Source organism: Eulemur rufifrons, chromosome 2 (genome assembly GCF_041146395.1).
Source record: "Eulemur rufifrons isolate Redbay chromosome 2, OSU_ERuf_1, whole genome shotgun sequence".
In the NCBI taxonomy this organism is placed as follows: domain Eukaryota; kingdom Metazoa; phylum Chordata; class Mammalia; order Primates; family Lemuridae; genus Eulemur; species Eulemur rufifrons.
The window spans coordinates 11,343,731-11,584,083 of NC_090984.1; the positions used below are offsets into that span (position 1 = coordinate 11,343,731).

General features: G+C 52.5%; 9 protein-coding genes, 1 non-coding gene and 1 pseudogene across 26 annotated transcripts; 8 read left to right on the top strand and 3 right to left on the bottom strand.

Moving 5' to 3' along the window:
* The first annotated feature begins 4,412 nt into the window (after positions 1–4,412).
* On the top strand, positions 4,413–31,199 carry SLC44A2 (solute carrier family 44 member 2 (CTL2 blood group)). Of its 4 annotated transcripts, XM_069495700.1 has the most exons (23): positions 18,022–18,058; positions 18,581–18,629; positions 21,134–21,207; positions 21,321–21,405; positions 22,005–22,089; positions 22,190–22,300; positions 22,390–22,450; positions 22,543–22,666; positions 22,776–22,859; positions 22,948–23,060; positions 25,001–25,132; positions 25,218–25,317; positions 25,403–25,495; positions 25,664–25,748; positions 26,232–26,494; positions 26,571–26,665; positions 27,293–27,396; positions 27,502–27,575; positions 27,664–27,734; positions 27,847–27,935; positions 29,064–29,148; positions 29,978–30,125; positions 30,450–31,199. In XM_069495700.1, the coding sequence occupies exons 1-22, from the start codon at positions 18,022–18,024 to the stop codon at positions 30,082–30,084; spliced, it is 2,121 nt and encodes a 706-aa protein (XP_069351801.1). In that variant the 3' UTR covers positions 30,085–30,125; positions 30,450–31,199. The 4 variants fall into 4 exon arrangements, with proteins under 4 accessions (XP_069351783.1, XP_069351801.1, XP_069351791.1 ...); XM_069495682.1 differs by lacking the exons at positions 18,022–18,058; positions 29,978–30,125; positions 30,450–31,199 and adding exons at positions 4,413–4,477; positions 29,595–29,961; XM_069495690.1 differs by lacking the exon at positions 30,450–31,199 and having other exon boundaries at positions 29,978–30,445.
* LOC138381073 (U6 spliceosomal RNA) lies at positions 14,653–14,757 on the top strand. Its single transcript, XR_011233019.1, has one exon. It is a non-coding gene; the product is annotated as a U6 spliceosomal RNA (small nuclear RNA).
* Positions 31,200–37,628: 6,429 nt separating the features above from the next.
* Positions 37,629–66,074, top strand: ILF3 (interleukin enhancer binding factor 3). 5 transcript variants are annotated; one of them, XM_069478293.1, is made up of 20 exons: positions 37,629–37,759; positions 50,638–50,730; positions 51,101–51,330; positions 51,484–51,661; positions 53,940–54,087; positions 55,406–55,497; positions 55,887–55,982; positions 56,612–56,723; positions 57,154–57,251; positions 57,813–57,924; positions 58,010–58,120; positions 58,467–58,666; positions 59,069–59,236; positions 59,549–59,686; positions 59,829–60,005; positions 60,106–60,259; positions 60,434–60,487; positions 63,812–64,177; positions 64,943–65,071; positions 65,608–66,074. In XM_069478293.1, the coding sequence occupies exons 2-20, from the start codon at positions 50,728–50,730 to the stop codon at positions 65,742–65,744; spliced, it is 2,703 nt and encodes a 900-aa protein (XP_069334394.1). In that variant the 5' UTR covers positions 37,629–37,759; positions 50,638–50,727; the 3' UTR covers positions 65,745–66,074. The 5 variants fall into 5 exon arrangements, with proteins under 5 accessions (XP_069334394.1, XP_069334409.1, XP_069334417.1 ...); XM_069478308.1 differs by having other exon boundaries at positions 59,561–59,686; XM_069478302.1 differs by lacking the exon at positions 37,629–37,759 and adding an exon at positions 41,169–41,189.
* Positions 66,075–74,827: 8,753 nt separating this feature from the next.
* Positions 74,828–80,373, top strand: QTRT1 (queuine tRNA-ribosyltransferase catalytic subunit 1). Its single transcript, XM_069495712.1, has 10 exons — positions 74,828–75,092; positions 75,333–75,401; positions 75,500–75,638; positions 78,141–78,219; positions 78,293–78,408; positions 79,220–79,358; positions 79,565–79,640; positions 79,764–79,873; positions 79,971–80,058; positions 80,137–80,373. The coding sequence occupies exons 1-10, from the start codon at positions 74,850–74,852 to the stop codon at positions 80,287–80,289; spliced, it is 1,212 nt and encodes a 403-aa protein (XP_069351813.1). The 5' UTR covers positions 74,828–74,849; the 3' UTR covers positions 80,290–80,373.
* A 2,878-nt stretch (positions 80,374–83,251) lies between these two features.
* Positions 83,252–159,812, top strand: DNM2 (dynamin 2). Of its 9 annotated transcripts, none has more exons than XM_069478348.1 (21): positions 83,252–83,582; positions 110,080–110,153; positions 118,258–118,407; positions 119,203–119,406; positions 121,789–121,887; positions 125,340–125,500; positions 128,841–128,983; positions 132,624–132,759; positions 134,532–134,599; positions 136,529–136,667; positions 137,453–137,539; positions 139,370–139,440; positions 142,701–142,752; positions 143,669–143,680; positions 147,277–147,390; positions 152,517–152,626; positions 153,847–153,958; positions 154,494–154,658; positions 156,751–156,983; positions 157,665–157,916; positions 158,495–159,405. In XM_069478348.1, the coding sequence occupies exons 1-21, from the start codon at positions 83,422–83,424 to the stop codon at positions 158,562–158,564; spliced, it is 2,613 nt and encodes an 870-aa protein (XP_069334449.1). In that variant the 5' UTR covers positions 83,252–83,421; the 3' UTR covers positions 158,565–159,405. The 9 variants fall into 9 exon arrangements, with proteins under 9 accessions (XP_069334449.1, XP_069334464.1, XP_069334488.1 ...); XM_069478363.1 differs by having other exon boundaries at positions 158,498–159,405; XM_069478398.1 differs by lacking the exons at positions 136,529–136,667; positions 158,495–159,405 and adding exons at positions 135,229–135,367; positions 159,710–159,812 and having other exon boundaries at positions 83,253–83,582.
* LOC138381101 (U6 spliceosomal RNA) lies at positions 98,625–98,680 on the bottom strand (annotated as a pseudogene).
* Positions 159,813–160,539: 727 nt separating the features above from the next.
* TMED1 (transmembrane p24 trafficking protein 1) lies at positions 160,540–162,699 on the bottom strand. The gene is made up of 4 exons (XM_069478411.1): positions 162,517–162,699; positions 161,749–161,846; positions 161,418–161,601; positions 160,540–160,758 (listed from the first exon to the last, which is right to left on the bottom strand). The coding sequence occupies exons 1-4, from the start codon at positions 162,697–162,699 to the stop codon at positions 160,540–160,542; spliced, it is 684 nt and encodes a 227-aa protein (XP_069334512.1).
* An 8,426-nt stretch (positions 162,700–171,125) lies between these two features.
* C2H19orf38 (chromosome 2 C19orf38 homolog) lies at positions 171,126–181,547 on the top strand. Its single transcript, XM_069495725.1, has 7 exons — positions 171,126–171,156; positions 172,605–172,913; positions 175,050–175,142; positions 175,830–175,857; positions 176,635–176,678; positions 177,954–177,988; positions 181,397–181,547. The coding sequence occupies exons 1-7, from the start codon at positions 171,126–171,128 to the stop codon at positions 181,541–181,543; spliced, it is 687 nt and encodes a 228-aa protein (XP_069351826.1). The 3' UTR covers positions 181,544–181,547.
* A 1,865-nt stretch (positions 181,548–183,412) lies between these two features.
* On the top strand, positions 183,413–222,176 carry CARM1 (coactivator associated arginine methyltransferase 1). 2 transcript variants are annotated; one of them, XM_069478425.1, is made up of 16 exons: positions 183,413–183,653; positions 206,097–206,222; positions 208,350–208,456; positions 209,380–209,484; positions 212,120–212,230; positions 213,027–213,204; positions 215,075–215,165; positions 215,367–215,448; positions 220,004–220,089; positions 220,256–220,345; positions 220,789–220,926; positions 221,006–221,095; positions 221,198–221,310; positions 221,456–221,533; positions 221,774–221,842; positions 222,025–222,176. In XM_069478425.1, the coding sequence occupies exons 1-16, from the start codon at positions 183,431–183,433 to the stop codon at positions 222,162–222,164; spliced, it is 1,827 nt and encodes a 608-aa protein (XP_069334526.1). In that variant the 5' UTR covers positions 183,413–183,430; the 3' UTR covers positions 222,165–222,176. The 2 variants fall into 2 exon arrangements, with proteins under 2 accessions (XP_069334526.1, XP_069334536.1); XM_069478435.1 differs by lacking the exon at positions 221,774–221,842.
* A 189-nt stretch (positions 222,177–222,365) lies between these two features.
* Positions 222,366–227,414, bottom strand: YIPF2 (Yip1 domain family member 2). The gene is made up of 9 exons (XM_069478446.1): positions 227,034–227,414; positions 226,472–226,632; positions 226,297–226,380; positions 225,638–225,725; positions 224,478–224,594; positions 224,232–224,398; positions 223,961–224,143; positions 223,731–223,865; positions 222,366–223,633 (listed from the first exon to the last, which is right to left on the bottom strand). The coding sequence occupies exons 1-8, from the start codon at positions 227,062–227,064 to the stop codon at positions 223,749–223,751; spliced, it is 948 nt and encodes a 315-aa protein (XP_069334547.1). The 5' UTR covers positions 227,065–227,414; the 3' UTR covers positions 222,366–223,633; positions 223,731–223,748.
* Positions 227,415–227,434: 20 nt separating this feature from the next.
* Positions 227,435–229,582, top strand: TIMM29 (translocase of inner mitochondrial membrane 29). The gene is made up of 2 exons (XM_069478459.1): positions 227,435–227,540; positions 227,617–229,582. The coding sequence occupies exons 1-2, from the start codon at positions 227,447–227,449 to the stop codon at positions 228,303–228,305; spliced, it is 783 nt and encodes a 260-aa protein (XP_069334560.1). The 5' UTR covers positions 227,435–227,446; the 3' UTR covers positions 228,306–229,582.
* The last annotated feature ends 10,771 nt before the right edge of the window (positions 229,583–240,353 follow it).

Genomic DNA, 240,353 nt, shown 5'->3' on the forward strand with positions numbered 1-240,353 from the left:
CAGTGTCTAACGCCTCTAACCCCAGCACTTTCGGAGGCCAAGGTGGGAGGATCACTTGAGGCCAGGAGTTTGAGACCAGCTGAGCAATATAGCAAGACCTCATTTCTATGAACCATAAAAAAATTAGGTGGGCTTGGTGGTGTGATCCTGTAGTCCCAGCTACACAGGAGGCTGAGGTGGGAGGATCCCTTAAGCCCAGGAGTTTGAGGCTGCAGTGAGCTATGATTGCGACACTGTGCTCCAGCCTGGGTGACAGAACAAGATGTTGTCTCTTAAAAAACAAAAAACCCTGTCAGAGAAAGCTATTTTCTTCACTTATCAGTTAGGTAAACTGAGGCTCAGAGAGGGTATGTGACTTGCACAAAGGCATCCAGCTAAAAGTAGTGGCAAAGCTGGAATTCAAGCCCTGCAAAGCCCAAGATTTTATGCTGCCTCTGACTAAAGGAGGGGGAGGTCCCCTGTGCTCTTTCCAGCCCCCTGCTTAGAAAGTGACACCAGGGAGATGCAGACCCTGCCAGGCATCGCTGACCCTCGTGAGAACCCCTCTGAGATGTTTTCAGGCAGAAAATAGAATCCAAAAGCCTGGGCCTGGTGCCCTGGAATCTGAAACTCAAGGCCTGTTTAGCTGAAAAATTCATGAGCCCAAAAGCTTCAGTGGAGTCAGAGAACAGTGCAGCTCTGTGTGTCCTGGCTCTGCCCAGGCTGCCCCGCCTCGGCTGCAACCTCCCCCTGTCTCCCAGAGGCGGTGGCCTTGTCCCAGTTCCCTCTAGATTCCTGCAGCCTCCCCCCAGCCTCCACCAGGGACACTGCTTTTAGGCCCCACCTTCATTTTATTCATTCATGCATTCATTTATAGAGACAGGGTCTTGCTCTGTCATCCAGGCTAGAGTGCAGTGGCACAATCAGAGCTCACTGGAGCCTCAAACCCCTGGCCTCATGCGATCCTCCCACCTCAGCCTCCCAAAGTGCTGGGATTACAGATGTGAGCCACCGGGCCTGGCTAAGCCCCGTCTACAATCCCTTGTCCACACCATGAAAGGGATCTCCCTAAAACGCCAGGTGCTGTGGCTCTCATGCATTCTCACATCCCCCATGGCTCTACTACCCTCAACCCCCCGCCACACACAGAGTCAGACACTTGCTGACCTCTGCCACAGGGTGCCACTTGAACCTGCTGCCCCAGACACACCGACTTCCCTAATTTTAGTTCCTCTGTCTCTATCTCTTTTCTGACACCTGATCTCTCTCCTTGCAGAATGCCTGACCCCTTCTGCTCTGTCCGCCTCCTTCTCACTCGGCTCTCAGAGTCCTCTCCTGGAGGCCTGCTCTGACTGCCCACACTCCCACCCTCTGTCCATGGCAGACCCCTCCTCTAGGTTTTCCTGATGCCTGTGCTTCGCTGTCACAGCTATGTTGCACCACATTTTTAAAATCCATTTAAGATTTTTAATTGTGATAAAAATATATAACATAAAATTTTTCATCTTAACCATTTCATTATTTTTTTGAGACAGGTTCTCACTCTGTTGCCAAGACTGGAGTGCAGTGATGCGATTGTAGTTCACTGAAGCCTTGAACTCCCGGGCTCAAGTGATCCTCCCACCTCTGGCCTCCCAATGTGCTGGGATTATAGGCCTGAGCCACCGTGCCTGGCCCACCTTAACCGTTTTAATGCACAGCTCAGTGGCATTAGTACATTCACACTGTTGTGCAACAATCACCACCTTGTGTCTACAGAACATTTTCATCTTCCCAAACTGAAACTTTGTCCCCATTAAACACCAGCTACCCATCCCCCTGCCCAGCCCCTGGTAACCTCCATTTTACTTTCTGTCTCTATGGATTTGATGACTCTAGGGACCTCATATAAGTGGGTCTGTACAGTATTTGACCTTTAGTGACAGGCTTATTTAAATCTATTTTTTGAAATAGAATTTTAATTGCCCAAGAAACACATGAATACTTTCACTTAGAGAGAGAGAGAGAACATTGCAGATCAGACAAATGTCCCTTTGACACCCACTCCCCATTCCCCAATCCTGGTCCCTCTAATAACCACTCTACTTGCATGTTAGATCTTTCTCTGCTCAGTTACATGCAAATGTATGTGTGTGAATGTGTGTGTGATGTCATATCTCTCTCTTTCTGTTTTTTTCCAATGCCATATGAAACTAAACAAATAAATACAACTTGCTTTTCTTTTTTCTTTTTTTAAGAGACAGGGTCTTACTCTGTTGCCCAGGCTGGAGTACAGTGGTGCAATCATAGCTCACCACATCTGGCTATTTTTTTTTTTTTTTTATAGATGGGATCTTGCTATGTTGCCCAGGCTGGTCTCAAACTCCTGCCCCCAAGCGATCCTCCCACCTTAGGCTCCCAAAGAGCTGGGATTACAGGTGTGAACCACTATGCCAGGCCTATGCTTGCTATTTTTACTCACAAATATAACAAGCAAACCTAGTTGGGCCACCCTGGAAGGGGTATGGCTAGGGGGCTGGAATGTATGTGTGGGCTGTGAAGTCAGACTTCCTGGGTTCAAGTCCTTGCACAACCCCATACTTACTGTGTGACGATGGGTAAATTGCTTAATCTCTCTGTGTCACTTTCTCCAACTGGACAATTGATATAAAGATTTAATATAAAGTACTTAATACCTTGCCAGATACTGACTAAGCTCACTATAAACATTCACTCTTGTTAGAACCTGCAGGGCCACCTCCTTCTTTTTTAAACTATTTAAAAAATTCCATTTAAAAATGTAACATAAGCCAGGTTCGGTGGCTCATGCCTGTAATCCTAGCATTGTGGGAGGCCGAGGGAGGAGAATTGCTTGAGGTAAGGAATTTGAGACCAGCCTGAGCAAGAGTAAGAACTCGTCTCTACTAAAAATAGAAAAAATTAGCCGGGCATGGTGGCACACACCTGTAGTTCCAGCTACTCAGGAGGCTGAGGCAGGAGGATCCCTTGAGCCCAGGAGTTTGAGGTTGCAGTGAGCTAGGCTGATGCCATGGCACTCTATCCTGGGCAACAGAGTGATACTTTGTCTCAAAAAATTTAAAAAAAAAAGTAAAATAAAAACACGTAACATATATTTTAAAAAGTCAGAAGTCAAGTATTCACAAGCTAAACCAAACTGTGTAACCACAAACTTGTTTCCTGTTCCCCAGAAGCCACACCTGTGGTCCTGGCAGTTACTACTGTTCGTAAAGGCAGCCACTTATCTGTGTTCTGTTACCCTGGGTTGATTGGTTATTCTTGTCCTAAAACTTTATAAAACAGCATCTGGCCTCTTTCACTCAACATAATGGTTTTGGGGGGAGATTCATCCATATGATTGAGCATTTCAATAGTTCATTCCCCACTGCCAAAGAAAATTCAATGGTTTGCTTAATCGCCTGTTGATGGGCATTTGGGTTGCTTGCAGCTTTGGCCATTATGAATAAAACTACTGTAAAGTTGCTATGAACATTCATGTAAGAGTCTCTATGGAATGTTTCCTTTTCTTTGCTTATGCCTTTCTTGGGTAAATACCTAGGAGTGGAATTCTAGGTCATTAACTATACAAGAGACTGCCTGACCTTTTGCCAAATGGTTTTGCTATTTTACATTCCCAAACGCAGTGTAAGAGAGCCCCACTTGTGCCAGATCCTCGCCAACACTTAGTATGGTCAGTCTTTTTAATTTTAGCTATTTGGGTGGGTGTGCAGTGGTATCTCATGGAAGTTTTAATTTGCCTTTCCCTGATGACTGCATGCTTTTTACCCGCTGCATGGTAAATTCCCTCCTGTGACCGTATCCTCGGGTTGTATCCACTCCCCTGTTGACGGACGCATATGTCGTCACCCATTTTCCACAATAACTATCAAGGCAGCAGGTAACATCCCTTGGTGCGTACACACCATGCACCCACACCTTCGATGGCTTCTCTAGGGTCAATGCCAGAGAGGATTTAATTGCACAGGGTGAACATGGTTTGGTTTTACTCTTTCTGCCACAGAACATTCTGCCCTGAAGCATTTGCTCACTCCATTTAATGTCACCAAACGATAAAATTCTTGCCAGTCTGGTGAATGGAAAACAGCATCTTTTTGTCTGTTCCGTGGCACACGGTCGGTGCTCAGTATTTATTTGATGAACGAATGGATGGATGGATGAATGAGTGAATGACAAGCAGCTCTTTCCTAGCCAGCAGCGCACACCAAGAGGGTCTACTGAGGGCCAAGACTGGAAACAAAGGTAGGGGCCCCACCCCTACCCGGGCCAGGCCCCGCCCCTAGCCCAGCCCCCGGCCCGCTCGGGGCTCCCATTGGTGGCGACGCGTGTGGGCGGGCCCGGAGGGCGGGGCGGGGCCGCGGCCCGGGGCGGGGCGCTGCAGCCCGCCGAGCCTCCCGCCCGCCCGGGCTGGGGTCGCGCTGGCTCGGACTCCCCTCCCCGCCTGCCGCGGCCATGGAGGACGAGCGGAAGGACGGAGCCTACGGTAGGAGCCGCCTCCCGCCCGGGGCCGCCTCTGCTGAGTTGGGGGGCGAAGGCGAATGGCGAGCGCGGGGGACATCTGCGCCCTTATGCACCCGCGCTGCCGCGAGGCCCCTCCGCCCTCCAGCCCTCGCACCCCGCGCTGCGCGAACCGCACGCCCTCTGCTCCAGCCAGGTCGCCCCGCGTCCCCTCCGGGGAGCTCCAGCTCCCCCTCTGGCTGATGGGCCGGGGCGCATGGCGCATGCTCCGCCTGGGGAGGTCCCGTTATCTGGGCGGCTCGGATGGCGGGCGGGGGAGGGGAGGTGCGGCGACAGGCGTTTGGAAAAGGGACAGGGCCCCGACCTCTCCAAATCCCCCTCTTCTTCCAAACCCTTTTATGCACTTCTTCCTCCTGCGCTCATGCCCCCTGTCTCCCCTAGAAGTAGCCGTTCCGGGCTTTGGGCCAGATGGGGAAACTGAGGCAAGCCTGGGTAGACCGAATTCCTGGGTGGGAGCCCACCGGGTCTGGGCGGCTGCCTGGAAAGGGCGGAAACAAGGGCGTCTCTGGTCAGGGGACAGGAAGGAAGCCGGAAACAATTGAGAAACTTTCCCCACCCTGTGCAAGGGGCTTGGGGGCACCAGTCTCCCATTTCGCAGGGTCCCGGACACTGGGACCCCCATCCCATCCCGCGAACCTGCGAGGGCGGCCTTAGCCGCGTGGCCTACGATGTGGCCCTCTCCTGGGTTCTCACGGTGGGGGCACGCTGGGGTCCTTTCTCTTTATTTTGGGTGACCAGGACCCAACTTGGCCCAAGCCCCATGTGGCACTGCCCTGGGGCTAAGGGGCTTTGTCACTCCCGCCTTGTGTGACAGGCACTTCCTGGAAACTGTGAGACCTAAGGGCCTTGGGGAGGGGGCGGAAACTGCTCGCAGATAATCAAAACAAGCAGGCCAGAGCTACACCCGCCTCCCTCCAGGGACCTCGGCCTCAGGGGACTGCAGGGAGAGATAGGTGGAGGAGGCAGGGACTGTCCCTGCCCAGCCCAGCCAAGAGGGAGGCATTGGGACCTGGCCACTGCCCAGCTACCCCTCTCCCTGCTTCAAAATGCCAGCCCAGACCTCTAGAGGGGCTCTTTTGGTCTTGGTTTTGGCTCAAGCTCCAGCCCCTGGGGCTGCTGTGCCATGTGTCCCTTGGGTGTGACTGGCTGTCTCTGACCTGTGAATCTCAGCCAGGAGTCCTGGCCAGGCCCTGCCTGCCTGTGGCATCTTTGGTCTCCCTGAGATCCAGCTGGGGTGAAGGTGGGAGGCAGAGTGGACAATGATTTTATTCACCCAGCCTTGAGTTTGGCCAAAGGATGGGACTTGGCCGTGGGTGGGACTAAGCTAACCCTCTCGGGCCCAGCCAGGCCCACACAGGAGACAAGGGACCTCCGCCTGACAGATCTGGTGCTGGGCTCTGGAGCACATTCAATCAACAGGTATTTACCGAGCACTATACAGCCAGGGGTTGAGACGCTGGCGACATAGCAGCAAGCAAAGGAGAAAAAAAAATCTGTGACCGCAGGGAGGGGACAAGGGACTACATATGTAATTTTAGGTTGTTTTAAGTTGTGAAGCAAAAAAACAAGACACTGTCGCTGTGTGTGGAAGAAGCATCAGGGATTATTTTAGGTTACTAAGAGCTGGAGGTTGAGCCAGCCGTGGGAAGATTTGGGGGAAGTGTGTTCCCCACAGAAAGGACAGCAAACAAACCACAGAGTTCTTTAATTAGTTTTCGCTGTGAGGGCAGAGGGGGCCACCTGGCATGACTGCTCTTAGTAGGGATCTTGTTTAACTTGTAGGTGATTCACTCTCACTAGAACCGAAATCCTGGGGGCTTTGGGCTGCCCCCTGCAATCCCTGCCAGATAAGGGGAGCATTCCTGTAGGAATGCGTGCAAGAGTGGCTCGTGTACCCTTCCCTCCTGCCCCAATGGCTTTGTGTCAGTTATTGTGAATTCAAGGGGTGACATCAGACAGACCCAGGCTCAAATCCTGGCTGTGACACTTACGAGCTGTGTGGCCTTGAGTGAGTCAGTGACCTCTCTGAAACTACACATCCTTGTCTGTAGGGTTGGGTGGAGCACAGTCCCAGATGGGAAGTGTTTTGCATGGTTCCTGGCAAGCTCTACGCACTCAGGAGACCTCTGAGGCTGGTTACACTGGGGGACATGGATTTCCCATGAGCTGGAGGAGAAGTAGTCTTCTCTGACAGACATAGACTTGGGCTGGACCAGGCAGGACAGGAAGCTTCTTCCTCGTCACAGATCATATCTAGAGGAAGAAAGGCAGTAGCTCCAAAGGAAATGGGGAAATGGCTCTGGGCCCCTGCGGATGTCAGCAATGGGCATTGCCAGCCTTCCCACCCACATTTGGCAAGAGCAGTGCAGAAAAGGATTCTACAACCTAAAACAGTAGACTCTGACCAGGGAGGGAAAAAATTGGGGAAAAAAGTAGTGGTGCTTGTTAAAAAAGCAGGGTCTCGGCCAGGCGTGGTGGCTCACGCCTGTAATCCTAGCACTCTGGGAGGCCGAGGTGGGCGGATCGTTTGAGCTCAGGAGTTCGAGACCAGCCTGAGCAAGAGCGAGACCCCATCTCTACTAAAAATAGAAAGAAATTATATGGACAGCTAAAATATATATATAGAAAAAATTAGCCGGGCATGGTGGTGCATGCCTGTAGTCCCAGCTACTTGGGAGGCTGAGACAGGAGGATCACTTGAGCTCAGGAGTTTGAGGTTGCTGTGAGCTAGGCTGACGCCACGGCACTCACTGTAGCCTGGGCAACAGAGTGAGACTCTGTCTCAAAAAAAAAAAAAAAAAGCAGGGTCTCTGGCCCCATTCACTAGAATCTATTTAAGCCTGCAGTGGGACCCTGGAATCTGGTTTTTTTTTTTTTCTTTTGGGGGGGGTACAGAGCCAGACTGTGTCACTCAGGCTACAGTGCAGTGGCATTATTGTAGCTCACTGCAACCTCAAACTCCTGGACTCAAGCAATCCTCCTGCCTCAGCCTCCCAAGTAGCTGGGACTACAGGCGTGCATCACCACACCTGGCTAATTTTTACTATTTTTAGTAGAGGTGGGTCTCGCTCTTGCTCAGACTGGTCTCGAACTCCTGAGCTCAAGCAATCCGGCTGCCTCGGCCTCCCAGAGTGCCAGGATTACAGGCTTGAGCCACCACGCCCCATCAACTTTTTTTTTTTTTTTTGAAGCAGGAAATACATACATAAAAAGGCACAAATCCTAAAAGTATGAGGCTAAACGAGTTTTCACAAGGCGAACACCTCAGATAACCAGCACCCAGATGAGAAAAAAAGAATATTATCAGTAGCCTCTCATGCTCAAGGAGCGCCTAGAAGTATTATTGTTATTTTATTAGTATATAAATTTTTAATTGAGGTGTAATTTACATACCAAAAAACCACACAGATTTTAGGAACACAGTTAGATGAGTTTTGTCAGATATATAGACCCATGAGAACACTAACCCCCCAAAAAAGATATAGAACCACAATCCACAAACTACAGTCCACAGGTGGCATGTGCCCTGTGGCTTGTTTTTGTTTGTTTGTTTCTTAATTTTTTTTATTGTGGTAAAAAGCACTTGACATAAAATTGACCATCTTAACTATTTTTATTTTATTTTATTTTATTATTATTTTTTTAGAGACAAGGTCTCGCTCTGTCTTCCAGGCTGGAGTGCAGTGGTGTGATAATAGCTCACTGTAGCCTTGAACTCCTGGCCTCAAATCATCCTCTCACCTCAGCCTCCTCCTGAGTAGCTGGGACTACAGGTTCGCACCACCATGCTTGACGGATTTTTAATTTTTTTTTTAAAGATGGAGTTTCACTATGTTGCCCAGGCTGATCTTGAACTCCTGGGCTCAAGAGATCCTCCAGTCTTAGCCTCCCCAGTAGCTGGGACTACAGGCACGTGCCAACTCACCCAGCTTCATCTTAACTATTTTTAAATATATAGTTCTATAATGTTACTTAAATTTAGATTGTTGTGTGGTGGCCTGTTTTTGTAACTGGGCTAAGAATGGCTCTTATATTTTTAAATGGTTGTAAAAAAAAGAAAGAAAAAAAAAAAAGAAAAAGAATACACGACAGATGATATGTGAACAGCAAAGCTGAAAATCTTTAATATCTGGCTCTTTATAGAAAAAAACTCACAGAACCCCAGTAGAGAATTTTCCCCGGAGACTTCTCTTGTGCTTTTTCCCAGGCAACCCCTAAAGAGAGTGGTATTTCTCTTTATTTATTTATTTTTACTTTTTAGAGACAGAGTCTCACGATGTTGCCCAGGCTGGTTGAACTCTTGGGCCCAAGCGATCCTCCTGCCTCAGCTTCTATAGTAGCTGGGACTATAGGGACGTGCCACCACACCCAGCCTCAGAGCATTATTTTTAAGTATGATTTTAAACTCTTATACAGCTCTCTCGCTTTCTCTCTCTCTCTCCCCCGTCTCTCTCTTTGCAAAAAAAAAGTAATTAAAAAAAATCTTATATAATAAAATTAATAGATTTTCCCTATTGGGGCAGGGAGACTAAAAACTAACAATGGGTCCTTAATCACATGGAAGATTTTAGCTTTCCATGTAAAAGAACCTTCTACAAACCCTTAGCCAGTTGTCCTTGCCCCAGAGGTAATGCAGCCAAGAAGTCTCCTTCCAGACCTTAGACTACTAATTTCTGAGTTTATGTGTGGCACCAGTATCTTTTTAAAGCTCCTCTGGCTGGCTTAATGAAAACAATAGTACTGTTCCCACAGTGGAATACTATGTATCCCTGTAAAAAGATAAAATAGGTCCAACGGTGCTGGTGGGAAACAATGTTCAATTATTACCTTAGTCTGTGAAATTGCAAAGTCGGAAACACTGTGTAACAAAACAGGGTTAAGGGATAAGTAGTTACAAATTTGCTTGAGTAAGTGTATTGCAGACAGTGTCTGGAAGGAGAAAACAGAAACGGAAACAGGAACTGCCCCCAGAGACAGGAAGTGGGGGTCTCTAGGCCAGGGGTGAGAGGCGAGAGTGATTTGTCTTAGTCTAAACGATTATTCAGGCTGGGCACAGTGGCTCACACCTGTAATCCCAGCATTTTGGGAGGCTTGAACCGGGAGGATCACTTGAGGCCAGAAATTCAAGACCACCCTGGGCAACATAGCTTATATTTTTAGACCCCATCTCTAAAAAAATAAAAAAGTTAGCTGGGCATGATGGTGCACACCTGTAGTCCCAGCTACTTGGGAGGCTGAGGCAGGAGGATTACTAGAGGCCAGGAGTTCGAGGCTACAGTGAGCTGCACTGCACTCCAGCCTGGGCAACAGAGCATGACCCACTCCCAAAAGAAAAAGAAATGTCACCTAGGAGCTCTAGTAAAAAATTAAAGCAGGGAAGGAATGCGTGGGAGTGATCTACAGGGCCTGGATGTGTTTTTTTTTGTTTTTTTTTTTAATGGGCACTTAAGCAACAAGGGGATCAGATAAGGCTATCCTGCGAAGTGACCAGGGAAGGAAGGAAGGGAGCTGTGCGGAGTATTTCAGGGAGGGGCTGTGTGCAAAGGCCCTGGGGCAGGAATGTGTGTGATCTGGTTGAGCAGCAAGGAGGCCCCTGTGGCTGCAGAAGGTGAGGGCAGCATGGGAGTGGGTAGAGTGTGCAGGGCCTTATGTGCCACAGAGAGGACTTGGCTTTTGTTCTGAGAGAGATGCGAGCCACTGAGGTTTCTGAGCACAGGGGGAATGTGACCTGACTCAGGTGTTCACCAGCTCCCTCTGGCCTCTATGGGGTCCAATGGCAGAAGCCAGGAGACCAGGACAGAGGCAATAGCACTAGTCCAGGGGCATGAATCGCCTGGTACCAAAATGCTAAATAAACGCACATGTCTACACAAAAGCTGCCCATGGCTTAGCTGGGCGTGGTGGCGCATGCCTGTAGTCCCAGCTACTGGGGAGGCTGAGGCAGGAGGATTGCTTGAGCCCAGGAGTTGGAGGTTGCTGTGAGCTAGGCGAACACCACAGCACTCTAGCCCAGGCAACAGAGTGAGACTCTGTCTCAAAAAAAAAAAAAAAAAAGAAAAGAAAAGAAAAGAAAAAAAGCACGTATGTGGGCAGCTGGAATACTCATTCCCCAGGCACAGACTTCTGCAGAGGTGGAGGGCAGCCAGGCCTGGCTGCGCGGGTGAGGCCTTGGGCCACTGCAGCCCCTGGGGACTTGGCCAGTGTCCGGAAGCTGTGGGGGCTGGGTGGCATTTGACGTCCTGGCACTAGCATTGTGACTGGGCAGCCTGTGGTGGCTCCCTTATCTCCCACGCCCACTGCGGCTGGGTGTGCCAGCCATCATGGCCAGCAAGGCCAGGACCCACGGGCCACACTCCCCAGCCCCCAGCCCCCTGATTGGACCTCATCTAACAGCCCAATTCCCCACCATCGCTGCATCCTTAGCCCTGCCTCTGCCAGTATCTGCCAAAGAAAACGCCTGTGTTGGCTCCAGAAGGGCATTGGTTGGTTTGCAGCACTGTTCCTGTCCAGCCGTGTACCCTGAGCAAGCAGCCTCAGTTTGCCCCTCTGCCAAATGAGATCACACTAACAGTTAGCGTGTGTCGAAGCTAACCAGAGCCATGCTAAGTGGTTTTTGCACATCGAGTCGTAGAAAACACCTACAAAGGAAATGCAAATATTAGTTTCATTCTATAGACAGGAAAATAGCAGCTGAGAGAGGGAAAAGCTTTGTCCAACATCACCCAAGAAGAACATGAGCCCCCTCCTTGGTGTGAGTCCCCCACTTCCAAGCTGTGGCTCTGTTGGTACAATTACATTCCCTCTCTGTGCCTCAGTTTCCCCAATATTGTGGGGGAATAAATGACATGACTTTTCATTCCTCCCCCACTCTGCCATTGCAGCCTCAAAGCAGCCACCAACAATGTGAAAATGAGCAGGCCATGTGCCAATAAAACTTTATTCGTGGACACTGACATTCGTATCGCACATCATTTTCAACATCACAGAGTATTCTTCTTCTTTGGATATTTTTCAACCGTTTAAAAACGGAAACACCATTCTTAGCTCTGAGCCATCCAAAAACAGGTGGTGGCCTGGATGTGCGCCAGGGGTGGTGGTTTGTCAACCCTTGGTGAGGACAGTTAAGATGCTGTGGTTGGCAGAATAATGTCACTCCCCCCCAAAAATATCCATGTCATCATTCCTGAGACTTGGGAATATGTTAGCTTACAATGGCAGAAATGGGACTTTGCCGATGTGAATATGTTAAGAATTTTGAGATGGGAGATTATTCTGGGTAAAAATGGAAGTCAGGGGAGGGGAGTCAGAGAAGGACATGGAACAATGGAAGCAGGGGTGGGCTTGATGTGATTGCTGGCTCTAAAGTTGGAAGAAGTGGCTACAAGCCAGGGAATGCGGGTGGCCTCCAGAAACTGAAATAGACAAGGAAACAGATTCTCCTGTAGAAATTTCCAGAAGGAACACAGCCCTGCCAGCACCTCGTCTATAGCCTAGTGAGATGCATTTTGGACTTCTGACCTCTAGAACTGTAAGATAATGAATTTGTGTTGTTTTAAGCCACCAAGTCATTGGTATTTTGTTACATCAGCCACAGGAAACTTACACAGTTGCCCCTTGAACGATGTGGGCCTTAGCAGCGCCAACCGTCCACAAAGTTGAAAATCCACTTTTTTTTTGGAGACAGAGTCTCCCTCTGTTGCCCTGGCTGGAGTGCAGTGGTGTCATCATAGCTCACTGCAGCCTCCAACTCCTGGGCTCAAACGATCCTCCTGCCTCAGCCTCCCTAGTAGTGCCCGACCACACCTGGCTAATTTTTTTTTTTTTTTTTTTTCTGTTTTTAGTTGCCTGGCTAATTTCTTTCTATTTTTAGTAGAGACGAGGTCTTGCTCTTGCTCAGACTGGTCTTGAACTCCTGAGCTCAAGTGATCCTCCTGCCTCGGCCTCTTAGAGCGCTGGGATTACAGGCGTGAGCCACCGCGCCTGGCCCACATATAACTTTTGACTCCCCCAGAACTTAACTACTAATAGCCTACTGTTGACCAAAGGCTTACAGATAACATAAAGTCGATTAACACATTAATTTGTATATTATGTGCTGTATTCTTACGGTAAACTAGATGAAAGAAAATGATATAAGAAAGTCATAAGGAAGAGAAAATACATTTATTATTCATTAAGTGGAAGTAGATCATCATAAAGGTCTTCATCCTGGCTGGGCGCTGTTCCTGTAATCCCAGCACTCTGGGAGGCTGAGGCAAGAGGACAGATTGAAGGCAGGAACTCAAGACTCAGCCTGGGAAACATAGCAACACTCTGTCTCTACAAAAAATTTAAAACTTAGTTGGGTGTGTTGGCGTGAGCCTGTAGTCCCAGCTACTCGGGAGGCTGAGGCAGGAGGATTGGTTGAGCCCAGGAGTTGGAGGTTGCTGTGAGCTAGGCTGACGCCATGGCACTCTAGCCCGGGCAACAGAGTGAGACTGTCTCAAAAAATAATAATAAAAAAAAAACAGTTTACTACTGTTTATTGACCCTTTGACATGTGCTGGGTACATGTGTCTTTTTTTTCCTTTCTTTTTTAAGAGATAAGGTCTTGCTCTGTCACCATGCCCGGCTAATATTTTCTATATATATTTTTAGTTATCCAGCTAATTTCTTTCTATTTTTAGTAGAGACGGGGTCTCGCTCTTGCTCAGGCTGGTCTTGAACTCCTGAGCTCAAACAATCCGCCTGTGTTGGCCTCCCAAAGTGCTAGGGTTACAGGTGTGTCACCATGCTTGGCCTCAACTGTTCATATTGTTATCTTGCAACACTGTTGCAAAGATTCAGCAAGGTCCCCTTCTGCAGGGCTTAGATCTGGCTTAATTATCAGAAACCATTAGTAGTTGCTGTTCCCCTCCCTGCATCCCCACCCAGCTAATGTTAATGAGAACTAATGGAACCCATCAGATGATAATACCAATGTTCCTGCTTCCCTGAGAGCCCACAAGGCCAGGCCTTGAGCCAAACCTATGCCCAGCGCCCCTCTCTCTCTGCACTTTTAATTCCATCTCACCTAGGGGTAACTCAAGTTCACACAGCAAGATCATGGCCCAGGTGTCCCACTTATGACACCAAACCTGCAGGCTCAGCAATCGTTTCCTGAGACAGCCGAGACTTCCCCATGTGCCCTCCGCTCTCCAGCCTGGCCCTGGCATGCTGCTCAAACACTGTCAGTGGCTCCCACGTACCCATTAAACCTGTTTTGGAGATGGTGGTCTATCCTGGGTGACTGGCAAACTTTTTCTCCTCTCTGAGCCTCAGTTTCCTGTGCTGTACAATGGGTTAATGACACAGCCTCCAGGACGGTATAGAGGGTTCGAAAGGTGGTGAGTTCTTTTCACTCACCACTCGCTGTTTTTACATAGCTACTCCCACTCTGCCAGTCTCGCTGCTGTGCCAGCTGATTCCAGAAACTTCCAGTACTCTTTTAACTCTCCACCCACTCGCCTTACTGGTCTCAACACCTATCAGATGGCAGAAATATTCTCCTGCATTTTCCCCTCATACTTTTTTTTAATTTTTTGAGACAGAATCTTGGTCTGTCACCCCGACTAGAGTACACTGCAGCCTTGAACTCCTGGGCTCAAGTGATCCTCTTGCTTCAGCCTCCTGAGTAGCTGGGACTACAGACATGCATCACCACGCCCGGCTTCTTCCCCTCATACTTGTAATAGTTTTCAGTTGTTGTATATCTGCATGATTAATACATATGGAATTTATTTTGCTATCGGTTGTGGGGGTTAAGTTTGTTTTCTTAGAAATGCACAGTTAGGGCTACTGAATGAAGGGTCTATCCTTTCCCGGCAGACTGAAAATTCCACATTTATCAGGTATTAAATTCTTTTAAGTATAAAACTCATAAATTAATTTTTAAAGATGTGCACATGGAAAACTCTACACTACATTTTTATTTTCAGTGTTTCCTCTGTATATGCAGATTATGTATCATGGTTATTCATTCAACAAACACTTACTGAGTCCCTCTTTTGTGCTTGGCACTAGGCCGGGCGCTGGGGACACAGGCATGGATGGACAATTAGCAACCGATATGTAAATGTATAACATGTCAGATGGTGATAAGAAACAAAATTTAAGGCCAGGGCTCGCTTCAGCCACACATGGGCTAAAATTGGAACAAAAAAGAGGAGATTAGCACGGCCCCTGTGCAAGGATGATGTGAAAATTCATGAAGGGTTCCATATTAAAATAAAAAGAGTTTTTTTAAATTAAGGCCAGGTGCATTGGCTCACACCTGTATTCCCAGGACTTTTGGAGGCCAAGCTGGGAGGATCAATTGAGGCCATGAGTTCAAAACAGGCCTGGGCAACATAGTAAGACCCCTGTCTCTACAAAAAGTTAAAAAAAAAAAATTTTTTTTTAAAAAGGAACAAAATTTAAAAGGTAATAGGGAGGCCAGGTACGGTGGCTCTGGGAGGCTGAGGTGGGAGGATTGCTTGAGGTCAGTAGTTCGAGACCAGCCTGAGCAAGATTGAGACCCTCCATCTCTACCAAAAATAGAAAAAATTAGCCAGACATGGTGGTGCAAGCCTGTAGTCCCAGCTACTTAGGAGGCTGAGGCAGGAGGATTGCTTGAACCCAGGAGTTTGAGGCTGCAGTGAGCTGTGATGATACCACTGCACTCTACTTGAGACGACAGAGCGAGACTGTCTCAAAATAAATACATAATTAAAAGGTAACGGGGAGCCAGGCACAGTGATGCATGCCTGTACCACTACATTCCTGTAGCCCCAGCTACTCAGGAGGATTTTTGAGCCCAGGAGTTGAGTCCAGACTGGACAAAATAGCAAGACCCTGTCCCCCCCCCCCCCCCGCAAAATAATAAAGTAATGGGATAAAGAGGAAAGGGGTGCTATTTTAGATAAGGTGGTCAGAGAAAGCCTCTCTGAGGAAGTGATATTTCAGGAGAGGCCTGAAGGAGCTGGGCCTACATGAATGTCTGAGAGAAGAGCTTTCTAAGCAGAACAGCTAGTGTAAAGGCCCTGTGGTGGGATGGTGCCTGGTGAGTTTGTGGTAGCCAGGAGGCCAGTGAGGCTGGAACAGAACAAGCCCAGGGGAGACAAGGAGAAGGTGAGGGCTGGGAGGTGACAGGGCAGATTACGCAGGGCCTTGTGGGCCATAGTGAAGAGTTGGGCTTTTTCCTGCAGTGAGATGGGAGCCATGGAGGAATGTGGGCAGATGAAGGACTTGCCCTCACTGAGGTTTGCACAGGCGCCTCTGGCTGCCATGGGGAGGAAAGCCTGCACTGGTCCAGACAGATGATGGGGCTATGTGACAAGGGTGGGGGCTGGGCAGGGGGGTGAGAAGAGGTGGATTCTGGGTAGATCAAAGGCACAGCAGATGGGAAGCAGAGAGGCATCCCAGGTTCCTGGCCTGAGCATCTTGGAGGACAGAGCTGTTGTTACTGAATCATGGGGACATTTGGGAGCTTGGATGTGGCCATTCTGAGTATGAGGTGGCACACAGGATGGGGGGAGGGAAGTGTCACACGGGTGTGGGTGTGCAGCTCAGGGGCACGGCCCTTGTGAGAGTGGTCAGTGTAGAGCTGGCTGGTGAAGTCCTGAGTGTACACAAGTGTCCCCGGGGGACCCCGTGTAGGCGGGAAGAGAAGTGGCTCATGGCCTGGGCCCAGACCCACACTCTCTGTCCACTGCTTGGACTGGGTCAGGTGGAACCAGCCGGCCTTTGGGCTGGCAGGAACAGCAGGAACCACAGGGCTTCTTTGGGAGTCGTGGTCACCCAAGGGCGTAGCTTGGAGCCTCAGGCCTCGCCTGTTTGCTGAAGTCTGTGGCCCAGGTGGGGCCCTCTCAGCTGGAGAGGGCCAGCTGGGGGAGAGGGATTTTCTCTAGGGACAAGCTGAATTAGTGACCAGAACCCCGCCTGGGGAGTGCCGGACTCTGAGGCAGCAGGTACAATTATTGAACTCCATCTGTGTGTGACCACACTGATTGTATAACCCCCACGATGGCTGCATACCCGCCCCCCACACTAACTGTGTACTGCCCTGTTAGCCATATAGCCGGCTGTGCTGTAAGGTATACATCTGGCCTCAAAGTGGAGAGATGCAGTAAGAGCAGGCATAGTTTGCAAGGGAGTATACAGTTGGCATGTGGGCGGATGGTTATTGTGGGGGTGTACAGTAGGCATGGGGGGAGTACAGCCAGCCGCGTGTACCATGTGGTTGTATACCCCCATGCGATACCTCCACAGTGGCTGTACACTCACACCAGCTGTATACCTTCACCCCAACTAGACACACCCACACAGATTAAACACTCCTATGGTAACTGTATACCGCCCTGTTGACTGTGCCTCCACAATGACTGTATGCCCCATACTGGCAGCACCCACACACCTACCATGCACCCCCACATCGATTGAACACCCCGACACTAACTATACACTACATCCACTGCCAACTGTAAGCTGCAGTGCTAACTGTATACTCCCTGGTATTCCACGTTAGATCTTTGAGGACCAGTTTTGCTTTTATACCTTAGCCCCATTTCCCAGTTGGAGAAACTGAGGCTCAGGAGAGAGACGGCATTGGGGAGTGTCCTCCGATTCAGAGGGGACAGAAGGAACATTTGAATCCAGGGCCCCTTAGGAGGATGTGGGCTCCTCCAGGGCAGGGATTGAGTGAGTTTCTCACTGTACCTGGGACCCAACCCCAGACCTGCACCCGCTGTGAGCTAAATAAATGCAAATACATTGTTCTACAAAACAATGACTTCAGGATTAAAGAGATTGAGAGAAAGTACCGGGGACAGCAGCTCTGGTGTGGGCGTGGGAGGGCCACAAAGGGACCAGATAGGGACAGTTCCAGGCAGGGGGGCTGCCAGCCCCATTTTTTTAAGTTTTCAAGAGAGTGAAGATGTGGATTTTTTGATGGACTCTCTCACTGTTGAACTGTTGGCAATTATTATTATTTTTTTTAAATGCGACAGACCAAAATAAAACACCTCCATGGCTCTGGCTTGGGCTTGGGAGTTTTCAGCCCAAATATTAAACGGTTGGTTGTGTTCCTCCTTCTGCTGGGTTTTGTTTTCTTTTTCCCTGTGCCTCAGTTTCCCCACCTGCAGAATGGGGCTCTAGAGGCGTCCTTTCAGGGTTCGGAGGTGTTCCAGGCAGTGCTGCCTGCGCCGGGTGGGTGGCCCGGGTCACAGCGGGAAGCCGCTGGTGGGTTCCCGGGGAGGAGGCGGGGCGGGCTAAATCGGGGTGGCCCTTGAGCGGCGGGAGCAGCTGCCGCCCCGCCCGGCGCCCTCCCCTGTCCCTCGGTGCTGGGCTACGGCCCAGCTCCCCAGCTCGGGCCGGTCTGACCGGTTTGGGCCGCCCCGCCTGGCTCTGCGCTGGGAGGAGCCGTCGCCAGCCCGGCGGTCCGTGGATCCCTCGGGGACGCCGGCGCGTCCAGAGCCGGGGACCAGATCCGGGACCGAGAGGGCGCCCGCGGGGATGGGGGCCGAGCGGCAGCATTACTACGGGAAGCTCGGTAGGTAGGACGGCCCGGGGCCGGCCACGCGCGAGGACCTGGGGCGCAGGGAACTGGGACAAGTGGGTGCTCTGCCCTGGACCCCCCACCGCCACCTGCCAGCCCCTTCACCACAGATCTCCCCCGGAACCGCCTCCGAGACCCCCCCTTCTCACTCCCTCACCTGAAGGATCTGCCCTGTCTCCCCTGCCCGGCACTCCCGGGGGACCCCTCTGCCCCGTATCCCCAGGCCCCACCGGGAACCTTCCCCCTCCTCTGCCTGGATTCCCGGTGGCCGCCATTCCCGCCCTCTTCCCAGCGGGTGGCGGCCAGGTAACAAGTCTGTTCCCAATTAATGACTTCTCTCTCTTGCCTGTCCCAGCCTGCACCAGCTGGGGGCTTGAGTGTGGTCGCCTGGGGGTGGGTGACACCAAATCTGCAGGGTGTCAGAATTTTACTCTCCTCAAGGCAAAGACACCCCTAGGGGTTTCTGAGAAAGAGGGTTCAGCTTTTCTGCCCAACTTAAATCTTACCGACTTTCAGGAACGCCACAGAAGTATGACCCCACCTTCAAAGGACCCATTTACAACAGGTAAGGGCTCAGGGTGGTTTTCTTGGTGGGGAGAGGAGAGGGTCTCCCAGCTAATACTGCCCCAACCCCTGTTTCTTCACACACACATCCATGTGTCCTCTGACGACTGTTCATAAACATTTGCAACTTGACAATTAAAAAATCCAAAAACTAATTTCCTTAATATACCTAGAGTTCTTACAAATGAGTTTTTTGTGCGTTTTTTTTTTTTTTTTTTTTTTTGAGACAGAGTCTCGCTTTGTTGCCTAGGCTAGAGTGAGTGCCGTGGCGTCAGCCTAGCTCACAGCAACCTCAAACTCCTGGGCTTAAGCGATCCTACTGCCTCAGCCTCCCGAGTAGCCAGGACTACAGGCATGTGCCACCATGCCCGGCTAATTTTTTCTATATATATTTTTAGTTGGCCAGATAATTTCCTTCTATTTTTAGTAGAGACGGGGTCTCGCTCTTGCTCAGGCTGGTCTCGAACTCCTGACCTCGAGCGATCCACCCGCCTCGACCTCCTAGAGTGCTAGGATTACAGGTGTGAGCCACCGGGCCTGGCCCAAATGAGCTTTTAAAACAGGCAGAAGACTGGAACAGATCTTTATAGAACAAGAAATTCTGCAGACAATGAGCTTATGAAAAGATGGTCAACCTTTATAAAAAGTAAAGGAATGTAATTTAAAACAATAGTCAAATAGAATGTCCGCATCGAAGCTTAGCAAAGATTTTAAAAGATATATTCTGCTCTGAAACTAATCTTTTGAGGGAAGAATTTGGAAATATAAAATTTATTTAATGTGCATCTATTTGTTCCAAAAATTTCAATTCTAGGGAAAAATTATTCCCAATAAACCTTGTACACCTGGACAAAAATGTATGCTATTGCTGCCATTTTTAAAAATGGCAAAAAATTTGGGACAGTAGCTGACACCTGTAATCTCAGCATTTTGGGAGGCTGAGGCAGGAGGATCGCTTGAGGCCAGGAGTTTGAGACCAGCCTGGGCAACATAGAAAGACCCTGTCTCTACAAAAAAATAAAACAAAAAATAAATTCAAATGGCAAAACCCAACAATCTGAATCACTATCCATTGGACATATTACATAGCACTCTTGGAGGCCAAGGCAAGAGAATCGCTTGAGGTCAGGAGTTTGAAACCAGCCTGAGCAAAAGGAAGACCCTATCGCTACTAAATAGAAAAATTAGCCGGGCATCGTGGTGTACACCTGTAGTCCCAGCTACTTGGGAGGCTGAGGCAGGAGGATCGCTTGAGCCCAGGAGTCTGAGGTTGCTGTGAGCTAGGCTGATGCCATGGCACTCTAGCCCAGGCAACACAGTAAGCCTCTGTCTCAAAGAAAAAAAAAAAAGGAAGAAACAGCACAATGGGTGTATCATAACAATTGAATTAACTAAAGAAAATTCTTTTGGAAAACATTTGTACCTAATAAAGAACACAAGAAAATTATTAACAGTGGTCATTTATGGAAAGAGTAATTAAGGAGAGGGACTTATTTCTTTATTGTATACACACCTGCATGGTTTTCATTTTTGCCATGTTCATATTTAATCTTGTGATAAGAAAAATAGTTCGAATTTTTTTTAAATGTTGATACATTGTTGGGTGTGGTGGTACGTGCCTGTAGTCCCAGCTACTTGGGAGGCTGCGGCAGGAGGATTGCTTGAGCCCAGGAGTTCGATGTTCAGTGAGCTGTGATTGCACCACTGCACTCCAGCCTGGGTGACAGAGCAAGACCCTGTCTCTTAAAAAAAAAGCAAAAAAAAAGAAAAAAAAAAGCCAGCCATGCTGACTCATGCCTGTAATCTCAGCAATTTGGGAAGTAGGATTGCTTGAGGCCAAGAGTTCGAGACCAGCTTGAGCAACATATTGAGACACCTGTCTCTGCAAAAAATAAAGAAAACTTAGCCAGTCATGGTGGTGGCGCCTGTAGTCCCAGCTGCTTGGGAAGCTGAGGCAGGAGGATCACTGATGCCCAGGAGTTGGAGGCTGCAGCGAGCTATGATTGCATCACTGCACTCCAGCCTGGGTGACAGAGCAAGACCCTGCCTCTAAAAAAAGGAAAAAACCTAGCACTCTGGGAGGCCGAGGCAGGAGGATTGCTCGAGGTCAGCCTGAGCAAGAGCGAGACCCCGTCTCTACTAAAAATAGAAAGAAATGATTTGGACAGCTAAAAATATATATAGAAAAAAACTAGCCAGGCATGGTGGCACATGCCTGCAGTCCCAGCTACTCTGGAGGCTGAGGCAGAAGGATTGCTTGAGCCCAGGAGTTTGAGGTTGCTGTGAGCTAGGCTGACTCGACGGCACTGTAGCCCAGGCAACAGAGGGAGACTCTGCCTCAAAAAAAATAAAATAAAATAAAAAAATAAAAAAAGGAAAAACCCAAACTACTCAGGAAAATGTGTGCACATAACTCAAGGATGCAAGTATGTTTGGAAGGCAGGATGAGCTGTGACACCCACGTCAACAAGGCTGTCACCCTGATGCTGCCTCTCTGCTCCCCAGGGGCTGCACGGACGTCATCTGCTGTGTGTTTCTCCTCCTTGCCATTGTGGGCTATGTGGCTGTGGGCATCATAGGTGAGTAGGCCTTGGGGTTCCAGGGTAGGAGGTGGCAGCCACGGCCTTTGTGGCTGGGGTGGGGCTGGTGCTGAGGAGTGTCAGTGCCTGAGCACCTCTGGGTCCCTCCACAGCCTGGACCCACGGGGACCCTCGGAAAGTGATCTACCCCACTGATAGTCGAGGCGAGTTCTGCGGGCAGAAGGGCACGAAAAATGCGTGAGTCCAACTCCTTGGGGCCCTGGTGGGGCTGAGGAAGGTTCTAGGTTTTCCCCATCCCCATCCATCCAAGATCCAATCAACAAGTAGTTATAAACTTCCCACCACCCGCCAGCCACTCTTCTAGGCCTTGGGGACACAGCACGAAATGAGACATTAAGCATCCTGTCCTCTGGCAGCTCCCATTTTAAGGAAGACACACATAGGAGAGAGATCTGATGTCAGGTGGTAATGAGTAGATTGAGTTTTATCTGCGTGGTGTCACTGCCTGGCTGTGTGACATAGGGCAAGTGTCTCAATCTCTCTGGGCCTCATTTTTCCTCCCCTCTAAAATGAGGATCGCCTGGCACAGTGGTTCACACCTATAATGCCAGCACTTTGGGAGGCTGAGGTGGGAGGATCACTTGGAGCCAGGAGTTCAAGACCAGCCTGGGAAACACAGGGAGACCCCATCTCTACAAAATCATTAAAAATTAAAAAATTTATATGGAGTGGCTGATGCTACAGTTGTTATTATGGTTGTGTTGTTTTCATTAAGATATTTTATATAGGGTGGTTAAGCAGTCCTGACAATTTCCGTCTTCCTTTTCCAACCCCAGGAACAAACCCTACCTGTTTTATTTCAACATTGTGAAGTGTGCCAGCCCCCTGGTCCTGCTGGAATTCCAGTGTCCCACCCCACAGGTAACGTGTCCCCCTCTTGTCTTTGTGTGTCTTTCCCTCTGTGAGTGCGGGGTGGGACATCTGTCCTGACCCACCCATTCCCTTCCTTCCGCCCTCCCAGATCTGCGTGGAGAAATGCCCCAACCGCTACCTCACCTACCTGAATGCTCGCAACTCCCGGGACTTTGAGTACTATAAGCAGTTCTGTGTTCCTGGCTTCCAGAACAATAAGGTGAGCCGTAGGCTGCCCTGGGAGCCCAGGCAGGGATCATGGGTGGGTGCTGGCCAGGGCAACTCACCTCTCTCCCTCTCTCTCGGCAGGGTGTGGCGGAGGTGCTTCGCGATGGTGACTGCCCCGCTGTCCTCATCCCCAGCAAACCCTGTGAGTCGGGGGTTTCATGAAGCTCGGGTATGGGGACAAGGGAGGGTCTGCAGGGGCTCAGCCTGACTGATACGATTCCCTGCTCTATGCAGTGGCCCGGCGATGCTTCCCGGCCATCCACGCCCACAAGGGCATCCTTATGGTGGGCAACGAGACGACATATGAGGATGGGCACGGCTCTCGGAAGAATGTCACAGAGCTGGTGGAGGGGGCTAAGTAAGGATCTCGGGCCTATCCCACCACTTTCCCGGGTGGGCCAGGGCATCCCCGAAGCTGGTCTGATCAGGGAGGGGGTCTGACCTGGGCCTTGTCCCCCATCCCCCAGGAAAGCTAATGGGGTCCTGGAGGCGCGACAGCTGGCCATGCGGATATTTGAAGATTACACCGTCTCTTGGTACTGGATTGTCATGTAAGTGGGAAGGAAGGGGGCTCTCCCCTGGCTGTTCCCTCTGAAGCTGGTGGGGTAGAGTCTGCCCCACGCCTGTTTTGTCCCCCAGAGGCCTGGTCATCGCCATGGTGATGAGCCTCCTGTTCATCATCCTGCTCCGCTTCCTGGCTGGCATTATGGTCTGGGTGATGATCGTCATGGTGATTCTGGTGCTGGGCTACGGTGAGTCCCCACCTCCCTGTGACCTCCTCTTCCCAGGGTCAGCAAACTGCCCAGCCCTTCTAGAATTTTTTCCTAAGCCATCAGATATTTTCCATCTTCTCCTTGGCGTATTTGTGAAGATGTTTGGCTCAGTGTTTATTAGATCAGCAGCTTGGAAACAGCTTCAGTGCTCATCAGTGGGGGATGGGTTAAGTCAGGCTCTCTGGAACTCTCTACATCAGGACCTAGATCTGTATGTTATTGACAGCAAAAGGCAGTCTCAGGAAGGCTACTTAGGCCCAGTGTGGTGGCTAACGCCTGTAATCCCAGCACTTTGGGAGGCCAAGGCGAGAGGATTGCCTGGGGCCAGGAGTTTGAGACCAGCTTGGGCAACATAGCAAGACCCCGTCTCTACAAAAAAAAAAGGTTAGCTTTGCATGGTGGCACGTGCCTGTAGTCCCAGCTACTTAGGAGGCTGAGGCAGGAGGATCGCTTGAACCCAGGAGTTTGAGGCTGCAGTGAGCTATGATTATACTACTGCATTCTATTTAGACTAAGACTCTGTCTCTCAAAAAAAAAAAAACAAAAAAGAAAAAAAGAAGTCTACTTAGCACAGTGGTTAAGGATGCACACTCTGGCACCAGAATGCCAGGGGTTTAAGTCCTGGCTCTGCCAATTTCTTGCTTTGACACCTTAGGCAAATGACGCAATCTCACTGTGCCTCAGTTTCTTCCTCTATAAATGGTGATAATTATTATTTGCAAGTTGGCAAGCTTAATGACAACAAGATAGTGTGAGGATAAAATCAGGGTAGGGGCCTGTTTAGCTTAGGCCTATAGAATTCAGAGGCACAAAGCTCAAAAAACAGTGCTTCCTGTCTTGATCATTCATTTAAACTTTCCAAGAAGGGAAATACTTGGCAAACTAATCTGAGGACGCAAGTATCAAAATATTTATGTAAATAGCGGTTTCTAACTGGGTGCTGGCATTTAGGTGACTTGATTATTTTTTTTACTTTATATTTTCCAGTTTTATTTTACAAGCTAAGATGAATGCTAAAAGTCTCTAAGGCTATTCCACTGCATGTTCACACCCAGGCTGCCCCTGTGAATCCTCCTTGCAGGGTGGAAGGGAGCCTTCAGACCACAGGGCCTCCTGACACCTACTCATTCATTCATTCATCAAACATGTTTGAGAGCCATCTGGGTTCTGGGCAGTTTTCCAGGCCCTGGGCTTATAGCAATAAACAAAACAAGATAGATCCTTGCTCCTGTGAGCTTTTATTCCTGGGAGCGTTAGGAAATTAGTAAGAAACAAATAAACCATGAAAACCTCTAGGATGTCAAAACAAGAAAGGGAGATAAGTTGGAGCATGGTGCGATACAATTCTAAGTGGGAGGAAGGGGTTCTGGAAGGTCTCATGAGATGACAATGACCTGAGGATGTGAGGGGATCCAGCCATGGGGAGAGAATCTACCAGGCAGCAGGAACTGCAAGTACAAGGCCCTGTAGGATCACACAAGGGCAGCCCCTGTTTTTCTTTTTCTTTCTTTATTTTTTTTTGGAGATAGGGTCTTGCCATGTTGCCCAGGCTGGAGTGCAGTGGTGTGATCATAGCTCACTATAGCCTCAAACTCCTGGGCTCAAGCGATCCTCCTACCTCAGCCTCTGTAGTAGCTGGGACTACAGGTGCACACCACCATGCCTGGTTTTTTTTTTTTTCTTTAATTTTTTGTAGAGACAGGAGTCTTGCTATGTTGCCCAGGCTGGTCTCAAACTCCTGGCCTCATGAGATCCTCCTGCTTTGGCCTCCCAAAGTGCTGGGATTACTTACAGGCATGAGCTGCCATGCCCTGCCCAGCCTCACCCTTGGTTTTTCCTTCTGTTATCTGTGGGCAGTTGTACCTGCTTCGCAAGGTCAGGGGAGGCGTTGGTGGGCTAAGCTGTGGTTCCCTGTGCAGGAATATTTCACTGCTACATGGAGTACTCCCGACTGCGCGGTGAGGCCGGCTCTGACGTCTCCCTAGTGGACCTTGGCTTTCAGACAGATCTCCGGGTATACCTGCACTTACGGCAGACCTGGATGGCCTTCAGTGAGTCACAGCCCCCCAGCCCTGCCCCCCATGAGGCCTTGGAGGGAGCAGGGAGCCCAGGCAGCTCACCCTCTGCCCTTTTCAGTGATCATTCTGAGTATCCTCGAAGTTATTATCGTCTTGCTGCTCATCTTTCTCCGGAAGAGAATTCTCATCGCTATTGCACTTATCAAAGAAGCCAGCAGGTCGGGGCTGGGGGACGAGGGGGCCAGGCTGGGGTCATCCTAGGGCTGTTTGGGCCCTGATGCCTATGTCTCTTCTCCTCCCTAGGGCTGTGGGATATGTCATGTGTTCCATGTTGTACCCACTGGTCACCTTCTTCCTGCTGTGCCTCTGCATTGCATACTGGGCCTGCACTGCTGTGTATCCACCGCTAGCCTGCAGTTTCTGACCCCAGGGATGGCTAAAGGCCAGACTTGCCCAGAAGTGTCCTCCAGCTTGGGGCAGGGCTAGAACCCAGTGGGGGAATGGATCCTTTGGAGTCTCTGGGGTCCCCAACGCCAGACCTTGGGTTCCTTAACAAGCCTCCAGCTTCCTGTCCACTTCCAACGAAGCGGTCTATAAGATCTTTGATGATGTCGCCTGCCCACTTACTGGGAAAACCTGTAACCCAGAGGTGGGTGTCCCCCAGGGTGGGGAGGGCAGGTATTTGCCCCAGCAGGCCCCAGATGATTTGAAACCTCTCATCCCCACTTGGAGATCATTCAGCAAACACTGGCCACCTGCTGTGTGCCCTATGCTGGGTGTGGGGGCTACAGTGGGGAAGAGACCCCATCACTGTATCCCGCAATTTCCCAGGGCTTCCTCTTTTCAACTTGACCTGTCTCCCACCCTGGGTGCTGAACCACGCATCTCCCTACACAGTGACTTCATTTCCTGCTTCCATACCCTTTTCCTGACTTCCCTGATGGCTGGTTCTTGTTTCCAGAACCCCTTCCTTTTCATAAGCCCTTATCCTGAACTCCCAATTCCTTCGTTTAACTGATGCCCTGAGTCCTGTCTACCCCATGGTCCACGAACCCGGGACCTGGTGCTCAGAGGCCACTCTGAACTCCTGGTCCCTGTGTTTTGACTCTGTTCTATGTCCCTCCTGTCACAGACCTTCCCCTCCGCCAATGAATCCCGCCTGTGCCCCAATGCCCGCTGCCAGTTCGCCTTCTATGGCGGCGAGTCTGGCTACCACCGGGCGCTGCTGGGCTTGCAGATCTTCAATGCCTTCATGTTCTTCTGGCTGGCCAACTTTGTGCTGGCGCTGGGCCAGGTCACGCTGGCCGGGGCCTTCGCCTCCTACTACTGGGCCCTACGCAAGCCAGACGACCTGCCCGCCTTCCCACTCTTCTCTGCCTTTGGCCGGGCGCTCAGGTGAGCTGCGGTTGGGGGCGGGATGGGCAACGAAGGAGTGCTGGCCCGACCACTGACCACCCCCTTCGGCCTCTAGGTACCACACAGGCTCCCTGGCATTCGGCGCCCTCATCCTGGCCATCGTGCAGATCATCCGAGTGATTCTCGAATACCTGGATCAGCGCCTAAAAGGTACGGCCCTCCCACGGCTGGCATTGGCTCTCGCTGGGGCGCGGGGCTGAGTGGCAAACCGGGATTGGTTCTTGCTTGGGGTGGGTGGGGCCAAGATGGTGAGGCGGTGATTGGTTCCTGCATGGGGGAAGGGGTGGAGCTGAGGGGCTTGTGATTGCAGTGATTAGTTGCTGTGATGCGGAAGCAGCTGAGAGAGCCCACTAGGTGGAAGTCTTACTGTGGAGGGGGCGTGTCAAGACGCCTGGCCTGCCATTGGTTCCTGCTAGAGAGAGCTGGGCTGGGGTTTGTTGGCGCTGAAGAGGGCGGGAATAAGACTGGTATCTCTTTTCTCTGGGGCGCGGCTGTGGGGCTGTGATTGGTTGTACTTTGGGGGTGGGGCTAAGGAAGTGACAAGTATTGGCTTCTGCCTGGGAGGCGGGGCCGTGGCTGTCCTGATTGGTTCCTGTCGTGGGGGTGGGGCTGAGTCCCGGGCCGGGTTGGTTCCTACTTGGAGGCAGGACAGAGAACCCCAAGGGTCCTGGTTCAAGTCTCCTCTCCCTTGTCTGTTTGGGGACATGGGCTATGGGGGTCCCTATGAATCTAAGCCGGGTCTCCCCTCACCTCTGCATCCCTTCCTTTCTCTTCCAGCTGCGGAGAACAAGTTTGCTAAGTTTCTCATGACCTGTCTCAAATGCTGCTTCTGGTGCTTGGAGAAATTCATCAAATTCCTTAACAGGAATGCATACATCATGGTGAGTGGGCCCGGGACCCCAAACCAACCCACCAGCTCCTGCTGGGTGGGAAAAGCCCCCATCTCCACCCAGGGGGCCTGATCCCTCCCTCCTGCCCCCTTCCAGATTGCCATCTATGGCACCAACTTCTGCACCTCGGCCAGGAACGCCTTCTTCCTGCTCATGAGAAATATTATCAGGTTAGGGAAGACACCGTCCTCCCACCGCCTTCCTCCTCCCCTAGTCCCTGATCCAGCATTCACACCTGCCCCTTACCGTCCCCTGCAGAGTGGCCGTCCTGGACAAAGTTACCGACTTCCTCTTCCTGTTGGGCAAACTTCTGATCGTGGGTAGTGTGGGTGAGTGGCGCCCACCCAGCCTGTTGGGGCTCTGCGATGAGTGTCATTTTCTTGGGGGGCTGTTTCCTTTGGCCAGAAACCTCCACCATCTCTGTTTCCTCCTCCTTTCCAGGGATCCTGGCTTTCTTCTTCTTCACACACCGTATCAGAATTGTGCAGGATACAGCACCTCCTCTCAATTACTACTGGGTCCCTATACTGGTATGGACCTCTGGGGACAGACAGGGGTCTGGGGAGAAGGAGGTGTTGGGACTTGGTTGGTCTTCTTTGACTGGACAGCTGTGGATGTGGGTCAGAGGGGGATTGCTTATTTATTCAGTCCACAAACATTTATTGAGCACCTACTGTGTTCCGGGCACTGAAGTGGGGGGCTTCCCTCTAGAAGTTTTTAGGGGTAAACAAATATTCATCAGTGATGATATTGGTGAATGTATGGTTTCAAACTGGGACATGCTGCTGGTTTATCCATACCATACAGGGAACTGTCAGAGCCTGTGTTGGAGGATCTGGGGGGGTCCAGGTGGCATCACCATGCAAGTGATATTGGGTCTGAGACCTGAAGATATAAGCAATATCCAGGCAGAGGGAACAGATAGTACAGCAGCCCTGAGGTGGGACCGTGCCAGGAACAGTAAGGACACCAGTGGAGCTGATGTGGAGGTTAAGGTTAAGGAGGTAACAGGACTGTGGAAGGGTTGGGTCTTCATCCCAAGGGCAGGGCTTGAAGCCCCGTGACCTAGTTTCTTATCTTAGTTCCTTAGCTTCTCTATTTGTTAGTTCTAAGATGAGTAACTTTGGGCAAGTTATTTAATCTCTCTAATAGTCAACAAATGTTTATCAAGCAGCTACCATGGCTCTGGGAGTCTCCAAATTGCTAGGGATATAGCCGTAAATGGGACAGACACAGTCTAGAGGGGTGTGGGCATTAAACCTATAAAGCCCTAAACATACATGATGTTGCTGCTAGATGAAGGCCTTAGGAGGGGTGTGCAGTGCTAGGAGGACACAAAATAGGGTCTAGATGTCATAGGTGGCTTCCTGGAGGAGGTGGGACCTGAGGACTTGCTGTTTGAGCAGAAGGACAGTGAGGTGTAAACCAGACTTGAGTCGGGATAGCAGTGCGGGCAAAGGCCCTGGGGTTGAAGAAAGCAAGGGGTGTTGTGTGGATGGCAGGACCCTGCCAGCAGTAGTGAGGAGTTAGGATATGGTTATTCCAAAGCAGGCTTCTCAGCAGGGGAGGGACATAATCCCAGTGTGGAAGGGACATAGTGGGTGGGGGCTGCTCTGGGCAGGAACTAAGGCAGGAACAGTGCATCTCCTCTCTCCCAGACGGTGATCGTTGGCTCCTACCTGATTGCCCATGGCTTCTTCAGCGTCTACGGCATGTGTGTGGACACGTTGTTCCTCTGCTTCTGTGAGTGACCCCTCACCCCAACCCTTGCCGGGCCCTGAGTCCCTTCTCCCCACTGGGCATAACATCTCCCGACAACGGGGCCACACGGTTACCTGCCCAGTGCCTCCAGCTTCCCTGGGGACTCGCTGTCCCTTGTCCTAGGGCCCCAGCATGCCTTCTTAGCTTCCCCGCTGTGCTCAGAGCAGCTCCACCCTCTCGTCCACCGCCCTGGCTACAGCTGGAACACTCTGCCCTTAGGCCCTCGGCTTCGGAGTTTCTGGCTTTGTTGGGAGGATCTGTGGCTGCCACTAACTCTGGTCTCTCGTCTGTTTTTTTTGTTTTGTTTCTTCTTTTCTCTTCCTCTCCTCCATGCCTGCTGGCTTCCCTGTTCCTCCCCTGCCTCCTTCTTCCCCTCCCTTCCTGACCACCCCCCATTTTCCCCCTGCCGGTTCCTGGGGGGAGCCCAGGTGAGGACCTGGAAAGGAATGACGGCTCTCAGGAGCGACCCTACTTCATGTCGCCCGAGCTGAGAGACATCCTGTTGAAGGGGAGTGCGGAGGAGGGGAAACGGGAGGAAGTCGAGGAGTAGACAGCAAGGGGGGCCGGCTTGGGGGCCAGGTGTCCTCCCGTAGACTGGGGGTGCATGCAGGGGGGCCTTCCTTGCCTGGGAGTGTGGGGCTCATGTGTGTCCCTCGGAGCCCGCTACAGTCCGGCCCTCTCTGGTCCTAGTGTGTCTTGCTTCCTAACCCTCTGAGGCTTCTCTGTGGCCCTCGTTCACCCACCCCGTCTCTGGAGGCCCCTGCCCGGGGGCTCCCCTCACGCCTCCCACTCTGGGGCCCTCTCTCCGCAGTGGAGGATCTGGAGAGGAACGATGGCTCGGCTGAACGGCCTTACTTCATGTCTTCCACTCTCAAGAAGCTCTTGAACAAGACCAACAAGAAGCTTGCAGAGTCCTAAAGGCCCCGCCGTCCCCCACGTCTTGGGGAGCCTCACACCAGGTGCTCTGCAGCTGGGTCAGTCCCCGCAGTCCCTGGGGCTTACCTGAAGTCCTGTCACTGCCGCTCTGCCCCCTTCCTCATTAACCAGTTACCACAAGTTTCTGGGGACCTGGAGGATTTGGGGCACCTCCTCCCTATCTGTGCCAAGGGGCACTCAGAGTTTTCACGGTGGCCACCCCAAGACCGCAAAGTGAGTCTCTCTGGCCCCTCCCTGGCTTGGAGAGAGAGAAATCCGGTGGGGTCTCCATGTCTGGGTGGCGATGTGGCCCAACCTTCGCAAGCTCCCTTATGTTCCCTGTCCCTCTCTTAACGACGACGGGACAGACAACAGGAAGGACGGTGTTTGTGTCTGAGTGAACTCCAGCTCCAAACCCTCCCGGTTACTGCTGCCTGCTCCTGCCAGGACAGAACCCCTCCTCCGTGGCTGAACAGTTGACTCAAGGGCCGCCAGAAGCATTTCTTTCTTCTTCTTCGTATTTTTTTTTAACCTGGACGTGCATTAAAGGGTCTATTAGCTTTTTTTCCATCTGTCTCAACAGCTGAGATGGGGCTGCCAAGGAGTGCCTTCCTTTGTCCCCTCCCCGCCCCAGGCGTGGCTGGGGTGGGAGTGTGTGTGCCCAGGTGGCGGTGGCTCTTGGCGGGGCGGTGGGGTGTTGATGGGAGGAGAGGGAGGGAGGGAGACTGTCGGGGAGCAGGCCTGGGTGGCCAGGTCAGAGCCAGCTGGAGGACATTGCTAATAAGCCAGCGCTTAATGGAAACCGCCTGGCTGCCTTGCGGGGTTGAACTGAATTTCTCCCCCTTCCTCCACCAGTTATTGACTCAGCTCTCTTTGTAAGAGAGGAAAGAAACTGAATCCACCTGAGGGATGATTTCATGGGGAGCGGTGGGGGGGGCAAACCAGGCCCCTCTACCCACATACCTCACCTTGAGCACCCTTTTGCCAAACTTGTGGAACTCAGGGGACCTGGTTTCCCAGTTCCCCCTTTGCCATATTCCAATCCCCCCTCACCCCCGACTTCACGTCTCTGTTCATTAGCACTGTCCCAGGATCCCGGAGAGGGAGAACCCCCCAGTCTGGGGTCTCTCGTGTCCTGTGCCTGCGCCAGGCCTGCCTGCCATCCTGTCCACACACCCCTGCGTGTAACTGCATTCCAACCACGAATAAAGTGCCTATTGTACAGGTCCAGGCCTGCCGTGTTTGTAGGGGGGAGTGGGCGGCTGGTAGGGGGCACCCCAGCTTCCAGTGTCCTGGGAGTCTCTGAGCTGGGGCAATTCTCCCAAGGGAAGAAGGAGGGGGCAGGAAACCCGTGGTCTGCTGGCTGCTGTCTCCATCTGAATTCTAGCATTCAGGCAGCTCGTGTTTCTCCTGAAGATTACTGGTGAACAAATGCCCCTGATGCCTGGAGTCCAGAAGGCAGTGGTGGCCTGCCCACTTCCTTGGTCACACCCCAAGCATCTGAGGCCCCACTGTCTAGCCCAGCAGCTTGGGGGCTGCCCCCTGGTGCCAGCTGTCTGTAACTACCTCTCCCTCCCCTCCCCTCAGAATTTTTTCTTTTTTTTTCTGAGACAGAGTCTCACTTTGTTGCCCAGGCTAGAGTGAGTGCTGTGGCGTCAGCCTAGCTCACAGCAACCTCAAACTCCTGGGCTCAAGCGATCCTTCTGTCTCAGCCTCCCGAGTAGCTGGGACTACAGGCATGCGCCACTATGCCCGGCTAATTTTTCTATATATATATATTTTTAGTTGTCCGTATAATTTCTTTCTATTTTTAGTAGAGACAGGGTCTCGCTCTTGCTCAGGCTGGTCTCGAACTCCTGACCTTGAGCGATCCACCCGCCTCGGCCTCCCAGAGTGCTAGGATTACAGGCGTGAGCCACCACGCCCGGCCTAGAATTTTTTCTTAAATAGCAACCATTTTTTGGCCAGGGCAATGGCTCACGGCAATAGCTCACGCCTGTAAGCACAACACTTTGAGAGGCAGAGAAGGAAAAAACCGCTTGAGGCCAGGAGTTTGAGACCAACCTGGGCAACATAGTGAGACCCCCACCACTACAAAAAAAATTTTTTAATTAGCCAGGCATGGTGGCATGCACCTGTAGTCCCAGCTGCTCGGGGGAGGCTGAGGCAGGAGGATCTCTTGAGCTCAGAAGTCGGAGGCTGCAGTGGGCTATGAATGCAGCACTGCACTCCAGCCTGGGTGAGACTATGTTTCAAAAAGAAAAAAAAAAAAACTGCCACCATTTCTTGAGTATTTTGTTGCACACAATACCCAACTTCTGTTGACTCTCCTTGTTTTACCAAGGATGAAATGAAGGAGGGGAGGTTTGGTGACATGTCTAAAGGGGCCCAGAAAGCATTTGGACTCAGGCCTCCTCAGCCTCTACCCTGTACTGGTACTGACTGCTTTTTCGATGTTCTTGTTCCTCTGGGTCCTTCGAGTCTGGTGTTTTCCTTAACCCCAGCTTCTGTTAACCCCACCCACCTCCAAAATAGCTCCTAAACCCAGCCACTTCTCTCCACGTTTTCAGTTCCCAGTCCCCATTGTCACTCAGCTGGACCAGTGCAGTCCTGCCACCCTGCTCTTGTCTCCCTCCAGACACACACTGTTCCCCCCACAAGGGCAGGAAGGCACCTGTGAACACTTGTGTGTGAGGACATGACACTTTCTCTGCTCAAGAACCCTCCATGGTTCCCACCTTACTAAGGGCAAAAGCCAAAGTCCTCCTGCAGAACGGGCACAGTGGCTAACGCCTGTAATCCTAGCACTTTGGGAGGCCAAGGCAGGCAGATCGTTTAAGCTCAGGAGTTCGAAACCAGCCTGAGCAAGAGAGAGACCCCATCTCTACTAAAAAATTAAAAAAGAAATTAGCTGGACAACTAAAAATATATAGAAAAAATTAGCGGGGCATGGTGGCACATGCCTGTAGTCCCAGCTACTTGGGAGGCTGAGGCAGGAGGATCGCTTGAGCCCAGGAGTTTGAGGTTGCTGTGAGCTAGGCTGACGCCACGGCACTCTAGCCAGGGTGACAGAGTGGGACTCTGCCTCAAAAAAAAAAAATAAAATAAAAACAAAGTCCTCCTGCAGCCCACCAGCACCCATCTTCCCCATTACGTCCCGACCCTCATCTCTTCCCTCTGTCCCCCTTACACACTCCACTCGCTCCAGCCACCCAGACCCCAGGACTTGTGCCTGAAATACTCTCCACTTGCCTCTTTGTGAGGCTAGCTTCTCACCCTTCCTCTCTCAGCTTGGGGATCACCTCCTCCATCCAGGAAGCCCTCCCTGCTCATCTAAAGTAGCCTCCCTAGGTGACCACTGTCACCCTGTTTATTTTCTTCCTAGCACTTGCCACAGTCTGTAATTATAAAATGGCTGGGCGCGGTGGCTTACGCCAGTCATCCCAGCACTCTGGGAGGCTGAGGCAGGAGGATCACTTGAGGTCAGGGGTTTGAGGTTGCAGTGAGCTATGATGACGCCACTGCACTCTACCCGGGGCGACAGAGCAAAACTCTGTCTCAAAAAAACAAGGTGTTCAGATTTTGGATATGACTTGAAGATGGAGCCGACGCAATTGATTCCGTGCAGAATGTGAGAGGAACCAAAGACCCCAGGGAATGTGCCACGCAAGGGAGCAATGTCAATGTCCTGCAGAGGGCGCCCATCGCCTGATCCTGCCCTGAGCAATGGAGCCGGAGTTAAGCCTTGGAGTCGTCCTGCACCAGTAAGTCATTCAGGAAAGGCTGCCACCCAGAAACATAAACTAATGGGCACTTCTGATTCTCTGAGTGCGTAGGCAAAGTTGCACTGCCAACGTGGCCCAGCGCCCAAGGAAAGTCCACTGTAGAAGAGTTGCAGGTACTCACTGTTGGCAGCAAAAGCACAAAAAGCCCTGGCAAGGGTGCAAAGAAACAGTAAAAAAAGATCCACAGGGATCTTGGCAGACAAGGTCCACTCCATGTAGGTTTATTTTGGACCTGCTGAATAAATCTCCCAGTGAAATTATCAAATAGATGGCTTGGATGTCCATGTTTGCACTTCGGGGGAGAATTCCAGGTTGGATGCATACAATCAGGATTGTTCAGCTTTTAAAAAATTTCTTTTGTAGAGACAGGCTCTTGCTCTGTCACCCAGGCTAGAGTGCAGTGGCATCATCATAGCTCACTGCAGCCTGAAACTTCCAGACTCCAGTGATCCTCCTGGTTTAGCCTCCCCAGTAGCTGGAACTACAGGCACACACCACCACACCCCGCTGATTTTAAAATTTTTAAATATCTCACTTTATTGCTCAGGCTGGTTTTGAACTCCTGGCCTGAAGTAATCCTCCCACCTCGGCCTCCCAATGTTCTGGGATTACAGGAACAACTGCGTCCCACCTGTATTTAATTTTTTTTTAAAAAAATGATGACTTAAGGGAAAAGGGGAATTCCCTTTTGGCTCAGCTATCCGTGACATTGTACTGACTCCAGAAGAGTGGGTGGCGGATGTGGCAGATGCCTGATTTACTCCACTTTGATCACTCTAAACCAAGGACTGTTTATGTAATGAATACTCAGGCATGAACAAGAACTGTGTTCCCTGGTGCCAGAGTTGACCCTCTAGCCAGAGAGACAAAAAATAAACAACTAAACATATAATATGGGGGGCGCGGTGGCTCACACCTGTAATCCTAGCACTCTGGGAGGCCGAGGCGAGTGGATCGTTCGAGCTGAAGAGTTTGAGACCAGCCTGAGCAAGAGTGAGACTCTGTCTGTACTAAAAAAATAGAAATTATCTGGACAACGAAAAATATATAGAAAAAATTAGCTGGGCATAATGGTGCATGCCTGTAGTCTCAGCTACTCGGGAGGCTGAGGGAGGATTGCTTGAGCCCAGGAGTTTGAGGTCACTGTGAGCTAGGCTGACGCCACGGCACTCTAGCCCAGGCAACAGAGTGAGACTCTGTCTCAAAAAACAAACAAACAAAAAACATATAATAGGACTGGGCACAGTGTTTCACGCCTATAATCCCAGCACTTTGGGAGGCTGAGGTGGGAGGATCACTTGGCCAGTTCAGGACCAGTCTGGGCAACGTAGCAAGACCCCATCTCTATAAAAAATAAAATAAATTAGCCAAGTGTGGTGATGCACACCTGTAATCCCAGCTACTAAGGAGGCTGAGGCAGGATCCCATGAGCCAGGAGTTCGAGGCTGCAGTGAGCTATGACTGTGCCACTGCACTCCAGCCTGGACAACAGAATGAGACTCTGCTTCATAAATAAATAAATAAATAAACAGTGGTGATAAACACTTTCAAGAAAAACAAAGCAGGGTAATCATCATAACCATGACTGTTTCTCAAGCTCTTACCCCATGCTGGGCACTCAAGCAACTCTCTAAATCAGTCCTGGGCTTCCTCCATGGAGGAGATTTTGGTTTGATCCAAATCCTGTGCTTGTCATCATGCTCCTACCTGCCCTTTATTGTGTTTGGGGCCACTTTGACTGGAAATGCCACAACCTTGGGCCCTCTTGAGAAGGGCCTCTGGACTTGGAGAGGGAAAACTAGAAAGTATCCTTGTTTTTTGCCACTTGGTAGCGCTGTTAGCTTAGGCAACTCACTGAGCCACTGAGCCTGTTCCCTCTTGGGTCAAATAGACATCGTTGGTCTCTGTGTTAGGGCTTCCAATAAGGTTAGTACGTTTAAAGCCTGTGTAGGCTCTGTTATCACCAACCACTACCATCACAATGACTCTGAACAGTCTAAACTTACTGTAATGGGTTTTGTCTCCATACATGCCCATTCATTTCACCACAGTTTTCTTCAATCTCAAGCTCTATTTGTGAGACAGTTCTCTGAGCCACAGAAAGTGAAAAATAAAACAAACACCAAAGCCAGATGCAGAATAAAACACCTATTTATGTGAAAAACAGCAATAAATACAATTCTGCATCTCCATAACACAAAAAGACTTTACCTTGGCTGCCAAGAGGGAGGGCAACTGGGTGTCTGAAAGAAGGAGATTGATTTTATTCTCTCATATTCTTTTGTACATTTGACACTTCATATGGCGTGAAAATATTACCTATTAAAAATCCTAAGTAAAATGTAAATAAAACAGAAGAGCAGTAGGTGCAGCACGCACCTATTTCTGTAATCATATTTTACACCTTACCTTCTTTATAACAGCTATCAGTTTGGGCGCATTTGTTCTACAAAAAGAATTGTGCCAAGTGCTTTATAAAAAGAATAAATCATCGCTATTTCGTAGACAGGGAAACGGAGGCTCAGGGAGGTGCATTGCCATTGGTCACACAGGACTCAAACCCAGGCAGGCACTGGATCCTGTATCCTTTTATGTGCTGCACCATCCCTACGTTTTGCAAGGAAGACCCATTATTAAACTGTAAGTCTTGAACGTCTCCTCCCCATTTTCAACAACTCCTTGCTCCTCTTGCTCCAAATCCCTGCAACGCGGGCATCTGTCAACCTGTCTGGCAACTATGCCCGTTGAGCACCAACCTGACCCTGGAAGAGAGCGGGACTTAGCTTAAGCACAGACTGTATATCGGGGACCTCTCAAGGTGCCTGGGAGGATTCAACACTACGCTCGTAAGAAGGAACTCGGCCACCGGTGCCTTTACTTGTGACCTCCGGAGCTGTTTGTGGCCGAGCGCCGTAAGTCGCAGCACCGGCTCTCCCACGAGCCCTCTGGTGAGATCTCTTTCTTGCCTGGCTTTCAAGTTTATCTATCTGTTAAACGGGAGAAATGGCTGGAGGATCCCCACCAGGTTGGCGCTACACCAAGTAAGGTCTGCAGGACCAAAGAACGGGAGCGCTCGCTGGAGCGAGTCCCAGGCTCGACGGGCAGCAACAAGGAGCAGGGACTCGCTCCTCCTCGAACACACCTCTAGCCTTCTTCACCTCTCACGGGAGACACGAGCACTGTGCTCCCCTCCGCTGGAGGCCGAAGGTCCCAGATCGCGCTCGGGTCCCTAAAAAACACTCACGCGCCAGCCTCTCAGAGTACTTCCGCCCAAGCACTCAAAGCGACAGGCGTAAGATGGCTGTGGCGCATGCGTGCACTCTCCCAGCCTCAGGGAGGCCCCGCCCCTCACCTTTGCCCTGCGTCACGTGGTAAGCACGGTTCAAAAACCGCCATTGCCAAACCAGCGCGGCGACCTCATCACGTGATGCAGACCTACCTATACGGCAAAGGGGAAGGCGCAAAAGCCCTCGTCACATGGAGCAGGAGGACTCGGAATTGGCTACTGTCACATAATGGAGCTAAGCTATCGAAAGAGAAGAGACCAGCGCCACGTGACCAGCCCACGCAACGCCCACGCGCCTGTTCACGTGACCACGACCCACCTCCTTATCTCTTTTCACCCCGCCCTCCCACTCCGGCTGGGTCTGCGTCGAGCCGCAACGCGGCGGCAAGGGGGCGGGGCTCCGGCCGGTCACGTGCCGCCGCACCTCCTCGCGCGCGCCCGCCTGCCCGCTCGCTCGCCCCCGGCCCCGGCTCCTCCTCCTCCTCTTCTCGCCATTGCAGTTGGACTCAGCAGCCCGGCGCGTACCGCGTGGCTTTTGGGGGGAGACACCCCGGCGGGCTGTGGCAGGAGGGCGGCGGCGGCGGTCGGGGAAGGGGACGCCGACAAGGTAAGCGTCAATGTGGCGGCCGGGCCCGCTCCCGCCTCTGCCCCTCCCCCCGCCCTCCTTCTCAGCTCGGTCTCAGCTGAGGGGTCGTGGTGACGAGGCTGAAGGCGCCCCGCGCCCTCCGCCTCCGCCCGGTCCTCCCGCCCCTGCGCCTGCTTCATTGCTGTCTCGCCGGCTTCGCTCCCGCCCTCGGCCGTTACTCTCCCCCATTGTGCCGAGGAAACAAAATGGCGGCGGCGAGGGCCCAGTGCGCGCGCATCCGCTCCCCCTTTCGCGGCCCCTCGGCCCGCTGCGGCGCCACGCGCGGGGGGTGAGCGCGCACCGGGCCCCCGGCCGCCGCCTCCCCCGGGCCCGGCTTTGTCTGTTCCGGCGCCAGGGCTACGCGCGCACGTGCCTGGAGCACACACCCCCTCGGGCCCCGAACATCCTGGCGGGGGCTTCCCCCTCCTCTTTGTCTCGGTCCCGGTCCCGCCCCGGGTTCCAGGAGGGTCCCACGTTCCCGAGGCGGGAAACGTCGCCTCCTTTGTCCTCACAGTGCGCGGAGAGGCGGACCCCCTCCTTGGAAACCCTTTGCCCACGCGGATTGCAGGGGAAGCCTTTGTGGGTTCGCCAGGTTCCCAAATGTCTGGTCAGCCAGGCCTCCCTCAGAGCAGGATTCAAACTTGGGAGGGTTTAAGGTTTCTTTTTCTTTAGTTCAGGTGTTTTCATTGATGTTGAGTGTTTTTCAGATTGCTTAAGATTTGTATCTTTCCCCCAAACGGTGATCTAAAGGGATGCGATGTTTGGGTGCACTGTAATAGGCCAAGATTGCTACCCAAACGTGGGTGCTTAAAATCTCTTTCTATCTTTATTTTCTCAAGTAGTTGAGTGACTGGGATTCTTGTTGTCTACTCATGGGGTTCTGCCCCAGTAAATCCTATGCCTGGATGAATTATTTGGGGTGTACAGTGGTCTGCATGCTGTCCCTCAGCTCAGTGTCCAAACGGGGGGAGAGTAAGTGATCTCTTACAAATATTTACAAAATTTTAATTTGCCGCATGATGGATCAGCGAGGAAGCATCGATTTTGGTGTTAAATCTTCCTTTTCTGGACTTTGGTATTTCAGTCATTCTGAATCTGCCTTTATGGTTGTTGAAGATTCTACTGTTTAAAACATGAGTGGTGTGATGGCATATTTGGGGTCCACGGGAGAACACGAAGTGCCTTCCAAAGTTAGGATTCAAATTTAGAACTTTAAGCTCTCTTTTCCTCAGGTATTTGGGAATCTCCAAGGATTGCTCACAGTGCTGCCACTATGCTTTGTGTGTGATGCTTTGTGTGTGGTCTCGTGGGATGTAGCTACTGCATCCGCTCAGACTGTGAATGAAGTGTGGGAACCAGGGCCTCATTCACAGCTGGAAAGGAGGGAGAAAGGCCCCAGGACACTGGGAGGTGCTACCGTCCCTATCCAGTAGTGGTGGGGTCTTTGCCCTAGAGCTATCTCTTGCCTATATGGGTAGCTCTTGGTCCTAGGATTTGTGAATGGAATCTGTACAGGCCCTGGTTCTGCCTGGGGTATTCTTTAGGTCAGGTTGGTGGCTGGCCATGACTGCCACGCTTGGTCCTGCCAGCACTGGGCACTGATTTATCAGTCTCCCTATCTTCCTGGAGCTTGGACAGCCTCTTTCTGTAGCTGAGAGGTGCCCAATTGTTTGCAGGTTTTTTTTGTTTGTTTGTTTGTTTTTCCTTATAGAACTTGTCTAATGCCTGCAGGCAAAATTTCCTTTAGCTTCTTTTAGTATTCTTGATAATTTTAGAGGCCCGTATTCCTGAGTGAGAAATCTAAAGCTGTTATTTTTCTCAAGTTCTTACTGTCAAATGCCACATTGACAGCAGCTGCTAATTTTGATCACACAAATACCGTGCTCCCTGGTTAAGGCCTACAGGTAGGGAGAGGTGGAGCCATTGATGGGGAAAAGGCCTTCTATAAGACAGCCTCTTATGTGTTTTTAGGCTTTAACAAGATGTGGGGTTAGAAGTGTTCTTACTTTTGAAAAGGGCTTTAGAAATTTTCTTTAGGCTGGAGCAGCTCCCTCTTACCTCTTTCACGATTCTTCCCAGTTTCTTATGATCACCTTTCATGGCCCCAGAGACGTGATAACTTTCCTCATTTATACCTCTTGGATTTGCCATCCTGCTACATTTTTGTCGGCAAGTTAATTGACTTTGTGCAGTTTTGAAAGATGTGTAAATGTTACCATTTAGTGTTAGCATGTCTGGCCCAAGAAATTGTGACCTACTTGAACCTTTGCAGGAAATGGGATTTTGTAGGTTCTGTTTATCAGATATATTATATATATATTATATATATATAATATATATATTATATATATATATTTTTTCTCCTTAGCAGAGTCCTAGGAGAGGAAGATATGATTTGTTTCCACTGGAAGGGTTTGGAGTTATCGGTAACTAGTGGTTTGACTGGAATCTATACACAGTGAATTAGTGAAGAGGGTTGGGGCCATGAAGGATTGAAGTGGACTTCAGTTTCCTGCTACAGCATTTGGCAGTTTTATCTGAAACATGTAGGTGATCTCCCTGCGTTATTATATAGGGCAAGTTGGTGCTGAAAAGATAGTGAGAGCAGGATATCCAGGTGTGTGTTAAGGAGCTTCATCAGTGTACTGATTTATTTATTTGTTTATTTTTTTGAGGCAGTCTTGGTCTGTTGCTCCAGGTAAAGTGTAGTGGTGTCATCATAACTCACTGCAGCCTTGAACTCCTGCACACAAGTGATCCTCCTGCATAAGCCTCCCAAGTAGCTGGGAACTACAGGTGCACGCCACCACACCTGGCTAATTTTTCCTTTTTTTTTTTTTTTTTTTTTGTAGAGACGGGGTCTGTCTCTTGACTCAGGCTGGTCTCAAACTCCTGGCCTCAAGCTACCCTCCTGCCTCGGCCTCCCAGAGTGCTAGGATTACAGGAGTGAGCCAACTCGCCCAGCCTGATTTTGAAAAACTTTTAATGATATTTATGATCTGTTAAATCCCTGTGAGATTTTTTTCCAAGACAACACTTCACAGGTGATCCCCTTATAAATAGCAATTGGAAATTCGGATGCTTAACATCTGCTATTTTAAGATGTCTTGTGAAAGCCATGTCCAGTTGAAATTTAATTAAAAGTGTAGCTACTAGTTTTAAAAGGAAAATGTGTTAACTAAGGACCATTTTTTGTGGATCATATATGATCACCAAGGAACATATAGTCACAAAATCAAATGTGTATCCTTTTACTAAAGTGTGTAAATAATTTGCTTCAAATTATTTTTATAATCTTAGGTGATTAGTGAGAAGTGGTTCTACTGGCAATTTGAAGTCCATGATAGTTTTTCTTCAACATGCCAGACAGCTGTCCTTATTTTCATTAAGATTGGAGTTTAAGCTCTCAAGGGTAAAGTCTTATTTGGAGATAAATCAATCTTCCAGGCCACTTGCTTTTAAAGTACTTTCTCTTATGATTGGGAGTGATTTTAAAGAATGAAATGTTGCAGGTTAGGTTTGCTTCTCAGTGGTACATGTAGATTTTTTGCAGGTTAATAATTGCTGTGTGTTCATAATTAAGGGGAGAAAACCCCCCAAATATCACCAATATGGAAATAAGCAGCCCAGCCCCATGCCTCATAGCTTAATAAATATTTGTCCCGTGGGTGACCTGTGCAGAATCCTTTCAGGAAGGAGTAACGGCAGGCCAGCAAGCATGGAGGTCTGTGGGCTGCCTGGTGGGAGCTCACTGGTTACCACTGCTTTGCAGTGTGTGTGCAAACTGACAGAAGAGAAGGGAGGAATTGAATCACTTCTAAAGTTGATTGAGTTTGTTTTTTAAAACGCAAGGCTTCAACTCTGAAAAACAGTTTTGGCAGTTTCTTACAAAACTAAACTGGCAGCTATCATATGGCCCAGCAATTATATTCTTGAGTGTTTATCCCAAAGAAATGACAATTTATGATTACACAAAAACCTACCTACAAATGTTCATAGCATCTTTATTGGTTAGAGTCAAGGACTAGAAACAACCTAGATGTCCTTCAGCCAGTGAATGGCTAGTTAACTGTGGTACATCCGTCCTCGAGAATACTACTTAGCAATAAAAAAGAACCATCTAATGGTGTACACGCATCTTGGATGAAACTTGAGGCCATTGTGCTGAGTGAAACAGACCAAATCTGGAAGGTTACATACTCTGCAATTTCATTTCTAGGGCATTCTGGAAATGACAAAATGGTAGAAATGGTGAATGGATTAGCAGGAGCCAGGGATTAGGGATGGGGGAGGTTAGAAGGTGGATGTGACTCCGCAAGGGCAGCAGGGAGGATCCTTGTGCCTTGGCAGTGCTCTGTGCTGTCAGTGTTCTGGTTAGGATTTTGTGCTACAGTTTTGCAAAATGTTACCATTGGGAGAAGCTGGGTAGAGAGAGGATCTGTTATTTTTTACAGCTACATGTGAAACTGTAATTATTTCAGAGTAAAAATGTTTGACTTAAAAAAGGTACCGTTTACTACTGTAATAATTCACATGTCTGTTACTGTATAACATACTTTGAGAGAGATGTTCTTTTTTTTTTTTTTAAACTAGGAAAAACTGCTGATTGAAGTAAACACATTAAATTGCACACGAGGTTTTGGGAAGGGTTGCCTCTGTCTCCAGCCAGGTGTGGGAACGTTTCCTAGGCTTGCTCCTCTCGCACCCCCGCCTCCCTTGCTGCCAGAAGAGCATGCTGGAAAGGTTTGCTAATTCCCACCTGGAGTCATGTTTAACATTTTTCTGTGATACTGTGTCCTCTTATAGGCAGATATTAAAGTGTTTCTGTTGGTTCATCCAAGAGCACTAAACCTTTTTTTTTTTTTTTTTAAGACGAAGTCTCACTATGTTGCCCAGGCTGGTCTTGAACTCCTGGGCTCAAGCGAACCTCCCTCCTTAGCCTCCTGAGTAGCAGCTTAATTAATCTTTTTAATACATTTCATTTGTAGTGTTAGTCCTTAAACTTTTCCCACATTGTCATTTACGATCCTTCCTATCTGCAACTGTGAGGCAAGTGGAATTTTCATTTTTGACCCACCTCCGAAAAGGTAAGTGGTTTGCTGGAAGTCCCACAGCTACCAGGCTGGAGGGGCCAGGAACAAACCCCAGCCTCCAGGCTTCTGTCTCTTGGACTAGCTGGCACTTCACAGTACGAGTGGGCCTGGCACATCCTGGGTCTCCAGAAACATTTTGGGGAGCAACCTGTATTTGCCAACTTATTTTATGAAGGAAAATATCTTTTTAATAAGTTATTATATACCATCTCCATTTTTCTTAACAAGAAAGGTGGTTTTAACACCAAAAATACACTTAGAAGTAGTATAAATAAAAATGGAAGACTCAATAAAGATTGAAAATATTTGTTAAAATCTTTATTCCTAACTTCGACATCTCTCTTTGGGCCTGTAAAGACATTGTCGCAGACCAAACAGAATTGCACTTGACTTTGCTTTTGGGTTGGGGCTTTAAATTTCTAGAGTGGTAGTGATAACTAGATTTTATTTTATTTTACTTTACTATGTATGTATTTATTTCGAGATAGGGTCTCAATCTGCCACCCAGGCTAGAGTGTAGGAGTGTGATCATGGCTCACTGCGGCCTTGAACTCCTGGGCTCAAGCGAGCCTTTGGCCTCAGCCTCCTGAGTACCTGGGACTACAGGTTCTCGCCACCATGCCTGACTAATTTTTGTTATTTTTTGTAGAGACAGAGTCTCACTATTGCCCAGGCTGATCTCAAACTCCTGACCTCAGGCAATCCTCCTGCCTTGGCCTCCCAGAGCTAGGATTACAGGCATGTGTCACCACTCACCACACACATCCCATAACCAGATTTTAGATTGGTATCACCTGGCTAGGTTGCTGTGTAAAAATTATTTTTGATGTGTTCTTTATCATGTGGCTATGTAAAAGTTTAAGGAGTCACCAAGAGATTAGTATGTGTGCATTGTTTCAATTTACAGCCCAGGATAGGCAGGCTCCAGAGGTCGGGAAACCAGGAGCTGGGTTGAGTCTGTGTAAAGTGCACAGCCTAATTGGGTCTCTAAGATAAGCACCCACTTCAGGACCATTCCCCAGAGTCGATCGGAAGGAGGGCTGTAAGATTTTATGAAATACCCTGGAAGAGAGGTGGGGTCATACCTTTTAGGGTGTTGCCACTATGTGAATGTTTGTTGATCCATGCATGCTGAACTTGGGCATGTTTCTTTTCCAACAGCAGTGCCATTAACCCTCATACTGTAATTAGTAAGAGGTCAGAAAGATGGCCATCGCACCACAAGCATAATGTTTTGTGGTTAAGGTTCTATGAGTGTGCCTGCTGTGGGTGGGCTGGTTTCAGGAACAAAAGAAAGAAACCTGATCCCTGCATGTTAGAACATCCCAAACCACACAGAGGTCATGTTTAAAATCCTGATACTTTACTTACCACTTGTTCCTGCGTTGGGTTTCTTTTCAGAGAAACAAGCTTTGCTGGTGCGCAGGTTTGAATCATAACCGGGCTGCAGGAGCAGCTTTGTTCAGCATTACAGCTTTCGTTTAAAGTTAGATTGGTAGGGGCAGTGGAGTGTTGAGTGTAGGTGGGTGCTGCAGGCTTCTTGCCAGCAGTGTTCCTCACTGAAAATCCTCTCAGAAAGGTTTCTGCTCGCTCTGAAAATGCCTGCATCAGTCAGTGAGATGAATTCTCTGAGGCTTGGTTGGATGACAGATCTGGGCTCACATAGACAAATGAGGTCAGTTTTCTTGCCCTCCAAAGGAGTGATAATTCCAAAACATTTGTTTTAGTCAAGATAATTAGTACTCTTACTTGCTCTGTCCACTTGAATCAGGAGGCATTGCCATTGTGCCTGGTCTAAGGAAGAGGGCCCAGGGATGAGTGGAAACACCACACAGGCCAAGTGTGGTGGTCAGAGCCAGGCAGGTTCCAGCGAGGTCCTTCAGGGATCCCTTTGTGGGCCCGCCTCTCAGAGCAGAGGAAGATGAAGTGAGCACGCCCACTGTAGCAAAAGGATGCCTACGTTTCTTGTTTTTACCAGTGAAGACAGCAGATGGACCACCTACATACAGGACTTTTATGTGAAGACAGGTGTATTGGGGGTGTGTGCATGTCCTGGAGGCATTTTGGACATGGTGATTTTTAGAGGCAGGGTCTCCCTCCATCACCCAGGTAGGAGTATGGTGACAAGATCATAGTTCACTGCAACCTTGAACTCCTGGGCTCAAGTGATCCTCTTGCCTCAGCCTCCTGAGTAGCTGGGACTACAGGTGTGAGCTGCTGTGTGTGGCTAGGGGCGATATTTTTTAAAATTTATTTTAATTTTTATCTTTTAAATTGATAAAAATGATTTATATTTAGGTGTACAACATGTTTTGATATGTGTGCATTGTGGACTGACTAAATCCAGCCATGTGGCCTTCTTTTCTGTGTGCATTTCCTTGGTATAACTTTGCCCATCCTTCCATTTTTAACTGTTGAGAATCTTTGTTTTAGATGTGTCTCTTGCGTACAACATATTGTTGGTTTTATTTGTGATAGCTTCTAAAAGTTTTTTCCCCTTAATAGGTGACTAAAATCCATTTACATTTATTGGTATGACATTTGGTCTCAGTTCTGCTGTATTATTTTATGCTTTGTTTAGTATGTTTATATTCCACATTGTGTCGAATCTGTTATTGAAAACTCGGCACTTGTCCACGAGGCTGAATCAGAAGAATGAGGCCAAATGTTTTGGGGAGGAGGAAAGACATTTACTTTGCCAGCAAAGGGGAAAAAGGGCAGACCTTCTCCTAGGGGCGATATTTTGACCCAGTGATATCTTGTTGCCTGGAGGTTGAAGGGTGGTTTTCTACTTCTGACCCCCTCTAATCTGTCAGTTGGTGTTTTTAATTAGAAATTCTCAGCATTCACTGGGGGTGAACTTCAGTCCTTTAACAATTTTCAGAGTGTGAAGTTGGGATATAAACATTTCTAATGTGACAAATCAGGTTTTTTTTTTTTTTTGGAAGTATCTATGGACTTATGAATTTGTGTAAATTTAATATGCTGCATCAATTTTAGTTATATTTTTGTAACATCTTATGAAAGTATTCAAATGTTCAAAAAAGGTGCCACAATTTTACAGTGAATACCTATCTGTAAACACAGCCTAAGAGTGTGATGTTGACATTTGACTATACTTGTGTTTCATACATTTCTCCATCCACCTCTTGTTCTGTTCCATTCTTCTGTCATTTTATTTTTTTATTTTTTTGGCATTTTTTTTTATTTCAGCATATTATGGGGGTACAAAAGTTTATGTCACGTATATTGCTCTTGCCCCCCCCTCCGAATCAGCTAATCAGCTTCAAGCGTGTCCATTCCCTAGACAGTGCACATTGCACTCATTATGTATTGTCACTTTATGACACATTTCAAACTAAGTAGCAGAAAGTTGCTGCAGTATTCCCTCTATATAAGTAGACTTACGTATTTATAGTTTTTTTTTTTTCTTTTGAAACAATGTACAGATCTTGAGTATATTTTTCAGAGAGTTTTTTGTTTGTTTGTTTGTTTTTGAGACAGGGTCTCACTCACTCTGTTGCCCTGAGTAGAGTACAGGCTTCATTATAGCTCACTGCAACTTCAAACTCTTGAGCTCAAGTGATCCTCCTGCCTCAGTAGCTGGGACTACAGGCACAGGCCACCATGCCTGGCTAATTTTTTGTATTTTTGGTAGAGACGGGGTCTTGCTCTTGCTCAGGCTGTTCTCGAATTCCTGACCTCAAGTGATCCTCCCCCTGGCCTCCCTGAGTGCTAGGATTACAGGTGTGAGCCACCATGCCTGTTCAGTAAGGTTTTTTTTGTTTGTTTGTTTTTGTTTTTGTTTTTGAGACAGATTTTCACTCTGTTGCCTGGGCTAGAGTGCCATGGCGTCAGCCTAGCTCACAGCAACCTTAAACTCCTGGGCTGAAGCAATCCTACTGCCTCAGCCTCCCAAGTAGCTGGGACTACAGGCATGTGCCACCATGCCCGGCTAATTTTTTCTTTTTTGAGACAGAGTCTCACTCTGTTGCCCGGGCTAGAGTGAGTGCCGTGGCGTCAGCCTAGCTCACAGCAACCTCAAACTCCTGAGCTCAAGGGATCCTCCTGTCTCAGCCTCCCGAGTAGCTGGGACTACAGGCATGCACCACCATGCCCGGCTAATTTTTTTTCCTATATATATTTTTAGCTGTCCATATAATTTCTTTCTATTTTTAGTAGAGATGGGGTCTCGCTCTTGCTGAGGCTGGTCTCGAACTCCTAAGCTCAAACGATCCGCCCACCTCGGCCTCCCAGAGTGCTAGGATTACAGGCGTGAGCCACTGCGCCCGGCCTAATTTTTTCTATATATTTTTAGTTGTGTGGTTAATTTCTATTTTTTTTAATAGAGACGGGGGTCTTGCTCTTGCTCAGGCTGGTCTTGAACTCCTGACCTCGAGTGATCCTCCCACCTCGGCCTCCCAGAGTGCTAAGATTATAGGCATGAGCCACCGCGCCTGGCCTGTTCAGTAAATTTTGACCAGTGCATATACCCAAACCCTACTAAGAGGTACACTGTGACCATCACCCCAGAAAGCTCCCATGGGCTCCTTCTCACATGATCTCTGCTACCATCCCCCAAAGGCAATCACTGTTGGCATTTTTTTTCCATTTTTGATTAGTTTTGCCTGTTCTAGAACTTTATATAGGTGGAAGCATTATTCTTTTTTTGGTTGTCCCAAAGGTAGCCAGTGGGAGCCCACACAAGTGAGTTCTCATGTCCTCTGGACAAGCTGGTGTCAGTCTCTAGCCCTTCTTTGCTTTCTTATGCCACAGTAGGACCCTAGCACACCTGGTATCTATCTATCTTTTCTTTCTTTCTTTTTTTTTGGAGACAGAGTCTCGCTCTGTTGCCCGGGCTAGAGTGCTGTGGCATCAATTTAGCTCACAGCAACCTCAAACTCCTGGGCTTAAGCAATCCTTCTGCGTTAGCCTCCCAAGTAGCTGGTATTACAGGCATGCACCACCATGCCCGGCTAATTTTTTCTATATATTTTTGGTTGTCCAGATAAGTTCTTTCTATTTTTAGTAGAGATGAGGGGGGTTCTCACTCTTGTTCACGCTGGCCTCAAACTCCTGACCTTGAGCCATCCTCCCGCCTCGGCCTCCCAGAGTGCTAGGGTTACACTGGTATATTTCTTGTCATAAGCGAGGAATAAACCACTTTTCCAAGGAGCTCCTTCCTTCCCCCTCCCCCCATATAAAAAGGGGTTTACTTTTGTTAGAATCATGTAGTGACTGAACAGACATAAACCGGCCTGGGCTTCAGCTCCTTTTTAACAGGTTTTAGACAATATTCATCTTAGAAAACCCTTAATGAAAAGGTCTTAGCCACCTGGAACCTTGGTTTAGTGTCCCTACATTTGGTATTTGTAGTGGATGTCGAATTTGAGAGGTGGTAAGTGTAGACTGAGGCCTGGGCTCCTGACACCATGTCGGACTTGCAGGGAAGGAAGAGTTTTTCTCCTTCAGGGTGTGCTAAATGGTTAGCTCTGGGGGAGTGGGAGACTTGGCTGAGTTGTGTATCGTCGTACCAGCATCGAGCCCAGCACCTGGCACGGGAGAGGTACATGCTAAATACTTGTTGAATAAATAAATAGGGTTTTAAACATCAGCCCACATGATCAGATTGGTGAGATTCCAGCACAGACGTGGCCAGCAGTGGTGGCTGTGTGGCACAGGATGCATGAGGACAGTCAGCTGTAGCTGACTCCTCACCATTTAGCTCCAGAGCTATTTCATGTCACAGAAAACAGGCTGTGATTATTTTTTTTTTTCAGCTTTGGTTTAATTTTTACATTATTTGCCATGACTGTACTTTTGTAAAAGTGCTTAAGTTTACTATGGATTTCAGAAAAATAGAACTTTTCAGACATGTACGAATGAATCCATCACCAGCTTCAACCGCTGTCGCCCTTCCCGGAGCATTTTAGAGCAAATACCAGGAATATCATTTCAGCCATAAATTTGTCTTAAATATGTATGGAACAGATTAAGATATTCTTTTCAAACACAACCACAGTATCATTCTCTTCACTGAGTGAATGATAGTTCCTTCCCTTCCCTCATAAGGCTGCGTTTTGGCATGTGGATGACTCACTCAGCCTGTACAGCAGCCTGGGGGTGTGTGTCCTGTCGGCAGTAGAAGCTGCTACCATTTTTGAGCATCTGTGGGATTTGTGCTCATTTAATTTTCACAGTCTCCCTGCAGAAGGTATAGGGGCCACTTCCATTTCGCAGGTATAAGTAGGAAGCTCCATGGAGACTTTTCAAGGCCACGTGGCTAGTGGCTGCGTCGGCAGTGTTTCAGGCCTAGGTCTGTTTAGAAGCTTCCACTTGGTGAGGCCCAGGGATTGGTCATCCACCCCTCCGATCCCGTGCCCCTTCACGTCCCTCTGTCGTCCCCACCCCCATCACGGGGCCTTTGACTGTGCTATGTCTTACTGCCTGGCTCTGCAAGGGCATCACCTACCATTCAGCCCTGGGATTTTAAAGTTTTAATCTTTGGAACCTGGCCGGGCGCGGTGGCTCACGCCTGTAATCCTAGCACTCTGGGAGGCCGAGGCGGGTGGATCACTCGAGGTCAGGAGTTCGAGACCAGCCTGAGCAAGAGAGAGACCCCCGTCTCTACTAAAAATAGAAAGAAATTATATGGACAACTAAAATATATATATACAAAAAATTAGCCGGGCATGGTGGCGCATGCCTGTAGTCCCAGCTACTCGGGAGGCTGAGGCAGGAGGATCGCTTGAGCCCAGGAGTTTGAGGTTGCTGTGAGCTAGGCTGAAGCCACGGCACTCACTCTAGCCCGGGCAACAGAGTGAGACTCTGTCTCAAAAAAAAAAAAAAATAAAAATAATCTTTGGAACCTTTAAATTTGCAATTGGAATTGCTAAGTAGTGCTGAAGCATTGTGGGAAAATTCTTGTTTTGCCTAATCCTGTCAATTTATCCTCGAAGCTTGTACCTTTTCAGGCTTGAGCCTGCTGTGCTGGCTGGTGACTAGTTTAGATGGCAGGGTAGATTCATCTGTTGCATATTACGCTGATGGGAGTTTTTTTGTTGTTTACTCATTTGGAAGATTTCAGTATGGACCAGACTGTTGGCACTGAGTGGGAATTGAGTAGGTTGTAGTCGGCATGTTATTTAGAGATCAAAATGGTAATTACAGCTCCGTTTGTCCTGAAGCCTTCTGTTGTGCACTTTAGTTGTCTCCGCCTCTACAAAGCTGGACCCAGTGTGGTTGTCGTCGTCTGCTTGACATTTCAGATACTCACTCTGCAGAAGGCTCTCGCCTTCCTGTGTTCCAGAGGCTTTTGGGTCCTCCCTTGTGCCTGACTCCCGTCTCCATTACCCCTGAGGACCGGAGCTCCTTCTTTCTCGCTTCCTTCCCCACACACCAAGATTTTGATGAACGTTTTCTACCTGTAGCTTTTTTTGGAGGCTTGTTAATATTTTTATGTTCTATATTTATAAAAATTGGAACACTTTATGTCAAGAAACAATGAAGGAAGATAGAAAAGAAAGACCATCTGAAGGAGTGGGGGTCTGATGGCAGACCTGGCTTCTAGAAACCAGCTGTTTTCATTTTAAGGGCATTTTATAATTAGCAGTTTAATGCCTTGGCCTAGCAGTGGTTACTTGGAAATGAAGATGTGTCGTGCTGTGTTAACAGGCGCCTTCGTGAGGCAGCTGCGCATCGTTCTTGCTGCTGAAATTAGTCCATTTCTGAATTATTTGGAACTAAAAAGATTTTCTGATCTTATAGATAGTTGAAGTATTGATAACACCAAGGAAATCTGTCACAGTTTGAAAAGATAAAGTTTGATTTCCAGACACTACAGAAAAAGGAGTAAAAATGGTAAGTTTTTTTTTTAATCACCAGATACTGTTCTTAATTCATGTATAAAGATGTTTGTAGCATTTCCCCCGAAGCGTTGGATTCTGTTACCATTTTCATTAGACTTTCTGAGTTACAAAGTAATAGAATATGTGTGGTATCAGCACAATCCAGATTGTGTGGAAACAGAGAAAATAAGTGCCCCATTGCTCCCTGTGCCCAGTGAATAGCAGTTAAGCTGGCTTGTCCTTGTCAGTCCTTCAGTTGTGTTTGTACAGTCTTATTTTTATGTGAAACATACAGCATAATTCTGAGTTACTACAGCTTACAAGCTCAGTGCTGGGCTGCCTGTCTCTTTACATCATTTTTAACTTGGTTTTCACACTTCCAGCGTCCGATGCGAATTTTTGTGAATGATGATCGCCACGTGATGGCAAAGCATTCTTCCGTTTATCCAACGCAAGAGGAACTGGAGGCAGTCCAGAACATGGTGTCGCACACTGAGCGGGCGCTCAAAGCTGTGTCCGACTGGATAGATGAGCAGGAAAAAGGCAGTGGCGAGCACGCCGAGTCTGACAGCATGGACGTGCCCCCAGAGGATGAGAGCAAAGAAGGGGCTGGGTAAGTGTGAGGTTTTTGCGGTGGTAGTTTCTGTCTAGGGAGGCTAGCCAGTGCCAGGTCAGCATCTGTCTAAGAAACTCCAGCCTCTCACGAGCCTCTGGGTTCTGGCCAGAACGAATTCCTCTCTGAGCCATGCTGTGGTCTGTCCCTCAGGGAACAGAAGACGGAGCACATGACGAGAACCCTGCGGGGCGTGATGCGGGTGGGCCTTGTGGCAAAGGGTCTTCTGCTCAAGGGGGACTTGGATCTGGAGCTGGTACTGCTGTGTAAGGAGAAGCCCACGACTGCCCTCTTGGACAAGGTGGCTGACAACCTGGCCATCCAGCTCGCTGTAAGTGTGACCGCTGCCCGCTGCCAATGGTGGGGCGGGGGTCTGGTGGGGGTGGGGTGTGCTTGTCAAGGACGTGGGGCAGAGGAAGAGATGCCCAATTTATGCCGTGCACTAGGAAATACACACCAAACTCCCACTTGCACTCGTGTGCTCATACCTTCTTGTAGGTAACAGGCAGGATACCACAGAGCTGCTGAGGTTCTGTGGAAAGTGGCTGACACACTACGGTGGCACCCAATGCTCTGCCAACCAGTAAGGGTCCCAGTGCCTACTGTGCACCAGGGTGCAGGAGGCCAAGGTCATCATTGGGTGTGAACTTTATATCCAAACTCTGTTGGATGGATGATTTAGGTAGATAATACAGTCATTAACTTTTTCTCCCTGATCAGACCTGGTTAAAAACAAAATCCGTTTTTAATAACCCATTATGTCCAGATGTTGTGGCTCACACCTGTAATCCTAGCATTTTGGGAGGCTGAGGGGGGAGGATTGGTTGAGCCCAGGAGTTCGAGGCTGCAATGAGCTATGATGACACCACTGTACTCCAGCCTGGATGACAGACCAAGGCCATATCTTTTAAAAGAATAAATAAGTAAATATATAAAAACCCACTTATTTGTTTTATAACAAAAGGAATGCACAAATAGTGGGTTCTGACATTTATTGAACGTTTACTATGCCAGCCAGCCCCTAGGCCAGACAGGCTCTTTACCTGTGTTATGTCTTACTTACCTAAGTAGTACCGAGGTGTGACTGAGGTGCAGGGCAGCTGGGTGATCGACCCTGGGACCCCCAGCTCTGGGGCATTGGGAGGTGTCAACCTCTGCTAGGTGTTGCCTCCTTAGAATGCAGTCACCTGGATTTAACTACAGGATAAACAAAAGAAGAAAGTAAGATGACCCTTGAATCGCATTCTTTAGAAAGAAAAACCTGATTCATATGTAAGCAGGGATTTGGTCGTGTGTGACTGACAATTTTGAGGTTCAGGACAAAGATCAGAAAGTGAAGCTAATGTACGTTAGCTACTTATAAGGAGCTATTTAAGGTGAAGCCCTAAAATTTTCTTTTTACCAATAATTATTAAATTAATTTATTCTTATCTGTAACAAGTATATTAAGTGAAGCAAATTGGTGTGAATGTTTCTCAAGGAAAAACAACTTGTGTAAAGAATCATTCCTTAAAGATAAAAAGAATGGGCATACAATTTTCTATTAATGGTTTGTAACGTGTGATTTTTTTTTTTTTTACACCCCCCCGCATGGGACATTAGGCAGTGTCTGGAAACAATGGGGGGCAAGCGCTATTACTAGTACCTAGTGGGTGGGGGCCAGGGGTGCTGCTAAACACCCTGTAGTCGAGTACAGTGGTTTGAGTTGTAGTCACAACTACTCGGGAGGCCAAGTGGGGAGGATCTCTTGAAAAATTCAGGGCTGTAGTTCATTATGATGGCACCTATGAATAGCCACTGCACTACAGCCTGGGCAACATAGTGAGACCCCATCTCCAACAAAACCCAAAACACCCTGTAATGCACAGAGCAGCCCCTACCCACCCCAAACTGAAAATTATCCAACCCAGGAGATCACTTGTGCTGAGGTTAAAAAATTCTAACTTAGACTTTCCAATACATTTGTCCTCCCCTCCATGATTTTTGTTTCCTTTAACAAAAATAATAAAGCTTGGATTTTGTTTGTCAAGTCACACTGTTGTGGGCCTCCTTGTAGACATGCATTTGCAGCAAGTGTATGCTCTATATGCATCACAGGACACAGACTTTTTTGCTGCACACGGTTTTCATTCCACACTGTCTGGCTACTCATACTGGCATGGAAATAGCAGTGGCTGGTTGCCCACTCTGCAGTGGACACTGCTTCCTGTGCAGTGTCCATCAAAGCTTTTCGAAGCTTGTGGCGTAGGTCATGCTGTTAAGTACATTTTACAAATTAGAAACCTCCGTCTTAATGAGATTGATTTATCCAGAGTTATCTACTAAGTGGCAAAAGGACGAATTCCTCTTGGATCCTAAACTCTTCCCCATTATATCTTAAAGCTCCCGTGGAAATCACTTTTCACTGCAGTTAGTCATCCCCTCTCTGGAATACCCAGAACACGGCCCACAACCTGGCCAGCTAGAGGGAGATCATGATGGCCCAAAGGAAAGCAGTCCTGGGACATGACACCCAAGAAATTAGCCTTTCTGCCGCAGGATCTGGTGGACCAGATAGAATTGTTGATTGTCTTAAGATAATGTTTTGAAAGTTCCATTTTCTTTTTTAGGCTGTAACAGAAGACAAGTACGAAATACTGCAATCTGTCGATGATGCTGCCATTGTGATAAAAAACACAAAAGAGCCTCCGTTATCTCTGACCATCCACCTGACATCCCCTGTTGTCAGAGAAGAAATGGAAAAAGTATTAGCTGGAGGTAGGGAGGCCGAGACAGGCCCGCAGGACTTCGAAAAGGTGGTGTTCCCTCACTATTCAAATGTGCTATTCAGTTTTAGACTGCTTTGGTAAAAGGCTATTGGTGTAGATTTGATCACCTTTACTCTGAGATGACATCTCCCGTTGGCTTTGATTGAGTACTTGGGAGTTTGACAAAACGGTCGCACTAAAAGTGAGTAGCACTTTTCACAGGGGATTGCACCATTTTTATCTTAATCCTTGAATGTTCTCAAACATAAGTGTGAAACTTGTTTTTCTGTTGAGCCATTCTCTGGCCTTGCAAAAGTGTGTCCCTGGCAATTTTATGGTTTTTAAATGACGACAACCAGACGGTTTCTGCATGAGCATCACGTTGGAGTTGTACAAACAGCTTGTGCTGCAGCAAAACTGAGGGCCTCGTTTTTCTTCTTCCATTGGCGCTTTTAATCAGCTAGAGTGACAGAAACACGAAGAGCTGTTACAGAGTTTTGGATAAAGTTTTAAAAATTGTATGAGTTTTTTCCAAACCACATCTTTGGACCTAAGACGCTGATAATGCGTTCACCATTCATAGTCCACCCAGGGCCCCTCATGTGCCTCTTCCCAGGCCTTATCCAAATCCCTGATGTGCAGATAGCGGAGAAGATGAGCGCTCCAGTTGGGCTGCAGCAGAGGCTGGCATAGCGCCCTTGTTGCTGTTCTGTTCATTACCTTCAGTTCTGACTCATCTGATTCCGACTACCAAAGCCCTTCTAGTTTATCAATTTAGGGACGCTGGACCTTTGACCAACAGGACTCTCTCTGTCACGGGCTGGGGCTAGGGCAGTCCTACCTAGTGGGCGGAGGTGGTCCCCTTTGCCGCAGATGCCTCGGGATGGCTGTTGTGGGAAGCAGAGAGGGAGTTCATTTCCACTCCCCCGCCTTTTTTTTTATTTTTTCCTATCAAAAATTTTAGAATAGCTAATTTATTGGGAGAACATGGGGAGGAGGCTCGGGAACAGTCTATTAGAAGATAGGATCCACCTATCTTTCCCCCTCCCCCATGAGATTATCCCGTTCAGAGTAACTTCCCACTTTTTTTTCTTTTTTTTTTGTTTTGTTTTGTTTTGTTTTTTTCTGGAGGGGCCTCCGATTTTTGTGATTTCCTCTCAGGGCAGAGTTCAGTGCACTCTAGTTTCTCCTTCCCTGGCCAAGGGCGGAGATGAATTCAGCTTCTGGGAAACTCAGCTGCCCTTTAGGTCGCTGCCACATCCCCTTTCCACCTGACAGAAACCCCTTGGTCAAACTGTGCCTTGTCTTCTTATTCCATCCATGAATAGAAACGCTATCAGTCAACGATCCCCCGGACGTTCTGGACAGGCAGAAATGCCTTGCTGCCTTGGCGTCCCTCCGACACGCCAAGTGGTTCCAGGTTTGCATTTTGTTCTTCTATTTGTCTTTTGGTAGAGCATTCCTAAGTTTTAACTTGGCTAACTTTTACCATAACGATTCTTAAACCTTGACGGTAGCCGTGCTGAACTTAGCGCCTGCAGACACGCAGCTGCTAAAGGAGCGCACATCCACAAATTGACACCCCCAAAGGAGGCTGTGACTGAGTCGGTGGGCTGCTGCTGCTGCTTTGTGTTAAGAGTAACATTCTTCTTGTATATGCAGTGGAACCGCTGCTGGCCACACACTTGGTGGTCATGAACATTGACCGCTTACCCTTGGCAAAGCAGCACCGTAAGACTTGTGTTTTTCATGTTGGCCTGTGTTCGGGAAGTTGCCTTAGCCTAAAGAGCCTGTGCTTTCCTCTCCTAGGCCAGAGCCAACGGGCTGAAGTCATGTGTCATTGTCATCCGGGTCCTGAGGGACCTGTGCACCCGTGTGCCCACCTGGGGTCCCCTCCGAGGCTGGGTAAGCCACCTTGTCACTATGGCCACCAAGGGGTGGTGGGTGCAAGGACCCTCTCTCATATGCCAGGAACACTTGCTGGTGACTAGACAGGAGTGGCCCTTTGAGGTGTGGCCAACATGTTCCCTTCAGAGCTGCTCGTCAAGCAGCAGCTGCTGCGTTCCACACCTTGGGTGGGGTATGGGGTATCAGGGTGAGACGGGCCCCGAGTGGAGGACATGCAAGCAGTGATACCTTCCACGAAGAAGCGTTTGTGAATGCTGTCAGACAGGGGTGGCAACCTAGGGCCTGTGGGCAAGTTCTGATGAGCTGCCGATTTTGTTCCAGTGTACAGTTATTAATGGTTTTGTATTTCTGAACATTTACATTTTAAATATAAATACCTATATCACAGCCTCAGCTTTGCCTCTGGGCCCACACAGCCTAAAAGATTTCATGTCTGGCCCTTTAAGACAAGGTTGGCTGGCCGTTGCCCCAGGTGCCCTGGCTTTGGCTTAGCCCCTAGGCTTTGACTTTGCCAAGACTGGATGATTGTGACTCCCGGGCATCCTGCTACACACACACTGACAGCTCCCCAGCATCGGCTGACCCTGTCTTGCAGACTGTGGCTCACTGTCCTCTTTCTCTTCCAGCCTCTCGAGCTCCTGTGTGAGAAATCCATCGGCACAGCCAACAGACCCATGGGGGCCGGTGAGGCCCTGCGGAGAGTGCTGGAGTGCCTGGCGTCGGGCATCGTGATGCCAGGTTGGGGCCTTGTGCTTTGCAAGTGTCAGGGCAAGGACAGGGATCAAGGCCCCGAGGCCACTTCTTCGCTTGTCCAGTGACTGGGTTAGGGCAGCAGCAGCTCTGTGTCCACCCCCTGTAGGGCTGAAGCATGTGACTACCCTCTTGCACCATCATATCCAGCCCTGTGCCGGGTCCGCAGCCGTGATTCGGAGGGCGGATCCGGGGGCAGTGGTGACCCACTCCCACGTGACTTTCTTGCTCTGAGACACATGTGGATTATTTCTGTCAAGGGCTGGACGCCGAGTGGGTCACCGAGCTCGGCGTGTTTTCCAGAGCTGGGTGTGGATGGGGCGTGGGGGGTAACGCACCTGGTTCCCTCAGCCAGCACAACTCTTCCGAGATGCTAAAAGATAATCCTCTGCATATCTTCCTTGTTTCCTGCCTTCAGATGGTTCTGGCATTTATGACCCTTGTGAAAAAGAAGCCACTGATGCTATTGGGCATCTAGACAGACAGCAACGGGAAGATATCACACAGAGTGCGCAGGTATAGTCATCGCCATTGCCAACGTGAGCCCTTACCCAGTCTGTACTCACTGGCTTCCAGTTCCATTACTGGGTATTCTCAGAGCAGCCCCTGGACTTGCAGGCTCAGGTTGGGGATTGAGGTGAAGGGATCGTGTTTGATACAGGGTGCCCCAATCTGGGCTTCTTCTTTCCCCTGGCGCCATGTGTGGTTGTCGTCTGCCCCTTTGGCCTGCTCGAGTGCTGTTTTCAGACACCGAGTTCAGCGGGGAGATGTGTTTGTTGTGTGGACTGCTTTGGGGGTCCTCCCCCTGCAGGCCCACCACGTGGCTCCGTGTGGCAACCAGTCCCCAGGTTGGGGTCTCCTGTATTCCTCTCAAAGGGGGGTGGTCACAGGCTGGCCTTCCCCTACAGCAAGGCTGGACCCGAGCAGCCAGGCCCTCCCCTGGCTGTTGGGAGACCCCTTGCTGTTGTAGGGGAGACCGTTAGTAGCTCCTGCCCCTCCTCAGAAGGCATTAGTGAGCACACGGACTTGGCCTTGAGCGCAGGGCAGCTGAGTCAGACTCCTTTTCCCCTCCTCCAGCACGCACTGCGACTCGCTGCGTTCGGCCAGCTCCACAAAGTCCTGGGTATGGACCCTCTGCCTTCCAAGATGCCCAAGAAACCAAAGAATGAAAACCCAGTGGACTACACTGGTAAGCCCGTGGCGGCGTGCAGTGGCTGGGGCGCTCCGCAGGGTGGCTGCCTGCATCCTCAGCGCCTCTGCCTGCTCTCCCGCAGTTCAAATCCCCCCCAGCACCACCTACGCCATCACACCCATGAAACGCCCGATGGAGGAGGACGGGGAGGAGAAGTCTCCCAGCAAGAAGAAGAAGAAGATTCAAAAGAAAGGTATGGACATTTGTCAGCACTACTTCCTTCACCCCCAGCCTGGCTCCCAGTGAGGTTCATCCTAAAGTGGTGCAGTGCCTGCTTTGGCTTTATTTTTCTTGGACTCAATTTTTAAGTCTGTTCAGCAATGATTACATATAACATGGGTGCTTAACACGAGTAGAATGGTGGTACTTCAGCTGGTAGTCACAGAGACACTCAGGCCAGGCCTTGGTGCACATGGCCATGTAGCTCCCTACGTCATGCCACAGAGGCAGTCACCTAGTGTTCAGAATTGACTAAAGTGTTCTCAGGCAGAGACCTGCTGAAGTGCTTATCCAGAACCATCTTGCTGTTCTCTCTTCAGAGGAGAAGGCAGAGCCTCCCCAAGCTATGAATGCCCTGATGAGGCTGAATCAACTGAAGCCGGGCCTGCAGTACAAACTGGTCTCACAGACCGGGCCTGTCCATGCCCCCATCTTCACCATGTCAGTGGAGGTCGATGGCAATTCATTCGAGGCCTCTGGGCCCTCGAAAAAGACCGCCAAGCTGCACGTGGCCGTTAAGGTAAGTGTGGCAGTGTCACTGTCCTCTGAACCTCAGAAGCATCGTCTATTATCTTGGGCTTCTTCTGAGCTATCGCCCCTCAGGGAAGCCCTCAGTGTGGAGACCATGCATCTTGGCAGGGTGGGGCAGATCCTGAAAACACAAGTCGTTAGCCGCGTGGCCGTCTGCCAAGTCACATATAATAAGAAAAATGCCTTCCTCACTGGGGCTGACGAGTAGAGGTTGTCCAGTCAGGGCCTCCTGGGGAGCTAAGGGAATGACTGTCCTCCAGGTGGCTGGATTTCCACCCTGGGAGCTGGTGGTTTAGATATGCCGGGAGGCCCGTTTGAGGGGGAGAAGCCACACAGGTGACTCCATGCTGAGCCCTCCCTCACCGGAGCCTGGGGGGCCCTGTGTCAGCAGGTGTTACAGGACATGGGCTTGCCGACGGGTGCGGAGGGCAGAGACTCAAGCAAGGGGGAGGACTCGGCAGAGGAGATGGAGGCGAAGCCGGCCGTGGTGGCCCCCACCCCTGTGGTGGAAGCTGTGTCAACCCCCAGCGCTGCCTTTCCTTCGGATGCTACTGCCGAGGTGAGCCCGTGGTGGTCACTGGGAACAACTGCTAAGTCAGGGCCGGCAGGCCTGTGCCCGCAAGCAAGGCAGTCACTGGGCCTTTGGTTTTTCACACACAAGTGGACCTTCCCTGCCAGGACCCTGCACAGGGAGCTGGGGGTTGCCCCGAGCCGTGGCAGAGGGTCTTGCTGCTATCTGCAGAGTGAAGAGGGTCGCACTTCTGGGAGGCTCACACACCAGTCGGCAGCGACTCTGGCGAGGGCTGGCTAGGGACACAGGGTTGGAAAGCTCTAGCTGAGGTAGCTGGTTTTCTTTGCCGTTTCCCCTGAGAACGTGAAACAGCAGGGGCCGATCCTGACAAAGCATGGCAAGAACCCGGTCATGGAGCTGAACGAGAAGCGGCGAGGCCTCAAGTATGAGCTCATCTCTGAGACCGGGGGCAGCCACGACAAACGCTTCGTCATGGAGGTGAGTGCTGTGCCCAGCCCTGAGCTTGCTGGGAGGGGCAGTCCGTGTGGGGGCTGGGAGCTCTGGAGAGGGGCTCTGACTTGGGATCCCGGCCGGGAGGAGAGGTGCTTAGTCATCCCTGACACACATCTGTCCTTTCCAGGTGGAGGTGGATGGACAGAAGTTCCAAGGTACTGGTTCCAACAAAAAGGTGGCAAAGGCATACGCTGCCCTCGCGGCACTAGAAAAGCTTTTCCCTGACACCCCTCTCGCCCTTGATGCTAACAAAAAGAAGAGAGCCCCCGTACCTGTCAGAGGTGGACCGAAATTTGCTGCTAAGGTAACCAGCTAGTTACCCGAGAACCTTCTGAGCTTGGGCACGAGTTCTCCTGTGGTCGCAGTGTGAGTCAAACGTAATTTGTCTGCTCTCTCCCGTCCAGCCACATAACCCCGGCTTTGGCATGGGTGGCCCCATGCACAATGAAGTGCCCCCACCCCCCAACCTTCGAGGGCGGGGACGAGGAGGGAGCATCCGAGGGCGAGGCCGAGGGCGAGGATTTGGTGGCGCCAACCACGGAGGCTACATGAATGCTGGTGAGGGCCCTTGTCCTGCACTGTACCTGTGTATCCTGCTTGCATGCTCTGGGATTGTCCATGCTCCCTTGAGCCCATGGGGCCCCTGGGGTTGGGCTGAGTCTCCGGTAGGGGCAGGGCAGACCCACTGCTGACTCGCGCGGACTCCCGGTAACCCTGTCTGTCACCTTCCAGGCGCTGGGTATGGAAGCTACGGGTACGGAGGCAACTCGGCGACAGCAGGCTACAGTAAGTGTGTGTTTCTCTCTGTCTGACTTGGGAAGCAGCCGCAGCTTAGCTCCTGGGCCCAGTTAGCGCAGGGCGGCCAGCAACAGCCTGGTGGAGGCTTCAGAGTGTGTCGCGAACCTTTTTGCGGTGATTAGGTCAGAAAGTCCTCAAGCCGCCCATCCCACAAAGTGGGACTGATTCTTTAAGAGTTAGCACATGAACTCGTGTGACTGCACGGTTCCTGGAAAGTCAGAATTTTAAATTTCTCTGCTTTAAGCCATGCGAAGCACCAATCTTGTGAATACGCTTTTCGTGATAGTGCACAGCTCTTGTCTTGAGAAGGAGCCTTCATTGGGGGGTTACAGGAGCAGAGAAATCTAAAACATGAATTTCAAATGTGGCGCTCTGTGCCCTTTTTCAAAAGAATTCTAATTTCTTCTCTCTGCTCTGTCTCCCCCTTTTGTAGGTGACTTTTTCACAGACTGCTACGGCTATCATGATTTTGGGTCTTCCTAGAGCGTCTAAAAGTATTGCACACAAAATCAACTTTTTACTCCAATTTCCTCCAACTCCAAAACCCAAAGTGTCCGTGCTGTGTCCCTGTGTGTGCTTCACTGGGTTTCTCAACCGTGGCTTTTCACCGCAGCTTGTCTGAAACTCTTAGCCTGCAGAATTTAAGACAATGGCAGTTTTTATCGTGATTTGCCTTTGAACTTGGTCATATTGAAGTTCACAATAAGTGGAAAACAATTTTTTCAGAGAATGTATTTTTGTGCAGAATTGCACAGAATTCTAGAGCCAGCGTTGTTCAGCATCAAGGCAAAAGCCCACCTTTGCTTTTTATGGAAAGCATTACTTTATTTAAAAGACAGACAATGACGCATTTTAATCTACCTTTGTCTTAATTTACAGCAGGTTTTGTATGAATTTTTAACCTTTTAACAAATTCCCAAATCTGGTTGATGCCTTTGACAGTAATGAAAACGGTTTCATCATATCTGAATCCAGAGCAACTGGCTTTTTTTTTCCTTCTGAGCATGTAAATCGTAGGGATTGTGGGGAATTGTGTATTGCGCTGAGTTAACTTCTCCCGCATTTTGTAAATGCTCTGGTGGGTTCTTGTTTGGGAATGCGGTATTTTGTGGCTGGTTTAGCTAGAGAGTGAACTCTCAAAGGTATCAAAACTGTGCTTCCATAAATAAGTGCAAGAAACAGACAGGCTTAAAAGGGTAGGTAACGTGAAATTTTGCAAGTCCTAATTACAACTGCAAATGCGTGGGATTCTGGATTTTTCTTTTTTTTTTTTTTTAATGGGGCTTTAAAAATAGGGAGAGAGCCACACGTGTCCCTGCTTCTCCAGCCAGCTTTGGCTTCAGCAGGGCCTGTGCCACTGAGTGCACGGCTGCCACAGACTCCAGAGGCCTGGAAGCTTCTGCCTGTGCGCAAAGGTACACAGGGTCACCCCGGCACTTTACTGGTGCCCCTGTTTTCTGGTGGGAGCCCCCCTTGGAAACTGTGGTTTTGGCTCGGGTCAGCAGTTCTTTTTGCAGCAAAGGCTGCCTCTGTGTCGACTTGCAAGATTTGGCGTTACTCAGGCAAAAACCGGTCAAAATGGTTACTATATGATTTGTTCCCAGAGGTTTGAAACATTCAGTGAAACTTTTTAAAACTTTGATTGCATGATGTATTTTTTTTTTTTAGAAAGTTATTGTTTGAGAATAATGTCTTTTTATACCAGGAAATAGTTCTCCTGAATGACATTGAAAACTTCCCCTCCCCTTTATTTTTTTTTAATCAATACATGTTAAAGTAACAAGGCCTCGGTACTTGCGTCTTCATTCATTCCCGGCTTCAGGCGGGGCAAGGTGGTGTGCTCAGTGCAGGACACTGGGGAAGCTGGGGCTGGGGGGCTGGTGGGGGACTTTCTGAGGGGATTCTGAAGATCCTGTCCTCCCAGCCTCCTCACTGAGCCTCCACACATTTGCTTTCTCGCATTGTGGGACATGTTCTTCTCCTTGGTGTGTTGGCTTTGTGATGGGGCGGTGGGGTGGGGAGAAGGCCTGCCTGCACAACACAGTTTGCAGATCAGTTCTCTGCAAACCACTGTGCAGACAGCCCATGACACACACATCTCTAGTGGGTGGAGGCACGTGAGGACTCCCAAGATGGCCCCACCCGGCAGACGTGGGACCCTTGGTGCTCAGGCTGGGAGGGAAGGACAAGCTGAGTGGCAGTATCCCCTCGCCCTCCCACCCACTCTGGGCCTAGCTGAGCAGACACCCCAGCTGCCTGGGCCAAGGCAATCATGTGCTCAGGCCTACCTGCTTTGGGAGCCCAAGAGCCCTGCTACCCTATTGTATGCTGGGCATTGCTGTGCCAGGCTGGAGCACTGGCTGCCCCCACCACCTGGCCTCCAGCCGTGCCCGCACTCGCTGCTGTGGCACCTGGCTTGGGGTTTTCTTGTGCGGCGTTCCCTTAGCCAATGACACCTGTCACTCCATCTGAGTCCCTGGTGGAGTTGCTTATTAACCTAGTGACCAGAAGCAGGGGTCTTGCCATCACATTCTCAACTTCAGGCCTGAGAATGTGGCGGCCACACTGCACGCTTATCCGTCCAGCTGCTCAGTCCCGCCTGTGCCCAGCAGCTGTGCTGGGAATAAGGAAGGGGTCCTGGCTTGAGGCCCCACTTGGATGTCCTGATCCCAGCCTTGGCCAGTCACCCTCCCCACGAGGCTGGGGCTTGCTCTGTTCCTTCAGTCACGTGTTTGCACAGATAACACCAGAAAGTGCCCGGTAGCATTGGCAAAGTCCCTATTTCTCTTCCAAGAACCAGCTTGGACTAGTTGGTCTTCTGAGAATGCTTGACAGTCTTAGGGGCCTTGTCAGAGAGCATCTCCTGGGGTCCCCCAGGCCTGTGCCTTCGTAGCCTGTTCCCAGCACAGCGGGGAGGAAGGGGGTGGCCCACTGCTTTTCTGGGGCTTTGCTTTTTCTGTCACCGTTGGGGACATCTGGGTAGCCAGCAGCTAGCCGTGAATGTCGTCCTGCGCTCGGAGCCCATCTCATTGTAATGTTGACATCCGCTGCAAAAGCTGCTGTCGTGCACTGCTTGGCAAAGACCCATTGTTGTCATCAGCTGATGGGTGAGTGGAGCTGAAGGCTGGGCCGCCCTGAGCAGGGCTGCTGAACCACGGGGGGGCCACCGCTCCTCTCTCCTTCTTCCTCCTCGCTGCCTCTGTGCAGCAGGCTTGCGGGTCAGCCTTCAGGGCCCATGGCTGTGACCTTCCCACCTCTCCCCTCCTCCTGCCCTTCCCGATGCTACGCCTGACCCGCTGCCTCCCTGTTTAGGTCAGTTCTACAGCAACGGAGGGCATTCTGGGAATGCCGGCGGCGGTGGAGGCGGGGGCGGTGGCGGCTCTTCTGGCTACGGTTCCTACTACCAAGGTGACAACTACAACTCACCGGTGCCCCCAAAACACGCTGGGAAGAAGCAGCTGCACGGGGGCCAGCAGAAGCCCTCCTATGGCTCGGGCTACCAGTCCCACCAGGGCCAGCAGCAGTCCTACAACCAGAGCCAGTATAGCAACTACGGCCCCCCACAGGGCAAGCAGAAAGGCTATAACCACGGACAAGGCAACTACTCCTCATACTCGAATTCCTACAGCTCGCCTGGGGGCGGGGGCGGATCCGACTACAACTACGAGAGCAAATTCAGTGAGTTGTCCTCCAGCACCCCTCAGCCTGGCCAGGGTCTGGGCCCAGCGGTGCAGCCCATGGAGTGGCAGAAGTGTGGCACTGTTGGGGGACCAAGAGGCAGACAGGGTGTTGGCTGCGGGCGGGTGTTAGGAAGAGCCAGGAGGCAGGACCCCCAGCACCTTTTCCAGAGGCAAGCGTGGCTGAGGCCTCTGTGCAGAGGTGTGGGCTGGAGGCTGCGAGGTGACCTCTTGGTATCTGTTGTAGAAACAGTGTTGCACCCAGTCCCTGAAAGAGCCTGATTCGTTTTCTCCCCCTCTGCTCCCTGTCCCTCACGAGCAGAAGCAGTAGGCTGCCGCTGCAGCAGCGGCCAGCGAGGCAGATGGAGCGGCGTTCAGCAGCGGGCTGGAGGCTTCACAGAACCTCTGCTGGGGCGTGGGCGTGGGAGGGGTGCCATGTGCTTGGTGATGCTGGGTGAGAGCAGAGGCGGCTGCTGTTGGTTTTTGGCTGGCAAGCTTGGGTTGGAGGAGCAGGTGGGAAGGCAAGACAGCTGGCTTCAGAGCTCGGTGACCATCCAGGCCTATGGCAAGGTGACCTTGCAGGACTGTGGCTGGCCCCTGGCACATCTCTGTTGGGCTGATGTATGCCACCTTTGAGCAGACAGGGAAATCTGCACAGGGTCTGGGCCAAGGCCCTGCCACACCCAGGGTTGCATCATGAGGCTCCTGGCCGCCCCAGCCGTGTCTTTCCCGTGGCCCCTTAACCACCCTGTCTTCTCTCCCTCAGACTACAGTGGTAGTGGAGGCCGAAGCGGCGGGAACAGCTACGGCTCAGGCGGGGCATCCTACAACCCGGGGTCACACGGGGGCTACGGCGGAGGTTCTGGGGGCGGCTCCTCATACCAAGGCAAACAAGGTGGGCCTGGAGCTGCAGGTGGCACAGCACAGGGGTCCCATCAGATGCTGTGAGGAGGGATGTGGACCTGGTGGGAGCAGAGAGCAGCGTGGGCAGGCCATGGTGGCAGTTGCACCATGGCTTCTGCTTGGGGACCTGTGAGAACACAGGCTCAGGCACACTACCAGCTGCTCGGACTTTTCAGGGGAAGCCAGAGAGCGTGCAGTGTCCCCAGTCTTAAACATTGGCTCTTACTTGAAACGTAGATGACACTGAGGCAAACGGGGCTGTGCCATGTGGTTCGGGCCAGCAGCTTGGCACCGTCAGGTAGCCCGAAGCCACAGTTTCCCCTAGAAGCCAGGATCACAGTGGTCCCACCTCTCACAATGTTGGTGACAGACTTGATGATGTGTGACAGGCAGTTAGCAAAGTTAGAGCCTGCACGTCTGCCCACTTGTGTCCTTGCCGTCTGTGGCTCGGGTTTGGGCTGAGGTCCAGCGCTCTGGTGGCTGGGCAGGTCTGAGTCCCTCAGCTCTAACCGCCCCTCTCTCTCCTAGGAGGCTACTCATCACAGTCGAACTACAATTCCCCAGGGTCTGGCCAGAACTACAGTGGCCCTCCCAGCTCCTACCAGTCGTCACAGGGCGGCTACGGCAGAAACGCAGACCACAGCATGAACTACCAGTACAGATAAGCCCCCGAGGGGCGGAGATTTGTACCTTCTGCACTTACTCCCCATCGGAAGATCCAGTTTTATGCATCACAGTTAACATGTCAACCGGCCCCTCCAGGCCCTGCCCCCACCCCGTCCACGTTGCTGTGTTGTGAGGTGCAGCGGGTCGCCTCCGTGGCCCGTCCTGTGACCCATTATTTAGCCGTGTTTGGGACTCCGTGTCTTCAATGGTTTGTTAGTTGCCATGACAACTTTGTCTGGGTAGAGTTTTGCGTTCTGCAGTTCAGTATCCCTCTGTCTATTTACAATTGGTGTTCGTGTTAACTCAGTTTGTCTTTAAATAGTTACAGAAGGGATACGTCATCTGTTAATGCTTTTGTGAAGTGAGTTAAACGAGCTTTCTGTATTTTAATGCTTTAGTGTTTCAGTTTTATAAGTGAAGATTTTATTTTAAAAACCAGTGGGAAAGAGTGGGGGTTTTTTGTATGTCTGGGTCATTCAGGCAGTACATCTGAATTAAGATGAATGTAGACAAATAAAGAAAAAGAAAACCGCGCCTGTCTTAGGCCTGGGTGTCTGACCCACCAGCAGTGGATGGGCAGGTTCCCCCACTCTGTTCCCGCTCTCGGGAAAGCAGGGTGGGCTGGCAGGATAGTCCCCGGTCACCAGGGAGGGTCCACCTCCAGGCCTCTAGACACTTTTCCTCTGTGCTTGGCAAAGATGAGCTGCCTGGTCACCTGAGGTCTTGTGGATGCAGTGTCCCAACAGGCTCTGCACCGCCCGGCTGTCTTTGCAGTTGTGTACAGTGGCCCACGCTGGTTTTTGAGGTCCGATCACAGATCTCCGGCAAGCTTTGTTTTCTGCTCCCTGATTCTGGAGTAGTTTTAAGTGCAATTTCTCATCATCATGGAGTGAAATGTCCCTGTAGGATCCATACCTCAACCCAGTTTGACAGGGGCAGGTGCGACCTGGGTAAACCCCAGCTGCGGACCGTCTGTGCCCGGATGGAGGTGTGTGTCTGTGCTGCAGCCTTGACCCCTAGTGCTTCACCGCCCGGAGGCTCACAGAGAGGGGAGCTGAGGCTCTTTTCAGTTGCCCGAACTTACTCCAGCAGATGTCCGTAGAGCAGTGATTCTCAACCTGGATCAGTGTTGCCTCGCAGGAAAAGGTTTGCAATGTGTAGAGGACATTTGTCACCCCTAGGCAGTGCTCCTGGCATCTCGTGTGTAGAGGCTAAGGATGCTGCTAAAGATCTGCCCTGCACAGAGCAGTGCACACAACATGGCACACAGGTGGAGAAACCCTACCCTACCGCAGCCCCTTCTCCGCTCTCACCCTGCGTAGGGAGGGAGGGGGCACGCTTTATGGGGGCAGTCATAGGATTGTCTTTGCCCAGGCACTGCTTCAGCCTATCTGGGAAGAGCTTTGCATAGCAGGCCTGGGGACCTCACGTCTCTGCAGGGACACAGCACCTCTTGCCAGTTGCCCGCAATGCTCAGAAGCTGCCTCTGCACCCGCAGACCAGGCGCTGTCTTGGGCCTCAGCTGTAGCCAGCCCCTTGGCCTCCCGTGCTTGGGTAACCATGGCTGCTGGCGGAAGCGAGGACCCTGCTCACAATCAGGTGATGTGGAAGGTCAAGTGCTTTCAGAGGATAAACATCTGCCTTCTTCGAGGGTGGAAGAAAGGGCTTCTGCACTACAGAAGGAAATGCTGGAGGAATTCTTTCTGCCAGAGCAGAGGAGGTCCCAGATACCAAGTGGCCCAGCCCAGCGAGAGGTGGGAAAAAGGTGGCCCCGTGATGCAGAAATTCGAGTTGTCCTGAGCTGCCCTGGGATTTCACCAGCCCAGCAGTGGTGGAGGCATAAGAGGACAGACCTGAGGGACGGTCCTACCCTGAGTGATGGGGGAAGTATTCACGTCCCCTGTGCTCTCCCAGACGTGGCCAGGGCTAGGACAAGAAGAGATGCCTGTGAGATCATCAGACCTTGCGTTTAAGGTGCAAGGATACAATCTGCAGAGGGAACCCTGCGTCCTTCAGACACCGAGGGAAGAGAAGGGACAGACCCAGGCCCCACCTGCTACGTCCCTCTGAACTCCAGGCAAGCACCTGCGTTCTCAACACAGGTCTTTCCTTCCAGCCACTTTCCTGATCAGCTTCAACCACCATCACATTGAATCCTAACCCAGTACAGGGGAAGGGACCCTCTACCTGCTCCGAATCTGCAGCCTAGTCAGGCACCTGTCCCAAGGGGACAGCTCATGAGCATCCTTGATGCCCTAACTCCACTTGCTGGGGCCGATGGTGCCGTGATGCAGTTGGCCCGTGGCAGTGTCAGCGTCAGCCCTCGCAACCTGCCACACCAGGAAGCTTGGTTCAGAAGATGTGGCTGTCACTTTGAGTGGTGCTGAAGGCCTTCTAGGCCAGTTCTCTTCAAAACCCTGGAAGCTGACCTGGGCTAGGTCCCCCTTGGCCCAGCAACAGGTGGGCAACTGGTGGCTTATGATGAAGAGAGGCGCCTTGGCCCACGTGCTTCGGGTGGATGGTGTCCTGCATCTTTTAGCCACCAGGGGAGGACACTGGGTGCATCAGCAGGAAGGGCAGGGTGCCCAGGAAGGGCCTGGTAAGTTGATCGGGATGGGGTACTTGGTGGCTAGGCCGTGGGGTGACTGACCAGGGACTGGGTGCACAGGCCAAGAGGGCTGTGGACATGTGTGCAGGACTGGGGTGAGGGAGGGAAGGGCAGGCAGGGCCTTGTAGGGAATCTGAACATATTCCAGGGGCCAGGGGCAAGTAATGGGAATTGGTGACCTGGGACCAAGGGTGGCCTCTGAGCCAAGAGGGGCACAGATGCAGCATTTCCACTGCCCTGCATTTAGCACAGTTGCTGAGGCCTGATTGTCACTTTGGGCTGGGACCTGGTCTGACCTGGGGGTCACCCCCAGCTGCCTGATGGCCCCCTGCCCCTGGCAGAGAAACGCTGTTCTGATCACTGAGTCCCCTGATGCAGTCAGGGGCCCTGCCCTGAAGGACTACTGTGTGTTCCTGGTCCCTGCAGCACAGTGTGGGCCCCACCCTGGCCGCGCATTGCACATACCTGAGACTAATGCACGCGATGTTGGGCAGCGACACAGCAAGCCTTCCTGGAGGCCACATGCTCGCTCTAACCCATCCCAGAATAAACGACTTCTTGTGTGCATTGTTTCATTACTCGGCATGTCTTCATCGGGTGGTAATTGTGCGTCAGGTTGTGCGCTGGGTGCTGAGAATGTGAAGGTGAACTGGGTCCCTGTTCATGGGGAAGCCCTGTCCCAGTGGGGCAGGGAGTGTCAAGACTTGCATGTCTCGAGGGCGACTGTGTGAGCTGGAGCCAGGTGTGTTGGGGAGGGTGGCGGCTATGCCAGGAAAAGGTGCTAGCATGAGGGAAGTTCAGCTGGGGGTGAGATGGACCTCAACAAGCTGGAGTTGGAGTGGGGGAGGTGCAGGGGAAGCATTTTGGACAAACAAGGAAGGAGTGGTGAGATCCTGCCCAGAGGCCAGCAGGGGAATGGGAGGCATTAAATGCAGCTCCAGGCAGAGGGCTTTTGAGCCTGTATTCTGAGGGCAGCAGGGAGCCATGGAAGAATTTAGAGCTGGGAAGACCCCAGGCCAGTTTATGCTTAACAGCAGTTCTTGGGGCTGCTGGGCAGAGTAGGCGTGTTGGGGAGGTGAGAAGCGGGGGCCAGAGACCAGCAGAGAGGGCTGAAGTCTCGGACACTGGAGTTGAGGTTTCAGTGATTTTAGGCGCAGAGTCCACTGGACTAGGTAAGGAACAGCTCCAGGACTGAGAGGGTTCAAAACTGCATGGCCCATATTGAGCCCAAGAGGGACATCGCCTTGCATGGAGAGGGTCCCAGACTCAGGGGCCCTCCCCTTTGCTGTAGGAAGACCAGCAGGAATGGAGAGTCACTGTGGAGGACATCCCTGAGGTCACAAGCCCTTCTAGTAAACGCTGGCGCCTGAACTGCCCGGCTGTGGAGGCGAGAGGGGAGAGAAGACCACGGAGGGTTAGCTCCACACCAAAGTTGGACCACCTGGAGCAAATATCCTTCAGGCTCCCAGGACCCCTATGTCAAACCCTAACGCCGCTTTGTAGTGATCACAAATTCGTGTTCTGCTAGTGTGGGTCACAGGACCTGAGCACCCACTCCCTGAGCTCTCCTATTCCACGGCTTAGGGAGCTCGCCTGGACAGCCACAGAAGATCCCAGAAAAGGCAAGTTGGGGGTCTAGTAGTCCCCATTCCTGGCCCCGCACGTGGGGTAAAGCCTCTGCAGACCTTCCCAGGCGGCCCGTGCCCACCGCCTCTTCCGCGCGCAATGAACGCGTTGCCTCCGAGTAGGATTTCACAGACTCCGCTGCCAACGCGCCCGGCTCTCTGAATGCCTCCCGCTTGGTCCTTGAGCGCCATCAATAATTTTTCCTAATAGGACACTGTCGCAGGGCCTGCTCCTGCCTGGTCGCCCACTGCGTGGAGCGCGCCAAGGCTACAGGGACATCTGCCGGCCACGCCCCCAGGGCGCTGCGTCCTGGGGCTCCAGGCAGCGCTCCGGCGCTGTCCGCGGTGCTGACCCCCCCCCCCCCCCCCCCCCCCGCGCAACCTCCCACGGCTGGTCCAGGACGTCCCCAGGGGAGCAGCCCCAACACCCTCAAGTAGGTGCCACTGAGCCTCCGCTGCGCCCTACCCCCAGGGTACCTCTGGGTGAAAGGGAACCCACTTCCCTCGACATTCTGTTAAGCAAGCCCCACCCTCGCACCACATAGCTCTGCAGAACCCGAGCTTTGTGCTTCCTCACCGCAATGAGGGCTGGGAAAGTATCTGGCAATGGCAACCTCTACCGAGAGGTAGCCTTGGCCTTAACAGATATGGTATTCCGTAGACACGGGCAGGCTAGGGTGGTCAGGTGTTAGGAAGTCAAAGAAGCAGAGGCTGTATCAGTTTCAGAACAGCAAATACAGGCAACCATTAATCCCACCATCCATCCATCCAATCATGGTGAATGCGTTCTGAAGTCCAGAGGATTCCCTGCAACACACCTGAAGGTTCAGGTAATCAAGAATTGTGAACAGGTCAGAGCTCCATGAGAAGGTCACCCTGCAAAGGATAAAGATTGTCAGATCTGGTGAGATAATAAAATGCTATTTTTGGAACTTAAACCACTGAGTTGCATATTGGAGTCAACTACATTTCTGTTTTTGTAGAGATGGGGTCTCACTATGTTGCCAAGGTTGATCTCAAACTCCTGGCCTCAAGTGATCCTCCTACCTCAGCCTCCCAAAGCATTGGGATTATAGGCATGAGCCACCACATCTGGCCTATAGTTGACTCTTGAACAACATGGGTCCACATGGCTCATGCCTGTGATCCTAGCACTCTGGGAGGCCAAGGCAGGAGGATTGCTTGAGCTCAGGAGTTCGAGACCAGCCTGAGCATGAGCGAGACCCCATCTCTACTAAAAATAGAAAGGAATTAGGCAGACAGCTAAAAATAGAGAAATTTAGTCAGGCGCGGTGGTGCATGCCTGTAGTCCCAGCTACTTGGGAGACTGAGGCAGGTGGATCACTTAAGCCCAGGAGCTTGAGGTTGCTGTGAGCTAGGCTGATGCCATGGCACTCTAGCCTGGGCAACAGAGTGAGACTCTGTCTCAAAAAAAAAAAAAAAAAAAATTACAACTCAAGTGAAAGTCCACAGTGCACTCCATAGGTGATTATAGTGCACTCATATTTTGGGATAATAGGCAACTGTTGACAAAGACAAAGAGACCATGTACTGAGATGATGTTCCCCCGTGAGCCAGTTTATGCAAACCTACCCCTAAAGGCCTAGGAAGCAGAGAGGCAGAAGAAAGAGGCTGACATATGCAATTTCTCAGGAAGAAACATTTAATTGGGATTTATGAACAGAACCCATATATGTCCAGGACTTACATATTTTAGGGAAGCAATATGCAGGACAACTGAAGTCACCCCTCAAGGAAAGGCAAGAATGCTATGTGCATCTGCCTAAGGGCAGAATTTACAGTCAAGGTTCTGATCTAATGACAGGATTTATGTAACAGTAGATAAAGTAGAAATCTTAGAGACATTCCCAGAACAGGGATTGATTAGAAGTCAACATGCTGGCAGGATGCAGTGGCTCATGCCTGTAATCCCAGCACTTTGGAAGGCCAAGGAGACAGGATCACTTGAGCCCAGGAGTTTGAGACTAGCCTGGGCAATATGGTAAGACCGCTTCTCCCATCCAAGTATTAAACAGGCCTGACCCTGCTTAGCTTCTGAGATCAGACAAGATTGGGTGCATTTAGCATGGTATGACCGTAGATACCTCTTCTCTACCAAAAACTAAAAAAAAAAAAAAAAAAAATCAACATGATGGATTAGGATCAGAGATGGAGATGCTTTAGCCTCCACTCATGGGACAATCGCCAAGGTGTAGACAAAAAGCTAGGTGCAGGCCACCAGTGTAACTAGAGGCCTCCTTTTGTGTAAAAGGGCTACATATATGGTTTTAGCTTTGTATTTGCTTCTGTTTGCATGAAGAAATACTGGAAGAACACAAGACTCTAATAAAACGTGTTACAAGAAAGTCTGAGGTGGCAACTGGGTGGATGGGGTAAGAGTGAGTTTGTCTTTTACACACTTTCTGAATGTGTCACACACATTAAAATGTGAAATACTAAAAATACAGAAAAGTGCATAAAACATAAAAGTACAGCACAGTTCGGTGACAACTCTTATCACAATCCCGAAAGACAACCATTTTGTATTATTGGTCCACCTGAAAAATGTATTTAAAAAATTTGAAACAGTAAATTAAGAAGTGTTTGGCAGCTCAATCATACTGAATTTCGCTTCTTTTTCTTTTTCTTTTTTTTTTCTTGAGATAAGGGTCTTGCTCTGTCACCCGGGCTAGAGTGCAGTGGCATCATCATAGCTCACTGCAACCTCGAACTCCTGGGCTCAAGTGATCTGCCTGCCTCAACCTCCCCAAGTGCTGGGACTACAGGTGTGAGCCTCCATGTTGAATTTGACTGCCAAATCACCTAAGCTGAGTATTGAAATTTGTCAAAAAATGGTTCACACATCTGAAAAGATGCTCAACCCCAGTTGGAATCATGGCAATGCAAATTAAAAGCCCAATGAGACACCATTTCACACAGAATTGATTGGCAAAATTTAAGAGTTCTGAAAATACCAAGAGTTGGCAAAAATGTGACACAAAGGGAGCTTTTTAAAGCTGCTTTGCAGGTGTCAACTGCTGCAATCACATTGAAAAAAGGTGGCCCTTCTTTGTACAGTTGAATATGCCCCCAAAACAACAACAATTTCAATAACAAACCCCTAAACACTGAAAAGACCACAAATCCGTTAATTCATTGACTGGAGAATGTGTAAATAAGCAGTGGTTGGTCTATCCATCTATTTATTAGTCAGGGTGTCGCTCTGATGCCCAGACTGGAGTGCGGTGGCCTGATCATAGCTCACTGCAACCTCAAACTCCTGGGCTCAATGCATCACTGCCTTGACCTCCCTAGGTGCTGGGATTACAGGTGTGAGCCACCACATCCAGCCAGGAGTGTTTTCTTTTTTTTTTTAAATGAAACCTCATGTGCCACCTGAAAGGAATATTCTTGACATTAGGGGAGGGTGTCAACATTTTCTGAGGTGCAGCAACAGCAGTGAAAAATATTAGCCATACATTCGGAATTCAGAAAGGATGAATGTTGCACACAAAAACCACAACAAGTGCAAAGGCCCTGAGGTGGGCCTCCTTGAGGGGGTATTTTCCAGGTGCGGGCTCACAGTGGATGCTCCACCAGCCTGAGAAACTGGCATCGGCCGGGCGCGGTGGCTCACGCCTGTAATCCTAGCACTCTGGGAGGCCGAGGTGGGCGGATCGTTTGAGCTCAGGAGTTCGAGACCAGCCTGAGCAAGAGCGAGACCCCACCTCTACTAAAAATAGAAAGAAATTATATGGACAGCTAAAAATATATATAGAAAAAATTAGCCGGGCATGGTGGCGCATGCCTGTAGTCCCAGCTACTCGGGAGGCTGAGACAGGAGGATCGCTTGAGCTCAGGAGTTTGAGGTTGCTGTGAGCTAGGCTGACGCCACGGCACTCACTCTAGCCTGGGCAACAGAGTGAGACTCTGTCTCAAAAAAAAAAAAAAAAAAAGAAACTGGCATCATTAGATTTCTTACGGGAGAGGAAGCTTGCAGTTCCCAGATGGGCAGTCTTTGCCCAGAGTAGCCCAGTTTGAAACAGTTGTCATGCTCTGGTTTCTCTTCAGGTCGCATAAATCTTTTGCCTTTAAAAACGGTTGTTATCTGAGAGGCAACGTTCTGGGTCAATGGTTCTCTCTGCTGGCTAGGAAAGATATCATCTCCATTTCCAACGATAACGATTACTGTGTATTATATGATATTAGATATTGTTATTATATATGGAACACAAACAGCGCTCGATAAATTCGTGACCCCGCCTCCTTTACCGCTGTGTGGCATGGAGGCTGGCGCTAGGGGGGGATGTATATATAGGTGGACACTGAATAAACAGGTGAACGAATAAATGTAGCCAGGTTTTGGGTTTTAGCCTCTCCCTCTGTAAATCTGTAAATAAAAACATTCATTCTTTTATTAAATAAACTAATGTTTATTGAGCACTTGCTATCTGCTAGGTCCTGTTCTAAGCTCTTGGGACAAAGCAATGAACAAGATAAGACTAAAGCCTGTGCCAGGCACTTTGTAGAGATCACCCTTCTCGTTCAATCTTGACTAAGCGTCTTTACACGGAGATGATGCAATTCTCTACATTCTACGCAGGATAAAATTGCTGCTCAGAGAGGCTTTGATTGCACGGCACAAAGTGGCAGGAAGGGGATTTATACCAAGAATAATTTTGATTCTTCCAGCTAGCGCGCTGTGGGCCGGCGGGAAGTGGGCGCCCGGCTGCAATAACCCGGGCGGATGTCCGTTGTCATGGTTCCCTGATGCTCTCCCAGGGCTTCAGGCCCTGACGCGCGTCACGTGAGTGCGGTCAACATGGCACCGCCCTCGGGGCTCCGCAGCCCACGTGGTTCCGGCAGTCAAGATGGCGGCGACGGCTTCTCCGGCTTCCCTGGATTCGGCTCCGCGGATTATGCGGCTGGTGGCCGAGTGCAGCCGCTCCAGGGCCCGGGCGGGCGAGCTGCGGCTGCCGCACGGGCCGGTGGCCACTCCGGTGTTTATGCCAGTGGGCACGCAGGCCACCATGAAGGGCATCACGGCCGAGCAGCTGGACGCTCTGGGCTGCCGCATCTGCCTGGGCAACACCTACCATCTGGGTCTGAGGCCGGTGGGTGGGGTCTACCCGCGCGTGGTGGTGGCGGAGCGTGGGGAGCCGGGAGGCGTCCTCCAGGCCCCGGCACACCTCCAAAAGTCAATCAACAAACCATAATGCGCTCCCCTGGTGGTCCAGGTCCTATGCTAGGCGTTAGAGAGCAGCGGGGACACAAGTCGTTCAGCCCCATCCTCCAACAGGGGCCCCCCAGGGGCGTGCTCACCCCTAAACTGATATTTTCTTCCCCCAACTCAGGGCCCGGAGCTGATCCAGAAAGCCCACGGTCTCCACGGCTTCATGAATTGGCCCCATAATCTGCTGACGGTGAGGTGGGGTCAGGGCCGGGATCCGAGGACGCTTCTCTGGAGTGAGGGGTCCTGCGTCTCCACCCCGTGACAGCCCTGCGGTGGGGTTTCCCCCAGGACAGCGGCGGCTTCCAGATGGTGTCCTTGGTGTCTCTGTCCGAGGTGACAGAGGAGGGCGTCCGCTTCCGCTCCCCCTACGACGGCGATGAGACCCTTTTGAGCCCGGAGAAATCGGTGCAGATCCAGAACGCACTGGGTGAGTAGACCCGGGGAGCCGCCCCTTCTCCTGTCTATCAGGAGTGGAGGTGAGGCAGGCCCGATCGTTAGGTGGTGTGTGGTTTGGGATCAGTCACTCCTTTTCCTTAGCTTTATCTGAGCCAGCTCAGTGGGGGCTACCTGGCCCTGTGAATACTTTTAGGCCCCTCTGTAGTGAGATTCTGTGGGCTCCACGCCAGCTGGGACTGGGATTCTGGTTGTATTACATCATCCTTGGAGCCTACAGTACACACTGCAGACAGGTGTTGGTGAAAATGTCATAATTAGGCAGAAAAAAGCGCAGGTAGAAGGTATTGTATGTTTCCATTGGTATGGAAAAAAAAAAAAAAACTCAAAACACGTATATGAATTGCCTTTTTTTTTTTTTTTTTGAGACAGAGTCTCGCTCTGTTGCCCGGGCTAGAGTGCCGTGGCGTCAGCCTAGTTCACAGCAACCTCAAACTCCTGGACTTAAGCAATCCTTCTGCCTCAGCCTGCTGATGATTTGCTTTTATTTGCTTAAAACATCTCAGAAAAGAAACCTGGCCAGGTGTGGTGGCTCATGCATCCCTCTAATCCTAGCACTCTGGGAAGCCAAGGTAGGAGGATCGCTTGAGGCCAGGAGTTTGAGACCAGCCTGAGCAAGAGAGACCCAGTGTCTACAAAAAATACAAAAATTAGGCATGGTGGCATGTGCCTGTAGTCCCAGCTACTCGGGAGGCTGAGGCAAAGGGATGGCTTCAGCCCAGGAGTTTGAGGTTGCAGTGTAGCATAGAGTGTGGGTATACAGATACCTGTTTGAGTCCCTGCTTTGGATTCTTTGGGTATCTACCTAGAAATGGAATCTCTCGATCCCATAGTATATACACTTCACTTTTATTACATTCACATGTAAGAATCTTCATACTACATTGTATTTTTTTTCTAGCCCTTTTTGTTGGTAAGAAACTAAATTGGATTTTAAGAGAGTTTTTAACCATCTCAAGTTTGCTGTCAAATGAACGTGCCATAGCATATGAAAAAGCACTCCCTTTCTTTTTTTCTTTTTCTTTTTTTTTTTTTTTTTTTTTAAGACAGAGCCTCACTCTGTTGCTCGGGCTAGAGTGCCGTGGTGTCAGCCTAGCTCACAGCAACCTCAAACTCCTGGGCTCAAGCAATTCTCCTGCCTCAGCCTCCCATGTAGCTGGGACTACAGGCATGCGCCACCATGCCCGGCTAATTTTTTTTTTATATATATGTTTTTAGTTGTCCATATAATTTCTTTCTATTTTTTTTTTTATAGGGTCTTGCTCTTGTTCAGGCTGGTCTCGAACTCCTGAGCTCAAACAATCCACCCGCCTCAGCCTTCCAGAGTGCTAGGATTATAGGCGTGAGCCACCGCACCCAGCCCCCCTTTCTTTTTTTTAATGGACTTTATTTTTTTGAGCATGTTTAGGTTCACAGCAAAATTGAGTGAAAGTACAGGGAGTTCCCATATGCCCCCTGTCCCATACATACTGTCTCTTCCACTAACTTCATCGCCTGCCAGAGTGGTGCATTTATTATAATTGATGAACCTACACTCTTACATCATTATCACCCAATGTCCCTAGGTTATATTCGGGGTCACTCTTGGTTTTTTACATTCAAGGAGTCTGGACAAATGTATAATGACACAATCCACCATTGTAGTATCATATAGAGTAGCTTCGTTGCCTGAAGTTTTGTTTCTTTTAATGCAAAAACACAAAAAATGGAGAATGAATTCCCATTTCCTCTTTTTGAAATAAGGGTTTTGTGCATTTCTTGACCGATCAGTGCCAAATCATCAAATTTTCCACTATCATAAAGGGTTTTTCTCGTGTGTAGTTTGTTTGTATGAAGGCATCTGCATTTGACCCTGGATGCCTGGGGCCTTTGTGCCAAGCGCCGTTCTGGCCTGTGTGGGGCTGGTTGTGTCCTTGTGTTGTCACTTTACCTTTTTCTCAGTTCGTTGCATTTTTGGGAGCTACTAGTTCCATCTGGTCCATAGTTCACATTAGGGTCCATTGTCGGTGTCCTACATTCTATGGGTTTGGACAATTTATACAATGACGTGTATCCACTATTATAGTATCATGCAGAGGAGTAGAAATCCTGTGTTCTGTGAAAGCTTTTGATCCAGAAAAGTCTCTGGGTGTTGGAATTGTGGGAAAGGAACATTTCGTTCAGGGCTGTGCCAGGTTTATTTAAGCACAGCCCTGTTGACGATGTGTGGCTTCCTCATCTTGTGATGGGGCAGCGAGGAATCACTTTGTATATCTGGGGATTTCATTCTGTGTGACAGGACAGGATTTTGACCTGGGGGAGGGGCCAGGTCAGATACACATTTTGAACAGCTCCCTCTGGGCTGCCGTAGAAACAGATCAGTACAGCTACACGGGAGTCAGCAAGATGCTGGGCAGAAGGGCTTTTGGAGGGGTCCAACTTGTCTCCACCAAGACATGGGGGCTTCCCAGTGACAGTGCTCCTGTCTCATCCTAAGGCTCGGACATCATCATGCAGCTGGACGATGTCGTCAGCAGCACTGTGACGGGGCCACGTGTGGAGGAGGCCATGTACAGGTAGGCATGTGCGTGCGTGTGTCAGGGCAGGGTAACTTGGTCCTGCAGCCTAGTGACCAGGGCCTTCTTGCAGGTCAATCCGCTGGCTGGACCGCTGCATCGCAGCCCATCGGCGGCCGGACAAGCAGAATCTCTTCGCCATCATCCAGGGTGGACTGGACGCAGATCTCCGGGCCACCTGCCTAGAAGGTGTCCTTGTTATAATCCCAGTCTGTCCTCAAGCCTCTCCTTCCCCCCTTCCCATTCCACTGTTTTGTTTTTTTTTTTTTTTGAGACAGAGTCTCACTCTGTTGCCCGGGCTAGAGTGCCATGGCGTCAGCCTCGCTCACAACAACCTCCAACTCCTGAGCTCGAGCAATCCTCCTGCCTCAGCCTCCTGAGTAGCTGGGACTACAGGTGTGCGTCACTATGCCCGGCTAATTTTTTCTATTTTTAGTAGAGACAGAGTCTTATTTTGCTCTGGCTGGTCTGGAACTTGTGAGCTCAAGTGATCTTCCCACCTCGGCCTCCCAGAGTGCTGGGATTATAGGCGTGAAACACTGTGCCTGACCTGTAAATTTTTTTAAAACAATTTTTTGTAGAGTGCTGTTGCCCAGTCTGGTTTGAAACTCTTGGGCCCCCAAAGCATAGGCAACAGCCACTGCGCCTGGCAAGCTTCACATATTTTGTTGCAGAAATGTTACGGTATTTGATGTCCGGCTATTACTCAGTACATGGGATGTTCACTGTTCTCAGATCTGGAAAATGCTGAAACATATCTGGCTCCAAAGGTTTCTGCTGAGGGTTGAAGGAGAGGGTCTTGTATAAGGCATTCACTCAATGAATGGAAGCGGAGATCACCAGCCGGCCCCTCCTCCCAGGCGGACCATCTGCCTGTGTCTCTCTCTCTCTGTCTCTCCCTAAGGGATGGTGGAGGGTCTGGGCAGGGTCCTTCCTGGGGATGAGGACAAAGCATGTTTCCTTTTGTCTCGTCACCCCTCATCTTACTGCGTACCCTCAGAGATGACCAAGAGGGACGTGCCTGGCTTCGCCATCGGTGGCCTGAGCGGTGGGGAGAGCAAGGCCCAGTTCTGGAAAATGGTGGCTCTGAGCACCTCCCGGCTGCCTAAGGACAAGCCCCGATACCTGATGGGGGTCGGGTACGTTAAGAGGGAGACAGAGCCTTTCCTGTGGGGAGTGGATTCCTGGGGACCTCCTGCCCTGCTTAGAGAGGAGAGGAAGGAGCGCATGGCTGCCCCCTGGGGGCAGTCCTGAGGAAATGTGGTCCAGTCCAGGGGAGTTAATGTTGGGAGGGGACCTGGGAAGCTGGGGCCCAGGGCTAGAGGCTCTCTGCTCCCCTCTCCAGCTATGCCACGGATCTTGTGGTCTGCGTGGCTCTTGGATGTGACATGTTTGACTGTGTCTTCCCCACTCGGACTGCGGTGAGGCTCTGGGCAGGGGCAGAGAGGGAGATGGGGTTGGGGGGTGGGGGATGGGGGGTTAAGGTGAGGGTGGGGCTGGGGAGGGTGGAGACCTGCCTGACCCGCCTTCCCCTCCTCCCTCAGCGCTTTGGCTCCGCCCTGGTGCCCACTGGGAACCTGCAGTTGAAGAAGAAGCTGTTTGAGAAGGACTTTGGCCCCATAGACCCCGAGTGTACCTGCCCCACCTGCCGGAAGTAGGCAGGATGGCAGTGGGAGGGCTGAGGAGGGGCGAGGGTGTGGAGGGGGATAGGGTGGGCTCTGCTGAGCTGTGCCCCCCATCCTTGTCCGCAGGCATAGCCGGGCGTTCCTGCATGCACTGCTGCACAGCGACAACACAGCCGCCCTGCACCACCTCACTGTGCACAACATCGCCTATCAGGTGGGCCAGTGCTCCGGGGCAGGGAAGGGGTGGTCTCTCCCGGGGCCAGTTGCTGACGCTGACACCCCCTCCCTGCAGCTGCAGCTGATGAGCGCCATGCGCGCCAGCATTGTGGAGAAGCGTTTCCCTGAGTTCGTGCGCAGCTTCATGGGCACCATGTACGGGGACCCCACCCTCTGTCCCACCTGGGCCACCGAAGCCCTGGCTTCCGTGGGAATCACACTGGACTGACCTGGCATCGGGGAAGGGGGGAAGGGGCTGGAGCATACTGAATGGTTTTTTTTTTTTTTTTGGAAGGTTTTTTATTCTAATTTAAAGAGTGTGTCTGTGTCTTCTTGGGGAGGTGGTCTGTCTTGGTCTCCTACCTGGTCTCAGCGTTACTTCGCTTGGATATCTCCCCTTCCCACTGATAATAACAAGCAAGTATGATGGCAGCTGGGGACTAGAAACCACTGGGCACAGCCCAGCATGTAGGATTTGCCCCCAGAGTGGGAGCTGCATCCCTTTTCTGTGGCCCAGGTCCTCCTGCCACCCTGGAGGTGGCCACTGCTGTCATCCCCATTTTTGCAGGTGAAGAAACAGGCCCAGGGAGGGGAAGTAGCTTGCTCAAGGTCATTACCATTGAGGAAATGGTAGCTTGGCTTTAGTGCTTACACTCTTACCCTTGACTCTGCAGATATGTGGCCCAATCTCACTCTCAGTAAACACAGTGATGACAATAGGTGTGATCTAGCAGGTGCCCACACTATGTGGCACTGTTGTAAGTGTTGTATGTGGCTGTCATGTGTATTTAATTCTTGCAACTTCATGATGTATGTATAGTTATGTTCCCATTTTACAGAGGACAGTGAGGTTCAGAAGAATGAAGTCATTTGGTCATTATCATTGTCTTAGTCTGTTCGGGCTACTATAACAAAATACCATAAACTGGGTGGCTTATAAACAACTGTAATTGGCCTGGTGTGGTTTAATCCCAGCACTCTGGGAGACTGAGGCAGGAGGATTGCTTAAGGCTAGGAGTTCAAAACCAGCTTGGACAACATAGTGAGACCTCATCTCTACAAAAATATTAAAAAAACAATTAGCCAGGCGTGGTGGGAGGCTGAGGCAGGAGGATCGCTTGAGCCCAGGAGTTCAAGGCTGCCGTGAGCTATGATGATGCCACTGCAATACAGCCTGGGCAACAGAGCAAGGCCTCATCTCTACAAAAAGTAAAATAAAATAAGCAGAAATTTATTTCTCACAGTTTTGGAGCCTGGGAGAGTCAGATCTAAGTGCCAGCAGATTTGGTGTCTGGCTAGGACCTGCATTCTAGATGGTCATGTTTTCTCTGTAACCTCAGATTGTCGAAGGGGAAAGTGAGCTCTCTGGGGTCTCTTTTATAAGAGCCTGAATCCCATTCGTGGGAGCTCTGCTCTTACGACCTAATCACCTCCCAATTGCCCGTGCCTCCAAATAACTGTTATAGCCTAAGATGCGAGAAATGACCACCTAAAGACCGAATTGAGCCAAATTAGGAGTCTTTATTAGCTGGCCAGCGACCACCCCCTGTCCTGGGAAAGTCCAGAGACAGAGAATGGCCCCGAGCTTAAAGTGAGCAGGGGTTATATACCTTCACCACTAACAATACTAACAATACACATATGGCTAAAAAAAATGATTACAATAATTCATAAGCAAGCAAACTTACAGAAGCAGATAGCATCCATTAAATCAAGGAACATTTCCTTATGGAACATCCAAGGAACATTTTCCCAAGGAACTGCCAAGTGTAGTACAATGTAACTATATACCTAATGATTTTAAACAATCACTTACAAATTAATCACTGTATAAAATTTTTTTTAACTTTATACAACAGTGAGTCCGTACACAAGATGGCTGCACTAGCCTGCATACAAGATGGCCTCACTGTGGCTCACAGAGCTATACTGATTACTGTGCCTCATCACAATAACATCACAGTGGAAAATAGGTTTCAACATACGAGGCTTGGAAGGTCACAAGTAGTCAGACCACAGCAATCACCCAGTAAATAAACAGGCCCAGGATCTAACCCAGACAATTTTTTCTATTAATACTAGCACCTTGGGAGGCCGAGGCTGGAGGCTCTCCTGAGCTCAGGAATTCTAGATTAGCCTGGGCAATACAGTGAGGCCCTGTCTCTAGAAAAAGTATGAAAAATTAGCGGAGTGTAGTGGCGCCGGGTTGTAGTCCCACCTACTCAGGAGGCTGAGGCAGGAGGATCGAGGTTGCAGGGAGTTATGATCGCGCTCCAGCCTGGAAGACAGGGTGAAATGCTGTCTCTTAAAAAAAGAAAAAAAAAAAAAATCCATGGTGCGCTAAAGATGAAGAAGCAGCACGTGAGCAGAAAGGGTTAAGCATTTGCCAAGGCGTGGAGGCATGACTTTAGTGGCTTCTCTCCCTGGGATACACTAGCATCGCCTCACTCACTCGGCCTCTGCAAAGTGCATTGCGTCCCTGCTCCCAGAGCTGGTTTGCAGGCCGGGAGCAAAGATGGATTCTGGGACTTGTAGTTTTCTCCAGAGAACGGAAACTCAGAAGTGACAATCACCGGGTCCCACCACGAGGTGTCGCCCTTCGGAGAGTACTGTGGGTCTTTTCCTGCACTTCAGAAGACTGTCGAAGACATCCTACAATCACAAGGAAGAACGGGACTTCCTCTGATTGACAGATACAGTTCTCAATCAGAGTCAAGATTCTGATGTTAAAACCCGCCCTCTTTTGCCTTGTTGGCTGAAGGAACGAAGTGATGTTTATGTAAGCCAATGGGAAATTCTTAGGGAACTAGGTAGTGTCAAGTGACAAATCAATGTCTAAGGATTGATTCCTAACACCATTGGCCAACTTTTTCAACTGGCGGGACTTCCAGCCAATGAGACAGTCGGACTCTGCCAATGGGCGGAACCAATACGCCTTTTCCCGAAACACCGCCTACCGGCGTTAACAAATCGGTATCCGCAGCTATTGGTTCTTGCACAACAGTGACAGTTTTTTCGTCCAATGAGCCTGTAAGACGGTCCCCAGCGGGAAGGCTTACTCAGCCATAGGGCCGTGCTTGGCTTTGATTGGTTCGTATCTCTGAGGGGCTGCGCCATCGGCCAATCGGAGGCTGTGCGAGGGCTTTGGGCGCAGCCCCGGGCCCGGGGCGGGAGGTCGCTCGGGTCGGGAGTCGCCTGAGAACCGGATGAGGCGGCGACCGTGAGGCCGAGCCGGGAGCGGGCGTCGCGCCGAGGCCCGGGCGGGCGGGGAGCAACGGCCATAGACGCCGCGGGGCCGGGTCGTTGAGGGTCGGGAGCGGGCGGGGAGCGCGGGGCGCTCGGGCCGGGAGCCGCCGGCGCCATGGGCAACCGCGGGATGGAAGAGCTGATCCCGCTGGTCAATAAGCTGCAGGACGCCTTCAGCTCCATCGGCCAGAGCTGCCACCTGGACCTGCCGCAGATCGCCGTGGTGGGCGGCCAGAGCGCCGGCAAGAGTTCGGTGCTGGAGAACTTCGTGGGCCGGTGAGCGAGCGCGCCGGGGACTGCGGGCGGGAGGGCGGCGGCCTAGGGCGCGGAGGGCCGACCGGGAATGGCGCGCCCTGCGCCGCCGGCGTAACTGCGGCGCTTGCGTGCCCGCGACGGGTTCGGGGACAGGGAGGCGGGTCTTGTGGATCGCCCCGGCCGGAGGTCTCCCTGCAGGGGCTGGAGAGCCGGCCCAGACCCCAGGCACGGTCTCAGGGGCCGGGGGCCGTGAGACAAGAGGTGCAGTGGACCCTTGCCGTCTGTCTGGTCCCAGCTTTTGTGTGTCAACTGTGCCATCTGGTCGCCTGTGGGTCAGGAGTAGATTCACCTTCTCCTCTGTCTGGCTGGCTGTTGGGGTGAAACCTGCTACCTAGGTATCTATCGGGACGACCCCTGCCGTCTGGCTGGCTGTTCATTTATCTGGAGCAGCCTCCGCCGTCTGGTTGGCTGTGTCCGTGTGCTGGGCAGGTACCCCCCATCCCCCTACCACCATTTGGCTGTCCATCTGTCCAGTCCCACCTGGCGGCCCCTTGCTGTCTGGCTAGCTGTCTAGGGTGACCTCTGCTGTTTGGCCGCCCATCCGTGCCTCTCACAGACTTCAGCACTTAGCAGTATCACTGTGGGGTGGCCCCAACTGGCCTCCACTGTCTGAGTGGTTGGCTGGCTGGCTGGGCCCTAGGGGACCCTGTTGTCCCGTCTCGCAGACTGAGTCTTCAGCTTGGTCCGTGGTGAATGCTGGTTCCTTTCTTCCAAGTGAATCCTTCTGTCTCTCTGTCTGTCTGTCCCACCTGGTGTCTGTCCATCTCCTAGTCTGCCCGTCACTGCCTTTGTCTGGCCTAACCCTTCTGGCAGGGAGTGGGGAGAAGGGAGCGGAAGGATAAAGCTTGAACCTCTCCTTTCCCTCTCAGTTGGAAGTAGAACCCTGGGGAGAACTTTCTCTAGGATTCTTTCTTGGCCCACGTCGGGGTGCTCCAGGGAACACAGGGGCCAGCCCCCCAGCTACAGCCTGCAAATCACAGGCTTCCTTGCAGTCTGGGAAGGGACTTCTCACCCGATCAGGCCTCAGTGGCAAGAGCTGGGATGTAGTCTTCCCTGGGCAGCCCTGAGAAGCCTCAGTGTGCCCATCTGTCCAGTGGGCAAATTCCACTCTCCTGGCTGTTTCCAGGATACAGGAAGCAATTGAATGAGAACTGTCTTCCCCCTTCCCCTCCCCCATCTCTTCCGTTCCAGGAAGTACTCCATTTGTGAAGGTGTGGCTGCCAGATGATAACCTCCTCCTCCTCCTTGTCATCATTGTTATTGTTATTATTGCTGGTATCAGTGCTAAGGGTTAATGTTGGTCCAGCTGGCCCCAGACTGAGTTCTTTCTTGGTTGGGCATCTTGAATCCCACAGTGAACGAGTAGGGTAGAGGTTCTGTTATCATCCTTATCTTGGAGAAGAGCCGGAAGGAAGGCTGCGAAAGGACTCTCTGTTCAACCAAGGCCACCAGGCTGGCGCATGGCAGAGCCCGGCTGGGTGCCCAGCCCTGCCCTTGTCGTCCAGAGCTCTGGGGTTTTGCTCCCAGGGGCATGAATTTCCTTGTTAGCTGCTTTGTCGCTGTCATATCGCTCTCCGTCTGCTGTGGCTGAAATGTGTAGACTTGGGGTCGGCCAGGGCTGCCTGTCTCAGGCTCGGCTGGGAGCCCCTCTGAGTGGCAGTCTTCCTTCCTGCCCAGCCTTCTGGTGGGGGCATCTGCAATGCTTGGTTTTATTTGCCTTGTGATCTTGCACAGATTGTTTGGCCTCTCCAAGCCTCAGTTAACCCCTCCTAAAAATGGGGCAATGATCCCTCAACAAGATTGTTGCAAGGATCCAGTGACATGGTGCCACTGAAATGCTTGCTTAGCACAGTGCCTGGCATGAGTACTTTCACTTACGCGTGATGAGGGTGGCATTGCTATGATCCCCGTTTTACAGACTGGGAAACCAAGGCTCAGAGAGCTGAACACAGCACTCTTGGCAATTAGGAATTGGGGGCCCTGGGTTGGGGACACAGGTCTCCCTCCCGTCCCCACCTCTCCTCATTCCCTCTGCCCATCGCTTTTCCCTCCTGCCCACCCTGGCATCTAGCGGCTGCCAGCTACTACTGAGCTGGCTCCTGTGGCAACCTTATAGAAATTGCTTGTTAAAAGCATTAATTCAATGCCTCACTTGGAATTGCTCTCCCTACTTCCTTGTAAATTTGGCCAAACTGAGCCAAATGTTTCCTCCCTGGCGCTGGAGATGTGTACCGTGAGCATCTTGGCTGACTGCCAGGTGTGAATGGGAGAGTGTGTCAGGGGCCTGTGGCCAGGCCAGGCACCTGGGGTGTCTGCACAGGCCGCTTCATGTCGTTGTCATGCCCCCTCCTTGTGGATTTTCTAAGACTATGTTCCGAATGGGAATGGCCCAGTTAGCTCAGCCCTGTACAGTTGAGAGAGTGTGTGTGTGTGTGTGTGTGTGTCTTTGTGTGTTGGGGAAGTTTGCAGATTGCTGGCCCCTGGGGGCTGCCTGCTTGCTGGGTCTTTTGTTTCACCTGCATGACATTTAGAAACTTGTTTTTAATGAGCTGCCAATGTTTAAAAATTAGATTTCACATCAAAATCCAGATTTCCGCAGTGCTAGAATGCACCCAGATGTTTAGAGTTTAGTGGTAGAGCACACAGACTCTGAGCCCAAGGCCTGGCTCCACCGTGGTTGACTATGTGACTTTGGCTCTCTGGGCCTCAGATTCCTTTTCTGTAAGATGGGGGTGATCACTGGACACCGCACCCCCACCCCCCCATGGGGGAGTGGATGATTGAATGTGTGCTGGGTGCATGGGTCCTGCACCGGTGACAACTGCTGTTAGAAGCATCATCTGGCCTTGCTGGGCCTCCATCCTTCGTGGCACCAACTGCTTGGATTTCAGAAGCAGCAGCCACTGTTCCGGCAGACTAGGAGTGGCCGCTTGAGCTGCCACAGTTGCCACCACTCCCTGGCACCCACCCAGGCCCAGCTGACATTTGCTTCATACCCCCAGAAACCTTTGAGTTTTAGGTCCCTGGTTTATCTGCCCTGTCCCAGCAGATAGACTTGGAGCCCTAAGAAGGGCATGGTTCCCCCTTGACACTTGTCATTCAACCTTAGGAGCTGGCAGGAGCTGGCAGGAGGGAGGAGCTTGGGAGGGGCTTGGGAATTCCCTGCCCACCCATCCAGAGAAGAGCAGGAAGAGGCTGGGGCCCCCAGCTCACATTGCACATGCTGGCCTGAGTCCTTGAGGTTCCCCTCTTTGAGGTTCAATTTCCTCAGCTAGGAAACCTGGCTGTCAGCACAGCAGATAGGATCTCTTTCACCTCATAGGACTGATAAAGTCACCTGGCGCCTTGTCATTGCATGCTTATGAGACCCTGGGCCAAGGACTTCATCCCTCCTGTTCAAAATGGGAATTATACTAGCACTTCTTTCTTAGGATTGAGTAGGGATTCAGTGAGATCATGTGGAGTGCTGGGAATGGTGTGAAGCACAGAAAAAGCACTCAAAACATCAGGTATTGTTCATTGAAAACTGTTTTCTGAGAACTTTTCTTTGAGCACTTTTCCCGTGTGCCTAGGGACATAGCCCTGAGCAAGTTACCAAAACCCCTGCCCTGAGGGAGCTGGCCTTTTGGCAGGGGCAGATAAAGGAGAAACATGGCAGAAGGTGACAAGTGTGATGGAAAAAAGGGTTAAAGGAATATGATAAAGGAGAGCTCTTCCTGGGGAAAACGACATTTTGTTTGTGGGGTGTTTTTTTTTTTTTTTTTTTTGAGACAGGGTCTTGCTCTGTTTCCCTGGGCTAGAGTACAGTGGCGTCATCATAGCTCACTATAGCCTCAAACCCCTGGGCTCAGGTGATCCTCCTGCCTCAACCTTCTGAGTAGCTGAGACTACAAGCACGTGCCACCACGCCTGGCTAATTTTTCTATTTTTTTGTAGAAACGGGGTCTCACTCTTGCTTAACTGGGGAGATGGGGGTAATCCTCAGGGCCACTGCCTTCTCCTTGGTGGGCACCAGTCCAGTGCATGTCAGATGACTCTTGGCTCATGTCCTTGCTAGACTGAGGGTCACGTGATCTGCCCCCTGGTCTGGTTTGTCCCTTAACAGATGTTAGGAATTTAGAGCCACTTGGAAATGATGGCTTCTGTTTGCATTTGGGCATAAGCAAATTGCATCTCGGAAATGCTGTGGAAGGTTCTGCCCAGGTGGTCTGTAGTACTTGGGCCAGCCGGGACAGGAAGAATCCAGGTTCCTGGACTCCAGGAAGAGTCTAGTTCCTGGTGCTGCCACATACCAAGTGAGTGACCTCACTTCTCTGGGCCTCAGTTTCCTCCTCTGGAAATGCTATCATGATGGTCTCTACCTCCTGGGAGTGGACTAAGAATCACGTGTACAAATCCTCGTGAAAAGGGTGACTTTTGTGATTTAGATGGTTAGCTCTGTCTTCCTTTAGCCTGGATCGGAACTCTGATGATGGTTAATTTCTTTTTCCTTAAAGGAAAGGAACTCATCACTACTTTGGTCATGTAAGTGACACTTCATGTTGCGTGCACACGTAACACACACACAATCGGAGTGTGTATCAGTGCAGGCAGTATTCTAATCTGAGGATACAGCCATGATCAGGACACATACGCACATCCTGTCCCCCGGATCTTAAAAGGTTGCCTGGAGACTGTTCCTGGTTCTTTTTTTTTTTTTTTTTTTGAGACAGAGTCTCACTCTGTTGCCCAGGCTAGAGTGCCGTGGCATCAGCCTAGCTCACAGCAACCTCAAACTCCTGGGCTTAAGTGATCCTACTGCCTCAGCCTCCCGAGTAGCTGGGACTACAGGCATGCACTAGCATGCCTGGCCAATTTTTTGTATATATTTTTAGTTGGCCAGATAATTTTTTTCTATTTTTAGTAGAGATGGGGGGGTCTCACGTTTGCTCAGGCTGGTCTCGAACTCCTGACCTTGAGCAATCCTCCCACCTCGGCCTCCCAGAGTGCTAGGATTACAGGCGTGAGCCACCGCGCCCGGCCCATTTTTAAATGGGAATCATGACTGCAAACAAATAATTTGGCTATGAGAGATATTTACACCCATTTCCCGTATGGCAGTGGGAAATTGGGAGCAAAAATGTCCAACAATAGGGGATTTGGCCGGACAAACAATGCGTCCAGACAACCGACTGTGAAATAGCCACTGAGAGGGATCTAGAAGAATATTTAATGACCCAGAAAGCTGAGTAAGACCTGTTAGGTGCCAGACTGAATGGGCCATGTGATCCCATCTTCTTTTTTTTTTTTTTTTTTTAAGTTGTATTTGCTTAGTCAAAAGCCCGGAAAGATGTGCACCATCCTAACCCCACACGTGAATTGTTTCCCCACGTGATTCTTGGTTTGTTTTTGCTCATTTGGGGATTATGTATATAACCAGGAAGACAGATTTCTTCAAAGCTCAGCTCTGGACTGAATGCTTTTTCGGGGTTATTTGTCCATTGGTAATGGTTTTCGCTAGGTACACAGCACTGAAATCCCCTGGTAATAAGCTGGTTCATTTCTGGGTGAGGGCAGAGGATGGCCTTGTGGATGTTTCTAGATTCAGAGCTTTCCAAGGTAGCCTGGGAGCAAGGGGCTGGCTGCCGAATGGAACCCTGTCTCTCTCCCAGCACTTGTGTTTGGCTCAGAGCCACATCTGCCAAGCTTTCGCCCGATTTGAATGAAAACGCTGAAATTATAGGCTCCTCAACCACTGGAAAAAAAAATGAGAATGTCATCTAAACCTTAATTTCCTGGAGTTGCCAACTACATGCTGTGATTAAGCCCTTACTGTGTCAAAGCTTTGGAAAAATTCAATCCAATAATGAGACATTTATAGGGCATTAGCTACAATCTGAATACAGGAAAAAAGTGGCCCTGCCTTCTAAGCAAGATTGCACTCGAGAAGGAAGACGCCTGCTTCCGGCTGTGTTTTAGGTTTTCTCTTAATTATTGGGAGCTAAGTCCCTGCTGGGTGGTTGGGAATTTTCCCCTGTGGAGTCCCTGTTAGCTTGAACAGAGAGCTGGGTGACTATTTCCGTTTCATCTGCTACTGGTTGCTTATGACATACTGAGAGCTGATGTTGGTGGAGAATGACTCTATGCCATGCATGGGGACCTACGTGTAAAATCTGACCGCATGGTCCTAGCAGCGCTGGGGGTGAGGGCAGCTTCTGTTGTTAGCATTCCTGGTTTACAGGTGGGGAAACTGAGGCCAGAGATGGGGAGACTGGCTTGAAGTCACAGGGAGGAGTACAGGAGCTGGAGCTTGCATTGGGTCTGTGTCCTCTAGAGCTGGATATCTGGGGACAGCAGGGACGGGAAGGTGTGGGCCTGCCTGTTGGCAGTGGGGCCACCATGGCACTTATACCAAGGATGGGGCTGAGATTATGAATAGAGTGACTTCTGGCATTTGGGATGCTTTCAGGTTGTTAGTTGTGTGTTCGACTGGCGTGCCAGGTGCTGGGGACGTAGTGGGGACCGAGCTGGACAGAGAACAGGAGACCAGTTAAATGAGTAAGATTTTTTTCTGCACTGCATTGGGCAGGGAGAGGTGCTGCTGGGGGCTGCTTCAGATGGGGCTGTCGCGGTGAGTGCCCTGCAGTGGAACCTGCCCTGCGGGGAGGGAATAGCAGACACAGAGGCCCCTGCACATGCCCTGCCTGCTGGGTGCAGGAGGCACATGAGTGTCAGGACATTGCCCATCAGATGTCTGCTTTTGCTAAATTTTAATTATGCAAGTAGAGCTAGGAGACAGCATTCTAGTAAAAAAGGAACTGTTACAGGTAGGGAGGAACACATCGCCCGCTTTTTCCTCCCAGCTCCACGTGGGCTCGACATTGTCAGTTTGAGGTACACCCTGCCAGATCTCTGTCGTGCTTTTTTGTACATATGGACATGCCGCGCGTGTCGTTGCCTGTAGGGAATATTAACATATAGCACTGACCGGTACGGGTGGTTCTTTTTCGGCGTATTTTCCTTCCAAAACTGGGGTCACCCATTCATCTCATTCAGCAAATGGTTTGCCAAGCACTCAGCACGTCTTCGAGGTCTTTCGTTGTTGGTGTATTTGTTTTTTTTTTTTTTTTTTGAGACAGAGTCTCACTCTGTTGCCCAGACTAGAGTGAGTGCCGTGGCGTCAGCCTAGCTCACAGCAACCTCAAACTCCTGGGCTCAAGCGATCCTCCTGCCTCAGCCTCCCGAGTAGCTGGGACTACAGGCATGCACCACCATGCCCGGCTAATTTTTTCTATATATATTTTTAGCTGTCCATATAATTTCTTTCTATTTTTAGTAGAGGTGGGGTCTCGCTCTTGCTCAGGCTGGTCTCGAACTCCTGAGCTCAAACGATCTGCCCACCTCGGCCTCCCAGAGTGCTAGGATTACAGGCGTGAGCCACCGCGCCCGGCCTGTTGGTGTATTTGTAACTGCCGCTTGGAGCGCCCTGACTGCCCCCGGGGGGGTAAGGAATGGAGGTGAGGCGGGTGGCGTGGAGGAGTCGCTGTGCCTGTCCCAGTGATAGATTATAGCACCTTACACCTTCCTTGTGCTGTGATCCTCGCTGGGGCTTTGGCACAAGGCGCCCCACCTGCTTTGAGGCCGGTGCTTGAACCTGCTTACCGATGAGGAAACTGAGGCACAGGGCTTTCTCAAGATGCTGGGGTTTTGCGTGGTTAGACTCAAACCCAGAGCCTTGCACCTGAGACTGGCTGGCATGTACCTCACCCCTGGCTTGGTCAGAATTTCCAACCTTCTGTGTCTTTGGCAATGTCCCTGTGTGCCAGGTGCTGAGTACTGTGTATCCTCTGGGGCCGCCCCCTATATGGGCGAGGCAGCTGGGGGTCTCCAAGCCCCCTCTCTGCCCACTTCTTCACTCAGCACGTTCGTCCTCAGTGGAGAGCAACGCTGTCCTGGCAGGGGCTGAGACAGGGTTGGAGTGGGGATGTCTCAGCAAGGGAGACCACAAACTCCTGACCCCCAGAGGCGCATTCTAGTGGCAGATTGATGGGACAGTGTGCAGGGTGGACGCCCATACTGGGAGTCTTGGAGTGGGAATGGTGGTCAGGGAATAAATACTTGGAGGAGGCAGCAGTGGCCAGTCTTCCCGCTGAGGTGACAAGGATGGGCAGAAGCAGAGAGGTGACCCGCTGAGCTCCTTGTACCTTTGTGCCCATGCCAGGGGGCAGGGGGAGAGATCAGACCTGGGACTCGCCTTTGGGGGTTTGCAGCCTGCCTGCGGGTACGGGGACCCTGAAGCAGGGGCATCTTCCCTCCAGGGCGGGCTGAGGCTTGGTTGTGTTGATAGAAAGAGTGATAATTACAGGCTAAGACCCCGAGTCCGGCAGCGTGGGTGTTTCTCCGGGCTGGCTTCCCGGCCTGTAGAGACGGGCCAGCAGGGTCCGCTCCCTGGGCTGTGGCGAGTGATGCCCCGTACAGCCACCCGTGGGATGCCCTCTCTGACTCTTGCTTCCTGTCCAGGTGCCAGGTGGCCCTCGCAGGAGGGGCAGCACTGCTCTCTATGTTAAGGGAGGACTCTTGGATAAAACCTGAACCCACTCTGACCACATGCACATGGGGCTGTGGACGGGAGGCCAGCAGAGCTGTCCAGGGCCCTGGTGACACCCCCACGCCCAGACGAAGGAGGAGGCACCCTGGAGACTGCCCATGACACATTTTCCCAGTGATAAGAGCCTTTCAGGGCTGCTAGCCTGGCGGGCCAGCCGCGCGGGGAGGAACAGTCCCCAGCTGGAGTGACCCCGCCTGCCGGGTGATACGCCCTGGCACGACCAGGCCAGCCCCAGAGGAAGCCCCCAGGGGGAACTGGGACACAGTTCCATCTGTCCTGGCCACAGGGCCTCTGTCTTCTGTGCTGATAGACAGGGTCCTTCTAGGGGTTCGCATCCTCCTTGTCTAAGAGACATCCCAGCTGGCGCTGTCATCAGGAACCTACCAGCTATAAGGACAGTGCCTTTGGAAGTTGGTCTTTTCTGTCTGGTGGGGCAAGAGAGAGCCCGGGATCCATAAATCAAGATCAGGGGCTGTGACTGGAGCCACAAGCCACTGGCTCAGCTCGAGGGAGTCTTCCTGTGGTTTCCGTTGGTGCGTCGTCTTATCTTGCAACACTGAGCTCCCCGTTGTCTGGGCGGAAGCTGGTTAGACGGAAACCCAGCTTCTACAGCGTATGGCCCAGTGGCACTGCTTGGTGGCACTGCCTGGCAGAGGTTGCCAGGGAGCTCAGGGCAGGCTGCTTTCTGAGATGTGCAGGTCCCATCTGGAATATACTCCCAGCACTGGGGGAAAAATGATGTGCTGGCCTGATTTTTAAACTTTTTTTTTTTGTTTCTTGTTTTTGAGACAGAGTCTCACTCTTTTGCCCGGGCTAGAGTGCTGTGGCGTCAGCCTAGCTCACAGCAACCTCAAACTCCTGGGCTCAAGCGATCCTCCTCCCTCAGCCTCCCGAGTAGCTGGGACTACAGGCATGCGCCACCATGCCCGGCTAATTTTTTCTATATATTTTTAGTTGTCCAGATAATTTCTTTCTATTTTTAGTAGAGATGGGGTCTCACTCTTGCTCAGCCTGGTCTTGAACTCCTGACCTTGAGCAATCCTCCCGCCTCAGCCTCCCAGAGTGCTAGGATTACAGGCGTGAGCCACCACGCCCGGGCTAAACTCTTTGTCCCGGCCTAAACTCTTTGTCATTGTAAGAATTGTTCAACTGTTTACTCATTGTAAAAAAAAAAAAAAAAATTTCACTCTTTCTGGAAGTGGACAGAATAGGGCGGAGATTTGTACTGCCCTTTGCACAGAAACCACCTCTATCAGTGTGCGACTCTTGCCAGATCTTTTTTGTTTTTCTTTTTCTTTTGTTTAAGAGGTGGGGTCTCTCTATGTTGCCCAGGCTGGCCTCGAATTCCTGGCCTCAAGCAATCCTCCCACCTCTAGGGCTACAGGTGTGGGCCACCATGCCTCGCTGCAGATCTACTTTCTATGTTTCTAAGTGGGAATGCCCTCTGCCCACCCACCCAGTGCGACTCTACACTCCGGCTCTGTAGCCCAAAGTCTCATCAGAATGTGACCTCCTTGTTCCAAGTCCTGGCTATTTAGTGCCTTCAAGGGCTTTTGCCTTTTTGTTTTTGTTTTGTTTTTAATCAACTTTTTATTTTGGATTAATTTTAGATTTACAGAAAATAAATGAGCTTGAAATTTATAGAAAAGTTACAAATATAGTACAGAGACCTTCTGTTTCTCCTCCACTCAGCTTCCCCTAATTGTACATTTCTCACAATAGGAAATTAACCTTGGTATATTACCAGTGAGAAAGGCAGTCTGTTGAGATTTCTTCAGTTTTTCCTACTGTGTCCGTTTTCTGTCTCAGGATCTTCCCACATTGTCACGTCTCCTTAAATCTGGTCTGGAACAGTGCCTCACTCTTTCCTTGGTTTTTATGACCTTGATATTTCATAGAATGCCCCTCAATTTGAGCTTATGTGGTATGTTCTCATGGTTAGCCTGGGGTTGTGAGTTTTGGGGAAGAAGGCAATGTCGGTGAGGTGCCCTTCTCGTCTTCGAATCCTGTTGGAGTATATGATATCAACAAGAGTTATCGCTGATGATGTTGACCTTGGCTGTGGTGGAGTTGCCAGGTTTCTCCACTGGAAAGTTACTATTTTTCTCTTTTTCATATCCTTTGGAAGCATAGAGGGTTCCTTTTCTTTTCTTTTTTTTTAAAGACAGGCTCTCACTCTGTCTCCCAGTCTGGCATGCAGTGCGCATGATCACAGCTCACTGCAACCTCAAATTCCTGGCCTCAGCAATCCTCCCGCCTCAGCCTCCCAAAGTGCTGGGATTGCAGGCGTGAGCCACCGTGCCTGGGTACATTTTTAATTTTTTGTAGAGATGGGGTCTCGTTTTAATGTGATGGTTTCAATAGGTAATACATCCACATGACAAGATTTTAAAATGTCATAAAAGTTGGAGAAAGAAGCCTTGGCTTCATAGTTTCCCTCACTTTCTCCATGCATATTGAAGCAAAGGTGTCTTATTCTGCCCTCGCCCAGAGGGCAGAATATAACTGAATATAAATATAACTGATTTATACCCTGTTCTGCACAATGAGATTGTTATTTAACAGTATTTCTTGGAGATCTTAGTGTATCAGCACATAGAGAGCTTGCTCATTAGTTTTTTTTTGTTGTTGTAGTTCCCTGGAGGTATAATTTAGGTACAGTAAAATCACCCTTTTTAGTGTTGAGTTCTATAAGTTTTGACAAATGCAAACAGTTGTATACTCACCACTACAATGAAGATACAAAATACTTCCATCACCCCCAAAATCCCCCTCCCATACCCCTTTGAAGTTACCCCTCCTGGACTTCGGCACCTGGCAGCCACTGATCCGTTCTCCAACCTCATGGTTTCGACTTTTCCAGAATTTCACGTAAATGGACTCATACAGACTTTTGATTCCGGCTTGTTCCATTCAGCATAACACATTTGAAAATCGTCCAGTTTGTATTCATTAATAGTTCGTTCCGGCCGGGTGCGGTGGCTCACGCCTGTAATCCTAGCACTCTGGGAGGCCGAGGCAGGAGGATCGCTCGAGGCCAGGAGTTCGAGACCAGCCTGAGCAAGAGCAAGAGCGAGACCCCGTTTCTACTAAAAAAAAAAAATAGAAAGAAGTTATCTGGACAACTAAAAATATATAGAAAAAATTAGCTGGGCATGGTGGGGCATGCCTGTAGTCCCAGCTATTCAGGAGGCTGAGGCAGGAGGATTGCTTGAGCCCAGTAGTTTGAGGTTGCTGTGAGCTAGGCTGACGCCATAGCATTCTAGCCAAGGCAACAGTGAGACTCTCTCAAAAAAAAAAAAAAAAATAGTTCGTTCCATTTTATTCCCCAGGAATATTTCGTGGTGGGGCTGGACGGTGGTTTGTTGAACCATCCACTCCCTGAAGGACATGGGGTTGTCGCCAGTTTTGGACGATTGTGAATAATGCTGATATAAACATGTATGTGCAGGTTTCTGTGTGGCTCAGAAGAAATACAAGCCATTTTGATCTAACTTTTGTATAACTTGCAAGGTATAGGTTGAGGTTTTAATTTTTTTTTTTTTTTTTTTTGAGACAGAGTCTCACTCTGTTGCCCAGGCTAGAGTGCCGTGGTGTCAGCCTCGCTCACAGCGACCTCAAACTCCTGGGCTCAAGCAATCCTCCTGCCTCAGCCTCCTGAGTAGCTGGGACTGGACTACAGGCATGCACCACCATCCCTGGCTATTTTTTTCTATATATTTTTAGTTGTCCAGATAATTTCTTTCTATTTTTTTAGTAGAGACGGGGTCTCGCTGTTGCTCAGGCTGGTCTCAAACCCCTGAGCTCAAAGGATCCGCCCGCCTCGGCCTCCCAGAGTGCTAGGATTACAGGCGTGAGCCACCGCGCCTGGCTGGTTTTAATTTTTTACTGTTATTTTTTGGCATATGAAGGTCCAATTGTTTTAAATACTATTTATTGAATAGACCATCCTTTCTCTATTAAGTTGCCTTTGGCAGAAATCAATTTTATGCAGATCCATTGTAGACTCTCTGTTCTCTAAGATTCATCTGTGGGTCTTTTTGCCGAAACCACATTTATTATTGTAGCTTTATAGTAAGTCTTGAAATCAGGCCGTGTGTGTCGTCTTTGTTCTCGTTTTGCAAAATTGTTTTGGCTAGTCTAGTTCCGTCTGCTTCATGTATACATTTTAGAATGAGCTTGTTTCAGAAGCAAACAATTCTTATGAAAAGTAAAAGAATAAAAATTTAAAAAATCAGCTTGTTGATTTTTACAACAAAGATTGTTGTTGTGTCAGTACCTGGACATGTGCGTTATTAGTTTCTATAACTGTGTGTTTTTCCATCCACCGGCAGTGCCTACCTGGGCCAGCGCAGGCTCTACCTCCTTGATCTTATACCTTATACCTTCCATCTCTTCCCTAGCCCCTGGGCTGTTCTTCCTGCAGTGGACAGAGTGTGCCTGTTAAGAATATGCCCTTCCTGGCTGGGCACGGTGGCTCACGCCTATAATCCCTTGGCACTTTGGCAGGCCAAGGCAGGAGGATCACTTGAGGCCAGGAGTTCGAGACCAGCCTGGGGAATATAATGAGACCCTGTCTCTACAAAAATTAAAAAAAGATTAGCTGGGTCTAGTGGCACTGCCTGTGGTCGCAGCTACTCCAGAGGCTGAAGTGGAAAGATTGCTTGAGCCCAGGAATTTGAGGTTGCAGTGAGCTATGATTGTGCCACTGCACAGGCAACAGAGCGAGACCCTGTCTCTAAAAAAAAAAAAAAACAAAAAAAACAAAAAACTACCTCTGCCCAGAACCCTCCATGGCTCCCAGCTCATTTGGGGTAAAAGCTAAAGTCCTCACTGCAGCTCCTGGCTACTCTCAAGCAAGTCAGGCTCCGTCCCACCTCAGGGCCTTTGCACATGCTATTTCTGCCTCAGATAGCTCTATGGCTCACTTCCTCAAGCTCTGTCAGGCTCTGCTTAAGTGCTGCCTCCACAGAGGTCCTCCCTGGCCACTCTGCTAAAATGCCCTCATGCTGTTAACTCTGTCTCCATGCCCTGCTCAATTTTTCTTGGAAGCATTTGTCACTTGCATCATTGTCCTGTTTCTTTGTTTGATTTCTTGTTCATCTCCCCCTATTAGAATGAGTAAGTGGTAAGTATGGTAAGTGATTGGGAAACCCATCCTCTTTCTGCATACACTCAGTGATCTATATCTCAATCACAGAGCGGGACTCACTCAGCAAAGTCCGCTGAGCCTGCTCTGTGGCCAGGGTCCGATCTGGGCTGCTGCCACCCAGCTGGGGCTAAACAGCCCTGGTCGCCACTTTGCAGAGCTGGGCTGGTGGAGGGAGGCCCATGTTAGTCAGACACAGCACAGAAAAGTGGAAGCTCTAGCTAAGATCCAGGGTCACAGAGGGGACAAGGGACAGGAGGGCGAAATAAGAACTGGCTACACACAGTCAGAGGCTTGGAGTGTTTGTGTGTGTCGGCAGCAGCTTTTTATCTTTAAGATGGACCTGTTTCCTTGTTGGCACACGGGGAGTTCCTGTCCATTTTTTCCCCCTTACATATCTTTATTGAAATGTAATTCACACACCATCCTTTTGAAGTATACTATTCAGTGGTTTTTAGTACATTGACAGAGTTGCGCAACCATCACCACTATCTAATTTCAGAACATTTCCATTTCCCCTAATCCATGCCATATCTGTTAAGCACTCATTCCCCACCGCCAGCTGCGGGCGGCCACTCATCTCCTTCCTGTCTCTGAATTTGCCATACCTGGATGCTTCCGATAAATGGAATCATTTCTTATAAATGGAATCATGCAGTATGTGGCGTTTTGTGTCTGTTTCTTTCATCCAACATCATATTTTCAAGAGTCATCCAGGCTGTAGCATGTATCAGTGCTTCATTCCTTTTTATAGTATAAGAATTTTCCATTGTTTGGATATTTATGGCACATTTTGTATATCTGTTCATCGGCATTTGGGCTTCCATCTTTATGGCTGTTAGGAATAATGGTGCTATGGACATTTGTGTATTATAAGTCTTTGTGAGGACATATATGTTCATTTCTCCTGGGTACATGCCTATGAGCGGAATTGCTGGGTCATATGGTAGGTAACCCTTATGCCATACTGCCACTTGCCCAAAGTGGCTGCACCATTATACAGTCTCACTACCAGTGTATGACAATTCCAATTTCTCCACATCCTCACCAACACTTGTTATTATCTGTCTTTTTGAGTTTAGCCTCCGAGTAGGTGTGAAGGGGTATTTATCTTAATCTCATTGGGAGTTTTTTACATTTCCTTAATAACTAATGATAAGGTTTTCATGTACTTACTTATTGGCTGGTTGTATTTCTTCTTTGGAGAAATGTCTATTCAGATCCTTCTCCTGGTCGGTCGGTCTGCCTTTTTTTTTTTTTTTTTTTTTGCTAATCTTCTCTGTATCGTTCCAATTTTAGTATATGTGCTGCCGAAGCGAGCACTCTCCTGTTCTTAAATTGGGTTATTTGTCTTTTCATCGTTGCATTGTAAGTTAAAGACTGCTTTTTCTTTTTTTTTTTTTTTTTTTAATTTTTTAATTTTTTTTTTTGAGTCAGAGTCTCACTCTGTTGCCCAGGCTAGAGTGCCATGGCGTCAGCCTAGCTCACAGCAACCTCAAACTCCTGGGCTCAAGCGAGCCTCCTGCCTCAGCCTCTCTAGTAGCTGGGACTACAGGCATGTGCCACCATGCCCGGCTAATTTTTCTCTCTATATATTTTAGCCGTCCATATAATTTCTTTCTATTTTTAGTAGAGGCGGGGTCTCGCTCTTGCTCAGGCTGGTCTCGAACTCCTGAGCTCAAAGGATCCGCCCGCCTCGGCCCCCCAAGTGCTAGGATTATAGGCGTGAGCCACTGCGCCCGGCCTCTTTTTTTTTTTTAGACAGAGTCTCACTCTGTTGCCCAGGCTAGAGTGAGTGCCGTGGCGTCAGCCTAGCTCACAGCAACCTCAAACTCCTGGGCTCAAGCGATCCTCCTGCCTCAGCCTCCCAAGTAGCTGGGACTACAGGCATGCACCACCATGCCTGGCTAATTTTTTCTGTATATTTTTAGTTGTCCAGATAATTTCTTTCTATTTTTAGTAGAGACTGGGTCTCGCTCTTGCTCAGGCTGGTCTCGAACTCCTAACCTTGAGTGATCCTCCCGCCTTGGCCTCCGAGAATGTTAGGATTACAGGCGTGAGCCACCGTGCCCAGCCTCATTTCTTTCTTTCTTTCTTTCTTTCTTTCTTTTTTTTTTTTTTTGAGACAGAGTCTCACTCTGTTGCCCGGGCTAGAGTGAGTGCTGTGGTGTCAGCCTAGCTCACAGCAACCTCAAACTCCTGGGCTCAAGCGATCCTCCTGCCTCAGCCTCCCAAGTAGCTGGGACTACAGGCATGCGCCACTATGCCCGGCTAATTTTTCTATGTATATATTTTTAGTTGTCCATACAATTTCTTTCTATTTTTAGTAGAGACGGGGTCTCGCTCTTGCTCAGGCTGGTCTTGAACTCCTGACTTTGAGCGATCCACCCGCCTCGGCCTCCCAGAGTGCTAGGATTACAGGCGTGAGCCACCGCGCCCGGCCAAGAGCTGCGTTGGCCGGGAATCGAACCCGGGTCAACTTATTTCTTTAATAATTCTTTATTATTTTCTTCCTTCTGTTTGCTTTGAGTTTGGTTTACTCTTTCTTCAGGGTTTTCTTTTGTTTGTTTTTATTTTGCGATAGGGTCACGCTCTGTTACCTGGGTTAGAGTGTAGTGATGCCATCATAGCTCACTGCAACCTAAAGTTCCTGGGGTCAAGTGATCCTCCCGCCTTAGCCTCCCAAGTAGCTGGGACTATAGGCGTGCATGCCACTGGGCCTGGCCAATTTTATTTATTTATTTATTTATTTTTTGTAGAGATAGGGTCTCACTCTTGTTTAGGCTGGTCTGTAACTCCTGGCTTCAAGCAGTCCTCCTGCCTCAGCCTCCCAACATGCTAGGATTGAGGCCTGAGCCTCATCAGCAGGCTCATGATTGAGGATTGAGGCATGAGGCACCGCACCTGGCCTTTTTGTAGGTTCTTAAGGTGGAATATTAAGTTATTGAAGTCAGAAAATCTTTTTTAATATAGATGCTTATATTTATAAATTTCTCTCGAGGTACTGTTTTAGCTGCATCATATACATTTTGATATGTTGTGTTTTCATTGTCATTTATCTCTATTTTCTTTTTTTATATTTTTTAATTTTTTAAATTATATTTTAATAGAGATGTGGTCTCACTCTTGCTCAGGCTGGTCTCAAACTCCTGAGCTCAAGCGATCCTCCCGCCTCGGCCTCCCAGAGTGCTAGGATTACGGGTGTGAGCCACCGTGCCCCGCCAGTCTCAGTGTTTTCTAATTTCCCTTATGATTTCTTTGATTCATTGGTTATTTAGGAATATGTTAATTTGTATATATTGGTGAATTTCTCAAATTTCCTTCTGTTGTTGGTTTCTACCTTCATTCCATTGTGGTTGAAGAACATACTTTGTATGATTTCAATCCTTTTAAATTTACTGAGTCTTGTTTTATGCCTTGGCCTCAAATATGGTCTATCCTAGAGAGTTTTCTCCATGTGCAGTTGATAAGAATGTGTATTTTACTGTTGGGTGGAGTGTTCCAGACATGTTTGTCAGGTCTTGTTGGTTCATGGTGTTGTTCATGTTTTCTGTTTCTTTGTTATTTTTTGCTTGGTTGTTCCATCTATTATTGAAAGTGGGTTATGGACGTCTCCAACGCTCATAGTTGCATTGCCTATATTTCCTGAGCCTTATGCTTTTTAATGGCTGTGTAGTATTCCTTGGTCCCTCCTGATCCCACTAACCCAGTCACTCCTACATGAACTTTGAAGTTGATTCTAGTTTTTCCCCTCCTGTCAGAGCCTTGGGGGCCGACAGACTTGTGAGTCTGCTATCTGTATTCAGGGCCAATCCCCTGAAGGAGGTTGCTGCGTTGGAAAGGACACAGATTTAGAATGATGTTGCCAGGCCTCCCTGGAAAGGCTGTGCCAAGGAACAGGATCTTTGTCTGTTGTGGTCATGGGTTGACATCCTGCTCCCCTCTGTCACCTTTGTGAACCAGTCCTATGGAATGGGACCCTCCGTATGCCAGGCCCTGGGCTTCATGTGCCTCATCCTTCTAGGTCTGCTGCCAACCCAACAGGTGGGCCCTGTTGTTAGCCCCACCTTACAGGCAAAGAAACTGAGTTCTGGGTAAGTGGTGACCCTTGCCCTGGTCACACAGTGAGGCTATGGCTGAGCCATTGGGCTACAGATTCTGTACCCAAAGGTCTGCTCACCAAGTTGTCCCCGTGAGGAAGCTGAGCCTGGCCTTCCTATTTTCAAAGTTCAGGGAGCCGCCGAGCCAGCGTTGGAAGGAAGAGTTGGGGCACCGTGCAGGCATCTGGTGGCATCGCCGTCCAGGTGGACGTGCTGGCCGTGGGGCAGGAAGCACAGTGAGGGGACCGGGATGTCTGGGGCCACAGGAAGGAGCTGGGGATGGCAGGGAGTTGGCTTGTGGGCCAGTGGGAGGGGACAGGACTTTGTCCTAAGGGAGATGGAGGGCATGGGTGGGTTTTAATCACAAGCTAGGTGTGATCTGACGGAGGGAGGCACTGCCCTGGCCCAGGGGAACGTGGCTCAGGAGGTTAGGGTGGAGGAGGGGAAGGAAGCCTCTGGGTGTGTTGAAGGCATCGCTGAGAGGCGAGCTTTTGCGGATGGGACAGAGGAGACCCAAGGAAGGAAGGGAGCTGTGCATCACTGTGGTCTGGGTCGGCCTGGACGGTTCCTTGTGGCGTGGCTCCCATCACTCTGAGAGAAGGCTCTGGACCTGGGAGAGGGCTCTGGAATGGAGGGAAGGGGAACACGCCTGCTACAGGCCACTACCCACTCTCCTTGAGGGAAGGGGTCAGCACAGAGGCTGGCTCTGGAACACCAGGAGTGGGGCGGTGCCCTGCCTTCCTGTCATTCCTGCATATTTACCCTTGTTGTGTCTCCTGGGCCCTCAGGGTGGTGACAGATGCAGAGCGGGGAATCGTGTGGGGGCCACATGTCAGGGCTGCAGAGCCGGTGAGCACTTACTTCGTACCCCTACCACCTTCACTCTCGACACCCCACCCGCGCCACACCCTGTTTCACAGAGCGGGACACCTGGCCGGACGGGAGAGACTTTGCTGCCCAGGTCCCACAGATGGCCTATGGCAGGGCCAGGCAGGGGACGCGGGGTGTCACTGCAGTGTGGAGAAGTTAGGACCACTCCGAGGGCACCCCCATAGGATAGAGTCGGAAGCTCTAGGTCCCCAAATTGCAGTCATTTCCCTGTCACCATCGACAGTGTTGCGTGGCCAACAGTGACTTTGGGGCTTCTCAGCACAACTGAAACATTACAAGGTAAATATTTGCCTGTGATCAAGGTTATCAAAAAGTTGTAAAAAACTGAAATTCAAATTACGTTGGAGACTATAAAACAAAGTTTTCCGTTGCCACTCCTCATGTGACATTTACCAAGCCTGCTGTCTCTGCACAGGTAGGGAATGTGCACATGCATAATATAACCCCCAACTGGGCCGGGTGCCGCGGCTCACGCCTGTAGTCCCAGCGCTTTGGGAGGCCGAGGCGGGAGGATCCCTGAAGGCCAGGAGTTCGACACCAGCCTGGGCAACATAGCGAGACCCCGTCTCTACAAAAAACTAAAAAGTTAGCTGAACGTGGTGGCGTGCACCTGTAGTCCCAGCTACTTGGGAGGTGGAGGAGGATCGCTTGAACCCAGGAGTTTGAGGTTACAGTGAGCTATGACTATGCCACTGTACTCTAGCCTAGGTGACAGAGTGAGACCCTGTCTCCAAAAAAAAAAAAAAAACCCCAAATTGGAGGCTATCATCCTCCATGTATAATCTGGTCTGCGCATTGCACTTGGCTTTCAGTGCTACAGCCTACATTGCTTCCCAGACTCATTCCCAAGATTGATTTAGCCAATTCCCTGCGGATGGGCATTTAGGTCGCTATAGGTTTTCACTCGCTGCGGGGAGTTGGCCTTGGTTGCAAAGCCAGACAGGTGGGGAACCTGCAAATGTGGGGCATTGGCCGTGCACCAACCAGAGTGGCCCTGGGTGCTGGGGAGAGGACACTCAGCACCTCTGCCCTCAACGTGCCGGCAACGTGGGCTGCGGGTGGGAGTGAGTAGGGACAGTCAGGCCTCTGTAGAGAGGTAGCCTGTGAGCTGAGCCCTGGGTGACCAGAGGGAGCAAGGGTTGTCAAAAAGCTTGGAGATGGCCAGGCACGGTGGCTCACACCTGTAATCCTAGCACTCTGGGAGGCCGAGGTGGGTGGATTGTTTGAGCTCGGGAGTTCGAGACCAGCCTGAGCAAGAGCGAGACCCCGTCTCTACTAAAAATAGAAAGAAATTATCTGGCCAACTAAAAATATATATAGGAAAAATTAGCCGGGCATGGTGGTGCATGCCTGTAGTCTCAGCTACTCCGGAGGCTGAGGCAGGAGGATTGCTCGAGCCCAGGAGTGTGAGGTTGCTGTGAGCTAGGCTGACGCCACGGCACTCTAGCCCGGGCAACAGAGCGAGACTCTGTCTCAAAAAAAAAAAAAGAAAAGAAAAGCTTGGAGAAGAAGGTCATTTCAGGCAGGAGATTCCAGGCAGGCACAAGGGCCCTGAGGCAGGAATGTGTTTGTCCTCTTGCTGGAGGGAGGGAGGAAGGTAGGTGACAGGGCCATGAGAGCCCTGAAGTAACTTAGGAGCAGAGGAGAGCTGTGATCGTACTCACATCATACTGAGTTTTACTTTTATTGGATGGGGGAACTGCTCCTTTTGCAAATGCGTCCATTTCCCCTCTGAGACAGGTGGCATTATCTCCACTTAACTAATGAGACACAAAAAGGTGACTCCACACGCCCAGATTGTCCACAAAGGAAATGGCATATCTGGCTCATGGTCTGGAGAGTCCCAGAGCCATGGCCACGAATCGCCACAGGCCACTTCCTGCTTTTGCCACCGGCCTGACCTGTCCCTTAGATGAGACCATGGAGCAGGTGACACCAATGCTTGAGTGCCAAGGGCGGGGCTTGCTCTGGGAGTGACAGGATTCCTGGGCAGGGAGGAGCTGCTGGCCGGGGATTTCATGGAGAGTGATGCCTGGAGTGGGGCAGGGAGAGCCCAGCAGGGGCCGTGCAAGCCTCAGTCTCCTCATCTGCAAAATGGGAGACTTGGTCTTTCCTTCCACCGGCAGCGGTGGCTGTGTCTGTGTTGGGTGCTGTGGAGACAGCCACCAACATGCCGGACTTGGGCCCTTGCCCGCATGAGGCTGCTGCTGTAATGGATTGGCGAGGTGGGATGGGGACACAGCCTCAGGAAGGAATCAGTGAACTGGAAGGAGTCAGTTGTGCGTGGCATGGAGCATTGAGCGGGGTGGTGTGTGAGCTGCTTCACACTGGGATGTAGGGAGGAGGCGGTTTGCTGTGTGAAAGCCACAGGAAGAGGATGTATGGCCCGAGTTAGGGACATCCCCCTGCCCCACCACCTGCCCCTTGGCATGACTACATGGCACCTGCCTGGGGACACTGAGTGTGGGCTGGCCATCCACGCCAGGTGACCGTTGGTTATTGTTGGAGGGAGGTGAGAGGTGGGTGTGTGCATGGCTGTATGTTGAGGCTCCGGAGGTCGAGCGTGGAGCTGTACTTCTGCTCTAGCAGAACCACAAAGGGTGCCCCTGGCTGGGTTGGGGTGACAGGGGTGTCTGCCTCCGTGGTGTTCCACTCGCCTTCCCATCTCTGGCCTTGCTCCTTCCTCGCTGAGGGGCCTGGACAAGTCCTGAAACTCTGAGCCTCAGTCTACCCACCTGGAAATGAGGCTTTTGGCCCTGGCACCATCCCTTTGGAGTTGTCAGAGGATGTGCTGAGATGTCACCTAAGATGGGGTTCAAGCTAGCCTCACAGACGGCCAGTGCTCTCTGTACAGCTCCTATCAGAGCCCTGAGTGCAGGGGCTGGGCGTGGACAGGGTCCTGGAGTGTGTGGCATCTGCTGAGGGCTCTTCCTGTGGCTGGCGCCAGCAGGCTGCAAAGTCTGGCTGTGATATTTTGTGAGTCCTCCTGGCCACATTCAGGCTTTGAGAAACTGCTCTGATGAGCCCATATGGTGATGAGGAAGGGATCCCAGGCCAGGGCTCTTGCCCGGCCTCTGCCGCTGTCTCGAGGCTGCTCAAGTGAAGGGTGGCCTGGCCCCTGGGTGCCAGCTCTGGGCCACTTGCTGAGTCATCCTCTGCTGGCTTATCTGGGAAGGCCTAGGGTTGGACCTGTATCCTCCCTGCATGTAGCCGGAGCCGTCCCCACCCTTGAGGGGACTGGAAGTCACAGGACTCCTGCTGGGGCCTTGTGCTATGTTCAAAAGACAGTAAATAAACAGTCCAGGCTTCTGATCTACCCGGAAACTACCCTGCGCCTCTCCCAGCATGATGGGCTGCCGCCTCCCGGCTGCATCCCTGCCTCCCTGCCCCCTACTGCCTTCCAGGGAGAGGTGGCCTATTTTAGAGCTCAGAAGAAGAGGCTCCAATGGGGCGAAGCAACTTGAGCTAGGCCACACAGCTGGCTGGGCCCTCCACGGTGGATAGGTAGCGTCCTCCCATCCTACAGATGGCAGAGCCAGTGCCCAGAGGGGCAGAGACCTGCTCAGGGTCACATCGCCCATGGGCACAGGCTGTCTGGCCCCAGAGTCCGTGTTCCTCCTGTCTATTCAACAAGCATTTAATGAACACCTGCTCTCTACCAGGCACTGTTCTAGGAGCTAGAGATTCTGTGGTGAACTGGCCAAGTACATATGTCCTGGCCTGCCACAGGACTAGACCCCCTGCCCCCCAGGAGGCTATGTTAGTGGGCGTGGGAAAGGACGTGCATTTGGGAGGGAGGGGTGCAAGCCACAGCATCTGCCAATGGCGAGGTGGGCAGGGCCTGTGAGGAAAGGTTTCCTGGTGGACGGAACAGACCCTGCAAAGGCTTAGAGGCCAGAAGTGCCAGAGAGATCTCAGAGGAGGCTCAGGGTGCTCCCCACAGGCAGGAGTGCAGCGGGGCAGTCATAGCTCACTGTGACCTGGAATTCTGGGCTCAAGCGATCCTCCTGTCTCAGCCTCCTGAGTAGCTGGGACTACAGGCACGCAACACATGCCCGGGTAATTAAAAAAAATTTTTTTGTAGAGATGGGGTCTTGCTATATTGCCCAGGCTGGTCTTGAACAATCCTCCCACCTCAGCATCCAAGACCACAGAGGCAGGGAAGCCAGCCCAAGGTCACACAGCACGGAGGTGGCTGAGCTGGCGTCGGAAGTCAGGGCAGCCTTGGCACATCATAGCAGCAGGGAAGAGAGAGGAGGGGGGTAGGCGGCTTTCAGTACTCGCCCAAGGTAGGTGGGATCAGGGAGGAGGAAGTGGATGACTGAGGCTTGAAAGTCACTTCCAGCTAAGCGGACAGTCAGTGTTCTGGGCAGAGCTGCTTGGGAGGCGGTTTCCGGAAGAGCCCAAGAGTGTCCCTAATGCTGTGTTGCAACAGGACCTTTGGGCCAGGCCCTTCTTTCTCACTGAGCCCCTGGGAGGTTTCTGGGGGGCTGCTTTTGGGGCTGTCCAGGCCAATGTTGGGTGTTGCCCACCCTCTGCATGCAGCAGTCCAGGAGCTTCCGGGAGCACAGTCGGATGACTCCTAGGGTTCCTGGTGCTCCCAGCTTGGTGTGAGAGGCCCCCCGTGTCTGCCCAGCTCCGACCTCAGAATCTCTACAACTCTGCCTCCTTTGCCTGGGCTGTGCCCTCTCCTTGTCATTCCGGCTGGCCACTGTGGCCCCAGCCCCAGAAAGCAGGCTTCTGCGTACGCCCAGAGCTTTCTGCGTTTATCTTTGACCTCACACACGCCTCGAGTTCTTCTGATGCTCTAATTGTCCGTTGTCTGTGCTGGCTGCTGGTGGCATCGGGGCGTCACCATTGTCCTCACAGTGCCTGGCACCTCAGACAAGACGTGCCCAAAGCACAGTCACAGGACAGCACAAGCAAACACCAGTGGTTCAAAGCCCGGCCCTGGCCAGGAGGGTTGCTGGAGCTTCTGCTTCAGACGTGGCCTGGTGGTCAGGGCGCTCAGACCCCGTGGGTTTCAGTCCCTGTTCCCACTCCTCCTGGGTGCCGTGTGACCTCGGGTAGGCATCCTACCTCCGTGCCTCTGTCACATCTGTAAAGGGGAGCCAACAGACCTGTCTCGTTGGATCTTGTCATGCTTAAAGGGCTTAATCCATGGAACATTCTCAACTCCACGCCTGGCATATCGTGATTGCTCAAGAGCTATTGGCAACTTTATTTTTTAAAAATGGTATTGTAGTTTTTGGGAATCAGTAACACATGTGCATGATACAAAACTCAGATGTTCTAGAACATAAAACTCAGATGTTCTAGAACATGCAGTGACTCCCTCCCAATCTGGCCGCAGTTAGGGTCTCTATCTTGTTTCTTTTTGATTTTCTTAGTAGCAAAACACAGGCATTCTAATGTACCTTTTCTTTCTTTTCTTCTTTTTATTATTATTTTTTTAATAGTGAAACTGATCAGTACAAACCTTCTTTCCCCCTCTCTTAGTGTACCCAGAAGGAAGTTCCACATCCAGAGATGACAGGCTCTTGTGTATATGTAGCTGCACAGTGGCATGGGTGGTCCATAATTTATATTTCACTACTTCCCCCTTACTGGGCTTTAAAATTCTTTAAGATCTGAATTTTTCTTCTTATTGGGAAACTAACAAGATCGTAACCATTCCGTGGGCAAATTTTTATTATTGCCAGAGATGAGGTCTTGCTCTGTCACCCAAACTGGAATGCAATGGTGTGATCATAGCTCGCTGCAGCCTCCATCTCCTGGGCTCAAGTGATCCTCCTGCTTCAGCCTTCCCAGCTTTGACTTCAGGTGCATGCCATCAGGCTTGGCTAATTTTTAAAAATTTTTTGTAGAGATGGGGTCTTGCTATATTGCCCAGGCTGGTCTCAAACTCCTGACCTCAAGCGATCCTCCCACTTCAGCCTTCCAAGTAGCTGGGACTACAGGTGTGAGCCACCGTGCCCAGCTCTGTGGGCAAATTCTAATGGAATGTCCACTCTGTACTTTTGTATCTGAATCTTTATGAGTTTGTCCTCTTGGGCTTATTTGTATCTGTGAGATTTCTTTGAGATTTTACTTAGATACGGTAAATTGGATAAATCTTAAGTGTGTACCTTGATTTTTCTCATAAATGCTATGCCCTCGTAACCACTGGTCAGATCAATAGATAGGATGTGGTCTTTATCTCAGAAGGTTCCTTCCTGCCCCTTCCAGTTTCCCAAAAGGGAACCACTGCTCTGATTTCTATCACCAGAGACCAGTTTTGCTGGTTCAACTTCAAGTCCACCCTGTGACTCAACAAGAGAAACAAGGGCACATGTCTATGAAAGGAACGTACAGGAATATTCAGACCAGCCTCATTTATGATGGCCCCAGTGGGAAAGACCGCAGATGTCCATGGAACGGTGAATGGATGAACAGACCGTGGGCAATCCACGCAATGGGACACGATTCAACTATGAAAAGTAATGAACTTCAGACACACCCAACAGTGTGGAGGGCCCACACAGAGAGACGCTGCTTCCCCGGGACCCTCCGGGGCCCCCTTCGAGGGTTCCCAACATGGGTGGGGCTACCCTCCTGCTCAGGAGGGCAGTAATGCCAGTGACACTTGCTTGGGGACCTGTCATGCCGTCTTGCTGTGTGTGGGACACATCTGCCCAATACTTGTTTGCCCTTCCAACATCCATCTAGGTGCAAACTCTGTTTGAAATTTCCCGAGCCTAGAATCTTTTGCCATTTTATATGAAACAACAGTGTCCGTTGTGAGGCGTCAGTTGCCCTGAACATGCTGATCTTGGGTCAGTACCCAGCTAGACATGTTCATTTTCCTTTCTCGTGGTACAGGGTGGCCTGTGGTCTTCCTGCGTGGTGGAATACAGGCATATTCACTGTTCAGTCGGCGCAGGGCTACTTCCTTATGTCTTCCAGGGTGGTTGGGCCTGCGTAGTTCCATTGTGAAATGTATAGGATTTTTTTCTTCTTAGAAATGAGATTTCGCGAAGTTGACCAGGGTAGACTTGAACTCCTGGGGTCACAGAATCCTCCCACCGAAGCCTCCCTAGTAGCTGGGACTACAGGCACATGGCAGTGCACCCAGCCTCATATAGGATATTTATTTTTCCTAAGCAGCTCTATTGAGGGGTTATCTATATACTATGAAATTCACCCATTTTGAAATAAGTGAATTTTAGTATATTTACAGTAAATTTTAGAAAACATCACCATAGTCCTGTTTTAGAACATTTCAGTCACCCGAGCAAGCTCTCTGCCCTCTGTCTGCTGTCAATTCCTGTCTTCTGCGGCTGTGGATGTGTCTTTTCTGGACATGAAACACCTCACGTCATCAACTACTTTGATTTCACCTTTATATCATGCATATGACATTATATTGATCTTGTACCTGTAGGAAATGTATTTCCCTATTGAGTATGGGGGAGTTTGTCTAAGCCTTGTCAAGGAAAGTACCCCCTGGGAGTTCTGGGGTGGGGCACAGCCCACCAGAGGGAAATAGTTCCATTGGACGTGACTTTCAATCCTGACACTCCCCAACCCCCTTGGCCTCATAACCCTCCAAGAGCAGAGCGTTCCCCAGGGTTAGTGTCTTTGCTGAGGTCGCCCAAATTGCAAGACTGAGTTGCTGCACCACGTGTGGTCACACTTCCTGCCCCTCCAGCCGGACGCGTGAGTAATTTCTGTCCCTTTCCCCCCTCACAGGGACTTCCTTCCCCGTGGTTCAGGAATTGTCACCCGGCGGCCTCTCATTCTGCAGCTCATCTTCTCAAAAACAGGTACGGTGGGCGGCCCACAGCTGCAGCTGGAAACGAACGTGGACTTGGTGTCCAGGAGGAGCTGGGCTGAGGGTGGAACTTGGGTCCTGGGCTGTGGTTTGGGTTTGAATTCACTTGTTCTACGTGCGGAGGGAAGTTGAAAAACAGCTCAGTGAACACACACGCCCACGCTGCAAGCCCTCAACTGTGACCAGGGTGCCAGGCGCCATATTCATTTTCTGTATGTCATAGATAACATGTTTTTGCTGAACCTTTTCAAATTCAGTAGCAGACATGGTGACATGTCCACCCTCAGTGCTTCGGTGCACCTCCCTTTGCAATAAGGACACTACCCTATGTTGTCACAGAAACATGCCCACGAACAGGAGTCATTTCCTGCATGTTGTCCGAGTCCCGGTGTCTACTCCATGTGTCGTCACTTGTCCCCCAGAGATCTGGCTGGTTTTGTAGCTGCTCTGATCCATCCCACACTACACTCGTTTGTCATGCCACCTTCTCTTTTCATAAGAGCAACCTTGCCCCCGTCTTTTTAATCAGACATTGCTGGGAGAGACCCAGCTGACTGAATACGGAATGACGACCCCCATGTGGATTATCCCCCCCGCCCCGCCCCCGCCTCAGTTTATTTCTGTTCTTCCCACACAAGGCTGACTTGAGGCCGGTGTGTGTCCCAGATGGACATCCGCTCGGGCCTCCTTGGAAAGGGAAACTGAGGCTTAGCCAGGTCACCTGCGTTTCCAGTGGGGCCGCAGATCTGGGATCTGCACCCAGGCAGGTCTCACCTCAGTCACGCCCCGCCCAGCCTTCCCACCTCCATCCTCTGGCTCCACCTACCCCAGTGGGTGGGCGTGGCTCCAGGGAGAGACAGCAGCCTATTGGCCCAGCACCTCCTCTTTGTGAGCTCTGCCTTGTCATAGGCCAGGGGACGGGCCAGTGCGCTGCCTCTTCTGGGTTCCTGTGTCCAATCAGCTTTGCCAGGAAGGGGTGGGGCCGAACAGGGGATTTCAGAAGCTTTGGAGCTCGGCCCATGTGGGTTTCTGTTTCCCATTCAGCAGGTTGGGGAGCGGTAGTGAGAATCTACATTTTTAATGAGTTCCACTGTGATGCTGCCAAGGCTGCTGGTCCCTGGCCACCCTGGGAAAGCATGCCCTGGCAGGTGGGGGGTGGGAGCTGAGATGGCCCACCTTCCAATCCTGGCTGGTAGGAAGGGACCGCGGCTCCGGACAGTGCAGAGAATAGCACCTGCGTTGTTTGTTGCCCCGAGGACCACGTTCTGTAATACGTGGAGGGGAGGAGTGGAGAGGAGCCTGTGAAGACCCTCTGCTGGCAGGGGCACCAAGGGCAGGAACACCTGCTCAGGGCCCAAGGGTTAACGCTATTGCTTACATTCTTCTGGGCTTCCCTGACCACTTGCCTGAATGCACACAGGAGCGTCGTCTTGAAAGCCCAGCCTTAAGCCCACTTTTGAGACTTGTGTCCTTAGGTTGAGGTGTACCTTGACCAAATTCCTGTGGTTGCTGGTGGAGAAGGACCTCCGGGACCAATGCCAAGGTGGGGCACAGGAGCAGGCGTCAGAGTGGTGGGGACCACGGGAGATGGGTTGGCATCCCTGCTGGAGCTGAAGACATAATTGGATCCTGTAGGGCTGGATGGGGGTGTAGGGGGACTCCCACATGGGTGTGACCTTTCTTGTGTCTCCCAGCTCACGGCTCCCCACATCGGGTGGCTCTCAGATTGGGGAGAGACCAGCTCAGCCCCCTGGCTGCCATGTTCAGGAGGGACAGGTGGGGACAGGAACGTAGGCAGGGTGGAGGGGGCAGGGAGAGGTAGAGAGGTTGGTGTGGTACCAGGCAAGCGGTGATGGGGCCTGGCCAGGCAGTGCCAGGTGTGTGTGTGTGTGTGTGTGTGTGAGAGAGAGGGAGAGAAGGTGTGTGTGTGTGTGTGAGAGAGAGAGAGAGAGAGAGAAGGTGTGTGTGTGAGAGAGAGAGAGAAGGTGTGTGTGTGTGAGAGAGAGAGAGAGAGAGAGAGTGTGTGGCAGTCTAGAGTGACCCCCAGGCCAGGCACTAAATAGCAGAGGTATCCAGGCTGGGGCAAGTGGGTGGGAGGTGGGATGCCCTCCTAATGGGGGGGGACAATGGGCACGTTGTGGGACTCTGACTGCTGGGCTTAAGGAGCCTTGGGGGCTACACAGGACTTTGTTGCTCCTAGAGATTGAACATTTGTCAAGCTGGCTCTTGGTGACCAAACTGGAGTCAGGCTGCCACCCTTTCCTGGCCAGGGACTCAGGCAAGTGACTTCCACCTCTGTGCCTCCGTATCCTTGTCTGTAAAATGGGGGTAATAGCAGTGCCTTCCTCATGGCCGTGGCACCCCATTTGGCTGTGGCATGGCTGCCTCCTGTGGAGTCTGGAGTCCAAACACGTGGCCCCTGAGGCGAGCCCTGAGTCCTCCTTTCTGACTCCTGTGACAGCCAGCGTTACCCGGCTCCCCTTGTTCAGACTGGTCTCAGTGAACCATTACTTTTAACCAGCTTAGCTTAAAAATTACCTAAAACCGCAGCCACCAGGATGTTTGGCGGCCTCTAGGTGAACCCTGTCCTCTTTGGGAACCACCCATGAGCCTCATAAGCCCCGGGTGCTGGTCCGTGTTCTTGTGTGGAATGTGGATGAGGGGCCTCATGAGCTCCCCACCCCTGACCTTCACCTTGACTTTGGTCTGTGCTCACAGGAGCCAGAGGAGAAATGTGAGGACTTGGCTCCAAGGCTTCCTATTGGCCTCGGAATCCAGTCCAGGCTGCTTCTCGCGACTTTGTGGCCCTGGCCGGGCCCTGCTGGTCCCTGGCACCTCACATCCTCCTGGTCCCCAGCTGCAGCCGCTGTCTCCCTCCTGATGCTCTGGCCGAGCTTGTCTCTTCCCACCTCCTGGCCTTTGTGGTCACTGTGCTCCCTCCCTGGGACATCCTGGCCCAGTCTTCCTCCTCCTCCACTAGTTGACTCCCATCCCCACCCCAACCCAGTCACTCTCCGCTTTTGTCATCCCCCGTCCACACCCCCACATGTGTCACGTGACATCCTTCTGTCCTGCTCTTGCAAGTGTTTTCTTGATGTTCTCTGCCCATACAGCAGGAGGTGAGCAGTGGGGAGTGAGCAGAGCTTTGTCTGTATTTACAGCTGCTCTCCATCACTCGCATCACCGCCTGAGCGCCTGTCAGATCAGCAGAGGCATTAGATTCTCATAGGAGCATGAACCCTACTATAAACTAAACTACACATGCGAGGGATCTAATGCCTGATGACCTGAGGTGGAGCTGAGCCAGTGATGCTAGCGCTGGGGAGCGACTGCAAATACAGATTGTCATTAGCAGAGAGGTCTGACTGCACAATAAATGTCATGCGCTTGAATCATCCCGAAACCATCCCCCACCCACCTCCCCCATCTGTGGAAAAATTGTCTTCCATGAAACCGGTTCCTGGTGCCAGAAAGGTTAGGGACCCTTGCCCTATGGGCTGCCACTGTGTCCCTTCTGGCCTTGTGGGCAGGAAGTGGGCAGGGTAACTTTATCCAGTACCTTCCCCCAGCCAGCCTGGCCCTGGCGGGGCCCCTCCTGTAACCCTGGCAGACTCTGGCCATAGCCTCATGCCTGGAAGAGGAAACCAAGCTGGCGTGGATCAGGCTGGGATGCCAGCCCAGGCTGTCACCTTCCCAATGGCAATGTGGCCTGGACTGGGAGATGTACATGATTTGTCTCAGAACAGAGAGAGCTTGAGGGCCCCACACACCTAGGCAATGCTGTGTGCTGCACCCCTGCTTGATTGGCTGGAGGTTCTGAGAAACGGACCTGGTCTGATCATGTGGGACCCGGGGTCTCCCAACCGTGTCTTCATTTGTTCCTCCTGGGGACACCTGCCAGTGCCAGCACCGGGAAGACAGGTACTGTCTCCCTGCCATTGGCTGTTAGCCTGCTCATTCTGCTCTTTGCTGGGGTCAGAGTGAGAGAGGATGGGATGATCCGAGTCATTGGGGGAAACTGAGGTGCTGGGTATGGCTAAGGTGACGACCGCCTGGGCACACTCTCCTTCCTCTCTTCTCATCACCTCCCCAGCTCCGGCTGTGGTGCCAGACAGGCAGGAGGTAGGTTTTCCCGGCAGAACCCGGGCATTTCGAAATTCTTAGGAAATGCCAGCAGGCACGTGACTGGTCTGCCTTTAGGGCAGGGAGGGCCGTCTTCTGACCAAGTTGGTCTCTGTAAGCTCCTTTAGAACTGGAGGGTCGCCGGCTGGAGGTGCCCCTGGTGCCCTGACCCCAAGAAGGTGGCAGCCTGTACTTGTGACTCCCTTTTCTAAGGGTCTTGCGTGGAGGATCGGCTGTTTAGCACCATGGGGACCAGCTTGGGAGTTGGTCACAGGGGTGATAGTCTTCTAGGCTTGAGCACGTAATGGTTTGTAATACACTGTCCCATGAATTTTTACCAAGCAGCTACTATGTACCAGGTATGGGGAGAACAGTAAGTGACCCCAAGTCCCTGCTCTCTGGTGGCTCTGACTTCAGTAGAGGGAGACTGGCTTAGAGAGAGGGCAGAACCTCTCTCTAGAAAAAGCCACTAGTACAGACAGTGAGCCCACAGTTGGGATGTGGTTGAGAAGCCCTGTGGTGGGCGAGGGTGGCTGTCTCCCTCGCTTGGCAGCGCAGCTGCTGGACGAGGGCCCGGTTTATTGCTTCTTTCCTGCCGTGCATGGGGTGCTGGGCTGGGTCCCGCAGAGTCCCCAGGGCCTGATCACATGCTGGCTGAGAGCCTCCCAGAGGGGACCCAGGCTGACCCTCTTCCCAGGGAGCAGTGCAGAGTGGCGGTGGGGAGAGCTTGCTCTCTCTGCAGTGAGGGCGGGGGTATCACTGTGAGAATGCTTCAGTGTTGGCCCAGGGACCAGAGGAACTGGCTTTGTTATCTGCAAATGCTGCGGCTGAGGGTGGGTAGGGATGGAAGGGCAAAGCTTGGCAATGGGGACCAGGACAGGCAGAACCAGTGGTGGCTCAGTGGCTTGGCCTTGGCTGCTGTGGACAAGTTGACAGAGAGCTCACCCTTGAGGCTTCTGACGTATTCTTGGAGCCAGTGGATCATCAACAAAAGTCATCTCCAGCATTTGAGCACGTGTAAGGCTGAGGAGCCCCCTTACAATCTGTTTCTCACGTTTTTATTCTCCTCTCACAGACACCGAGGTGTGGAGAGGGAGCCTGGCCACTGGGCCACCCCTGTCCCCGCCATGGACTTTCTGGACCCTGAGTGTCCTCGGGGCGTGGGAAAAGGTCGCTGCTTCTGAGAGATGGCACAGGCTGAGAAGGGCAGAGTGATGTGAACTCAGAAGTTGGGGAGAAGGAAATTTTAGAGTCTGGGGCATGTGGTGAAAATTGTGGCTTTTACTCCAGTTGAGGTGGGAGCCATGGAGGGTTCCAGGTGGAGGAGGGGCAAGGTCTGGCGTTAAGCTCCGTGGAGTCTAGAAGCTTTTAAACCTCAGACTTGACTCTGGAATGCAACATTCGCTTCCAAAGTGCCCAGGAGCCCAGGGAGGAAAGGCAGGCAGTTGGGGACAGGCCTGGTTGGCTCCTGGGCTTTCTTGGGCACAGATGGGTGTGGTGCTGCTGCCCGAAGAAGCTGTGGCTTTCTAGCACCTTCTCCGGTGGGTTATGATGGAGCCCTTGGGGCCTTCTGCCTGCTCAGATGGTGGCAGTGCTGGCTTCTGCTCTTCTTGTGCCAGCATTGACTCATTAAGTCCTCATTCAGGCCCTGTTGTGATGCCTATTTTATAAATCAGTAGACTGATACCCTGGTGTGCCCTCCGACTGCAAACTGAGCTCATAACTGCCCGTGGCAAGCTGCCAGCACACACTGGGCTCTGGGGTGCTGTAGCTGGCAGGTCACGGCCCCATCGGTTTGATCGAGAGTGACCCAGCTCCAATGAGAAAGGAGGCCAAGATGCAGGCAGGGAAGGCTGCCTGGAAGAGGGAGCAGGCTGGCAGGCCCTGGAAGAGGAGGAGGAGAAGAGGCGGAAAAGGTGGAGCCAGGCTTTCCACACACTAGCTCTGTTGGGGCAGAGGTCTGCTGGGGAGGGGCCTGTGTCCCAGCCCCAGAACCCACTTCCCCCCACATTCCTTGAAGGGGGTTGGTCTCTCGTGGGGGCTGAGCCTAGGACCTAGAACTAGAAGAGAACTGAGGTTTGCTGTGGGGGGTTGGGGGCTGTTCCATTTTTAGTGGCTGCTACAGGAAGAGCAGCCGAGTGTTTCCTCTTGTCCCTGTGGAGGGCTGGAGAGTGACTGTCCTTGGGAACTGGGTCAGCTGATGGCAGGGCTAGAGTTGGCGACAGGGATCTTGGATCCTCCAGCTGGTGTCCCTATTGCCCCTGCACTGGGTGGCCCGAGCCCGTGCTGGACACAGTCCTCGGTGATCGGAGCCCACTGAGTCTTCCTGACCCTGCAGCTAAAGTTCTGTGATGTGAAGATCCTTCCTGCAGCCTCAGAAAAGCTGTCTAGCTTGAGAGCCCCTACCTGGCGCCAAAATATCTGAGTTCTGAAGCCTAGCCTCGTCACTGAACTTGAGCCATGTAACTTTGCCTCTCTGGGTCTCAGTTTCCTCACCATTGAAAGAGGGATAAGGAGAAGCCCGCCTGCTAAGGGACTTGCGGAGAACACGTGGTACTGCATGCAGGGCCTGGCCAGACTGAGCGAGGGCCAAGTGTTGGCCATGGTTTGTTAGGTTATGGTGATGGGATGGGCCACCTCCATGTGTAAGGAGGCTTCTTTCTGCCTCCTTCCACCTGTGGGTGGAGATTCTAGACCCGGCCAGGCTTTCTGCGTCTCAGGGGTCCTGACTTGCCCGTGTGGCAGCCGATGGTATGGCTGTGCTGTTCATGTCGCCAGGTCTCCTCCTGGTGGACATTGAGGCAATTTCCAGTTTTTTACGCTTTGAAGTGACACAGCAGTGCACATCTTTGCATCTCTGCATGGGCTGGTTCTCAGGCGTCTGTCAGCAGGACGAATTTCCCTCTTCTTTTAGCGTCACTGCAGGAGCTGAGATCTCTGATCCTTGAGGGCCTCTACCCCCCACCCCCAGCATTTTACTGTGAAAAACTTCAGCCATCTGAGCAAGTCGAGGCATTGTACAGGGAACGCCTATATGCCCAGGGCTTCTGTCCCACGATGAACGTGTTCTATGTTTGCTTTGCCCCGGGTCGGTGTTAGGGGACTGGGTTTCTCTAGGTTGCTGATAGAACCCACGCTGCCTCATTGGTTACTCATGCGTTTGCCGTCAGCTCAGTCTCCGTAGGCTGTCAGACACCCCCGGGTTCTTACCTCTGCTCGAGGGTCTACCCAGAAAGCATTTCACCTGCGGGGTTGTGTCTAGGTGGGGGCCCCTTGGACAGGCAGGAGGGGAGGAAGGGACTCCAGACGTCTAGACAGGCTTTGGTGAGGCCAGCGGGGTGCCCCGTTCCCTATACCTCGAGAGCACCTTGCGGAAGAAGAGCAAGTGAGTGCCGTACACATGCTCCTGGGGTCTCACCGCGCTGGAATGTGCCGGCAGCCTGTGATTCCCCCAGAACCACAGCTTTTGTCTCCTGTGACCGGGACCCACCTTGCGGGAGGTCCACATTCAACACAGGACTCGGTCGCTACATGTGAACACCCAAGCAGAAGCCTCATCAAATGTACTTGTTCTCTCTCTCGGTGAGGCAGCCCCTGTATTTCCTCTTCTATTCTGTTCATCAAAACAAAACAAAACAAAAGAATAAACATCGGTCACACCCATTGATTTTTTTTTTTCCCCCTGACTCATAATATGACATGACGTGTAATTTGCAAAATGGTGCATGAGAATGTCTGTTCCACAAGAACTGAGTCTTTTGCCAGTATGAAGTTTAGTCTCTCGGAGGCCACCCTCAAATACTTGCCATGGAAATGAATCTCTTGCTCCCCGAGTTCCTGGAGTAACTGGCTGATTTTTTTGCTTTTTCTGCTTACGAAAGTGCTTCCCCTAGAAGAAGTTCATGCACTCCCCTCCCCACACACAGCGAGACCACTTCTGTTTCTCACCGTGAGCATCTCTCTTCCCTTTTCAGAATATGCTGAGTTTTTGCACTGCAAATCCAAAAAGTTTACAGACTTTGATGAAGTCCGGCAGGAGATCGAAGCGGAGACCGACAGAGTCACGGGGACCAACAAGGGCATCTCCCCGATACCCATCAACCTGCGCGTCTACTCGCCACACGGTAGGCAGCACAGGCTAGGACCTGTCCCTGACTCCATCTGCCAGTCATGGGTAGCATCTGCCCACTCACAAACCAATATGCCACCGGTTGTTGTCCTTCACATGCACGTAGCCATCTTGATACGTATCTGTCACGTGTGATAGGTGCATAGCACCGAGAAATCTGTCTCTGCTCTAAGAAAATGCAGCATGTCGGGGAGACTATTGGGAGTGGTGAGGACTGGGGCAGATTGCAGCCATATTCCTCCTTTAGATTGATTCCAGTCTGCAAATGTCCTGATTTAAAACTGTATCACTATCCAGGCATAGTGGCTCATACCTGTAATCCCAGTGACTTGGGAGGCTGAGGCAGGAGGGTCGTGTGAGGCTAGGAGTTTGAGACCAGGCTGGACAACATAGCAAGACCCCATCTCTACTAAAAAAGTAGAAAAACTATCTGGGCATGGAGGCACAAACTTATAGTCCAAGCTACTTGGGAGGCTGAGGCAGGAGGATCACTTGAGCCCAGAAGTTGGAGGCTGCAGTGAGCCATGATGATGCCACTGCACTCCAGCCTGGGTGACAGAGTGAGACCTCATCTCTTAAAAACTATCACTGGAGTAGAGTTGGTTCAGGGTGTCTGTAAGATGGAGTCTAAGGGGGATATACCAGTAAAGGTGTGGTCCAGGCAGAGTGTCAGACCCCATGCTGATGTCTAACCCCCGAGGAACACGGGGAAGTGGCTGAATCACTACAGGGCTGTGTGTGCTTCCCCTCCCCTGGCTCTGATGACCTTTCCCTCTGGCTTCCCTCCCAGTGTTGAACTTGACCCTCATCGACCTTCCGGGCATCACCAAGGTGCCCGTGGGGGACCAGCCCCCAGACATCGAGTACCAGATCAAGGACATGATCCAGCAGTTCATCAGCCGGGAGAGCAGCCTCATCCTGGCCGTCACGCCCGCCAACATGGACTTGGCCAACTCGGACGCCCTCAAACTGGCCAAGGAGGTCGACCCACAAGGTAGCCACCGAGTCCCGGGGCAGCAGCCCCCTCTTCCTCTGAGCCCAGGACTTGCCCAGCCTCCTTGATTCCAAGTCACTGGAGTTGTCATTTGTGCCTGGGCGCTTTGGGAAAAGGCCTCCTGGGACACAGCGTTTCCTGCGGGAGCCAGCAGTGCTGGAGTATGTCCCCTGGGAGATTGTTGTGCAGCAGTTGGACAGTCCTCCTTGGACACGACAGTGCCCATGTTGCAGGTGCTAGTCTTGCGGGGGAAGAGCCCAGGCCTCCCAGAGTGCAGATCCCACCTCTAGAAGTTACTCATCCTTCCTGAGGCTTGGTGTCCCCCACCCCCGCCATATCAGAGCAGGAACATCAATCCCAACCTGTATAGCTGAGACGGGGTTGGGACGTCATCTCCATAAACCACTCGGGGCTGGGCAGGTGACATCATAGAGTGACTGGATACTGATGCACGTTCAGGGCTGTAGGGAGGACTGGGGACTGTGGTGTCCCTGGCCATGAGTGTTCAGGGTCAAACCTTCCCGATGGCCTTGTCATCAGTACATGTTCGTTAAGCACCTGCCACGTGCCAGGTTCCCTTTTGGCCTTGGGAACTCGGCAGGGGCCAAGAGCAGCCGGCTACCTTCTAGGGAGCTGAGATCCCAGGGCGGGGACAGTGCAATAAGGATACAAGCAAGTGAGAGCACGGCAGGGGGTGGTAAGTGCTGGGAAGAAAATAGAAGCCGTTGAGAGTGGCAGGGAGTGAGTGGTTGGGGACCTCTGATAGGCAAGACCAGAATGATTAAAAGAGACAAAATCCAGGAAAATGGACAGTGGGTGCTAATGGTCTGGGGGTGATTAGAGTGTGGGGTGCACAAGTCCCAGCACTGAGGCCTGAGTGGCTGCAAGGAGGGCCTGAAGGGCTGGGCCCATCGAGCTGGCGTAGCGGTTTGTAGTGGGGGGCTGGGGTGTGTTCTGAGAATGTTAGGGGTTTCTAGCCACATAGACACACATGGACATCCATTTTGTACGATGCCCTCTGACCGTCAGGGTTCCAGAGTGGTTTGGAGGGAATTGGGGACCAGCGAGGGACTGGGTCAGTTGTTGCGGGCAGACAGGCATGGTGGCTCTGGGTCAGGCCCGGGGGCAGGGGTGGGGTAGGGGATGCTCACAGCCCTATTCTGCACTACACCTCCATCTCCCCAAGGTCTTCTGGGGCGCACATTCCTGGGAGGGGCCACCCCCACCTCCAGGGCCTGCTCCAGGAGCCCACAGCCCTCCAGTCCACCCCAGCCATGTCCCCCGCAGTTGTGGCATGAAATGAGCTGTGAGTATGACGAAGACTTCAGACACTTGAGGCTTGATCAGGCAGTGACAAAATGGGAATCCGTTTGTGAACTCAATGCTGGTCTTATTCTTTAAAAACAATTTTGTTTTCTGCCTTCAAAAGTATTCATGATTATTACCCAAAAAGTATTCATGATTATTACCCAAACTTAAAAAGTTGCCGATGGAAAATATAGAACCCAAAAAGTGACAGGTCCCTCCCACTGTAGAGATATTAGTGGCCACGCTTGGTAAATGTTCTTCCATACAAACTCACAGTTTTAAAGAGTGGGGTGATCTTTCCTTATTTTACTGTTTGTGTGTGTGTATCCCTGTGTTATACCATAGTGACAATGTCAGTCATCCCCTGTGAGGCCTGTGTTGCTATCCATAGGACGGCCCATTGTTGACTTGGCCATTCCTTTGTTCTTGGCCATTTGGGTTGTTTCTGGTCTTCCATGGACAATGCTCTGGTATGATCAATCATTGCCATTAGAGTTGATGGCCCTGGGACCCCTCCCCAGTCACATCCCTCTACTACACTCTCAGTGCAGAATATGAGCTGGTGGGGGGTCCCAGGGAGGGTATGGCTGTCGCCAAGTTGGCACCCACCACTTGGAAAGAGAGTTGGTGGGGTGGTTTCCAGAGTGGGATTTTGGCCATTCTGGTGAGTGGTAGCCCTGGAAAGCCACTTCCGGTTCAAATGTTATATTGGGACTTTGCTCCAACTCAGAGTACAACATCCAAACTGACCCGGGATTCGTGTTTCCATGAGGTTGCCCCTGACAATGTCAGATGTTGCTGCTCTAATAAAAATGACGATGGTGGCCAATGTTCATTACTGAGCATTTGCCACGGGCCAAGTTCATCCTCATGGACAACCTTCTGATATCGGGGCTGTCACTGTCTTCCTTTGACATGTGGGAAATTGGGGGCCAGGCAGGTGACGTTGTGGCTTGGCCTACATTGCACGGCCTGGAAGTGGCGGGGCTGGTTGGACCCTAGGTGTCCTGGAGCCACCAGCTCGTGCTCTTTGCTCATGGTGCCCTCTGACCTCTGACCTCTGGGCTTTTTCAGGCCTGCGGACCATCGGCGTCATTACCAAGCTCGACCTGATGGACGAAGGCACTGATGCCAGGGACGTCTTAGAGAACAAGCTGCTCCCCTTGAGGAGAGGTGTGGCTTGTGTGGGGGTAACAGGGCGCTAGGGAGGCGGGAAGGACGGGCTGGGGTCCAGTGGCATGTCGTTGTCATTACTGCAACCTTGCAGATGCCAGAAGGCGAGCACTGGTGCAGTCACCATCACCTGTTTCCCAGCTGCCCAGCTGCGACTGCTTCTACTTGTCATTGTAAACCCTTCTCCCTGTTTTTCCTTTTTAACGTATGCCTCTTTTTTTTTCTGATTTTTATACATTTGTTTTGCAAGTGCACCTGCTTGTTTCCGGAACAACAGAAAACACGTGTATGGAAAGAGGAACCTAAACTCAACCCACAGCCCTGCTTCCCCCAGTAGCTGCTAGTTAATCTTTTGTGGCTGTCCTTCCAGAAAGCTCCTTGGGAGTTGTAACATTTAGTAAAATTTTAATTACTTCCTATTAGGAACATTCGCAGACTTTTCCCAAAAGGAAACAGAGTAGATCAAAGAGCCCTGGCGGACCTGGTCCCTAGCTTCAGTGGTTATTAACACGCAGCCAGTATTGAAGCCCCTGAATGTCTTTACCTGTGATTTCTTCCTGGGGGATTTTAAAGCAAACCCTAGGCATTGTATCATTTTACGCGTAATTACCTTCATCTCTTTTGACACAGTTCTCCTTCCTGTCCCCTGTGTTTTTTCTATACCATTTATGTACAAAAGAAACTGGATCTTGTCCCACTTTTGGGATTTGGCCAACTGTCATTCCCTATAAACTGGTAATTAGATCTAGACAGAGGCCTGATTAGGCTCCGGTTCAGGATTCCTCATAGGCATAACCTAAGTGTTTTTATGTAGTTTGTTTTAACAATATTTAAAATATTTAATTTTTTCAGAGCAGCAGTTTCAGGTTCATGGCCGCATTGAAAGGAAGGTTCAGGGATTTCCCATAAGCTCCCTACCCCCACGAAGGCACAGCCTCCCCCACTATCAACATCCCCCACTGGAGAATGGGACACTTTTTTATAAATCATGAGCCTATATCGACCCACTGTCATCTCCGAGAGTCCACGGATTACATCACGGTTCACTCGTGGTGTTATAAATATTTTTATTTTCAAACCATGAGATTAGCAAGCATTTATTGAGTGTCTGTTATGTACCAGGCACTGTTCTACGCTCCTGATGGGTAAGAACTCATTTCATCCTGATGACAATCCAATGAGCTGGCTCTGTTCTTATCCTCATTTTATGGATAAAGAAACTGAGGCACGAGGAAGTCAAATCTCTCAGCCCAGCTCTCAGAACTAGCAAGTGACAAAACTGGTTTGAGCCCCAGCCCTCCCGGGGCCCTGCTGCTTTGCAACTTGCTATTTCATTTCAGGTAAATATTTCCAAGGCAGGTAAATACGCTTCAAGACGACCTCATAAAGTGCCACAGAATTCCGTAGACGAGGGTGCATCGGCCGTTACTCCATCCCCATGGCTTGGATGCTAAGGCTGTGTTCTGGTTTTCACCGGGATGCAGTATTGAATATCCATCTAGGTTTTTATTTGTTTTGTTTTTAAGCCACTGCTGTCAGCTCTGGCCACCTTCATGCTGTGGCAGTGTCATTTAGGCATTTTCTTTAACTCTGGAAGTTTCCACCTCCCTGTCTGGGATTGGCAGAGGGAAAACACTCAGACCTTGGTGGCCACCTTCCTCCAGCACTGCTGAGATACTGACTGGGGACGTGACCCAGGACCACAGGGGAGCATGGTTGGGGCAAAATGCAAAAATGTATTTGGCTGCAAAGATCGAGACTGAGTGGTGCATCCGAGCCTGGCCGAGGTTCAGGGAGGATGGATTAGTGCTGAAGAGGAAGCAGACCCCGCCTGGCCCCGCACCCTCCACCAGCCCCCCTGACCCCGGGCTCCCCCAAACACTCTTGGGCCTCCACCTTACCCCCGAGGGGTCTTGGGGCCTGCGGGTGCCAGCTGGGCTGAGATCCGACAGCGTGGACCTCCTCTGCTTCCTCTCTGCTGACTCACTGGTGTCCACACTTCTCCTTCGCTGCCTTCCTTTGTGTTTGCATGAATGAAGCCTCTTCCTGTCTCTGTGTACTTGTCCCATCTTCTGACCTCAGGCCTCACAGAGTCCCTGCCCCTGCTTGCAAAGGACGCAGAACTCCTGCTTCTTCAAAGGAGCTAAACCAAGCCAGCCGCCTCTCCATGGCGCCTGCCATTTCCTCCGCACACTGTTACCCAGATGATAGCGAGTTTGGCTTCACTTCAATCTGGGGGCAGATCTTGGTTCTCCTACTGTGATCTCACTTTGGCGTGTCTTGGTGCCCTCACCTGCAAAGTGGACTTAATGACAGATCTGGAGAAGACAAAAGCAGTCGCATGTGTACCAGACCCTCAGGATAAATGGCACATGGCTCTTCCCTTTTTTCCCCGGAGAAACATGTACAGCCCCCACTGCTAAGACAATGGAGTATAAGCACACGTGTTTTCTACTGAAGGCCTTTTGCTATGTGTCTCCAATCTACCTTTCTGATGGGGGTCTTGCTACATTGCCCAGGTTGGCCTGGAACTCCTGGGCTTAAGCCATCCTTGTTCCCCAGCCTCCTGAGCCGCTGGGCCTTGAGGTGCCCGGCTCTCTGTTCTAGCTAATTGAATGCCATCTCCCTACCTTTCCCTTCTGCCAGTTTCTTTCTGTTCAAATATGGCAAATCTTTACTTCGAACTGGCGTTTTTATTTGAAAAATAGTTTTTCATGGTTTAAAAATTCAAAAACCATACTGAAAGCTGTAAGTTGACGAGACTGACTTCTGCCTCCCTCCTCTCTGTCCCTCTTCTCATATTGTCACTGTTCACTGCTGCTTGTGTTTCATTCTGGAAAACTTTAACACAAGTACAATCTTTTTTTTTTTTTTTTTTTAAATCACTCATGTTTTCTTCAAGTTCCTTTCTAATTTCATGTTTCATGTGTAAATCTACGATCCTTTGAGAATTAATTAATTTTGGTGGGCTTCCAACTTTGATTCTTTGCCAACAATATTCATTGAACCACCTTCATCTGGGTGTATTTTTGGACTTTCTATTCTGTTCCATTCATCCCTCTGGGCATGAACACCCTGATGTCCCCAGCTGTTTAAAATATACTAGCTTTATAGTAAGTTGTGACGTTTGGCAAGATCACCTGTGCCCCCTTGAGCTTGTTTTTGAGATTTTTCTCTTACCTGTGTTTGTGTCTTCGAAGCTCTGCTTGTGGACTTCATGTTCCACAAAGATCTTTCCTATCACAGGGGATGATGTGGTCTCTCCTTCCTCTGGGCACTCATGTAGCTTTTCGGGGCTGCCTTCTGCCGTGTTTGCGTCTGTTGTGTTGTTTCACAATAACGTGTTATGCCCCAATCTATGCGTGACTCGTGGGACAGGATCCATCTCTGCACCTGAACTTTACACCTGGCATTGCCCCTGCCTGACTCTCTCTCCCCCTGTGTACCTGCAGGGTACATTGGCGTGGTGAACCGCAGCCAGAAGGACATTGAGGGCAAGAAGGACATCCGTGCTGCACTGGCGGCCGAGAGGAAATTCTTCCTCTCCCACCCGGCCTACCGGCACATGGCCGACCGCATGGGCACGCCACACCTGCAGAAGACCCTCAATCAGGTATGCCAAGAGTTTGGGGCCACTGGGTGCAGTGGCACAGGCTGCGCACTCTACAACAGCTATGATCCAAACTGGCCCTGGCCTTAGACTAGAACAGCACTTCTTTTATCAAAATGGGTTTGGTCCACATTTCTGCTGTAATAAATGCATTTGATTCAGGGCCTGGTGAAGGCTGGATGTTCAGTAAGTTGATGCTGCTTTTTTTTTTTTTTTTTTGAGACAGGGTTTCACTCTGTTGTCCAGGCTAGAGTCTAGAGTGCAGTGATGCAATCATAGTTCACTGCAGCCTCAAACTCCTGGGCTCAAGCGATCCTCCTGCCTCACCTTTCTTTTTTTTTTTTTTGAGACAGAGTCTCACTCTGTTGCCCAGGCTAGAATGAGTGCCGTGGCGTCAGCCTAGCTCACAGCAACCTCAAACTCCTGAGCTCAAGCGATCCTCCTGCCTCAGCCTCCCGAGTAGCTAGGACTACAGGCATGCTGCGCCACCATGCCCGGCTAATTTTTTCTATATATGTATTTAGCTGTCTATATAATTTCTTTCTATTTTTAGTAGAGATGGGGTCTCGCTCTTGCTCAGGCTGGTCTCGAACTCCTGAGCTCAAACGATCCGCCCACCTCGGCCTCCCAGAGTGCTAGGATTACAGGCGTGAGCCACCGCGCCCGGCCCCTGCCTCACCTTTCTGAGTAGCTGGGACAACAGGCACCTGCCACCATGCCCAGCTAATCTTTTCTTTTCTTTTCTTTTCTTTTTTTTTTGAGATAGGGTGTTGCTCTGTTGCCCTGGCTAAAGTGCATTGGCTTCGTCATAGCTCACTATAACCTCAGATTCCTGGGCTCAAGTGATCCTCCTGCCTCAGCCTCCCAAGTAGCTGGTACTACAGGTGTACGCCACCACACCCAGCTAATTTTTCTATTTTTGGTAGAAACGGTGTTTCCCTATGTTGCTCAGGTTGGTCTCAAACTCCTGGCCTCAAGCAATCCTCCTACCCTGGCCTCCCAAAGTGCTAGGATTACAGGTGTGAGCCACCATGCCTGGCCAGTTTTTCCTTAGTTTCTTTAGAGACAAGCTCTTGCTGTATTGCCTAGGTTGGTCTCAAACTCCTGGCCTCATGCAATCCTCCCATCTTAGCCTCCCAGGATGCTGGGATTACAGGCACGAGCCACCCTGCCCAGCTTATTACTACGATTTCAATTGCCATTGTAATTACTTAGTCACATACCCAGAAGCTGGCACACAGTTCCTGGAGTTGGTGACCTGGGTTAAGAACATCTGGCTTGAACCAAGGCTGGCATACCAGATGGTGGCTAGGTGGGAGGACCCTGGAAGCTGACCCTGGAGGGTCCAAAGCCCAGCCCAACCTCTGAGCCTTGTCAAGCCTCTCTCTCCTTGTCCATCAATCAAGAATCGTCCCTCTCTCTCCCCCTAGGGCTGGTGCCTTCTCAGTGCCCAGCACATGCGCTGTGTCAAATACCGCAGCATCCAACACCAGCAGCGCCGGTCCTTAAGTGTTTTGCTGTTGTTGTTTTTTAACAGGTAATACGTTCATAGGGTGCATAAACAAAAACAGTATTAGGTGCACAAAGCTGTGCCCCATATCCTCGCCTTCTCCTTCCCCGCAGGCACCACTGTCCTTATGTCACCTGGGAGATATTTCTCCCTTTCTTACCATAAACGAAGACGTAGTCACGGACCCCTCCACCTCGGGCTTTTTCTGCTCAGCGATATCTCCTGAAGCTCTGTCCTCGCAGCAGAGCGTCCTTCCTCACTCTCTTCTGCAGCCGCACAGCAGTCCCTGAACACATGGGCCCCACTGGGGAGGTTTCCAGTCGTCCTAGATAATAGCATCATTTTGCGTACGTGCAGGGTTCTCTGTGGGGTCAGATCCCCACTGTGGGATCAGGTCGTGACACCCTCATAGGCAGCGCCCGTCCTTGGCCGCCATCCTGGTTTGCCCAGCCAGCGTTGCCCTTCCAGTGGGCAGTAGCAGGGGTGAGATGTTCCCCCTTGCTGCTTTCTGGCAGCTTTGGGGATGGCAGGATGGCCTCGGTGACAGTCCTAGAGTCATTCCTTCATGCACGGGCTGGGGAGACAGGAGCTCGCGGAAGGCCTATTTCTAATGGGAGGGTGGACACGAAACAGGCCACCGGCTACAACCACAGTCAGGTGTTCGCTAGAGGCGGGGACTGTGAAGACAGCTGGCGTAGAGCAGGAGCCACCCAGAGGAGGCTGCCCAGGAGAGTAAAGAGGGAAGTCAGTGTCCCCGGGAGGGGCCCCCTGGAGGGGAAGCTGGAGCTGTGGGGCAGAGGGCAGGAGGGGGAGGAAGGGAAGTAAAACTCGCCTGGCGGGGGCGGGGGCGTCCTCTGAGAGGCATCAGGCAGGCAATCCGGGTGGCATGTTGGGAACCTGGTGGGGCTCGGCCCCTTCAAATCGGGGCTTGTCCTGAGCCAGCCGTGACCCTTTCGATTCTGACATCTGCAGCTCCCACAAAGGGGGCGTCTGGGCCTTGGGGACAGGGACCCCGTATGTGCAGGACTTTGGGTGGCCCCACCAGCTCCTTGCCACCGATGTGAGGCTCCTTCAGGCCTCTTCCTAGCTCAGTGGACACGTTGTAAATGCTTTTCTTTTGTAGGACACATGGCAGCACAACTGTCTTTTTCACTTTTCAAATATCAGCTGATTTTATGCCTTTTTTCCTCATTCATTTTTTCCCCTTTGTCGAGCCCAAATCCAGTGAGTGTCCCGTTTCCTCCTTTTCCATGACGGGCACTGCCTTCCCCAGAAGTGCCAGTGTCACCACTTCCTGGGCTTTCTGCTAGTGACACTCAGGTCCTGGAGAAGTGGAGGTGTCTGTATAGCCCTCCTCCCCGCCATCTCGCTCCGTCCCTGCCCCCTGCTTCCTTCTTTCTTCTTTTTCTCCTTCTTTTGTTCTTTGTTTCCTTTTTCCTTCCCTGTTCTTTTACAACCTTCCTTATTTCCCTGCCTTCATTGTCCCACCCTCAGCAGTAATGTCTTCCCCTCTGTCCCCGTGGAGTTCTTCTCTAACCGCGTATCTTGAGGATCATTCCCTGTCCTTTTATACCAGATGCCCTGATTGCTGTGCCCAGCCCCCTCGTGCCATTTGTGGCATCTGAATCCCGAGGGCAGCGCCGCGCCACTGCCCTCTGCCTCTGCTTGCCCCGGGTTCAAGTGTATCCGTAGCTGGATGTTTCCCCCGGGGGTGTGGGGTGTGCTCGGCTCAGGCTGGCGTCATGGCGTCTGTGCTCGGCAGGGTCAGCGGGCTTGGGCTTTCGTGGCCCACTGCCCCCGTGCCCCCTCTGACCTCTGGCCTCTCTTCTGCAGCAACTGACCAACCACATCCGGGAGTCGCTGCCGGCCCTGCGCAGCAAGCTGCAGAGCCAGCTGCTGTCCCTGGAGAAGGAGGTGGAGGAGTACAAGAACTTCCGGCCTGATGACCCCACGCGCAAAACCAAAGCCCTGCTGCAGTGCGTACCCTCCGCCTCCCCCTCCCCCAGCCTGGCTCCCTGGCCACCTCCTGGCTTCCACCCAGCCACTGGGTCCCCTAGGCTGGGCGCCAGTTGCCACTCACCCATTCATTTGTTCAGCAAACATTTGTCACGAGCCTCGTGCAAACCAGGCCTTGTACTAAGCAGCAGGTCGCTGCAATGGACAGGGCCCAAACTTGCCCCAGAGTGCACAGAAAGAGGGTAGGGGACAAATGGGACAGGACATAAGTATGGAAATGTATAGTGTGTTCAGTGGCTAAATTACTAATGTGGGGAAGGGGCTTGACCGAGCTACAGTGGCAGGGTCACAGTGGCAGGGTCGGGGAGTCCTCCCTGGGGAGGTGCGAGACAGGGAGGGAGCCACGTAGAGCGGGATGAGGCCCAGCCGGGGCAAAGGCCCTGGGGCAGGACTGTGGTGCCCTAGTGGAGTGAGTGCGGGGGAGAGCTGGGGAGGTGACAGGGCAGGTTGAGCAGGGCCTTGTGGGCACAGGGAGGGTGTTGGCCTTTGCTGTGATGGAGGTGGGAGCCATGGAAGGTTCTGGGCAGAGGAAGAGGGTCCAGACTGACCCAGGTATTCAGCAGCTCCTCTGGCTGTTATGGGAGAACAGAGATGGGAGAGGTGGTAGGAGCCAGAGCCAGGGTTAGATTCTTCTGCTTGGTCCCTTGGAATCCCCACCGTGACCGTGGTGTGATCCAGCTGCCCAGCTGTGAGGTGGCGGAGCAGGTGCAGCCCTCAGTCCAAGGCCTCACTCACACCCCTCCTGGTTTCTGGCCTGCAGGGGACCCCAGGACACTAGACTGGCCAGGCCAGAGCAGGGTGCCCGGGATCCTGGGGCAGGGCAGGGCAGGGCAGATGGCAGCCTGCATGAGGTGCTTCCTACGGGTACTGCCCCCTCTGGCCATCTCAGCCCCGACACCCCCCTGCCCTCTTTGCCACGCAGCAATGCAGGCTGATGGGCTCGGGGCCGAGAATGCCTTTATGTCCCGGCGACCTCAGGTGTATTCCAGAAAGCTTGCTGTGGGGCAGATTCTGGCCCTTTGCAGGGGGATGGGTCTGGCAATTAGAAAGAAGTCTTTGCTGTGGAGGCCGAGGCCTGAGGATGAACTCAGACCTGCTGGGTGACCACAGGCAGGTGACCACACCTCTCAGCCTCACTTTCTGCACCCACGAAATGAGGGCGGCAACAGCTGTCACCTCACGTAGCCATTGGGAAAACCCAGGATAAAAGTGCTGGTCGTGAGGTCCTAGGTGGGACCAGGCCAGGGAACACCCTCCAAAAATAGTCTTTACCTCCAGGGCCTGGAACATTATGTAACCAGTGCCATGCAGGGCACTGTCTAGGTAGTTTTGACATCACAGTGGAGACAGACTGCTGTCATCTGCTGCCCCTGCTGAGGTCTGGGCCTTCTTGCTTTAGAGTTGGTTTTCTATGTTGTTGTTTTTGAGACAGTCTCGCCGTGTTGTGCAGACTAGAGTGCAGTGGCGTCATCACAGCTCACAGTAACCTCAGACTATTGGGCTCAAGCGATCCTCCTGCCTCAGCCTCCCGGAGTGCTAGGATTACAGGCGTGAGCCACCACTCCTGGCCCTAGAGTTTTGTTTTGTTTTGTTTTGTTTTATAGAGACAGGGTCGCTGTCTTGAACTCTTAGGCTCAAGCGATCCTCCCACATCAGCCTCCACAGTAGCTGGGACTGCAGACTCACACTGCTTACTATACCCAGCTGATGTTTGAAATTTTTTGTTACCTGCAAACTCCATCCTGTGAATAACACCCAGGTCGTTTAAAAGTCTCTAGCAGAATCCTTCCCTAGGCAGAGGGGATTAGTGGCATTTTTCAAACCAGCTCTTCTCTCTTGGCTTTTTGTTTTGTGCCTTGGGTCTCTCTGCTTCTAGAACTTGGAGCAGGGACCCATGTCCCCTAGGTGTGCGGTTCTGGCTCTACCCTCAATGACCACTTGTATGTAATGGCCAAGGGTCATTCATAGATTTCTTCCCTGCCCTGTGGATGAGTGTGTGAGTTTCCTGAGGCTGCCATGACAACGTTCTGCAGACTGGGTGGCTTAAACAACATCATAAATGTGTCGTCTCCCTGGTCTGGAAGCTGAGAGCCCAATGCGGAGGTGTTGGCAGGGCTGGTTCCTTCTGAGAGCTGCTGGCGGTTGGCTGGCGATCGTTGGTGTTCCCAGCCTCTGCCTTCACTGTCCCATGGTGCTCTGTCTTGGGTGTGTCCAAATTTCCCCATTTTATGAGGATGTCATTCATGTTGGGTTAAGGACCCGCCCTACTCCAGTGTGACCTCCTCTTGACTAATTACATCTACAATGACCTTGTTTCCAAGTAAGGTCACATTCTGAAGTGCTACATGCTGGGACGTCAACCTGAATTGTGGGGGACACCACTGAGCTTGTATCCATTGCCCAGATTACTCTGAGAGTGCAGCTTAGGCTGGGCCACAAGGGCCACCCTGGAGACTGGCACACGCATGTGCTTCATTTGTCATCTCAGCCTGGCGGCTGTCGGCAAGTGGCCACAGTCTCCGTCCTTGTCCGAACCACTCCTTTGTCTATCATCTGTCATTTGTTTAGTGTTGTGCCTTCTACAGCCTTGGTCCCGGTGTGGCCCACGATTCAAGGTCCTGGTTCCAGGTGCAGCATTAACATTGGCCTTGGTGCGTCTCCTGTACATGAAGAGCCGGGCTGTTCTCTGCTAAGAACTGCAGACCGGAAGCTGCAGGCCCAGCTGGGGGTGGGTCCCCTTTGCAGGAGCTCCCCGCTCTGAAAAGCGCCCTAGGATACAAAAATTCATCTGAGTTCTTTACTGTTCACAGTGATAATAAGCAATGCTGAGAGTTTTTTTTTTTTTTAAGGGCCAGGCGGGCTTCTAAGGGGCCACACGTGCTCTTATCACCTTCTGTTCATTATATGAATCCTTTTTAGTTTTTTAAAAAAGATAGGTAGATGGCTAGGAATTGGCAGCAGTTTTTCTTTTTTGTGGGTGCACAAAATAACAGTGCGTTTTAGGATCAATGACTTCTTGGAGTTGGTGAAAGCTAGAAACTTCCTTAATACTCACAGTGACACTATGAGGTTGATGCTGTTACCATCAGCCCACTTTGCAGAAGAGGAAGCTGAGGCTCAGAGGGGGCAAAGCCACCTGTCTAAGACCTCACGACCATTAGTGGTAGAATCTCAACCACAGCAGGCTGGGAGGTGGAAGGAACCTGCAGAAGCCACTGGAATTGTGTGGAGGGGCTACCTATTCACCCCACCATCCTGCCAGGTCAAGCTGAGCCTCGGGGTAGAGGTTGCTGAGCTGTGACCCTTGAACTTTGCCCTCCTTATCTGCAAAGTGGGAGCCCTCACACCTGTAATCCCAGCGCTTTGGGTGGCTGAGGTGGGAGGATCGCTTGAGCCCAGGAGTTCGAGGCTGCAATGAGCTATGATCGTGCCACTGCACTCCAGCCTGGGCAGCAGAGGGTCTGTTAAAGACCCTGTCTCTTAAAAAAAAAAAAAAAACAAACGGAAAAAAGAAAAATAAACTGTGGCTCAACTTGGAACATCACTCCAGATCTGTGTCAAAACCTCCACTTTGATGTCGGGTTTTCTTCTTCCTCGTAGGATGGTCCAGCAGTTTGGGGTGGACTTTGAGAAGAGGATTGAGGGCTCGGGAGACCAAGTGGACACACTGGAGCTCTCTGGGGGCGCCCGGATCAATCGAATCTTCCATGAGCGGTTTCCCTTTGAGCTGGTGAAGGTATCACTCCCGGGGCTGGACCCTTCCCTCTGCTCAGGCACCCTCCTGCTGGCCTCGAGCTGGGCCTCCTCTGGGGCCATGAGGTCTTGAGCCTGTGTCCTAGAGAAGGTTTCCCGTCGGCTTTCTTCCCTGAGCAGGCAGCTTAGAAGTGTTGGGCAGAACAGTGTGAAAATTCCTATTTTCTCCTCTGACAAAAACCGATACACATTCCTTACAAAATGCAAGAAAATATAGGTAAACTCACATGGGAAAATGTCCCCAGCAAGTTGTTGAAGGAAGAACAAAACGGCATATAGAGCCAGCATGTGCAGCATGAAGATGACGTAGATGTAACGTCTTTACGTTTGAAATTGTACACCTGTGTCTAGAGGTGTTTCTTTGTGTGGACAGATCTGTAAGGATATTTGCAAATGTCAGCTCGGGCTGCTGAGATTTGCGACTTGCTTTTTCCTTCTTTTTGGGGGTGGTGGTATGTGTTTTGCTTGAAGTTTTATACTATTTATAGTGAGCAAATAGCATTTTTATAAAAAACAAAGTTCTGGCTAGGTGCAGTAGCTTACGCCTGTAATCCCAGCACTTTGGGAGGATCACTTGAGGCCAGGAGTTCAAGACCCCCCTGGGCAACACAGTGAGAACTTGTCTCTGCAAAACATAAGTACAAAATTAGCCGGACTTGATGGCGTTATGCCTGGAGTCCCGGCTACTCGGAAGGCCAAGGCGGGAGGACTACTTGAGCTCAGGAATTTGAGATTACTGTGAGCTATGATCACAATACTGCACTCCAGCCTGGGAGACAGAGTGATTCCCTGTCTCAAAAACAAAACCAAACAAACAAGCAAACAAAAAAACCAATAAAGTTTCTTTTTGTAAAAGGAGCAAAACACTAATAACCCTAATACCCACAGACAAGGCCTGTTAACTCCGGAGCTTGTATTCCTTCAGAATTAGTTCCGTGCAGATGGGTACACTTGTCTACATACACAAACATACCGTGTATTGTCATTGTACTTGCGTGTACATATGTATTTTTTAAACTAAAAATTTTTGTGTCTTTGTACCCTGCTGTTTTCACAAGGTGACCATCTTTCCAAACCAGTCATATACACAGTGGATTATTAATGGCAAAACAACATCCTATTTTATGGATGTGACACCGTGCATTTAACCAGTTTCCCATTGTTGGACATTGAGTTTGTATTTACTTTTTTTTTTTTAATTTTTTTTAAGAGATGGAGGTCTCACTCTTTTGCCTAGGCTAGAATGTAGTGGCACAATCATAACTTACCACAGCCTTGAACTCCTGGCCTCAAGTGATCCTCTCACCTTGGCCTCCCAAAGCACTGGGATTACAGGTGTGAGCCACAACACCTGACCCTGTATTCACACTTTTTTTTTTTTTTTAACAGTTATGAATAGTTCTGGTCATGTAGCTAAATCTTTGTTAATTCCCCAAGATAAATTTCTAGAGCATTTAAACTACTAGGTGACAGTATAGGTGTGTTTTTTTAGGTACTTGATATGTGCTTCCAAGTAGCCCATAAGAAACTTTATAAACTCATGTTCCCACTAACATAGTGAGATTGTTCATTTCACAGCATTGTTGCTGAAACTGGATTTTAATTTTTTTTTTTTTTTTTTTTTAAATTTTGACCAGTTAAATATTCTGCCTTGTGAATACAACTACTCATTGGAAATAACATTTCCCCAAGTATACACCTGTTGTGGGGTGCCCCGGGTACCTCCTTGCAGGGGTTTTGTTTGTCTCTTCTCAGATGGAGTTCGATGAGAAGGACTTAAGGCGAGAGATCAGCTACGCCATTAAGAACATACACGGAGTCAGGCAAGTTCCACGGGGAGAGTTGCCATGTTCCCTGCCCTCCGTGGTGCCACCCTCCAGCCAGTCGGTCCCCCAAACCTCTGGGTGCCCCAATCATGAGGCCTTAGGAGGGCTTTGGGGTGGTTCTCAGTAGCTGTAAGCGCCTCCCTGTGCATCTCATAGGACACTTGATCGTGGCTGTGTTTTAGTCCTGTGGGTCTGTCACAGGTCATGGGGCTGTCCATGGCTCCCGGTTACATATGGCTGGGTTCCCACCTAGTCTTGGCAAGAACCTTAGTTTCCATGGTAAACTAAAAGCTCACTGTAGATTTGCCTAGTGTGGGGCTGGGGGCGGAGCTGAGTTAAGATCACAGACATCCAGCATTTGTCCCCATCATGGGTCACCTGTTTGCCTCGTGGTCCCCTACCTAGGCTTACAAAGGTGGAGTCACTCCAGTTGTCTGGACTTTCATCACCATGGGGTCCTCGGGTCACACTGGGGGCTCCCCGGCGGTGGACTCAGGCATCTGACCCCCAGACTTGATGTGACCTTTATTCGTTGTTGGGGACCCGGCCAGTGCCTAGGAAATTGCTGACCGTGCTTTGTTTCTCTCTGACTTATCTCCCCCGCCCCCGGGTGTGGACGGTTTCAGGACCGGGCTCTTCACCCCGGACTTGGCATTCGAGGCCATTGTGAAAAAGCAGGTCGTGAAGCTGAAAGAGCCCTGTCTGAAATGTGTCGACCTGGTTATCCAGGAGCTAATCAGTACAGTTAGGCAGTGTACCAGTAAGGTATTGCACCCTCGGCAGGGTGAGCCCTGGCCTTGCGGAAACGGGGGTACGGGGGTTTGGTATCAGGCTCCCCGTGTGGCATCGACCCCACTGGTGCTGTTTGCCCCCCAGATTGCCCCGGTGTCCGTGATCGTGGCCTCTAGCCGGAGGCTGGGGTGGGAGCATCGAAGCCTGGGCCCATCCAGGAGGTGCCAGGCCTCCAAAACTGGCCAGACTGCTGGGCAAGTCTTGCTGGGACCCTGATACCAAGCCTAGCATGTGTCTGACGGAACTGGGGCTCCACTGGGCTGTCGCTTTGCTACCTTCTGGGAAGCAGAGAGGGACCCTGCGTCATTGCTGGAGGCCGAGCTCCCTGAATCTCCCCGGCTGTCACCCCTTGTTGACAAATGCCCAGCCTCCTCCGGCTCCCCTGGAGCCAGCGACATCTCTGTTGCGCAGCGCTGGGAAAGGCCCACATGCCAACAGCATAGTGAGTGCCTGGGTGCCCAGCACGACCAAGCCGGCTGGGCTCCTAAGTGTTCCCGCCAGCTCCCTGCACCCCGTGCTGTCTCCCTGGGGCAGCCCACGCTCGGGTCCACTGAGGCACAGTGCCTCTGTGCGCTGTGGATGAGCGGCCCCTCCCCTCGGCAGGACGCCCGGGCTCCCGGGCCTGTTTCCCAGGGCAGCATGCTTGGCCGAGCGGCTGACGTGCCTCCCGGTGGGCAGCCTGTGCCTGCACAGCCAGTGTCCCCAGCGCTCTGGGTTGCCGGGGAATTTCTGCTTGAGCCCTCTGTTCTCAGTCTGGAAAAGCCCACATTTGCTGCTTAAGCTCCTTCGATTGGAAAAGGGAGGAGGGAAGAGAAACCCCGCCCGGCTGGAGACTGTCACTGCAGAGCCCGTTGTCACGGACGTGCAAATCCAAGGCCTCTGCACACCTTGGCTGTCCATAGGATGACAGCGATCCTTAGCACTTCTAGAATGAAACCCCGGCCCGAGCCCACCCCCAGCCCCCAGTCCTCTGGGATCCGAAGCAGCTTCCGGGGCAAATGCGGGCAGGTTCCTCCATGCATGGACTAACTGCTGACACTGGTTTCTTCTTTCTCTCTGTCTCCTGTCCCGTGTGTGTGGCCTGCACTGTCTCTGGGTGTCTTTCTGCCTCGTCCCGCCCTCCGCATGACCCAGGACGGGGCTCTTCACCCCCGACATGGCCTTTGAAGCCATTGTGAAAAAACAGATTGTAAAACTCAAAGAGCCAAGTTTGAAGTGTGTTGACCTCGTGGTCTCAGAACTGGCCACGGTCATTAAAAAGTGTGCCGAGAAGGTAACAGGTTTCGTTCTTATCATCTGCGCATCTGTCCCCGCCTCCCCCCCACTTTCATTCGTTCGTCTCAACCCGAGCATCTGGAAGTTCTGCCTCGGCAGGAACCCCCTCCTGTGGACCAGCCGTGGCTTGGCAGTGTCTCAGCACTGCGTCAGCGGACGGGGCACGGGGAGTTGCATTGAAAGCGTGTCCCATCTTTGCAGTTGTGGCTGTCTGCAGGGTACCTGGCCTTTGACGTTGCCAAATACCACTCCACCATCCATGAACGTGGTTTGGTCGGGTCACCGCTGTAGGGAAGGCAGGGGGCAGTGGGGATGGTAGGGGAGTGGGTGCCAAAGATGCAGCCATCGGGATTGGCTTTCCACTAGGGGGTGTCCCTCCGAGGCAGATGGCCCACCTGTCACTCCGCCGTCCTAGAACAGGAGCTGTGCGCTCACGAGCTTGGCAGAGGCCCTCAGTGTTCCCGCTGTCACCGAGCGCTGGGCGGGAGGTGCTGCCTGGAACCCTGCGTGGCAAACACGAGCCACCTGCTTTCTCTGCCACCTCCCACCTCCCAGTTGCTGGCTGGAAAAGCAGCTCTGCTCTTGCGTGGGTGCCCTGCTTTCTCTCCAGCCCATGGCGCCCCCACTGTCCTCTTGTGTCCCGGCTGCAGCTGGGAGACAGGAGCAGGGTGGGGGCTCGGTGGGTCCCCCTCCCCGCCTTCCACATACTCCACTTGTGTGCTGCATGTCGCATCCTGTGCCACGAGGACCCAGCCAACGTGGCCTCTCTGCTTGTTCCCCCAGCTCAGCTCCTACCCACGGTTGCGAGAGGAGACGGAGCGAATCGTCACCACTTACATCCGGGAACGGGAGGGAAGAACCAAGGACCAGGTATTGGCTTTTTGTCTTAATTTTCAGGTACGATTTAGATGTAGTAAATTTTGGGCATACTGTTCTATGCGTGTTGACAAACACACACAGCAACATGTAACCTACCCCTCAGTCAAGATCCAGAGTGCTTCTGTCACCCCCCAAAATTCCCATCCCTTTCCTCTTTGTCCCAAACCCCCAGGCACTGGCCACTGCTGGTCCCCTCCCTGTCCCTCCAGTTTTTCGAGTGGATTCCTATGCGTTTGGGATTCATCCACATCGTTTGTTGAGTGCATGGGTCCTTTGTTGCTTCGATTGCCGTGTAGTGTCCATGGAGTGGGTGGAGCTCGGCTTGTTTACCCACTTGCCCGTCAGAGGACATTTAGAGTGCTTTTTGTGTTTTCACATTTTCTGGCAATGCCATGCAAGCACACACAAAGGTAGTGTGGGACACACCCCCCACCAGGCTGCCCCGCCCCGCAGCATCAGGCTCACCTGCCCAGACTGTCCCCTGCTGAGCCCTGGGCCATCATTTCGCCTTCCTGCCGCCCCACACCTGTTTTGAGTCACGTCCCTGTTGTCCTCGCTGGCCTCTTTGCAACTGTTGGTTCAAATCAGACTCTAATGGAGTGTGTGTGTTGTATGTGCTCCTTACATCGTTTTGTGTAGGACGGTCCCTCTCCTGGCCATTGATGGGGACGAAACCAGCTCATTGGTCCTTCGCAGGGTTCCCCAGTTTTGATTGGCCATTTGCCCCCTCCAAGCCCCGGTCCACCTGTGCCTGTTTCCTCGTAGCTGCTGTAGCCGGGAAGCTCTATCAAAAGCTTGAAAGTGTCTGACTCACTGTGTTATTGTTAGTAAGAATGCTGCTGCCCCTTCCAAATCCATCCCAGCCCCTGACACCCGACAGTCGACACTGCTGGGTGTGATCTAAGAGTCCTGGGTTGGCGAGACTCAGGCCTTATGGAACAGTGGCTCTCTCATGGACGGAGCACTCTAGCGTTTTCCGGCAATCCCACAAGGTCCCAGTGCTTTGCACTGTTTTATGTTTGAGGACTCAGAGGCACATCAAGGGGAAGGGACTGGCCCGGGGCCAGTGGGGGCCACCTAAGCCCCTCCCCCCTGGCAGCCTGGCCCGTTCTCAATGGGAACCAGGCCAACCAGTTGTCTGGGCCTGTGGTTCCCATAGAGCAACCCCATCCTGGGCAAAATAGGACACGAAGGATTGGGGAGGGTCTCAGCAAGTGCAGCAGCGTCCTGGCAGGCGCCTTATCTGAGAGTGAATCCTTTCCAGCTCGTGTGTGTGTGTGTGTGTGTGTGTGTGTACATATGTGTACACTCGTGCATAGATGCTTGTGTGTGTTTTTTATTTTAATGTTTTCACTTGGCCAAATTAGCTTTGCAGTTTTAATGCAGGGCTTACAGCACGCCAGGTGGGGAGGGCTTTGGAAATTGTTGAACCATTTGCAGTTGGGCATCCTGTCGCCCCATCCCATGGCTCGGTAACATGAGGGCCAGAGTCACGTGGCCAGTTGGTGGCCGAGCTGAGAGTCTGGCCCTCAGTGGTCAGCCCTAGAGGCCACACCCCTGTCCACCTTGCTGGGCTCTCTGGCGCTGCTCTGTTGGCCCAGGCTGACTTGCCTGCAAGGCCCTGGCATCTGGAAGCACCCACTCCGCTCTCCCCTGCGGGTCTCCCCTGGGGTGCGCGTGGTGGGATGCGGCTCCTGTTCTGCCTGGGAAGCTGTCCGGTTCCCAGGCGCCCCCTGCTGGCCGGTGTGGGACATGCCCCAGCCCTGCTCCTTCCACCGTGCTTGGCCCCTTCCCTCAAGGGTAACCCCCACTTTCCCTCAGATTCTTCTTCTGATCGACATCGAACAGTCCTACATCAACACGAACCACGAGGACTTCATTGGATTCGCCAAGTATGTACTATTGGGGACAGTGGCTGACGGGTTGGCAGCCATTCAGAGCCAGGGAGGTGGTGCAATTGGGGTTCCCTCAGAGGGTCTCAGAGGTCCTGGGGTGAAGGTAGAGCGGCTTGACAACACCTGGAAGCTTTCCTGGGCTAATAGTGGCTCCTGTCCCAATGGTCCCCAACCAACAGCCTTCCCTTAGCCCTCCCAGCAGTCAGCGGAAGGAACAGAGGGCAGTCCTGTGGTCAGATGGCTGGAGAAAGGGCCAGGCCAGCCAGCTGCACTGCTTCCCCCTGTGCCCCGCCCCCCCGCATTTGCAGGACTTGTCAGAGCCTTCATTGACTAATGTGTCCTTTTCCCAGACTCAGCCCTTTCATAGACAGCATCTCACAGGCTCAGGGCTCCGGAGGCTGCTCTTTGGGAAGTGCCGCTTGGGGTCTTTCTGTCTTCTAGGCATATACTGTAGATTTAACACCAGAACCTTCCATGGCACCCAGATGAGAGGCCAGGGTGTGGATCTCTGCTTTCGGCAGGATGTAGATACAAATGCTGGCTGTCTCAGGTGTCACCCATCAGCCCCTGGACCCCCTCGGTGAGCTTAGGCATCACTTGGATTGTTCTCATGGCCCACGAAAGTCTTCCGGCCTGAGGCTGGTAGCATAACAGCCCCTCACTGCCACCTTCCTTGCAGTTTAGCAGGTACCGCGGTGTGCCTTGTCCTGCCAGGCCTCTGATGCAGCAGTGAGTAAGCCTAGAGCCAGGCCCCCACCCTCAGATGAAGGCCCCCGGGGGTAGGGACAGACCGGCACCCGGGCAGTTAGGACACGGCGCGCTCAGTGCTGGTGCTGGCCCTGCAGGGCACAGGGAAGCCCCAGGCGTGGCCTAGTCTGGCCTTGATGGTCCAGGCAGGCTTCCTGGAGGACGGCCTCTAGAGCCACGTCTTGGGCTGTGTAGTCACTTGGGTGGGACATTTATCGATGGGCCTGATGGAGTTGTTTGAGGGTCTGTTCTGTGCTGCACACAAAGGAGGTGAGTGGAAGAAGGAAGGAAGGAATGAGGGGGTCATCAGGAGCTCCTCCCTGAGCCCACACAAGCTGAGCTGTCCCTGCAGGAGGTGGCCTAGGGAGCCCTGCATGTGGGCTGCACCCTGCCCTGGAGGAGGCAGCCCCTCTTGCCCCTGCTCCTCCGGCCTCCAGGTGTGCGAGGGCCGCCACCGCGGGTCCCCCTCTTTGGTTGCACTGCTGTTGTCTTTTCCTCACCTTGATGTCTCTGCTTCTCACACTTCATCCACAGTTCCTTCTCACACTCTCTCCTGTTTTTCCTTTGACCACTCCACTCTTTCCTCTGGATTCCTGGGCCTTCCCACCTCCCCCAGCTGTTACTATACTGAGCAGCTGGTCACCGGGTGGGTATTGCCTGCTGTGTGCCTTTCCCCTGGTGTGTGAATGGGGACACCCTGGTTGGGTGGCCCCAGCCCTGGGTGGGACAGGGCCCACTGAGGAGCTACAGGATGCTCTCTCAGAGCCGGGTCCAGTGCTGGGCCGTTAGGCTAGGACAGCAGACAGCCAGCTGTAGCTCCTGCCCTTCGGCCTGCGGGCTGCGGAGATGGCATCGTCAAACCAAGTGTCACAAGCACAATGAGAGTAGGAAAATGGGGTTGGGGCTGAGCACAGTGACTCACACCTGTAGTCCCAGCACCTTGAGAGGCTGAAGCGGGATGATTATTTGAGGCCAGAAATTCAAGATCAGCCTGGGCAATGTAGCAAGACCCCTATTCTACAAAAAAATTAGCTGGGCATGGTTGTGTACACCCATAGTCCCAGCTACTTGGGAGGCCAGGGCAAGAGGATGACTTGGGCCCAGGAGTTTCAGATTGTAGTGAACTATGATGATGCCACTACACTCTAGCCTGGGTGACAAACTGAGACCCTGCCTCAAAAAAAAAAAAAAGGAAAAGGGAGTAGAAGAGGGGACCTAGGAGGTGGCTTGGAAAGACCTTTTCTAAGGGAGTTGTGACAGCTAGGTGACGGGCAGGGGACCCCAGAGATTTAGGAACAGGGAAGTCACACTGCAAGACAAAACAGCGTACGTAGACCAAGGCAAGGTGGAGGTGAGAGGGCAGGCAACTGGACCTTGTCACCAGGAGGGCCCCACAGGCCATGGGAAGGATTTTGGATTATTCCTGAAGGCACGTGGAAATTCCAGGCAAGGGAGAGGAGTCACCATGTGGGCTGCTGTTTGAGGGAGCTGTGTAGAGGGTGGGAGCCAGGAAGCCCTTAGGAAATAGCACATCACGGACCTCACTGTCACCCAGCCATGGCTGCCAAGGTTGGCTTAGCTTGGCCACACCTCCTTCAACTGCCATTGATCAAAGTCCTTCCTGTACTTAGAGTTGTGGGCTTCTCACTGCCCTCGAAACACTCAAAACAGGGCCCAGAGCAAAAGCCCTGTAATAAATTCACTGAATGTTAGAATAATCATTGGATAAAATTCTGCCTCCATTCTTAGTTTTGCAGATTTCACTGAACTTGAAACAGAAGCCTACTTTCTGCCTTATGCGACAGCCAACTTGAACTCTAAAGCCAAACCCCAGAAGCAGTCAGGAAAGGAATGTGACCAGGCTGATTTGCTTTTTCATATCGTTCTGAAACTTTCAGCTAAAGCAGTATGATAAGAAAAGAAAATATGGTAGATAAGTAACAGGAGATATAAATTGTTTGCAGGTGGTGATGGGGTTGTCGGAGTAGAATATAAGAGAACCAGCAAGGGGTAGATTAGGCGCCCACTTACGAAATGCAGCATGGGCTAGCCAGGAAATAGGGTGGAGAAAGAAGAAAAGAGATCTGGGACTATAGACAAATAAGGAAGCTTGCAGAAAACACGCCCAGTTGACCTTGAATGTCCTCTGGATTTGGGTCAGGAATTGTGCAAGATGAGTGGCATTTCATGGTGAACAGCTGTCACCTGGTCAGATCTCCCAGGCCAGACTGTCCTGTGGTTAGAGCCGCTTACAACCAGGTGTTGGGATCAGAGTTGGGAAAAGTTAGTGACCCCCAACCAGCCTGCTGCTCGGGTGACCCCGGAGCCACCACGGCTACCTCCCAGCCACCTGGGACTCCAGCTTCTCATATTCCCTCTTAGAGAAGCTCCAGAATTTATTGACTTCTGGAAATAACTGGCACTTTCTGGGGTGGTCTAAGATCAGAGCCTTGTTCCTCATTCCTCCTGGCGTCTCATCCACATGAACCATTCCTGTGCTTTGGTTTCAGTGCGCAGCAGAGGAGCACGCAGCTGAACAAGAAGAGGGCCATCCCCAATCAGGTAGCCACCCACTCCGCAGCACGCCACTCCACCCTGGGGAGTGGGAGGGCACTAAGGGGCGACCAAGCCCCAGCAATGGCATCTGGTCCATGGAATGCCGTGCCAGGAGCCTTAACACAAGGCCACCCACTCTCTCGACCTCTGTTGTCCACTTAGGGGTTGATGTTTCTGGAAAACGATCTAAGACCTGACACTCTGGCAGGGTCTAGGGGGCAAATTTCACCCACCCAGAAGTTCCTGTCTGATATCCAAGGCCAGGGTTAGACCTTGACCCTCAAGACAGAGGTCTCTGACCCAATCCGGCCTTCCCAGCTCGGGCCCAGGGATTGGGAGCCTGCAGGTGGGAACCGGTGGGAGGCTGCATTGTCCCCAGCAGCTCAGGGAGCCCTACACCCGGAGAAACCTTGAGCCACATGAAGGGTTTTCTACCTTGACATTTTGCCCTAGCTCGGTGCCATGTGAAATATGAATGGCTTTATAAATTGCCAGCATCGGTGTCTTTTTTTCTTTCTTTGATAAGAAAACCCATTATCTTTGCAAAATTTCCTCCGGCCTCCTCCCTTCTCCACATCGGGTGGGGGTGGGGCCCCTGCTGTTTCCCTCGCACAATTATAGAGCCCGTTGGAAGGACGAACATAACCATTGCATGAATTTTTTTTGCGCTTGCCGTAGGTAATACATATGTCGTTGCTTTTTTGTTTCGGGAAATGATAATGAATTAAATATTATTAACACCATGAATTTGATTAATAGCATGTAATTTTTTTTTCTTTTGCTGTTTTTTCCCTCTGCTGTTCTCTTCCCCCTTTTTGTGCTATTCCCGCTTTTTCTTTGTCCCCTTCATGTCCCTCTCGTCTCTTTTCCTCTGCCTGCTCTTCCTTGATTTACCCACAATCCTAACTTTGCGTTTTCAAAGGGGGAGATCTTGGTAAGTACCTGCTTAGTGTGGTAGCAAACGCTAGAGAACTTAGTAGTGATGGAGACCCCACCCACCCCATAACATGCCCTCCCTGCCTCCTGCAAAAAATAATAAAAACAACAAAAATACTAAAAATTGAGCTAACCTGGAAACCCCATGCCACAGCTGACCCTGGACTTCGTTTGCGTTGCCCTGGGTGTAAGTTTACTCACACAGACACTAACCTGACTGCCACCCTTCTCGGAGGCCCACCCCTGCAGCCAATTCCTGGCAGGTTTGCCTGATTTCCTATAGGTGAGGGATGGCAAATACTCGGTTGACACACTGCGTCTGCCTCCCCTCACCTCCCTGGCCATAGAAGATTTTGCTCAAACCCTACTGGAATTTGTTCTTGCTGCTGCCGCTCCTTCTGTCTCCCATGCAAACCCAAACATTTTCCCCTCCTGTGCCCATAACAGACATGACTAATGGATCCAGCACTCCTTCCCTTTGTACCTCTCCTACATACTGTGCCCACGGCAGACATTGCTAATCAATCCTGGCATTCTTTCCCAGTAAGCATCCATCACTCCTGTTATGTGGCAGATAGGTGTAACTGTCTGATTATAGTTTTTTTTCCCTCTGTGCCAAATGCCCTCCTGTGCCCATGGCAGGCATGACTAATCGATCAGGGGCCTCCTTTGTAGATGCTGCCGCTGTCCTCCTGCCTCCATGGCAGATGTGATATACTCACTAGTGAGACTATTCTGTTCCACTTGCTCCCTTCTCTCATCCTTTGCCTATGACAGACATTGCTAATTGATCCTAGCACCCGTTCCCACCTCGCCCAGAATTCTCAGCACAGTGCTGCAGGCAGTTCCTGCCAGTCGATTGGCGTGGCCCACCATGATCAATCGTATTTGCCACCCCTGCTGTAGGTAACACTTGTGCAGAGACCGCTCACCTCTGGGCCTGAGCCTGTTTCAGGGTACTCACGTCCAGGCAGCTGGCCTTCACCCCAGATCTTGCCCTCAGAGAGCACAGTCTGGGCCTCTAGCCCTGACGAGGCTCCCTGCTCCGGGATGTCCCCCCACTGCCAGCCACTGAGGCATTGGGTGGGCTGTGCCGCTGCCCTCTGGCAGGGATCTTCTGGTGACCCTAGGATCTTTTCAGTAGCCGGGCTGATCTTGTGCCAGAGCTCACTGTTCCCAGGTCCTGGAAGATGCAGATGGCCAAAGTAACAGCCTGGATGGGTGGGCGTGGTGGCAGAACCACTCAGTGGGCCTTGGGCCCGTGGCTCCTGCTTTCTCCACGTGTCCCTCCCCAGTCACATTTGCACTTGTACAGTGTCCTCCACCGAACAGGCCAGGCCAGGCCAGGCACCTGCTCACCTCTCACTCCGAGGGGTTCAGTCATTGTTTTCCTACAGAATGCCACACCCCCAGCCCCACAGCCCAGCCCTGCCATAAGCCTGGCTGTGACCTCTGGGTCTCCCAGCCATGGATTCCTTCCCTGCCCGGGTGACTCAGGCCGGGACCCTCACCCTGGGGGGAGCTGGCCCAGCTTGCCTGTGGTCCTCGCTGTGCCACCCCTGGCCTGCTGCCCGAGCCGCCCTCATGTGCCTGCATGCCTGTCACTGTGCACCCCAGCCCGCGGGACCCTGCCTGCCTCTTCTGTCTCCCACCCCTGCTTCCTTCTAAGCCCAGTCCCCTTGGGATGTGTCCCTTTGGCAAACATCTGTCTTTCTGATGGGGAGGCCTGGCCCCTCCCTTTTCTCTGGACTCGGTAGTGCCTGTGTCTGCCGCCCACTGCTTGCTGCTCCCCGGGGGGAATTTCGTCTCTGAGCCCTTCTGGGGAAGGGCAATCTCGGGGGCTTTGGCCAGGCCCGACCAATAGCTCATGCTCCCTGTAGCATCCCTAGCCGGGCCCCAGGCCATGTCCCCCACCATGGTCATGTACCCCAAGGCACAACCAGGGCCCATCCGCCAGCTCTGACTGCTACAAACCTTGGGTGGAGGAAAACATGCCAGGCCACGGAAGGAGCGTCGGGCACATCTGTCACCTTGGGGAGCCATGCTGGGCCTGGGAGTGGGGGTGGGGGTCACCATGTGGCGATTTCTCCTCTGTGGGAGCCCTGACAGCCTGTCCCCTGTTCTCCCTCCCCTGGTTGTCATTCAGTGACTGATCCAAGGTCCGCTAAGCATTTGCTCTGTGCCCGGCCCTGGGCTGAGACCAGGCAAGGCGACCCCCGACCCTCCCACCCTGGGTGGATGAAGGCATTCCCAGAACGCTGAGCCTTCACTGCTAACGTTGGGACACCCCGGGCAAACGGGGAAGAGCCAGTTACTCCGTTGCCAGGGAGGATGCCGTGACCTTGTTGGGGCTGCTGGCCCCTACCCCATCACCTGCCAGGCAGCCCATGGGTGGGCAGGTCCCAGAGGTCACGACCTGCCCCAGACAGCTACAGGAGTCCTGAGAGCTGTCTCATCATCCCAGGCAGGGAAAGTCTGTGCCCTTGGCTTTGACAAGGGACACCAGGTGACATCACATGCTGTCCCCAGCCTGGGCAGGGACTTCCATATGGCGCAGGGGGCTCTGTAACCACCTGTCTTTATCGGAGCCCACATGCAGCCATGTGGAGGGGTGAAGGGCAGGGGGCAGGTCAGGGCAGGCAAGGTGAAGCCCCTTGAGAGAGCACCTGCTAGGGCAGGCCCCAGACTGATCCCGGGGGCCCCGTCTCTGATGCTCCTGCTCTGCTAGCCCTTGTAGCTGTCCCCAGCCACGCGCGGCCCACCCTGTGCAGCCTGCGCGGCCCACTGGGGCTGCGGCCCTGCTTGTGTCTCCATGTGCTTCCCGCTGTCCTGGGGTTCCCAGTCCAGAGTGAGTCCCCTGTTCAGGCCTGGCTTCTGCCCCACAACTCAGATGACAGCGTGGGCACACAAGCCCCATCCACGGGGTCTCCCAGCTCAGAGCCCTGAGGTATCGGTCAGGGAGCAGTGTGGCCACCAGGCTTGACACCAGCACAGGGCATGATCTCCACCCCTGACAGTCCCTGTGGAGTCCCTTAGGAGGTCCCCTGGACTCAAACCTCTGTCCCCAGTCCCTTGGGTGGAGTTGTCCCCCACAACTGGTGAGCTGCTGAGTGCATGTGAGCCCACAGCGAGAGCAGTAGTCAAGGCTGTGCACGGTGAGGTTCTGCCCGACGGCCCCCCGAGCAGAGAGCAAGAAAGACCCTCCATGGCAGGGGTGCTTCCTCCAGCCCTGCAGCGACAGCCACCTTCAGGTGTCACATGCCACATGCCACAGCCCCAAACACAAGCCAGAGACACCTCCTCTGGACCCCATTCCACCAGGCGCCATTTTGCCTCCTTTGCTAACCTAACTCCAAGTGCAGACGGGTTGTCAGGGTGACCTGGTTCCCCGTGAGTCCCGGGCCCAGGGAGGCGGTGTCGGTTTGGTGGAAGTGCTTGGGGGACGGCGGCAGTGGCTTTCCTGGCTTCGGGCTGGAGGTGTCTGCCGGGGTCGGCTTTCCGTCTTGCTGTGTGGGCAAGGGCGCTGTCGCTGTGCTGGGGAGTGGGCCCGGGCGGCGGGGCGCTGCCGCCGCTAAGCCACACGCTCCCCCCCAGGTGATCCGCAGGGGCTGGTTGACCATCAACAACATCAGCCTGATGAAGGGCGGCTCCAAGGAGTACTGGTTCGTGCTGACGGCCGAGTCACTGTCATGGTACAAGGACGAGGAGGTGAGTGGCAGCAAGGGCGGGGAGATTGGACGCTCCTTCTGGGTGGCACTCATTCATTCACTCCATCGCTGTCCCAGCATGCCCCAGAGCTCACCATTGGGACCGTTACCGGGGCCGGAGGGTGCCCTGGTGCACCAGCCCCTGCGGGGTCAGGCGGCGTGGCAGGTGGGCTTCCAGAGGAGGGAAGGGGGGTGGCAGGTGAGGAACCTGCCCGCAGGCTGGAAACAGGCCACAGCCTCCAGGGCACCGTGAGAGCCTCACTTTCACAAGAGGGGGCACAGCCGTGGGTCAGGGGCTTCCATTCCGGGGGTGCATGGCTTCCATCGCCTATGGGACCTGCCAGGGCCTCGGTTTCCCTGTCTGTGAAGTGGGGTAGAATGGTCCCTGCCTACTCTGTGGTGCTTGGCCACAGTGAAGTTTGGAGGCCTCAAGGCTATTGAGTTGGGTCTGTCACAGAGGCCCAAAGCAAAGGGACTTTCAAGGATGGAAGTGTGTGTCTTGGTGAGCTTTGGTCACCTGTGCCACAAGTCTGTCCAGGATCCAGCCCTGCCTCCCCTGTTGCCACCTTAACACAGGGGTCTCCCTTGTGGTCCAAGATGGCTACCCCAAGCCCATCACTGCGCCGTGGCCTCTAGTGGCCCACGGAAAGGAAAGAGCCCAGGAGCTGTGAGCCCAGCTAACACTTCTCGCACTCGGTGGTTTCTAAGCACGAGAGCTGGGGCTCGATGTCTGGGATTTCACCAGGACCTTGGGCAGGTGGCCTCAACCCTTTGTGTCTTGTCATCTCCCCACCTATAAAGTGAGGACTGTGGCCTGCCCCCTTTGCCCTGCAGGAGCCAGCCAGGGAGTCCCGGTGCCCTGCCCAGGGCTCTGCCTGGCTCACTGCTTGTGTCCGGTGGTTTGTCCTGGTGGTCACCTCCATTTAGTCCCCCAGCCATGCTCTGCAGGAGGGAACTACCCCCCACCCCGCCAGTGCACCGTGGAGCCTCAGAGAGTTGCACTTTTGCCCCTGACCACACCGCGGGCTGAGATCTGGCTCCAGAGCTGTGCGTGACCTTGAGCATGTGCTGGTTGCCCCTGGATCCGCCCCACCTGCTCTCCTCTTGGGCTTTTGGGGGACGCTGTGTGCAGGCGCCCCCTGCTGGGGGCTCGCTGGCAGCCGGCCCAGCCCGACCGTGTGTACTTCACCTGGGCTTAGGGTGCGGCCTGGGAGATTGCAGGGCGAGGGCGGTCCTCGTGCTTGTGAAGCCCCTGCCCTGTGCCAGGCTGGCTGGGTGGGAGCCCACCGAGGCCACGCGTGGAGGGCACCCTCCTCCCCCTCTTCAGTAAACCCTCACACCACCCCGGGGATGGCACTGTTGTCACCTACATTTGCCAGGTGAGGAGCCTGAGGCTCTGCAGTGGCTTGTCCCCCTTTACTGAGCAGGGGAGGGTCCCCCATGGGGTGGGCGCCTGGCCTGTGAGTGTCTGCAGGCACACGCTCCCCGACCTGGGGTACCTCAGCCCCGAGACCGGACCCCTCCCCACAGCCCAGGCCTGACGTGATCCCTCTCAGAGAGGGCGTGTGGGAGGATGGGGCGTATGTGACCATCCTCCTCCGCACAAGGCCAGAGACTCAGCCCTGGGAAGTTCTTGGAGCCTTGAGAACCCTGAACTCCCAGAGGTGGGTGACTGTTTCTTAAACCCAGGGTGGTAGGATCTGCGGAGCTCCCATACAAGCATTTCTGGGGTACTTATGGAACCCTCTAGAACCCCGGGTCCAGCAAACCTAACAGGGGTGCAGTGTAGAGGGATGGAGAGACCAGGCGTGGTCTGCAGCCTCCTCCCCACCACAGGCACCTTAAGGCACCTACATGTCCGGGTCCAGTGGCTCACGCCTCAAAAGGGCTGGGGTGGGGTGGTGGCACAAGTGGCACTGTCACCCTTTCTCCCCTCTTCCCATGTCACCACCTGAAACCCGGTCTGCGCTGTGGTGTGTCTGCTGTCAGGCACGCCGAGGGCTGGTCCCCTGCCTTTCAGCTCAGGGGATGGTGGGCCTTATGGGGTCCCCTGGGTGGGAGCCGTAGAGGGGTTTCTGGGCCTGAGCCGCTGCCCGGCCACTGGCATTGCAAGTCTGGGTTTCAGAGCGCCTCTCTTAACTCGAGGACAGCCCTTGGTGTTTTCCTCATCTGGGGTCTGAAAGCACGAGCCCCGGACTCCCCGCTCAGGGCCAGGAGCGTTGGGCACAGTGTAATGGGATCAGGCGGCTGCGAAGGGGGCCCTGCATGCACCCCAGACACAAAGCCGGTCAGATCCGAGCGGCAGTGTGGGATCCAGACCCCCACTGCCCGAGTTGGGATCCCAGCAGGGATCCTTGGCGTCCCCCATGTAGCCAACACTCCCAAGGGATGGGCCACCTTCCTAAGAGACCTCGGTAAGAGGCAGGACATCAGTCTGTCTTTATTTATAAAACAAACAAGAGAAAGCATTTACAGTCATGGGGTAGGAGTAAAGGAATGATTCCCCCAGGGCCCCTAGCCCCTTGGCTGGCCTCCGGGGGGGGGGGGGGGGTCCCTGTGCTGTTTTTCGGAGCCACCCCTCCCACCGGGCCCTCTTTAGTCCAGAATCTTCTGTTCGAGTCTTCATCCCAGTGGAAAGCGGGTGCTGAAAGATGACACTCACCTCCACGTCTGCTTCGCTCTGGGGGTGGCAGAAAGCTGGGGGTTCCGGGAGGTGGCCCCCGTCACGCTGTTCGCCCGAGCCCAGCCTAACCAATGTGCAGACTACTGTACGCATTCAGCACCTCCTGAACAGGTAGTCTGAACACTGGGCTGGCGGGGCCGGCTGTCTGTCCCTGGGCCCCCCAGGGGGCCGCTGAGCCTCAGTGCCTCCCGAGCAGGCGAGGAAGCCACTACTCCTCCCATGACAATCCGCTCCGACTCCTCTGACGTGGCAAGGCTGGGGCCCGCTTGCATCTGGAGAAGGGTCTGGGTTTTCAGGAAATCCTAAAGAGAGGGGGAGGAGGCAGGAGCAAGGTTTGGGTCTGTGGCTTCAGTGTGCAGGAGAAGGTCTGGCTCTTTGGGGGTCGGGACAGGGAGGAAGGGCGGGCGTGTGTGTGTGCGTTCTGTGCATGCGTATGTGTGTGCTCGAGTGTGCGTGCCGGCCACACCAGGAAGGCAGCCACTGCATTCTGGGCGGAATCACGCTCTAAACACTTCCAGATGTGGCGTCTCGCTGGGAGCCGGGACGGACTGTGACTCAGTTCCTTGGCCTGGCTGGCTGGCTGGAAGATTCCGGCCTTATGACACCATAGGGTCAGGGCAGCAGAGGCCCGTGCGCAGGCTTCCAGGCTTTTCCCACCAAGCCCCCCGCCCCCAGCCTCTTCTAAAGCCCCCAGAACTGTTCCCTGAGAGGTTGCGGGACCCAGGCCGAGGACGATGGGTACAGCTTGTCTTTGCTGTGCTGTGAATGGGGGCAGGGCGCCCTCCCTCCATGGTGCCCCAGCTACCCTGCTTCCTCCTGGCCCAGAACCTTGTAGGCTGACCCTAGAGCCACCTGAAAGGGCAACAAAAGAAAACCCCCCGGGCCCTGTGAGCCCCATCTCTGTAGGGGCACCACGCTCGGTGCTTCTCGCGTGGCCTAGTCCACAGCTCAGTGTCCTCACTGAGGCACAGACGGGGAAACGACGGCCCAAGGGCACATGGCAGGGCAGGCGCAGAGCTGGCATCGACCTCAGCCGTGCTGAGCTCCTAACGCCACATGTGCCCAGCCTGCTGCCCGCCTCCCCTGCTGAGTCCTGAAGCTCCCAGCAGGAGCCCCTGTCCCCTTCCCCATCACTGGGGCTGCTCTTGCATTCGGAGGCAGCAGCCATGTTAGGCTTCATTCTGGGGCCCTCCCACAGGGCCATGTCCCAGGGACGGGACATGTGAGAATTCCTCCAAAGGTGCCCAGGTGGTGCAGAAGGTCCCCCCGGGTGCGGTGCAGAGAACCTGGCATCTGAAGTTCCGCTCTGTGGCCCCGGGCGGCCAGCTTCCCTCTCTGAGTGTGGTGTCCCCATAAGCAGCTTGGAGCGGGGAGGATTCTGTGAACTGAAGGCCGAACAGCGTTTGGCATCGGTCACTGGGAGCCGCCGCTGTGGATCACGTGGGCTTGGGAGGAGGGCCCTGACCCTGCACTTGGGCTTCCAGATATAGAGACCCTGGCCACTCCCCCACCCCCAGCACCCCTACCAGCAGAGGTTTATGGGGACCGCAAATGATGTCCCTGAGGGGCCCAGCTCCATATTGGGACCACAGCAGCTGCTTAGCCAACATGGGGGGGTGAGTGCCGGGCTCCAGTGCCACCCCCAGCTCCGTGACTCCCCAGCCTCTGTCCTTGGCCGAGGGGCGCACCTTCTCTGAGCTGCCTCCCTGGCAGCGATGGGGATGGCAGTGCCCGGGCCTTGGTCAGCGCTTGCTGAATGAGGCCACCCTTAGGAAGCAAGTGACACTTCTGTAGCTTTGGGCTCAGCCATCATTTTTCCAGCTTTGGAATTGTCTGAAGCAGCCAGGCTGCAAATCCCAGCCCTGCCCTCTCTGTCCCTCAGTCTCCCTCTCTGTAAAATGGGCTCGTGGTGGTAACTTAGTCATAGGCTCCTTGGGAGGACGTAAACCCTGTTGGTGGTTCCACGCACCCCATCTGGAGGGGAGGATGGTTGGGTTCTGGGCACAGTCAAAGCTGACTGACTCGAGCATCCCCTGGGAGCGTCACAGGCCAACCAAACACATGGAGTCTCTGCCCTCGAGGAGCTGCTGCGTCCGTCGGTGGCAGTTAGTCGCCTTGGTCCATGGTGTGGTGTGCTCTGCAAGGAAGCACCTGTGGGGAAGAGAATGCGGGATGGTGGCAGGGTGAGGGAGCCCTGCGGGCAGACGGGGAGCAGAGGCCCCACACCTGCAAAGACCCCGGGGTAGGAGCCCAGCTGGGACGCTCAGGGCATGGCCAGGGCGGGTAACTGGAGGGAGCGCGGTGGCAGGTGAGTTAATCTGCAGCAGCGACCATCCCAGGGAACACCAGGTCCCGGCTGCGGCCCTTGCTGCATGCTCTGGCCTGGGACATCCTGAGTTGTCACATAGACTGCCCAGGGTGACCCCTTCCCCTTCCACCCACAGGAGAAGGAGAAGAAGTACATGCTGCCTCTGGACAACCTCAAGATCCGCGACGTGGAGAAGGGCTTCATGTCCAATAAGCATGTCTACGCCATCTTCAACACGGAGCAGAGGTGAGGGCGCGCAGGGGCCCGGGGAGGGCTTGGGATGGAGACCAGTGGCCTCGTCCACAGACATTCGACAGCGTTCATTGAATACTTGCTCTCGGTCCCTGCTCTAGGGACTCAACGTTCTAGAAAGAATCGGGTAAGAAATGGAAAAGTGCCACGGATGCTCCTGATGCTGGGGCAGAGACCTTTTTGGGGAGAGATGGGAACTGAGGGAGGGTCCAAGGAAAGTGGGAGCCATGGAGCTTTCTGAACAGATGGAGGGCCCGGGGCCTGCTCAGGTGCTCACAGGCGCCCTCTGGTGGCTGTACAGGGAATAGACAGAGGCAGGAGGCAGGAGGCAGGGGACCAGGGCAGAGGCGACTGCCTGGTCCAGGCGGGGGCGGTGATGGAACAAGACCCCGGTGGGGCCAAGGATACAGGGGAGGAGATGGCAGGTTCTAGGCAACGTCAGAGCTGATCCAATCCTCTGGCGGACGCAGATGTGAGAAAGGTGAGCTGGCGCCGATCCCAAGGATTGGGGTCTGATACCCTGCGGGGACCGATCTGCTGCCATTGGCTGAGCTGGGGAAGGCACAGGCAGGTAGACCTGGGGGCAGTCAGGAATGCACATGGGGCTATGCCAAGGGAGAAGGGGCATCGGGGAGGCAGCTGGGAGGTACAATCTATTTAATGTAAATTAATTGAAATGAAATAAAATTTAAAATTCACCTCCTCCGTCTCCCTGGCCCTGTTCTTAGCACTCAGAAGCCACCTATGGCTTGGGGCTGCCGCATAAGACAACGCAGGTAGAGACCGTTTCCACCATCTCAGAAAGTTGTGGTGGGCACGCCGCTCTAGGCCTCTCTGAAAACGCCTGGATCGGAGCTCCCCAACCAGGGGTGGCTGTCGTGGGACACATGCCCATCTCGGGGGGTCGTTGGCCCCCCTTCCCACGGGAAGGACAGAACGGGCAGTTCCCAGGAAAGGACAGGAGTCACCTTAGGGCACAGATTCCACTGCACGCCGACTTTCTCTGAGCTCGGGCCCCATGCCAGGCCCTATGCCGTTTGCCGTAGGCGGCGTAACTCACAGCGACCCCTCTGCGCGGCCGAGTGAGGGTGCTGGCACACCCTGGCACCGCTGGTTAGGAGTTCGTGGGTCAAGTTTGAGTCCCTGCTCCGTCTCCTGGTGGTCAGCCATGCCCACGGGCCGGGTCAAGTGTGCGCCCCTCCCTCCTGCCGCAGGAATGTCTACAAGGACCTGCGGCAGATCGAGCTGGCCTGTGACTCCCAGGAGGACGTGGACAGCTGGAAGGCCTCATTCCTCCGAGCCGGGGTCTACCCCGAGAAGGACCAGGTGAGGAGCCACCCTGCCATGCCCGCACACCCAGGGCTGAGCAGAGCCCGTCTGGAGGGGAAGGCGCGCTGGCCCACGTGGCAGGTCACCTCCAGGCTGTATTTGCCAGGACTCTCTGAAGGCACTTAGCCAACAGCCACTTGAGTGTAAGAAGCAAAAAAGGGGACGGTTTGTCTTCAGTGCCCAGAAAGTTCTCCAACTGAAGCCAAGGACAGGGACACACAGGGACTGGGATTCCATCTGCATTGCTGTCTCTTTTCTCCTCCCGTCCTTGACATAGAGTGAACACAGCCGCCCTCAGCCCTCAACAAACATGTTGTTCCGGTCCTCGGGTGACAGGATCCAACCTGGCTTATGCCAGGGTCGCCCAAGGTCTGGGCGCCTCTGGCCAGGGCCAGGCAGGGCCACATGGTGCCAACAGGGCTGCCAGGGGCCAGCCTCAAAAAGGGTCAGATATAGGTGGGACAGGCAGGAAGCTCCCAGACTGCTTCAGGCTGCAGTCACCCCTCACCACCAACCCCCCTCCCGTTTACAGGCAGAAAACGAGGACGGGGCCCAGGAGAACACCTTCTCCATGGACCCGCAGCTGGAGCGGCAGGTGGAGACCATCCGCAACCTGGTGGACTCGTACGTGGCCATCATCAACAAGTCCATTCGCGACCTCATGCCAAAGACCATCATGCACCTCATGATCAACAACGTGAGTGTGACACCAGAAATCATCTCCGTCGGGTTGCGAACATGGCCTTGTGCTGGGCAGCCGCAACCTCCTGGTGGTCAGGGCCACAGTCCCCCTTCTCTCATGGGCGTCCCCTGCCCGCCCCCCGGTTCCTATGAGCCTCTCAGAGCTTTGGGCTCCACTTGAATGAAATGTAGCTCAGCTTCCTGGAGAGGTCGGGGGATTTTCGTGTCAGGCCTGCGACTTAGCATTGGTTTGTGTTGAGATTGTCAAAGACAGAAACCTGCATGATGTGTTCTCCTCAGTGGTGATTAGTGTTAACAGTTTCGTGGGTGTCCTGGTACATTTCCTCACCTACAGATGGGACTGGTGATATACATGGCTCTGTGGCTGTGAAATTCACAATGCATATATATGCTTTGTCCCAGCAACTTGACTTTGAGGAATTCCTCCCACAGATATGCTTGCCCACCTGCAAAATGAACTTGTACATGGTTATTCTTTTTAACAATGTTCTGTAGTAACCAAAGATTGGAAATAACTATCCATTTATTGATAATATCCACTTAATAGTCCATTATTTTAAAAAAGAAATGAGGAAATTTCCCAGGTCTCTAACTTCCATCATTAAAGAGAAAAGATGTAGAACATCACAGAATATATAGGAAGCCTCCATTTGTGTGAAAAAGGGAGGGGCAGTATATATGCTTAGAAATCTCTGGAAGTTTGTACAAGAATCTGGTCAGAGCAGTTGCTTCCCAGGATGGGAACATGGGGGCTTGGGAGGCCAGAGTGGAGGAAGATGTTTTCATTGTACTCGTTTATACCGGTAGATTATATTTTATTTTCCCATTTACTGGTTTTTTTAAAAGTTAAGTTTTTGAACAACAAATGCATTCACAGAGATGACAATTCAAAATTCATGAAATATAGTCATCTTTGCAGTTATTGAAAGTGCATTTGAAGGCCAGGAGCAGTGGCTCACGCCTATAATCCTAGCACTCTGAGATCCGAGGCGGGCAGATCATTTGAGCTCGGGAGTTCGAGACCAGCCTGAGCAAGATCGAGACCCCCGTCTCTACTAAAAATAGAAAGAAATTAGCCAGGCATGGTGATGCATGCCTGTAGTCCCAGCTACTCGGGAGGCTGAGGCAGAAGGATTGCGTGAGCTAGGCTGACACCACGGCACTCTAATCTGGGCAACAGAGTGAGACTCTATCTCAAAACAGAAAAAAAAGAAAATGCATTTGAGAAAATTCAGCATCCTTTGCTTTTTATTGAGACCAGGTTTCTCTGTTACCCAGAGTGGAGTGCAGTGGCACAATGATAGCTTACTGCAGTCTCGAACTCCTGGGCTCAATTAGCCTCTGGCCTCAGCCTCCCGAATAGCTGGGACTACAGGTGTGCGCCACCATGCCCAGCTTTGACATCCGATCTTAATAACATAATGGTAGAAGGAGTCTTCCATTACAAGATACTATAAATGTATTTACGTATTCTCATCTCAAAGCCCATCCACCTTAATGAGGAAGCAGCAGAAGCGTCCTCTTTAAAATCAAGAAGTCAGTCATTTCCACTTTTATTGGATTCTTTTAATGTTACTAGCCAACGCAATTAGACAAGCAAAATAATTTTAGAAGTATGAACATTGAAAAAGAACAAGAAAGATGATTTCTATTTTTAGAAGCTCATGTACACGTGAGCTCTTGTACCTGGAAACCCCAAGAAATGTAACTGAAACACTTCTCTGTCCCATAGGAGGATCCAAAAAGGGACAGAGTATAAAAAAATTAATGAGCAGAAACTAGTAGTGTTTGAACAAAAACTGGATAGAAAATACAATGGGAGAAATGAAAGCTTTAAGATACTAAGACTAAGTTTAATAAGAATCTGATGAGATGGGATAAGATGCGTGGGGAGAACATTTGGAAGCACCCCCGAGGACCTCAGAAGACCACTAGACGGACGGGTCACCTGCGCTATATGCGTATAGGGGAAAACACAAAGGAGGCCCCAGCGTGTGCGGTGGGTGCTTTTCCATCCAGTTGCAATGGCCTGCTGAGTTCTTGGTTGGTGTGGTGGGAGGAAGGCCTGACCCGACCCTTGCCCCCAGACGAAGGCCTTCATTCACCACGAGCTGCTGGCCTACCTGTACTCCTCGGCGGACCAGAGCAGCCTCATGGAGGAGTCGGCCGACCAGGCCCAGCGGCGGGACGACATGCTGCGCATGTACCACGCCCTCAAGGAGGCGCTCAACATCATCGGAGACATCAGCACCAGCACCGTGTCCACACCTGTGCCCCCGCCCGTTGATGACACCTGGCTGCAGAGTGCCAGCAGCCACAGGTCTGGGACACTCGGTCACCCGCATGCCGTGGAAGCTGCTGCCTGCAGGCTCCCAGCTCCCTCCGCCTGTCGGTCAGGGTCCTGGCAGGAAACAGGGCATAACCCAAGGGTGGGCAGGGTGAAGGGGACTAAGTCCCAATGGCACAGCACCCAGGCCTGGCCCCAGCGGGAGCTGCCGCCCCACTGAGGTCTGACAAGGCCAGAGACGCGGGCAGGCACCAGTCGGAGCTGGAGCTCTAGGGCAGGAAGCCACACAAAATACCCCTAACTCCCTGCTCAGAGGGTACTGCCCCCTGAGACCTCAGGGAGCCATGGAATTCCCTAGGGAGAGGGCATAGCATCTGGGCCTGGGGGGCAGCAGGTGCTGGGCCAGGAGGCATGTGGGCCCCATGGCCCCCTGAAGGCATTGGGGCTTGATTTGGAGGACAGGGCTGTGCTCTAGAAGGGTCTTCAGCTGTGACAGTAGATCAGAGGTTGCGGGCCCGAGAGGCCTCGTACGTGGGAAGTGCCTGGCCCTGTGGGGCTTGTGGGGGTGTGGGCAGGACAGCAGGGGCCCTTGGGGGCTGATGGCGAGGGAAGGCAGGCTGGGGCCAGGGCCGGGGCTGAGGTTGGGGGTGCGAGGATCTCACTGCACCCGGGGCACCCCGTCCCTCCCGGCTCACACCCTCTCTTCCCCCACAGCCCCACTCCACAGCGCCGACCCGTGTCCAGCGTGCACCCCCCGGGCCGGCCCCCAGCAGTGCGGGGCCCCACGCCAGGGCCCCCTCTGATTCCCGTACCGGTGGGGGCAGCATCCTCCTTCTCGGCACCCCCCATCCCATCCCGGCCTGGACCCCAGAGCGTGTTTGCCAACAACGACCCCTTCTCGGCCCCGCCTCAGATCCCGTCTCGGCCGGCGCGGATCCCCCCCGGGATCCCCCCCGGAGTGCCCAGGTAAGGCCGACCCCTCACTGCCTGCGCCTGGGTCTCTCCTCCAACTGGACACCCTCCTAACGGGCTCTCATGCCCAGCACAGGGATGGGGGCACCATCATCCCTGCTTTGCTAGTGGGGAAACTGAGGCCCAGAGAGGCCAAGTTGCTTGCCCAAAGCCACAGAGTGGAGGAGTCCAGGTGACTCTAGGGCTTGTCCCCTGCCTACCTGGGTAGATCACCACGCAACTGGGGACCCCTCATGCTCAGTGCCTCCCCTCCGCCCCACCCTCTTCTCCTTCCTGCCCCTGCCCTCCTCAGCTTACCCTGCGGGCAGGTTCTACTCTCAGTTCTGTAGGGAAGCTCAAGTCCAGGGAGGGCAGGGGACTGGCCCAGGGTCACATGGCAGGCGAGTGACATTTGGCAAACTCCTTCCCAACACTCTGGCAGCCTGCAAAGCATCCAGCACTGGGAGCGCCCTGGGGTGGGGGTGGGGGCGGGGGGCCGGGTCCTTGTCCTGCCCCCGCATCCTGTCCTGTGTCCTGTCCTGCTGTGGCCTCACTGCGGTCTCCCCTCCGATCTGTCTCTATTCTCTTTACAGCAGAAGACCCCCCGCTGCGCCCAGCCGGCCCACCATTATCCGCCCTGCCGAGCCATCCCTGCTCGACTAGGCCGTGCGGGGGGCGCATTCTGGGGGCCTTGCGCACCCTCAGTGCAGGAGCTTCGGTGGTCTGGGCCCTTCCGCCACCCCTAGGCCAGGACCAGGCTCCCTGCGGGCAGCCCCTGCTTCTCCCCTCACCCCGGCCCGTCCCCAGATGGACACCGCATGAGAGAAGGGGCCCTGCAGCTCCCAGTGGGGGGTGCAGGAGTGTTGCACTTTGGGGGATGGGGTCTCAGGGTCACAGAGGGGGCACCTGCAGCCTGGGCACCTCCTTGACTGGAGAGGTCTAGGCGAGGGTGGGGAGAACTCCGCCACAGCCTTCTCTGGCCGGGAAAGCCCATGTGGAGCAGGCCTTCTGGTAGCCGGGGTGCCACGGCTGTCTGTATCCCCCAGTCCCTGGCGGGGTGCAGAGCTATGTGTCCACCTCTCACCAGTGGGAGCTCCCCAGCGGCGAGCCAGGCCCGGTGGGTGCAGCGCTGCCGGCCCACCAGGCCCGAGTTGTACATAGTCCTTTCTTGGCCATATTAACCACACAGCCTGAGCCCAGCCGGCCTCGGCTGCCAGAGGTGCCTTCTCCACGCCCGGAACTCCCAGCCCGGGCCAGCCTCGCTGTCTCTGCTCTCAGCCCTCTCCTCCTCCTGGGACCCCAGGGTGGCTTGGGCTCCGGGCTGTGTGGGTTGAGGGGGGCTTTGGAGGCCTCTCAACCCCACCCAGGCCTCTCCCACGGGGTTGGCCCCGGGCGGCCTCTCTCTGAGCAGACCTCGCTCTCTCCTCGCTCGGTTTGACCACTGTAAGTGCCTGCACTCTGTATCCTATTAATAAACTAAAATAAAGGGAAGACGCTTCTGGTGGCTGCTGTGTGGGCCTTTTGTGTTGGTGTTCAGGCTGAGCGCTCAGGTGCCGCCGGCCCTTGCCGGCCTCCCACTCCTTACTGGGGGCTCTGCTCTGGCGACAGGGGCGGGTGTGACTTCTGCTGCAGGAAACCATGCGTAGACATTCCCCACTCCCCCACACTGCCACCACACTCACACAGAACTGGCTGCTGCCCGACATGCAGGGGTCCCCCTTCTCTTGCCCTCTTTGGGGGGCCCAGGCCTTGTGGCCCAGCTGGGGACACAGTTAAACTTTGCTCTCTGATTTTTCTCTTGTGCCCAGGCGACCACCTCCATCGGCTCCCGCACGACCTTTCTTCTGAGCTTCGTGGGAGACCCCACCCTCACCCCTGCCCGCCTGGCTGCCCCTGTGGTGGGGGCAGGTCTGTCCCAGCTGGTGCCCCCAAGTCCCCAATCACCAGGCTCTATGATTTTCTGTCCATAATTTATTGACTCCCGTGCCCAGGCCAGACAGCCCTTTGTTCTCTGAGTCTCCAGCTCAGGCTTTGGCCAGGCCACCCCTCAGCCCTGTCTGGGGCCCCTGCAGGGAGAAGGGGAGGGGCAGAGGGTCTTGCGGGCCCCTGCTCCTGGAGTTCTGTTACCAGACCTCACAGCCAGCTGGGCCAAGGGGCCAGGGCCCCTTCCTGTCGGATAAAGCGACTGTCCTGGCAACAGCTCCACAGCCATGTTTCCTTCCCGGTCCCTGGAAGAAGCAGCAGGCCCCCTCCCAGCACGACCTGGCTCGGGGGGCCCAGGCGGGGAAGAGCAGGGTTTGCTTCCCGGGCCTCATCCCATTCGGGGCAGCACTGACACAGGCTGGAAGACTTGGGCTAAGGCACATTTACAGTGGGGTGGGAGGACCAGAAAATCCAATGGTCGCGTTGCAACACTGCAGTGCCCCCAGCACGACTTCCAGGAAAGCAGATGCAGCTGCTGAGCTGCCCCTCCCAGAGGACCAAGGCCTGCAAGCCAGCGGTGTCCCCTGCCTGCCCAGAAGCACCAGGCTTTATCTGGGGCCTCCCCTCGCCGGAAACTAAGTTGGGGAGGGACCCCCAAGTCCACAAGCACACGCCCCACCGTCCCTTCTTTATCCCCTTCCTTCTGGGGTAGGGGCTACGTGGGCATGGGCCGCTTGTCCTGGAAGAAGCGCTTGACCGTGCAGACCTGCAGCACGGCCACCAGCAGCAAGACGGCCACGTTGATAGCCGACCAAAAGTTGACCCGTTCCAGATTGCCCTCCTGCAGGTTGCGGTCGCGTGCCTCAAAGGCCCGCAGCAGTGTCAACATCTGGATGCTGCGCTCCAGCCGGGTCCTCATGGTCTCGATGGACTCCTACGGGGCAGAGGAAGGAGCAGGGTCAGACTTCTGCCCTTTGCAAAGCAGTGACCAGTAACAGCTGGGGGGAAAGGGGTGAGCCCATGTTGGGCTGGGGGGCACAGCTGAGAACACAGCTGCCTAAGTCTGAATCCTTGCTCTTCCACTCTCTGGCTGTGTGACCGTGGGCAAGTTAATTAACCTCTCTGGGCCTCAGCTTCTTCCTTTCCTATAAACCTCAAAATACATGTGAAAATTGAATGCCTAAATAAATGTACAGAACATGTTTACTCATGGTTGAGCATAGTTGCTGAAGCTAGACTGCCTGGATTTAGATACTCCTCCACCAGTGGCTAGCTGTGTGGCCTTGGGTTGCTTAGCTGCGCTGTGCCTCAGTTTCCGCAACTGTAAAATGGGGATAATTAGAGCACAGGAGGTACTTCATGGGGTAGTTATCGAGATTTATGAGTTATTTCAGCCCTTAAAATAGGGTTTACACTTAGAAATGGGCTACGTAATGGAGCTGCTACTGTTACAATTAAGTTGGGGGCACCACGATGTAGAGGAGGCTGGGTCAGGCCAAATGGGGGGACTCCAGCTGAAGAGAGGGCAGGGGCACCCTGCTGCCTAATGCCGGAGATCTGGGAGGAGTGGCCCCCATCTCAGCCTGGGCACACCTTAATGTCCTCCATTTTGACATCCAGCATTTCCTCCGGCTCCACAGCCTCTGCCCAGCCCTCGACCTCCTCGTCATCTTGCAAGCTGTCAAAGATGAGTTCAAAGAACACCAGCTTCTCAGAGATTGTGCTGAAGGAGTTGTCAAAACATAGCTTGTAGTCTCCGGCCTCTGTGGGCTCCACCCTGGGCAGACAGACACACAGACACACAGTCATGACCCTGAGTGGCCAGCCAGCCAGACTCTGCAGGGCAGGCAGGGCGGTAACCTGAGGCTGCAGGGGAGGGCCAGGGCTGTAACCAAACCCAGGCAGGCAGCAGGACTTAACTCACGTGTGCACCCCATCAGCCTTGCGGGAATCGCTGACCAACAGCACACCCTGAGGGCTCTCCAGCGTGAAATCCACGTCCAGTCCAGCACCTCCAATCACCTGGGGAGCAGGTAAGAGTGGGTAGATGGTTAGCAGCAGGCCAAGGGCGCCTGCCCAAGAAAACCAGGGCTAGACCAACCAGACAACCATGCCGAACACCAAGGGCAGACTTGAGCACAGACACACCTACAACCCGGTCGCGACCCCACCAGTCCCTCTGGCCACAACTCTTGCCATGCCTCCGTCTTCATTAATACAGCAGCGGATTCGGGGTCAATTCTTTCATCTGGCCACGCACCCTACCAAAGTCCTTGATGGACGTTTTGTTGACCACGCCCCCTCACTTAGCCCCGCCTCCAAAAGCGATAGGGTCCTGCCCTCTTAGACTAATCCTAGTGAAATGTTTGCATTGGCCACGCCCTTGTAGCCTCCCTATCAGCACACTAGCCACGCCCACCAGCGAGAGTTCTGTCATCTGAGAGGCTCCCTCAACTTCCCGTGGGCCCCGCCCGCTCCGGCAGTCTCATTCTAGCCCCGCCTCCTTCATTACGCCCACCCATTCATCTCCCGCGTGCCGTCCCCGCCCCCTCCCTCTAGCTCTCCCGAGCTCCGCCCCCGAGCTCCCACGCACAGGCTCCTCCCCATTCCCTCTAAGACACGCCTCGCCTCGGCTGCTTGGACACGCCCCCTCTCCCTGACTCCGCTAGCTCTGCAGCCCGGGACCGTCTACCTGGTACTCGGTCTCTAGGCTTGCGTTGGCCGGCGCGGACTGGTAAAAACACTGCTTCCTCCCCGCAGGCAACAGGAACGTGAACTCGCCGTCCTGGATCGGCGGGGGTCCAGCCCCTGCCACCTCCACTGGAGGCAGTAGTAGCCACAGGGCCAGGGCTAGGGCCGCGCCGGCCGCCATCATCCGGGTCACCCTCTGGTCTGCTCACGGGTCGCGGCTCCTTTAAGGGCTGGCCCTGCCCCCTGAGCTCATTGGCAGCCTCTTCTGTCCATAGCGGAGCCAGGAGTGAAGGACCCCCTGAGAGACAAGCTGCCCGAATGAATGCCTAATGTGCCTAAAAACACTCAACTGCCTAGAAACTTTTTCTGAAAGACCTCCACCTCTAGTCTTAACCACTTGTGGGGAAAAGTGACAAAAATAAGTGCCATAATGGCGCATCTTTCTCAGGCAAAAGCCAAAACAACTAAGGTGGAGGCGGCCGGGTCCTTCCAGGGCACCTCCCTGTGGTTTTCCCAGAGTACTCCGCGCGCGACTCCAGATTGGCAGTCCAGGCTGGGTGGAGCGATCCCAAAATAGCGGCTGGACATGGCCCTGCGCACGACCCGTAGGGCTCGCCTATAAAATGCCTCAGCTGGGGCTGGGTGGAGATACTATGGGGAGTGTGTCGTGCGTGACTTCCGAGGGTGGCGTCAGATTAGACCTCCGGCCCCCCCTCATTTCCTTTGCGCCTTAGAACCATCACTTTTGTCAGTTCCCTTGTGTGTAAGTTGAGGGTCATGGAATGACCACTCTGTAGGGTGAGAATTGGAACGAAGGCTGGCCCATACTGAGCGCTTGGCTTTCCTTGCTTAGAGTCAGTAGAGGGGCTTCGTCCCACCCTGCATGCCCCAGGTCTCAAACTCGAGGGCCTGCAGGTAAACAGCGTCATTAAGTTGGCCTCGGGTAAGGAAAAACGACAGCCCGGGTGAGAAGCGGTGACTAGAGTGTGGGCCTGAGAGCCACAGCCTAGCCTTTGTCTGAGGCAGTCACCCCGCTGAGCCTCAGTTTCCTCATCCACAAACTGGGGATGATAATAGGCCTAACCCGTTGGGCTGTTGTGAGGACTAAGTGAGATAATGCTTGTTGAGTGCATGTGTCACTCCACAGGGCTTGGCACATTGCAGCCCTCAGTAAATAATAATGTTACTTGGTTCCTGATTCATTGCCCACCATTGGGCAGCGTATCGCTTAACCTATTCCCTCAGTAGGGTTTAAAGGATCTGGCGGCCACGTTCCTCTGGGAAGCAGACAGAAAAGCAAAAGCCATTGGACAAATGGACTCTACTTGGTGATCCCATCTAAACGTTTTGCAAAAATGCCTTTAGTCTTCAACGATGGACCCGGGATAGGTTGGCAGGTCGTGATAATTACTCTTCACATACAGCTGGTGGTTGTCAGCCCTTTCTTGCATTTGGAGAACTTAGGGAAGTAGCAACCGTTTGTAATGTCTGCTTGGTATTCTTCGCTCCAAGTTTTTCTACCATGAGACTCATTGCTTGGATATTTTGAAGTAGTAATGGAGAATGGGTGATTTCCCTTTTTTAATGGATTTTTTAAAATGTGATAAGATTTCGCATTGAATAAAATTAGCCATTTTAAAATTCAGTGATGTTCAGTACATTCACAATGTTGTGCAACCACTGCTTCTATCTAGTTCCAAAACATTTTCATCAGCCTGAAAAGAATCCCTGTACCAATTAAGCAGTTATTGCCCATTTCCCCCTCACCTCACCTCTGGCAACCAGCAGTCTGCTTTCTGCCTCTATAGATTTACCCACTATGGATATTTCATATAAGTGGAATCATATGATGTGTGACCATTTACATCTGACTTCTTTCACTTAGCATGTTTCTGAGGTTCCTCCATGTATCACATTTTAGTATTTAATTCCTTTTTATGGCTGAGTAGTATTCCACTGTATACACATACTACAGTTTATCCATTTTTTTTTTTTTCTTTTTGAGACACAGTCTCACTCTGTTGCCCAGGCTAGAGTGCCGTGGCATCAGCCTAGCTCACAGCAACCTCAAACTCCTGGGCTCAAGCGAACGTCCTGCCCCAGCCTCCCAAGTAGCTGGGACCACAAGCATGCATCACCACACTCAGCTAATTTTTCTATCTTTTTTAGAGACGGAGTCTTGCCATGTTGCCCAGGCTGGTCTCAAACTCCTGGCCTCAAGTGATCCTCCCACCTCAGCCTCCCAAGTAGCTGGGACCACAGGCATGTACCACCATGCCCAGATAATTTTTTTCTGTATATCCTTAGTTGTCTGACTAATTTCTATCTATTTTTAGTTGAGACTGGGTCTCGTTCTTGCTCAGGCTGGTCTCAGACTCCTGAACTCATGTGATCCTCCGGCCTCGGCCTCCCAGAGTGCTAGGATCACAGGTGTGAGCCACCTCGCCAGCCTATACATTCATTGTTGATGAACATCTAGGTGCACATGTGTGTATGTATATTTGTCTGAGTACCTGCTTTCAGTTCTTTTGGGCATCTGCCTAGGAGTGGAATTGCTGGGTCATATGGTAATTCTGTGTTCAACTTTTTGAGGAACTACAACGTGTTTTCCCCAGTGGCTACACTATTTTCCATTCCCACCAACCATGTATGAGGATTCAAATTTCTCTGCATACCAACACTTATGATTTTCTGGTTTATTTTTATTATAGACATCCTAGTGGGTATGCAGTGGTATTTCATTGTGGTTTGGATTTGCATTACCCTGCTTACTAATGATGTTGGTCATCTTTCCATGTGCTTCTTGGCCATTTGTATATCATATTTGGAGAAATATCTGTTCAAGTCTTTTGCCCAAAAAAAATGGTTTGCTTATCTTTTTGTTTTTGGATTGTAAGAATTCTTTATATCTTATGGAAAGGGAGGAAAAAGAAAAAATAAACTAAAAACCTCTCCCAGTCTTTGCAGATCTGTGCTGGCATCTTCCAGTGCTTAGCCAGAGTGTTTACAGCTCTACCTTAGCCTTCACTTCCTGCTTGTGCTCAGCCTAGTGATTGGTGAAAGCTTAGGGACTTCTCAGGTCTTTTCTGAACATGCATCCTACCCTGGGCATTGCACATTGCTTTCTGATTCTTCAGTATACATGAATGCCTTTATTACCCAAAGAAACTTTCACCACCACTTTTCCACTCAAGCTCTGGCATGTGTATTGTTTTACTCCATTGCAATCTTTTGCTCCAGGCACATGTGGGTTCTTCCTTTGCCTTGACAATGTTTTCAAGGAATGTATTCAGAGTTAAGCAAAGACAAAGACCTGAGTCAACCCTTCTGTAGCCTCTAGACATGTTAGAACAAACACAGTGCAGTCGCACTTGGCTTAACAATGAGGATGCTTTCTGAGAAATGCATCCCCAGGCAGTTTCCTTGTGCAGACATCACAAATTGCACTTACACAAACCTAGATGGCATAGCTTACTACACACCTAGGCTTTATGGGCTAGCCTGTTGCTTCTAGGCTACAAAGTTGTACTGCATGTTGCTGTACTGAATTTGTAGGCAGTTTAACACAATGGTAAGTATTTGTGTATCTAAATATTGAAACATAGGAAATGTATGGTGAAAATACAATGTTATAATCTTATGGAAACAATGGCATCGTATATGACTGAAATGTCATTATGTAGTACATGACTGGACTTTGAGAATGGAGGCTGCCTCAATGGCGATATCACCCAGAAAGCTCTTGATCTTGTCAGATCTTAGAAGCTAAGCAGGGTCAGGCCCGGCTAGTATGTGGGTGGGAGAATGGGGGCTGCTCTGTTCCCTCGGGAACCAGGACTCCATCCTGAGAACACAGGCTGCTGTCCTCAAGACTTGTGCAGTGCAGAAGGACATGGGGGCAAGGACAAGTGAAAATACCATAAAGCTCTCCTGCCATGTTCAAGTTGCCTTTTTCTTGATTCAGTGTTTGCTTGATTGGCATAAACCTTTGTTTTCCAATATCAAAGGGCAAAATGACCACGCATTTAATTAAAGATCTCAATTGGCTTTATCTGCGATTCTAGACACCGCAACGCTAAGCAGGAAGGTTGGAAAATAGCTCAGTTTCAGTTTGGTGATGTGGAACGTTGGCATGGGTGACTCCATTTTGATTTTTAGACTGGTCTGTTGAAGCCTAGTATAGAAATTTAGTCTAAAACAATGGCCTCCTATAATTTTTATTAAACACCACCAGAGTTTGGGTAAAGTTGATTCTGATAGTTTTTTTGTTTGTTTATTTATTTATTTATTTATTTTGATGTTTCTGTGAAGGAACGGGCCCTTGGAGCTACCTATTCCACCATTCTTTTTTTTTTTTTTTTTTTTTTTTTTTTTTTTTTTTTTTTTTTTTTTTTGTTGAGACAGAGTCTCACTTTGTTGCCCAGGCTAGAGTGAGTGCCGTGGCGTCAGCCTAGCTCACAGCAACCTCAAACTTCTGGGCTCAAGCGATCCTCCTGTCTCAGCCTCCCAAGTGGCTGGGACTACAGGCATGTGCCACCATGCCCGGCTAATTTTTTGTATATATATATTTTTAGTTGTCCATATAATTTCTTTCTATTTTTTTAGTAGAGACGGGGTCTCACTCTTGCTCAGGCTGGTCTCGAACTCCTGACCTCGAGCGATCCACCCGCCTCGGCCTCCCAGAGTGCTAGGATTACAGGCGTGAGCCACCGCGCCCGGCCCTATTCCACCATTCTTGCTGACCTCTGGTGACTCATGAATGGGTGATTCATGTCCTTTGAGTAAACAAACAAAAACAAAAACTCTCCTCCCCAATTATTATTCAGCAGGTATCTACTGAGCATCTGACAGTGTGAATACAACAGACACTGACCATCTGTGTCCTCATGGAGCTGATAGCCTAGCGCAGGAGCAAGACAATACACAAGTTTAGCCTTAAGGTTATTTCAGCTATTTATAGGCACCAAGAAGTCAATGCTAGGCTGGGTGTGCTGGCTGATGCCTGGAATCCCAGCACTTTGGGAGGCTGAGATGGGAGGATCGCTTGAGCCCAGGAGCTCGTGACCAGCCTGAACAACATAGCAAGACCCCTTCTCTACAAAAAAAAAAAATTAAAAATTAAAAATTAACTGGGCATGGTGGTGCACACCTGTAGTCCCAGCTACTCTGGAAACCGAAGTAGGAGTATGGCTTGAGCCCAGGAGTTTGAGGTCACAGTGAGCTATGGTGCCAGTATACTCCAGCCTGGGTGACAGAGCAAGATCCTGTCTTAAAAAAAAAGAAAGAAAGAAAAAAAAAAAAGAAAAAGAAAAAGAAGTAGTAAATGCTAGGCAGTATAGGCAGTAGATGGTAATGGGATGGCTAATTTAGCCTAGGTGGAGTCAGGGAGGGCTTCCCTGAGGAAGCAGCATTTGAGATGAGACTTGAAGTAGCAAGGAGAAGACCCTATCAGAGAAAAGCCACATGATGGTGGGGCCCTGTTCCCTTTGTGGTATTGACCTAGAATCTTAGCCTGCCTGGGTCCTTACGTTCCTGAGGAGCTCACAGTTGCCCTGAAGGTCAGTGATGCCCTGAAATTATAACAGTAGATTCTTGCAGTGTGTGCTGGGCAGTCTCTGTTCACCCCACCGGCCCCACTCTCCACCCTGCCCTGCACCCCGGGAGGCCAGTCTCTACAAACCGTGTCCACTTGGCCTTTCCCTCTTGGTCCCAGGTGAGTTTGGCCCTGGCAGATGTGAGGGCTGGAGCAGGAGGAGGATGTGGAGGTGTTGATATATGTTTCCTGGCCTCTGCCCTGTTGGTCTGCATCTCTCTACCAAAGCCTGCAACTACAGATCTCTTCAATTAGCTTCCGTGACTGCTTCCTCCCCACTAAGGTCAGGCCTGGGGTGGTAACAGCTCTCTGACCCCAGGAGGAATCGCCATTGCTGTTCACCCTACCTATGACTCTTGAGGGCGCCATCTGCTTGATACTTGACCAACTCAGGTATGTGGTTCTGTTTTGCTGAGCAAAGGGCCCAGTGAATTCAAAATTCCAAGCTGTAGATCCCTGCACCATATTAAATGGCACCAGGATTAAGTCTTTGCATACAGCCAAGGCCCTCTGTGAATACTGTTCCTTCTACGTAGATTGCCCTTCCTCTCTCTCCTTCTCAGTCTCTGGAGTCAGATGTTACCTCCTCCCAGAAGCCTTCCCTGAACTGTGGGATTAAGAGCTCCTCTTGGTGACTGCCACTGCCATAGCACTTCACCACCTGGACTCTCATTGTCTACTCGTCAGCTTTGTTCCTGAACTCTGAGCTGTGAGGGCATGAGCTGTTTGTATTCATCATGATATGCCTGGCACTCAGTACAATTCTGGGCCCTTGGCGAAACCGAGTAAACAGTTGGTGCAAAAAATGAGCCAGGAATCTCACTTAATTCAGTCTCCTACACACCCGGCAAACAGCCACAAAAATTGCCTGAGTGGATGTTTTTTGGCTTTCAGGTCAAATGATTGAGAAATCTTTATGATGTGCCAAGCCCTGGGGACATTGTAGGTGACAACACAGGCCCCATCCCTGCACTCTTGGAGGAAGAAACCTGTTTTAAGAAACCATGAAGAAGCCAGGCACAGTGGCTCACACCTATAATCCCAGCACTTTGGAAGGCTGAGGGGCTGGAGGATCACTTGAGGTCAGGAGTTCAAGACCACCCTGGGTAATAGTAAGACCCCATTTCTACAAAAAGTCTGTAAAATTAGCTGAGCGTGCTGTTGCATAACTGTAGTCCCAGCTACTCGGGAGGCTGAGGCAGGAGGATCACTTGAGCCCAGGAATTTGAGGCTGCAGTGAGCTATGATGGTGCCACTGTGAAAAGATTAATAAAAGATTAATCAAACTGATTAACCCCTAGCAAGACTAATAAGAAAAAAAGAGAACACACAAGTTACCATTGTCAAGAATGAAAGAAGGAACATCACTACAGACCCTATAGACATTAAAAGGATAATAAGGGAATATGAACAACTTTATACCAATAAATTCAACAACTTAGGTGAAATGGACAAATTCCTTGAAAATGCAAGCATGCTAATTGCAAGAAAAGAAAATTACAAGGTACTAAGGGAAAATTCAGCAAGGGGATTTCTCTATGTCTAGAGGGACCTAGAAAGGTATCCCAGAAGTTATTATTACGTTTTTTTTTTTCTTGAGACAGAGTCTTGCTCTGTTGCCCAGGCTAGAGTGCCATGGCCTCAGCCTAGCTCACAGCAACCTCAAACTCCTAGGCTCAAGCAATCCTCCTGCCTCAGCCTCCTAAGTAGCTGGGACCACAGGTGTGTGGCACCACACTGGCTAATTTTTTCTATTTTTAGTAGAGATGGGGTCTTGCTCTTGTTCAGGCTGGTCCCAAACTCCTGAGCTCAAGCGATCCTCCTGGCTCAGCCTCCCAGAGTGCTAAGATTACGGGTGTGAACCACCGTGCCTGGCCGCAGAAGTGATATGTAAGCTGAGACCTAGGACAAGTAGGATTTGAGCAGGTTGGTAGAATCTTGTCCCAGGCAAGGGAAGCAGCACGTGTAAAGTCCTGGAGGCTGGAATGAGCTTTTTGTGTCCAAAGAATAAAGTCCACTCTAATGACCCTTTTTAATGTTTGGTGACCACACACTATATCCTTCCTGGGTGTAAACCTCCAGGCCAACCTGCTTGGCTCAAACAAAAATGTTTTAGAAAGACCAAAGCAAAACTCACTGATAAGGCAGAACCCTGGAAGTTTCTGGACTATAAAGAGGAGGCAATTTATTCTGCAAACTATATCATTTTCCTCAATTCTGGAGCTAGTGTTTCCTTCACCGGGCTGATGAAGCTTTTCTTCCCTGTAGCCTCACGTTGGGAGTGCTCACAACCCACTAGGCCCTGCATTTCATACCATGAGTTCTTATTTTGATTTTTTTTCAACATAGGGTCTGGCTCTGTCGCACAGGCTGGAGTGCAGTGGCGTGAACATAGCTCACTGCAGCCTTGAACTTTTGGGCTCCATCCCATGAGTTCTTTGGATCTAATGTCCATTGCTATTAATATTGGCCCCATTCTGCAGAGCAGCAAGCTGAGGCTTCTAGAAAGAAAAGCCTTGTCTGAGGTTGCAGAGGCCAAGCCCTAACCACCGTGGCCTCCCACTGTCTGCCCTTCATTCCTTTCAGTTTGGGCACTGGTTGGGCTGTGGTTTGTGATCTGGGTGCGGGTTTCCCAGACAGCCCACTGTTGTCGCCTTTCCTCATGCCCAAGAGTTCTCTTGGGGAGATAGAAAAAACAAACAAACACCCAACTGTTTCATGCATTTTCTTCCCTCCGATTTGTAGAGGCACAGCCACGAGGTTACAGAGAGGTGCCAGGGTCTGGTGTGCGTTTGGGGAAGAGGTGGGGAGAGGAGAGAGTCCCTTTCAGTGCCCAAGTGTGTGTGTGTGTGTGTGTGTGTGTGTGTGTGTATGCAACTTCCTGCCAGTGAGGAAACTCTCCGCTCGAATCAGCTTTGGTTCTCCTTTCCCCGATCTGGCCTCACAGGAGGAGTTGGCGGGCAGCCGTGGGCCCCTCTGGCCTTAGCCAGATTTCCTGGCCAAACCCAGGAGGAGAGATGCCCTGGACTGTCTTGCTTTTTGCAGCTGGTGAGTCTGATGCCACCCCCGGCCCCTTGAGGACCCTCACCCTGCACCCCTCCAGCTCCTGCCCACCTTGCTGCCCTGGGGACAGAAACGGGTGTCTGCGGAGTCGGGGGTGCCTCCCAGGTGATGGAGGAAGCTGAACCCAGGCGGGTGGATGGATTTGACCGTGAGCCTTGGAAGCTCCCCAGGAGCATTGATTTTTCTTGTGAGGCTCCTCGTCGCCTGCCCCAAGTCAAGAATATCAGAAATATCATCACCCAGCCGTGCCCACGCCCCGTGACTCAGCCCTGCTTAGCCTCTGCAGGCTCCTACCTTGAGGGCTGGGGCAGCAGGAGGGTGTCCCTGGGGGTGGCGGCCGGACAAGGGAAGGCTTGTGTAGACCTCACCTGACCGGACGCTCTGCTCAGGAGCCTGCGGGCAGCTTGGGGGAGAGTCTGGTCCCCAGGAGGAGGTTTCTCCTGCAGGAAGCTCCCAAATCCATATTCCCCAGCACAGTCTGGGAAAGAAGAGAGCAACCCTCTGCCCTCTCCCCTCTAGCTCTCCCTCAACCCCGCTCCCCTACCTCCTGCCACTCTGGCCGCCTCCTGGCTGCTCCATGAACACCCCTGCGCCCCTCCCAACCTCTGAGCCTTTGCGCGTGCTGTTCCCTCCGGCTGGGATACTCTTTCTCAGCTCTTCGCACAGGTCCTTCTTGCTATTCAGGACTCGGCTCAGATGTCATCTCTTCAGGGAAGCCCTCTGGGGCCAACCCAGCTAACTCAGGCTTCCCGTCACCTAGAACTTCGTGACTCTGCCGGGGGCGTGGTGGCTCAAGCCTGTAATCCTAGCACTCTGGGAGGTCAAGGCGGGAGGATCGCTTGAGCTCAGGAGTTTGAGACCAGCCTGAGCAAGAGCCAGACCCTGTCCCTACTAAAAATAGAAAAATTAGCTGGCTGCGGTGGTGCGAGCCTGCAGTCCCAGCTACTCAAGAGGCTGAGGCAGGAGGATTGCTTGAGCCGGGGAGTTTGAGGTTGCTGTGAGCTGGGCTGACACCACGGCACTGTAGCCTGGGTAACAGAACGAGACTCTGTCTCAATAAAAAAAAAAAAAAAAAAAAAGAAAGAACTTCTTTTCTCCTAGAGAGAACATCATCTCCATGGGGCAGGCATGGCTGTCCATTTGTCCCCACCACTGTTATGTCCCCAGCACCTAGAACAGGGCCTGGCGCATGGTGTTGTTGATTAAAGTAATAAGACTGTAATTGTGTTGCTATTTAATAACCACTGCTATTATTATAAAATGACACAAACACAGGGACCCCTCACCACATGCCAGGCACTCAGTGCCTCAATGTTGCAGCAAGAAAAGGATCACTAGATTCCTGACGTACATAAAATCTAAGGCCCAGAGAGGGTGATCTACTTGCCCAAGGCCACACAGCCAGGCCAGCCTCCCCTTATTCTGCACCACAGGCTCCTTGGCGATCCCAGCACCGTCCATCCTGCTGGTGCCCCCACACCCGAGCAGCCAAGAGGACCCCATCTATATCTCATGCATGGCCCCCGAGAGCTTCCTGGGGGCGAATTTCACACTGTACCGAGGGGGACACGTGGTCCAGCTCCTGCAGGCCCCCGCAGACCACCGTGGGGTCACTTTCAACTTGAGCGGTGGCAGCAGCGAGGCTCCAGGGGGACCGTTCCACTGCCAGTATGGCGTGATGGGCGAGCACAGCGAGCCCCAGCTGTCGGACCTCAGCGAGCCTGTGCACATCTCCTTCCCAGGTAAGGACTGCCAGGGGCTCAGTTTTCTGATCCCGACCCTTTGCATGTGTGTCTCCTCCTTTTAGACGGAAGAGCCAGGAATAGCCAGACTTACAACCTGCCAGGACTTTCTTGCCTTTCCTTTTTCCATCCTCCCAGCCACCCCAAAAGGGTTGGTTCTCTGAATTGAAGTCAGCTCCCCTGGCTGCCTTCAGGTATAGCTGGATCCAGGTGCTCAAAGATATCAAGAATCATTGGCCACCTCTCAGCTTTGCTTCCTTGTGTGTCTTATTCTCAGGCAGGCTTCCCCCTCCTGGTGGCAAAATTAGAGCCATGATTCTTCCCATTTTGCAGATGAGGAAACTGAGGCACAAGAGATTCAGGCACTTGCCCAAGTGACTCAGCTAAAAGGTAGCCGAGCTGGGATGCCGTGGCTGCCAAAGACCAAGCATTGAACCTCAACACTATACTGCACCCTCCCCTCTCGGCCCCGTAAAATTTTTGAGCACCTACAGCCGGGTGTGGTAGCTACACCTGTAATAACAGCACTTTGGGAAGTTGAGGCAGGAGGATTGCTGGAGGCCAGGAGTTCAAGACCAGCCTGGGCAATATAGCGAGACTGTATCTATACAAAAATTTTTTAAAAATTTGCCAGGCACAGTGGGTCAGGCTTGTAATCCCAGCACTTTGGGAGGCCTAGGAGGGAGGATCGCTCAAGCCCGGGAGTTCAAGGTTACAGTGAGCTATGATAAGCCACTGCACCCCAGCCTGGGTGACAGAGTGAGACCGTGTCTCTACAAAGAAGAAGCAGCACTAAATGGGTTGAGAAGAAGCCAGCACTGTCGGTGCTGGGGCAAGAGTATTGTAGGCAGAGGAAACAGGCTGTGCAAAGGCCCTGAGGTTGGAGTGTCCCTGATGTGTCTGAGGAACACAGAGGAGCCCAGTGTGGCTCAAGTATAGGGAACAAGGAGGAAAATGGGGGGCAGACAAAAGCAGGGAGGTGACAAGGAGGATTGTGTTGGGTCTTGTGGGCTGCAGCAAGGACTTTAGCTTTTCATCTGAGTGAGACAGGAGCCCCGGGAGGGCTGATGTCTTTTTCTGGTCTTCCCAAGAGTGGAGGCTGGGCATGGGTTATAGATCAGGAAGTAGGAGCCAGAAGCCTTCAGTGGCCCTCTGTGTCACCATCAACCTTCCCAATGCAAAGAGCACCTTGTTGGCAGCTGAGGCTTGCAGGCAGTGATGACAGAACAGTTCTGTGTCCTTCCAGGCCTCGAGTTCCTCTGTCAAAGGCCCCCTTCTCTCACCTTGGCCTTGTGGTCTTGAAGTGAGGGGGTGACAACTGCCCCAAATGAATGAATGAACAAGGCCTGGCATTGTGAGAATACCAAGTGTCTGTCTTCTCCTTCCTCCTCCTGGCTTAGCTCCTGACCTCTACCCGGGTGAGGTCATCTCTCTCTGCCGGGAGGGGAAGCTGAGTCCTTTGCAGAGAAGGAAACTCTGGCACTGTCACTCCCATGCCTCTGTGGTGATCTCTGTGTGGATCTCAGTGTCCACCGTTTGGCTAGGGGTAGATGCCATCTGACCCACTGGAACCCAGACTATAAGTCACTAAAAACTTGACTCAAACTGGCTTCAGCAACAAAAAGGGATTTGTTGGTTCACTGAACTGAAGTCAGCTCACAGGCCTGACTTCAGGTATGGCTGGATCCAGGTGCTCAAAGATGCTAGGCCTTTGCCCACCTCTCAGTTCCGCATTCTTGTGTGTCTTAGGCAGGCCCTCCCCCTCGTGGTGGCAAAATTGTGCCCGGCAGCTTCAGATATGTCTCCTACCAGTTCTGCAGTGCTAGCCGAAGAACTAAACCTCTTTTCCCAGTGGTCCAGCCAAAGTCCCAGAATTAGTTTTCATTGGCTCCGCTTGGACTACATGCTCATCTCTGAACCAATTACAATAGCCAAGGGGGAGGGAATACGCTAATTGGCTGGACACAAAGTTTGCTAAATCCTTGGGGTTCAGCAATACCACACAGCAAGCCACACAGTTAGAGGTAATGGGGAAAGAGCTGCCTCCTCAAAAGAGAGAAGACAGGTGTCCCACCCTCTCCCTGTCCCCCTCAGCTCCATAATCTGCCCACTTTCTCTTTTCCCATTTTCCTCTAGTTCCCACTTGGATCCTGGTGCTGTCCCTGAGCCTGGCTGGAACCTTCTTCCTCCTTGCGGGGCTGGTGACCCTTGCCGTGGTAGTCAGGAAAGGTAACAGCACACAAAGAAAGCATGGCCCACGAGCTGCTGGTTTGTAACTTCTAGAACATGCAAATGTGCTCACACACCCATTTTTTTAGGAGCACAGAGGCAGATAGCATGGAGAGGTCTTACTCCAAAACTTAGCTGTGAAAACACCTTCCAGAAGAGACAAGAAAATTCCCTGTGAGAAAATTCTGGAGAGCAGGGAAAGTTGATACAGTCTTTATTTTTACTGTGGTAAAATATATTCTACATAGCATGAAACTGACCACTTTAACCATCTGTAAGTGCACAGCTCAGCGGCATTAAGCACATTCGCTCTGCTGTGCAACCACCGCCACCCTCTCCAGGACTTTCCCATCTTCCCAAACGGAATCTCTGTCCCCGTGAAGCACTCACTCCCCCTCCCCCTCCCCCAGCCCCTGTCAACCCCTGAAATTAATAGTTTTAAAGGAATACAATTTTACATGCTTGTACCTCATTTGAAGTTTTTACCGACACTCGTTAACTCGTGTAACTTAAAAAAGAAATGTTTGTAGTAGCCGGTGCCGAGTGGCGAATTTGCCCTGGGAGGGGAGGCTGGTTTGCAAACGTATGAGAGGGGCCTTCCGGGGCGTTCATTCTTTTGACTTTAGAAAGTGGTGGGATGCAGCCAGGACCAAAATCTAACAAGGGCTTGTTTGTTTTTTCTTGCAGTTAGAGTCAAAAATTTACAGAGGAAAAGGTGAGACCCATTCCTGGAGGCTCTCAGAGGGTGGCTGGGGGACAGAGGACACTTTCCTGGCTGGGTGGGCGCTCCACCCCCAAACAGCACCCCCTGGAGGGAGGGTCGCGTAATGGAAACAGGTGGTGCCATTTATTAAGCACCTACTGTGTGCTGGGCACTGCACTGGGACTCCCTGATGTCAGAGCTCACCTTATCCTCACAGCAGCCCTGGAAGCAGGCGCTGTGAACAGTCCCACGGTACGGATAAGGGGACTGAGGCTCAGTGCGTCACACGGGGACCAAGTGGCTGAGCCTTTCTTACATCCATTTGCCACCGGTTGCCAGAAATTGTTCCAGTCGTTCTAGATATCCACAGTGGATTTCTGGGGATCTTCCTGAGGTTGTGCCATAGCCAGTGGCCCTGGGTCCTGGGCACCAGAATGTCCCAACTGGCCCTGGCCTTAGTTTCTCTCCTCTAAGAGGCGGGGAGACACCCATTGAATCCCGGCGTCACCTGGCTGCGGGGCTCCTACAGGAGAATTTCCATCTCCTAGTCTTTTCTTCCACCTGGCCGAGGGGCTGTCACACAGTGTGACACCTCTGCAAATCTGTGTCTTTCTCTTTCTGTCGCGTTCCCTGTGGGGGCACATTTTAGGGAGGATTCATGGGTAGGTGGGTGAGGAGTGAAGGCGAAATATATTGGGTCTGGTTTGGGGTCAGGGCTTTCCAGAATAAGCCTCCTGTCTCAAGGGGCAACTCCAGCACCCTGTCACTCTCTCCTCAATCCCTTTGCAGAGATCAAGAATCCTGCTGGGCCCAGATCAACTTCGCCAACACAGGTCTGTGTCTTCCCTGGCTGCACCCGGGCAAGATCGCCACTTCACACCCTTGTCATTTGCTACTCGAACCTTTCCTGCAGCAGCTGGTTCCCCTTAGGGCAAAATACACCCTCTCTGTTACGTCCCCTGGGCTCCCACCTTCTCTCCTTGCCCCACCTCCTCCAGGAAGCCTTCCTTGACTCCCTAGACAGGGTTTGTGCTTGCTACTTCCATGCGCCAGCACCCCACCATTCTTCTCACCCCTCAGTGGAACCACAGTTAAGTATTCATTAGGTGGGGTCACCCCACAGGGGAAGGACTCTGGCGTCTGTCTCTGGCCTCCTGCCCTGGGGCTCGGGTTGCCTTCCAGACGTGTCATTCTGCCGGCTTCCACGAGGGGGCGCGCGGCAGCCAGGCCGGGATGTGCGATGCTCCGCTGCAGGGGCCCCGAGCAGGGAAGTTCTATTCTCTGTACTTCATTCGCTGTCCGAAAGCATTGAGCACCTTCTCTGTGCTAAGATCGGGGAACGGTCCGGGCACAGTGGCTCACGCCTGTAATCGCAGCATTTTGGGAGGCTGAGGCCGGAAGATAGCTTGAGCCCAGAAGTTGGAGACCAGCCTGGGCAACATAGCAAGACCTCGTCTCTTAAAAAAAAAATTACCCAGGTGTCGTGGCGCGCACCTGTAGTCCTGCTACTTGGGAGGCTGAGGCAGGAGGGTCACTTGAGCCCAGGAGTTGGAGGCTGCAGTGAGCTGTGATGACGCCACTGCACTCCAGCCTGGGCAACAGAGCAAGACCTTGTCTTAAAAAATATACACTAATAAGATCTGGGAGGGTCCCGGATGACCAAGACAGGGGCAGTCTCGTTCCAAAAACAGCCAGTGGTGCCACCAGACCATGTCTGGGACAAGGCTCGTGGTCCCCGGAAGAAGTGATGTTTAAGCAGAGCCCTGCAAGAGAAGGAATAGCTGGGTGGGTGATCTAGCAATTGGGGGGAGCCTGGCGAGGGGGAGGAGCGACAGGTGTTCCTTCTGGATAGTGAGAGTTAAGATAAGGCACCCATTATTTGCCTGAGGGCAGCGAGAGGCCCCCAAAGGGGAGGTTTGGGCGGGAGAGAGACATGGTTCCATTTGTACATGTGAACAGTTCACCCTGCAGAATGGGTTGGAAGGGAGCAGAGAGGATACTGGGAAATGGCTCCCACCCCCTTCCTCTGGGGCTGGGGGCAGGGGGTGGGGAGCAGGGAAGTTAAAACTGCTCCCCAGCCCTGCATTTTCTTTCTCTTTCTGTTTCAGACATGTCTTTTGATAACTCCCTGTTTGCTGTCTCGGTAAGTGGTTCCTTTTCCTGGAACTGGTTTCCTACTGACTGTCCTAACTGCGGAAAGGAGGGGCGGCCACGAGGCTGGATCCATGTGCTGTCGCTGAGCTTGGGGGGCTAGGAAGAAGCCCAGAGTCACTCAGCAGGGGCTCCTTAGTGAGCAGAAAGTTGGCTCTGAAAAGCCGGGGGGCAGAGGACTGAAGGTGGCAACAGGTGGACCCCCCAGGGCTGCTTGCTATCGTGGTCAGCACTGCCTTTGGGCCCAGTTAGGCCAACCCCTCTGAATGGTGACAGAGGATTCCGAGTGACCTGGTGGCCTCTTTGAGCTTACTCATGGAGCCTCATGACAATATGACGTATGCTGTGGTCCCATCCTGGTACAAAGCAGTCTAGTTTTGTGTTCAGTCTCAAGGACTTCACTTAACTGTCCCACTGTGTTTCCATCTAGGGGAGAGTCTTAACGAACCTGCCCCCTTTTTGAGGGGTATTGTCCCCCAACATGTTGGGGCAATTGAGGTGGGAGCTATGGAGGGTTCTGAGTGGAGGAGGGAGGCAACCCAATTCAGGTGTTCACTGGCGCTCTCTGGTGGCTTCTGCAAGGAGATCAGATGGGGGCCAAAGTGGTGGCTCCCCTGCGGGGCCAGGGGTGGGTGGTTTGGTCCGGTGTGTTGGCGGGTCAGGGTAGATTCAGGGAATGGGAACGCAGCACTGTTTTTGTTTCACTTTCTGTTTTTTGTTTTTTTTTTTTTTTTGAGACAGAGTCTCACTCTGTTGCCCGGACATTCAGGCTAGAGTGCCATGGTGTCAGCCTAGCTCACAGAAACCTCCCACTGTTGGGCTCAAGCAATCCTTCTGCCTCAGCCTCCCGAGTAGCTGGGACTACAGGCATGTGCCACCATGCCCGGCTAATTTTTTTTTCTATATATTTTTAGTTGTCCAGCTAATTTCTATTTTTAGTAGAGACAGTGTCTCGCTCTTGCTCAGGCTGGTCTCGAACTCCCGAGCTCAAACAATCCACCCGTCTCAGCCTCCCAGAGTGCTAGGATTACAGGCGTGAGCCACTGTGCCAGACCTGTTTTTGGATCAACGAACGGGCCAAAGGGGAAGAGGGAGGGTCGGGGGTGGGGGGTGGGGGTGGGGACAGGCTTGGAGGGACAAGAACTCAGAGACTGCCACTGCAGCTGGTGGTGCCCGAGAGCAGATGGGGACATGGGTCTGGAATTCTGGAGAGAGGTCAGTTCGGGAGATGAAGACTCAGAGCCACTGGGCTACAGATGGTGGGAAGGAAGGGGGCTTGGCACGCGCCAGTCAGACCTCAAATCCTGAGCGTGTAAGGACAACCTGGCGGGCAGGGCAAATTCTAAAAGTGTCCATGAGCATCCGCACAGTTCAGGATACCATCCCGGTGATCCCCTCTGCCCCCCTTTTAAGGCATTTTATTTGTTTGTTTTTTTACTTTTTTTTTTTCTTAAATTAGACATGGGGTCTCACTGTGTTGCCCAGGCTGGACTCAAACCCTTGGCTCAAGCGATCCCCCTGTCTTGGCCTCCCAAAGTGCTGGGATTACAGGCATGAGCCACCTCACCGGGGCTCTAGTTTATTTTATTATGGTAAAATACACATAACATAAAAATTTACTGTCTTAACCATTTGTTCTTATTACTTTGCCCAGTGAATGTCCCCATCTTAACCATTTTAAGTGTATAGTTCAGCGTCATTAAATATATTCATGTTGTTGTACAACCATCAGCACCATCCATTTCCAGAATTTTTTGTCTTCCCGAAATAGAACTCTGTACCCACTGAACACTGACTCCTCCTTCCTCCTTCCCTGACTCCTCCTTCTTCCTTCCCTCAGCCCCTGGAAACCCCCATTCTACTTTCTGTGTCTGTGGATTTGCCTGTTCCTGGACATTTCATATAAATGGAGTCACACAATATTTGTCCTTTTGTGATGGCCTATTTCACTTAGCATAGAATGTCTTTTTTTTTAATTCTATAGACTGTTCTCTAGAGCAACATAAAATATCTTCAGTGTTCGTCCATGTGGTACCATGTGTCAGAGTTTCTCTCCTTTGAAGGCGAAATGATATCTGACCATATAGACGGACCACGTTTTGTTGAGCCACTCATCTGTTGCTGTACACGGGTTGCTTCCACCTTTTGCCTATTGTGAATAGCGCTGGGGTGAACACGGGTGTGCAAATATCTGAGTCTCTGCTTTCACTTCTAGTTTCTCTCTGAAGCGTTATACAAGCTGTGCTGTTGGTTGAGACAATAACGAAGTAGCTGACATGTCTCTAGCTTTTACCATGCCCTGGCTGAGGGCCTGATGTTCAACCGTATAACACCCTATGAGGTGGGATTGATGATTTTCTTTTTGCGAACTAGGACACTAAGCATAGTAAATTGGCTTTACGAGGGTGGCTCAGCGAGGGAGAGGCAGGACTGTGAGTGGAACCCAGCCTGCTCTCCACCACCTGGCTTCAGTTCTAGCAAGCTCATCTCTCCTTGTCTCTCTGTTGCCCAGGCTAGAGTGCGGTGGCATCATCATAGCTCACTGCAACCTCAAACTCCTGGGTTCAAGTGATCCTCCTGCCTCAGCTTCCTGAGTATCTGGGGCTACAGATGCACATGCCACCACACCAGCTAATTTTTCTTATTTTTTGTAGAGATGGGATCTCGCCATGTTGCCCAGGCTGAAGTGAAGTGGCACAATCATAGCTCACTGCAGCCTCCAGCTCCTGGGCTCAAGCGATCTTCCACCTTAGCCTCAAAAGTAGCTGGGACTATATGTACGCACCACCATGCCAGGCTAATTTTTCTTATTTTTTGTAGAGATGGGGTCTCACTATGTTGCCCAGGCTGGTCTCAAACTCCTGGGCTCAAGCAATCCTCCCGTCTGGGCCTCCGAAAGTGTTGGGATTATAGGCGTCAGCCACTGCGCCTGGCCGAGGGTAGACTTTTGAAGGTGGTTTTGAGGGAGCACAGAATGGGAGGCAAGAAGCAGATAATAGTAATGGCTGTGTGCACTTAACATAGAGTTTCTGATATACCAGTTGCTTTTTCTATTTTTACTCCTTTAAGCCTCATAGCAATCCTAGTAGGTGGGTACTAAGATTATCCCTATTTTGCAGAAGGGGAAACTGAGACACAGAGGGGTTAAGTCACTCAACTGAGGTCACACTGCCTGGAAGTGATGGAACCAGGATTTTAACCCAGGCTCTCTGGTCCCCTACTCAGCAGAGAGAAGGGCAGGAGAATGGAAGGCCAGGGCAGGTGTTTGTGGGTGCGGGAGGGAGACGGGATGAGATGAGGCCTGATGGGCTAGGAGAGTCTCAGGCTCAGAAAGTGGGGACACACTACATCCTGAAACTCCAGATCACCTGGTTCTCTCTTTTTTCTTGCACGGACAAAGAAAATGACTTCAGAAGAAGACTCAGCCACCCCGGATGCTCGCTCAGGGACCACTGTCATCCCCGGAGACTCTGGAGCCCGCAAGAGGCCCACCTCCACATCATCTTCGCCTGAGCCCCCCGAGTTTAGTACTTTCCGGGCCTGCTAGTGAGGCTGAGAATTGGGGGCCCCCCTCCATCTCCTGGCCTTTCAGGGCCTGAGGTCCCTCCAGCTACTTCTGGGGGGCTCGGGCTGCTGCTCTCTCAGGGAATTGAATGAGGCGATGAACTGGACGCCTGGCCTCCAGTCTTTCGTCACAGAGGAGTGGGAGAGGGGGCATAGGCCGGCCTGGAGGCCGGACAGAAAGCAGGAAGACCCACTTTGGATTTTCAGCTCCTCAGGACGACCAGACAAGGAGATGTCAGGATCCCTTCTGGCCCCCCACTGGGGCCAGAAGATGTCCCTGCTCCCCAGCAGCACAGGATTGGGCACCTGCCTCTTCCCCACTGGGTTTTTTGAGCATAGGATACCCGGGGGTGTTTTCCGTGTGTCTGCCCTGCTGACATGCCTAAGTTATTCCTTATAACACGTACTGATATATATTCCCAAGGCCTTTATGGAGTGTAACTCTTCAAGCCTGCCACCTCTGGGGGTCCAATTGTTGCATGGCTGGGCGGTGAGGGGCGTGCATGAATTCACTGCCTTTGAGGTTCACCCCCCAACTGCAGTCAGGGAGGTGTTTGTGGAGGCCCGTGGGGTTGCGGGGAGCAGGGCAGTGCCCCGTGGGGTCTCTGCTAGGGCCCTTGCATTAGGGGTACCGGAGGTAGAATGATGGGGATGTGGGGACACAGGGACATTAAGGAGTTAGGAGTAAATGACATCCAGGGAAGAATGAGAGCTGGGGTAGGTGGAGGTGGCCGAGAGCCCCTTTGGGCCCCCCAAAAGGGATGGGGCCCTTGAACAGTAGAGGGGGGACTGGGAGGGAAGATGGTGTGTGTGTGTTGGCAAAAGGGACACGGCTTGTCTGGCACGGCTTGTCTGGACTCACTGTCCAGCCATCACTGGGGGAGGGGCGAGAAACTGGGGAAAGGGGGGGCTAAGGGAAGGGCTCAGAGGGGAGGGGTCGAGGATTTTTGTGTCCAAGGAAACAGTCAACGGTTAAGGGTGGAGAAGGGGCAGGGGGAACGGAGACGATGTGGAATAGAAGAGGGGCGGTTGACTGCTAGGGGAGGGGATTTTGAACCAGATTCAGGTTGTGCTCAGAGGTGGGGCGGGTCTCAAACAGCTTTAACAGCTGGGCGGGGCCATGGGCTGGGGGCGTAGTCTAAGCCCTGGCCACGCCCTTCTCTCAGGCCCTCCCCAGAGCCGGGCGCCGCACAAAGCGAGTCCCAGTGGGAGCGAGCAGCACAGGTATGGGGGCGTGGCCTCGCCCGGCTGGGCCCCGCCTCTAGGCCGGCCTCCTCACAAAGCCGGGCGGGGCCGGGGGCGGAGCCCGTCCTGAGGGGCGTGCCCGAGCCGCCGCAGCGGCCCGCTAGCCCGGGGACCGCTTCACAAAGCGCGGACGCTTGCGCGGGGCGGGGCCCTGGGCGTGTCCGTTCAGCCTAGCCCCGCCCCCGCCTCCCCGGGCCACCGCACCGCCTCACAAAGCGTGGCCGTTGCTGCGCCGCGGGATTGAGGGCGGGGCCCAAGCCTCCAGGGGCGTGTCCTCGCGGCCGAGCACCGCCCCCGACGCCCGCTCCCGCCCCCGCCGTTCCGGGGCGGTGGAGTCACCTCACAAAGCGGCGACCGTTCGCGCGGGGCGGGGCTGGCCTTGCCCCCGCCGCGCTCGCTCCCTCCCCTCGCCCTGGGCAGCCGGCAGGGGGCGCTGCGCCACGGGGCCGGGCCGCGGCGGCGGCGTCAAGGCGACGCGTGGCCGGCAGGCGGCGCTGCCCGGCTCGGGCTCGGCCTCGGCCTCGGCCTGCGCGGCGGCGGCGGCGGCGGCGGCGGCGGCGGCGGCGGCCTGGGCCCGGGCGCGGCGGCGGCGGCGGCAGCGGCGGGGCCTGGAGCCGGATCTAAGATGGCAGCGGCGGCGGCGGCGGCGGTAGGGCCCGGCCCGGGCGGCGCTGGGGTGACGGGGCCGGGCGGCTCGGGGCCCTGCACTGCCGTGTCCGTGTTCCCCGGCGCCCGCCTCCTCACCATCGGCGACGCGAACGGCGAGATCCAGCGGCACGCGGAGCAGCAGGCGCTGCGCCTCGAGGTGCGCGCCGGCCCGGACGCGGCGGGCATCGCCCTCTATAGCCGTGAGTGCGGGGCTGGGGGCCGGGCTAAGGGCCGCGCGGCGCGGGGAGCTGCGCACGAGGCCGGCCCCGGGCAGGGGGCCGGCGGGGGAGGGGCCCCAGCCGTGGGGGCCGGGTGTGGGGTCCCCGGGGCTGAGCCGGGGGCCCAGAGTGAGCGGTGCGAAGGATCGGTGCCAAGGGACAGAGAGGGGAGAGCGGGCGTGCGCGGTGGCCGGAGGGGAGAGGTGCCCTGAGTGAGGAGGGAAGCGGGAAATGGGGAGTGAGGGGCCTGAGATGGGGGAGGGGTGGGTGGGCAGGAAGTGGGGGGCCGAGAGTCGAAGGGGAATTCGGGCGTGGGGGCCGGTGGGAAGGAAGGAGGGCTGGGGTGCACGAGAGGTGGGAGTCTGGGGGCGGGTGTGGCCGCCTCGGTGGGGAGGAGGGGAGTGTGGGCAGCCTGTGGCCATCTCTGGGGACCCCCTGGAGGGCTAAGAACAGTTGGAAAATGATTCTTAGTTTCGAGCGCCTGGGAGGACCGGGTTCCACTCTGCTGCCGGGCTTGGTGTGCAGGACCCCCGAGTGGGAAACTTCTAGACCTGGGGATCGGGCCCCTTCGGAGATGGTGCGAGCCACAGGAGGTGCTCCCTGTGGAAACGTGGAAAGGTAGGGCCCCTTCCTGGTGCCGGGCTCCGAAGTAAGAGGTAATACAGCCGCCTCCCTCGCCACGCCACGCTCCTCCTGTCTTCGTTTTGGGCATGTGAGAAGCTAGTTACGTTTTCCAAAGCTGCTTTTCAAAACTGACATTTCAGTGGGGCGGGGGGGGGGGGGGGGGGGGCGAGGATCACAAATGTGCTTGCCAAGGCCCCCTCTGAGTCTTTGTAGTTCATCCTTTTTCTTTCTCTTGTTACTTTTTCTTTTCTTATCTGCACTCTCAGATTCCTCGTGCACATTTTGCTATTCTGTTTCATTTGGCTTTGTCTCGCAGGGTTTCGTGTGCTGATGCTCTAGGGAGCCACTCTGGAGGCCTTTGCTGGCTTTGGCCCCGTGTGAATTTTTGCCACTTTGGGAAGGGGACTGATCCAAAGGGAAGCATGGGGAGCAGTTGGTTCACATCGGGTTCTCCTGGCATCTCGACTTTGAAAACATAGACTAAAGGAATTGTGGCTGTCATCCAAGTGTGATGCATCTTTTTCCTGGGGCAGAGCTGGGGTCTTCATGGACCAGATGAGGGGACGGAAGAAGGGTATCTCAGATGGGTTTCGGAGCTCAGGGCACACTTAAGCTCAGCAGGACCCCAGATCACAAGCAAGCCCATTCATTTGGCAGGCAGAACAAAGTAGGGCATCGTTTCTCAAACTAGGGTCCCAAGGTTTATTTATCCTTAGAAGAGTTGTAGGACAATTGGTTATCTTTTTTTTTTTTTTTTTTTACGTGGGTTGGATGGAAGATTGGGTATCTTTTTTAAAAAAAAACTTTAAAAAAAAGAGTTTTAGAACAGTTGTAGATTTGTAGATTTCTAGGGAACATAGTACAGAGAGTTCTCGTATACCCCAAGCCCGGTTTCCGGTGCTCGTATCATCTTACCCCTGGAAAATGTTTACATTTTGTATTTTTGTTTTGTGGATAATCCTGAAAGCATTACTAGTTATAAAGACAACACTTTACTTCTCTTTGAAGAGGTAATTTGTAGCGCTCGCTTCGGCAGCACATATGCTAAAATTGCAACGATACAGAGAAGATTAGCAAATTTTTATTTAAAAAAAAAAAAGGTAATTTGTAACTGAAACTTTCTTAAAGAGGAGAAAGTCCACATTTCTCAAACAGAGATCCTAAGTCTCAGATGATATATATTTTCAGGGGTCTGAAATAATTTTTTTTTTGCCTTTATGCATAAGTAACATTGGCTTGGGCTTAAGAGCACGGTTTCTGGAGGTGACCAAGCTGGGTGTATTCATTCCCAGGGTTGCCAAAACATATTACCACAAACTTCATGACCTAAAACAACAGGAATGTCGTTTTATACAGTTTCTCAGTTCCAGGCCAGAAGTCTGAAATCAAGGTGTTAACAGGGCCACGCTCCCTCCGGATGTCCGAGGGGAGAATCCTTCCTTGCCTCTTGCACATTCTAGCTATTTCTTGGCTTATGGCAGCAAAGCTCCAGTCTCTGTTTCTGTGTTTCTTCTGATAAGGACACCAGACGTTGGATTTAGGGTCCACTCTATATTTAGGATGACCTCATTCTGAGATCCTTAACTGCATCTACAAAGACCCTATTTCCAAATAAGATTCCACACGCAGATTCCAGGGGTTACAATTTGGACGTATCTTTCTTGGGTCTTGTGTCCTGACAGAGTACTAGCAGGGCGCCTTTGCATCTCAGTTTCCTCATCAGTAGAACGGGGGTGATGTCAGGATCGTGTGGCATGACAGGTTTGCTCAATAAATGAACACCTCTTTGGAGGTAACACCTGCTCCCATAACGGGCTGGTGACGGCCTCAGAGTTGGCTGGGTCAGTGCTCAGGGCGAGGCAGCATTTGTCCAGGAGCGGTCCTGGACAGAGTGGGAACAGAGGACGAGTTGCTCGGAAATGTGCCGGGTGAGTGCAAAGTCCTGGGGCTGGGCTGTGAGGCTGCACAGGCCCAGATGTGAGGGCAGGGCCGGCCTGCTGGGCATGGAGTGTGGCAAATAGTCTCCTGGGAAAGGTCCGAAATGGTCCAGCCACTGGGAGGAGGAGGGGGAATGTGGCAGCTGGGTGGCAAGGGGGAGCTCCCCCTTACGACTCAGGGGTGCACCAGGCTGCTGGGGCTTCAGGCCTTCTCTTGGGATGTACTTCCTTCCCCGACTTCACCATTTTCCCACTGGGACCCTTCTGGGACCTGAACACTTTGGCCAAGAAAGGTGTCAAGAGCACCCCACCTGTCCTTCGTGAGGCTGAGTGTTTTGAGTCCCTTGTGCTTGCAGATTCCCAGGATTCGAACTGGTGGGTGGGTGGGGACATACAGAGGGCTGGCCAGGACACTCATGCAAGTCCCCCAGTGCCTCTCCTATGGGGGGCAGAGCAGAGGCATTTTTGGATGCTGGTGAGGGCCCTGAACATGGAGTCCGCCTGCTGCTGGTCACCAGCTCTGTGGCCTTGAACTAGCCATTCTACCTCTCTGAGCCTATTGCCTCACCTGTAGTGACACTTACCTACACACGGGCTCAGTTTCCTCCTCTACAATGGGAATAATGTCACTTAGGGCCCAGGAACGTGGGTGAAGTTGATTGGGCAACGTGAAGCAGCGTGTCCAGTGTGTAGCTGTCATTTGGAAAATAGTAAATATTTTTACAGGTGTTAGGGAAGCAATGTCATTGGCGTGGCATGGGGTGAGCTGGCTTTTCTAGGAGGGGACCCCTTGTGCTGTGGGTCTTCGAGCTGTCTTGTACTCCTAGAGATGGGAGAAGGACCTTGCCAGATGCGACAGGGCTGGGAGAGGAATGCAGGAAGCGGGACTTAAAACTCGGTCCTTGATGTCTATGTCTACACCCTCCAGTGGGAAAGATGACAGCTGCAAAAGGCCCTGTCTCAGTCACTGCGCAGCCAACAGTAACCCTCCCCTCCCCTTCTTGCTATTTGAAGTCACCTTGGCCCATGTCCATGGGAGTCGCCAAATGACGACTACCAGAACCGGGCCATTTTCCCTGGGCGGGGTGGGGGGACCCTTTGGCTGGGCTTCCCAGGCCTCGCTGAAGCTTTGGCATCGCCTCTGGAGTTCCCGGACACAGGCTGCTGTCCCCTTGAAAGCAGGCAGCTTCTTGGGGAAACCCGCTGTGGGGTGGCCAAGGGAAGAGAGCACAACAAACTCTCAGTTCCTCAGCCTGGTGGCATCCTTTCTGCAGATGACTGTGTTGCTTTTCTTTCTTGGTCAGCACGAGTCAATGTGGCTGTTTCTCTAGACTCTCCCACCCCATTGGCTAAGAAGAGCCGTGCAGCAGGGCGGGCTCTGTCAGGGGCTAGACTTCAGCTTGTGGGGGGCATACCAGGGGACGGAAAGCCCCGAGAAAAATCCCTTGTCCAAAGAAGGTGAAAATCAGCCTGCTGTCACAGAATTGGGGGGCTTGTGACTTCCTTCCGTCGTCACCTGGTACACCCCTGACAGCTGGCAGTGGGAGGTACAGAAGAGTTTATGTGCCCTGCCTTTGGGACATTTCCATGTCAAGCTGGAGTGACAGTTAGTGACGCCAGAAGGGCATTCGTGTTTCAGTGGTACCTGCAAGTTGCTAATGGCTGCTGTCATTTATTGACCATTTACTGTGTACCAGGCTCTGCGTAAACTTGTGTTAGAGGACTCAAATGCTTGACCTTGGGGACAGCTAGGGAAAGGACAGTGGTTTACATCAGGGCTTATGGGCCAAATGGAGCCTCCTGTTTATTTTGTTTTGTTTTGTTTTGTTTTTGAGAGACAGGGTCTCACTCTGTCAGCCCAGACTGTAGAGTACAGTGACATGATCACAGCTCACTGCAACCTCTAACTCCCAGGCTCAAGAGGTCCTCCCACCTCAGCTTCCCAAGTAGCTGGGACTACAAGCACATACCACCACGCTCAGCTAATTTTTGAAAAAAAAAATTGTAGAGATGGGGTCTCACTGTGTTCCAGGCTGGTCTTGAACTCCTGGGCTCAAGTGATCCTCCTGCCTTGGCCTCCCAAAGTGCCAGGATTATAGGTGTGAGCCAGTGCGCCGGGCCATGTGGCCTATTTTTATATAGTCAGAGCTAAGAGAGGCTTTCACATTTTTGAAGATTGATTAGGGGAAAAAAAGAAAATCCACAAAGAATATTCAACTGAGCCCACAGTGTCCTGTAAAACCTAAAATATTTACGCACTGGCTCTTGACTGAAAAAGCTTGAGGACCCCTGTTATGAATGAATGAGGCAGCAGGTGGAGGCAGCCCGTGAGAAACTTGGCTCTAGCCAACTTTAAGAGAAACCAGAATCCTTTCTTTTTTGACTGTGAAGTGTCCTGCTTGCTGAGGCCAGGAGAGTAGACTTACTGGATTGTGTGGGCTTGTTGACGAGCCAGTTGTAGCCCTTACTGTATGCCACCGCCGATCCTAAAAGCGGTCCTCCAGGATCAGAGGTACCAATCCCATTTTACTGGTGGAAAAACAGAGGCGAAAGGACTTGGCCCACCAAGTGACGTGGCCAGCTGGCAGCAGGGCTGGCTCTGGCACTCGGGGCAGCTGGACGCCTGCCTTAACTGTTTGTGTAAGTGGTTCAGTGACAGAAAGGTCATCAGCGTCCAGTTTATCTGTGTATAACAGAGACCCAAAGTAGCAGAGGCTTAAACAAGAAGGCATTTGATTTTTCATGCTCTTGTGCTAAAGTGTGGAGGCTGATGGGTGCCACAGTCTCCAGGGCTGGTGTGGAGGCTCTTGGAAGTCTTTGGACTCAGGTTTTCTGCCATTCCTAAGGTGAGGTCTTGTCTTCGTGGTTCATTTTGGCTGCTGGAGTCCAGCCATTACACCCTGGTTTCCAGACGGCAGGATTAAGGAGAAAGGGTGTAAAGATCACGGGCAACATCCGGGGTCTGCCAGGGCAGGGAGAGGGATGGGGATTCCTGCGGAGCTTGCAGACTGGAATGTAATGGAATGGTTTCACCTTAGCCTGCTCCAGAAGCAGGTCAGAGCTCAGAAGTCATGTTCTGGAACAAAAGGTGAATTCTGCCCAGGGCATCAGGGACAAGATGGCAAAGGCCAGGGATAGCGGGTGACTTGCCTACAGGGTGTGTCACAGTTCACATCGATGTAGATGCCAGTATTTTCAAAACTGGGCAATTTCACATCAAATTCTGATTTTTGTCTTTCTGAAAAATTGGAAAGGTTGGCAACCCTGGGTCTATATGCCCTGAGGCTGAGTTGGGTGGCGGTGCCACCTCCAGAGGGGGCACTCGGCCCCAGTTGCCAGAGTTACCTCCCTGCTCACTTGCACTGGTTTGTTTCTTCAAAGGGAGAAACATTTCTCTGAACCTAGGTTTGTATCAGGTGTCTGTCACCCTGAGCCCCACGCCCTCCAGGCAGCTGAGTTTGAGCCCCTTGCCTCAGATACAGACGTGGGCGGGAAGTCTGGTGACCAGTCCTGGCCCTGCCCATTCGTGCTGTGCCTGCCCCCAGCCCCTCCCCTTCCTGGTCCCACCCAGGCCCCCTGCTCCTCATCTGCAATTGAAAAATCCAGAAGTTCTGAAACCCTAACTTATTTTTGCTACTCATTTGACAGCAAAATCAGACCTGACCCAAACTCATACGTTGGCAAAATGTGACCCGACCTACCATATGGGGCTCTTACTAGTCTGTGTACCCAGTTTAGTGTGACTAGTCACCCATTTTGCTGCAAAGACCTGCTTGGTTACGGATGTTGCCGAGACTCCTGGAGTAATATACATTATCTGTACCTTGTCACCTTTATTTTTTTTATTTTTTTTTTTTTTTGAGACAGAGTCTCACTCTGTTGCCCAGGCTAGAGTGAGTGCCGTGGCGTCAGCCTAGCTCACAGCAACCTCAAACTCCTGAGCTCAAGCGATCCTCCTGTCTCAGCCTCCCGAGTAGCTGGGACTACAGGCATGCGCCACCATGCCCGGCTAATTTTTTTCTATATATATTTTTAGCTGTCCATATAATTCTTTCTATTTTTAGTAGAGATGGGGTCTCGCTCTTGCTCAGGCTGGTCTCGAACTCCTGAGCTCAAACGATCCGCCCACCTCGGCCTCCCAGAGAGCTAGGATTACAGGCGTGAGCCACCGCGCCCGGCCCCTTGTCACCTTTATAAAACTCAAAAAGCTTGTAATCCGAAACACACTGGGCCCCACGTGTTTCAGGTAAGGGACTGTGTGCCCCCTCCCAGGGTCTACACAGGGGCCCTCATGTGAGACTGTGATGGAAAGTTGCCAGCTCTGTGAGCAGCCCCTGGTCACCAAGTGCTGGCCTTCCACATAGGGGTCTAGACAAGGTGGGTGGGCAGGGACTTTGAACAGAAGCAGGAGTGTGGTGTGAACTCGCCAATGACTTTGAGATGCCAGGCTTCAGACACCTCTGACCAGCTTGGATTTAGCAGGTGGGGAGGCTCAGGAGACCTTCCCTGGCAGGTGTGGTTTCTTTCTGCAGAAACCTGCTCAGTGTCTGGTACCTGCTGGAGAACCTGGGAGGGGGTGAGTTTGCCAGGACATCCCAGGAAATAGCCACTTGCGTCAGGACAGGATGGAGTGACAGATCTTGGCCACATCCGTCTGCTCTAGGTGGAGAGTTGAGGCCAGGAGTGGCTTCCGTCATCTAAGAGAGCTAAGGATGCTTTTTTTAGAGACAGGGTTTCACTCTCTTGCGCAGACTAGAATGCAGTGGCATGGTCATAGCTCACTGTAACCTTGAACTCCTGGGTTCAAGCAATCCTCCTGCCCCAGCATTCCAGGTAGCTGGGTCTACAGGCACGCGACACCACGCCTGGGTAATTTTTAAATTTTTTGTACAGATGAGGTCTTGCTATGTTGCCCAGGCTGGTTTTGAACTTTTGGCCTCAAGTGATCCTCTCGCCTTGGCCTCCCAAATGCTGGGGGGGTTACAGGTGTGAGCCATTGCACCCGGCAGAGCTAGGATGCTTAATCTGGTGTGTGGATGGCCCCTGGGGGCTCCCAGGAACCCCTCAAAATTGAACACAGTTGTGTAAGGGTAGAGGGAGAATATTCAGTGGCTGTCACCTCTGACGAGCCTCTGAAACAGGGTTGACAGTGGCACCTTCCTGGAGGCTGTCATGGAGGGGCGAGAACACACGTAAAATGCTTTGCCCCATGTACCTGGCTCCAATAAGTGCCTGTACACTGACGACCGTGTTGCCATGTAGTCTTTGCACATTATTCTGGGCACGCGGCCTCCCCTAATTTCACTCAGCTTCTCAGAGGGATCTGTGACCATGAGAGGGTGACAGCCCCTGGACTCCCCTGACATCAGATTGGGAAGTGAATTGGCTGCCCCTAGCTGGGTGGGGGGGCTGTGACGGGGCCGGGGGAGAAGGTTTGAGGGAGGAGAGGTCAGCGCTGTCTGATGCTGCAGAGATCAGAGCAAGAGCCGAGGGCTGGTCACCGGATTTGTGAGCAGGAGGGCACAGGCAACCTCAGAGAACAGCCCCCTGGAGGGCTGGGCTGGGGAGGGGGCCCAGGCAGGTGGCAGGTCTGGGGTGGGGGTTCGGTGCGGTGGAGCTTCAGACAGAGAGGTGGGGAAGCCAGAGGTGGGGAAGCCGGCCTTTCCCAGCCCACCAAGACCCGCCCTTTCATTCATTCAGCCTGAGACACGCAGGGAGAGGGGACTCACTCTCTTCGGTGTGGTAGCTGCCATTCGTCCAGCTTTAAACAGTCAGCAAAAATTCACCTAGCGTCTGCTGTGTGCCAGTTACTGTCTTAGGAGCTGGGGCGATGGTGACACCCGAGATAAACCCAGGGTTCCATATTTGGGGGCCTGGAAACCTTGTGCGACAAGCGCTGTGTCAGCAGTGACTTAAGCTGGTTAGTTCTCAGTAGTGATCAGTGATCAGTGCCTTGGAGAAACACTGCCTGAGGGGCTCAGGATGCTTGGGGGAGGGTCTCTATTTGGGGTTGGGGGGCTGGTCAGGGAAGGCTTCCCTGCTTCCGGGGCGGGGGTGGGGGGTGGGGGAGGGCATTAAAGCCACTGAGAAGAGCACAGCAGGGCTCAAGGCTAAGCGCTGATGGGGGCCATCTGTCACATCCTGCTCCTCACCATCCGCAGGACTGTGTGCCTCAGTTTCCTTAGCTGTCAAATGGAGATCTTGACAGCGTCTACCTTAGAAGGTTGTTGGGAGTGGTGAGCTGATAGAACTAAGTGCTTAAAATAGTGCCTGGCACAGTGGGAGGGAAGACCTGCTCTGGGAGTGAACTCATGGCCAAGGACAGCCTGGGCGAGTGGGGGAGGGGCAGCCCCAGCAAGGGGCAGGGAGGGAAGTGACACCTGAGATGGGGGCATCATGGGCGAACGTCTCAGTCTCCCTGAATCCCAGCTGCCTTGTTGGTGAGGAGGGTTCATCGAGGGGCTTTGCTTATGACAGGTGGCCTTGGCCAGGGTGACGTTCGTGCCTGGACCTCAGACACAGCCCCTCACACTTCTCCACTCCTGTTACACTCCCAGTCTTGGGGAGCAGAGTGAAAGCAGATAAGAAGCCCAATCTCCCCGCTGTGGGGGAAATGGCCCTAGGAGCACCCCCAAAGAGAATGGCACCTGAGGATCTGAGGGGAGAAGGGAGAGGCTGGTGGCCTGGTGGAAAGGAGGGGGCTCCTGGGATGAGGAGGGCTGGGTGGCAGGGTCCTCAGGGGGTCTGCTGTCAGCCCTGCTGCTCTCCCGGGCCTGTCTCTCTCTGGCAGGGCCAGGCCAGGCCTGCTTGGCCTTCCTTGGCTGGCACCATCTTCCCTTCTCCCTCCTGGGCTGGGGCAGCCCTCTCTGGGTCCTGATCTGCAGCTGCTGTAGAGCCTTCCCTTGGCTTGACCTTGTGACCTTGACCAAGGGACCCTAGTTCGTCTCTCTTCAGTTTCCTTCTGTCAGTGGAGGGGGTTTTGTGGATCGGCCCACACTCAGGTAGGGGAATCACTGGTCTCCTAAACCTGCTCTGTAGCCTGGAAGAGAAGATGTGTCCCCAGGTGGCCAGGTATGGGAGCAGATCATGAAACCCCCAGAAGACAGGTAGAGCCCGGAGGGAGAGGGGCCTTGGCAATCCTGCCCTAGACCCTCCTTGTCCCCAGTGACTCAGGAGAGGAAACCCCTTCCCCTCTGTGTGGTTTATCTGTCCTAGAGGGTTCCCCTTCAGCCTCTGGAACTGCTCCGGGGACCTTGGGGACCTGCTTGGGGAAATTCAGGATTCAGTCTCAGGGATGGTGCAGGGCGGGGCTCCATCTTCCCAGAGAAACCACGGCACCTGCCCTGTCGCTGTTGGCACTGCACGTCTCTGACTTTTGATTAAAGAATCTGGAGTCCCCTATGCCTGTGGTCCCCAACGCCCAAGCCTCGGACAGGTACAGGACAGGTACAGGTCCGTGGCCTGTTAGGAACTGGGCCGCTCAGGAGGAGGTGAGCGTGGGCGAGCAAGTGAGCGAAGCTTCATCTGTATTTGCAGCCACTCCCTGTCACTGCGTAAGCTCCGCCTCCTGTCAGATCATCAGGGGCATTAGATTCTCATAGGAGCGAGAACCCCATTGTAAACTGCGCACGGAGGGATCTAGGTAGGTTGTGTGCTCCTTATGAGAATCTAATGCCTCATGAGCATTAGATGTTGCCCTGCGTGACACATAATGTGTCACACTCCATTATACTATCAAAGGTGGAGCTGAGGCGGTGATGCCAGCGCTGGGGAGCGGCTGCAAATACAGATTGTCATTAGCAGAGAGGTCTGACTGCACAATAAATGTCATGCGCTTGAATCATCCTGAAATCCTCCCCACCACCCCCATCTGTGGAAAAATTGTCTTCCATGAAACCAGTCCCTGGTGCCAAAAAGGTCGGGGACCACTGCCCTATGCCATCCCCTGCCACCTTTGGTCCCTGAAAATCAGGTACGTGAAGGAAATTGAGACCAGACCTAACTCAGGCCTGAAGGAGTTGGGTTCAGGGATTCCCTCATGTGTCCGCTGGAGAGCTCTTTATTATTTATTGAGACTGTTCTGTAGTCAACACACACAGGTGCCCAGGCCTTAGGTGTTCTGTTTGGTGCATTGGACAATTGTGCCCTGTGTCACCGCCATCCAAAGCCAGCCGCAGACCTTGTCCTGTCTGAGTTGTTTTTGTTCAGCTGGGCAGCTCCTTCTTCCCCATCTGCTGGTCCCCTGCTGCTGGGCGGGGCAGTCTTGGAAACAGGTCCAGACTGGTTTGGGGGGCTCCATCCCCCCACCATCCCCGCTGGGAGAACCCCCTTTTATTCTCGTTTTGTCTGTCTCTTTAAAGCGATTCATTACCCACAGCCTTGGCAAGAGCCGGTCGGAGCTGTTTTTCTTTAAGATCGTTGGCAGGTCTTTTCTCCCGCTAATTGTGTTCCCGAGCCGGGTTGGTGCGATCTCACTGGATGCCTTACACATGGAAGCAGGATGGTTTTATGTATAGAAACCTGCCTGGCGACTGGGCATGCCGCGCACGACTCCCAGGGAGCACCTCCCGGCCAACAGCACCGCCACCAAAAGGTCCCTGGCTCTAATGAGAAAGGGTTGCTCTTGTCATCCCCCCTCTGGGGGGCACATGTGAATAAATAATCAAAGACAGATTGGGAGGCCTCTTGCAGACCCAGGAGGGACATACTGGAGAATTTGCCACATTCTTCCTTGAGCAGGAAGGGAAGGCGAGGGCAGGCGGAGCTTCCAGATTTCTGTCCTGTGCCCTTGAGGGACCCTCATGCATCTGAGCCCTTGAGCCCCCAGCTTGGGGGTGACAGGGTGCCTGGCTCTTATACCCGTCCTCCCCGTGCCTGTCGCTGCTGCCAGACCCGACCGTAGCTAATGTTTGCTGGGTCTGAGTGAGGTGCCAGGCGGGCCCTGTTCCAAGTGCTTTGCGTTCATTGACTGGTCTAACCATCAGAACAGCCCCGAAGGTGGGCCTGGAGGCACCATCGGTAGGGAGCCATGGCACACTCCCTCATTTTGATATAAACAAGGAAACTGAGGCACGGAAAGCTTGCTGGCAGAGTCGAGACTACGAGACTACGAACCCAAGTTTCGCCCTGAGGCCCCACTCAGCCCCTTCTCCCAGCCTCAGCCTCCTCCAAAAGTGTGCGAGCTGAAAGTAGATTAAGCCCCTGGCATGGAGGAGGCGCCCACCCAAGGCTCCTCCCTCCTGCCCCTTCAGGTCCTTGTCCTGTGTCACCACATTGGCCGTAGTGGCCTCTTCCAAGGCTCACCAAAGCCAGGTCCCCCTCGTTCCTGCCTCATTGCCGGTTTCATCACAATGTTAGGCAGTGTCTGCCCACCCCTGCCTGTGCCACTGCTGGAGTCACACCTAGGGAGGCAGCTACAGGGCCTGGGGCGGGCAGTGCCTCTCCTAACCCAAGCCTCCTGCTCTCTGAGCCCCAGTGGGGCTATTTCAGAGGCCCTTCCTGCAGCTTTGGGGCCCCAAGGCCCTCTCTGAGGCGCCTGTTCCTCCTCTGAGATGATGGTCAAGCCTCTTTTCAAGATAGACCCTGGGCAGAGACACCACCTGGGCTGCGGCCCCTGGGCGGCTCCTCCCCACCCCAGCTGCAGTCTCCCCTCTGGGTATTCCCCACTGAGGCAGCCCTGGTCCTTGGCTTGAGGCCGTTTGGCTGGCCTGAGGGCAGGCCCCCAGCTCAGAGCATGGAAGGTCCCAGCCTCCCCGGGTGCCCACTGCCTGGGCTCCTCCCGCTGCTCCCTGGCACACCTCATTCCCACTTGGCCTTCAGGCCCCTGGAAGTGTCCCCTCTGCAAAGGGCCTCCCCTGCCTGCATGGTCCTTGCAGAGCGCTGCTGGCCCAGCTCCTGCTCTGTGTCACAGGTTGTGGAGTTGTCTTTTGACTAGCTGCTGGGACCCCAGGCTTAGCCACTCAGAGCATGTCATCGCCCTCCACCTTGGTTTCCCCTCTTGAAAATGGGGCTAAGGGCAACGTAGAGGATGGCTGGGAGGGAGCATTAACCGAGACTCTGCATGACAAACACTAAGGGTATCGCTGGGTGTCCCATAAATCACAGCTTCAATGTCTCAGCAGAGAAGAAAGGCCAGGCGAGCCGGCCGGGCGTGTGGAGCAGGGGCTGGTGCCCGCCTTGCCCCCTTTCCATAATTATCCTCTAAGCTCCAGCTCTCAGGGGCCGGGGAACCCCAGCTCGCATCTGCTGTCCCTTTTGTAGCTCACAAAGCCCGGGGCAGGCAGCAGCAGCTGATTAGCATGGCTGCAGGAGACATTTGCATGTAATAGCCCCCGATTCAGGCCCCAAGCGTTCTTTCCAGAAAAGCCAAGCCCTTTGCTTTGTCTGGGCCGCCTTTTCTTGGGGTCCCCTTCCGCACAGCCCACAACCGCATTCATGATCAGAGGGGGAAGCCTTCAACCTTTGTGGCCCCGCTCTCTGAGGGGAGCCCCCCAAGCCTGTGACCTCCCGAAGCTACTGGATGATTTATGAGGTTTGGGTGTCCCCAGGGCAGCGGCCTTTCTCCAGCCAGAGGTTACCCCAGAGGCCGCCCTGTTGAGCCAGCATTGAGTGGCAGTGTCCTCACATCAGAGCCTGCGGTGGGGGTTGGGTGGGGAGTGGCCTTGGCCTTCCCAAGGTACAAACAGGAAGCCTAGAGAACATCACTCTCCCCTACCCAGGTGGCCACCTCTCAAGCCTGCCCACACACCTCCCAGCGTCCTGTCACTGTGTGATTTCAGAATTGTTTTCTGCCTCCCGGAAGCCTGTATTCTCAGGGACTCCTGAAGTAGATTTAACTTTTTGACTTGGTGGGTTGCCCTGTAAATTGCCAGCCTCAGAGCCCACCGCGAGCCTTTTGGGCTGGCCGAGGTGGCTGTTTGTTCTTATGAGATATTTTCAAAGGAATAAAGGCAAATATGCCAACACCCACGCTCATGCCACCTCATTTCAAGAAAGACAACGTGGAATAAATGAAAGGCCCAACCTCCCCGATCGCCCTCCCTGGAGGCCACTGTCCGTTGACTGGTGGTCAGCCCGAAATGGCCTGAAAACCTAACCTGTAACTGGGGAGCTTAAAATGAGGAATGTTCCCAAGTAGTGCTTGAAGCCGATCTTCGAGATGGCGAGAGGAGTGTGCTCAGCCTGGGGCTGGACACCCGAGGGACTTCCTGTGGGGCTGGGTACCAGGGGTGGCCACCTGGGGGACAGGGCCTGACGCCTGGCCTGGACCCAACATGGCCTAGTGTCCAGAATTCTCTCCGGGGCTCCTTCTCTGTACTCTTTGCCTCGGGCCAGAACATGCTGGAGACAGGAGGGCTAATACCAGTGTTTTGTGCCAATGCAGTATATCCTACTGTGTGCCTCGGGGGTCTTAGGCTGGGCACAGGGCGTGTTCATCCTCCTGGCAACACTCTGAGCCATGGTTACTTTATTTTTCTAGACAATAAAGCTGACACCTAGGAATGTGAAGGTCCCTTCCTTGCAGGTGGCAGAGCCTGGGTTCAAATCTGGGAGTGACTGAGTCCAGAGCCGGGGTTCTGGTCCCTGCACCTGGCTGGGCAGGTGGCCTCCCTGGGGCAGTGGGGGGAGGGGGCAGAGGGCTTTCCCAGGTGACTGCAGTCTGGAATGCAGGCCAGGGAGCCCTGCTGCCCTGGGGCTGGCCCAGCCACCTCCCATGTTGGTCACACCCACTGGCGACTGCGGGGTGGGTGCGGGGCTTGCTCTGGGAGATCCAGGCTGCAGGAAGCAGGGCTGTCCTCCAGCGTGCAGCTTCGTCCCAGCAGGGGCTCAGGGCAGGTCCCACTGCCCTTCGCCATCCAGCAGGGTGTGAAAGGGTGCGCGTAGGGGGCCCAGACAACCTCCCACCCCACCCCCAGCCTTCAGAGACGGCCTTTTGTCTGGTTATCTTTCATGTGCAGGGTGGAAATTCGAACCACTCTGGAGGGTGTAACATGAAAAGTCAGTCTCCTCTTCTCTTCTGCTTGCGACCTTTGGTGTTTGAGGCACACACAAGCATGCATAAATCTCTCCTCGGCCCCACGGAGCGTCAGGGTATGCACATTTTCACACAAAGGAGGAGGAGGGTGCGGAGTGAAAAATATGACTCCCTTTCCAGAGGCAGTGCTGAAGTCATTTTATTGTGTTTCTAGGCAAGCCCCGGGAATGCCTGTGCACCGCCCCTCCCCCCATCTTTGCCGTGCGTGCAGAACGGAATCTATTTCTTTTAATTGGCTGCACATTCATTCATTCATTCATGCGATGGGTATTTCGGTTTTATGCTGCTTTGGAAGTGTCACCATGACATGGGCTGCCACACAGCCACCGGGGGTTCCCGGGCTCCTGGGTCTGGTGCTCTAGGGGAGGGCAGGGCTGGGCCAAAGGAGCCCAGGGTGACCTCCCAGTCCTCAGATACCCTCGGGCTGGGCAGAATGTGGTAGCAGCTGCTTCTCTGAGGACAGTGCTGGAGGATCCATTACGGCAGGAGAGGGCGGCCGGGCTAGGTTAGGATTCCTGGCTTGGGATTCTCTTCTGAGACAGGCACTGATCTGTCACTGATGATGGCAACACCGGCTGCTCCTGTTTATTAAGCACTTACTACACTTGCCACTACCTCGCATCCTCACCACCCCTTTTTACACTCATTTTATAGATGGGGCTCCTGAGGTCGGGGTGAAGGCAGACTCTGGGTCCGAGGCTCTGACCTAGCACCGATCCAGGGGAGTCCCCTGGGGCCAGCTGCCAGGCCCTCCAAGTGGGTCATGTCATTTCACCCTTTGGGATGTGTCACCATTGCCATTGGACAGATGAGAAAACTAAGGCCAGAGCTGGAGAAGGGCAAGTTCGGCCCTGAAGCCAAGTCCTCTTCGGTGCCAAAGCACGTCCTCCTTACCATTACCCTTCTTGGCTTCCCTCTGGGTGATCCCAGAGCCACTTCTCCCTCTCTTGGGCACGCAGGGGCAGAGGGGGGGCTTCTGGCGCCCACAGTTTGGAAATGAGGTCATTGCTGGGACAGTGGTGCCTGGCTCAGGTGTCAGCTCCTCCCCGATCCGTCTGGAATCTGCATCACACCCCGATGATCCGATCCGATCCCATCCCATCCGATCCATGCCCATCAGCTTCCCTGCTTCCCTTCCTTCCGGCACTTCCTACCAGCTCCTGTAATCGTGTCTCCTCGCTGCTCGGTGAGCGCTGTCTGCCTCCCACTGTCGACTCAGAGCGTGGGAAGGCAGGGCCTGGCTCTCTCGGGCACGGCCGCATCCCCTGTGCCCGCGCCTGGCACACAGCCGAGCAGGCGGAGCAGACAGGTGCCAGGCGGGTGGGCTTAGGGGAGCACCTTGATTTGTCCCACCTGCAGGTAGAGGTGGGCTGGGGGTCTCGTTTCTCCTTCTTACCTAACTCTTCTCTTCCACTGTGGAATGTTTTGCCCAGGAAGGTGAACAGCCCGTGTTTTATTTGGCAGTAGGAGGCGCTTTAATAAGAGGCCCAGCACTGGGACAAGTGTTTCTACAGCCCCTGTCCCTCCTCCCCTCCCAAGTCTGCCCAGACAAATAGCTTTAATTATCCCTCTTTTGGTGGCTGTAATAGTTTTCTTGCTGGAGAGGCAAGAGCCTGAAATGGGGCCTTTCCCCCGCTGAGCTGGGGGCAGCTTTTCCATCTTGCTCTCCACCTCCTCCCGCCCGCCATCTGCCAGAGAATGTCCCCATCGGGGGTTCTGCGGGAGGAGACAGTTTAACTCCATGGTCCTCCTGATCTTGAGAGGCCCAAGGACCCTCTGCTTCTTCCATTGCTTTCTGGAAGCAAGGGGGCAGGGAAGGAGGACCGCAGTAACAGCAAGGGGTGTGACTTCCCCAACCAAGGCCACGCTCATAGTCAGGGGCAGGCCAGCATTCGGACTGGGCATCTGGAGCTCCACACCTGCTGCTGCCTGTGCTTAGGGAAGTCGCTCAGGTCAGCACTCTGTTGGACAGGTGTTCAACAAGGAGCCTCTACATGGGGGGGCTTGTGGGGGAAGCGCTGGAAGACCTCTAGGAGGAGGTGACACAGAAGCAGGAGGGGAGGGGAGGCTGTTCCCACCTAAGGAGCTGCTGAGGCTAGAGAGAACCTGTGCTGTGGTCTTGGCGGGGAGGGAGTGGTGGAGGCCAGCAGGGCTCAGCTGGGGTGACGCAGGGGGCTGCTGCCGGACTGTGGACACTGGCGGGCACATGTGGCCCCATAGGGGGGGTTGGACTTGTCCTGGAAGGTGCTGGGAAACCATGGGGAGTGTTCAGGTGAGGGGCCACAGCAGACTGTGTCTGACACTGTGCAACTTGCAGGGGGACTGAGAGATGCCTGAGGCATGACAAGTCCCCCCGGAGCCATCTGGTCTGAGTCTGCCGAGACAGGTCTTCCCGCTCTTGCGAAGCCCTCCGGCACGCTGGGCCCTGGGTTGGACCCAGCGGTGCAGCAGTGAACTGTCCACACCCACTGCTTTCCTCGATGTTTTCTTCAACCCTGGGCCCAGGAGTCCCTGTGCCTCAGGGCCCCCCAGATTCTGCTGCCCTGGGGAGCCAGCTTGGGTTGGGCGTGCAGGGGACTGATCCCAGTCTCCTCCCCAGGCTGGGTCAAGTGCCACCTCTCAGCTCCCACAGCGCCCACCTAGGGATTCTGCCTCCTCTGGGAGGGGGAGCCTGTGGCTCCACTGCCCAATGTCCCATGAGCAAATAAGGAAGTGGGCAGCGAGCAAGCGCTTTGCAAATAAAGTTTTATTGGCACACAGCCATTGTCACTCATTTATATATTGCACGCTGCAAGGCAGGACTGAATGATTGTAGCAGCAATTGGACTGCCCACAAAGCCGAAAATATTTACTCTCTGGTAGAAAGTTACAGAGAAAGTTGGCGGAGCCGTGCTCTAGGAAGCACAGAGAAGTTGTGTGCCATGTTGGTAAGAAGCAGGGACCCTCCCTCGCTGTGTGACCTTAAGCAAGATGCTTAACCTCTCTGAGCAAACGAGGGTGATAGTGACAGTAGATGCTCCCAGGGGTGATGTGAGGAGGACATGGAGGTCCATGTAAAGCGCTGGGACAGTGTAGCCCCTAGAGAATGCTATCTCTCGTAGGTCCTGTGACATCCCAGCCCCTGCAGGGTGTGGGCAGGGAACTGGGGAAGGGGGCCTGCTTCCTGGGAAGCGAGACAGGCTGCTTCAAAAGTGTGGCAGTTTTCTTACCCCATCAGGGATCTGCCTGTGTGCCGCCCACCCTGCGGGCTTGTCCTCCCATGGCCCCATGGGCAGGACAGCCTGCAGTGTGGCAGGCAAGCCAGTGGCGCCAGGCTGTGCCCAGGGGTGGCCACTGGGTGCGCCTTGTCTTGGGAGCCTCTCTGGGCCTGTTTACAGCTCCGTTCTTTTACCGCAGCGGGAGGAAATCCCAGCTCTGGCCGGCACCTGGCACAGCTGCCTAGCCTCGGTCACAGCCCCTGCCTGCTAGCCCCTCTTCCTATCCCCCACCTCTGCAGACCGTGTGCACACAGCCCCCCAAACACACTTTCATGCGCGGCAAGAGTGGATCGGTCTCTAGGGGCCGACATGCAGGGCCTTTCTGAACCTTGGGGTCTTTGAGGTCCTGCCTCCTTCTGAGGCTCACCCACCACTGGCTGGATAAAGAGACACCTTGAGGGGGTGGTCTCTAGCCTGGGAGGCCACCGGGAGGTTTCCTATTGGGTAGGGCCACATCTGTGGGGGGCACCGAATCGCCACAGCCCAATCTAGGGCCCCGTGGGTCCCGGGCCTGAGGCTGCCTCTTGTCCTCCTGCTGGTCTGCCATCCTGGCGTCAGGAGGCAGGGTGTGCATCCTCCACCTGGCCACAGCTGATCCTGGGCCAGGTGTGCAGTTGTCCCCTGGGCCCATCCTAGTGAAGGGAAGGGGGAAGAGGGAACAGCATGTGCAAAGGCCCGGAGCCTGGTGCATTTACGGCCTGGGGGGTTGAGTGACCCTGTGGAGGGGCTGGGGAGGGTAGAGGCTTGAATGAGGGTTATAGGTCACACAGGGCCCTGGCTGCTAGTCCCAGAGCTTGGAAGCTCGGACGTCTCCTGGATCAAGGTTTTTAAAAGGCACAGAGGAACACAGTCCTGCTTGTTGTTTGTTTTTCTTTCTCTTTTTCTTTTTTTTTTTTTTTGGTTTGGTTTGTCAAATATTTCCCAGGTGTCTCCTGTGTGCCAGGGACTGGCTTGGGGGACGTAGCTGTGACTGTCAGAAAATATCAGCTCCTGTGACTATGCAGACCAGCTTGCCTTCAGCCCCAGCTGCCCTGGCCCAAGCCCAGCCCCCGCTGCATGCAGCCAGGCTTCACTTGGCCACAGGTCCCGTGGTTGCCTGTTCGGCGCCAGGTTGGAGAGGGGCGCCTGAGGCAACGGGTTGGGTTGCCAGGCTGCTTGGTAAACAGGCCCTCCCTGGGTCTGCTCACTCACACCACACACGGCTAACAGATCTCCTTTATCTCCTGGCCCAGGAGGGATGTGGGCGTGGGCACTGTGCCAAGGCTTGTGTCCTTTCCTGAATATGGGGGCACCATGTCTTGAGTCCCCTGAGGGGGCAGTGTGGCTGTGAACCTGGTATGGTAGCCTGCCAATACTCTCCTCCTCCTGGGGTCAGGAGCTTCCTCCAGGTGCTGGCCCCTCAGGAGGGCAACACCTGGCTTCTGGCATGGGAAGGAGTCTGGCTGCAACCTGGGTGTGGCTGGGGACCAGCCCCCCAAGGGCCTGGCCCAGTGAATATCTGGACTCGTTAACTGGAAACATTTTACTTTTTCTATTGAGGTAAAGCTCGAATATAAATGGAATCATATATCATGTGACCTTTTGTGTCTGACTTCTGTCACTTAGCATGGTCTTTCTGAGATTTATGCATGTCATAGCATCTATCAGTGCTTCATTACTTTTTTTTTTTTTTTTTTTTGAGACAGAGTCTCACTCTGTTGCCCAGGCTAAAGTGCTGTGGCGTCAGCCTAGCTCACAGCAGCCTCAAACTCCTGGGCTTAAGCAATCCTACTGCCTCAGCCTCCCGAGTAGCTGGGACTACAGGCATGCGCCACCATGCCCGGCTAATTTTTTCTATATATATTTTTAGTTGGCCAGATAATTTCTTTCTATTTTTAGTAGAGACGGGGTCTCGTTCTTGCTCAGGCTGGTCTCGAACTCCTGAGCTCCAGTGATCTGCCTGCCTCGGCCTCCCAGAGTGCTAGAATTACAGGTGTGAGCCACCGTGCCCGGCTTCTCTATATATTTTTATCTGTCCATATAATTTCTTTCTACTTTTAGTAGAGACGGGGTCTCATTCCGCTCAGGCTGGTCTCGAACTCCTGAGCTCAAACGATCGGCCCGGCTCGGCCTCCCAGAGTGCTAGGATTACAGGCGTCAGTCACTACGCCCGGCCTGCTTCATTACTTTTTAAGGCTGAATAGTATTTTCATTTTCCAGATATACCATATCTTGTTATCCATTTGTCAGTTGATGACATCATTTGGGTTGTGTTTTTACCCTTTGGCTATTGTGAATAAGTACTGCTATGAACATTTGCGCATAAGGATTTGAGTCTGCTTTTTTATTTATTTGTTTTTTAGAGACAGGGTCTCCCTCTGTCACCCAGGCTGGAGTGCAGTGGTGAGATCATAGCTCACTGCAGCCTCCAACTCCCAGGCTCAAACAATCTTCCTGCCTCAGCCTCCTGAGTAGTTGGGACTACAGGTGCACACCACCACACCCAGTTAATGTTGTGTGTGTGTAGAGATGGGGTCTCCCTATGTTGCCCAGGATGGTGTGAAACTCCTGGGCTCATGGGATCCTCCTGCCTCGGCATCCCAAAGTGCTGGGATTACAGGCATGCGCCACCACGCCCAGCCCCAGTTTATTTTTTTTCTTTTGTTACTCATGCTCATGTCATATTTAGGAATCCAATGCTAAATCTAAGGTCACAAAGATTTACTCCTATGATTTTTTCCTAAGAGTTTTTTAGTTTTACCTCTTATATTGAGATCATTGATCCATTTTGAGTTTTCATCTGTATATGGTGTGAGGTAGGGGTCCAACTTCATTCTTTTCCCTGTGGCTGTCCTGTTGTCCCAGTAGCATTTGTTGAAGAGACTATTCTTTCCCTGTGGAATATTCTTGGCCCCCTTGTGGGAAAGCAATTGACCATAAATGTTAAGGGTTTATTTCTGGATGCTAATTCTGTTCCATTGATCTACATGTCTGTTCTTTTGCCAGCACTACTACACTGTTTTGATTCCCGTGCCTTTGTAGTAAATTTTGAAACTGAGATGTGTGAATCCTCCAAGCTTTGTTCTTTTTCAAGATCGGGTCGGCTATTCCCAGTGATTGGGAACATTTTTTTCCGCATTTGCACTCATACTTCTTTCTGTAGTTGATTTTGTTGTTCCTCATTTGATGAGAACATTCAAAAGCAAGTGGCAGACACCACAAGAATTCACTGTAAATGTTGCTGCGTGTACCTTCTAAGAGCAAAGGCACTCTTCTACAAAACCACAATGCCATCGTCACATCCAAATAATTTAAAATTGTTGCATGAATATTCTGAACTTACATTTCCTCAGGCTGAAGTGCAGTGGTGCCATCATAGCTCACTGCAGCCTCTTAACTCCTGGGCTCAAGCGATCCTCCTGCTTCAGCCTCCCGAGTTGCTGGGATTAGGCCCACGCCATTGCGCCCAGCCTTTGTAGCTTTTCAATAACGTTTTTCACTGGGCTCCAGCCCAGGGTCCCACTTTGCGTTTGATGGCTACTTGTCTTCGGTCTTCTGCTTTCTGGAATAGTTCCCAGCAGTGTTTGTCTTTCCTGACTTTGGCTGTTTTGAGGAGAACAGGCTGGCTGCCTTGTAGACTGCTCCACAGTCTGCCATTGTCTGTTTTTGTCCCCTTATGATGAGGCTAGGGTAGGCGTCTTTGCCTAGAAACCACACAGACTCCGTGTCCGTCCCGCTGCAGCGTGGCAGGGGCACAGCGCCGCGTTAGGTGGTTCTGTTCCTGGTGACGCTCAGTTTCATCGTTTGGCCGAGGTGGCAGGGAGTGCTGCATGCTCATGGAGTGAATGCCAAGCGACAGTCACAGTGAGAGCTTGGGGATGCCATGCCTCCTGTGCACCGGCCCTGTGCTGTGTCATAACTTGCTAGAGTCCTGCTCCGCTGTCAGCCCCTTCTCCTAGTGAGAAACCCATGGCTCCAAGAGGCTGCGTGACCTACCTGTGCCACACACTGGGCAGCAGGCGCAGGTGGGGTGTGAGCCCAGGCAGGCTGGCTCTAGTGGCCACTCTCAAAGTCACTACACCACACAGACCCAAGCAGGAAAGGGCTCAGCTGAAGGGACCAGAGGTGACTTTGGCTGTGAAGGCCATGAAGGCCAGTGACACCCCCCATGTGACACAGCAGGACCTGTGAACAGTGCCCAACTCCCTCACTTGGTCCTGGGACTGGCTGCTGGGTTCCAGTGACCCTCTTGTCCCTGCTATAGGTGCCCTTTCCTCGCCTGTATAGCACTGCGCAGTGGCCCCGTCTGCCCACCTCAGCCTGTGTGGGACCAGGACGCCTTTACTGTGTCCCTGTCTCAGCCCTGCTCACCCTGTGGACACAGGCTGTGTCCCTGCTGTCTGATGGGCCACCCCCTTGTCCTCAGCATTGACTGGGAAGGCAGGGCACCCGGTGGCACTTCCAGAATGGTTTTGTGGCACTGAGGAAGAATCTGGGGCTGCCAAGGGGAGGGAGGGACGGTGGCGGGGACACGGGCTCAAAGGAAGGCAGACAGTGGGAGCCACCACTCACGTCAGCCTCTCTTCTCTGGCAGACGAGGATGTGTGTGTGTTCAAGTGCTCGGTGTCCCGAGAGACGGAGTGCAGCCGCGTGGGCAAGCAGTCCTTCATCATCACCCTGGGCTGCAACAGCGTCCTCATCCAGTTCGCCACTCCCAATGGTACGTGGCCCGCCCTCGGTCCCAGTGACACGCAGCCTGAGCCCCAGAGCCCCCGGTGGGCGGGGTTCATGGGGCCTGGCCAGATGGTGGCCCATCCATCCCGGCGAATGCTCTGCTGCCGTCAAAAATCATATTCCCGTGTGCACGTGTGTCCAGAGTCCATTCCCACGGCCTGGAAAAAACGCTATGCCCCAAACCTGCCCTCACTGGCTCCTTCAGGACCTTCAGGGCTAGGCTCTTATGCCCCCTTCTCTGAGACGCCCGTCCTGACCACCTGGGCCCGGCCTTCCCGATAGCGGCTAGCGCCTGGCCGGCTGTGGCTGCATCACGGGGTGGGGCGAGCAGGTCCCAGGGGCAGACAGAGCTTGCCCTGGGCTCTGAGAGAAGCTGCTCTGGGGGCCTAAGCAGACTTGTCTGGGGACGTGGGTGGACACATAAGATCCCCCAGGAGGGCTTCGGGGACCCAGGCAAGCGCAGCTTGGGGCTTGGGGCGGGGGTGGCAGTGGAGGCCACGAGCAATGCCCAAGGCTGGAGACTGTCTGAAGGTCCCACCCCGGGGCTTGGTCACCGGACTGCTGACACAGCCCCTACTTTCTCCGGCCGGAGCCATTTACGCCACAACCCATTTCTCTCTTTACGTACATAAATAATCCCAATTCACTGTTTAAGAAAAGAAGTTAAGGGCCAGGTGCGGTGGCTCACGCCTGTAATCCTAGCACTCTGGGAGGCCGAGGCGGGTGGATCACTCGAGGTCAGGAGTTCGAGACCAGCCTGAGCAAGAGTGAGACCCCCCCCCCTACTAAAAATAGAAAGAAATTATCTGGCCAACGAAAAATATATATAGAAAAAATTAGCCGGGCGTGGTGGCACATGCCCGTAGTCCCAGCTACTCGGGAGGCTGAGGCAGGAGGAACACTTAAGCCCAGGAGTTTGAGGTTGCTGTGAGGTAGGCTGACGCCACGGCACTCACTCTAGCCCGGGCAACAGAGCGAGACTCTGTCTCAAAAAAAAAAAAAAGAAAAAAAAAGAAAAAGAAAAAGAAAAAAAGTTAAGAACACCACCACCACCAGGAACAAGCTTGACAGTGGTATTATAAATCTCAGTAGTTTTTTCCTACTCTGTGACTATTTATATCGTAATATTTTTTGTTTCCATTCTGTCAGTTTTTTAAAATTGCACTAATATCTACATAACCAGAAGTTGACCGTTTTAACCCTTTTTAAGTGGACAGTTCAGTGGTAGTAAGTACATTCACATTGTTGTGCAACCATCACCACCATCTGCCTCCAGAACTTTCTCATTATCCTAAACCATGTATTTAGAGTTTTAAATTTTTTTAGCAAGGGAGTGTCACGGTGTTGCTTAGGCTGGTTGCAAACTCCTGGGTTCAAATGATTCTCCTGCTTCAGCCTCCCCAGGGGCTGGGACTACAGGCTCGAGCCACGGTGAATGACTAATTTTTTAAGAGATTGTCTTATAATTACTGTTGTGCTGTTTTTTCTTTTTACTAAATATGATTTAGCAGCCATGATTTTGTGTTAATAAATGTAGCTCATTAAAGGCCTGCGTAACCGCGGCTTCCTGGGGCAGGGTGGTAGTCAGTTCCCCACTGTGCTCCTCTGCGTCCACGGGCTTCATCCTGTCCCCTCTTAGTGGACATTGAGGTGTCCACTGCCATACACACATGCTGTCCTAAGCTGCTGGGCGGACCTGGGCTTACTTGCCAGTTTTGACACCCAGGCCAGGGGGCGTGTGCTCAAGAAAGCCTTGCCAAGCTGCCCTTTGTTGAGGAAACCCCAGGCCCACTCCCATCAGACACCAGCGTAATGTGCAGGGTCACCTGCCACCACCTCGTGATAGTCACCAGGGGGCAGACATGGCTGCCCTTGTCTTCTTTGAAATGTGAACATTGCATTGTTTTCTGGGAAAAGACATCACCAGCCACACACGTTCAAGGTAGAAAAGTCACATTCAAGGTAGAAAAGGCAGGGTGTGCAGCCAGACAGAAGGACAGCCGCAGCTGTCCAGAACTCACCCTCCCAGACGGCCACGTGCGCCGGCCTCCTGGGGCAGGTCACTGACACCCCCCCACCTCCCACCCCCGGTGACTTGGCTTCCCTGTTCCAGATTTTTGTTCCTTCTACAACATCTTGAAAACCTGCCGGGGCCACACCCTGGAGCGGTCCGTGTTCAGCGAGCGGACAGAGGAGTCCTCTGCGGTGCAGTACTTCCAGGTGGGTTGTGCCCACCCTCAGCCCCCGGCAGCCCCCTTCCCACCTCCCCCACCCCCCCGCAGGAGGCGGCGCAGCACAGGGCAGGCCCACCTGGGTTCCCGTCCTGGCTCTGCCCCCTACTAGCTGTGTAGCCTTGGGCAGGTTTCCTCCGCTTGCCGGGCCTCAGTTTCCTCATCTGTGAAGCGGAGATGCAGATGCCTGCTTAAGAGGGTTGCTGGAAGGAGCTGAGTGCAGGCGAAGCTCAGGGCAACAGGTGTTTTGAATGACGGTAGAGCAGTTACCAATGTCCTGAACAGTCCCCGCATGCCAGGCCCTGGTCTGAGCGCTCTCGCTTGCACAGAAGCGCTCAGACCCTCCCAACAACCCTAGGAGGTAAGTACTATTATTGTCCCCATTTTACAGATGAGAAAACTGAGGCTCAGAGAGGTTAAGTGACTTGCTCCAAGTCACACAGCTATTATGCAACAGAGCCAAGATGGGAAGCCAGGTCTGCCTGATGTCAAAGCCTGTGCCCCTGCCCAGGTGCCACGCTGCCTTCTGGTCGCCCGTTGTCTTACAGAGAGACCCCGCACCTCACCTGCCTGGCGCTCTGAGCTCTAGGGTTCTGTTCGATCTGCTCCTCTGCTTCTCTGGGGCCCCCAAGATGGGGCAGGTGGCCCCGTGCAGGAACCCCGCCTGTGGCAAATCTTGAGTTCTCCTGGGCGGCATCCAGGTCCAGGCAGCATCCAGCTGTGTCCTTCAGCCGCAGTGACTGTCCCCACTGGGGCTGCCCTCTGGCTTCCTGCTCCCTCTCCCGGAGGTGCCAGTTGGAGAGTGTGCGGCCTCCAAAGGGAGGTTTGTGCTCTGCTCTGTCACAGAGCTGCCTGGGCCTCGGCCGTCTGTCATGCCGTGTGCCCTGTGCCATTGGTGTGTCTCTGTTCCAGTTTTATGGCTACCTGTCCCAGCAGCAGAACATGATGCAGGACTACGTGCGAACAGGCACCTACCAGCGTGCGATCCTACAGAACCACACTGACTTCAAGGACAAGGTGAGTGGGTGCCTGCAACCCACTCTGGCATGTGCAGGAGTGGGGGCCTAAGGCCACTAGAGGTCCCTAGAGAGCCGGGGGAACCAGCTCCATGCCTACCTCCATGCCCTGTAGCCTCTATTTTTTTTCCTTTTTTTTTTTTAAGAGACAGGGTCTCACTCTGTCACCCAGGCTGGAGTGCAGTGGCACAATCATAGATCATTGTAGCCTTGAACTCCTGGGCTCAAGCAATGCTCCTGCGTCAGCCTCCTGAGTAGCTGGGACTACAGGTACACGTCACCACGCTCGGCTAAATTTTTTTATTTTTTGTAGAGACAAGGTCTGGCTGTGTTGCCCAGTCTGGTCTTGAACTTCTGGCCTCAAGCGATCCTCCCTCCTCAGCCTCTTCAGTAGCTGGGACTACAGGCGTGCACCACCATGCCCAACTATCTATTTTATTTTTCATTGCTTTTTGATTTTATCTTTAATTTTTTCAGATTACAAAAGTAAAAGCTACTTAATGCTTAGACTCCACACGGCATGTGCAACACAGGCATCAGAGGCCTGTCACTGCCTTCTAATACAGCCGCTGTGCCCGGCGGAAGGCCTTTCTCTGGGTTTTCCCCATGCAGACATGAGCAGCAAATTTAGAAGTTTATCACTGAGGCCTTTATTTAAAAAATGGAATTGAATTGTATTTTACATACTTTTCTGGAAAACACTTTTTTATCCCCCTAATGGCATATCTTACTATTTTTTTTCTCCCAAGCCTAATGAGACATGATTAACAAATAAAACTTTGGCTGTGTTTAAGGTGGACGACGGTGGCATTGGATGCATGTGTACATTTGTGAGATGAGTACCACAATCACGTTCACGTCCGTCACATTGTTACTTTTTCTGTGTGTGGGGAAAACACTGAAGATCTAATCTCTTAGCAAATTTCAAGTATAGTCAAGCACTGCATAACGACAGTTTGCTCAGCGATGGACCGCATATAGGACAGTGGTCCCGGGAGCTCATGATACCGTATTTTTACTGTCCCTCTTCTATGTGCAGATATGTTTGGGTACACAAATACTTCCCATCGTGTTTCAGCTGCCTACAGCGTTCAGTACGGTAACTTGCCGTACAGGTTGCAGCCTGGGTGTGCAGTCGGTTTGTGTAAGGGCACCATGACGATTGCACGGCGATGGAGTCACCTAACGATGCATGTCTCAGCACCTAGCCCCGTTGTTAAGTGACGCACGACGGTACACAGGACAGTACCATTCACTCTGGTCGCCGTGCTGGACATCAGGCCCCCAGAACATCTTGGGACCTGATCTTGGGACCTGCTGTTAGGTCGCGGTTATACTGTTATCTACCAGTCACTTCCCTGCCTCCTTTTAAAAGTTTTTTTTTTTTTTTTTTTTGAGACAGAGTCTCACTCTGTTGCCCGGGCTAGAGTGCCGTGGCGTCAGCCTAGCTCACAGCAACCTCAAACTCCTGGGCTCAAGCGATCCTACTGCCTCAGCCTCCCGAGTAGCTGGGAGTACAGGCATGCGCCACCATGCCCCGCTAATTTTTTCTATATATTTTTGGTTGTCCAACCAATTTCTTTCTATTTTTAGTAGAGACAGGGGTCTCGCTCTTGCTCAGGCTGGTTTCGAACTCCTGACCTTGAGAAATCCTCCCGCCTCAGCCTCCCAGAGTGCTAGGATTACAGGCGTGAGCCACCGCGCCCAGCCGTTTTAAAGGCTTTTTAATATTGCCAAATAATGGACACTCACGATTACACAGAGGCAGAGGGAACAGTACACAAGTAGAAATTGATTCCCTTCTTGTCCCGTTGCTCAGAGGTTTCCGTTTTGAATACAGTGGGAGCTTGTGTTTTCCTTCAACATGTCTTGGGGCTCTACGTGGGTCTGCGTGGATCTGCCTCGTCCAGTGCCTGGGTCATGCTGGGTCCCCGGGCCCCGGGAAGGGGTTGTTCTGACACGTCCGCCATCTGCTCTGGCCAGGCCAACCCCAGCTTCCTCCTGGCCGCCGGCTTGAACGTGCTGGAGTAGTGCTTGGGGCCTGGATGGGCGTGCTGCTTTGGCGAGGTCCCTTTTTGCTCCCCTAGAACAGAGATCCATTTCCTGGTTCATCCCGTGCTCTGAGGGGCACCCCAAGGCCCTCCCAACGGATGCCAGCTTCCTTACCTTGTTCACTGTCCCAGAGCGGTTCTCGTTAGAAAGCTCACGCACGTCTCCACCAGAAAACTGCCCTCGTTCCACTCACGCAGCAGCAACCCCACAAATCCGGAACGTAGAGCGTTCTCCAGCCCTGGCCTGATCTCCGCCAAGTCAGTGTCACGGGGTTTGGGTGTCCCACCCATGCCAGCCAAGGCACTGGCTACTTCTGTGGGCGGGAATCAGCGTGGATGTGGGAGATGCTGCCCCCAATGCCCCCCAGGGCCACTTTCCTCCCCAAGAGGGCCACAGATGTCCCAGAAGGATAGCTCCTCCTCCTAGAGGACTGGCCCCTGGCTTAGTTGTCTTTAGTTGTCCGTTTATTTTGACCAAGCCAGAGAGTGAAGACAGGCCTGTGTGTGACGCCTGGTGACGCACACATCCCTTATAATCACTGTCATCTCCTGGTGTCCTGCTCTTCCCTCCCCCTCCTCCCTCAGATCGTTCTGGACGTTGGCTGTGGCTCCGGGATCCTGTCATTTTTCGCTGCCCAAGCTGGAGCAAGGAAGATCTATGCGGTGGAGGCCAGCACCATGGCCCAGCATGCCGAGGTCAGCGTCCCGCTGGTTCCCTCCCAGCGTCACCGCCCCCCTCAGTGCTGTGGCCACCCCTGCCTGGGGAAGCCACCAGGAGACCCGATTCCTGGCCCGGGAGGTCTGAGGATGTCACTTCTGTGCTTTGCTCTCTCCCTTGTCCCAACAACCGAGCGGTCAGGGAGGGAGGGGCCCAAGGACCCTGAGTCCCTTCCATGACTGACTGGTCACTCTTGGGGTCAGGGCAGTTGTCATTTTCCATTTTTCCGCTTCTGGCACTAAAACCTTCATTTGCAAGGTTCAAAATGTAAAAGCTCCAAACGTGCAAACAGGAAAAATGCTCCCCTGCCCCACCTGCGGTCCCCCCAGCCCAGCCTCCCTCATGAGCTATGTCCGTAGAAGCGAGCGCCCATCTCTCCCTGCAGTGGAGGCGTGCCACCATCCTGCTCCCCTGTCCCGTGTGTGGTCCTGTCTGTAGGACAGATCCTAGCCTTGGGATCACTGGCTTGGGATGTGACTTTTGTGGCTTTGCTGGCTGTTGCAGAGTCTGCTTGTCCTCTCTCCATGGCCATCAGTAGCTGTGGGGGACCCAGGATGCCACCATGGGGCAGCCCCAAGACAGGGCTGGGCCTCTGTGAGCTCTCAGTGGGCCGTGGCTGATCCTGGCTGTGGTTGGGACGCCTGTGAAGGAGGCAGAGGGGCACTTGGTGGTGTGTGGGGACAAGGCCCTCCCTTGAGAGGAGGGTCTGGGGAGGACCCCGTGGCAGGTAGGCTCTGGGAGCCTGCATGACCCTTCCGGCCGGCCCACCCGCAGGTCTTGGTGAAGAGTAACAACCTGACCGACCGCATCGTGGTCATCCCCGGCAAGGTGGAGGAGGTCTCGCTGCCCGAGCAGGTGGACATCATCATCTCGGAGCCCATGGGCTACATGCTCTTCAACGAGCGCATGCTCGAGAGCTACCTCCACGCCAAGAAGTACCTGAAGCCCAGCGGTGAGTGTCCCTGCTGGCATGCGGGGCCAGCGGGGCTGGGTGGCTGGCAAGCTTCTTGGAGGGCAGGCTGGGGCAGCTGCCAGGCAGGGGCATCCGCCGAGAGGCCAGTGCTGCACCGCCGGCAGGCAGGGCATCCAGGTACTTTGGCCAAGCTGCCAGGCTGCTGCTTAGTCGAGCTTTTGGTGGTTCAGTTCTCTGCTTGCCTGTGTCAGTGGCCTGGGGTATGGGGTCTGGGCCTTTCTCCCATCCCCACCCCTGCCCCACTCCAGCTGGCTGTGGCTTCAGGAGCCCTGGGCCCCAAACAAGGCCAGACATCAGCTGCCCACCCGCCCGGACAGGATGTGGAGATGTGGAGGCGTTCCCCTCGGGTCCCCAGGGAGCCCCTGGGCAACATCTTGTGTCCTGGTGCCACAGGACAGCTTCTGGTTGGGCCTGGGGATTGGGACAGATTCCGAGTTCTCTGACAGGCCCTGCTCTCCTCAGAGTCTGGGAGGTGGGGTGCGTGGACGTGTGGACGTGTGTGGGGTGTAGGTGTATGTGCGCGTGCCGGGGGGCAGCTGTCTGGCGAGCCCATCTGTCACCTCCTGGCCGTGCCTCTTGGTACGAGCCTGTGGGTCACTGGGCAACTGTGTACATCTGCCTGTCTGTCACCGTGGGCCTCTGCTTGGTTCTGGGTACGTGTCTGTGTCTGAGTGTTCCTGTATGGGCAAGGACCTGGGGCACGGGAGTCCCCAGCCAGAGTAGCAGCTGTGGGGCAGAGCGTGGGAAGCTGCAGGCTGGCGGGGCCCCAGCAGGCAGCAGTTCGCTTGGTCTGTAGGGAAGTTCTCACTTGGGTCCTCTTGCCATCCCTGGATCAGAGACCTGCCTTGGGCTCAGCTTCAGGTGGTGGGCGGTGGCTACCCCTTCCCACAGCTGTGTCCTGTGTCCTGTGTGCGAATGTGGAAGGTGGGGCTTCTGTCCAGCTCTAGAAGCTCTTTTGAGGCTCAAAGGTAGCCTTTCCCCCAGCCACACACCTCTGGGCCACCAGAAGCCAGAGGTGCCTTCGGGCTGGGGACACTTTTCCATGGTGCCCCCAGGTCCTCCAGAGCATGTGGCCCAGCGTGTGGCTTCCAAGTCTGAGCTGAGTGTCTCTGCCTGCCCCCACAGACGTGCAGCCCAGCATTTCTAGCCTCTGCTACAGCCTGGAGGGGGCGAGGAGGAGGCAGAGTCCTGCTGGCACCTCAGGGCCTCCGTTCCCCAGCTTGGAAGGGTAGGGGGAGGCCCACATCTGGCGGCCAGGTGTTCCCCAAGGGCAGGCGGGGCCTTGGAGCCCTGACTCATGTCTCTGCTCATTGAGTCACAGATGTTGGACCCTGTTCCTCCTCCTCTTTCAGGCCATGTGCCCAGATCTGGGTGGCCAAGCGGTCCACCCCGTCGGCCTAGTGTCTGCCAGAGCCTGGGCAGTGCCGGTGCTGGGGATTCGGCATCCCCCACCCAGCCTATCGCCTCCACTGAAGCCCAGTCTACACCTCCCCCCATCCAGAGCAACTTTGCTTTCCCCAGCTGCGTGTGCATGGACGACAGCATCTGAGAGGCACCACTTGCTTAGCTGTGAGGCCCTGGCAGGTCCCTCTCTGCCTCGCGGGCCCAGTAATGGGACATAAAGATAAGCCCACTCACCTCCCCCGGCTCGATCGGATTCACTGAGGTGGCATAGGTTGAGTGGGCATCAGCAGATGTGGCACTCAGCACCCCTGTGTCGCATGATTGCATAAACGAACGAATGAGAGGCTGGGAAAGCCCCAGGCTGGGGTCTTGGGGCCCTCTGGAAGCTCTGCTAGGCCCTGCAGGGTGCGCTTCCTGACGCCAGTACCCCCTGCCCCCATCCCAGGAAACATGTTCCCTACCATTGGCGATGTCCACCTCGCACCCTTCACGGATGAACAGCTCTACATGGAGCAGTTCACCAAAGCCAACTTCTGGTGAGTGTGCCCTGGTGTCCTGCCTTCTTAGGCACTGTCCCTAGCTACCCAGGGAGCCTCAACTCCTCTTGTTCTCCTCATCCTTGGTAGGACCTAAAAGACTTGGGCTGCACGAGGGCCAGCTGGGAGAGAAGGCAGGGCTACCCCACCTGCCTCTCCTGCCGCTGGTGACCTTGCCGTCGGGGTGGGGGCTTCCTGCAGGTACCAGCCATCCTTCCACGGAGTGGACCTGTCAGCCCTCCGAGGTGCTGCAGTGGACGAGTATTTCCGGCAGCCTGTAGTGGTGAGTTGGACACCCAGGGCACTGTCACAGTTCTCCGTGGACATGGCTCTCCTGTCTGTGATGGGAGGGGGCGTGGCCTTCATCCTCAGGCTTTGTCTGAGCTGGGCGTGCAGCCTTGGGGCAGCCACTGCGCCACTCAGCCCTCGCTTCTGCCCTGCACAGAGCTCTGTCACAGAGAGATGTTGGGACTAGAGTGGCAGTACGTGTAGAGCACTTAGCACATAGCAAGCAGACAGTATGTGCCAGCTGTTAGTGTATGACTTGATCCTTGGTGATCTGTGTAGATCCATATTCAGATATCAAGAGTGTAAAAGAGAAACGCCTCCGTACCTCCGATCCCACCTGCACAGCTTCCCTTCCTGTAAGCAGTTTTTTGTCTTTCCAGAGGTTTCACACTTAAACGTACATATATAAATACATGTATTGTTTTAACTGTTTTTCCTCACAGAATACAGCATAATCAACATGATGTTCTGTCTTAATTTCTCTGTGGTCATGTAATGTATGATTTCATTTCTTTGAAATTTGCTGAGATGTGCTTTAAGTTCAGTATGTGGTCTCTTTTGGTTAATGTTCTATGTGTACTTGAAAAAATACATATTAATCACTTGCAGAGTGCAGTAACTAGGTCACATGTGTTAATCACATTGGTCACAGTTTTTCTTTAGTTTTTTATCTGTTTTTCCTATCTATTACTGATCATGGACTTGTTGATTTTTCCATTTTATTATGATAATTTTTGCTTTATATATTTTGACACCATGTTAAGGGCATACAGGTTTAGGTTTATTATCTCTTCCTGTTGGATTGATTCTTTTGTCATTATAAAGTGTCTCCTTTTATCTCTAGTAGTACTTCTTGCCTTAAACTCTATTTTCTTGTAGTAATCCAGCTTCACCAGCTTTCTTTTGATTAATCTTTATATAATCTATCTTTTTCTGCCTTTCTACTTCTAACTTGTTTTCCGTATTACTTAAGGTTTGTTTCTTGTAAGCAGCGTATAATTTTGTTTTTTTAAACAAGATTGAACTCTTTGTTTTTTAATTAGAATATTTAGACCATTTATATTTTATGTAATTACTGATCTGTATGGGTATAAATCTATAAATCTATCTAATCTTACTATTTTTCTACTTATCCTGTTTTTTCTTTACGTTTTCTTTGCCTTCCTGTTTAAAAATAATTTCTATTTTATTATTCTGTAACACCCCCATCCCCATGTTTTTCACTAGTTTTGGGAGACTCTTGGACAGTATCTCTTTAAACACTATCTTTGCCCACTGTTTCTCCTTCTGTAATGCCGATTACATGTACAGTGGACCTTTTCATCATGTCTCAGATAATAAGACATTGCAGTGAATGTATCATGTGATTCTTACATACTTTTCTGTCTTTTCCATCCATTTTTTTCTCATTACTTCCTTCATAATTTATACTGCTCCATTGTCCAGTTGCAGTTCTATCTCGTGTCTAGTGTGTTTTTCTAACTCTTAATTTCAGTTACTTTAATTTTTCATGTCTAGTTATTCTAGTTCTCTATGAAATTCTCCATTTTTTTAAAACCTTTTTTTTCTTTAAATATTAGTTATAACTATCTGATCACTTTCAGTGTCCGGAAAAGTGGTAGATGTGTTTCTCTTTGTTTCTAGTCTTGGTTTTGGGTCCTGGCCCTTTGGTCTTGTCTCTTGGTGTCCCTGACCATTGAATGCCAGAATGACAAATTATAGAGGGTCTGGATGCTGTTTTTCCTTCCAAGGATTTGTTTTTCCCAGGCAGTTAGCCATATGGACAGATCACCTTGGTCCCCTTAGGCATTTGAGATATTTTGAGGCTGCTTTTCGGACTCTATTTGGCTGGCCTACTTCCTGGCTTCCCTGTAGGGCAGCAGTTCGCAAACATTTTGGTCCCAGGACCCCTTTACAGTCTTAAATATTGAGGATCTTAAAGAGCTTTTGTTTACATGTATCTATTAATACATTGTCAATATCTCTTGGTATTACAGACTAAAGCCAAGAAACTTAAAAATCAACCCATTAAAAAAATAATAAACCTATTATATGTTAACATAAATAGCAATTTTTTATTTAAAAAAATATTTTCCAAAAAATTTTTTTAGTGAGAATATGGCTTTTTCTTTTATTTTTCTTTCTTACGACAGGGTCTTCCTCTGTCTCCAGGGCTAGAGTGCAGTAGTGTCATAATAGCTCACTAAAACCTCAAACTCCTGGGCTCAAGCAATCCTCCTGCCTCAGCCTCCCGAGTAGCTGGGACTACAGGTGCACACCACCACACCTGGCTAATTTTTCTATTTTTTGTAGAGACGTGGTTTTGCTCTTGCTAAGTCTCGTCTTGAACTTCTGGCCTCAAGCGATCCTCCCGCCTCAGCCTCTCAGAGTGCTAGGATCACAGGCATGAGCCACCATGCGGGCCTGAGTAGTGGCATTATTAATGGGTACATGTCTTAAATGTCTGGCTTAATAGAAGATGGCCAAATTCTGCATCTTCAAACATCTTGGTATTATTATGAAAACAGCTTTGACCTTGAGGGTGCCCTGGCGAGGGGACCACTGTTTGAGAACTGCTGCTTTAGGGCGCAGCCTTCAGTGTCTTAATGCAAGCCTGGCGGTTGGCGGGGTTCTCCTCCTAGCCTTTCCAGCACCAATATGCTGCCTGTTCCTCTCCTCGGTTTTCCAGTCTCTTAGAAGCTTCTTTCTGCTTGGTTTTTTGGCTTCCAGCCTCCTCACCCCACGCAGCTCGGGAACCGGCCACCGCTGGAAGTGTAGTTGCGTGCACACCATCCACCTCACTTTTCTGCTTTTCCCTCTGCTTTAGCATCATGGTCCCTTAAGCCCTGAGCTCCCATTTGCTTTCCCCACCCAAGGAGGCCCCTGAAAAGCCAAGGGCTGTTTTCTGCCCTGCCTAAGGGGAAAGGGCAGAGGCCAAAAAGGGCTCTTCTCAGCACATGTCCCCTTTTCTCCAAGATCTCGGCCCCCGAAGTCCTGGCTGCTCTAGTTCCTCCCCAGTGCTTCCAACAACTGGCTTATTTTTTTCCTTTGTATTTGATTCAGCTCACATAGTTCATGGCAGGCAGCACCCAGTTTTTGTTGTTTTTGTTTATTTGTTTTGTTTTGTTTTGTTTTTTTGAGACAGAGTCTCACTTTGTTGCCCAGGCTAGAGTGAGTGCCGTGGCGTCAGCCTAGCTCACAGCAACCTCAAACTCCTGAGCTCAAGGGATCCTCCTGTCTCAGCCTCCCGAGTAGCTGGGACTACAGGCATGCGCCACCATGCCCGGCTAATTTTTTCTTTATATATTTTTAGCTGTCCATATAATTTCTTTCTATTTTTAGTAGAGATGGGGTCTCGCTCTTGCTCAGGCTAGTCTTGAACTCCTGAGCTCAAACGATCCACCCGCCTTGGCCTCCCAGAGAGCTAGGATTACAGGCGTGAGCCACCGCGCCCGGCCTGTTTTGTTTTTTTGAGACAAAGTCTCACTCTGTTGCCAGGACTGGAGTGCCGTGGCGTCAGCCTAGCTCACAGTAACCTCAAACTCCTGGGCTCGGACAATCCTCCTGCCTCAGCCTCCTGAGTAGCTGGGACTACAGGCATGTGCCACCATGCCCGGCTAATTTTTTCTATATATATATATATATATATATATATTTTTTTTTTTTTTTTTAGCTGTCCATTTAATTTCTATTTTTAGTAGAGACAGGGTCTCGCTCTTGCTCAGGCTGGTCTCGAACTCCTGAGCTCAAACGATCCGCCCTCCTCGGCCTCCCAGAGTGCTAGGATTGCAGGCGTTAACCACCTCGCCTGGCCTGTTTTTGTTTTTTTAAAGAGATGGTGTCTCACTGGGCATGGTAGCTCCCACCTGTAACCCCAGCTACTTTGGAGGCTGAGGCAGGAGGATCACCTGAGCCCAGGAGTAGTTGGAGGCTCTCCAGCCTGGGTGACAGAGCAAGTTCTCCATTTTGTAAAAACAAACAAATGAGGTCTCGCTCTGTTGCTCAGGCTGGATTCGAACTCTTAGCGTCAAGGGATTCTCTTGCCTCAGCTTCTCAAGTGGCTTGTGCCACTACACCCAGCTAACACCCAGTTCTTTAACTTGCTTTTTTTGTTAGCTTGCTTAGAAGTTTATCTTGGAGATCTTTCCCCATCCTTTTACAAAGAGCCTCTTCATTCTTTCTCACACACACATGGTCTTTTATGGGTGGGCTCTCATTGTCAACTGGATGGTTTCCAGCATGTGGCTACTCCAAACAGTCAGAAATTATACACATGAGGTTTTTCATGTGCGTGTGTGTCTAGAGATACCCCAAGAGTGTAACTGCCAAGTCTTTGATGCAGATGAACACTTGTCACTTTTCGAGCTGTCACCTGATTGCCCTCCCACCAGGTCACCCTCCCCTGTGCCAGGTCTGAGAAGGGCAAGCTGATTTTAGCCCAACGGCCTAGAGGCCTTGGCCAGACCGAGACCCTGGGGAAGGGACAGGGTTCTCCCCTTCCACGCTGGCCCCTGCGCCAGAATCCAGGTCACACCTGTGGTCTCTCTCAGGACACATTTGACATCCGGATCCTGATGGCCAAGTCTGTCAAGTACACAGTGAACTTCTTAGAAGCCAAAGAAGGAGATTTGCACAGGTACCGGCACCCGCGCCCCGTCCTGGGCCCAGCTTGGGCCGAAGGTCAGGGCCGCCACTGGCTCCCACTGGCGTCCTGCCGTCCCAGGGCAGGAGGGCAGGGGCCCCAGGCCTCTGCACTGGGCCCCGCTCTTCTGTCCCAGCAGCCACTGCCCTTTGCCTTCCAGGATAGAAATCCCATTCAAATTCCACATGCTGCATTCAGGGCTGGTCCACGGCCTGGCTTTCTGGTTTGACGTTGCTTTCATCGGCTCCATGTGAGTGCAGCAGAGCAGGCCATGCTGCCCCCAGGGGTTCCTGCCGCTGTGACCCGGGCTGGGCTGGGGTTGGGAGCGTGGGACATGACTCTTCTCAGCTCCACTGTCCCTTCCAAAAGGGGCTGAGAGCTTGTCTTTGAGCAAGAGACTGTCGTGGGTGGGGCGTGTGTCTGCTGTGTTCTGAGTACTGTCCCTCGTGGGCCCTTGTCTTGTCTCTCAGCATGATGTGTCAGGGTGAGTCGGCACCCTGTGGCTGCAGATCCCCAGTGCACACGTGTGTGTGCGTGTGTGCGCCTGGGAGCCGGCCTGTCTCAGCTCCAAGGCCCCAGGGGGACCCATCACAGCGGCGCGGACACTGGGGGAGAACTCAAGGTGTACAGGGTGGGAGGTTGCCCGAGTGGTGGCACTGGCCCAGTCAAGTGCATGCCTATCCCTCTTGACAGAATGACCGTGTGGTTGTCCACGGCCCCAACGGAGCCCCTGACCCACTGGTACCAGGTCCGGTGCCTGTTCCAGTCACCACTGTTCGCCAAGGCTGGGGACACGCTCTCAGGGACATGTCTGCTTATTGCCAACAAAAGGTGTGAGCTGCTGCCTGGGGCTGGGGGAGGCAGGTTCATCCGCCCCCTGGCTCACGTCACCTCCGTGCCCTCTCCACAGACAGAGCTATGACATCAGTATTGTGGCCCAGGTAGACCAGACAGGCTCCAAATCCAGTAACCTCCTGGATCTGAAAAACCCCTTCTTCAGGTAGGAGGGGCCCTCAGCCCACTGGGGGGTGCTGCCCCCAGCCCTGCAGCCACCCCCACACCCCGCCGGCCTGCCCTGCCCACGGGTCTGTCTCTGCCACAGATACACAGGCACGACGCCCTCGCCCCCACCTGGCTCCCACTACACATCTCCCTCCGAGAACATGTGGAACACGGGCAGCACCTACAACCTCAGCAGCGGAATGGCCGTGGCTGGTAAGTCAGCCCCACCCATAGCGCCGGCCCACACCAGGGGTGGGCACAGCCAGCAGCCCTGGGTGACAGGCCTAGCCCCTCCTCTGCCCTGGGGTGTGCCTCTGGCACCCCCACACAGGACACTGACATCTCCCCCTTGGTGCAGGGATGCCGACTGCCTATGACCTGAGCAGTGTTATCGCCGGCGGCTCCAGCGTGGGCCACAACAACCTGATTCCTTTAGGTGAGTGGCCCCCCAGCGGGGCGACAGGGGCTGGTGCCCAGGGCTGCTCTGGGGCTGGGAGGGGCCGGCAGCTGGCCAGGTCGGCCTGTGCTTGGTCCCTTCACCTCTTGCTCTTCCTCGGGGCTCTCGGCTGAGGCCCTGGATCCGCTCTGCCTCGCTCTGCTGCCTACGCCCGTGGGCTGGGTGGCTGGGGGCGGTGACGCCGTCTCCCTTCCTTCCTTCCTCCCTCTCGCTACGCAGCCAACACGGGGATTGTCAATCACACCCACTCCCGGATGGGCTCCATAATGAGCACGGGGATTGTCCAAGGTAATGGCGGGTGGCAGGGGCGGGTCCCTCGGGGGCCCAAGCTAGCATGTGTCGCTGTCCGTCTGTCTGGGCGCCAGCCTGCCCTGTTGCCTGCCCTCTCTCTCTCTCTGTATCTGACTCTGCTGGGGGCCGGGTGGGCTGGGCACAGCGCTGGCCCCTCAGTGCCAATGCCCACCCCGCAGGGTCCTCCGGCGCCCAGGGCAGCGGCGGCGGCTCGAGCTCACACTATGCAGTCAACAGCCAGTTCACCATGGGCGGCCCCGCCATCTCCATGGCCTCACCCATGTCCATCCCGACCAACACCATGCACTACGGGAGCTAGGGGCCCTGCCCCTCGGACTGACAGCACCAGGAAACCAAATGACGCCCCCGCCCACCCTGCCCCACCTGGCGGCTTTCCCCCTCATACTGGAGGAGCCCGAACACCTGGTCACAGCCCTCTTTGCTATGGGAACTTGGACACTTTTTTACACAATGTTGCCGCCACCCCCACCCCACCCCACCCCCACATCCCGGCCCTGAGCGCGTGTCGCTGCCATATTTTACACAAGATCATGTCGTGGGAGTCCTTGTCCCCGCCTCCTGCCCTCTCCACCCTGACCTGGGTTTGACATCTGCTATAACAGGCGTGCCGGGGCCTGCCAGCTGCGCCAGGGTGGCAGGGGTTGTGGGGGCAGGGGAGCAGCTGCCCTGCACGTCCCTCGGCACCTGCCCCTGGCCTGGCTCCAGAGGGAAGGCGGCCTGGCCGGGCGGGGCCTCCCCTTCCGCAACCAGGCCTTGGTCACAACGGGCGTGACATGCTGCTTTTTTTAATTTTATTTTTTTACGAAAAGAACCAGTGTCAATCCACAGACCCTCTGAGAAGCCAGGCCGGCAGGCCGAGCCAGCAGCCCCTCCCCCAGACTCAGAGGCTCAGCGGTGAGGGCGGCCGGCCGCGGCCCCTCCCCACCAAAGGGTTCACCTCACACTTGAATGTACGACCCACCCCACTGTCGGGAAGGCCTCCGTCCTCGGCCCCTGCCTCTTGCTGCTGTCCTGTCCCTGTGCCCCTACAGGTCCCCTGCACCCCACACCCAGAGCTAGAACAGGTGGCCACAGGCCCTGGGCCCGGAGGGAGGGTCACTGTCAGCCACTTGGGGCAGACACAGACACACCTCAAGGATCTGTCATGGAAGGCGTCCTTCTCCCTGTAGCTAACGTCAGGCCTGTGTATTTCCCCTCCATATGTGTAGATGCTCCACGCTCCAGTCCCTACTACTAGGATGGCATTTTGGCCCCTCCCCAGACTGGGAAGGGACCATGCAGGGACCTCCCCCTTTAAAAAAGAAAGAAAGAAAGAGAAAAATGAAATAAACAGCCGAGGAAATGTGTGTTTCAGCACAGGCAGTTTTCTTCTCCTTCTGCTCCCTGGTTTCTAACACCCCAAACGCAGAGCTGGAGCTCAGGCCAGGCGCGGCCCCGCAGCGCACCCGGCATGACGGGCGCTCGGGAGGGGCTGCCCCTTGGCCCTGCCTCCTGCGGCGGGCGAGTGGAGTCGTGTCAGGGAAAGCAGGAGGTCCGGCAGGCAGCCGGGTGTGGGGGCCCCTGGCCCTGCTCTGGCGGAAGCACCCTGCTCAGCTGCCCCTCCCCCGCCTTTATATAAATTCTCTGAATCACCTTTGCATAGAAAATAAACGTGTTTGCTTTGTAAGAAAAGTCTGGAAAGCAGCAGAGTGATCTTGAGGTGTCAAGGGAGCCTCCAGTCATCGTCGGGGTGTGGCTGACAGACAGACATGTCCCCTGAGGTTTTGCCTGGAAAAGAGAAACTCCCAGTAGCAGCCCCAGGACTTGTCACCTTGGGGGGCGGGGGGAGGGCAGCGCCCTGGCACAGCTGGAAGCGGCTCCTTACCTGCAGGATCTGGGCTTCTTAGGAGGTGGCCATGGACTGCGGCAGGGTGGATGGCGGTGGTACATTTGCGGGCAGAGGTGAAGCTTGGGGCATAGGCGCCAGGTGCTCCAGAGGCAGTGACTGGAAAAAGTACAACTGGACGAGCCCCCCGAGGTCAGCAGCAGGGCCAGCCCACCACCCCACCCGCCACCACAGCCCGCAGCCCCGCCTGGGACACCCTAGACATGCACCTTACAGCCCAGGGCCAGGAGAGCATGGAGCAGCACAACGGCAGACAGCAGCGCCGCAGCCACCAGCCGGGTGTCCTCTCGGACAACTGGCCAGAGGGTGAACACCAGCCCAGCGGCTGAGAGGGCCAGGGCCAGCACCCCAAAAAGCCACTGCAGCCACGGCACGGGAATGAGCCACAGGACCTAGGGAGGACATGGGCAGCTGGTGACCACACTGGGTGACCCCCCCCTCATGGCACCCAGCACCCACTCCTCGCTGGGCCACACTCACCACCATGGGAATGAAGATGAAGAGCGAGTAGCCGTAGACGCTCACGGTCTCCAGGAAGGTGTAGGGCCCCATGCGTTCCCGGACGCCCTTGCGCCACCACAGGAAGCCCCACAGGGCCAGCGGCACCAGCCAAGCGTAGCAGTAGATGGTGATGCCGGCCACAGTCACTGGGGGCAAGGCGGGCAGTCACCCCTGTTCTGGGAACCCCTGGCTCCCCGAGCCCTGCTGGGTACTGGACCTGCTTACCCTTGTGGAACTGGGGGCTGTAGTGGATGGAGGGGTCCCTCCTCTGGGCCAGCACCAGTGTCAGGTTGCCGGTGACAGCCAGGACGAAGGCCAGCGTGGCGCAGATCCAGAAGGGGCCTGGGGAGAGGAGGGACCACTGAGGCTCCCAGACCCAGCACTCCCAGGACAGTTGGACGTGTCCCATCTCATCCGTGCTGGGACCACAGCCTCTTCCGAAGCCACCCACCCAACTCACCAGGTCACTGGTGACCTGGTGGCCAAGACCAGTGCCGGCTCTCCACTCATCATTCCCCTGTGGAAACCCTCAGAACGTGGGTTCAGGGTTGCATGCTCTTGGCCTTTGTCTCACCTCGCTAAGGGCAATCCTTCCACCTCTATGGCCTCCCCCTGCACTCCCCGACCTCCTCCCCTGTGTGTGTGCTCACTCCTGGCGTGCCCCCTCCAACCCTGGGGCCTCTGCCCTGAACTGTAGGCTCATGTTCAAGTTCCCACAGGGGCATCTCCAACTCCATCCCTCTAGCAATCCTGGCAGAAATCCCTGGAGCCATCCTCGGCTCCTCCCCTCCCAGCCCCCATCTACTCTGACAGCAAGTCTGGTCCCTCTATGAATCCAGCCACCCACAGCCTGCGCCTACCATGACCACTTCTGCGCCATCTCCTGGCTTCTGCCTTCGAACCCTACAGTGGCCAGAGGAACCCTGAGAACATGCAACTGAGATCGCTTCTCACCACAGCGTGGGAGGCCCATGTGATCTGTCCCCTCACCTCTGCGAGCTCCCAGCTGCAGCTCACTCAGCTCCAGTGACACACCCACCCTTCAGTTCAGGCGAGTTCCCACCGCAGAGCTTAGGCACTTTCTGGAACCCTCTTCCCCTAGGTCACTCCCACCCCTCCCCATGTCAACAAGGCTCATTCCCTTACCCTCCTCAGGGAGGCCTGCCCTGAAGCTCCTGTGCAGGACAGCAAGGCCGCGTACACTCTGAACTGCTCTGCTGCTCTTGGCCCCGCCACCTCTGCAGTCTGTCTCCATCTCCCTGAACAGAAGGTAAGACTCCTGGTCTGTGCAACTGATTTGTTCTCAACTGAACACTGGGGCCTGGCACTCAACCCACATTTGTAAAGTGAATAATCCACTGAACCGAATGCACAACCTCACTCACCGTACAGATCCGGCCGATTCCGCAGATGGTGCCGGACAAAGTTGTGGCCAGGTCGGGGCAGCAGTGAGCCTTTGATCCGGTCCATGACCTGGGGGACAAGGCTAGGGTACAGGATGGGGCCTCCCATCCATGTTCCGTGTGCACGTCTGCTCATTCTACCCCTTCCTCTCCTGCTCCAAACCCTTCCCTGACTCCTCATCACCCTCAGGATAAAACCCAAACCCCAGCTCCTTAACAAAGGCCCTTTGTGATCTGGCTTCTGCCTGCCTGTCGCCCATCTCACACTCTCCAGCCAGATCCAGCGCCAGGCAGCTTCTGAGACACTTCACATGCTTCCTCTCACCTTTGGTCTTCTGCATATGCTGTTCCCGGTGCCTGGAACATACTTCTGCTTCCCCTACTCTGTCCTGGGGAAACGTTCCTTCACCTTTAGATCTCAGCAAATTCCTCACCTCCTCCAGGAGGCCTTTCCCTGAGCCACCAGATGGTGTGTGTCCCCTATTTTCCCACAGCCCTGGACACACCATAACCCTTAGTTATGGTCCCTTCTAACCACCTGGGTGGGAGCTTTTTTATCCCACGTAGCCATGCCCAGGTGAATGGTGGCTGAACCCCATGCGAGACTCCAAGCCCCATCCCACCTGCTTCTGAGGCCTGACCTGTGAGGTGTCCACGTCAAAGAAGCTCTGATAGTAGCCAAAGGTCCAGAATCCAGGCTGTGGCTTCTGCTGCTCCTGTAAGAGCTGCACGGCACAGACTTTCAGTGCCTGCCCTGACAGCCTGGGTCAGCTGGGGGCTGGACAGAGGCAGGGCACGGGGACTTAAGTGACTCACCGCTGCCTTGTCACTGTCCTCCTCCACCTCGTCCTCGGCTCCATAGCTGCCACCTGAACCCACAGCCACAGCCACGTGCCCTTGTGGGGTCAGCTGATCACTTCTGCTCGTGGTGGCTGCATCTGGGGTCTCAGCCAGAAGATTAGTGGCTTCCTCAAATTCTATGGGGAGGGAATACGGGACGCTGGCATATTGTCGGGGTGGAAACAATTTGGCTTGGCCCACTGCTCATCTGGTGGGCTTCTGTGATAATTTCAGTGCTCTCCCCAGGCAGGGCCCAACATCCTCAGTTTGGGGGAATGGAGGAGGTCTGTTCCCTTTCCCTAACGTGGACTGCAATTTAGAATTGGTCTTGGGATGGGGTCAAGATCTGGGGACCAGAAGCTCAGGTTTGAGGTCTGAGTTCAGGATGGGAGCGGGATTCGAGTTAGGGATGGGTGTCTCTCCCTGAGGGTCAGGGTTCACGGCCCACTGGGGTTCGGGTTAGAGGAGTTGGAAGTGCATGGGAGGTTCTGGCGAGGGGCGGGAGTAGGAGCTCCGGCCACGTCTGGGCCGCACTCACCGTGGAAGGTCAGCTCGTCGGCCGCTGCCATGGTCGCTCAGGAGCGTCACCACATCCCTCTCTGAGAACACAGGCCGAGCGGGCCCGCGCCCCTTCCGGAGCCTGTCCGTCAGCCTCGAGCCTTACCTGGCGGCTAACTGCGCCCACGGGGCTTGCACTGGCCGCCCGGGGCCCACAGGTATACTCCGCCTGCCTCACCTGAGTCCACCTAAGCCGGCGCGGCTGGGGCTCTCTACGCCTGCGCGGCCCGCCCACCAGCCAGACGCGACTCCACTTGGACCGGACAGCAACATCCGGCGCCGTTCCGATTTCTACTCTCTTCCTGTGGGAAGCCACTTCCGGCCACGTTGGCGCGTGCGCAAAAGGCTCCCGGGCATCAAGAGTTCCTTTTCGGAAAACCGACCCCAAGGCGGATGGCGGCGGCCGCTCTGAAGAGACTTTGGTCCCGAGGCCGTGTAGAGGCGGGCGCCGCGGCGGCAGAGAAACCGGGCGTGTGGGCTCGGTTGGGTGAGTAGTAGCGGAAGGCGAAGGGATGGGCGGCTGCAGAGGTCGGGCCGCCCTCACCGCGCTTCTCTCCCCTCAGGCGCCTGGGCCCGCTCGCTGCTCCGGGACTACGCCGAGGCCTGCGGGGACGCGGCGGCCGCCGCTCGGGCCCGGCCGGGGCGCGCGGCGGTATATGTGGGGCTGCTGGGCGGCGCGGCGGCCTGCTGCGCGCTGGCGCCGAGCGAGGCTGCCTTCGAGGAGGCGTTGCTCGACGCGTCGGGGACCCTCCTGCTGCTGGCGCCGGCCACGCGCAACCGCGACTCGGAAGCCTACGTGCAGCGGCTGCTCTGGCTGCGAGGCCGCGGCTGCCTGCGCCACGTGAACCTGGGGCTCTGCTCGCTTGTGTACGAGGCGCCCTTTGACGCCCAGGCCAGCCTCTATCAGGCCCGCTGTCGCTACCTGCAGCCCCGCTGGACCGACTTCCCGGGCCGGGTCTTGGATGTGGGGTTCGTGGGTCGCTGGTGGGTGCTAGGGGCCCGGATGCGCGACTGCGACATCAACGACGAAGAGTTCCTTCACCTGCCTGCACACCTGCGCGTCGTCGGGCCCCACCAGCTGCACTCCGAGACCAACGAGCGGCTCTTCGACGAGAAGTACAAGCCCGTCGTGCTCACTGATGATCAGGTGGACCAAGCTCTGTGGGAGGAACAGGTCTTGCAAAAGGAGAAGAAGGACAGGCTCGCCCTGAGCCAGGCCGACTCGCTGGTGCAATCGGAGGTCCCGAAATGAGTTCAGGGCTCCGAGCCCTGGCAGACTGTTTGCCCGGAATTGTGCAATTGGTGTGAGTGAGCTCCACGTGCAGAGTCACTGAGATAAGTTATGTGTAGAGTGTCCTTTCACTAGGATTTTACAAGTTCGGTGAAGCCTTTCTCCCTTTCTCTTTGTTCCTTGTTAGCTGAAGTTAATTCAGAGCCTTCTTGGTTTAGGAGTTGGGGAGAGCAGAGTGACTTGACCCTGTAATGTTTATCACTGCCAGAGCTGGTAATGAGCCTTTTACGTAACCCTTTATTTTCCCCCACTGGGCCTCACAGTCCCCATGACACTGGTCAGGTGACTCTCAAACTCTCCCACCACCTTTCAGATTTTTTTTAAATTTGAGCTGAAATGTTTTTATTCTATGCTCTATTCTGTTTTTTATTTTTATAAGTAACATTTATCCCAGGCATGGTGGCAACATAATGAGACCCTCATCTCTGAAAAAATTAAAAAATTAGCCAGGTGTGGTGGCATGCACCTGTAGTCCCAGCTACTCTACAGGCTGAAGCAGGAGGATCGCTTGAGCCCAGGAGTTCAAGACCAACCTGGGCAACATAGGGAAACCCTGTTTCAAAAAAATAAAATAAGTAACACTGAGACATCGTGTGTGACCTTCACCCAACTTCCCCCAAATGGGAACACTTTAAATAGCTAATACTAAAGTAGGCAATTGACATTGGTGTGGCTATTTGGATGTTATGGGGAAACTTTTTGCAAAAACAAACTGATTTTACTATATTGACAGTGATTAGAAGTGACTTGGAAAGATAAAGCATTTTCTGATCTGTAAATCTATATGGAATCATAGATTCTGTGTATGTTATACTGCAGTAAACCTAAATCACAGAATTCTATGAAAAGGAGTAAGTTAGTGTATGTGCTTCGTACTTAAATAGGTAATGGTAGTCATACATTTAAAGCTAAAGTATTAAGGAATGAAACTACCTCTGTCACCTCAGTGGCCTGTGGCTAGTTAATAAAACCAGGAGATGAAACAACCGTCTTTGTTGTAATGTTTGTGTTTGTGTGTTTTGCCAAGTTTTGGCACTTGAACTTTCCATTCATAACATGAATGCATTGAACACATGGATTTTTATACCCTTATTTGTGGCGCAGGGGAGTGTCTTGTAAGTCAGCATCTCCATTTTACAGAGGAAAAACTGAGATTCAGAAAGTTTGTTATTTTTCCAAGGCTGTGGCGGACCCAAGATTCAAACTCTGTAACTCCCAATCCTGTGACTTAATCCTCAATCCGGTGGAACTATCTTTAATCCTAATATCTTGTCAGAAGTTATTAAATACTGCTATCACTAGCCATAAGTAAAAATTAAATGTAGAAATAAACATATAAAAATAAATGCAATGAAAACAAAAGACAAATGGAGGTAAATTCTAAGCCTACAACATTACCTGCCAAAGTCTACGTAACTGCTGCCCCCATTGTTAGAGGAATACCAGCCAACTTCAAGGAAGGGTTTAAGACATGCTGGCTTCAAAGTGGGACTTGTTTCTGGCTATGATGAGACGTACTGAAAGAGGAGCCACATATTCATTGGCTGGAGTGCAGTGGCATGATCATTGCTTACTGCAGCTTCAATCTCCTGGGCTCAGCAATCCTCCTGTCTCAGCCTCCCGAGTAGCTGGGACTTTGAGTCAGTAATTAAATGCCACTTGTGACTTACAGCCAGGGTGTATGTTCCACACAAATTCTCTGAAGCTACCGGAGCTGTGAAGCTGAGAGGCTATTGGTAGGAATTGTGGCTTGGCTTTGGTCAGGCCTTTCCCTGAGGAGAGTCCTACTGTACTTTGCCCCTTGCCCTAGCAGTTCCAGCCTCCTGCGTCTATTGTAAGGCAAGAGGATGGGAGCTGCGAGATGGGAAGGGGACTGAGTGGACCTGGTGCTGTGCATCTTGGGGTTCAGTCTTCCTGTTCACTGCTGAGCTCCCAGCACCCCACAGTGCTCAGCCCAGTGTGGGCCTCAGCAAAGTTAAGAGGGTTGACAGATACTGCGTGTGAACATTGTGGGTGGGAGCTGGATGGTCTTGGTGGAGAAGGGAAGTGGCCCTGCGGTCTCAGTCTTGCTCTCGAATCCGAAACAGCAAAGCAGTTATATTGCCTACATTCCCGTAAGGACAATAGGACCTCGGGGATAAGTGGACTTTTCAAAAGAGTTTGGATCTCAGCTTTTACACTGTCAAGCTTTGTGAGTCAAGTGACTTCTCCATGCCTCAGGTTTCTTATCTGTAGTTAGGGTTGTTAGAAAAATTGGATACCACACTACAGCCCTTGGCTCATAGCAGGTGTTCACCGTCCATGGTGTAGCTGTGTGGGGAAGAGTATGGCTCTGAATCCACACTGTGGCCTTCCCACTTGCCCAATTTAGGGCAGAGGGGCCACTGCCCCGCCTACTGGCACGGGAGCCACCATGTGGGTAGGACTCAGGAAATGGTAGAGCCAAGGTGTGCTTGTTCCTCAGGGCCACAAGACACTTGAACCTAATATGAACACTTTCAGATTTTTCCTTCTCACAAAAAGAAACGTATATATATTCTTGATTAGCTTTAATCCTTTCTGTTTTCAGGCCGGTCCAGGAGTCATCCTCCATCCCATCTTCACTGTGAAGTATCTTTCCAGCTGTTGTGATTATGAAGGCCAGCAGAGGGCACCAGAGATTCAATTTTGAGAACGGGGCTGGCTTCTCAACCTTACTTAGTCCCCATGGGAATGGCTAGTCTCAGGTTCCTTTTGTCCGCGTGCAGCAGTGGGCAGAGGTCGCGTGCATTGCCACATGCATCCCTTACCACGCTTTAGAACTGGTCAGATGATGGCAGAGGTCGGGGCTGCTGGGAGGGGCCGCCTCCATTCCTGGAACTTTGCCTTTACCTAATCAGCTAGCAGAGGAGGCTGTGAGTGGTTCTGTGTGGATGGGCAGTGCCCTCCCCTGAACAGACACCTCCAGGAACTCTCCTTCCTGGAGTTTTGGGAAGAGCAGGATCACCCGGTTTTGCTTGAGCCCAGGAGTTTGAGGCTGCAGTAAGCTATGATAATGCCACTGTCTCTTAAAAAAAGAAAAGGAAAAAAAAAAAAAAAAAAAAGGAACGACTAGGCAGCCATTGTCATGGGTAGATGAGAGGCAAGGAAATCCTTCTAAATTCCATTAAATACTTGCGCCTTAAACACACAATGATCTTTTAATCTTCCCTCCGAGACCAGGCTCATCCTCTCTGCCACTGAGCTAAGATGCTTTTAGGATTTTAACTGAGTTGTGTAGAATAGGGGTTTCTCACTAAATTCCCCAAGACATTCTCCTGGTTAGTTTGTACAAGCCGCAAAAGAGAGGCAACCTACTGATTTTTTCCTAACTTGGGAATTAAAGTGTGTTGAGGAAGGTGCAGTCCTGAGTTGGGAGCAATGTGCTTTGATTCCATCAACATCTGCCCATGCCAGGTGAGGCCAGGCACTGTTAGATGCTGAACAAAACACTATCCCAGAAATGGTACCTACTAGAGGGTTCCACCTACTTCAAACTCCAGAAAATGCAATCTCATCTTCGGTGGCAGCCAGACATGCACACAACCTCAGTGCAGGATGAGACTGTCAAATAAAGGACAGGACAGTTGGGTGGATGAGAACCAAGCTGTTTAATAACAGCAATCACTTCTTGATGGTGGGAAAATGGGTTATATTAATATTTTTATTTTCTTTTTGCTCATCCCTAGCTCCTAAATACTGGACATGGAATACATCATTCTAGAATAAAAGTTCAATCAGTTGTGGGTTTTTTTTGAGACAGAGTCTTGCTCTCTCACTCTCCCTTCATCCTTCCCCAGAAAACCATTTACCCGCTTTCTGTCACTCACGATGAGCTTGCATTTTCTAGAGTTTGAAATAGATGGCATTATCCAGGAAGTAGAATCTTTCTGGCTTCTGTCACTCAGCATAATTGTGAGATTCAAGCTACATGCATGTTTCACCTGAAACATTCATTCCTTTGCATTGCTGGGTAGCATGGATACACTCCAACATGTTCATACATTTACCTGTTGGGAGATATTTGGGTTGTTTCCACCCATCTTAGTCTCCTTGGACGCTAAGCTCCATCTTCTCAGCTCAGGGGAGTCTACAGGCTCTGGCTATGTCCCTGTCCCCTGCAGCAAGACTTGGGAGCTTTCTTAAGCCAGTACGCTAGGTCCCTGATAGTACTTCCCTTGCATGTTTGGTTTCTCAGGAATCACTATCCCTCCCTCATTGCCTGATGTCCGGTGTCTTGAAAACATTTTATCATATATTTTGCCCAGTATATATTTGGGGGTTGTGTTGGGTGGGAGATTAATCTGGCCCCTGTCACTCCCTCTTGGCTGGAGTGGAAGTCTCACCCCATCAGCACTGGAGCCCTCACCTCCCCTTCCAACTTCCATCCTGTCCAATCTGCTAGGCATCCTCCGTACTGCTGCCAGCCCTTTACATATTGATCGAGGCCAGGCATGAGTGGCTCACGCTCATAATCCCAGCACTTTGGAAGGCTGAGGCAGGAGGATCGCTTGAAGCCATGAGTTCAAGACTAGCCAGGGCAACATAGCAAGACCCTCCCCATCCCCACAAAAAAAATTAAAAGTCAAATAATAGGTTTAGTTTTAGGTTTAAAGAAAAATTGAACAGATATTAGGGAGAATCCCCATACATACCTCTCTCCACCCCCATAGATTTCCCCTATCATTAATATCTTTCTTGAATCTGCAACAATTGTTACAACTGAAGAACCAATTATTATACTCAGGCAACATTCTAACCAAGATTCATTTACAATGTATATGTAACATACATATTAATATACAATGTAATATTACATTATATGTAATATACGTTGGTTCAATTACAACCATTTACAATGTAAATGTAATAGTTTAATTAGGGTTCATTCTTTTTTAAAAATTAATATTTATTCATTTATTTATTTTTGAGACGAGGTCTTGCTATGTTGCCCAGGCTGGTCTTGAACTCCTGGGCTCAAGTGATCCTTCTGCATCAGGTTCCTGAGTAGCTGGGACTACAGTACAAGTGAGTGCCGCCGTGCCCGGCTAGGGTTCACTCTTGATATGGTGCATGCCATGAGTTTTGCCAATTGTGTAATGGCATGTGTCCATTACAATATCACATAAAATCGTTTGCCCTAAAAATTCTGTGTTTCTTTCACCTATTCGTCCCCCTCTCTCTCCCTCCTCCCTAACCTCTGGCAACTACTGGTCATTTTATTGTCCCTACAGTTTTGCCTTTTCTATGATAGAATGTCATATGGGTGGCATCATACAGTATGTAGCTTTTTCAGATTGGCTGCTTTTAGGTAGCAAGATGACATTTAAGGTTCCTCCATGTCTTTTTGTGGCTTGATAGCGCATTTCTTTTTATCACAGAATATATTCCTTCCCCTTGCCTGGATGTGCCCCAGTTTGTATATCCACTCACCTACTGAAGGACATCTTGGTAACTTCGTCAGTTTTCCGGGTGGCCTTGGAGGATGAGTCTGTGGCACATGGTGAACACCAGAGGGCGCCAGAGCCCCCTCTTCTCTCCTAGGTGGGCACCATCCATTTCCCCACCTGCGCTAATCCGCTTTCCTGAACTAAGCTTGATGTGGTCTTTGCCACGAGCTAGGATCGATCTGGAATCCATTTGTGGGAAACATTAAGTTGGACATGCTTCCTTTGGAGTAAAAACCAGGGTTTCGTGACTAGATGTTTCCTCGGAACTGATGGTGGTTTTCTCGATTCCACACGTACAGGACTTGTGCAGAATGGTGGGCTAGTATCTTTCCCCCAAAGAAGGGAATGGAGGTGCCAGCTGGATCATCCGTCTCTAAGCTGAGCTTGGTGGTGGGGCGGCAGGGAGGCGAAGTTGCCCCAAGACCTGATTCCCTAGGAGGGCAATGCCAGCGGCCCCCTGCCTGAGGATCACTGGACCTGGTTTGATGAGAAATCAGGGGACCCAGCAGAAGGGGGCATTGCTTGGGAAACATGCTGCCTCACTTTGGTCTGAGGGACACACCTGGAGACGACTCATTCCTCTCTGTGGTGACCCTGCTAAACAGCTGTTGCCAGCTGGAGATGGAGCTTCCCTGCCATGTGCACACAGGGCACCCAGATGGATTCACACACAAGTGTGACTGGCTACCCGAGCCATGCCTGGCCTCCCCTTCACCCTGTGTTGTCAGATAATGGTCTGTAAGGCAGGCATTTGCCCATGAATACCGGTTTATTTATTTGTTTATTCAAATTTTTTCTTTTTTTTTTTTTTTGAGACAGAGTCTCACTCTGTTGCCCGGGCTAGAGTGAGTGCCGTGGCGTCAGCCTAGCTCACAGCAACCTCAAACTCCTGGGCTTAAGCAATCCTTCTGCCTCAGCCTCCTCAGTAGCTGGGACTACAGGCATGCACCACTATGCCCGGCTAATTTTTTTCTATATATATTTTTAGTTGGCCAGATAATTTCTTTCTATTTTTAGTAGAGATGGGATCTTGCTCTTGCTCAGGCTGGTCTCGAACTCCTGACCTGGAGTGATCCACCCACCTCGGCCTCCCAGAGTGCTAGGATTACAGGCGTGAGCCACCGCGCCCGGCCTCAAATTTTTTTCTTAGGAGACAAAGTCTTGCTCTGTTGCCCAAGCTTGGAGTGCAATGGTGACATCACAGCTCACTGCAGCCTCAAACTCCTGGGCTCAAGTGATCCTCCTGCCTCAGCCTCCCAAGTAGCTGGGAATACAGGCGCGCACTACCACGCCTGGCCCCTAATGTTAACATATTGCATAATATGGTAGAATTATCTAAACCAGGAAATTAACACTGATCTAAAACTATTAGGTAATCTATACTCCTTATCTGAATTTTGCCACTTTTCCTGCTAATATTCTTTTTCTGGTCCTGGATCCAATTTAGAACACCATGTTGATTTAGTTGTCACATTTCCTTAGTCTTTTCTAATCTGTTCCTTTTTCTTTGATTTTAATCTTTGAAGAATAGTGATTGGTTACTTTGTAGAATGCAGTACACCCTCCATTTGAGTGTGTCTGATGTTTGCTCATGGTTTGCAAAATAGGTTTTTATTTTATGTTAGTATTATTTTTTGTTTAAAGAGATGGTATATCACTATGTTGCCCAGATTGGCCTCGAACTCCTGGCCTCAAGTGATCATCCCACCTCAGCCTCCTGAGTAGCTGGGACTATAGGCTCTCACCACTGTGCCCTCCAAAATAGGCTTTGAATTATTAATTCATGATAGATGATTATACACTGAATCCTACAGAGGGAAAATTAGGCATTTAAAGCAATTTATGTGTTCCCATGGAAACTGGAGTGAAGTTGGAACTATTTTTTTTTTTTTTTAACATTTATTTATTTATTTATTTATATTTTTGAGACAGAGTCTCACTCTGTTGCCCAGGCTAGAGTGAGTGCCATGGCGTCAGCCTAGCTCACAGCAACCTCAAACTCCTGGGCTCAAGGGATCCTCCTGTCTCAGCCTCCCAAGTAGCTGGGACTACAGGCATGCACCACCATGCCCGGCTAATTTTTTCTATATATATTTTTAGCTGTCCATATAATTTCTATTTTTAGTAGAGATGGGGTCTCGCTCTTGCTCAGGCTGGTCTCGAACTCCTGAGCTCAAACGATCCGCCCACCTCGGCCTCCCAGAGTGCTAGGATTACAGGCGTGAGCCACCGCGCCCGGCCGGAACTATTTTTTATTCCTTATTTCCTGGTCATTCTCTCATGTCCTTTTTGAAGGGAAACAACATCAGCTCCTATTGGTGATTCCAAATCACAGATGACAGTTCACTGTAACCTCTAACTCCTGGCTTCAAGTGACCGCCCCCCACCACTGCCTCTGCCTCCCAAAGTGCTGGGATTATAGCTGTGAGCCACCACAAGTAGCCTAGATCATATTTTTTAGCTCAGTTGCAGGTTTACAGGAAAATTGAGCAGTAAGGCCAGGCGTGGTGGCTCATGCCTGTAATCCCAGAACTTTGGGAGGCTGAAGGGTGAGGATCACTTGAGCCCAGATTACCGTGAGCTATGATCATGCCATTGCACTCCAGCCTGGGCAACAGAGTGAGATCCCCCCCATCTCTTAGAAAAAATAAAGTAAAATAAACAGGAAAGCAGAGTAAGTGGGGTTGGGAGAGCTCAGTGCTGGGGGAGGGGCTGTCATGCCAATTGGAGTAAAGTGTGAAGGCTGAGAGAGAGAGGCTATGCTGTAGAAAGGGAACAGCAGGGCAAAGGCCCTGTGGCAGGACTGTGCCTGTCCCTGGTGGGCTGCAGAAATGAGACCAGAGCGGCTGGAGTGAGTGGGGACTAGAGTAGGTGATGGTGGGGTTCCTTGTGGGCCACCATAAGGATGCACGCTTAGGTCGATGTGGCTGCTGGTCTAAGAAAACTCCAGAGGCTCTGATTTCAGAAGCAAGACATGTTGTTTTCACTCACCTTGCACTAGAAAAATAATGTATGGCTTCTTCCACTTCATTCTGTTGGAAATTTTACATAGAAGGAAAAATCTCAATCTGGGCTTCTAGGGGAGGCTGGCAGGGTGCAACAGGGAACTATGTGATGTTCGGTAACACCACAACAAAGGGACCAGCAGATGATCGTTAGAAGGAAAACCAGCCATGAAACTGCCGAAAGAACAGCTTTTCTTCTGAGTGAAGGCTCCTGGCAGTAACTGCCCCGTGTGCCCGCTGACTCACTGCCTGGCGGGCACTCTCCTAATCCTATTCTGTCTTGTGGGACTCCAGCTTGATCTCAGAAGGGCCTACGATGAGGGTGCATGGCAGGGAGCTCCATGTCCCCTCGATTTAGAAATAGCCCATAAATACAGATGTCGTGATCTTGATTAGATGTAGGTGGTTTCTTGAACGTCTCAGGCAGAACAGATAAGCAATCCATTCTCAGTAGTCTAGGGCTGATTCTTCTCATTTGTAGATTTGTCACACCTCTCAGCCAGTACCTGAAATGGGTTGCGAGGACCCAAGCAGGGCTCAGCAGTGGATAGCTGGATGGTCTGCATTTGTTGCTGTTGATGACTTTTTAAAAAAATTGTGGCAGCCAGGTGTGGTGGCTCACGCCTGTCATCCTAGCACTCTGGGGGGCTGAGGCGGGAAGATCGCTTGAGCCCAAGAGTTGGAGGTTGCAATGAGCTATAATGACACCACTGCACTCCAGCCTGAGCAACAGAGTGACACCCTGGGTTCCTCAAGAGAGGCAGAAGAGAGGGGATCATTTGAAGCCAGGAGTTCATCCTGTCTCAAGAAAAAAAATTTTTTTTATTTAAAAAAAAGTCATACATGCCTTCTAATAAAAAAAAAAAAAAAAGAAACAAACAAAAAGTCATACAAATGGAATCAGACAGTATATAACCTTTTTGAGATTGGCTATTATTTAAATCATCGTAATTCCCTAGAGATTATTTCATCAAAGCTGTCGTGTGTTTCATTGGTTCATTCCCTTTTATCGCTGAGTAGTACTCCATGGTATGGCCAGATCTCAGTTCACTCCACCATTCACCTGTTGGAAGCATATCTGGGCTGATTCCAGTGTTGGGCATTTACAGATAAAATTGCTATGAACATTTACGTCAGGTTTTTGTGTGAATGTAAGTTGTTATTTCTCTAGTATAAATGCAGGAGTGCAATGGCTGTGTCATGTGTTGTATGTTTGGTTTTTTTTTCCCCAGAAACTGTCCAGCTGTTTTCCAGTGTGGCTGTACTATATTATAACCTCATCAGGGATGTATTCCATATTTATTTCAGTTTCCCCACATCCTCGCCAGCATTTGGTGTTTTTACTCTTTTTCGTTTTAGCCATTCTCATAAGTGTTGTGATACCCATTTTGTTTGTTTGAAGAGACAGGGTCTCACTCTGTTACCCAGTCTTGGTTCAATTGATCTTCCTGTCTCAGCCTCCTGAGTGGCTTAGACTACAGGCACATCTGCCATGCTTGGCTAATTTTGTTTGTTTGTTTCTTAGTTGGCTAATGTTTTGTTTTTGTAGAGATGGGGTCTCCTATGTTGCCCAGGCTGGTCTCCAACTTCTGGCCTTATGTGATCCTCCTGCCTCAGCCTCTGAAAGTGCTGGGATTACAGGCATGAGCCACGACATCTGACCCATTGTGGTTCTAATTTGCATTTTCTAATGGCTAAAGATGCCGAACATCTTTTCATGTGCTCATTTGCCATCTGAATGTTCTTTTTGGTGAAATGTCTAAATATATAAAGCTTAGGGCCAGGCGCAGTGGCTCACGCCTGTAATCCTAGCACTTTGGGAGGCCGAGGCGGGTGGATCGCTTGAGGTCAGGAGTTCAAGACCAGCCTGAACAAGCGTGAGACCCCCGTCTCTACTAAAAATAGAAAGAAATTATCTGGCCAACTAAAAATATATATATAAAAAAAAAAATTAGCCAGGCATGGTGGCACATGCCTGTAGTCCCAGCTACTCGGGAGGCTGAGGCAGGAGGACCACTTAAGCCCAGGAGTTTGAGGTTGCTGTGAGTGAGGCTGACACCACGGCACTCTAGCTCGGGCAACAGAGCGAGATTCTGTCTCAAAAAAAAAAAAAAAAAATTCAGTACAATATTCAATAAATGATTAATACATGACATATTCAACATTTTATCATAAAATAGGCTTTGTGTCAGATGATTTTGCCCCACAGTAGGCTAATGTAATTGAGCCGAGCACACTTAGGGTAGGCTAGGCAAAGCTATGATATTCAGTAGGTTAGGTGTATTAAATGCATTTTCCCTTTTTAAAAAATGTCTTGGCCGGGCGTGGTGGCTCACGCCTGTAATCCTAGCACTCTGGGAGGCTGAGGCGGGTGGATCATTTGAGTTCAGGAGTTTGAGACCAGCCTGAGCAAGAGCAAGACCCTGTCTTTACTAAAAATAGAAAGAAATTATATGGACAGCTAAAAATATATATAGAAAAATTAGCCGGGCATGGTGGCACATGCCTGTAGTCCCAGCTCCTCGGGAGGCTGAGGCAGGAGGATCGCTTGAGCCTAGGAGTTTGAGGTTGCTGTGAGCTAGGCTGATGCCACGGCACTCTAGCCAGGGCAACAAAGTGACACTCTGTTTCAAAAAAAAAAAAAAAAAGTCTTTATTTTTCAGAGACAGGGTCTCTCTCTGTTGCCCAGGGTGGAGTGCAGTGGTGTGGACACAGCTCACTGCAGGCTTGAACTCCAGAGTTCATGGGATCCTCCTGCCTCAGCCTCCCAAAGTGCTGGGATTACAGCTGTGAGCCACTGAGCCTGGCCTAAATGCATTTTCAACTTAGGATATTTTCAATTTATAATGGATTTATCAGGATGCAACCCCATGGTAAGCTGAGGCAGCTATATATATACTAATATGTGCACACATACACATACACAGTCGCCCTTCAGTATCTTCGGGGAATTGGTTCCAGGACCTTCTGCGATACTAAAACCTGCAGATGCTCAAGTCCTGGATATAAAATTGTGTCATATTTGCATTTAACCTATACACATTCTTCCGTATACTTTATTTATTTATTTATTTATTTTGAGACACAGTCTCACTCTCTTGCCTGGGCTAGAGTGCCGTGGCGTCAGCCTAGCTCACAGCAACCTCAACCTCCTGGGCTCAAATGATCCTCCTGCCTCAGCCTCTTGGGTATCTAGGACTACAGGCACATGCCACCATGCCTGGCTAATTTTTTCTATTTTTAGTTGTTTGGCTAATTTCTATTTATTTTTAGTAGAGACGGTTTCTCACTCTTGCTTAGGCTGGTCTCGAACTCCTGAGCTCAAGAAATCCTTCCACCTCGGCCTCCCAGAATGCTAGGATTACAGGCTTGAGCCAGCGCGCCCAGCCTCTTCCATATACTCTAAATCTTCTACACATTACTTATTATACCTAATACAATGTAAATACTATGAAAGTAGTTGTTGTAGGGAATAATGATAAGAAAAAAAAGTCTCTACGTGTTTAGTACATTTGCAATTTTTTTTTTTTTTTTTT

Excerpts from the sequence above, each read along its gene's own strand:
- ILF3 (XM_069478293.1), top strand. Across the intron at positions 56,724-57,153 it reads GTCGGGCATCGTGATGCCAG|ATGGTTCTGGCATTTATGAC; the intron begins GTTGGGGCCTTG and ends TCCTGCCTTCAG. Across the intron at positions 64,178-64,942 it reads CAACTACGAGAGCAAATTCA|ACTACAGTGGTAGTGGAGGC; the intron begins GTGAGTTGTCCT and ends TCTCTCCCTCAG.
- QTRT1 (XM_069495712.1), top strand. The coding sequence starts at position 74,850 with ATGGCGGCGACGGCTTCTCCGGCTTCCCTGGATTCGGCTCCGCGGATT. Across the intron at positions 79,641-79,763 it reads TCTTCCCCACTCGGACTGCG|CGCTTTGGCTCCGCCCTGGT; the intron begins GTGAGGCTCTGG and ends CTCCTCCCTCAG. Across the intron at positions 80,059-80,136 it reads TGCACAACATCGCCTATCAG|CTGCAGCTGATGAGCGCCAT; the intron begins GTGGGCCAGTGC and ends CCCTCCCTGCAG.
- DNM2 (XM_069478387.1), top strand. The coding sequence starts at position 83,422 with ATGGGCAACCGCGGGATGGAAGAGCTGATCCCGCTGGTCAATAAGCTG. Across the intron at positions 121,888-125,339 it reads GCTGCTCCCCTTGAGGAGAG|GGTACATTGGCGTGGTGAAC; the intron begins GTGTGGCTTGTG and ends GTGTACCTGCAG. Across the intron at positions 132,760-134,531 it reads TTCCCTTTGAGCTGGTGAAG|ATGGAGTTCGATGAGAAGGA; the intron begins GTATCACTCCCG and ends GTCTCTTCTCAG.
- YIPF2 (XM_069478446.1), bottom strand. The coding sequence starts at position 227,064 with ATGGCAGCGGCCGACGAGCTGACCTTCCACG. Across the intron at positions 225,726-226,296 it reads TTGACGTGGACACCTCACAG|GTCATGGACCGGATCAAAGG; the intron begins GTCAGGCCTCAG and ends CTTGTCCCCCAG. Across the intron at positions 224,144-224,231 it reads TCATCTTCATTCCCATGGTG|GTCCTGTGGCTCATTCCCGT; the intron begins GTGAGTGTGGCC and ends TGTCCTCCCTAG.
- C2H19orf38 (XM_069495725.1), top strand. The coding sequence starts at position 171,126 with ATGCCCTGGACTGTCTTGCTTTTTGCAGCTG. Across the intron at positions 172,914-175,049 it reads TGTGCACATCTCCTTCCCAG|TTCCCACTTGGATCCTGGTG; the intron begins GTAAGGACTGCC and ends ATTTTCCTCTAG. Across the intron at positions 175,143-175,829 it reads TGCCGTGGTAGTCAGGAAAG|TTAGAGTCAAAAATTTACAG; the intron begins GTAACAGCACAC and ends TTTTTCTTGCAG.
- CARM1 (XM_069478425.1), top strand. The coding sequence starts at position 183,431 with ATGGCAGCGGCGGCGGCGGCGGCGGTAGGGCCCGGCCCGGGCGGCGCT. Across the intron at positions 213,205-215,074 it reads GAAGTACCTGAAGCCCAGCG|GAAACATGTTCCCTACCATT; the intron begins GTGAGTGTCCCT and ends CCCCCATCCCAG. Across the intron at positions 220,927-221,005 it reads CTGCTTATTGCCAACAAAAG|ACAGAGCTATGACATCAGTA; the intron begins GTGTGAGCTGCT and ends CCCTCTCCACAG.
- TMED1 (XM_069478411.1), bottom strand. The coding sequence starts at position 162,699 with ATGATGGCGGCCGGCGCGGCCCTAGCCCTGGCCCTGTGGCTACTACTG. Across the intron at positions 161,847-162,516 it reads GCCTAGAGACCGAGTACCAG|GTGATTGGAGGTGCTGGACT; the intron begins GTAGACGGTCCC and ends CCTGCTCCCCAG. Across the intron at positions 161,602-161,748 it reads AAGGCTGATGGGGTGCACAC|GGTGGAGCCCACAGAGGCCG; the intron begins GTGAGTTAAGTC and ends CTGTCTGCCCAG.
- SLC44A2 (XM_069495673.1), top strand. The coding sequence starts at position 18,022 with ATGGGGGCCGAGCGGCAGCATTACTACGGGAAGCTCG. Across the intron at positions 22,301-22,389 it reads CTGGCTTCCAGAACAATAAG|GGTGTGGCGGAGGTGCTTCG; the intron begins GTGAGCCGTAGG and ends CTCTCTCGGCAG. Across the intron at positions 25,133-25,217 it reads GCAGACCTGGATGGCCTTCA|TGATCATTCTGAGTATCCTC; the intron begins GTGAGTCACAGC and ends TGCCCTTTTCAG.
- TIMM29 (XM_069478459.1), top strand. The coding sequence starts at position 227,447 with ATGGCGGCGGCCGCTCTGAAGAGACTTTGGTCCCGAGGCCGTGTAGAG. Across the intron at positions 227,541-227,616 it reads GGGCGTGTGGGCTCGGTTGG|GCGCCTGGGCCCGCTCGCTG; the intron begins GTGAGTAGTAGC and ends CTCTCCCCTCAG.